This window comes from Papio anubis, chromosome 6, assembly GCF_008728515.1.
Source record: "Papio anubis isolate 15944 chromosome 6, Panubis1.0, whole genome shotgun sequence".
NCBI lineage: Eukaryota > Metazoa > Chordata > Mammalia > Primates > Cercopithecidae > Papio > Papio anubis.
The window spans coordinates 143,854,126-144,135,210 of NC_044981.1; the positions used below are offsets into that span (position 1 = coordinate 143,854,126).

Sequence of the window (281,085 nt, forward strand, 5' to 3'; positions counted from 1 at the left end):
AACTGTTTATAATCTGAGAGTCAGGCTAAGTATCTCAAACTCATCATCACATTTTAAGCCTAGTAATTTAGAAACCGTATATGAGATCCTGCCAGTTCCAGCCAATTAAGTCTAATAAATACATGGGTCACTGATTTGAAATTCTTCCCTTCTTTTTTCCGATGGTAATTTCAGTGTGTGTCTCTCTCTCCTTCCCCAAATCCAGACCAGTATTAATTACGCCAAATGAAATGACTACAAATCAAACATACAGAAATATAATTTGCCAACGTACTATCTGCAACACAGATCTGCTTTTACTTTATCCCATAAATGAGTCTGTATATTCCAGGAGAATGCTCCAAATGAACTTAAAAAATAAGTTTAATGGACAAAAGAACCAGAGGTAAGTTACTATCCATTTACAGGGACCCAAGGCTAAGACAAAGTTCTGTCCTCAAGGACCATATGAAAGACAGAACATGTTGTGCAAACAGTACCTTTATTTTGCAATAAAATTGGAAAGCCAAGTGCTGTTGTGTCATAGTTGTAGGTAGTTTCTCCAAAATAGGAACAAGCACATGTGGTGGTTTCATTTCACTTTATTTCATGAAAATTACTTATAACTGGGCAGAATGACGTCTCACTATTTTTTTCCCTTTCTGAATTTTTTATTGTTCCAGAAAAGCATGTGGTTTTTATGGGACCGAGAATGGAGAGAAAAAAAAGATTTTCTAAAAGAAAAACTGATTTATTTTTAAAATATATCTAATGTACTAGAAACTGAAAAAGGAAATATTTTATATCTTTCTCTGACCATAGAAAGAAACTTTTCCTTTGTTTCACTTAGTTGAAATAGTATATTCTCCTCAAGTCATACCATTCAAACATTTTATATACAAGGACCCCTAATGGTCATTGTTAGCATTCTCAGTGCCACCTTTCAGCTCTAAGACCTTGGTTTCCCGACTCTTCAGGCACTGAACCATAAGGCCATTCTCCCCACATTGAGACTTTGCCATCACTCACATTTTGTCAAGGCTTTAGGAACTGTAAAGAATACTATTCAGTCTTAAAAAAGAAGGAAATTCTATCATTTGTGATGATGTGGTTGGAATTGGAAAACAATGCTAAGTGAAGTAAGTCAGGCATGGAAGATACCACATGTTCTCCCTTATATGTAGAATCTAAAACAACTGAACTCAGAAGCAGAGAACAGAATCACCATTCTACCCTGCAGAGGCTGGGGATGGGGAGATAATTGTCAAAGGATACAAAATCTCAGATGAGAGGAATTTCTCTTTCTAGTTCTATCACACAGCACGGTGAATATAGTTCATGAGAGAATACTATACATTTAAAACCGAATGAGAAAGTAATTTTCAAATGTTCTTACCACAAAAGATATTAAGTATTTGAGGTAATGGAGATGTTAACTATCTGGATTTAAGTATTCTGCATTACATTCAGAAATCATAATATCACTTTTTACCCTACAAAATTATACAATTATAAATTGCCAATTAACAAGTAGTAGTAGTAACAGTAGGTTAGCTGGTCAACCTTTTGACCCTATAAAGGGTGAAGAAACATTTTAAGACTCTCCAGCTACTAAACCCGACGCTGTTCCTCCCAACCATACTTTTTTCTCCAGTGGATATTATTCAAATATGGGTTAGGAGTTGAAAAGTGACAACCATATGAAAAGCCACATAATCTAAAATACCCTGGCTGCCATCCTTTCTCGGGTCTTCTTTAGAAGAATCCCACAGACACTGTTCTTTCCTCATTCCCAACATTACCCTTCTAAGAGAGGGGAAAAATGGACTTAAATTTCTTAAATGCCTCCTGTGCCAGACACATTAGTTACATCATTTAACCTAAGAGGCACAACAAAGTTGCAGATGAAGAATGAGAGACACAGAATAGGTGACTTCTTGGCCATGGTCACATAGCCAAGACATGCTCATGCACGTACTCTATAATAAATTCCTCTCTTATTCAAACCCTTGCCCAGTGACCTCACGAAAACCTCTCCCTGTTATTTCTTTCAGTCCCTTTGTTAATCAAATCAAAACAAAACCAAAGTAAAAATACCTAAAGGGCAGTAGTTATGATATTCTTCAAACCAAAAGAAAGCTACACATGGTAAAGGAAAACTATACCTAAGAACCTCCACACACCTTTCTGAGCTTGCAAGTTGATTTTAGAATATTTCTGAAACTATCATTATATCTCCTCTTTCAAATAAATCTGTTTGTCCTCAGGCTCCAACGCTCATAATAAATAAAACACTTTCTAATGTAATGTTACTTTGATTACCAGCATTGCAACAGTACTTTTTCCAAGATGTTATTCTTCCCTAGGGTGAGGGCTTTGCACTGCAGGCTAGCAACCCAAAGCACCATTTACAACTCTGTTTCTATGAAGAAAAATGCTCTGAAAGTTCCAAAGAACCAATGCACACAAATACCTGCAGGACACAATGTTTTTAAGTTGGGGACAGTTAATATTTATGAAATGTGTTTAAAACAAAACTGTGTATTTCAGCAGGAGCCTGCAGGAACAGAGGGCTCCTGCCCTCACTGCCCCTGGCACCCACGCCCCCTCAAAAAAACGTGATTGGAATTGTATAAAAATAATCTGCCACTCAGGCGTTTCAAAGTAAATCGAGGAAGAGCAAAAACATGGAATCAGAAATATAACAGTAGATTCCAATTTGCATACAAATAAAATAGTTTCCTTTAAAACTCCGGTTAATTTCCAACTTAATATATTTCATGTAAAATGAGAGTGCCCATTGAAGTATTGAAACTTCAAGATTAATATTCACAATAAATAATTTTTTACATATTACATTTGGATTTTTTTAAATAAGAGCAAAGACCTATTGTGACCCAGAATTTGAAGATAATTAGAAAATCTCCTATTAAAAGATTTTATCAGAAATCTAACTTGTTGGAGAATTTCAGTCATTATTTACTATACATGTAGATTAAATTCATTTCTTTTATTAGATTGTTTTATTTAAAGTAAGAGAACAAAAATCCTCAAAAGGATTCTTCCATAAACTTCTAACCAGTAGTGCCTAGAAACTTCCTAAGAAAAGTTTTTGCACTTTAATTTTTGAGAACTTATAATTTTATAAAAATATAAATTTACCAGTGTTATAAAAATATTGCCAATTTTTCCCCTGTAACTCTGCTCATAATTATTACTTTATTTCATTTTAGGCATGCTAATGTAAAAATTAAATCTACCTTTTGGTAATTTTTTTTGAAAGCAGAAAAATCTAAGCAACAACATTTGTTTGGGGATTTCTTTGTAGTGTTTTGGAGTATCACCGATGATCAGATTTTTAAAAAATAACTTGATTCTAAAGATATAACCTTGAAACACAAAAATTTACAAATTATCAAAGAAATACAAAAAGACATTAAGTATTGAAAAAGGAAAATGTAAGAATTAAGTTTGCAAGCAAATCTGCAAAAATTACAAGAGAGTCATACTTCAAAAGGACTGGCTGGCCAAATAAAAAAACACAGCAAGTATTCAAAAAAAAAATCCCACAAAATTACTAAGGCTCCTAGGTTTACACTAGACCATCCATAATGAGAAAACAGCAATTTCAGCACTATCATTGCATTCATAAAGATGGTGACATTACCTTCAGGTAGATGTGGCTAAGGAGTCTTAGGGGACAAAGTCAAGGTTTCATTACTTGAAGGACAAGAACCAATCACCTTTATTTTTATCTCAGGGTACAAAGTACTTTTTTCAATGGTAGAATGTCAAGTGCTTTGTAGTACTGAAATCAGAGGAAAGTGTCAGATTTTGCTTCTACAAAATGTACATTTTTACTTGTTGACTCTTTCTACTCCTCCCTTACCATGAGCACACAGGGCTTTATGTGGTTATTTTAAAGAGGATGCATACTTTGATTGCTATGCCTCTTCAGATACCTTCTTTGTGAATTTTTCAAATTTGCTCTGGCCCAAATATCAGTGTTCCCATATAGTTCTTATCCCACCTAATGCACACAGACACCCTTTAATATGTACCTGTAATCAACCACCCATGTTAACTTCTTGTTTAACATATTATTAAAGCCAGGCTGCAAGTATAACCCTGTCATATAAGAAATACAGAAAGTAAGAAAAATCACCTTAAAATAAGCTTCACGATGAACTTAAAAAGAGTAGTTACTTTAAGAGATTTAGAAACAACATAGATAAATTTAAAGTTTTTAGGGGGAAAAAAAAATCCTTAAACCCACGTACTAAATTTTGAATATTTCCACTACAGAAGTTAAATGCCCAAACTGATTTGGTATCAAAATTAAAGTGTCAGTAATAGAATTAAGTTATAACTCTCCTTCATCACCATTTTAACATACACTTAAAAGTGGAATTTATTGTTTTGCTGGAATATTTAATAACATTAATTTGAAATAAAGCTTCTAAATATTTCTGGGGCTATAATGCCAGTCTTAAAACGTAATTTTTAAAATAAATCATTCCAAAAAAGGATGATCATAAAAAGATTAGCGTTTGGGGTAATTAACCCAGTTCCTATTTATCTATCCATTCAAGAGGTAACTCAGTTTTAAGGATGTTGTTAGAAACATTATTCCACAGTGATTCAAACCTTTCAGCCTATGCACAACCTACAAATGCATAATCGTTTGAGATAAAAATTGCCTTTCCATCATTAAAAAAAAAAATCATCCTTGTTTTCTTTTTCAGGTCTTTCTGAACTTATTACCCTGCTTGGATATGCTGCACTCTTCTGGGCATAGAATTTCATAGCAGGTATCAAAATTACCAAGCCATAAAGCCAGCTTTATCAAACAATAATTTCCTATTAACAAGAACTTTGAGTGTATGACTCATTTTACACAAAACAAGTAGACGACAAATAATGATGGTTAAAATTAATATTTAAATAATTAAAAGAAAACTAGTAAGGATTTCTGATTACTTTTCTACTTTCTCATACAGCTTAACACCTGGAAACAACTGTATTGGAACCACCTTCCTGAAAGGTGTTAGCTGTTTCCTTTGTCTTAAGCACAAACAGAACTAACGTCACATTTCCAGAGAAGAGTGAGGATGAAATAAGGCGACTACAAATCAGCTTTCAGAAATGGGAAGTCAGTCAACGTTTTCCTCTCTGATAACCCTTTATTTGTGCAGCAACAGGGGAATTACAACACATTTTGGAAAATAATTTCTATTGGACCAACTCCTCACTTCGCTGGAAGTAGTCGGATCCAAGACTTAATTTCAACACAATGTTCGACTTATTGCTTGAAGCTACCGCAGCATAAAACTCGTCTTCGAATGGAAAATTTGACCAACTTCTATGAGGTAAATGAATACGAAAAGTAGGGGTGGGCGGGAGAGGCATACAAGTTTTTTCGGTTTTTGGGGGGAAGAGAGGGCGCATACGAAAACAGTCCTAAGCAATCAGAACTCTCTCTTAAGATGTAAAAGGATGTTATACCAGAGGGCTCAAAAGCTCCCAGGGTCACGGCTCCCCTAACCGAGGGAACTGGGGTTTCACTGCCACCTGGCATCTGGGGAACCCTGGCCTTGGATAAAAAGAGGGTAACTGGAGTAAAGTCGTGCTTCAGAACGACCCAGTGCCCGGGATCCCCTGCGAGACCCTGTCTTTCCCGGGACTTCCACGGGAGCGCCCCCGACCGCCCCGCGGGGGTCGGAGGAGGAGGCAGGGAGGTCCCGCGCCGGTCCAGGCGCCTCCCGGGTCAGTCGAGGATCAACCACCCCGGGGACCCCGGCCGAGGCCAGCGCAGGATAAACTCCCCGACCCCGAACTCCGCCTGCCGCTTCTCGGGGCTGGGCCTCAGCCACCAGTTCCACCGCCCTCCTCACCGCGGCTCCCGCCTACCTCGCGCCTCCCGGCCCCGCGACCTCCCCGCCGCCGGCCGGGCCCCCGCGAGGCTGCGCTTCCCGTAAACTCCCCGCCCCGCGCAGCCCCCTCCTTGCCTCGGCCCCGCCCCCGCGGGACCCTGGGCAGCGCGTGATTGGCCCGGCCGCGCCGTCACTCTCCGGCCGCGTCGCCTCCCTCGTTTCCTACAGCCCCGAGACCGGCAGTGAGATTAGTGCTCGCGGGGCCGCGGCGGAGGGTATAGTGCTGCTCTATTCGCTGCCACTCGCCCGCAGGTCCGCGCGCTCGCCCACCTGAGCCGCGCCGGGGCTGCGGAGCCACGGGCCAGCGTGCTCAGCCCAGCCTAGGAAAGAGGCAGCAGTCTCAGCGCGGAGATGGGGAGCTGGCGAAGTTGACGAGTCCCCCGCCCACGCTGCGCCCCTCCTGCCCAGAGGTGCGCTGCCCCTCCACGAGGTGCTAGCGCGCTGCCCTGCCCCCCGCCTGCGCGGGACAGCCCGCCCCTACCCACGGGACCCGAAAACTTCACCCCAAGTCCGAAGAGTGGGTTGCGAGGGCGGTGCCCGGAGCTGGACAGGAGTCTGCTCAAGGGGAGCGGTCCTGGCGACTCGCCAGGAGTCGGAGGGCGGAGACCCGGTGGAAACTTTATCATCGCCGTAATTACTACGTTTTACTGTTTCTGTCCCCGCAGGGGCTGCAGCCAGCGGTCTGTCGCGCGTGCCTGTGTGCCCGAGGAGCCGCCCCGGGGAGAAGACCCGGCGCGGAGTTGTTCCCCCAGGGGAGATCCGCAGCCCAGCCGAGGGGGTCGGGCGGCCTGGATACGCAAGACCCAGCCCCGCAGCCGCGGACGCCCAGCGGCGGCGAAGTTTGGCTGCTGAGCAGCGCGGCGCTGGGCCACTGGACAGCGGGAGCGATGCCCGTGGGGGGCCTGTTGCCGCTCTTCAGCAGCCCCGCGGGCGGCGGCCTGGGCGGGGGGCTTGGCGGCGGCGGCGGCGGCAGGAAGGTGTCGGGCCCCGCCGCCCTCCGCCTGACGGAGAAGTTCGTGCTGCTGCTGGTATTCAGCGCCTTCATCACGCTCTGCTTCGGGGCGATCTTCTTCCTGCCAGACTCCTCCAAGCTGCTCAGCGGGGTCCTGTTCCACTCCAGCCCCGCCTTGCAGCCGGCCGCCGACCACAAGCCCGGGCCCGGGGCGCGCGCCGAGGACGCGGCCGAGGGGCGAGCCCGGCGCCGCGAGGAGGGGGCACCCGGGGACCCGGAGGCCGCCCTGGAGGACAACTTGGCGAGGATCCGCGAAAACCACGAGCGGGCTCTCAGGGAAGCCAAGGAGACCCTGCAGAAGCTGCCCGAGGAGATCCAAAGAGACATCCTACTGGAGAAGAAGAAGGTGGCCCAGGACCAGCTGCGTGACAAGGCGCCGTTCAGAGGCCTGCCCCCGGTGGACTTCGTGCCTCCCATCGGCGTGGAGAGCCGGGAGCCCGCCGACGCCGCCATCCGCGAGAAAAGGGCAAAGATCAAAGAGGTGAGTGGGCCGCGCCAGAAATGCCTCCCGACGGGCCGTGTTTTTCACGGAAAAACGGCAAGCCTTTGAAACTCTGAAGACTGCAACAATGCAGTGTATGGGGAGATGGAGGTGTGCCCCCTCCACCAGGTGCTGTGTCAAAAGCTGTTTCGTTTCCTGTTTTCAATATGGTAGTAGATGTGTCCAGTAAGATCTAAGGTTAAATCTCGTTGCTTTTAACTTGCGTGCTCTTGTTCTGGTGAGCACAAGCCACACGAAGTAGGTATAAATTCATGGCAGGTAATATACAAACCTCTTTCTCTGGCCGCTACACGGTTAATCATCCCACCAGTAACAGCGACGGCACTGATCAGCCCCCTGGTAAGGACTGGGGACGTGGCTTTAAAGTGAGGCTTCACGCGTGGTAAAGGGAGCCGGCATACTCCGGGTTCAGCCGTGTGGCCCTTGTCTGCCAGGTGGAATTCTGTGTGTACTTCCAGACTATAAAGGTGAAACTTGAGAACTTCCCATCATCGAGGGATACTATTGTTTACTTTTTTAAAAAATGAAAATATAAAAAGTCTTCTGCCTCTTGTATTTCTAATGCACAGCCAGAAATAAGGTATTCCATGTGATGCAACAGGTTTGCCTCCACAGCAGCACAATGGTGACAAACTTAATCCAGGATAAACATGGACTTTGATACGTCTTTCCTAATTTCCTTCTCGTAATTTTCAGTTAGAACTTGTAACATGTGATTAGGTCAGGATCAGCTTAAAGCTGAAGGGGGCCGTAAAAAGTCCTTTCAGGCTGTTGTTTTCAAGATGAAAATCGAAGGGCCCAGAGCTCCAGAACCCGTTAGTGATGAGTCAGGACTTGAAGCCCGAGGTCCGAACTTCCACCAGTCACCTGTCACCACGTTGTCTGTCGACATGCCTCCTCTCTGAGCTACTTCCCTGTGTGAAACGGTGCCAGCCTGGGTTTTACATAGAAAAGCTGTAGGAACCACATTAAAAGCATGTCATTCCAAATCTTGGTTCGATTTTCTAAAATATGGAGGTAATATTTTTGCCATTTAAAAAATAATATAATCTCTGTGAAAGTAAATATTGTGTTTTCATATTGGGTAGGTAATCAGGAGAGGAAGTCCCTGATCCCATTTTCATAGAGTAAACAGATTTTTTAAGGTGGTTGAGAGGTATTTAGCGTAAGTGGCTGCAGAATGAAGGCAGCCACTTACGCTAGGATTTGTGACTTTGTAATACAAGACCAGCTGAGTTTGGTTAAGCTGTAATTGAGCAAGTTAAAGTGGACTTGGATCCCTTTCAGTTTGGTAAGAATGCCTTCATCCCTCCTGTGCAGAGAGCTTATTTCCACAGTCCATCGTCATATCTGCTTTTTTGAGACCCCTCCTCAGGGACAGAAGCGTCCCATACTTGGGGGAATGGATTCTACTCTCCAAAACAACTCTCTTAGCAGTTTCCTTTCTCCACGAAATCCTGCCTGTGCTACCAAATCAGGAAGGTGGAACAAAGCTCTACCTCTTACCAAATCCTCCCAGACTCTTTAATAATATCCAACCAAAACCATAGGAAATTAACCCCAAATGATCTGTATCTGCATGTGTTTCTGTTAAATTTGAACAGTGTAATTCATACATGTCATGCGTCCAAAGCCATACAAGCTGCCAGTTAGCTAGTACAGAATCACAGTTGTCCAAGGAAAAGATTTTAATACTAAAGATACATAGATGTTAAGCTGTTGGTACTGACCAGCAGTGACTACAAGTGCATTCAGAGCAGAACCAGTGAGACAGTAGCAGTCTCAGACTCAGGACAGCGTATTAACAGTGTACATATCCATCCCTGGTAGATCCATGTTGTCTGTGTCCCTAAATCGCAAGGTCTTAATTAACCATGTAAACGAGATTTATGTAGCCTCTGTCTAACATCTTAGCACCTAGATGTTTTGAAACCGCTCAGTCTTGCATAGACTAGTGGAACTAAATGTGTTCTTTAAAATTCCTTGTTGCTGTGAGAACCCAAAAGAGCCAGCATAATTAGCTTCAGCGTTTAGTCAAAGGCTAATGGGAAGAAATGGATTATGATTTTCCATCAGATTAGTTCAGGCAGATGTATTCCTTTGGAAACCAAAAGGAAAAAAAAAAAAGAAATTATGATGCTGTTCTAAAAACTGTGCTGTAAATATTTGGCTTTAGAGAGGCAAGAGTGGTTGCCCATTGTAAATAGGGCACTGGACTTTACATTTTTGGATTCAGTTTCAGGCACCACTGTGGACTTTTTGTTATAAACAAAATCTTTGCCTTAGTTTTATTCTTTACCATTCCTGTGTTTTCTTTTTCTTTTCTTTTTTTTTTTTTTTTTTTTTTTGAGACAGAGCCTTGTTCTGTTGCCCAGGCTGGAGTGCAGTGGCACGATCTCGGCATCTCGGCTCACTCCAACCTCTGCCTCCTGGGTTCAAGCGATTCTTCTGCCTCAGCCTCCCAAATAGCTGGGATTACAGGCGTGTGCCATGACACCCAACTAATTTTTGTATTTTTAGTAGAGTCTGGATTTCACCAAGTTGGCCAGGCTGGTCACGAACTTGACCTCAAGTTATGGACCCACCTGGCCTCTCAAAGTCCTGGGATTACAGGTGTGAGCCACCATGCCTGATCTGTTCCTGTATTTTCTAATTCTCTTTATACTTAGGTTCTCTATCACACCTGAATGTACTAACACTTATAGTTACAATTTAGAAATCTAACATGTTGGAAGCTTGGATTGTAATTTGAGTCAACCTGTTATTTTGTACTTGGTTCAAAGTCAGTCAATACTATTTTTTATATCTACAGCACAATTATGTTACTAGTACTGCAGTAGATTTTTAGCAACTTTGTGTCTTAGGGGAGATACTCTGTTAATTTCAAATAGGTCATTGTACAGAATGCTTCACAAAAAATGTTAAATTCTTTCCACTACTAATTTGATGGATGGTAAATCTTTGATGTAAAACTTCAAAATAGAATTAAGATCTTCCTTCCTTAACCCCTGTTAAAACTTTGTAAATTAACTCTGGGATTTCGCTGAGATTTAAGATACATACATAGTGTATATTTATTTTCATGAGTTTGATCTTAAAATTGTACTCAGGTTGTCCTTTGCTTTAAAAATCAGTGTTACAATAATGAAGCACAAAAGTTAAAATAGCAGCATGGAAGTTTTAGAAAAATAGTCCATTTACTTTTTTTTTTTTTTTTAAATCAGAAATCGTTTTTAGCTTCCCTTCTCCCCTGCCCTGCAACCTCTCCCACTTGCACAATGAGCCTGTGCTGTCCTTTAGGATTTAGAGTCTTAATCCAATTTGGAGGAAGATTTTTTTTTTTCTTTTTCTGGAATTAAGGGGGGTCCTGAGTAATAGGGGCTGGGGCTAAAGACTGTCAGATTGTCAGAGGGGACTCCTTTCTTCTCATGCTGGAATCCTCACCAACCTAAGTGGGGATTAGGAGTATGTGCAGACTGGCAGCCTTAGATTTGTCGTGTAAGGTGACCCTGCACCTGTGGGGTCCTATAGCCTATAATTTATGTTAACTATTGACAGTTTACCCTTTTGGTAAAGATCAGATGTGAGAATAATCTGCCTTGACAGGTTAAAGCAAAACACTTTTATTTTGACACTTAACTTTCTAGTTTATTTGTATGGGTAGTTCTGGGGTGGAAAATAATATTTACAAAATAATAAAAGCCATGATTTGGAGACCCGACCCAAGAAGCTTCAACATCCTTAGGTTGCTTGCCTGTGCCACTGTGCTGTGACACATTCCCTACTGAACATAGGTCACTGTGGAATTGCTCCACCCAGGGGCCCTTCCCCGGAGCAGGGAGGACATGGGGTGTTTGCGAAGGTTTTTCTCTCCTTAGCAAGTAGATAAGTATTCAACAGTGTAAGTACTGGAGTAGGTGCTGACTGCTAATATACAAAAGCAAAAAAATACATATATACATTAATGGGTAGTTAATTACGTTCAGCTTCATTTTCTGTAAGCTGTTGATAGTTTCTCCGAGAAGAGTATTCTGTCTTCCTCTTAACTAGGATTCATATAAAGGAGCTGCTTATGTATATGGGACTTACAACCTAGTTAAACGTGTGAAAAGAGGTTTTAAAAAATGTATTTTCAAACAAATGCAGCTATCTACACTTCTTAGATGAACTAATGAACTAAACCATCTTGGAAAATGTGTCTTAGTATTACACAAGATGCATTTGTATGAGATCTGAATTGGTTGGAATTCACTGAAGAACATACATTTGAATCAGATTATTTCATAAGCTCTAGTGATGCAAATTTTTTATTGAAGAGAATTTTAAGCATGTGTCCGAAGGTCAGAGGGAAGGAATACCTGCAGATCCGTGTGAGGGATGAGGGCTGAATACACAGGGTAGATCAGAATTGCGCTGGAACCTGGTTATACCCCCTAACCCAGTCAAGCACCTGTGGTCTTTTAAATTTCTTTCTTTATAATTGTGTGTATGTTGGTCAAAGAAGAGTTTAATTAGTAAAAATAGGAACAGCCATGATGGGCTCCAGAGATACTGTGAAACGAGTGGCAAAACAGCCTGTCCCCCAAGTAGATGAAAATAGTAAACGAGATACCTGTTTGGTGGTTTAGGGAAGAGATTCCCTCTTTGAGGAAATGAGTCTTGACTTTTCCCTCAGTATTCTTAGCCTAGTTCCTTGCTTGATGTTCAGTGATTGAGCTGTATCTTATCCCCACCCACCACCTCTCAATCTGTTAAAAGGCCCTTTACACAAACTCTGCAAATTATGGCATGATAACTTTAAATCTCAGATTTTAAAACTAAATGTACGCTCTAAGTCATAATGTATTGCATCTGAATGAGATCTGAGAGATGGCTCATTCATTTTACAGTAAAGGCAACCAAGACACAAAGATCTTTCTGGAAATCACATCACCAGCTAGTGGCAGAGTTGAGTTACAGAGGGACGCCCCAGTCTTCTGAGTGGTGCTCACTGTCCCCCACATGGCTTGTCTCCTAAATAAAACTCCAAAGAATTGTATAAATTATCCGTGTTTATTATTTGCAGGCCCTAAGAGAGAGTAAAAAAATACACAATTCTGCATTATTATAAATTTGACCTTATACTAGCTTGGTGGTTTTTTCTTTTTTTTTTTCAGCCAACCATGGATCAAAGTAATTTTTAAGTCAATTGTGGTAATTTTTAAAAATCTTACGAGCGGCGTGGTTTAGAAGCCTTCTTCTTTGTAAAGACACCCAGGGAAAGCTTGATAGGACATCTTGTTCTCTTTATAAAGAGCTCTCCAAGAAGCACAGGCATTTGTAATCATTCAGTTAAACAATCTTTATGAAGAAAAGTGGGGAAAAGAAGGAAGGGAGCACAGAAGAGAGTGAGTTACTGTATATACAAAGGGTGAAAGGGGAGCACCCAGAGAAGGGACATGTGGTGACTAGAAGTGCTGCTTTAAAATTATAAATGTGTGTGCTCTTCTGATACTGCACCATGGATAACAGAAGAATGGCAGCTAACCTAAAGGATGATTGTTTTAAAAGTAGACATACATGTAAAAATCACATCAATCTATGGGCAATTCTTTCCACCCAAGTAGGTTCTGGTGATTCTCTTTTTGGGTGCACTTACCTGTCTCTGCTCCATCCGTTTGGAGCGATGTCGTGGTTAGAAGGATGGTTCTGGACTCACATAACCTGGGTCTGAATCTGTTCTCTACCATTCTCTAGCTTTGCGACCTTCTGCAAATGATTTAATCTCTCAGAACTTTAGTTTCCTCATTTGTAAAATGAGGTTAATAGTACCCACTTTGTTGGATCCCAAGGCTTAAATGTGATAGTAAAGCACTTAGAATGGTATCAGACATGAAGTGGGCACACAGTAAATGCTGGTTGTGATTGTTGCTGTTACTGGTCACCACCAAAAGCCATCAAGCCAAGATTGCATTGATCCATATACTGTTTAATAACTCAGGAAAGTGGATAATGGAGTTTCAAAAGGGCATCAAAAATAGTTAAAATTGAGTTTTAGTGCTTAAAGGGATACATTTCCAGTTCATCAAAAAGACCTTTCCATATAGCTGTAATTTTATTGCGCTACGGTCAACACTGATTTTCTTTGATTTCTGCCAAATTCCAAAAAAACTTAAGTATCTTTAGAATGATATACTTACTGCATATACATCTTCAGCTTCTTCAGAATATGTGTTAAAGAGTTAATTTGTCTCTTTCTCACAGTCAAATATGCCTATTCCTGCAGATACCATCTTTCTCAGAGTAATCACAGTCGAGTTATTTTAATTTCTCTTTTTTCTAATAAAGAATTTTTTTATTTACACAATACAGATCGGGTCTCACTATATTTCCCGAGCTGGTTTCAAACTCCTGAGCTGAATCAGTCCTCCCACCTCGGCCTCCCAAAGTGTTGGGATTACAGGTGTGAGCCACCATGCCTGGCTGAGTTACTTGTCTTAAGTATTGAAGTTATTCTTCTACATAAAGAGATCAAGTAAAGTGAATTTCAGTCTGTTTCGTCTTGGAGGAATGTTTTTAAGAAGTGAGAATTATTATTTTAGGCTTGGCAAAAATTACGTAATTATGATAAATTCTATAATCAGAGCTCCGTCCATCACCTGATAGTCGAAGTGCGCATAAATCAGTTTTTTGTAGCTCAGAGAGTTTGGTCTTTCTGAGAGCTTCACATTGAATTTAGATTTATTAGGATTCCAGAGCCACTATTCATTTTACACATGAGAAATAAGGCCAGTGAGCTGTGACTTCCTGAGATGCCCCCAGTGTACAAACAATAGCTGAGAATTGCTTCTCAGGTGTTGAGAAGTACTGAGAACCAGGCCCCACTCCACCTGGGATAATCTTGACTCTAATGAGAACGTGTGCTTTGGTGACTGGCTGACCAGGCCTTCCCTCCTCAGCCCCAAATGACGGGCCAACTGCCAGAAGCCCCACTGAGACCTTCGTAGAGGGAGGTGGGACATCTTTGCTGCGTAGGGGGTTGCCTAAGAAAGCAATACGGGCTAATTCCTTTGCTCCCAGGAATGTGGCAGCAGTGCCCCACCCCCACTGAGTTCTGCTAAAGATGTCTGTGATCATTAGGTACTTGAAAGAAAACCAAATGAGATTAAGGCTTAAGAGCATTTAAAAGTCACAGCCCTCATTTCTGTCATGAATACTCTGGTAGTTACTTTCCATACTTTAGAGCCGAGCAGTCCTGCAGATAATCCAGAACAGAGATAACAAAATTGAAAAGCACACGTATCCTTTGTGTTTACTCGACTTTTGTGACTAGAATGACTCCTTCTTTCTCACGTTTCTTAGTCCACTCATCTCCCTGGCTGTTAAGTTTATCGAAAGCCCAGTCCCTGATTGGCTCTGCTGCTTTCTCATCACTCTTGCTCTACATCCTTCATTCAGGTGACACTCAGAACATATTATATTAACTTCATTTGCATTTTTCATGTTTTTATGTGGGTCGCTAATTAGATCATCCTGTCTTGTGTGGGAGTGTTTAGTATGAGCAACTTAGTATGAGAGAGGGCGTGGAGATGAGGGGATAAAAACCTGATGAAGGACACCAAGTTCTGAAAGGGTGGTTTAATAACACAGCATTGCCACCCTCTGAAACAGCCTTTGTTACTGGTGCCTGTTTGTCTGTGCTAGGAGTTTATGAGAAAGGGGGTGAAAGTAATTGGTGTCCGAAGGCCTGTGAATGACTGTGGCCAAGATGTGAACTCAGGCCATCCACAGACTACAAGCTATTGCTAGTGTCTCCATTTCTGCCAAATCCTTCCTCATTAAATGATCTCCTGAAGGTCCCTTCAGAACCGTCAGTTCTTCTAAATGACGGGATGATCTCAGAAATAGTACAGGAGGCCAGGGATCCTAGCCTATGCTGGGGGTGGCATGTCCAGCTTCCTGAGCTGATGTTTAGGTCATGATTGTCTGTCCCTAGTTCCTCTTCCACGGGAATACATGCTGGAGCTACGTACTAAAAAGGGAAGTGTGTTTCCTCACTGTCTCTCTCTCTATCGGGGCATAAGACAAGAGAACAGACCTGTGGAATAATTAGGGAAGTCAGGGGTATGTACCCCGTCTCAAAATCTGATTCCCAGCTGCCTGAAATTGACCACCAGTGTTTACTTTTTACTGTTTTTGTTTTGTTTTGTTTTTTTGTTTTTGAGATGCAGTCTTGCTCTGTTGCCAAGACTGGAGTGCAGTGGTGCAATCTTGTCTCGCTGCAACCTCCGCCTCCTAGGTTCAGGCAATTCTCCTGCCTCAGCCTTCTAAGTAGCTGGGATTACAGACACCTGCCACCATGCTTGGCTAATTTTTGTATTTTTAGTAGAGACAAGGTTTCTCCACATTGGCCAGGCTAGTCTAAAACTTCTGATCTCAAGTGATGCATCCACCTTGGCCTCCCAAAGTGCTGGGATTACAGGCGTGAGCCACCGTACCTGTCCATTTATTGATTCTTAAAGGCTTGCTTTAAACGTAGATGAATAAAGTTGCTCAGCAAAGTTATTAATATACTTTGAGATTTGTCTTAGCAAGGGATAGAATAGGTTTGTTGAAGCAAGTGTCTTCCGTTGTGTTATTTCATTTTATAAACTCATGTCTGCTTGGGAAAGAAAAATTTGAAAGCACACTAGAGTAGGAAAAAAAAAAAATCCTTCATGGTTTTATCAGTAACTAAGTAGTGTCAATAATGAATGCTCCTTCCTAACCCCAATATTTAAGTTCATTTTTCCCCTATGGTTATAACCACACTATATATACTTTTTTTTCCATTTGCTTTGCAAGTGTCATTTTATGTTAGCATAATATATCCATGTCAAAGCATCATACTTTATTTAACCAGTCCTTTGTACCTGAACATTTAGATTATTTCCACTTTTTTGTTTTTATTTAAAATGCTGAGACAGACACCTTTGTCCAGTAAATTTCTGTCTCACTTTTTATTGCGCACACCCTGGTAAGTGGGATTTTCTCTTAAATTCTTAAGAGGGGAAATAAATCGGCCAACAGATAGTACGTTTTGAGGGATAACTTTCCAGAAACCATTTATACTCCCATGTATCATATAGTGAATGGAGTCTATTGATTCTTTGTGAATTTCATAGGTGATGAAGCAGTATATGGCATTTTCAATTTGCTTTTCTTTGATCAACACTTTCTCCTGTGTTGGTCATTTGCATTTCTTCCTTGTAAGTTGTATAGATAGAACAAGGAAATTTTAAAAGGAGGAAGATTGGGAAGATGGCAAAGATGGCACAGCTTGGAGGCCTAAGGAGTGAGATCCACCAGAGGAGATGGATCTGGCAAGGTGGCTGAATGGAACATGGACTCCTGTGGGAGGCAAAGTCCCCAAGGCAAGAGTTAGAATTTTATAAAGCAAAGTTGCAAGAAAAAAAATTTTTCCCATAGATTGCACACTTAGGATAAAATATCCTTTATTGATAGGAGCTCTTACCAGGCTCTTGGGACAGCCCACATCCCTCAACTACAACCTAGCCAGCTTGACCAGCGCATCTTCATTGTTAAGTGATAGTTGGGATTTTGCATCAGATATTTGAGGAAGGTATTGACCTCTCTGGAGATCTGCGGAAGGATCTTTCTCCTTTTGGGGTGAATCAGGATGCTTTTCTAATAGTTGAAGATCAAAAGTAGTCCAAATAGAATTTGAGAAGTGATTTTAATGATGCCAGAAAATGGCAAGTCTTACAAAGCTGAATTCTTAAAGAAGAAAATTTAACCAAAAGGAAATCGTGAGATTTTATAGAAATATTTGTTCTTGTGTGTGAAGAGACAGGCTAATCTTTTGTGTGTGAGAGGTCTTCAGTGTTTTAATAGGATAAATATGCATTTTATCAAAGATATTTTTAAAGAAAAGCATGATTTTTTGTGTGTGAAGTTTGTGCTTTTTTTTTCCACACTAAATCCTTCAAATGTTTTTAGTCATGTTTTTTAAGATAGTGAAGAGCTGCATATTTCAAAATGTATTTATATTCTGACCTTGGTTCATAAAAGTCTGCCAAACGCCAGAACTATTTAAATTTGGCTATAACACTGTGTTAACATGATGAATAATGATTGACATAAATGTACTTTTTTTAAATAAATTGTGGTTAGACGTGATAGTAATTTTAGAATATTTACAACACTATTTTTGGAGACTTTCTTTTAGTCAACTAGCAGTGTTGAATGTTTTATCTAGCCAACTACAGGTTTTCAGCTCATAATTAGAAATGCCTGAGAAGTCCATATTGTGATTTAAGGAGTTATTAGCCCAAGTCAGCAATTTTATGAGGCATTCTTATTAGGAAGTATAAAATGAACTTTATGTAGTAAAAAACGTATTTTATAATTGGCATGTATCTAATACATTGTATACATTCACTCATATTAAGCACTTTGGTTAGTCTTCATTATTTAATCCTCCTGTGGTTACTTAACATAGAATGTGTAATGAAGAACTCAGTAGCTTTAAAGGGGGGTGGATGAGGAGCATAGAAAATGAAGATGATTTATTAACTACTGTTGAAAGCTGCTTTAGCAGTTAGGGTGAATAAAAATGATGATTTATTAAGTATTCCATCAGTAATAAGATAAAGCCACAGTGTAGGCTTGGAAGTACTTCTATTTTCCCTAACTCTCAAGAATACAGAGTTTCTATGACATTGGCTCTTTGCAGTCATTCGTCCCTTCCAGAGCTATCATATTGAGGGCAGGAGAAAGAGCTTCCCCTATTCATCCATGTGTCCAACAGATCAGTTAGCTCCGGGCCCTGCCCATAATAGGGCCCAGTACGTATGTGTTGAATGAATATGCTCTTTGAAATAAACATGCCTGCAGGTGTTACTCAGGTTAAGTATGATTCCGTGCTAAGTAATCTGGTGTTCCTGAAGTGGTGTCCACTCATCTTTGAAGTCCTTTCTGATGTATATACTCAATGGCTACAAGCCTTTGTCTTTTTTATTTTTTTTATTTTTTTTATTTTTGTACAACAGTCAGAAGTCATTTAGAATCAGACCTAGTGAATAAAGAGACTAATGAATGTAGGAAATGCCTTTTCCAGTTTTCAGGTTGTTTTCCAGAATGATTTATAAAATGAAAACTGCATTCATTTTCTTATATGACTGTATACTGGTGAAAGTGGTGCCAAAAAAAAAAAAAAAAAAAACTTTTTGACCAAATATAACACTGGTGAAATAAATGTAGATGATTGTGAGATTCCTTTAAAGGTCAACACTCGAATATAAAGATTCTGTTGTTTTATTGAAAAGTGTTTATATCTGCAGCCATTTTTTTAAGATATGTTATTTTTAAAGTAGGTAGTGTCTTCATTTCTTTATTACCTAGAATACTGGACACTATTTAATAAGGGATGCCGTTTTTCTTGTATTTCAGTTTTATACAGGATATACCTAGAGTTGGTTTTGTTTTGCTTCCATTTTGACAAAAATTTTTGAGAGATAAAGGTGTCTTAATGAGTAATGTTTACAGTACCACACTAAAATGAAAAGTCATAGGTTAGCTGCTATTTTCCACTAGAGAAATCAGAATTACATAAATATTTTCCTCCCTAAGAAGGTGTGATATTTTGAGAAAGAGAAAGAAGCTTGGTTTTCTATTTCCCAGTTTCATATTGTTTCTCTTGAAAAGTGCTGTCTCATAAATAATTGCATGGTAGAGGCTCAATGAATTTTATGCATTTGTCAATGGTCCCTTTTCCAGTTTATTCTGCAGATGACTATTAATCTTCCTAAAATGTCACTTCTCCCATATTGCCCAACTCAGGTTTTAATGGTCCTCCATTTCCTATAAAGTAATGATTCAGACTTCAGCATGCATCAGAATCACCTGCAGGGCATGTTAAACTAGATTGCTGGTGCGGGGCGCAGTGACTCACACCTGTAATCCCAGCACTTTGGGAGGCAGAGGGGAGGATCACTTGAGGCCAGGAACTCGAGACCAGCCTGGCCAACGTGGTAAAACCCTGTCTCTACTAAAAATACAAAAACTAGCTGGGTGTGGTGGTGTGAGCCTGTAGTCCCAGCTACTCGGGAGGCTGAGGCCGAAGAATCACTTGAACCCGGGAGGCGAAGGTTGCAGTGAACTGAGATTGTGCCACTGTACTCCAGCATGGGTGACAGAGTGAGACTCTGTCTCAAAAATAATAATAATAAAATTTTAAAAGCCTGGAGTTTGATTCAGTAGGCCTGGATGGGCCCCAGAATTTGCATTGTTAACATGTTGCTAGGTGATACTGATGCTTCTGGTCCAGTGACTTCAGCTAGAAAAACACTGCTCTAGAATGAAGTCACAATGAAGTCACAAATGTTTAACAATGGTATCTGTAGTCGTCCATAAATCTGCCTCAGTTTACTTCTTGAGTTGTATCTCTGTTACTTACCAGGAAGGTCTCTGTGCTTCCACAAAACTTACATAGTTACTATCTCCAGAACACATGTAGTTTTGGATTTCACCTTGTTTACTTTATGATTCTCAAAAGGAGAGTCTTATCACGTGCTCAAAATTCATGTCCTCATGAAGCCCTCTTTACATGCTCAACCTTTACTGATCCCTCCCTTCTGCAAATTCCCATGTTATTTATTATTTCTGTCTTTGGCCTGTGTGTCACTGATTTCATGTGCACATATGTTATCTTTCAAGTAGATTTCAGACACCGTAAAAGTGGGGACACCTTTTTTATCTCATAGGTCCATGGCCCAGAATTTGACAATAAAAAGCAATTCATCTTGAATGTAACCCAGATTAAGTATATCAACAAAATGTTTTACAAATGTGAGGCAGTATGGCAGAGTAGAAACACTTCTGGCCTCTTTTTCCACACCTTTGAAAGGGAGCTAATAATTCCTCTTTTTCAGAGTTGTTGTAGGAATTAGAATAGAAAATGTATGTGAATCTCTGAGCGCAATGCCTGGCATATAGCATTCATTGTTCAATACATAGTATGTACTTACTAGCAGCAAGGAATTGGTGGGAGTAATAAGCTTGGACTTCTGCTAAGGACAGGGATTGATAACTAAATTGGATTCAGAAAGTCATTTCCAGGAAAGGAAAGTATGTTTTGGCTGCAGTGTTGCTGTATTGACCAATAGCTTGTATTTTCTATTGTTGCCTCCCTTTTTAGTTGTTGTTGCCAAAATTGTCACTTCCTGTGGCAGGAAAGTAAGCATTATTTTGCCTTGTTAGAATTGTTATTACACAGAAGGGATGCTCATCCTCAGGAAAACCATAGAGAGGGTGTTGAATGGAGTGGTTCCTCATTCATTCATCAGTGCCCAGTTACCTCTGACTTCTGGGCCTGGTGTCACACAACACTCAGATATGTGAGGAGGAAAGAAAGCCAGGGGAAAAAGAAATCTGGAGAAATACCTTCAGGGCATAGAAAGAAATAATTTTTGTGAGCTGAAAATATTTCATTCAGAGATAGCTATGTGTGTAAATTTAGCTCAATAATTAGGCATATGGTGCTTTCATTTTAGGATGTATCCACCCTTTGTGATAATATCCGTTGATTATTAGAGCTGCTGCAGCTTTAACTACGTTGCCAGCAGAGATTCCTAGTGCATTTAAGACAAGAATTCAAGAGTGAAATGGAAAACTGAATTAATAATTTGTTCTTGGGTGGTTTTAATCTGCTCCTTATTAACTTTGTAGTTTATGCCTGGAGGATTAGATTTGGAAACAGAACACCAACTAATGTTCTAAAAGTTTATTTCCTTTTATTGGAACATTATACTCTTAAAGATTTTCTGAAGAACATTTTGGCTGTTTTAGTCTTAAATACGAGGTACACTTAAGTTCTTATGATTCAACCTAAAATAATAGAAAGCTTTTAATCTATGATATTAATTTTAACTTTTAAAGTATTTCATGTTAGACTTCAAGGCAGGAATTGTTTAATAAAAACCAACTAATAGAAGGAAAGATATTCTTCATTGGGCACGAGGATATTTGGGTCTCTTTTCCCAAGCTTTTTAAAATCCCCCTAGGTCTATATTTTTCAATCTTAGAATTTTAAATCTGCTTGCTGTTGATGGTAAAGAAAATAGGAAAATTAAAATCAAAGGTTATTTCTGTTTACTTCCTGTACCTTGTCAAATGTTTCTAAAATTGATTGAAAACAAACCATTGTAATTTTATAAATTGAAAAAAGAGTCATATTCTAAGATATAGCCTAGTAGGATAAGCTGAAATAGGAAGTTTACAAACAGCTGTCTTTGGGAGAGTGGGAGATGGTGATGCTGTCCATCTGCTTCTTGCTTAAAGCTTTAACTACCATCCTATTAGAATATACCTGAGAGTCTGGGAAGTCAGTGTATTTGCTTCTGTGGTTGTAGTTCTCCACCCACCTGTGATCTGAAGAATTACACCCTAGGTTTTTATAAGGTAAAGGCTCTACAATTTAGACATTTAGAAGGGACTTCTTTGAAAACTAGGAAGAAGTTTGGCAAAGTATAATACCAGGTATTGGTCTGAGTTAACCAGTGGTAGTTTATTTATTAGAAAACTAGTCTGAATTTATGTATTCTTGATAAATACAAGTTTTGACAGAAATTCTCCACTTTTGATGGATGTGGTAATAGAGGTTGAGGATTTTTTAGCCAGATATGCTGCAGGTAATCAGGTGTTAGTTCTAGCTTAATAATTAGCTTAATTTAGTATTAGCTGTCTTTTTAAAACTGTCATACTTTTTACCCATGCTCTTAATGATCTTCCATCCTTGAGTGTGTTCTGCTGGTGAGATGCGGTGCTAATGGTGCAAAGGCAGACAGCAGGAGAGTTGCAGAAGTGGTAGTGTATATTTTACACACGTCAGAAGACTAGTCACCTTAATACTAAGTAATTGACTATGATTGGCAACAGGGAATGAGCAGCCCTCTCGCTTCCTGGAACCTTGAGAGGTGAATTCCATACATTACCACTGGTGTTCAGAAGGATCACCTTTTTCTGACCTGTGGGCACTCGCTCCTAACCTTTTAGAATTCCTGAGGGAGGAAGCTGTCTAGTTACATGATTAGTTAGCACATTTGTGGACCTTTAGCTTTCAGTAGAATTGCTCGAAAGCTATCTTAGAAAGTAATGCCTTTGGTTGATTTGAAATCTCATGCATCAGCCGTGTTGCTAGTGTTTTCCAAAACACTGGGGGATTTTTGCAGACAGCACTTTCAGGGGCTGATTTGAAAGTAATAAGCCAAACTGGCAGGGAGGGAAGGTTCTTCCTTCACCTCAGGGTTACTTTACTCTGGAGTGCCCTGTCTTCACAAATCCAGGGGACACACAACACATTAGTAGCCATAAGGGTGTCTGTTGTGTGTTATGCAGCCCAGAGTCTTCCACTGGTATATACCAAGTCCCCAAGTTAGACATTTCTCTTTTAAACAGAATTTTGCCTTCATATTTAAAATAAAAATTATCTTCCTCAGTTGGCTTTTTTTTTTTCTTTTTTTTGAGACGGAGTTTTGCTCTTGTCGCCCAGGCTGGAGTGCAGTGGCATGATCTCAACAGGTGATCTTCCTACCTTGGCCTCCCAAAGTGCTGGGATTACAGGCGGGAGCCACCATGCCCGACCAGTTGGCTTTTAAACCTCAGCTATTAATTTGCAAGTATATTTGGTTTATGAATAACAGCAGCAACAATAACAATGATAATTTTCTCTTTTTCTCTAGGTTTAAAACAGAGGCAACAGTTAAAACTATACTTTTAATAAAAAGTGCGGCTTCTCAGTTGTACTCCATCATGTATTCCCTTTTTCTCCTAATAGAATGTGTTTGTTATTCTTCCTGTTCTGAGAGTGGCTCCTTAATTGATTTTATACCATCAGTTAGTATTATTATATATAATTAAGGCAATCAATAGTGAGATTTTTAACATCTCATCTTGGCATAGATTTTGTCTCCTTTATCTGCAGTTTTTATTTGTTGTTTGTTTGTTTTTTGAGATGGAGTCTTGCTCTGTGGCCCAGGCTGGAGTGCAGTGGTGTGATCTCAGCTCACTGCAAGCTCCGCCTGTCAAGTTTATGCCATTCTCCTGCTTCAGTCTCCCGAGTAGCTGGGACTATAGGCGCCCGCCACTATGCCCAGCTAATTTTTTGTATTTTTAGTAGAGACGGGGTGTCACTGTGTTAGCCAGGATGGTCTCAATCTCCTGACCTCATGATCTACCCGCCTCGGCCTCCCAAAGTGCTGGGATTACAGGCGTGAGCCACTGTGCCCAGCTGTCTGCAGTTTTAATTCTAGACTGGTGAAAAGTATGCTGGTAACTACAGGATACCATTTGTTGAGTGTTCACTTCCTGTTAGATACTATGCTCACCACTTTATGTACATATTCTCATTGAATTCTCAGAACAAGTATTTGGTTTTTCTCAGAATACTGGTATTTGACCTTATTCTCCTCATTTTATACATAGGAAATTGAGGCCAGGAAGGGGCAAGCAAATTGCCCAGGGGCAAGCAAATTGCCCAGGGTCGAGCAGCTCCTTCGAGGTTGGAACCCAGATCTGTCTGGTCCCTGCCCCCACCCTCTTCTTGTGCACTCATTTCTGCTGGGTTCCCCACACCCCCTGGTGCCTTGGCAGTCTCAGATCTTACCCACTTTGAATAAAGAATCAGGACTCCTGTTGTAGTTACTCCTCTACCTGAGAAGGAAGTAAAGGGAAATGAGGTGAGGGCTGGCACGATTTCTACCCCCGCTTGTGGCAGACAACATGCTTTAATTCTGAAAGCACCAATGCTCAGTTTGTTTGGAAAAGCCTCTCAAGAGTAATATTGTACTCAACTTAAGCACTGTGTTTACTAGTATGTGTTCATGTATGTATATATCACCTTGATGAGATTATATATATATATATGCATAATATGTACATGGTTATGTGTGTGTATATAATTATCTAAAATAATGTCTTAAGCATTAATGAAAGTTATTGGGGGTTCTGGAAAGTTGTTTAAATCAAGAGAAAGATAATAGTCACTGGAAGAAACAAATCTAAATTTGCTTCCTTTTTTCTCCCTCATCTTGGGGCAACTATGACTCCTAAAGTTTAGGATACATAATGTTACAATTATTTAATGTTTAAGCAAGAGATTCTGTAAAGTATGACCACATTAACAAAAATGCAGTTTGAATTTTAAATTCACAGTGAGCATATATCACCAAAAAGAATTCTATGAGTCTAAATAATACATTATTACTGACTTGACACTGAAGTTTTATATAGAAGTGACAACAAAGTCTCTGTTTAATTGATCCTAAGAGATCCGGACAGTATAACTCTTTCTGCAAATGGGGAAACACAGTGTCCATTCAAACCCGAATATTTTTTTTAATTTTAATATTGTATTCCTTTAATAAATCAGATTAAGAATCATTTCCAACAACTCTCCCACAAATATTTAGAAGTGTCACCCTGTGCAAGGCACTGGAGAGATGACAGTAAACAAGACCAGTATCACCACTGCCCACATGGAGCCCAAAGGGATAGAGAGTAAGGAGGCCCTGGGACAAGTACCCTGGGAGGAGCCTAGAGGTACTATGGGAGCCTGGGATAGAACATAACTCTGGCAGATTGAGGGGTTCAGGAACACTTTCTAAATGAAGTAAAGTATTAGACCTGAGGATGAATGGGAATTAGCCAGTTGCAGGCAAGATGAAGAGGGCTGCAGGATAGGAATGGATTATATGAAGGTCCCCAGGGCAGCCAGAGGACTGAGCCAGAGTAGTAGTGCTGAGAAGAGGAAGTGGGCCACAGAAATGAAGCAGAGAAGGGGTCTGACCAGATGTTTAGACTTTATCCTGAGATCATCAGGAACCATGGGAGGGTTTTAAGTTGCAGAAATAATATCAAATCTGCATTTTTGGATAAGACTAGAGTCTAGGACATGTGTTAGAAGGCTCGGCAGTGATCCAGATGAGAGGTGAGGATGGCCTAAATGCATAAAGGGGTAGTGAAGATAAAGAAAGTGAACAGATCCTTGAGATACTTAAAAACGGAATTTATAGAACTTTGTGAGCACTTAAAAATGGAGAGTGAGAGAGGAAATGGAGATAAAGAGGTTCTTGGGTTCCTGATTGGGTCACGGGTTTTCTCATGGTTGGAATCGTCAGGAAAAAGAGAGGAGTGGAGAGGGGTAATGGATGTGGTTTAGGATATGTGGCGTTGGAGGAGAAAGATGTCCAAGTGGAGGTCTCTTGTGAGCAGTTAGATGTATACAATAAGCACTGCAAAGAGAGGTCTAGGCTAGAGATGCCCATCTTGAGGCCATCAAACTATGGAAATAAATAAGATCCCTTAGGGATGATGTGTCCTGTAAAAAGAGTCAAGGGCCTAGAAGCCTAAGGAACATCAACATTTACAGGATGTGCAGAGTAAGCAGCGACAGAGAAAGAGCAATCAGAGAGATGCAGAAAGAAAACTGGCAGAGTGTGGCACTCAAGCATTTTTAGATATTCAGTATTTGAAGGAGTGAGTCTCAGCAGTCTCAAATGCTGCTGAGAGTCAAGATAAGAACTAAGAATTGTTCTGTGGATTTGGTAAGAAGCGGGTAGAAGATGACCCTTACTGGGACCAATTCAGTGCAGTATTCAGGGTGGCACCTGTATTGGAAGGGCACAGTATTGGTGGAGCTAAGGGAGGGCACAGACAGTTCTTTCAAGAAGGTCACTGAATGAGGCCAGAGAGTTGGGGTGGTAGCTGCAGGTTGACAGGGGGCAATGAGAAGGCTGAGTCAAGAAACAGAATACTTGCTGGGCACTGCTGAGCACGCAGTCACAGCCGGCAGCTGGCCCCCTCTACTCACTAGTTTGATTTTTCCTTAGTGGGATTCAACCACTCTGCCATATTTGGACAAGGCAGACAAGTAGATTGACCTATCAAGGAAGACACAAGTTCCCAAGTACTTTTTTGAGAATCTGATACAAGAGATCATTTGTTAGTAAGAATGTAAATCCACTCAATTTGGGATCAGTGGGTGGAGGGGATATTTATTACAAAAAGGGATTTCTCATGGATTTAGGTGAAGACCTCACAGAGCCTGGAATTACAAATGTGAAGGTCCCGGGAACCAAGACCCCGCTATTCCTCATTTCTTATTCTGGGATAGCTAGTCTTTTATCTTCAGTCATACCTGCTTTATTCTTTCCTCCAGTCATAGCTGCTTTATTCTTTCCTCCAGTCATACCTGCTTTATTCTTTCCTCCAGTCATAGCTGCTTTATTCTTTCCTCCAGTCATACCTGCTTTATTCTTTCCTCCAGTCATACCTGCTTTATTCTTTCCTCTGCAGACAGGCTGTCTTATGAATCAGTCCTCAAGTTTACATGGCCAATAAGTTTAAACACTAATAGACTTTATAATAAGCCCCTCAGAGGCTCAATTCCAAATTCCCATAGTGGAGAATCGGACCCAGCTTTAGTTAAGTGTCTAATCATCTATGGCCAGGGGGTGGAGTATTGATTTTTAGTGCAAATGTAGGCATGGCAGAGAGCCTCCTAAGTGACAGGAAGGAGAGGATTGCCTGGCTGCGCAGAGGTTTTCTGGCATCTCTGCTGCATCCAGACATCTGCTTTGCTGTGTTTACCTTATTGGAGATTTCTCTGTTGTGGGCCTACTTGTCAGAGGCAAGTTGTCCAGGGTTCTGCTATATATTCATTATGGAAGATTTTACCTTATTGAAATGACAGTTCCCCAGCTTTAGCATTTTATGTTGTTCCATTAACTGTGATACAAACATGCCTGCAAAATATCAGTTCATGAACAAAACTTACTTTCCCTGAGATAGTAACCGTTTCACAGCCTCTCACATTGCTGCTTCATTATGCGATGAAGTGTGAACCCTTTAATGGTGACCAGTTAAAACGCATACCTGCACACATCAAATTCAGAATTTGATTCCAAATTTACAAAATAATCAAGTCTCCTTTTGAAATCCTACCTATCAAGACCCAATTTAAATCTTCTTCATTCCATAAATTCTTGCCTGTTCTTATCCCCTGAACAGCAGAAAATTATTTTTCTCTGTTTTTATGGCTCACTTTGTTTTAACCTACTTATTATCTTAGTGTTAAAGGCAGCACACACGAAGGCACTGAGATGAAAGAGCTTGTAGCTTTGCCGCTTATTAACAATCCAACCCTGTGAAGGTATACAATGCATTTGAGCTTTATCTCTTATCTGTGAGGGTGATGATGATGCCTACCTTTCCTGGATGTGAGGAGCCAGCAGGTGAACGGATGCAAAACTACTTGCATGCTAAGAAACCTATGCAGATACTGATGACTTAAGGAAATAGTTTTGGGGTTTGAAGACCAGGTTTCTGAATCCCTCTCTGCCACTTGGTAATTCATGGTATGGCAGTGGGTGACTTACTGTTCTTCCTTGGGCATGTTGTGTGGTGTGTTTTCTTTCATTCCTGTGACAAACCATCACAAACAGAGTGACTTAAAACAATCCGAATTAATATCTTACAGTTCTGTAGGTCAGAGTCAGAGTGGGCTTGTTTGGTTTCTCTGCACTGAGTCTCATAAGGCCAAAAATGAGCTGTCAGCTGGCCCAGGCTCTTATCTGGCTCAGGGGAGAATCTGTTTTACAAGCTCATTCAGGTTGTTGGCAAAATTCGGTTCCTTGCCAACTGTGGGACTAAGGTCCCCATTTCCTTGCTGTCAGCCAGGGGACTCTCAGTTTCTGAAGGCCACCTGCTTTCTTCATCACTTTGCTCCCTCCTTTTTCTTTTCATTCATTCATTCATTTAGACAAATAAAAATTGTATACATTTATGGTGTACACATTTTGAAATATGTATCCATTGTGGAATGGCTAAATTCAGCTAATCACCATATCTGTTACCTCGCATTCTTACCATTTCTTTTGGTGGGAGCACTTAAAATGTACTTTCTTAGCAGTTTTCAAGTGTACAATACAGTGTTCTTAGCTATAGTCACCATGTTGTACTACCATCTTAAAAATATGGAATGTAGCCCAGCCAACATGGCGAAACCCCATCTCTATTAAAAATTACAAAAACTAGCCAGACGTGGTGGTGCACACCTGTCATCCAGCTCCTTGGGAGGCTGAGGCAGGAGAATCACCTGAACCTGGGAGGCGGAGATTGCAGCGAGCCAAGATCGAGCCACTGCACTCCAGCCTGAGCGACAGAGCAAGACCCTGTCTCAAAAAGGAAAAAAAAAATACGGAGTGCTTCATAAATTTGCACATGATCCTTGCAGAGGGGCCATGCTCATCTTCTCTGTGTTGTTCCAGTGTTCATACAAGTTGCCAAAGCAAGAACTGAACACTCCCTCCTTTTTCAAACCAGCAACATCACATGGAGTCCTCTTCAGCTGGGTCTCTGACTTTGCTGTGATTTATGTTCAACAAACATAAACCGTTACCCAAGAGATATTTTGTGCCTCAGGTTGCTGGTAGGAGTAATGCAAATCAAAAGAAGCTCGGTTGGTAGTTGTACAGTAGTTCCTTTGTATAGCAACTTTTAGTACATGCAAATAAACAGAGAAGGCAAGCAAACATGCCAGATCCACATGTAAGGAGTACTGATAAATAGGAAGAATATTCCATTTTTTGCTTAGGACGTTTGTGGAAGCCTTTGACAAGCTATCTTATTTCCATTCCATTATTGTTCGTATTCTGGGCTCAATAGGGGTACTTAAAGTACCCAGTGTTGTAAGACTACTGAAAATTCACACACCCCCACCCCCGGAGACAGAGTCTTGCTCTGTCACCCAGGTTGGAGTGCAGTGGTGCAATCTCAACTCACTGTAACCGCCTCCTGGATTCAAGTGATTCTCCTGCCTCCGCCTCCTGAGTAGCTGCGATTACAGGTACATGCCACCACACCTGGCTAATTTTTGTATTTTTACTAGAGACGGGGCTTCACCATGTTAGCCAGGCTGGTCTCAAACATCTGACCTCAAGTGATCCGCCCACCTCGGCCTCCCAAAGTGCTGGGATTACAGCTGTGAGCCACCATGTCTGGCCAGACGACTGAAAATCTTGAATGAAAAATAATTCTAATTTTTGTTTATTCACCCTGCATCTTAGCAGGTATAGTGTAAAAGTTAGGAGCAAAAACTCTAGAGCCAAACTCCCTGATTTTGATTTCTCTCTCTTTCATGTGTCCAGTGACCTTGGGCAAGTTACTTAACCTCCCCGTACTTCGGTTTTGTCACCTGTTAAATGAAGGTAAATATAGGCCTAACTTTGTGGAGTTATTATTGAGGATTAAATTAAATGTGTTGATATATGTAAAGTGTCTGGAATTATAACTAGTAGATAGTGCTGTGTGAGTCCTGGGATTATTATTCTAATTGAACAATGTGCTTTAACCATTGGTTCTCAACTAAAGCTGTTTTGCTCCCCAGGGTACATTTGCCAGTGTCTGGAGATAAGGGTTTTCACATCTGACAGGGTGAAATACAGACATCTAGTGTGTACAGGCCAGGGATACCACTTTGAGTCCAAAAATGCACAGGGCTGCCCTCCCCAACCCCCAAACACAGAGTTATCCATCCCGAATGTCAGTAGTGTCAAAATTAAAAGCCCCTGTTGGGGCTTTTATGTTTTTAGTAACAACTTCATTTACAAATAAAATATTCATGTATCATGAGTGACTTTTAACAGTGAGGAAATTCATGACTGACAGCCATAGGGCTGGCTCTGAGTTCTACAGTAAAGTGAAAAGTAGAAAATAATTGTTCTGGTGATTATAAAAACAGGTATCACAGGAAAAGAGTGTGCTTAACTTCTAGAATATATAATTAAGGGTAAGAAATACTCTGGTCTTGTGAATCATTGAATGGGAGTTCTCATTTTCAAATTTTCCAGTGAGGTTCTTCTGGAGATGATAAGGAATGAAATTACAGGTGACCCTTGAACAATGCAGGGATTGGGGCACCAACCGCTCATGCAGTTGAAAACCTGCATATGACTTTCAGTTTCCCCCCCCCCAAACTTAATTACCAATAGCCTACTGCTGACTGGAAGCCTTACTCACTAAACATAAACAGTCAGTTAACATGTATTTTGTATGTTATGTGTATGATATACTGTATTGTTATGACAAAGTAAGCTATAGAAAAGAAAATGTTATTTTGAAAATCATGAGAAAATATATTTATTCATCAGGTGGAAGCGAGTCATCATAAAGGTTCTTCATTCCTTGTTGTCTTCGTGTTGAGTAGGCTGAGAAGGAGGAAGAGAGGTGTTCATGCTGCCTCAGGCAGAGGTGGAAGAAAATCCAAGTGTAAGCAGACTCCCACGTTCAAACCCATGTTGTTCAAGGGTCAGCTGTACTTGGATTTGGAAACTTGCTGTTACTGTGTATGTTAGAATACAGCGAGAGTTAAGATAAATATGCATTACAGTTGCTTATGTGGAATTTACCTATATTGTAGTAGTGGTAAATTTTGCAAGGCCCCAAATGTTTTTGCCACTGTTATTTTTATTTCTGAATATGATACAAGGCTTACGTGTTTGCTCTCTTCACTCCTTCTCATCCCCTAGGAATATTGAATAATTTAGAATTTAGGGTATTCTTCAACTACTTATTCCTCCACCACCTCTCCTATCAATTTCAGCTATTTGATTTGTCTGTACAAGATTCTGTAGGACTATCTGAGACTCTATTCATTTTCGTGGTTACAGAATTTGTCCTTTTGATGATAGGTCACTTAATCATCAACACTTGCATGACCACAGAGTGCAGAAGCTGATTAGACTGACATCCTGGATCATGTAGGAAAGAACCTGGGCACATTCCCATACCTTCCACTCTGTTAACCTACTTGGAGAAACTGAGAATCACAAGACACAAACAAAAATAACCTGCAGTTCATCATTAAGATTAAGCAGAATACTGACATGTTAGGCATCAACTAAGTGCTAAAAATACTTGATCATTGATTACATGATACAATTGCTAAGTATTGGTAAAAATATATGAGATTGTGATCATATTAGAAATACATTTCTCTCATGGTATTTAACAAATTTGTGGCTTACATCATTATGACAAAAGGAAGGTGTTAATTGCAGCGAGGATGGTAACCACTCTATCCTTTTTGGATCATTGTATTACAACTTTGAATCTATAGGCATAAAGAGAAACACCCTGACTCCTTATTTAAAAGGAAGAAACAAAACCTTTTTGATTCAGATCATATCTGCCATATTTTTAAATTAGGGCTAGAACCTGGGAAAAGCAGTTTACAGCAGAACTACATTTTATAATGCGATCTTTTGTTCAGTTTGACTAGTTTGTTTTTCTGACACTCTCTAAAGTGGTGTAACAGTGATATCTACTTCTTCACAGATTTTGTGATTGAGAGAGATGAGCCTTAAATATAATTGGCATCTTTCAAGGGTTTGGGCAAAGTCCAGCCAGTGTCCTGTGAAGTCAGGGTATTAGAACAGAGAACCTCTTCTGTCAGCCACCACCTTGCTGTGGGCTCAGTTGCCTGCTTGAGCACTACATGAAAGACCCAGCTACATAGCAGTTGAAAACTAGTTAAAGCCTTCCTTCTACTTTGAAATGATTGTTACCCAAACCTTGGTTTGCTACTTCCTAATTCAGAGCCTTATGCTGAAGACATTTTTGGAAAAAAACTCAACAGCTTTATCAGTGAAATATGGGGAAATACTTAAGTGTTTTCATCAATAATTAGTTGATCTGGGGAAGAGAGGCTTAGATTATAGTGAATCAGTGTCTACGTATATTATAGAATTTCTGTAAGCAGGCCTGGCTGAGTAGCAAATAGCACACACAGGACCATGTTTCTTGCCTCGTTTCGGTGTACATAATGACATTTTATTGTGATAGTCTGGACCAGTGAGTAGAGGGTCCCAAAGACTTGAGATCATCCTAGGAAGACAAGTCCTTTACAAAAGATGGTTACCATTAGTTCTGAGAATAGAATTGAGATCTGAGTCTGGATTCCAAAGAATACTGGCAAGGCATATCATAGTAGTGATTAGTCTAAGCTGAGCAGGGCCCAGTACCCAGAGAGTCAAGCCTGGAAGAAGAAAAAAAGCCGAAATGGAACCAGAATGACAACACTTCGTAATGTGGATAAGATCATCACAGATACACAGCTGTACACCAGTGAGCTCCTTGTGGACAGGAATTGAATGCAGTGTAGGCCATATAGCTGTAGGTGCTCAAGATGATTGTGGAAGAAAGGAATGGTTCTGCCTGGCACAAAGGAACACCGGAATGGCTTTTGGTCTGGAGAGTCCAGTACTAGGACAGCTTCCACCCTGCTGCCCCATTGAATCTCTTGGGGAATTTGCTTTGTGCCTGGCTGAGGAAGGTGTGAGCTGCTTCCTTCTCTGTGAGATCTACAGGAGTAGGCCACTGTTAGGGAGGGCTGTGGCCCCTGGAACATTTTTACCATTGCTCAAAGTAAACATTTGCAGGGTCAGGGGCGGTGGCTCATGCCTGTAATCCCAGCACTTTGGGAGACTGAGGTGGGCAGATCCCTGGAGGTTAGGCGTTCAAGACCAGCCTGGCCAACATGGCAAAATCCCGTCTCTACTAAAAATTAGCGAGGCATGGTGGTACGTGCCTGTAGTCCCACCTACTAGGGAGACTGAGGCAGAAGAATCACTTGAGCCCAGGAGGTTGAGGCTGTGGTGAGCTGAGTTTGTGCCACTGTACTCCAGCCTGGGAGACAGAGCAAGATCCTGTCTCAAAAGAAAAAAAAAAATGCAGGCCATGTATTCAATCCACTAGATTTCACGACCTTGGTTCTTTGTCAGTAGAATTCAAAGGTGAGTAGTTAGTTGTTGGGAGGGTGACCTTCTGAGACAGGACCAAGGAAGCAGTCAGGAGGGACAGATCCTTCATAAATCCTGACAGAGCATCCTGTAGAAGGTAAAATATCCTTCTGGTTTGGAGGAGCATTTTAAACAAGGATATTTTAAATCAAGTTAGAGAGTCCTAAGCCAAGGACAGCATTTTATATTCAGTACTGGGAAGGTATTTTCTGTCAACAGTAGAAGGTCATACTTCTCTGTTTGGAACAACAGTCTTGTTTCCAGAAATGAAGGATGTGGAATTCTAATATTATTCCAACATTGAAAAGAAAACAGTGTGAGAGTCAGTTTATATGGAAATCGATAGTAGAAGATCACAAGTATACTGACCTATTTTAAATAAGATTTCATGTAGTTACAGTAAAACTTTGGGGAGAAAGTTGTATTCTTTCATGTATACATATTTGAGGGTCAGAAATTTTACATTTGAGAAAGAAAAATTGTAATTCAGCTATGATACCCTGTAAAATTAGGTAAAAATTAAACATTTCAAATAGTATTATCAGTTTTACTGACTAGAAGCATAGTATTTAATACAAATACTATTATAAAATATTTTTTAACAAGAGCCCCTTTTCACAAAACTAAAGCTGTTTAATGTTATTAACAGAGTGGTATGTAATTATTGGGGTAATTCAGTTTTTACTAGCACTATGAATAAATTGTATTACAGAAGATACTTTAATATTTGAGGTTTATACCAAAGTATATAATATAGCCTTCTTTGATAACAATATTTACTTGAATAATGTATTTGATTTTGATCACATATTTTACTTTTTTCAAACAAGGTGGAGAAAAACTCCTCAAATTATTCTATGATGTTGCTATTTTCTGACTGAATCCCAGAACCCTGACCACATACCTCTGTTTTTTTGTTTTTAACCATTTGTGCCTTCCCCCAAGCCCACATGAGTCTTTAAAACTTAATCAGAGGACTTGGCTACTGTAATTTTTTTGGTGAATCATACTATTTATTATTACACAATTGTCACTGTCAAACCTTTAGAGAAGTTTCAGCTACCAAATAATATGAAAAATACTGCAGAGAAAAACTTCTATTTTCTCAAATTGGAGCAATGGTACATAGCCCAGTTTTGAGCTGATCACTCTAGTTTTAAACAACCAACCAAAGGATAACTACTTAAATGCTAAATGCCTTAGTGATTGGTGGTAGCTCAAACTTTAGTTTGAACTTTAAACATAACTGGCTGACCCCTCCTTAAGAGAAGATACTGGCCGGGCGCAGTGGCTCATGCCTGTAATCCCAGCACTTTGGGAGGCCAAGGTGGGTGGATCACGAGGTAAGGAGTTTGAGACCAGCCTGGCCAACAGAGTGAAACCTCGTCTCTACTAAAACTACGAAAAATTAGCCAGGCGTGATGGCAAGCAACTGTAGTCCCAGCTACTTGGGAGGCTGAAGCAGGAGAATCGCTTGAACCCAGGAGACGGAGGTTGCAGTAAGCCAAGATTGCGCCACTGCACTCCACCCTGGGGAACACAGCAAGACACTGTCTCTTAAAAAAAAAAAAAAAAAAAAGATACCACCGCAGTTCTCCTGGCAGAAAAACCACTGGGACAGCATATGTGCATGTGCCACACCTTTGTTCAAGGCAGAAGGAAGAGGGAAAGCAAAGATACCCATTGACCTTGACAAATGTCCCATTGGCTGGAACTTTGACCAGTAGCTACTTCTACCTGTGAAGAGTCTGAGAAAGAACATTAGGCTTTTACAGTTGTCAGTTTCAGCAAGAAGCAAAGGAGAAAGAGGTTTGCTCATGGGGTAAATATATCTATATTATCTGCAGTAGGTCTAATAGATACTCATATTTTTACTGTTTTGCAGCTTTGTGTAGTCTTTTGGAATAATAAAACAATTTCACCTCTGCTGACAAACTTGACATTCCTTTTACTTCTTAAATTTATGGAGGTCTTTGCCCGATTTTTAAGCCATAAAATAGCTGAAGAAAATTGGAAGTCATTGCATTCAAAGCTCATATTAAGTAATGCAGTCTATTTTAACAGGTTGCCGAATTGGGCATATATTTATTGCTGGCCACTTGCCATCCAGCAACAATAGAATGAATGATGATGATGAAGATGATTTTTTTTTTTTAACCATTTTGGAGAAAAAAATCAAGTTCTATCAGATTTTAAAACCCTACCAGAAGTGTTAGAGTAATGCGTTTGCAGGCCCAGGAAGTATTTGCCATCACTTACAAAATACCTCAGATGATCTTCAGTCTATAGAAAATATGATTTTAGGGTGGTCATGATACAGGCATATCAGATGTTAGTGCTTGCCTTAAAGATGGTACTGTATCACATATAGTCTAAAATAATTATTTGCCATTTTTAGTGAAATCTTAGTAACACAGAAGTCTAGATGAAACCATAGAAGAGAGCTTTGAAAAATACTCTGTATCAGGCCGGGCGCGGTGGCTCAAGCCTGTAATCCCAGCACTTTGGGAGGCCGAGACGGGCGGATCACGAGGTCAGGAGATCGAGACCATCCTGGCTAACACAGTGAAACCCCGTCTCTACTAAAAATACAAAAAATTAGCCGGGCGTGGTGGCGGCGCCTGTAGTCCCAGCTACTCGGGAGGCTGAGGCAGGAGAATGGCGTAAACCCGGGAGGCGGAGCTTGCAGTGAGCCGAGATCGCGCCACTGCACTCCAGCCTGGGCGACAGAGCGAGACTCCGCCTCAAAAAAAAAAAAAAAAAAAAGAAAAATACTCTGTATCTCAGTACTTTTTCTCTGCATGTGTTTAATAAGAAATCTGATACTGCCATTTAGGGGCAATGTTTAGAGTATTACTGACATTCAAGCTAGTATATTGAGCAATGTGTGTCTTTTCAGTAACATAAAATGAAATTACTAGAGTGTTCTTTTGGTGATGAAATACAGTCCTCGATGAAACCAAGACTCATGGTGATGAAAGAACCGTGTAGGATGCCCAAGTAGAGGTGAACAGAAATCTTTCAAAGCAAGGAACTTTAGCTATTAAAATGTATGTAAAGCAAAGTTCTTTTTCAGTATATGTCAGGTAACTTTTTCCCTACAGGGTACCAGAAGTAAGAGATATTCATATTTTCACTTTCTTAACATAGCAGTACATTTAATGCTTTCCCTGCATCTGCAAGGTTTTCAAAAAAAGAAATATGGGAAGTTGGTTTTGCATGTCATGTGTCTGAAAGCCTCACTCTTAAACATAATGTAAATTTTTCCAGAATAATGAGATAGGTAACAGAAACATGCAAAGATGTGTATCAACAGCACATGAGTAACACTTTATTTGGAAGGCAAGTTTCCACCAGATTGCATGGGTCACACATTTGGCTCAGGACAGTGTACAAGGTAATATATCTTAGGCTTCATACTCAGTGTGAGTTCGTAGTCAACCTCCATCGCTAAGATCTGATGTTGGGAAAATTATTTAACCTCTTGATTTCTTCATCTGTGCAGTGGAACTCTCACTGGTGAGACTACCTTCCTTGCAGAGTTGTGATAAGGGATGAGCGGAGAAATGCTTTACATACTTCCTGATGTGTAAATGTTCAATAAATGCTATTTCTATGACAAGGATGATGATAAGAAAATACCTTTTTGGGACATACCAATTATGGATTTTAAGTCTTGTGGAATCACTAGTTGCTACTCCAAGATTATCCTTAAGAACCAGCATTTCTGGTAGTATTACATTTCGTAAGTAAAGTCCTTTTATACATTTTTATTATTGTTACGCCCAGATGATAATTTGTAAAACTGTTATCAGCAGTATGAAAGGATTACTTTCAGAATTTACGAGATCATGGATTCTAGATGACAATGGATATTCCACTTATTAATAATGGACAGTTTTAAGGACAGTTACTTCAGAAGGTTTTGTTTTGTTTTGTTTTTAGGAAAAACAAATTTTCCTATAATATGTGGCATTTTATGGCCAATCTATTTTTTATGAATTCTACCTTCAAATAATAATAACTTAGAGAATTACAATTCATAATCCTTTAATTAAGAAAATAGTGATTTCTGGCCTTAATTTGAAAAGGAAATGCTTATACTGTGCAACTCTCTTCTTTAACAGCTTTATTCATAATTGCCAAAACTTGGAAGCAACCAAGATGTTCCTCAATAGGTAAATGGATAATTAAACTGCACTATATCCAGACAATGGAGTATTATTCAGCACTGAAAAGAAATATTATTCAACACTAAAAAGAAATGAGCAATCAAGCAATAAAAGGGCATGGAGATACCTTAAATACATGTTACTAAGTGAAAGAAGTAACATGGCTACAACGTAAGGCTACATATTTTATGATTCCAATTATATGATATTTTGGATGAAACAAAACTATGCAGATAGTAAATTACTGGGGATTGGGGAGAGTTAGGGATGAATAGGTAACATAGAGGATTTTCGTGGCAGTGAAAATACTCTGTATTATACTATGGTGGTAAATACATGCCATTATACATTGTCAAAACCACTGAAATATACAACACTAAGAGTGAGCCTTAATGTAAGTCATGGACTTTGAGTACTAATGATGTGTCAGTGTAGGTCCATCAGTTGTAATAAATGCACGATTCTGGTGCATAATGTTGATAGTGAGGAGGCTGTGCCTTTGGGGGACAGAGGATATATGGGAACTTTGTACTTTCCACTCAGTTTTGCTGTGCATCTAAAACTTCTGTTTTAAAAAAAAGTCTGTTTTAGAAAACATACACACACAAAAGAAAGGAAAAAGGGGAAATACTTGTGCCCTGCAATTCTCCTCTTGACAACTGAAGAATGGGGCTTGACTCTCTGGGAATAGCTTGTTTCCAAAAAAAAAAAAAAAGAAGAAGAATAAAAGAATGTAATTTAAAAAGGTAACTATATCTGACTTTGCTCATTTTAATGAAATTCAAGCTAATTCATTTTTATCGATCACTAAATAATTAGTAACTTTATTAACTACTAGTAATACTAGTGATAGCCTCATAGTATTTGTAAAGTTTAAAAAAGGAATCTAAAGGAAAAAAAGAGTTTAGTCTTTGTAAGGTTGACTAATCTGTAAACAAATCTTTTAAAGATAGCATATTTCAATTTGTAAAAGCATTTTGTCACTACTGCAAGAATTAAAATGTAGTGAAAATTTGAAGTTGTAGAATGATAAATGTGTGAGTTAGAATGTTTGGGCTTACCTTTTTATTACAAGTATTAAAAAAAAACCTTTTGAGATTAGACACTACATGAAAATAGTGTTTGTTTTCTATGGAATACTTTTTTAGCTCTCTTTAGGATATTAAGGGAGCATCTGTGATATCCCAGCAAAGAATACCTGTTTTGGCTGGGCACGGTGGCTCACTCCTGTAATCCCAGCACTTTGGGAGGCGAAAGCGGGCAGATCACCTGAGCTCAGGAGGTTGAGACCAGCCTGGCTAACATGACGAAACCACTTCTCTACTAAAAATACAAAAATTAGCCAGACACCTGTAATTCCAGCTACTCAGTAGGCTGAGGCAGGAGAATCACTTGAACCCAGGAGGGGGAGATTGCAGTGAGCCAAGATCGCGCCACTGCATTCCAGCCTGGGCGACCAGAGTGAAACTCCATCTCAAAACACACACACACACACACACACACACACAAAACAAATACCTTTTTCTCTTAATCACTAAAGATCTATAGTTGCTGATGCTTCCCGTGTTGGGAAAGCCCTATAAGATCTTGGCCTGGGAACCAAGTGAGGAAGATCACCTGTTACCACAGGCCTGCAAGGGGTCACTTGCTGGCCTCACATTGACCACAGAGGTTTTAGCAAGGCTAATCTAATGAATTCAGAGTTTCTGTGTTAATTAAAAATCAGCCAAATAAACAGACCAAAAACCCTGAGGTAAAACTTTAAACGCAAAGTGACAACTTCTGAACTCAATGACAGCTTCTGCCTGGAGACCATAGTCATTAACCACAAGACAGATATTTCCGATGAGGAAATAACTGCAAATGGTAGACCCTTAGCTGATGCCAAACTATTCTATGTAAGGGAAGTGTTCTCAGCAATAGTGCTTCTTTCCAAAAAGGAATGGACTAGATATTCACATATGAATAAGCCCTTTTCTGACCTCTAACTTTTGAGTTGCTAAATTATTATCCCTTAGAATGTTTTAGAGAAATGGACTTACATTTTGGTCAAGTATTTCTTTTTTCTTTTTTTTTCCCCTGTACCCTCTTCCATTTGGTAACAGCACAAGAGTTTTATAAAATAATGTCAAAATTTGGCCATAAAAAAAGAGAACCATTAAATGCATATGATCCAATTTTTTGAGCTAGAGCTAGAAACACTGGCTTTTCCTTAGGAGAACAAGATACTTCTTAGAAACAGAACAATCTGTCCTCTACAAGTAGTGATTACTAGAATTCTCATTTTTTAAAACAGGCTTTATCAGGCATTCTGACTCGTTTTCTAAAGAAATTGCTGTTGCTAACCACGCTTTCATTTCACTGGGGAATTAATGCTCAGTGGCACATTAGAATTCATGCAATAGCATTAAATAATTACTGTTTCTTTATATATCTCTTGCCAACTTAGAAGTACATTAAAATTGGCTGTAGGAGAATTCAGGACACCTCAATCTGAAGAAAATCCCCATCCATATATATATATTCTCCACTCAGCGGATAAGAGGCAACCTTGAGTACCTGGCAACAAACGAATTGCACACATAGCAACAAGAAAAGTCGAGTAATATAGAAAGAGGAAAGAGAAGCTGGTCTACATTAGCTCCCGTGGTGGTAGTAAACCTCAGAAAATATCAGATCTGTAGACAGCAGCTTGGCATGAGGAGAGGAATCCATGGTTTTCCATAAATCTAGTGACAGGTCAGGTCGGGTAGGGCAACACCATCTTGTCTGCCCAAGTAGCATACAGGGCAGGAGGAGAAAAATTAGGTACAGAGCTGGAATCGAGAGCCAAAGTGGAGGAGGAGGAAGGCTGGGAGAGTTGAAGGATGTAGGGCAGGCAAGGAAAGGTGGTACTGTGAGGGTCTTCAGTTGAGCCAGCTCTCAAGCCTGATTCGGTGTGTCATTTGGTACCACACCTGGCCACAGCTGCTTAGACCCCAGTGAGGGCTGCCCTCTGTGCGTGGAGCAGCAGGAGGCTCAGGGGCCTCAGATGACTGTCTGAGGTTTGCATGCAGCAAAAAGTGAGGGCTTTGTTCAGTGTATAGTGGAGAAAATCAGAATGAGAGAGTTCCCAGCCTTGCTCTTCTGTACACTACCTTGGGCCTTAGCTTCATCTGTAAAACAGGGATAATAATACCCCAGAGAGCGTGTCGTAAGGATTGGATGTGTTAAATTATATCGAATTCCCTTCACAGTGCAATGTGGTAGCTGTTTGACGAAGTTAATTCACTTCCTCCTTTACAGCCTCGGACTCCATAACCCATGATGACGACAGCTCCTACAGTTTCATTTGTAGAACAAAATAATACTTTCTAAAATGTGAAACTACTACTCATCCAGTGAAAGAATTAAGAAGCTTACACATAATGCTTTATATACCTCAGATCTCAAAAGACTTGCTAATTTGTGGCAAAGAGAAAGCACATATGGTGCTACCAGAGCAGTCCAGGAAGCTGGCTCTGAAGGGCAGCCTATGCTAAAAGTGAAATAGAAGCTCCTCGCTGAGCTATGGGAACCAGGGCTGGTGGGAAGCCGCATGCCCACAGACCTAAAAACAGAGTGGTTAGTTCTAGACGTGTGCCTGTAAAGTAGGGGTTGCAGTGCAAACTGCTGGGCTGTGGGCTAACTGTGGCTCACAGATTTTTTTTTTCAACCCTTAGCCAGTGTAGTATTTTTTTTTTAATAGCTTTAGTCGGGGGCTTGACTCTCGTTTATTCACTTCTAATTGCCGTAGACCTGGTGGTTCTGTTCCTGTCTGGCCCTTCAAATGTTCTGACCCCTTTTTTGAGCCCACCGCAGAGCAGGGGCACAAACCAGAGAGCAGACGGTGGACTCAGAACCAGGGGCTGAATGTGTCCTATCCCTTTGTCCTAGGGTTGCCAGGTGAAATATAGCACTTTCAGTTAAATTTGAATTTCAGATAAACAACTTGTGTGTGTGTGTGTGTGTGTGTGTGTGTGTGTGTAAGCGGGTTCTGTGTAATATTTCCATTTCCTAAATCTGGCAATACTGCTTTATTCCCACTTATAATTCTCATCCTCGCAACTGTAGGTACTAAGTAGTAATTATCATTGTAACATTGAGGTAAAGAATCTTGAAAATAGAACACCTTAGCAGCCTTTGGGACAGAGAGAGGGGATACATTTATTTCAGCATTTGAAATAGCATGTGAATGAGTGTTTGAATTTGATATGGGGTAAAATTGGAAACTATCATGGCTAGAGGGCTTTTTTTTTTTTTTTTCACATACTGGGTGATGACAGCTAGAAGGTGACTGGAGGTGGCCCTCACTCACTGAAGAATCATTGAGGACAAGGATCATTCCTAAGGCTGTCTTGGGTGGCATCTTGATACCTATTACATGAGAGGATGCTAAGTACTTTCAGATGTAATTGTGGTAGACTCCAGGCAGGCAGTCTTTGTGAAGGCGGAGTCACATCAGGCTCTGCACTGTCACCTCTTGGTGACATTGGCCTCTTTTCTTTCCTATCCCGGAATTGCTCTGCCCACTCTGAGTTCAGCTAAAGTTCAAAGCATCAAAGGAAGGAGAACTTCCTTCCTAAGTTCTCCCTTATCTCTGTTTAACCACCTGAAGCCTAGGAGGACTCTGAGGAGGTGGCGTGCGTGGATAAAGGTCAGCCAGGTTCACTGAGTGTCTTCTAGTCAGGTGCCCTGTCACACCTGATCTCCTCACTGTGCTGTAAGGGAGATAATACTTATTTTTTTAATAAGCTTTATTTTCTGAGCAGTTTTAGGCTCATAGCAAAATTGAGCAGAAAGTATAGAGAGTTCCCATATACCCCCTGTCCCCACACCGGCACAACCTCCCAATTTCAGCACCTCAGCCCACACTGGTGCATTTGTTAAAATGGGTTATTCTTTTTTAAAGATGAGAGAACTAAGGGGTAGAAGGGCGGACCCTGAGGCAGCCGGCTTCAGGCTTCTCCACTGTGACCTGCTCTGCCCTGTGCCTGTGACCTGCCTCAGTATCTGGTCTTTCGCTGCCCAGTGGTCCTTCTGGCCCTCCAGATCTTCATTCTCATAAGGAAATGTCAGTGGTGGGGATAGCATTAGATAAGCAGAGGAAGGGGTGGTTAGATTGCTGTCTTTTGTTCATCCATGGAGAAATTCTCTTCCAATGGATAAGTAAAGGTTTAGAGAAATTGTGAATTAATTTCCTCCAAGTTGCTTTTTGTCTATGTCCCTCCCTTCTGTTTTCCAATTCCACCAGATTGAAAGAAATAAAGTTGATTCAGTGACCCTAAAAATATATTATCTGAAAGTTCTAGAAGTTACTTTTATATGACAGCCAAGTAATTTTAAGCAAAGTTTGATGGAAATTGCTGTCAGGCTTTTAAAGTCACTGTTTTTCAAAGCATCAATGCTAAGTGTAGTTTTAAGAGAAATGGCACATCACTTTCAGGTTTAACAATCAGTGAGTTAGAGTGCTCTTCCACCTCAGAGCTTACCTAAACCAGGCACAGCCCCTTATGTCCCCAAGAACAGCAGGGACATGATTGTCACTGGACCACAGAGCTTCTTCCCTTTCATGACAGCAGACTGTTATATAAATGAGCCAAAGATGGCCTCTGTCTGTTGGTGTCTAGGTTATTTCCTCACTGCAGGCTGAGATTCATTAACTCAAGAGCCCACCAACACCAAACTAATTTTTATACATCGAATTATTTTTAAAATAGCTCAAACAAGCAGATTTTTAGCTATTTAGAGCCTGCCTTACACATTCTGTGAAACCTTACCTAGCATCTGTTGGCCGTTGATAAGATAGAGCTTTGTGGTTTTAGGACACTGAGCTGCTACTGCCCTTCAAAGTTCTCTGACGTAGAGATACTCCACCATGCTGTGAAGTGACATCACTTAGTCCTAAGCCCTCATTCTAATGCATCTCTCCCTTGGGAGTTCCTTCGCCCTCCTCCCCTTCTGCATGGCGGCCTGCTCACCGTATGCCTCTGGATGCCCTCGCATGCAACTGTACAAAGCACTACTCATTAAAGCTTGTTGTGTGTTAACTGCCTCTGTGGTCCTGTCTTTTTCCCAGATCAACCTCAAATCCCTTGAACAAACACCCCCTACACAGTAGTACCTTGGCACAACTAAGATTTTATGAAAGCCAGTGTATGAACTTCGAGAACTAAAGATCACCCCACATTGCCTTACCCCTGGAGTGGACCCTTCTACTCTGCCTTTCTTCCTCCATCTTTTGGATACCAAATAGTTCTGTATGTTTTTTAAATGTATATATTGATAAAGAGCTTGTGTATGATATAGATTTGCCTGGTTTCACATATATTTGTCCCTTGTATTTATGTGTTATACTAGGAAAAATTATGAAGCTCTTTTAGATTGCAAAGATCACAGACATTCTTAGGTTTTTAATAAAAGTAACTATAATGCCTAAAATGCATTGAGCACTTACTGTGTGTCGGGCAACGTGCTAAGCTCTTTACATGCATTGTTTTATGTAATCATCACCACAACCAATGAGGTGTTTTTATTCACATGCAGAAAGTGGGCTCAGAGAGATTAATTGCCTCACTTAGAGTCACACTGACGATCGCAGAGCTCAGATATGAACCCAGTTTCTCAGATGTGTTCGCCTGTGATCCGCTCTTACCATTACTCCTCAGTAAATGAGAAACTTTTCTACAAGTACACATGGAGAAGGAAGCAAACAGTCTCAGCAGGCAAAGGGAAAAGGGAAGATGATTCATCAACATTCAGGACTCAGCAGCATTGTTGATCGTTCTATAGCAGCTGTACAGGCCTAACACAGTTCCACTGGGGAACCATCCAAGTGGCAACATCATCTCTGCCTCAGCCGCCTCTTAACTTTTTTCGCCTTCCTTTCTCCTCTTTTTTCTCATGGCTTCTACTGCTTCATGGCCCTTTCTCCTGTGTGTTTGTACTTCTCTGTTTCTATGTCACTCTCTGACCTCTAGGTTCTCTCTGAATGTCTCCCAGTTACACTTCCCTAGGTAGAGTGGATGGTTGGGTTGTCTCGCCCAATGCATTAGTGAGAATTGCACACCAGGGCGCCTCGCCTTGGAGGCTCATGGCTGGCTCACAGCTCTCTGCCTTTGAATTGGGCTCCAGGCCCTGGTTCATTCAGCTGGGCCAGCATCACATCCTATAAACTATGGAAATTTTATGTAAGATCTCATAGAAGGAGGCCGTAAGTGGGACTTGAACTTGTAGGCTTCAATGAAATAGGGCAATGAAAGCCCAAAGTTTTCCTAAGATCTGTCTGGCAAAATCATGTAATTTTCAAATACTTTTAATGTGTCTAATATGAAAATTTAAAGATTATATGTTTAAAACTTTAGCAAATAGAAGTATTTGCTAAGAGTAGTTCTAGCAATAAATATGCAGGATATGAAATCTGTGCATACTAGGGAAATTCCAACGTACTTCTTCAGTGTGCTTGATTAGATCAGGACATTAAACTTAAATTGTTAGAAACAACAATAGAGTTGTATACAACATTCAATTAGTTTTCTTAGTCTTCTATTTCATAAACATTTAGTGAGTATGTAAGCAGGCAGTATCTTATGTTTCCATACATTATCAATGAGATTATAAGTGAGACACAGTCCTATATACTTCCCTTTCAATCATTTAGAATCTTAACTTTTCATAGTGTGGCAGATACTCAATAAATGACCTGGCCTAATTAATCAACCCCGATGCCAATTGAGAAGAAAGTACAAATCAAAGAATCTTTTCTTATAAGCATGGAGTCAAGGGGAAGTAATACTATTTCTTTAATGCCTTATACCCAATTTAATATTTTCTGTGTTAAAATAATGGGTTGCAATTATGAAATTTTGGGTCCTTTCTTTCCTTTCACACAGTGTGTCAGCCGTACCTTTCACCGGAGCAAATAGACGTATTCAGGAAAAAAACATCTTTGGCTTGCTTTCGGTTTATCTTTTTTTGTGAGGGTTTCACTACTGCATTTGAAATTTGGACCCATTTTACTTCTACATGGAATGTCAGGCGGTAGAACCCTAATTAAGTTGATGAAAGACTACAAAAGAAACCTAAAGAGCCTGTGAAGAGGGGGGATCAATTCTATCCTTGTTAGTAGTTAAATTTTAGAAGTGACTTCCTTGTCCTACCAGCTCATGAGAACTGGGTCTAGAGAACTTAAATTACTTCATCCCCATCGCCACTCAGCTGGGTAATGCCTTAATACTATAAAATTAAAAGCTGGTAGCCTTTTGATGTTTTCTAATATTTGTGTAAGTCGTAAATCTAAGTTAACAAGTTGAGTTTATTTGTGACTTTTAAATTGAAGCTCATAGTTAGTCTATGCATGCATACACGCACATGCACACAATGTCTTATAGTTAACTTTAATGCGCTAAATCATTTCCAGAGGTGATCAGCTGGTGGAATTGGTTAACAATATGACTGTTCCTCTTTACAATTGCTGGATAAACCCCTCCCAATGCTTCATTCAGGGCATTTTGACCACATCATTTTCTTCTTTTCTAACTGTAACTCATAGAAATCCCATGGGATCAGGAACCCATTTTGAGAAATATGTCAGCAACTTTTGAAATGTAGGAAACTAACCAATTAGTGTCAGCTTTTCCCTTGAGGGAATAAAATAGGAAAAGTTAATATATGCTACAGAGGTTACTTTAGGAGATCCTCTACTAGTGGTACATTGTATAAATGATCATTTTTGACAAAGCTGAAACAAATCATCATAACTTTTTTTTTCTGTTTTGATGTTCAGTATATTCCTAAAGTTTTTGAATTTATAAAATATCTTTGGAAATTTACAAGAATGAAGAATTTACTAAATGTAGTACATTTAATGGGAAAACCAAATAAAACTCAAATATAATCTCTAGGTGTTCTGTAGATTTTTTTTATATACCTAGTCTTTCAGAGGCTCATTGGTTTCTATTTTTCTGTGATGTGAATTTAATTAGTTTTAATGTAGATTTAAAATTTAATAAACGTGATTACCTGCCATCTGTCAAGCAATATGCAAGGTGCAAAAACACACACCATGCTCATGTATTCCTTAGATACATCCTATAAGAAATTATCCCAAATTTTCAGATAAGAATCACAAAAGCTATGACTCATCCTTAAGTTTGTGACTAATCAGTGGCATTGTAGGGATTATAAATCAAGTCATGTGACCCTCAAATCTATTTTACTTCTCAACAAAATTAATTTATAAGAAAAAAATCCTGAAAATACTACCATATACACATTCTTTTGATTGTTGGAAGATCAATAATCTGATTCAGTAAAGGAAGATTTTGTTGCTGACTCATTAAAGGAAGGTGATGCAATGTGTTGGTTAATGCCGTGGGCTTTGGAGTCAGGTCAGCTTGGAGATGAACCCTGGCACCTTGTCTATGGGAAAATGTGATGACTTTGACTAAAGTTGTTTTTTTAACTTCCAAGCCTCAGTTTCTTCATTTCCCTAACAATGGTAATAAAACATATTTCATAGGGTTGTAGCAGGAGTTGGTTACAATACTAAAGTCACAGTATTTAGCAGAGTACTCAGCAGATAATACTGATTCTTGGTAACTGTTGGTAATAATAGTGGTGAGTTAGGGAGGTAATTTACAAATTGGTTAAAGATGCTGATTGTTTTGTTCAGGAACGTATGAAAACTTTGTTATTAATAAAATGATATTGATCTCAATGAAGATTTTGAGTGGTAAATGGCCCATAAATAATATCTATAACTTTATGTGATGCTTTAAGATACTCTTGAAATATGGAGCCAGATTGGAACATTTTCCAATTATGTCCATATTTTGATTACTGTTGATAATAAATTGGGGGTGGTGGCATGAATAAGTTCTAGACAGTTGAAGCATCCCAACCCTTTTAAAAAATATGTATACGAAAATAATTATGTGTTCTTTGAGTCATTGAAAAAAATTTATACAACTAATTTATGGCAGAGGGGTTTGGCTTTTAAAACCATTATTGGTGCATGGACCTGCAATTAGGAATATACTGGATCAATCTTCAGTTACATACATATACACACATATGTATCCAATTAAAGATTGATCACGTTAAAATAAACAAGTTTTTCCAAAATCTAGGCATGATCACAGTTTTATTTTTTATTTCTTGTAAATATTTTAAAATACTTCTCCATATAGTCTTGGTCAAGAAACATCAAAGTGATTTAAAGGGATAACCTGAATATTTATCTGTAAGCTGTGAGGTCAACAAAGTAAGAAGAACTTTGTGCAAAAATACGAATTTTAAAGATAGTCTTTGCAGAATTAATCTGTTATGAAAATGAACTAGATAAATGTTGACATGGTTCATACTTTTAAGATAAGCTAAATTCCTGTTGTTGGGAACTGACTTTTGAAAATGGTATTTGTATTAAATAGGATTAAACGAACTCAAAAAGAAAACTTTCCATTTGTAAACATAAAAGGGTAGTGTGTATGTGTACGAGCATGTTTATATGAGCATGTGTGTTCTGGTTTATATAATCATAACCCTCTTACTTAGTCATCCTTTTAACTAATGAATTTTAATGTTTCAGCCTTTGCTCTTCCATATATTACCTATTTTGTAGGAAAAACATCTCCATTCAAATTATAATCCTGTTTTTATTTTATTTCTCAGATGATGAAACATGCTTGGAATAATTATAAAGGTTATGCCTGGGGATTAAATGAACTGAAACCTATATCAAAAGGAGGCCATTCAAGCAGTTTATTTGGTGAGTAGATGTGCTTTGGTTTCTTAGTGACTTAGTAACTTCTCAGTAACTTAGTAACTTCTCCCCAATTGCTTCAGCTTATGGTTGGTGAAGAAGTCTGTGTAATATGGCGCAGGCCATTTGGTTAGGAAACTTGCACACCTGATGGAATTAGGTAAGGATTGTGCATAGTGTGTCCTTCGGTTAGAGTAGTGGCTGCGTGTTCGAATAACCTGCGTAACTTTAAAGAGTACTGATTCCTGGAGCATACTTATAAAGATTCTCACTTAATGTTTATAGGGTGCAGTATCAGGATTTTTGGCCTCTGGGGTGATTCCCACCATAGAAGCACTTGGTGGGCTGCACTAACTGCTTCCTGTTAGGTAAAAGCTGTGCCTTTATACATAAGCTGGGCAAGGCTGCCAGCCGTGGTGATCTTCAGTGTATCTCAATTTTGGCTGTAGGTTTCTCCTGTTTGTACCATGGAAGAGAAAGTGAGGATGGATTAGGTTAATTGAACTTCCATTTATCCACTTTTGCACGCTTTATTGTATTTGGTTCCTGCAGCAGCTCTCTGTGACTGGTACTGTGGGTGTTAATAACATTCCATTGTGGAAGTAAGAAAGCTAAGTAACACAAGGGTTTCATGGATTCTTTGGGTCACAGAGCTGCCCAGTATCCTCCTACTGCACTTGATTTCTTTCTAATCCTTAAAATTTGTCTGTAAGTAACAGGATGAAGGGAATACAGTGTTACTCAGGAACTTCTGAATTCAACAATAGAACACTTTCTATACTTTAACTGAAAATGTTAAATAATAGCAATTCACATAATAGTTTCAGCTCACATTTATTGAGCACTTACTGTGTGCCAAGTGCCATTCATGCATTATCTCATTTAGCCTCATTAAAATATAATTTTATAGGTGAGAAAAATGAGGCCCAGAGATTAGTTTTCCCAGAGATAGCCACCTGCTAACTGGCAGAGCTGGGACTTGAGCCCTGGGGTGGCTAACATTAGAGTCCATGCTCCTAATTCTGACATGATGCTTTTCCATTTATTTAGAACCTTCCATGTGTTTGGCTTTACTTGTAGCACTGGTGATAATGAAAATAATACAAGTCTTTGCACAGGTCTTTACACAAGTATTTGCCTAATACACAACATATAAAATGTAAATAGTGAATTATCAATGCACCAGGTGGTTCAATATATACTTCCATGAAGTTCTGAGGAACCAGTAGGACCTCAGGTTGGGAGAAGGGCATTGCAGGGTTTGCAAGAACAGGTAGAAAGAGCTGGGAAAAGTAGGAGAAAAGAGACTGTTGGTCTATCAGAGTGACACAGTTTTGAGATGAATAGAGCCTGTACCTGAAGTAGAGGCAGTAGAAGTAATTCCAGACACTTCTAAAGTAGTGTTTTAGGATCCAGCTACCAGTTAACATGGGTAAGGGAGAGGTATGAATTGAAGAGAGAAACTCTGAAACTTCATGCAGAGCCAGAGGTCTTTATTTTTTCATTGTTTATTATAACATTTTTTGAAAAAATTATAACTCCATTTTGCTTTTATCTGTATAAAAGTCGTTCGTACCCTTAAGAAATCAGTTAATGTGTTAAATTGCCGTAATCTTTATCAGAGGGATTGTTTGGTTTTGTGTTAAAACATTTACAATTTTAAAATTTGTTATTGAACATTAAAAATATGCTAGGTCTCTTAGGCCTGACTTTTGTTTTTTGGTTTTCATTGGCTTTTTCAGTAAAAAAACACTTTTCATAATCAAGATAAGAACTTGCTCTTAGAAAAAGAGCTACAGGTATTAGCATAAGGAAATGAAATATTAATAATTCAAATGGTATTTAATCTCATTCCATCTTCAAATTAAAATAAGATGCATAATGATTTTCTCATTATAGAAATACCAATATAGGGGAACTTGTTACAAAGGCATACAAAGTTTTCATTTTTACAGATGAGAAAAACTTTTAACTGACTTCTTTAGCCCGCTTCTCAGTCAGATTTCTTATCTGTGTAATATGTAGTCCCGTATATTCACTCAGCAAACCAGGCAGAAGTTAGGAAAATGTGAGTTCTTTACCACCTGGCCTCTTAGGAAATAGTGTTTCGTTTGAGATAAGTGATTTTGAGTTTTAACCCTAAAAACAACCTTTTTGGGGAAAGTATTAGGCATTATGAATCTTTTCCCAGTTCTGAGCCACTGGGGAGCTCTTCAGGTCTGCTTCCTTCTCATGGTTGTCTCTCGCCAGTTATGTTGAACCTTCCATCTTTTTCATAGACAGAGACTGGTTCCGTCCTAAACAACTTTAATGAATATAAAAAAGCATCTTAAATATTCGTGATCTCCCAATTCCATCTTAAACAGGAAACTAGAACTATTTATTTCAATATTTCAATGGTAAAAAGATTTCAAGTAAAACTGCACCTCAAAGAGAGGTATTTTGTGCCCAACCAATTATTCTCATGTAAAGCTACAATACAAGAAATAAAAATATTAACGTAAGGCTGTTAATAACCTAGAAATGAAAAGTCAATGAAAATATGAAGCTGATATCATATTTCAAAATGCCCACTTTAAAATATTCCCTCCAGTGTCTCTCTGAATCCATAGTTCTAGCTTCGAAAAAGTTAAAGGAAATTGGATTACAGTAAAACATGTCACAAAACGCAAGTGTCTTCAGGTTTCTTTCTCCTTATCATTAGATAAGGTTTACAATTTTTATCTTTTTGAAAATCAAGTGTTTTAATATCCTGTTATTTATAGTTTTCTAATAACTTCTCAGCTTGGCATTTGAAAGGCATGTGCCAGTGAAATAATTTTCATTTATATTTATAGATTCGGTCTTGGATCGTCCAGAATGTTAATTATGTATAGGAAGTGTAGTGCCCAGTCTTTCAGCAGTCATTCATTGTGCACCTGAGTGTAGGATCGGCTGCCTGCCACTTGCACAGCCAATAACAAGGATGAAGTTCAGTGAAAGGAAAATGACTTTTATTTCCAAAACTAGAGGTGGCTGGCTTACTCCTCTAGAAACTGCTTCAAACTTGAGGCTGGGAAGAGGATCTTAAAAATGGAACTTGGACTGGGAGGCATATGGGAAGGGTGCCTGAGTGTAAGGTCTGCGTGTCTTGTTCTGGTGGCTTTCTCTAGCTATAGTCCACCTGGAGTGCAGGCTGACATTGTATCAACAATGGCTGGGTTGCTGACTAACTGCCTTGAGGTAATCTCTGAAATTTTGCAACTGGGTCTCCATCCTTGATCTATCACAAGATTAGCCCCTGGAACTTCTAAGTAAGCACATAATTAGATCCGAGTATACAATTACGTAAATGTTCATGGGGTAAAAGAATGCATAGTGGGAAAGGGAAGGGAATGAAGTTTCAAAGCTTGTTTCAGGGGCATATTTTAAGACTAAGGAAAAAGATTTCTACAGTTTGCTTCAAGGTTACATCTTGAGACTGGAAGAAAGGATGAAGAAAAACATTTTAAAATGCGTTGTGAAGCTGAACTACTCAATTACAATTGGGCATCATTGTCACAATTCCACAGGACACCATAAGGAATCTGGAGATAAGTAAGACGTGACTTGTTTGTTCTGAGTTTATAGGCTGAGTGCATCCCTCATGCCTCTAATTCCAGTATTTTGGAAGGCCAAGGTGGGAGGATTGCTTGAGGCCAGGAGTTTGAGACCAGCCTCAGCAACATACCAAGACTCATCTCTACAAAAAAATTTTTTTAATTAGCCAGGTATGGTGGCACACACGTATAATCCCAGCTACTCAGGAGGCTGAGGCAGGAGAATCACTTGTGCCTAGAAGTCTGGGGCTGCAATGAGCTATGATTGCGCCACTGTACTCCACCCTGGGGGACAGAGCAAGACCCTGTCTCAAAAGCAGAAAAAAGTTTATAGACTAAAAGATGCACATGTGTAATTTTAATACAAGATAGAAGGTGATGAATGCCAGGGCAACGTGAAGTCTCCATGTCATTGGAATTCAGAGGAAGTAAACCACAGAGGTCAGGACTTGTAGAGGATGGAGGGCAGTTAGCATCAGTCAGAGTTCATACGGGGGTGAAATTTCATTTTAGAGTAATGTCTTCTTAGAACTATCACTAAACAATTTTAGATCTAATTATATTTAGAGTTTTGCACAGGTGCACTTTGATTACATTAGTCTTAATAAGTCTGTTGCTCCTTGGTTTTAGGCCTGTTCTTTTCTTGCTAGAGAATGCAATCACAGGCCGGGGGTGCAGTGGCTCACGCCTGTAATCCCAGCACTTTGGGAGGCCTAGGCGGGTGGATCACAAGGTCGAGAGATTGAGACCATCCTGGCCAACATGGTGAAACCCTGTCTCTACTAAAAACACAAAAATTAGCCCGTCATGGTAGCATGCGCCTGTAATCCCAGCTACTCAGGAGGCTAAGGTAGGAGAATCACTTGAGCCCGGGAGATGAAGGTTGCAGTGAGCTGAGATTGCGCCGCTGCACTCCACCCTGGGCAACACAGTGAGACTCCATCTCCAAAAAAAAAAGGAAAGAAAAGAGAGAGAATGCAATCACAAATGAAATTTCTAAGAGAAATTTCTGAGACATTTATTTTTTGTAACTCAGAAGAAACTTTAAAGATTAGTGTATTAGTCAATAGCCTGTGATAATTTTTGGTTTGGTGCCGTTTTATACTTTCATTGAAAGAATTTTAGACTATGTTTAATATTATTGCTTATTAATAAATCCAGTATTACCCTCTTCCCTGTCTTAGGTGTGGTCAATTTACATATATTTTATCTAGCCAAAGTATTTTATCAAATATTTTTCTGCTATTTTCAGGTAATATCAAAGGAGCAACTATAGTAGATGCCCTGGATACACTTTTTATTATGGAAATGAAAAATGAATTTGAAGAAGCAAAATCATGGGTTGAAGAAAATTTAGATTTTAATGTGGTAAGTTAAATAAGAGTTGCTAATTCAGTCCTTAAATGTCAATTAACATGGATAAATTCTATAGTGGGCCCTATTATTGTATTGTAATGTACTCTAACAAAAATAATGCAACTTTAGATAGTACAAATATTATTATCTTACACTGTGTTCTTAAATTGTCCTCACTTAGTACACAAATTTGTGTCTTGTTTTTTGGCAAAGTAAGGGTAAGAGAAAATAAATTAGTATTTATTGAGACCTACATGTGCCTAGTATTGTTCAGTCCCACCACAATGCTATGAGATGGACATTAATTTCACACCTTTGTATATTAAACATCTGCACCTCAGAGGCTTACTCCAGACTGTACAGCTGTTGTGTGTCAAGAGCTATGATTCTGATGTAGGTCCGTGGGGCTCCAGTGCTTATGCTTTTACACGGTGTCATGGTGTCTCCAGCAGCAGCAGCAGCGTTCATTTTCCCGTAAAGAAAGCTTCAAATTTTGTGGATCTTATACACCTCTCAGTAAAAACAAATTGATTATATATGTGATATATGTTCTTAAATTTTGTGTGCCATCGTTCTCAGCAAATATTTCCAGGCCCATTGTATACTGAGGGAAAGAGTCAGAATTAAGGATAGTGAATACTACTAATACTTCTTGATACTTTCAGATGGGGAGGACTACATCTTATCAGCTCTGATTTGATAGTCGTTGTTTTACTTTATAATGATATTGACAACTTATTCTAAGAAAAGAAAACATGTAGGCCATGGAATTTTTTAGTCATTCACTTAAGTGTGCATTGTCGGTATTTCTAATCTGAGACCACTTTGCAGAAATTCTCGTAAGTCTCTTGTCTGTTGGGTAAGCATTTGATAGTATCTGTAAATCCCAGTCACCATGCACAAGTAACATTCTGTATATTGAAAGTGGACAAAGAGAATTTCTCGCTGTTGCCTCTGCTTTGTGGCACTCTTGCTCTCAGAGACCAAATGAGGACACCAGTGTTAGGCAGAATATTAAGGATCAGTAAAGCTAAGTATTTCCCCCGTCTATTTCAATTAAAAACTTATATAAATTAAAAGTTTAATATTTTGTTTCTACTCCCCTAATTAATTGCTATATATACCTCATTTGGGGCACCTTAAAGACAGGCAGATGAGTCTGTGTTTAATTTGCCTAATAATTGAATCTAGAATATAAAGGAGACCGTATTCCAATCAATATTAAGGAACCTTGGGGATCAATGTGTTAAACCCTTCTATTTTAAACATGAGAGAACCGGCATGAGGAGCTAGTGATTTGCTCAAGGTTATGGAGCTATTTGATTAGAGTGACCTGTGGTAGTGCTGATATTGATAGAGCTAAATATGAAAAATTAAAGCACTGGAAAAAAACTTTCATTTCGGAGGCTTGCTTTCTTAATAATACTTCTGTGGGCCAGGCGTGGTGGCTCACACCTGTAATCCCAGCACTTTGGGAGGCCAAGGCAGGCAGATCACGAGGTCAGGAGTTTGAGACCAGCCTGGCCAACAGAGTGAAAGCCCATCTCTACTAAAAATACAAAAATTAGCCGGGCATGGTGGTGTGTGCCTGTAATCCCAGCTACTCAGGAGGCTGAGGCAGGAGGATCACTTGAACTCAGGAGGCAGATGTTGCAGTGAGCCGTGATTCCACCATTGCACTGCAGCCTGGGCAGTAGAGCAAAACGCCATCTCCAAAAAAAAAAAAAATTTCTTTGGTTCTACCTTCTTATTAAAATCAGCTGCCTACCTTCAAAAACCTGTAGGCTTATCTTTAGCTATATATGAGACCTATTGATATCTCTCTTTTCAAGAAAGGGTAAGGGAATAATAACTACATTCCTCTAAAACACTAATGATGGAAAACTGGAAAGCAAACTTTAATAACACTTGACTTATGAATAGTGTCCAAGTTTCTTACTGAATCTTGGACTTGTCCATCTGATAATTGTAGCATTGTTGCCCCAAACCTCCTCAAATATCATAGCAGTTTTTTTCTTTTCACAACCTGTGCGACCTGTGGTAGTCTGAGGAGCTCTGGACTTGGGGCCAGGGGTTGGGGTTGGTGGAGGATGAGGAGCAGTTCTATTTAAAATGAGTAAGTACAAAGGTAACAGACGAGATGTTACTATAACAGAAGGCAGTTGGCTGCCCTCAAACCACCACAGGATGTCTTCAGTGTGTTCCATGGGTCCTGGGGACCTGGGAGAAGGAAAGATGAATTTAATAGGGGATATCAGACTGTGTAGAAGAGAAGAAGAATTTACTGGGCTTCCTTACTTGTAAGATGAAGGGATTCGACTAACACTGAGTTATTGCTAAGATACTGAACTTTGAAGTTTTCTTTGTTTATTTAAATTTTTGTTTTATTTTTTAATAAAATTTCACTCAATTAGTATGCAGACTTTTGCATATGTATTTTAGGCCTGTTAATGATAGTTTTGGGTTATACCTTTCAAGATATAATTTTAAAATATGTACAACTATTATGTATATATAAAAATTAAATATATTTCAAAAAATTACAGCCACATTTCTCAAATGTGTTTATTACACTATTTTCTTTTTTTTTTTTTTTTTTTTTTTTTTGAGACGGAGTTTCGCTCTGTCGCCCAGGCTGGAGTGCAGTGGCCGGATCTCAGCTCACTACAAGCTCCGCCTCCCGGGTTCACGCCATTCTCCTGCCTCAGCCTCCTGAGTAGCTGGGACTACAGGCGCTCGCCACCTCGCCCGGCTAGTTTTTTGTACTTTTTAGTAGAGACGGGGTTTCACCATATTAACCAGGATGGTCTCTATCTCCTGACCTCGTGATCCGCCCGTCTCGGCCTCCCAAAGTGCTGGGATTACAGGCTTGAGCCACCACGCCCGGCCTACACTATTTTCTTAATATAAGAGGTCTTGAAAAATATTTGTTGCACGTCTCTCTTTGGGTATTACCATGTTTTCCTTTTAAAAAATATGTTGTCAACAACAAACAATGTTTCCCATATTAAAAATAGTAACATATAAATTCAGGAGAGGTATATTGATTTACTTTTCTAATCATTGTGTTGTGAAGTTTTTCAGCTTACTGTATTCTAGTTGGTTTTAATATTTCACATAAGAATTTGTCTTATATTCACCCATTCTATCCAGAAATCCAAATGATTATTTTTAAAATTACAGGATTTTTCTTCAAAAAAATTGAGAAATTTTTCTCATTTATATGGAGAAAGGAGAAATTGAAAAAGCTTTACCAAAAAAAAAAGAAAAATTATGCTAAATAACATGTAGTATAATTCTAGCTTATAAATATTGTTACTTACATTTTAGTTAAAACTTTTTCCTGATAAGGTATTCTATTTGACAGTGTAAGGGTATTATTAAAAAAGTTGGCCAGGCGTAGTAACACACGTCTGTAATCCCAGTCCTTTGGGAGGCCAAGACGGGCGGATCACGAGGAGATCAGGAGATTGAGACCATCCTGGCTAACACAGTGAAACGCCATCTCTACTGAAAATACAAAAAATTTCCCAGGCATGGTGACACGTGCCTATAATCCCACCTACTCGGGAGGCTGAGGCAGGAGAATAGCTTGAACCTGGGAGGCAGGGGTTGCAGTGAGCCGAGATTGCACCACTGCACTCCAGCCTGGGCGACACAGAGAGACTCAGACTCAAAAAAAAAGAAAAGAAAAGTTAATGCATCTAAATTCATTGCAAAGGGAAAATAAAAGCAAAACAAACACTATTGTTGAGAGTTGGCTTATCCTGTGGTGCTCCTAAGCATAAACAAATTTTATACTCAAGAATAAATTTGTTAATGTGAAATATCCAATTTATATCACTGAAAAGTGTAAAGTTTTCTATTGTTTTATACTGTAATTAACTAAAACTCATTTTCTTTTCATTAGGGCATAGGAAGTTGATTCATTTTGCATACTTGGTAGCACAAAGTTCAAATGACTTTAATAGCTGGCTTAAAATAAGTCACTGGGATAATATGTTCTGGGGAGTAAGGAGCAAGGACTTCACAGAAGGAGCTTGTATTCAGTTCAAGTATCTGTAGAAGCACATAGATATTGGGAGATAAATCCTAAGTATTGACTCCATGAATAAGTTTTCTAATTTTAGCTCAAAGTAATCTTAGGACAAAGAATCTAAAACTGATTCTTGGTTGGTCACTCTTCATTCACTCATGTATTATTTACTAAGTATCTTCTAAGGATCAAGTATTTACTCTTATGGGCATTTAGTCTAGCAGGAAAAGTAGTCAGAGAACCCTAGCTAGTACCAGGCTATCTCGGTAGGAAAGAAATGAAAGAGGAAACTACTATTTGGCCAGGCGTGGTGGCTCACACCTGTAATCCCAACACTTTGGGAGGCCCAGGCTGGTGAATTTCTTGAGCCCAGGAGTTCAAGACCAGCCTGGGCAACATAGTAAGACCTCTCGCACCCCATATCTATTTAAAAAAAAAAAAAAAAAAACTCCAGCCTGGGCAACAGAGTGAGACTCTGTCTCAAAAAAAAAAAAAAAAAAAAATTAGTAGTTTGTGATACATACCAAGTATTATAATATGTGATTTTTTTCATGGGTGTATCTTGTTTAATCTTTGTGACAAGCATACAGAGTAGTAACTGATATTTTTCCCTATACTTATAGATGAATAGGTGGTTAATTAGTCTGTCCCAAATTATGCAGCAAGATCTCAGGTTTGATGAACACAGTCTGCCTAACTCAGTGACCTTGTGTTTTTTTAATTGGAGAAGAAATGCAAAGAATTGAGAAATATATAGACAGTCAGAGAATTTGAGTCCTCTGAGGTTAGCCATGTCATCTTAATATTACAGTATTAATTAGAGTTTATTGTTCGATAGTGATTTGATAAATGTTTGTTAAATGAATGAGAAGTTAAGCTATCTTGTCCTACTTCCTGACCGCCTATGCTATACTCAGCTGGAAGAAGAGCTCAGGTGGAAGGGTAGCTGTATTGTGTCATCTGTTTATATAGTTACAGATGATCTGGAGTTCAAGTCAGCTGGTCTACCTGTTATTACCTAACCTATTTCCAGAACAGATTTGTAGTGGCCCCTGACAACAGGAGGATCAGTTATGTAAGAACAGATGATCAAGGGTTTCCTATTTGGGTATTTCTGATTTCAATTGTGTTCTTTTACTGGCACTTAAAACAATGTTGGTTACCTAGAACCTCACATGAGAAATATTGAAAACTATCTTCTGTAATGAATTTTATAGAATATGTAGAATTTTTCTCCAGATAACAATTTCTTATATTAACCCTCTGTAAAAGCTAAAGCTGTGTAGAAATTTTCCTTAAAGCCATATTTCTAGACTGCAGTAAAGCGATATCTGAGTGTGAGAGGCAGAGCCTTGAGCATGGCAAAGGATAGATGATCAGCCTGCTGTAGACACTAACTAGCAACACACTGCAACTGTGATCTTTGGCAAGCATCTGGATCATGCCTTTGGTTGTAATGAACACCTTGTGTTTTGGAGAACATAAGTACTGGTGGCAACAGTGACTTTTTTTTTTCTTCAATGTAAAGATCCAGATTGTTTGCATATCCAGTTGGAATGCCCTCCTACTTTTCAAGAAAGTTAAGTTGTAGGGTTCCCTGTCAGGAGGATATATGTTGACTTCAAGAAGCAACTTTGGATCTTCTCAAATGCATGACTGAGTACTTGGCTTAGGTCCAGAGTTCCATGCCATAGAGCATGAAAGAAGTTACTTTTGCCCTAGTGTTGCTCCTGAGAAAGGTCTGTTTTAGAGCCCTGTTATATCCTGATGGGTGCAGATAACTAAATTAATTATCCTGTTAAATGAAGTTACTGAGTGTGTTCCATCTGAATGCTAGGGAATACCTGCCGAGAGTGATAATTTGGGTTTTGGTTTTAAGAGGATACTGTGCTGTTCTCTATGATGGTAATTAGGGCTGCTGCTTGAGAGCCTCTGTACCTGCATGGTAAAACCAATCTATTAACATAGAGAAAATAGGTATTTGCATATCTTTGTGGCCCACAGAACTTGCACTTTGTTAGTGGTCTTAAGAGGTTTGTCACGTTGCTTAAATAGGAAGCCAAAGGCTCCTCGGACACACTGTGACACACTGACTTACACTGTGAAATATTGCAATTTAATCTGTTTAAAGGAGTTGTATGCTTTTAATCCTCTAAGTGGTAATCCAGCACACACTTTGAAGTATCATTTATAAATAAAGGTATATGCTAAGCCTAAACATAGGCAAGGCTTATTGGTAGTTACCAGTCTTTAATCAATGGCTTTGAAAAGTCTCATGTTGCTTCTGACAAAGCCATTAATTAAAGATAAAGCATCGTTATCATGTGTTAGTAATGGAGCAGTTGTTAGTTATTTACATTGGATTGTAGTGAAACAGTTGATATTAAACAGAAATATTGCATTGGTGTGTAGTGGGCAGTTATTAAAGCTTGCTTGATTCTCATGTGTGATAACAGCCCCGTACCCAGGCTCATAATTCACTAAGTAGAAAGCTGATACAGAGTTTGGAGGAATAGCTAGCAAAAGAGTAGCCACTGATTGTAGGGATCGGAGAACTGTCCTTTTAAAAACAAAAACTATGACACTTTGAGTTCACTCTGAAAATCAAGCACTCAGAATAGAATTTAAATATTTCTGAAAAGTTCTTTTCCAAGAAATATTTTTCCATTTAATGCAATCAATCAGATCTGTCATGCTGTATGGAATCATAAGATAATAATTAAGGAGAATTCTAATACAAATGTGACTCAAAATAAACATCATAAGGCTTGAAGGTCCAAAGAAACAATTTATGTGTTCCTCGGGAAAAGCTTGCACCTTTATATAACTCCTCAAGCAAAAGGAAACTGGCTGAATCTGCACCAAAACTTAAATTTGTTATTTTCATTGTCAAGCCTGTTATTTCGCTTACTGAAATCTATTAAAATACATTATCGTATAGCTAATTTTGGTGAATAAGTTGCCTATAAAAATATCAGATTTCAGAATTGTTTAAAGTGCTGTCTTATCTAGTGTGAAGAGGTTGGTCTTTCAGATACTTATTTGAAAACAGGTTTCGAAGTGTTCATTCTCTCTGTTGCCTAGATGGGGTTAGATACTTCCTGTCCATGATCTCACGATACGTTGGTTCGGAAGAAGCCTTTCTTTGCAGAGGGATGGAGCATGATGTTAGGATTGGAGGAGGGAAGCATACAAAATAATTTATAAATTGGACTCTTTTTTTCATGTTAGCAGTCTTTATCACTTTATCTCATACATTTACATATATGTATAGTAAATGAGTAGACAAAAATATACAGAAAAGGGATACATTTAAGGTGGAAGTTATCAATCTAAAACACCCAAGACAATGATAGAGATTAGTACTGAGACATAATTTTTTCATGATTTGTAATACTCGCCTCTTGATTTTAGGTGTAAATTTAGGCATACCATATATTCAGTTTATAGATGAATCTGGTTTAGTCAGTTCTTTGATTCAGTGGTCATTGATATAAGTAAATCAAAATGAAAGAACAGTTTCTCCAATTCTTATTTTTTTATTGGTAGGTCTTAACCAAAAATTTCCAACCTTCTCTTGTTTATTGGTTGACATTAACTAATAGGTACATGGAATTTAAATAAAAGACGGGATCTACTTCTTAAACTGCCACTCACGTAAGACTGTGTACTAGAAGCCACTGAATACATGGGGCATACTGGAATGCAATCTTAAAGATTTAAAGGGGAAGTTAAGTTTATTTTAAAACAAACTCAGGTAGACTGCAAAATTCACGTTGTTAGGATAAGTCTCATAAGATTTAGTGTTACAGGCTGCTTTGTCTACCTGCTGTCCTCCCCCTGCTCCACATACCCCCTCTGTCATCAGGGTAAGTCAGTAGAAAACTTTTAGAACATCATGATTATTAGTAAGAATATATTCATTTAAATTTAATATTTTAATGGGAATTAGAATCAGAAGTTTATAGAAATGGCCTGAGACCCTCAATTGTAGAAATTCACTTTTGAAAATTCAGATTTCATATAAAATATATCAAGCCCCAAAGGAAGTTGGTCAAGTTCTGTATTTCAAAAGAGGATATTTAAGCCCTTGAGAAATAAGACCTCAAATAGGCCAAAGAAGGTGAGTATTTTTGACTCTAGAGTTTCTGATTTTCCAGTGACCCTGGGAAGGTAGGTTTTAGTTCATTTAGGCTGAGCTGCACAGTGGTAGCAGCAACAACTGTCTATTGAGTGTGTTACTTGGGCCAGCTATTGTGTACATTGCTTTACGTCGTGGAGGAATGCTTTGTCCCTTTCTACATATGATGAAACCAAGACTCGGAATAAATTAGTTACCTGGGACCTCAAACTCAGATGGCTTCCAAATCAGCCTTCAATCCCAGGTCTTTCTGATTTCTGCAGTTTATAGTCTGCTGCTCCAGGATAGCCGACCAATTTGGTGTGGTGAGAGGATTTTTATCTTCTTAGTCTTTTTCATCTACGGATCTGTAAAGAGTGAACTAAAGGGTCTAAATTTCAATCTTTTGGCCTAAAAACATAATACAACCTAGAATATTGAAAGCAACCTAAAAGTAAGGTTTCTATATTCCTTAAACTTAACTTTGAAAAGGAGAGAGAAAGAATTATGTGTTGGAAATTTGAATGTGGTTCTGGTTTTCAAACAGAGAAGATGGTGACCTGAGAACTAGTGATGGTGCTGGTGTGATGTTCCAGAGCAAGATTTATTAAAGACAAGGACATAGCAGTCACTGGGATCCTTCATGGATTAACTAACAAGCCAGATTTGCTTCTTAAACAGGCTCACTGGACAGACTGTTAGATCCATGAAATCCAGAGCTGTAGCAAGTTACCTTGAGTATGGCACCTTGCAGGGTCATTTCTCAATATTGTACAGTACGAGATAAATAAAATTTAGGTTTTAGAATACGTAATTGAATCAATAACTGGTTGAATAACTGCATCCAACAGTTGATTGATGTCTAGCTGAAGATATATTTCTGGCGGTGTTTGACATAACTCAGACCTCCATGTTGCAATAATTTTTATCAGATGTCTATATAAAGGTCCTGATTATCCAAATTTTCACAGGAGGAAGAGAAAATGCATTATGTAAAGAATCTATAGCCAGAATAAGAATATAAGATCATCTTATAAGTCTTCAATAGGCAGCAATGTGGGAAACTGTTTCCAGGTTTAAAAACTGAAAAACACAAGTACTAATTGAGAGGAATGTGATTTGAGGGTTTAAGCTTATTCCATTTTATTATTAGATATTATTACTCTTAAACATAGGAAACAGTCACGTGAACCAAACTAAATGTATGGATTATCTTCCCTTTTCCTTACCAGTAATTTTGTAGAACATTAAAGCCTTTGCCAGTATTTATGTAAAACTCATTCAGAGTGATAGACCTCAAAGTTAAATTACACCTATATAGAGTACTTTTAATCAGATTGTATCAGGTGCACATTACAAATTATAAAATACAGTTAAACACACCAGTCTTATTTTGTGATGTTTTTGCCTAACTTTGACCTAATAATTCTGTCTCCTAACTTGTTTTCATAATTGTCCTTTTATAGGAATTTTTTTGAGTTTTTTTAACTTAAGCAATTATTTGGCTTTAATTGTTAGATCCTTAAACCTTTTTACAGAGAGCATGTAAGGATAAAATGAATACTTATCACCTTTTTTTGTGGAAATGTTTTATCCCACTAAAATGTAGACTCAAGTGACCTTGAGGACCTTATCAGTCTTTATTGCCATTTCCCTATAACCTAGGACAGGATCTGGCACATAGTAATTGCTTAATAAATGCTTGTTAAAGGAAATAATATCTCATGATTTTGACTAAGTTTATCTGCCAGATATTGACTCCATATATTTTAAATTGCTGTGAGTCCCATGATTATTAGTGAGTGGTTTGATGTTAGGCAAAAGTGAACAACTACTCAGTAGGCCCAATGAACATGAAAAGAAGGTAACTAAAGCTTGAAATGTACTTTATAATCTAAATAGTAGGTTAACTATTCTAACTTATCTAGTAACAGAATGTAAGATGGATCTATTTACTAATCGAGTATGAAATATTGGCAGTAATTACTAATTATATGACCATGAATAAAGAGACTTGGGGGCATTATCATGTGAGGTGTATAGAAGTCAGACTAGCAGAGCCCTGAATCAGGAGTCACAGTACTCAAGTTCAAATCCTGCTTCTAAGTTTAGTTGTCTGAACTTCAAAAAGTAACATTAACCACTATAAGTCTCGGCTTCATCATTTTAAAATGGACATACGAATAGTAATTAATTCATAAGGTCATTGTGAGGACTAAAAGAGATAGTCTATATAAAGACATTAGCACAGCACCTGGTACATTGTAAATAATAAAAGCAAGCTATTATTGATGTAAATAAGGACTATTTCACCATGGTATAGCATACATGATTATTATCATGTCCTTTATGCAAAGATGAATTATCTTCTCAGAGATGAGAAGAACAATCCCAAGCCACAGGCAAAAAGTTGGAAACCAGCACTAGGACCCAAGTCCTCGGACTTCAAATCCTATTTGCAGTCCAGCTGTGCATCATGATGAAAAGATTCCTAGACTAATGTTGAACTACTAGATTCCTAGACTAATGTAGGCTGAATGGCCTTTCAGGAATAAGAAGCAGACAAATGAATAAAATAAAGGAGAATGCAGATCAGAAAAAAAAATACCCTGGCCCCATTGCATTTACACAAATAGGGAATATCAAGTATTGTATCTGCTGTTGAAGAGAGGAAAGAACTTTATTTTGCAAATATTTTTATAATTTTGTTTAGGAGTCAAAATTATTTTTATCTATTGTATTAGTCCATTTTCACACTGCTGATAAAAACATACCTGAGACTGGGAAGAAAAAGAGGTTTAATGGACTTACAGTTTTACATGGCTGGGGAGGCCTAACAATCATGGCGGAAGGCAAGGAGCAAGTCACATCTTACATGGATGGCCGCAGTCAAAGAGAGAAAGAGCTTGTGCAGGGAAACTCCCTTTTTAAAACCATCAGATCTCATGAGACTTATTCACTATCACAAGAACAGCACGGGAAAGACCCCCGCCCACCATGATTCAGTTATCTCCCATGCGGTCCATCCCACAACATGTATGAATAATGGGAGCTACAAGATGAGATTTTGGTGGGGACACAGAGGCACACCATATCTTTTATTTTAAGTATGTTTTTTCTTTATTTTAAAAAATTGTTGTATAATGATTGTATGATTTTGGGGGTCCATTAGTGATGTTTTGATATATGTAATGTGCAGTGATATTTAATACTTTAATTTTAAAAGGGAGAGCGTTTCCCCCTGTATGTAAATTTCTCTGGGTAAGCATAAGATTTGAACAAAATTTAAGTATTTAGTATAATTTATCACAATTATGGTTTTCTGAAATGTGTACTATCATGTTTGATTTTTTTTCCCATAGAATGCTGAAATTTCTGTCTTTGAAGTAAATATACGCTTTGTTGGTGGACTACTCTCAGCCTACTATCTGTCTGGAGAAGAGGTAAGATGAAAAGTGGTATATAAATGTGAATTATAAAGCGTCTTAAACTACGTTTTTGGTAAAATATGCCATTTGTGACATATATTTAGAAGGAATCTATGGAATTTTTATATTTCAATGAAGCTGTAGCTTACACTGAGTTTCTTATAATATGTACTAATTAAATGAGCAAGCTGGGAAAGTTTGGCAGAACATATTGTCAGCAAATGTTAACGCCTTTAAAAACTGGCTCTATTGTGTTATGTATGGTGTGATTATAGCTACAAATTATATGTGCCTATGGACAAATTAAAGAAGTTTAGTGTAGTGGCAGGCTTGTGGATGAATTTTTTTCTTTAAGAATTATTTTAATGTTAATACAAATAAAAACTTTTTTAAATGAATAAAGCCTGGCAAGTAAGATATAAAAATTATAGTTTTTATGTAATTGAGGGGGTGAGACACTTAGCTACCAAGTAAACAGTCCTAAAGGCCAGCATCCCTGTATCAAGTGCTTTGGAGCTCTTCCTGAGTCAAGGCTTCATTAATTATCCACTGCTTGGAGCAAGGCAGGAATTTTAAATTTAACTGCCTTTTATTGATAGATTAAGAAAGGATTTTTGTATCCTCTTAAAGGCCGCTGATGCTATTTTCTTGAAAGGTTTTGGACAACTTTATGAATATCGTAGGTGTCCACTAAGGGTTGTTGGAATGGGCCTCATCTTTAATGTTGACAGTGTTAAATGCTGACATTATGGAAAAACTGTCACATACTTCAGTTGCACGTCAATCAGATTTGAGTTAGCCTCAGCATTCCAACTGGGGAAAGAGTAGATCTTACCCAATGCAGTATTTCATGTATTGCTATGCTCCTTCAAACAGATTTAAGCAGAGCAATAAATGTGTAATGAGAAAAGCTGCTTGACTTTGTTTGTGTCTCTCAAGCACTTTCTTAACCACAACATACAACCCTCACAATCTTACATTTCCTCTCTGTTTAGATTTTATTCTACCTTAGATCTTTCCAAAGTAAATAGATGACTTCTGTATTCCTCTGTATCTCTCCTGTTTTAGTGTTAAATGTTGTTCATTGTGGACTCTGTTACCTTCTCAGCCCGGGTAATGTGATCCCCTGGTACATTATGCCTCTTCCTCCCTTTTTTCGATTTTTCCACTACCAAATAACTTCATTTGTTCAGTTCAGTTTAGGGTATACTAAGGATTAAGCCCAAACCAAAATACCCCAGAACACTATATTTTTTAAAAGTTATGTTTAAAATTAACTAATGTTATTTTAGTTAACAGGTTTCTGCTTTTAGAATACTTGTCCTTGAGTATCCAATGCCAGGATGTTCTCATTGCTTTGGATATGATATACTAAGATGACCTTGGTTTTAACTTCTTCCATGATTTTTGTGGAGGTGAGACAATTTGGAGGAAATAAGGATTGCATCCTTTTGTGTCTGGGCTCAATTAGGATAATAGAGCATACAAAGAAAAACACATACGTATTTATTCTAAATATACATCATATTTGATTAGGATACTTTTTCACTCAGTGTTTTAAATTTACATATATATGTGTTTCTATATATGTGTATACTTGATGTGTATATATATATAATTATAATACCCACATATTATAGTTTGCCTATAGATAAAATAATTTGCCTAAGACTTTGTAAGGATATTTTTTAATTCTGTACAGTGAACTTTAGTAAACAAATGGCTACAAAGAACACTTCCATTGCAAATAACTATTCTTTCAGTCTGCTTTGTCCTCATCACTATACAAACATGTTTTTATTACATGTAGGTTTTTTGTATTTTTATTTTTATGATAAAAATTTAAAATTTTCTTCTTTCATTTTTGTATCTGTAGAGTGCTTTAGTTATAGGGACCCATATTCTTAGCATGTTTTTTCTTATAGTTTCTAAACGTTGGACAATTAGATTATTTTCAGTATCTTTTTATTTTGAATAATATTGCTATAATCAATAAATATTTATTCTCTGAAGTGGTGTTAGCAGGTGAGAAGTGATTAATACTGGATTGTTTTAACATCATCACTTACCTATTTCTCCCAATTACTTAGTCCTTGACAATTGATTTTCATTTGATGAATGCATTCAGGGGAATTGGCCATTAGGAATGTGATCCAGAAAATTTATTTTACCCGAGGTCTGTTCTTGAGCTATTTGTATTCATATCAAAATGTTTTTAAATGAGCATTCATGTAATAGAACACCAACATAGCAAATTATGAATAAGTTGGTTTTAAATAGTTGATAAAGTTTTATACGACACACTTTTTATGTAGATCAGACAATTTACTAAGGTGTCTACTAATTCATCTTTCTGTGTATCTCGTAGGAGGACTTTTAAACCACCATAATTTGACATTCTGATTTCATCACTGAGGCTCAGGAGTATTTTAAGAACAAATCACCATCAGAAGTAGATAGACCCCACATTGATATCAGCTCAAGATTCTTAAATTTATATTGCAAAAGCAGGAGAAGAAGTACCACTGATTTGTGACACGTGTTTCAGGAAAGTTACAGTTAGAAACATTGAACAATAGTTAAGAATCCCAGCAGAAGTCTAAGCTATCGAAAAACTAATAGAAACATGAAGTACCTCTAGTAAACTTTGATTACAGGCGCATATTCAAAAATTTGAAACCTCCTAGCTCAGTTAAAATATTTTGTAGCACCATAAAAAAGTCAATCCTCAGTATTTTCAAATGTTATGTAAGAAACTCAACCACGAGAATTACAAACAGATAGGATGGAGATAAGATGAATATTAAATAGGAAGGATCAGTATTAAAAATAAATTTAAAAGGTAGCACTGCTCTATTATAAGCTGGAAGGGAACTAAAATTCTCACTGGAGATGGTAAATATAGCAGGATCTAGAATATGATTACCCAAAATATGTTCTAAAGACCGCTAGTTTCTTTTGATATGGCAGGATAAATCTGTATCTGTGTAGATACTAAAAATATGTTTGGGAAGAGCTACATTCTGTATTCTTTCTTGGAAATTTAGAATGCACAAAAAAAGCGAATTAACTTTTATTTATCCTTGCATTTTCCACACTTACTTAACAATAGCCTTCCTTTATTTAAAAAAAAAATGAATTGACATCTGCTAACAGTAAATTATAATTATTTTTCAGAACAATTTTTGGAAATGCTACTGCAGAATAAGAGTAAAGCAAAGATGATATTGACATTGACAAGTGCAAAAACATGTAAAATATGACATTGCAAGAGAAGGTGACACATGTAGAAAAGAACTTATGTGAATATACCACGTAACATTGTTTTACAACGGAAACCAATAGCTATATTGAGCAGAAAGTGAATGTAATAGGACATAGAGATGTTACAGAATCAGAGAGAGGGCTGAAGAGCAACTTGGAACAAAAAGTGTCAAGTTGGCATAGGGGATCTCTATAGCTGTATTATCACCCTGGGACACCCTGCAATTAGTAACATGACTGTTTCTTCCACCCTCTGTTAGTCTACTCAAGACACAAAGTCCCTGGAGAAAGAAACTAATTGTGAGAGTTTCAGTTACATTCAACCTCTTTGGGGATCTTGGAGAATGAAAAGGGATATGATAGAAGTCTTCTGCAAAGTTCACGGGATTCATATCCCGTGAAGACTGAGTAATATAAGGAAGTATAGATAATTCCTGAACAGGAAATTGAGGCCTTGTGAGAAGGGTAGGGAGGTAGGACGGGTAGGAGCCAACAATAAGATTTCACCCACTGTGGTGAATATAAATATGGCAGAGGAAATAGACAAGCCACATGGAAACTGACAAGTTAATAAGATATCTGAAAAAATGTAATCTGATTTGCAAAACTGTTTTGTAAGCTAAGAGACGACATTTAGAATAGACCAGAGTATTTAATCCTCAAAGAAAACATTCTGCCAGTACAACTTAAGTGTGTAAAATAGAAAAACAATAGCTAACTCCTGGAAGCCAAAATGATTAAGAACTAGCTTTCAAAGAAAAAAGGTGAGGAAGGCATCGTATCCAAGAATGGTAAAAGAGACAGAGTGGATTTTTACAGTAGATGAGTTTACTATCATAACCTTTCATTTTGAAGGCAGCAAAAGGATTTTTCTTCAGATTCCCCCTAAAAGTTATCCACTGCTGCAAACACCAGTACAAAATATTGCTGAGAGAGATTTACTCAATAAGTATAATACTGCCAAATTTTAAGACTAACAAGGAGGAAACACGGAGGGGAGTAGGGTTGTGGAGTAGAGAAGAGAGAGATAAGATTGAGAATGTTTACTGGTGGGAAGATGTATTTGCTTTTTCATAATAGGGTTAAGATATTTGGAGTATTTGGGAGTTAGAAATCGATTTTTTAGAGTTTGTTTTATGGATAATCATAAAAATGTTTAGAAATGCTCTGGAAAATGAGGATATATGGGCCGGGCGCGGTGGCTCACACCTGTAATCCCAGCACTTTGGGAGGCCGAGGCGGGTGGATCACAAGATCAGGAGATGGAGACCATCCTGGCTAACACGGAGCAACCCCGTCGCTACTAAAAATACAAAAAATTAGCCAGGCGTAGTGGCACGCGCCTGTAGTCCCAGCTACTCAGGAGGCTGAGGCGGGAGAATGGCATAAACCCGGGAGGCGGAGCTTGCAGTGAGCCGATATTGCGCCACTGCACTCCAGCCTGGGGACAGAGCGAGACTCCATCTCAAAAAAAAAAAAAGAGAAAAGAAAATTAGGATATATGATTGGTTACCTTTCAAACTCAATGTCTGCCACAATTCATTAGAAAGTGAGTAATCTCCCAGACTATCTGTCTGTTTCCTGCGTCATTCTGCAAAAAAATCAGAGTGCCGAAAAATAGGTATGATTCAATCAGAGCTGTGGAAAAACAGAATAAAGTTAGGGCGTATTAAAGTTTCAGGTAAGGTTAGCACATAGCAGTGCATTTTGCCAGTTTGTAAATCATCTGGGCTTTGTACGGAAATGTATCTTCAGGTTTCCTAGTGATCAGAGCAAAGAAGGGAAGAGAATTAACAGCAATCTGGTTTTGCCATATGAATACAAAAAATTTGATATCATAAAATAACCCACATATATTGCTATGTTGAATTTTCCATAAAAGGCAGAAATACGTGGTATAAACAAGAAAAATCCGGCAATACATTTGGATCCACCAGAAATACATTAGCACCTTCCCAAATCCTGCCTAAATTCTAAATTATGAAAATTGAGTTTAGATTTATCCTGCTCTCTTATATATGGAAAGAATTTTAATTATGATCTCTAATTAGGTAGATGTAAATCCAGAAAGCAGAGATATCAACAAAAGGCCTAACTGGGGAAAAAAATAAAAAGGCCGGAATTGAAAACAGTGGTCATAATACCTTAAAATAAAAATAAACGTTAATCCCATACAATGAAGAAATAACAGAGCTATGCAATACAGTTAAAAGGAAGAATTGAAATAGTGGTACAGTGAAATTGAAAATTAGGTAATTGATACAGTTTGGATGTGTGTCCCCTCCAAATCTCATACTGAAGTGTGATCCCCAGTGTTAAAGATGGGGTCTCATGAGAGATGTTTGGGTCATGGGGCCAGATCCCTTATGAATGGCTTGGTGCCTTCCTCCAGGGTAATGAGTGAGTTCTCACTCTATTAGTTACCGCAAGGTCTGGTTGTTAAAAAGAATCTGGCTGGACACGGTGGCTCATGCCTGTAATCCCAACACTTGGGGAGACTGAGGCAGGGGGATCACTTGAGCCTCAGGAATTTGAGAGAAGCCCAGGCAACAAAAGCCAGACTCTGTCTCTACTTAAAAAAAAAAAAAAAAAAGTCTGCTACCTTCTCTCCCTTTCCCCCATCTCCCTTGCTGCCCCTCTGGCCATGTGTGACACCTGCTCCCCCTTCACCTTCTGCCATGATTGTAGGTTTCCTGAGGGCCCCACCAGAAGCAGATGCTGATATTGTGCTGCTTATACCATCTGCAGAAGCATGAGCCAAAATAAACCTCTTTTCTTTATACATCACCCAGCCTCGGGTATTCCTTTATAGCAACACAAAACAGACTAATGCAGTACTTAAATTCTTTACAATATTTTTCATATGCTATAGACAATGAAAATTTTAGGAAAATGTGTACATCATACCTCCAATCAAAATATAACATTAGAAATGTACACATATTTAAAATGGTATGCCTACTTGAAAATTTAAAAATCTCTCAAATAACTAGATCAAGGAATGAGTATATAATATTAGACTAACAACTACAGTATAAGCATCACATTAAATTTGGTGGAAAGCAGCCAGAGTTATACTTAAAAAAAATACGTAGCTCCAAAGGTCTGCATTAAGAAAACGTAAATATGTGGTTAAGTCTGTATTTCATTAATTTAGGGGAAAAAAACCAGAAATATATAACAAAAATAAGGATATAAATAGATTGCAAAATGAAAGAGAAGCTGATAAAGCTTTCTCTGCCCCTTCTCAACAGCATCCTTATTGAGACAGTCTTCTGGGAAAAACCTTGAGAGCAGTAAGAACCATGTTGTTCGCTTATTAAGAGACAGAAAGTTTTGATGACCGTGAGTTTGAGTGGCCCCCTCAGCAGGAAGACTCTTCTAGGCATGTTTTTGTATAGTGTCCTCACCTGTACAGAGCAGCTCATGGAAATGGTGCTTATCAGATTGGGTGGTGATTGGGATAAAGCCGTGAGAGATATGCTGCAGATCACAATCACTATTTGGAAGAAATCATGTATCTCTTCAGCAGGTATTGGATGAGTGTCAACTACGTGTCAGACACTACCCATGGCCTCGAGATATGCCTAAGATAAAATAGCCCCCAGTCCCTGGCCTTGTGGAGCTTACATTTCACTGATTAAATGTAGCTCGTAAACCAAAACTGGAAAACTTGATGAGACCTGTAAGAAAAAAGTTGATGTTCTGGTTGGTCAGTTTTGTTGTTGGAATGACAGGCGAGCACACAGGGAGAAAACTGACAGTGATGTTCAACTGACCTTCATACTGCCAACATCTCCCCTCTTTAGTCTCTCCCCCACTGTAGCACTAAGGAAAGTCGTCATCACTCCACACAGTCTTCTTGCAAACCACCACTGGTCCATGTGGCCTTAAAAGTTGAATCGTTTTGATTCAGCCTACAAAGCCTTTGTAATTCAGTCTCAGCCTACCTTTTCTGGTTTCCTTCATAACCATCCTCATGCATCTTCCACTGTATAACAGACCCTTTTTCTTCCAAAAAACACACCAAGCACATCTGAGTACTTCTTATATCTGCATTCCCTCTACCTGGAATGGCTTTCACCCTGCTCCTTCCACCTGCCAAGATAGATACAGCCCTTCTGAGGCCCTCCCTGGTTGCACAACACTAAGACACCCCACCCCCTCCCCCTTCCCTTCCTTTCCTGCATCCTCTGCATACACTGCTATTATAGTTCATTGTTTATAGCTCTGTGAACCTTCTCACCTCCTCACTTCCTTTTCCCCAGTAGGATTTGTACAACTCAGAAATAAAAATGACGTTTCTGCTGTTTTCATATCCTCATGCTTAGCACTGTATGCCTGGCACTAGAAAACATTTAGTGAATGTTCACTGACTAAAACTCTTCAACAGGTTTTCTGTGACCTTCACTTTTTAAAACCCCAACAGAAAATTCTTCCAGTGACTTTTAAAGTAAAATCTGTACATGGATAATATAAATAAGCAACTGGCCTGGAAGGCTTGGGGTAAGAGATTGGAAGGAGAAAATGTGATGTAGTAAGGTGATTGACAATATGCATGATCTCTAACCACATACAGCCTCTGTGGCTCCACCTCCAACCACCCCAGCTAGCAAAACGTCTTCCTTTTTATCTGTTCTGTACATGCTGAGTCTCTGAAAAAGAAAGTTTTCAAAATCAGCTGGAAACTATTTGTAAATTATATTACAAATAGTATTTTGTAATTTATATTACAAATAAATAATGATATAATTATTTCTCAATTATATCATTACTAAATACAGTAGTTCATAAATGAGCTACTGTGTTTATGACTCATTTAGTCATAAATGAGCTACTGTATTTAAATATACCTTATGTACTTTATGTAAATGTAGACATTTAAAGTAGATTTGACATAGAGCATTCTGAAATTATAAACCTAAGGAGAAACTATAAAAAGTAAATGTGAAAGTGATTCTACAAGGTATATATATGGTCCTTAATTTGAGGAAACTATCTAACTAAAACTTAATGACACATTTATGCCAATTTCCTAGAAAGGAACAATTTTAATTATCAGGTGATACTGATTGTTATATTAATGTAATGTTATATTAATGTAATTATATAATTATGTAATTATTATATATTAATGTGTTTGGCCCTATAATTTCTTAGAGGTTTAGATTTAGCCTTACATATATTTTAAATATTAATTTACTATTTGGAATTATTGAAATTTTTATAAGAAAGGAATGTAAAATACTGAATAGCTAATATTTTCATTTAAAAGTTTAATTCAGTAAAACAGAGAATTGTAATTTTACTTATTATGTTTATAATTAAATTTCCATGGTTAATGAGTTATAGCTGTTACACATTGACTATTCCATTATGATTGGTAAATTTAATTTGCACTTTAAAAGTACAGAATTGATTCAAAAACAACACATATTTTAGTCAAAAGAAATTACTACTTTTTCTTGTCCTAGAGTGAATTACAGAAATCATACCTACCCCTTAACTCAGATTTGTTCTATTTGTCCCTCTGCATAAGCCCTATCTTGCACTGATAATTGTTTTTGAAAGCATAGTTTTATAAGCTGTAAAAATTTTATCTCCACAATTCATGAGCTCATTTCTACATTTCACTAGTAATCCCAGCACTAAAACTTATTTATACTTAATACGTAAATGGTAGAAGCGGGCCTACCCCTTGATCTCATTGCCAAGTGAGTGCTTGAAACCTAACGGAAAGGAAAAGTCAGAAAATTCAGTTGTTTTTGTTTGTTTGTTTTGTTTTGTTTTGTTTTGTTTTGTTTGTTTTCTGAGACGGAGTCTTGCTCTGCCGCCCAGGCTGGAGTGCAGTGGTGCGATCTTGGCTCACTTCACTGCAACCTCCTCCACTCAGGTTCAAGCAATTCTCCTGCCTCAGCCTCCTGAGTAGCTGGGATTACAGGCTCCCGCCACCATGCCTGGCTAATTTTTTTTTTTGTATTTTTAGCAGAGACAGGGTTTTACCATGTTGGTCAGGCTGGTCTTGATCTTTGACCTCATGATCCAACCGCCTCGGCCTCCCAAAATGCTGGGATTACAGGCATGAGCCACCATGCCCAGCCAAATTCAGTTGTTTTTTTAATGGAATGTTTTTATTCCTTGTAGTTTAGCATAATTCCCTACACATAGCAGCAAACTACAAATTCACATCATTGAGAAATAGACCTGTGTTATCATTCAGCAACAGCCTGAAATCTCAATGGATTAAGACAGTATGTTCTACCTTGACTCTGCTTCTCATCATCTTTCCTTCAGAGTCCAGCCTGCTGGGGCAGCTGCCATCTAGGTCATTTCCAGTTGTCATGGGGAAGAGGGAGTGGTGACAAAAGAGATTCTGGCAAATCCCACACTGGCTTTGAATGCACCTGTCTGAAAGACCCATGTTACTTCAGCTTACATTTCATTGGCCAGAGCAAGTCATAGGGCCACTGTAACTTAAAGGGGTGAAGAGGAGGTGATGAACAGCATTCATGACCACCACAGCAACCGCTGGCTTGGGTTAGACTGTGTAGCCCTCTCGACTGCCCAGAGTAGCAGAAGATAAGAATTACTGAGAAGATAACTTTTTCAAGAGTCCCCACACTGGAGCCAGCCAGTCTCACTGGAAAACGCCTTCCATAAAGTGGCACCAAAGTAGTAAGGGTGATGAGTATGATTTGGGATACGAATCTTCACTAATACACATCTTCACTAAATTTTCAAGTAAAAAACACTTGTTTACAAAGTTTTCCCTCTCCTGGAAATACCTTCTACTTTGTAGGCTTCTCCCCAGCCTTCCAGATTTGAAACAGTAAAGTTGACAGACAGACATATACTGCCCTCTATACCACCACTGCTGTTGTCTGTGATGGGAGCCAGTTGCTGTTTGGCAGCGGCCTGCTGTGTTGCCTGGATGTTGAAGACCTGGTGCTTTTCCTTCCACCACTTTTTCTTTGATTTAAGTGCTCACTAGGTCAGTCACTTCTCATTTTTCAAAAGCCTAATGAAAGAGATGAGGTAATACGTTATATTTTGATTTATGTTGAATCACTTTATAATTCATAATGACTGTTGAAACCAGTACTTCAAATCATTTTTATTGCCTGAGTCATATTGACATGGATTTCTAACACAGATTTTTGCCTATGAGTGAATGTTTTTCAACAAAAGTTGTTTTTTCCAGGAATGTTCTTGCAAATTATTTTTCTTTGAAATTGTGATCTCCTTTAGAAGGGTATATAAGATAGCTGTAGCGAGGAATTTAAAATTTAATAGGGCTAGCAGAAAATGCCTGAGAATTGTGATAATTTACCATCTGGTAATTTCATTCATTAAGTGAATCAGCAGATGCTTATTGAATACCTGCTTTGAGGCACTGCAGTTGGTGCTGCAGAAACAAGTGAATAAGAGAAACATAGTCCCCATTGACAAATGTTAATTCTAATATTAATTTCACAACAACCCTATAAAGTAGGAGTAGGAACTGTTTTTATTCTCATTTTATGGAGGAAGAAACAGAGGCAGAGTGTTCTTTGCCCAAGGACATGCAAAGTAGCAGAGCTAGGCTTCGAACTTGGGCATTCTGGCTCCAAGCTACTGAATAGCAGCTAGACATTAGAGATCTCAAGCACAGAAGATAAGGTATCGATAGGCTTGAACCTATGAGTCATCAACAACTAAATGATAATTGAAGGAATGGACAGGAATAAGGTTGTCCAGGGCAATAGGCCTTAATATTTAAGCATTAATAAGAAGAAAGAGCTAGAAAAGGAGACTGAGAAGTCGTGGTCTGAGAAGTAGGAGGGAAACTAGTAGAATTTGACATCACAGAGTCCAAGAGAAAATAGTATTTTCAAAACTGAGATGTTCAATTGTGTCAAATACTGCTGCTAGAAGTTGTATACGGACTCTTTAGCATCTTACAACATAGAGGTCATGGATGACTTTATGCAGGGTTCTTCTGGTAGAGTAATAGCATAGAATCCAAATTGTTTTTGATTGAAGAAGAGAAGATGGTAAGGAAATTAAGATTCGTTCAGGGTCTTTAAGCAGTTAGGGAAGGTGGCATTCATGAAAACAGATGGCCTTTGGGGAGGCATCCTTTGCAATATAAGAAAGTGGGGGAGAAGGTAGGAATATAAGTAGGTAACTTGTTAGACTTGGTGGCAAATAAATGAGATAATTATTCTCTGGTGGATCCTGTTAAGTACAAGACAAGGATTTCTGCTGAGACTCAGGGAGAGGAGAGATGTTTGATGTGAATGTGTACAGTTTAAAATTGTCATTCTGAAGGGTTGACTACAGAAACATGGTAGAGGTCCTGGACAATATCTAGGCTGATAGCCATGAATCGATGGTAGCCTCAGTCCTCATAAGTGTATAATACTTTTTCCAACAGTGATCAACACTTTAGGTACGAGCATGGAGAAGGCAGTTAGTTGGTGTTAGTTGAGGTTTGGTAGCCAGGTAACACAGAGAGAAAGGCATGGATTTTAAAGTATTGGCAAAATTTATTGAATTTATAGACCATGCAGTCCAAGGTGAATATAAGGCAGTAGGAAAAAGGCAGGTAAGTAGTGGTTAGAGAGAAAATGGACTGGTTGAATTGCTTGAGGTTTAGCTGAAGTAGAATAGGAGTAGTAGCCATAATATAACAGGTTATTGGAAGCTTTTAAAGTTAAGGCTATATGGTGGGATGTATGAATTATAATTTTTTTGTAATGGAGCAGTTTTAAGTGATGTCATAATCTAAGATAACATTATGAGATTGAGTGGTTAAGGGGGGATTTTGCCAGAGTCTCTCTGCATGGCTGTGTCAATCCATTTTGTATTGCTATAAAAGAATACCGAGGCTGGGTAATTTATAAAGAAGAGAGATTTATTTGACTTACGGTTCTGCAGACTGTATAAGCGTGGCTCCAGCATCTGCTTGGCTTCTCGTGAAGCCTCAGGAAGCTTTCCACTCATGGCAGAAGGCAGTGGGGGAGCAGACATGTGACATGGTGGGAGAAGGGACCAAGAGAGAAGGGAGGTGTCATACTCTCTAAACAACCAGATGTCATGTGAACTCGCAGAGCAAGAACTCACTCATCACCAAGGGGAGGGCACCAAGACATTCATGAGGGATCCGCCCCCATGACCCAAACACCACCTACTAGGCCTCACCTCCAACACTGGGAAGGGGGGCACATTTCAAGATGAGATTTGGAGGGGACAGATATCTATTATCACTGACTATGCAACGTATTTCAATTTTAAAAATAATAAGATGTAAAAATTGCTGTTTTAAAAATCTAAGCACCAGTGAACTGATTTTTAATACTGCTAAAATATAAACGCTTTCTATAAAATTCATAAATCCATACTAAAATAGGTACTGAACAAAACTTGCTGCTTAAACAAAAAGCAGAGGGAAATATTCATGCAGAATGAAGTTTAAATATGTGATTGTTGAACAAACATTATGACTCTAGAGCCTTAAGAAGTAAGTCAGATGATTAGAGTTGGCAGTAGAAATGTAAACAAAATGCATATCAGCTAATTAGCTGGATTTTAATGCAACTATACCTGTACAGAGCTGTTTCTTCTAAACTATAACTCCTGGAATTTTATCTGCATAGATAAATGTAGACAATTTGATTGTGGTGCTGTGAATTTGTTTTGGATTTTTGTCATTGGGTTTTTTGGGGGTTTTTTTGTTTTTGTTTTTGTTTTTTTTCCTGAAATGAGGGTCTCTCTATCACTCAGGCTGGAGCACAGTGGCATGATCATAGCTCCCTGCATCCTTGAACTCCTGGGCTCAAGGAATCCTTCTGCCTCAGCTCTCTGGATAGCTGGGACTACATATGCACACCACCATGCCTGGCTAATTACTTAAGCCGTCACCATTTTGTCCAGACTGGTCTTGAACTCCTGGCCTAAAGTGACCCTCCTGCCTCTGCCTCCCAAAGTGCTAGGACTATAGGCGTGAGCCACTGCCCCTGGCCTGGATTTCTTGTGTAAATCAAGTCTTACCTTAATGTATGAAACTATCATTTGATTCATAAAAATTTGTTTTTGTTAAACATTTTTATGGTCTGGGAATGAGGTGCCTTCTAAAGGATGTCCTCTAAAGATTTCATTTGTCAAACTTTCTTGTGTTATCACTTTATGATGTAGATTTATGGTTTATGTACTTTTTAAAGTTTTTTTCTTTAAAACATTTTAGAAAATAGTTCATTGACAGATCATAGGGTTAACCATTTTAGTAACTGAGTCCACTTCTGCTACATGATGAAATATTTTCCCAAGAGAGGTTATATATCTGAGTATGCCACGATTCGTTTGCATTTGAAAGCAAACAGCTCCAGTCTTATAATTTAGCTGAAAATTCATTTAAATTGATATTAAAATAAACATAAGCCTTGAGGGCAATGTTTGTTTTTAACTTAACAATTTATCTTTATTTTACAATAATTTGAAGTATCCGATTCCTCTGAAGTAGTACAGATAGAGATTCTAGGGTCCTTCAAAAACAAGGAAATTCAGGAGCTTTAATAGGATAGGCATAGAACAGAAGAATTTTTTTCATGGCTCTTTGTTCTAAACACTTTTGTTTTTCATTCTTGCCATTAGGTAGAAGGCTAGAGTTAGAAAAGATATGCAGAAGAGATTTTCATCTTAGTTTTATAAATACCATTTAGTAGGTTGATGCATTTACTTGTGTATCGTATTTTGTTGTTTTTAGTTGACAAAACAATACCCACAGTTGATCTAATTTATAAATTACTGCTAACTTATGTGTTTCAGTTCTTAGATCTAACTTAGTATTATGATTATTAAATAGTGACTTCTTTCGTTTTCTCTCATGTACTTACTGTAGTCAGGTAGAAAGAACACTGTGTAATACAGTTTAGGCTTAATTGTTAAGTCAAATAACAACTCCAGCATTTATGAGTTTCTGCCATCGATTGCTTTATAACTAGACTTAGAATAATACTAACTTAGAATTGAGCCCTGAATAACTAGTTATAGTAGACTTCTCTCTATCATCTGGTCAGGCTTCCAATTTTTGACATGTCTAGTCCCTTATGATTCACTCCTCTATTCAGCAAATGTGTTAAGCATCTATTATGTTCCATGCCATGTTCTAGTCTCTGGAGGATTCAGCAGTGAACAAATTAGACAAAGTTTCTGCTTTCATGAAATTTACATGGTAAGGGGGTAAAATGTTCAACAAGTTCACAGGATAATTTTAGATGGCAATAAGAGCTCTGAAGAAAATATAGCCATGGGATAAAGTGACAGAGGGTTGGAAAGGGAGATGATGAGGACTACTTTAGGCCAAATCGGAGCCACAGTCTGAATGACATAGAAGGGTCAACCATGGAAGATTTGGAGAAAATAACATTCTAAACAGAGGAACTTAAGAGTTCTGTATTGATGGTTTATTTCTTTCTTTCTTTTGGAATGAGGAAGAGGAGAAGGAAGGCAGCAGTGGTGATAAAACTTTTTTTATGGTTTATTGTGTGCCAAGTACAGTATCAGTACTGGGGTAATTACATAATCTCCATATTGTAGATACACTGAAGCTCTGAGAAGCTAATCCTTAGCCATATAGGAGATAACAGAAACGGGATTAGACTCTGCTGTCTGGAGCAAAACACATGAACCTGTCCACATATTATTCCCAAAAACAGTGTTGCCAGGGTTGGTACCACAACTTTTCTTCCTCTTCTGTTTACTTGCTCATCAGTTAAATACCTAAATCTCATAAAAATGAACTGGCAGTTGCAGGGCACGGTGGCTCACGCCTGTAATCCCAGCACTTGGGGAGGCCGAGGCGAGCAAATCACCTGAGGTCAAGAGTTGGAGACCAACCTGGCCAATATGGTGAAACCCCATCTCTACTAAAAATAAAAAAATTAGCCAGGTATGGTGATGCACGCCCACAATCCCAGCTACTCAGGAGGCTGAGGTAGGAGAATTGCTTGAACCTGGGAGGCGGAGGTTGCAGTGAGCCAGGATCGTGCCACTGCATTCCAACCTGGGCAACAGAGTGAGACTCTGTCTCAAAAAGAAAAAAAAGGAACTAGCAGCAACCTTCTAGCCCAGGAAATCTTCCACTTCTTGAGCAACAAAGAATAATTAACTTATGAAAACTAAGCCGTAATCACACTCATAATGCTTATGAGTTAATAACAGATTTTTGCACAAGTTGTATTTGAAATTATTCATTGCACTTAAGGCTGTCTCAAAACACAAAGCTCTCCTTGAATTTTTCATATAGTTCATTAAATTGAAAAAATTATTTTCTTTCTCCATGTTTTTATTCCTCAGTCTCTCTCTTCAGTAGAGTAAAATGGTTTTCATTGTCCAGTAAGGACATGTAACAAAAACTTTCTATATATATATAAGGACAGCCATGTGATTTCAGCTTTAATCCCTCTTTTTATTCTGAACTAGTGTCAGATACACTTCAAAATGTTGGTAAAATGAATATGTTTTGGTGTGACATCGTGACAGTTAAGGTATACATTCAGCCTTTTCTCAGGCATGTTGAAGATGGTAGTAGTTGAGACACTGAATGAGGTAGATGTTCATGATTTAGAAAAAAAGTATTTTCAATTTTCAAATAATACCTGATATAAAATATGAAGGGAAAAGGTAAAACCTTGTCATTTCAAATGAAACTAAAATATTTTGGCTTTATCAACAGACATAAATTGTGAAGGTTTACCAATACAATTGGTATGCTTTTATGTAATTAGAGAACTCCAAAAAGCACTTAGGAATAGCTCGTAAATCTACCATATGTTGACAGCACTTTAATGAATTTCTCCAGACTATGAATAAAAATTTGGACTCCAGTGCTCTTTATATTTTATTCACTTAGAAAAAGTGAGACAGGATCGCTCAGATTTATTGTCATATATCATAAAAGTAACTGGAAAAATATGATTAAAATATCTACTCATTATAGTTAAAGATTTGCAGTGAACATTGTATAGTATGTTTCCCCTTAATTATGTTAATTGTTCGCAAATGAGAACACTCAAAACCAGTGCTTCTAAGGTTAAACTAAGATTAGATCCAGTGACCTGGCATCTGTCAGGAGTTTTTCATAGGGGTCCAACCCATAGTGAAATCTCAGGAGGTCCCCTCAAATAATGCAGTTTAATTATTACTCATAAATGAACAGTTTTCCACGTTGACAGATGTTCTCAATCCCACTCAACCCCACTACTTGGTATTGCAATTCCCGCTACTTTTCCTTATCCATTCATTGCTTTCCCCTATGTCCAGATAAATGCTGAATCAGCATTTACCCACTTTATGAATACTCAAAATAAAATACCAACACTTAGACTCCTCTCCCCCCATGCTTTTTTTTCCTATCAAATTAACAAAGACAGAAAACCATGTTAATACCTAGTTTGGTAAGAGTGGGGCAAAAATTTACTTTCAGACATTGCTGTTGGGAATGCAATATGATAAAAGTGTTCTGGAAAAGAAAAAAAAAAAGTGCCATATATATGAGTAGATCCTTTTAGCTCCGGTTACTCTTATCCTGCATTGAGGAATCTATCCAAAGGAAATAATCCAAAAATGTAATTATATTATGCCAAAAGCAGGTCTTGGAAATATTTTATATATTTAGTAAATAAGAAGAAACATCTCAAATATTCAGCAGTAAGGGAGCGCAGCACATCATGGAATGCTCACATAACAGAATGATATGCAGCCATTAAAATGTATGCTTGTTTATTTAAGGGCATGGGCAGGTGTGGATATGATAAATAATGCAGGGTACTTTCATGCATAACATGATTTCAGCTATGGAAAATATAGAGAAAAATGCATATGGAGCTATTTCTAAATAGAAACCTATAAACTTAATATTCCTAAATATTTGCTTCTGGTTGGTATGTGATCCTTCCCCCTGCCTGTTTTTCTGTACTCATCTGAATTTCCATAGTCAACTTGTAGTGTTCTTATGATCAGAAAAATATTAAGGGAAAATCACAACAGATTTGGAAAAAAAATCATTAACTAAATTTTTTCCCCATTCTTACTCAGGATTCAGTTTTTCTAACCTCTTAAGATTTAAATTTTTTTAACTTTTCATACTAGAATTCAGCTTATAAAGTCTTAAAAGTCATCTTTTTCCCTTTCTGACATCTGTTTCATAAAGAAAATGACTTGACTTAATGGTAACTGGATTTCCTTCTTTATAGTCAGTTTATAGATTTATATCTTAGAAGGTTGTTTATTTATAACAACATCTATTAGCTGTTAATATTATCCTCCATTCACATGGAAATGGAGGTGATATAAAGCTTAAATAAAGATTGGTCATAAATCCTTGCACAGTCTCAGATCCAACTACTTTGTCCTTATATTATCAGAAGCAGTTCAAAAAGACAAAGGCTGCTGATAGTAACAAGATTTTTCCATTGAAAACACATACACATTGATAAATCAGTTGAAAGTGTGATACACAATAGTATGTCTTTTGTATTCTTTAAAAAAAATGAGCATTTCTAATCTCTTTGCATTTTCCTTAACCATTTAGAAGTCAAAAGTTGAATTATTTGTGGTAAGTATATACACTGTATTAATATATTATTGCTATAGATAAGAATATAATAAAGTTTATTACTAACATACATGGAAATTTTGGGCTACTGAGATACCTGGCACAATCAGTGACTTTGTCTTTTCCTACAGGATCTAATTGAAAGGTGTTAGGAAAGGCATAGCAAAGAGCCTCTTTCCTGTTGTTACAAGCAGTAAATGGCCCTTAAGAAACTTCAAAAAGAATGAATGCTTGCTTGAGGAAGAAAGGAGTAAGAGAAAAGCTGTTCAGTAATGAGCAGAGAAAAAGGAAAACCTGGTCTGAGAGATAAAAGAGGTGACTATTAAAAGGGAAGGACACAGTCTACCAGAAACTCATGAGGCTTCACAAATCAAAATCTAGACTCACTTTACCATGGAAACCCAAGATAATTAGAAAGTATATGTTTAAAATTTTGTAATATTTTACTTTATTTTTAATTATCCAAAGCAAATCTAAGACTGTTAATGATAGGAATTGATAGTTTGGTTAGGACTATACAGATATTAAAGCTGTGTGTAAATTTGAAATACTTAATTTTTAAAAACTGTTTCACGGGATCTGTAGATGTGACAAAAAGCTAATAATGTATTCTTTCTCTTTACTTCCTTGTCACCCTAAGACTGTGCCTCTCCTTCCAGTAATAGGATACGAGCTGCTTGTCTGAGAACATGTAATTGGAGTAGACTTTTATGTAGTGATCTGAGGCCCTTACTAGTTCTCTTTCTTTCTGAGGGAAATCACCAAATTTCGAGCCTATAGGTAAATCATTGGTAAACGGGGTTGGCCGGGCAGGGTGGCTCACACCTGTAATCCCAGCGCTTTGGGAGGCCGAGGCAGGCAGATCACCTGAGGTCAGGAGTTCGAGACCAGCCTGGCAAACGTGATGAGACCCCCATCTCTACTAAAAATACAAAAAATAGCTGGGCATGATGGTGCACACCACTAACCCCAGCTACTCAAGAGGCTGAGGCAGGAGAATTGCTTGAACCCGGGAGGCAGAGGTTGCATTGTGCCGAGATCATGCCACTGCACTCCAGTCTGGGCAACAGAGTGAGATTCCGCCTCAAAAAGAAAAAAATAAATAAAAATAAAGACAGGGCTACTTGAAATAGTCATTGTATTGGAGACATCCAGCTAATGAATTTAAGAAGTAGCTCTTATAGGGTGGAAAGAACATTACCTTTAGAATCTAGAATCCTGGTTTCTCAGGCTTTGTTTGGTTATTAGGTATTACCTAGAGCAAACCCTTCTATCACATTGTTGTTGGGTTTTTTTTTAATTGATTTAAGTAATGGAATATGAAATAAATGTCTTTTAAGCATTCCTTCAAATCCAGTTTTCTAGAACTATGATACACTAACATTCAAGTTCACAGAATATTATAAATTAGGGGAGGGGTATAGTGGGATAAATTTCCTTCCCATAAGTGAAAACTTCTTAACCCATTTTTTTTTTTTAATCTAAACCCAATGACTCCCTCCCGTGAAATGTGGAGTTGTGTTTCTTCCCATACAATGCTTAGGTAGTCCAGATACGTATACATGGGAATGAAAAAGAAGTAGAGAAGTTGGGCATCTTTTTCCCCTGGAAAAATACTGTGTTCTATGGAAGAGAAAGTAGTTGATGGATAGCAGAAGAAAGATGCTAAAAAGTAGAGAAGTCGTTCAAGGAAAACAATAAACTGCAGTATTCACAGAAACGGTTGGGAATATGTACTCATTCTTATGGGATGACCACAGTTTTAACACATTTCTTACCCCAAATTTGCTGATTGCGTTCTATTATATTGTAAATAGATCTCTCATTTTAATGACCAGCTCAAGGGAAATTCTGGCAGCCATGGTGAGAATGAGAAACAAAGATTTTTATACCCAGAAAAACTGACTTTCAGATATAAATGACACAGGCAGGCTATTATCAGCTTGCAAGAACTTGGGAATATTGTTTCCAGGAGCCTTTCCTGATGAATTGATGAATCTACCTGGGAACAAGCTTCAGACAACCAAACACATACTGTATGATGTCCAAAATAGGCATATTCATAGAGACAGAAAGTAGATTAGGGGTTGCCTAGAACAGGGGGTTGGAGGGAAATGGGAGTGACTGCTGATGGGCACAGCATTTCTTTTTTGAGATGATGATAATGTTCTAAAATTGTGAATCAACTCTGTGAGTATACTAAAGCCACTAAAGTGTATACTTTAAATGGGTGAATTGTGTGATAAAGGTCTTAAAAAGAAAAACACTACAGTTCTGAGTTTTATTTGAAAATATTAGTATGAGCATATGATATATTGTATTTTAAATATATATAAATATGCATATATGTGTGTGTCCCCTGAAAAGGCCTAGAAACGGTAATGAAACCAGTAGCTACGAGCATCTCTAACACACAGAGTGCAGGCTTGAATTAATATTTTCCACTAACCAGGACTTCTTGGAGAAAAGACTGAAATTGGAAATGTATAAGATTAGTCTGAAATACCAAACCAGGTAACAAAGAAGCTAACAAAGACTACTAGAGTAAGGTCAGAGGACTCGGGAGCCAACTTGAAGAGGCTTCCACTGGCCAAAAATGAGAATTTTGAGTTTCAGTAAAAATAAGAGCTAACAGATTAAAATCCACTAAGTATGTTTAAATTGATAAGTTCAAGCCACGGGCAGTGAAGCATGCATATAATCACAGCTACTTGAGAGGCTGAGGCAGGAGGATAGCCTGAACCCATGAGTTCAAAACCATTCTGGACAGCATAGCGAGACCCTATCTCTAACTAAAAATAAAAATCAAATGGATAAGTTCATCATAATGAAAAGCAAAACTAATTGGTCACCTTCAAAGAATGACAGGAAAGCAGTTATCTTGAAAGCTGGTATTTTCCCAGGCAGCTGCCAAAGATGGAGGGGCAGGTCCTGATGCTCACTGGCCGAGGCCACCTTCTGGGCTGCCTGACCACCGTCATGGATAGGCAGGTACTGCTGGGCCAGAAGGTGGTGGTCGTGCACTGCAAAGGCATCAACATTTTTGGCACTCTCCACAGAAACAAGTTGGAATACCTGGCCTTCCTTCACAAGCAGATGAACACCAACCCTTTCTGAGGCCCCCCACCTGCATCTTTTGGCAGACTGCTTGAGGCATGGTGCCCTGCGAGACCGAGTGAGACCAGGCCGTCCCTGACCACCCCAAGGTGTTTAATGGGATCCCACTGCCCTATGACAAGAAAAAGTGGATGATGCTTCCTGCTGCTCCCAAGGTGGTGCGTCCGAAGCCTGTGAGAAAGTTTGCCTGCCTGGGGTGCCTGGTTCACGAGGTTGGCTGGAAGTGACAGCCACCCAGGAGAAGAGGAAGGAGAAGGCCAGTATCCACTATTGGAAGGAAAAACAGCTTATGACACTATGTAAACAGGCCGAAAAGAATGTGGAGGAGAAAACAATTACACAGAGGTCCTCAAGCCCTATGGACTCCTGGTTTGAGCCCAGTAAAGACTGTTTATTCCCTATGATTGGCCTGGCCTGGCCTTCCACCGTTGCTGCTGTAGGGTGTAGAGGACCCAAGGGTGGCAATCCAGGTGCCACAGACAGCCTGGGACTTAGGAAGCTGTGGCGGGAAAGGGCATTAGTCAGTTGCCCATCTGTATTGTTACTTTAAACGACTCTAAGAACTGTTCAGGCGTAATTTGTCTATGGCCTACTCGTTCATGAGAGAGTTGTTTTAGAAAAATGAGGGCCAGGCGCATTGGCTCACACCTATAATCCGAGCACTTTGAGAAGCCAAGAGATCGCTTGAGTCCAGGAATTCGAGACCATCCTGGGCAACATTATGAAACCCCATCTCTAACAAAAATGCAGAAATTAGCTAGGCATGGTGGCACATGCCTGTAGTCCCAGCTACTTGGGAGGCTCAGGTGGGAGGGTCACCCAAGCCCGGGAGGTCGAGGCTGCAGTGAGCCAAGATTGCACCGCTACACTTCAACCTGGGTGACAGAGTGAGACCCTGTCCCCCCCCAAAAAAGTAAAACAATTGTAAGAAGAGCCAGTTACCTTGGTTTCAAGATTAGCAAAAGGGAGCTGGAACATGAATGCAGGGAACCCTACCTTCTGAATGGGCCATCTGTTTTTAACTTCCCACATTATGTATTCTGCAGCTATGAGAATGTGGGGGAAAAAAAAAACACTTGGGCACTGTATGAGCTTGCTGTTTTACAAAGAGTATATATAGAAGCATACACTGGGAAGATGTGTGACCAGGGCATTACAGAGTAGCCCTTGCTCCTTCCCTGTATTTTGTGGTCAGAATCAAATAAATTACTTTTAAAGAAAAAAGTCTGGTAAATAAAGGAAAAGAATCAGGTATTTATCTTGCCTCTCCTGTATGAACTATATCACCGGTAACTAAATAGTAGATAAGCAAAGTTTCTCTTAAAATTATACCTGCTTACAAATGAAAGTGAAATGATAAAACTAGAAAATCACCCATTTTTACAACCCCTGATGAATTAATGGATCTGGGCCGTGGTCACCAACAGCTGCTCACTTCTCAAAAGGAGAGCAAACCACATACATGCCTCCTGATAACATATCACCTACAGTCTTGCCAAAGGCATCAAGTCTCCACATCCAGCTTCCAATTTGTCATAAATACAGAAAAAAGAACGTGCCAAACTCCACCACACGTATGCAGTCAGGAACCCATAGAATAAGTCTCCAACAGTTCAAATAACCCAAATTTGTCCACATAAATTATAAGGAAAAGAAAAGAAAAACTGAGACGCCTATGATTTAAAATAAGAGGCTTCAAAGTCATCCTTTTTTAAAATGATGATGGCTGTCTGTAGTGTCAAATGGTGTAGATTTGGTTGCTGAAACCATATAAGATAGTAAATGCCAGGATGTGGTTGCTTTGGGAGAGAGAAAAGGAAGTATGATTGGGACAAGGCCCACGTAGGGTTTCTGGGATGGCTGGCAAAGTCCTGTTTCTTGATCTGGATGCTGCGTACTATGGCGTGTGTCTTATAATGTTACACTAGGCTATACAGCTGTATGTTTGTGTTGGAGAGTTCATATCTGTGTGTGTCTTTTTAATTAAAAAAGTTTTGAAATAACTACATAATTTTTAAAAGGTTATTTAGAAAATCAAGCTTAGTGGAATCTGCCTTAGATCTTGAGATGTATTTTGGATCTCTCTCTGTAAAATAATACTTAATGTACTGAGTTATCTTCATATATGTAAGCTGCAGATTATGTTTCAACATAAAACAAGCATAATTCAAATATGTACATGTAAATATTCTATAATACATCTCTGAAAATGCTGCTGTAAATATCTGTCCAGTTTTTTGTATAGTCATAAGTTTTCAGTTCCTTTGTTTAAATACTAAGGAGTGCTATTGCTGTATCATATGGTAAGAGTATGTTTAGTTTTGTAACTGCCAAACTGTCTTCCAAACTCTGTACTATTTTGCATTTCCACCTGCAATGAATGAGAGTTCCTGTTGTTTCACACCCTCACCAACATTTGGTGGTGTTAGTGTTCTGTATTTTGACCATTCTAATCAGTAGGTATTGTTGTTTTCATTTGCATTTACCTGATGATTTGTGTTGTGGAACACCTTTCCATATATTTATTTACCATCTGTCTGTCTTCTTTAGTGAGGTGTCTATTAAGATCTTTGTCCCATTTTTAAAATTGGAATCTTTGCTTTCTCGTTATTGAGTTTCAAGAGTTCTTTGTATATTTTCATAAAACAGTTCTTTATTAGGTATGTGTTTTGCAAATGTTTTCTCTTAGGCCTTGGCTTGTCTTCTCATTCTCTTGACAGTGTCTTTTTCAGAGCAGTTTTTCATTTTAATGAAGCTCAGCTTGTCAGTTTTTTCTTTCATGGATCGTGCTTTTAGTGTCATATCTCAAAAGTCGTCTCCAAACCCAGAGTCATCTAGATTTTATCCTATGTTATCTTCTAGGAGTTTTATAGTATTGCATTTAGGTCTATGATCCATTTTTAGTTAGTTTTTGTGAAAGGTATAAGGTCTGTGTCTACATTCATTTTGTTTTTTTGTATGTGTATATGGATATCTAGTTTTTCTAGCACCATTTGTTGAAAAGACTATCTTTTCTTTATTTAATTGTCTTTGATCCTTTGTCAAAGATCAACTGACAAAAGTGGATCAATTTCTAGGCTCTCTGTTCTGTTCCTATTGATTTATTCTTCACCAGTACCACAAATCAAGACAAGATTGTCTTGATTTCTGTATCTCTATAGAAAGTCTTTAAGTTGGGTAGTGTCAATCTTTGTCAGAAACTGGCTATTTTGGACCTTTTGCTTCTCTACATAAACTTCAGAATCAGTTTGTATCTACAAAATAACTTGCTAGAATTTTGACTGGGATTGCAGTAATCTGTTAACTAAGTTGGGAAGAACTGACATCTTGATATTCAGTCTTCTGTCTATAAACATGGAGTATCTCCATTTGTTCTTTGATTTTTTTCATCAAAATTTTGTAGTTTTCTTCATATGGATCTTGTACATATTTTGTTAAATTTATACCTAAATATTTCATTTTTTGGGGGGGTGCTCACAATGTAATCTAAGTGGTATTGTGTTTTTAATTTCAAATTCCACTTGTCCATTGCTGATATATAGGAAAGCATTGATTTTCTATATTAGCCTTTTATACTCACTTGCAATACTCACTTATTAGTTTCAGATTTCTTTTGTTGATTCAGATATTCTGCATAGAAAATATGTCATCTGCAGACAAAATTTTATTTTTCTTCTTTCCTAATCAGTATACCTTTTATTTCCTTTTTCATTTTTTCTTATTGTGTTAGCTAGGACATCTAGTACAGTATTGAAAAGCAGTAGTAAGAGGGGACATCCCTGCCTTATTCTTGATGTTAGTGGGAAATCTTCTAGTTTCTCACCATATTACGATTTTTCAAATGTAAAAGCTCAACCAGCGCAAAACCAATATGTTTATTTTCCCCTTCCTTCTAGATTCTAATTAATCATTGGTAGAAGAAGTTTAGGCTGTGTGAAGAGTTTGGAAAGACCTTAGGAAATTTTTTTAAATGTTTATTTATTGAAAATGTTCAAGTTTCCTGAAGTATTTAGATATCAAGAAATATTTACATACATCTCTAGTTTATATTTCCATCCTGTTGATTTCTCTATTAAGAATTTTAATGAAGCCAGGCTCAGTGGTTCATGCCTATAATCCCAGCACTTTTGGAGGCCAAGGCAGGAGGATCACTTGGGCCCAGGAGTTTGCAACCAGCCTGGGTAACAAAACAAGACCCTGTCTCTAAAAAAAAAAAAATTAAAAATTAGCTGGGTGTATTGGTGCATGCCTGTAGTCCCAGCTACCTGAGAGACTGAGGTAGGAGGGTCCCTGGAGCCTAGGCTTTCAAAGCTACAGTGAGCTATGATTGTGTCACTGCACTTTAGCCTGGGTGACAGAGTGAGACCTTGTCATAAAAAAATTTTTTTTAAAAAGTCACTTAAAAGAAGTCCAAAATGCATCTCAGGAAAGTTGTACATAAATCTTCACACTATTACTATAAGACAGGCCTCATTTTACAGATGTTTCTCAATTATGGTATTCCAAATCTACAGTATTGGAATAGCTTTCACTGTTGAAAGCTGTTTCATTTCTTAAAAATGTTTTTAACCTCCTATCACCAGTCTTGTGCTAAAACAGGGTATTTTACCTATGAACTACCACAAATAGATAAAATAGCTACTTTACATATAAATGGCCCTTTAAAACTGGATACTGTTGTATGCCAATTTGCAACATAGTCTATATGAAAAGAGAAAATACTAATAAATGCTGTGTTATAGACCAATAATTAGATTCTCAATGTGGTGTGAAGTACTCACAGGAGGTTCATTCTTGGCCTCATAAATTTGACCATATCTTTTCATTCTAATGCTCTTAAATGACTTAGAGACATGACTTAACAGTAAAATAAGCTCCTAAACAACAACCGCAAGCACATAAAAACCGAAATTATGCAGTGATGGCATGCCATTTGTTCAGGCATTGGCTGTCCTATTTACTCTTAAATATAACAGCAAATGGAGAATTGATTGTTAAACAGCACATTCAGGATCTCATGGTTTAATATCTTATGTGTTATTTGCCAGACTAAAGATTATTAACATGTTTTGCTTTGTTCGCTGCGGGAACAATGCAGTACTTATATTATACAAATATTTTGATTGAAGTATTGTTTCCAGTCAGTTTGTTTCCCATTCCTGTCGAATTACCTGAGTTAACCTAGTTCAGTGGTTCTCAAATGTAGTGTACATCAGGATCCCAAAGAGCTTGTTAAAATACAAATTTATAAGCCCTGCTCTCAGAGCTTCTGATTCAGTAGATCTGGGTTGGGCCTGATCATTGGAATTTCTTAGTTTCTCCATAATGCTGATGCTGCGTCTCTGGAGGACCACATTTGGGGAACCACCGACCTATTACCATGAAACCTTTCTCTCTACAATGAACAGAATTCTTTTTTAAAAAGTTAGCTAAAAACAAAAAGTAGGCCTCATGATTTGGCTGTCACCACTCTTTAGGAAACCATGTTCTAATTTACTGGGTCAAGAACTGAAGGAAACGTTTCTTCTATAGGAGATCATAGTAAAGCTGCTTCTTGAAATCTTACAAACGTTGTATTTATCAAACAGAGTGTTAAACTATTCGAGGTTTCATTTATATTTGGGAAAACTCCAGTTAAATAAAGCAGATAGAAGAGCCCTCTTAAAATCCCTGAGGAATATATGACACCAATTTCTATCATTAATATTTAATGAAGTTTTTCTGGTATTGTTTTGTTTGTTGTCATTTTCTCCTGTGTTATACTTTGCTTAATCTCCCTGGCTGCATATTTAATTGAGTTACCTTTATTTTTAACTTTAGGTTCAGAGATACATGTGCAGGTTTGGTATATGGGTCCATGGCATGTCACGAAAGTTAGGTATACAGATTATTTTGTCACCCAGGTAATAAGGATAGTACCCAATAGGTAACTTTTCAGTCCTCATCCTTCTCCCACCCTCCACTCTCAAGAAGGCCCCAGTGTCTGTGGTTCCTTTCTTTGTGTCCATGTGTACTCAGTGTTTAGCTCCCGCTTACAAGTGAGAACATGCGGTGTTTGGTTTCCTATTCCTGTGTTAGTTTGCTTAGGATAATGGCCTCCACATTTATTCGTGTTGATGCAAGGACGTTGTATTAATCAGGGTGCTCTTAGAGTGGACAGAACTATATATCTGTATCTATGGATCTACATATATCCTATAAGTATTAAATTAATAATAAACTATAAGTATTAATATTTAATAAACTGTAAGTATTAAGTTAATACTTAATAAACTCCTCTTTTATATATAAAACTAACACAATCACAGGGTCCCACAATAAACTGTCTGCAAGATGAGGAGCAAGGAGAACCAGTCCAAGTCCCCAAACTGAAGAACTTAAAGTCCGATGTTTGAGGGCAGGAAGCATCCAGCATGGGAAAAAGACATAGGCTGGGAGACTAGGCCCATCTCTCCTTTTCACATTTTTCTGCCTACTTTATATTCACTGGAAGCTGATTAGATTGTGCCCCCTCAGAGTAAGGGTGAATCTGCCTTCCCCATCCCACTGACTCAAATGTTAATCTCTTTTGGCAACACTCTCACAGACACACCCAGCATTTATACTTTGTATCCCTCAATCCAATCAAGTTGACACTCAGTATTAACCTTCACAGACTCGGTCTCATTTTCTGTAGCTGTGTAGTATTCCATGGTGTATGTGTACCACCTTTACTTTATCTAGTCTACTGCTGATGAGCATTTAGGTTGATTCTGTATCTTTGCTATTATGAACAGTGCACAATAGATACATACATGTGTCCTTATGGTAGAACAATTTATATTCCTTTGGGTATATACCCAATATTGGGATTGCTGGGTTGAATGGTAATTCTGTTTTAAATTCATGAGAAATCACCAAACTACTTTCCACAATGGCTGAACTAAATTTACATTCCCACTAGCAATGAATGAGTATTCCTTTTTCTCCACAACTTCACCAGCTTCTGTTTTTTGTTTTTTGTTTTTGTTTTTGTTTTTTACTTTTTAATAATAGCCATATAATGAAATTTTTTAAAAAGGCTTTTGAAATCTTATTTCCTTAAAGCCCAAGATCCGTGTTGGCCTTTACCAGAATTGTTTGTTTTATTACCCCCTAAAATAAGATAGTTTCTTTTTCCCATGGTTATCAGCCATTTGCCCTCAACGGTACTGATTTGGACTGGCTAAAATTAGAGCCAGAGTAACAGTAACTCACTTTTATTCTATTTTGTAGTAGATGAAATGTTCAGCATTGATATTAAGTTTTTAACCACTGTGTTGCTCTTTGTTTAGTGCTGAAACAGCTTGACTCCATTTCTTTTGCACCTCGATTCTGTGGGTTTTATAGACAGCCGGTGTTTGGTGCCTGGCCCCAGGACGGGACTCTGCACTGCCACTCATCTGCCATCACTTCTGTTACTCCCTTTTACCCTTGCCTTGCCATCCACCATCACTTCTGTTATTTCCCTTTTAACCCTTGCCTACCTATGTTTTTTCCACTTAGAGCTTTGGGTCTTTTTTAAACACACATGCTGCTATGGTACTCTTTCTTTTAGAACTAGTCCTTTTGAACAAATCTAATAGATCAGTTACTTCACTACTTAGGATGATTCCTGTCTGAACAATAACCTTCAGGATGTTGGCCAGTCTCAGAAGAAAACATATACATATAATGTACATAAATCATATTTGGTAAAGTCAGTTTTATCTAAAACTGAATTTAAGATCTTCAAAAACACTTAAATGACCTTTCTTTGCAGTTTTGTGCTATTCTTTTTCTAAATTTGCCAGTTGTATGTGGTAAGATTGATGGTGAGAATTTATCTGATTACCTTGTGTAGTATTCACAGTATTTGTCTTCATTTTCTTTTTGAGGAGGAATCGAAGTTATTACTTGATCCTTTCTTATCTATCATATTTTTCCAGTGTTGCACTTCAAAAACAAGTGTTATTATGAGTCATTGACCACAGCTGTCATGTTTACTTTCATATCCCAAGTGCTTGTGCAGCTTGGTATGTAAGTACATAGGCATTAAATAAATATTTGTTGAATAAATGGATTGACATTTTCAAAAGGTCAATTATGCAAGCAGTTCCTTTTTGAAAGTTTGTAATTTAGAAAGTTTCAATTATGTTGAAATATATGTGTGTGTGCAATATCTTTAAAAAGCAGTAAAAAAAACATTCTGATAGTGCATGAGTAGCTACAATGGACAACATAAATTATGTTTCTTGTTATTATTTCTGTTTGTATTCTAAAGAGGAAATGCCTGCCAAATTATTTCAGTCTGATATATTCAAAACTCTTCTAATAAAAAAGATACTGAGTTATGTGACATTTTGATATTCTGATGATGATCGTTATTAAGGCAGGGCGTTGTTTCATTGAGTTGTTTATAGTACTGTAAGAATTTAACACTGATCTATTAAAAACAGATGCAATGTTGTCATGAAATGGGATATATGAAAATATGTTAAAGCCTCTTAAATGAAAAAAAAAATTTAGATGCTTTCAAGTAAATTAACAAAATTCAGGGGTTAGCAAAGTATAGCCAAGCACATTCATTCACATTTTGTCTATGGCTGCTTTGACCCTACAGCTCTAGTGAGTGAGTGAGTGAGTGAATAAATTGAATGAATGACTGCTGACCAGAAATTGCACTTTCAAACATTTAACCTGAGGAAATAGTTATATATACAAATAAGTATGTACAGGGATGGTCATTCCACAGCTGTTTGTAATATCAAAACAAGGGAAACCTAAATGTTGACTTATAGAAGACTGGCTAAGTAAGTTCTGGTGTATCCTTATTATACCAGAACTAGTGTATGATATAGCTATTTTTAAAAAGATGTTACAGAAATGTATCTAGTGTTAGGGAACAAGGGTCAGCAAACTACAGCCCTTTGGCCAAATTGGCTCAATACCTGTTTTTATACTACCAGAGCTATGAGTGGGTTGTTAAATTTTTAAGGATTGTTAAAAGTAAACATGAGACAGAGTATGTGACTAGTAAAGCTTAAAATATTTACTATCTAACCCTCTATAGAAAATGTTTGCTGACCTCTGATATAGAATGTTGTATACAATGGAGATTAAATTGGTGGGGATGGGTTTAAAACATTACAAAATAGTATATATGGACCAATACTTTTTTTAAAAAAATGCAATCAATATCATTTAGACACTTAAGATGTTAATAGTTATTTCTGGGTAGACAGGATTAATAAGATTCTATAATTTATGTCTAATTTTGTGATTTTTCAATAATGAGAATGTATTCATTGTTTAAGAAAATAAAAATTTAATATTGGCATGGAGAAAAAAGAGAACTTCTCTCAGTTTCAAGGTGCACAAACATGTTTTTCCATTTTGTAGATGAGGAAACTGAGACTAAGAGTTTAATTAACTTACCTGGAGGGATACAAACATAAGACAGAAATTGCATTGCTGCCAAATTTTCTGTCCAGCAGTGTCACCATTTGATAATTTAAAATGCTCATCTGTCAGCTGAAATAAAACTATAGACTCTGTACCCAAAGGCAATTTAAAAGTATCAGTGTATAATATATGATAAAGGAGGATTATGCAGAAATAACAAACTGCCTGCCTAATGGTATTAAGTGTGTACTGGATAGGTTTACATTTGCTTAAATAGAATGAAAAATTAGTAGCTTACATTTTACATTTTTTAAAAGAAACAAAACCTGTGCACACAGATATTCAGTTGACTTTGTAAATTTGCAAACTGTTACTGCTACATAGTATGGTAATTCATTGCTCTTTCATACCTATAGAGTTTAATTGTTCAAATTCAGGCATGTGACACAGAAAGAGACCATGTCCTGAAGCTTGTGCCCTTCACTGTAAGAGGAAAGACATTTGACTTATCAGATCCTTGTGCAGATAACTATTTACAAAATAAGCAACTCAGAAGGAGAATGAATACAACAGTGAGAAATCTCATTTTAACGAACTGATGGCTAATAAAGAAGCAGTAGGACTATAGAAAGCAGACATGATAGCTCAGCAGCTTTTGGACCATTTAGTGTGTGGACAAAAGGCCTAATATCCTTCTATTATTCCTGAGGAAACTACTATCTTATAGCCAAGAATGATAACTATTATTGCTCTTTAAAAAGCACTTGTTCCTTTAATTATAACCATCTTGTGATTTGGGAGGATTATTCTCTATTCACATATTTGGAAACTGAGGCACAGAAAGGAGGTTAAGTGAGTGTTCAAGGTTGTACAGACCGTTCAATTAATAATGGAAAACTCCATCACCTAGTCCCAACTCTGTATGCGTATGATGGTGATGTTGAGTAAAGGCAGGATCACTCTGCTTTTCACCGACTCATAAAAAACAGATAAGCATGTCTTTAAAACTTATATAAATTATTAAACTATAAATGTTTTAATGCTCTTCAGAGATGAGGTTCAGTTAACAGGAAAAAATTCACTAGTGTAGAATGCTTCGTAACTAAAACATGTCAGGGAATTATGACATACAGTCATGCCTAGGTATCTGTGGGGGTAGGTTTCAGGACCCCCTGAGGATACCAAAATCTACAGATGCTCAAGTTCCTTATATAAAATGGTACAGTATTTGCATATAACATGAATACATCCTTCCATATTCTTAAAATCATCTCTAGATTACTTATAATACATAATATAATGTCAGTGCTATGTAAATAGTTGTTGTACTGTGTAGTTTAGGAATAATGACAAGTCTATAAATGTTCAGTACGGATGCAGCCATACATTGTTTTTCAAGTATTTTTGATCTGCAACTGGTTGATACCACAGATGTGGAACCCACAGATACAAAGGTCCAACTGTACTTGCATAGTCGAGGCTATAATTTTTTCTTTTGTCTTTTTCTTGAACAAATATTACCAAGCTTGGATTGTGTATATTTTAATGATTTCTGATGTCTGCTTGCAAAAGCAGTAGTAAATAGAATAGCCCCAATTTTAACCCTATGATGGATGTCGCATATTAACATCTATGAAGTGGTTTCCACAAATTCAGTTAGAAATCATAGCCAGATAGAGTATGTGCTTTCATAATTCCCTTCCCTTTAGTAGACATTATGTTTTTTTAAATAAAGATGTTTTCCTTTTGATGTGAAATGTATTTTCAGAAATTACTTGTCATATTTAGTGGAAACATTATTCACTATATACTGCATATTTTTCTAAATGTCATGTTGGCGATTTGCCCATTTTTTAAACCTAAAATTGAGATAGAATGAGTAGCTTTAGGCACCGTATAATGACTTGAATTATTGTGGTGTTCTTGCTGTAATTTATTATTATTTATCATTCTTGGGCAGGTATTTTAGTAATTAGAATGCCTACAATAACACATGTGGTACGCTTAAGAATAGTTTGAAGCACTAGAGCTGTATAGCCATTGGGTTTCCTCTCCTTTTTTAACTTCCATATTGAATGTATATTAGAAGGACATGTAACTTTTATCATACTATTTCCTTGCTCCCAGCCCACTGCTCATTTATGTGTACAATAGCATGTACTTTCTTCTTGAGAAAAAATTTGTTAAAGGACTCTAATTATTTCTTAAGATTTATTTTCCTTCATCAGGTATCAGGTGGCCAATACAGTGTTTTTTTGATGTTGGCATTCATATATGTTTGCCTCTTACAACTCAGAAAAGTCCCATAACCAGTGAGAACTACTGCCTTTCTTCCTTCCCTATTTCTCATAACCCTGATGACCCAGAAATCCCTCCACTTATCATAAACGGGAGGCACTAACACAGTGTTAGGACTTCCTTAAAACATCTAATGTGCTCTTTTAACCATCTTTTTAACTTCTCTTCCTGGCATTTAAGGCCATGAGCTTGTCTTATTTTATCTGTCTCTATTTTCTAGACCCTAGTAATCTAGCTCTCCACCTGCTCTCTATCATGAAAAGCCCTTCGTCTTCCCTTTTGATCTCTTGTCCTCCTCCACATTAACCCAGAGCATGTACACAAACATGTGCATACCTACTCCAAAATAAGTACACACCTGTATCTATATAAGTGCCACCTCTTCAACCTTACCTCTCACCCTAGACCTAACTCACTTTTTAAAAAAATTCCCACAGTTACAGCATGTATCACTTAATGTATTCTCTACCTATGGTTTATATTGTTTTATATTGTATATCTTATGCTTATATGGCTTTAAATGGCTGACTTACCTTCCTGGTGGTAAGCTTCTTGAGATCAGGGATTTAATTTTTTCTCATGTATCTCTCTTACAGTCCTTACCACATTGGTTAATGTGTAGTAAGTGCTTATTAAGTCTTAAAATAAGCCTGTCCTGTGGAGCAGAAATGTTCCTCAGAGAGTGTCTTATCTAGTGTTCCCACTTTACAAAGAGAAAATTAGAGCAGTGAAGTGACCCATTTCTTTGTGGCGTAACTGGTGAGTAGCAAGCCCTGAACTAGAACCTAAGGCTCCTGACTCTTAGTTCAGTGTGCCTGTTCCCAGGCAGCCTTGACCACGCTGATGCTGAGGGAAACACTGCCACGAGAACAGGGCATTTACTGCTGCTCACATGGACAGCGGTGATATCCCTGCCCTGAACAACAGCCTGAAGTTCTCCCCAGCATTCCCCCATTTTTTCATCTTGCCTTCTTGACTTTATAAAACCCTCCCTATTCAGAAACTAGGGAATGAATGAGAGTCCTCTCTCAGGGAAAAAAAAAAAATCAATAACAGGATGCAATTTTATTCATTCATATATCAACAGTTACTCATTTTGACTAGGAGATAGCATAAAAGCCACTTCTCTTTACTACCTCTTTTTCTCATGAGAATACATATCTTTAAAAAGCTAGATAAATCTAAAGTGCCTATTCACTAGAACATTCTACATTTAGATTTTTTAACTAGGCTTACAATTAGAAGTGTTTTCCTTTTTTTACATTTTATGCTTTTATGTGTTAATAAACTCAAGACTAAAGGACAGCTACATTGATTCTTCTTGGTTATAATCGATGGTTATTGGCAGGCTAGCATTGTAGCCTTTTTATTTTGAAAGAAACAAGTTGGGAAGATCTCTGTGCTTTAATATTTCAGGAAAATAAGCAACACTCTTTTCGTCTAATTGCCTGAAGGCTAAAAATTGAATTGTATTGAATCACGGGAGAAAAACAAAGTAATTAACAAAAGCAGTCATCTAATTAAATATGTTGTTTTTAAAAAAATGAAGTTTGTAATGAAATTTGACGAATACAACACGTAATTTTTTTTTAATTTAAAACTTCAGTTTTAGGTTTTGATCAATTACAGAAACAGAATGAGAAGAAAGAAAGAGACAGTGGTGTGCACACAGTGGAGAGTCCCTCTGAATCAAAAGGATCACGCGTCTCTGAGATGACAGGAAGCTGGTATTCACTTGGGTGTAGCTGGCAGTAAACCATCCCACATCAGAGCATTTAACTAGGAGAATAGGCCCTCTCTGAACTTCAGTTTCCTCATCTGTGTATCAGATTATAGAACTAGATAACCTTTGATGTCCCTTCCAGCTCTAAGTTTCTGCTGGATTAATTATTTTTACATATCTTTATTCTGATATTTAAATCTTTCACGGGTCTACTCTAAAAAGCCAGAATAGCTTAATAAGTACTTACTGGTTTAATGATTGATTTTGGCCCGTATTATGTGCAAGTTGATCAAGTCAACTAACAGTGTATGGGTTATTTTAGTTATTTGCAGCCAAAGATATTTATTGTGTCTGTGGCATCTTGTGCTGAAAGCTTTATGTAGTGAAAATGAGTAATAGGTAAACTCTGCTTATCCTAATGGTGAATTGGTGTTTGATCTTTTAATGGTGAAGTTATCAACATGAGCATTTGAAGAAAGGCTTTGATATTGATTGTGCATTTCAAACTGAAGCATGTCTGAACTGAAAATATTTCCTTCCAAATCCATGTGTTCTTATTCATTTCTTTTTCCCTTATTCTTTGCTCTGGCATGTATATATTCCTATATAGTTCTTTAGGGAACTGCAGACTAGAAAGGCAAAGAAAACCATATGTCTTGTTTACAGCCTTGTCTAATGCTATCTGTCAGTGTAAAGTAAAAAGATAAATGTGTTTATTTAATAGATTTTAAATTTTGAAGTTTTTAAAACATTGATCAAAAACAGCAATAAGACTGTGATGTTACTTAAGTGTAATGAAAAGATACAGTTTTCATGTAGTTATTTTGAAATTCTTAACTTTAGGCTATAAAAGTTTTTATTTAAAGTTATTTGTTAGTTACATGTTCGAAAGAACTGTTTCATCATATTTTACCACCCTTCTTTCAGCAAGTTACATTGTTTTGACTTTTGCTATGAATGTAATCAGAATCCCTAGAATGCAAAATATTTTAGAAAATTTTTGTTGGATCATAAGATGTCTGCCCATCCCAAACTGATTGCTAGTTGTACAAAAACCATATTTTCTTTTAGTGGACATTAAAAAATATCTTCTATTAGCAGGGATTACATTTTATGAACTGTAATTTTTCACCTGGTTCTCTTTATAAAATCCTCCCCACCAAATAGAGGTACCAACAAACCCCAGAAACCAAGATTGGTGAAGAATTGGTTGGCAAATTAACATTTCCTATCTTCAAAAAATGATATTTGTCTTGCTTTTTTCCCAGTCACATTTTAGTACTAGTTTTGTGGCTTCTGAGTACTTATTTTTCCAGTGATAAATCAAAAATAGAAATGATCAGCCCTACTCTCCTTTTTTTTTTTTCTGGGGATATTGAGAACCAGAAGAGTTAACTGACCAGCCCAGGCCTCACACGGAAATAGTAGTGCAGCCAGTCCAAGGACCTGGGTCCGGGGGTTTCTCCATCATGCGTATCCCCATTTGAAGTAGCACTAAAGTACCATTTAGTGTACTTTTTGTAATAATTTGCTTTTTAGCACATCATCTAAGATGTGCTACTTAAAACTTAATTGCCCTTTAGAATGATTTGTGATATGCCTCCTTCATTCTCTCAACAATTTTAATTTTACAAGCTAGTTTTATTTGAAGCGCACCAGTTTAGGTAGACGGATGTTCTCTTTTAGAATCTGTGTTCTTCCTCCAGCAACTTCATCAGAGCTCAGGAGGAGATAACAAATCAAACATTGAGAATTGAAGTTGATTTAGTCTCATGTATGATTTGATTAAAGCATCAATGAGCTAATTAATATTTTTATCTAAAAATATTTTGTAATCGTGCCCTAATTGTGCCCAAGGTTGAGACTCTAGAATACTGGAGATAATTATTTTCAGACAGTAGCAACTAGTGGAATGGGATGGAGCACTTTGCAAACAATATAATATCAATGGTTTCTTATTACAATGCCCCAGGTATGTTATTAGGTTGATGCAAAAGTACTTGTGGTTTTGGACCATGAATTTTATTTTATTTTATTTTATTTTTTTGAGACGGAGTCTCGCTCTGTCGCCCAGGCTGGAGTGCAGTGGCCGGATCTCAGCTCACTGCAAGCTCCACCTCCTGGGTTCCCGCCATTCTCCTGCCTCAGCCTCCCCAGTAGCTGGGACTACAGGCGCCCGCCACCTCGCCCGGCTAGTTTTTTGTATTTTTTCAGTAGAGACGGGGTTTCACCGGGTTAGCCAGAATGGTCTCGGTCTCCTGACCTCGTGATCCGCCCCTCTCGGCCTCCCAAAGTGCTGGGATTACAGGCTTGAGCCACCGCGCCCGGCCTGGACCATGAATTTTAAATCGTTATAACTAGGCTCAAACACATCTTTATTAATCAAAATAGGAACCATTACAATCAACACATTTTTGCCGACCAGAAATAAGTTTGTTTATTCCTGTAGTGTAAAAATCCATGCTTTGGGATTTGACAAACTCTTGGAAAGCATTTTCCGCATCCTTCTGGTTGTGGAAATGTTTTCCCTGTGAAAAGTTGTCGAGATGCTTGAATAAGTGGTAATGGGTTGGCGAGAGGTCAGGTGAATGTGGTGGATGAGACAAAACTTCATAGCCCAATTTGTTCAACTTTTGAAGTGGTTTTGCAACATGCCGTCAGGCACTGTCATGGAGAATTGGGCCCCTTCTGTTGACTAATGCCAGCTGCAGGCATTGCAGTTCTCCATGCATCTTATCGATTTGCTGAGCATACTTCTCAGATATAATGTTTCACCAGGGTTCAGAAAGCTGTAGTGGATCTCACCGGCAGCAGACCACCAAACAGTGACCATTACCGTTTTTTTGGTGCAAATTTGACTTTGGGAAGTGCTTTGGAGGTTCTTCTCAGTCCATCCACTGAGCTGGTCATCGCTTGTTGTCATATAAAAGCCACTTTTTGTCGCACGTCACAATCCGAGAAATGGTTCATATTATTGTGTAGAATAAGAGAGGAAGACATTTCAAAATGATGATTTTTTTGATGTTCACTCAGCTCACGAGGCACCCACTTAGCCAGTTTTTTCACCTTTTCAACTTGCTTCAAATGTAAAATGACCATAGAATGATCAACGTCGAGTTCTGTGGCAACTTCTGATGTAGTTGTAAGAGGATCAGTGTCAATGATTGGTCTCAATTGGTCGTTATCAACTTGCCAAGGCTGGCCACTATGCTCCTCATGTTTAAGGCTCTCGTCTCCTTTGCAAAACTTATTCTTTCTATTTTTTTTAAGACAAGAGTCTCACTTTGTCACCAGGCTGGAGAGCTGTGACATGATCTTGGCTCACTGCAACCTCCGCATCCCAGGTTCAAGGGATTCTCCTGCCTCAGTCTCCTGAGTAGCTGGGACTACAGCCATGCGCCACCACGCCCAGCTAATTTTTGTATTTTTGGTAGAGACGGGGTTTCACCATGTTGGCCAGAATAGTCTTGACCTCTTGACCTCATGATCCACCCACCTCTGCCCCCCAAAGTGCTGGGATTACAGGCGTGAGCCCCTGCGCCTTGCCGCAAGATTTCTTGAATCACGACTGCACTGTATGTTTGTTAGCAGTTCCTGGGCCAAATGTGTTGTTGAGGTTGTAGTTTGTCTTCGCTACTTTACCACCCATTTTGAACTCAAATAAGAAAATCACTCGAATTTGCTTTCTGTCTAACATCATTTCCATAGTCTAAAATCAACATAAAATAAACAGCAAGTAATAATTCATTAGGAAAAAAATTAAGAAAGCGAGAAATACCCATTAAAATTATATGTAACATAACCACATTTAAGAATGTATTCCAGTATCAAACAGCAAATTCCAACAATGCAAAAACCACAATTACCTTTGTACTCACCTAATAATTAATCTTAGATTGATTCATTTATTTATTAAGTGAACATTTATTGAGTGCCAGCTGCTTCCATGCCCTCATTGAGATCGTATCTAGTGGAGTTATCAAACAATAAGCAAATAAAATAATTAAGACATGATAAATAGTGGAAAAGAAACAAGGTGATATAATAAATAGGGATGGCCAACTTTGTGTGGGGTGGTTAGGAAAAGACCTCTCGAGGGGTCATTTACGCAGATTCCTGAAGGTAAGAATGAGCGAAGCATGGAGAGAGCTCAGGAAAGAGCATTGCAGGCAGAGGAAACTGCAAGTGTAAAAACCCCGATATGGGAAGGGGCCACTGTTCCTGTCTGTTAACTGAGAATATTAGTTCTTCCTGCCTACTACTCATAGGAGCCCTGTGGTGATATCCGTAAATTTAAATACAAAATGACTTAATCTGGGTTAGATCTGTATAATAGGCAGTGAAGGAGAAATTGGGGTCTTTTTCTCTACTTCTAGGAAGAAAAAATTATTGGGGTATATGAGAGAAAACACACAAGAAAATGTTCAGAGATCTCTCTCTTGCCTTCTGTATCTTCATTTAGGGATCTGTATCAAAGACCATATTGTATGGTACTAGTTGTCAGTGTGGGAATTCACAGAAGGCAAAGATCTTGGCCTGGAGTCTTGGCCTGGACTTGACTTTGCCCTTAAAGAATAAGTAAATTTGGACCAGCCAAAAGGAGGCGGAAGAGAGTGATTTAAAATGAGAGAATGTATAAATAAAGTTGCTAAGATGGACTGAATATGAATGAGTACTTAAGACCATGAAGACTCAAAAGCTGGAGCTGGAGCCAGAGCCAGACGGACGGAAAATAATTGAAGGGTCTGATTCATAAAGGTGGTTGAATGGTCAGTAGAGCAGATTTGACTTGATGTTAGACAAGAGAGGAAGTCATGATCATTTCTTGAACAAGAAAATTTATAGTAAAAAGAGAAAGTTGGTAATATAAATACAGATTAATAGAAATGAGGAAAAATTATTAATGAAAATAAGGGAACAAGCAGACTAGATAGGAGGACCTTCTTTTTTTAAATCATACATTTCATTGTACCTGGCAATGAGAACATGGCCTATGCTCCTATCAGAGAATGAACTGCATACAAGACATTTCAGATGAGTTAACAATGATACTTGGTGACTGAAGCAGGCAGTAAATCAAAAATGCCTGCTCACTTGAGTCCAAGGGACTGACCAGAAAGTAATATCAGTGATAGAGCTGGGGAAGTTTGCCCAGGATATTAAAAGATTAATTCCATGCTGGACATGTTAAGTTTCAGAAGATAACAAGACACCCAAATTGTGATGGGTGTACACAGGTAGAAGTACTGAACTAGAGCTAAAATAGAAAGTTGAATTTGAGAATGCAAATAGGTGATGAGAACTGAGGCTTTAGCTCTTGAGAATGCATGCACATGATTAAGAGTGTGTGTATGTTGGGGAGGAGGCAAGGAGACAGGTGGGGAGTAACTAACACACATACACGCACAGAGAGAGAGAGAACGAGAGAGGAGTCTGATTAAGTAGAAGGTACCAAAGCAACGGTTGGATAAAAGCCAGCTTCTTGAGGAAATACCATTATCATTATCACCATAAAAACTACAACTACCTGTTAGTGATTACTATGTGTCTTAAAGTCTTTAAATATAATAACTTATTATTTCTTTCCACAGCCTTTAAAGAGTAAATGCTGTTGTTATCTGCATTGTACAGATGAGGAAGCTTAGGACAGAGAAATTAGGCAAGTTGTACAAGATTGCCCAGTTTGGAGAAGTGGAGCTGAGATTCAAGCACAGGCATTGTGCTTCGAAGCCTGAGCTCTCAACTCCTGTGCCATATGGTTATACCCAACTTCATGTTTTAATTACATGGTTTGACTTTGATCTTATGTAAGTTTCTTGAAAAGGAGTTAATTAACAGTTTTAAAAAGTTGGGCAGAAACCAGAAAGTCAACAGATGGCTGGGCAGTGATTGGATAAATCCTTATAGCAGAAGACAACGTGAAATTTCTCTAGGGTAAGGCAGAGAAAGGGAAAGAAGAATATACCCTTTGCTCTGCTTTTTTTTCTCCTCTCCATACGCTACAAGTTATTGATATAGGAAATTATCCTCTTTGACAAGAGTTACAATAATTTGTGGAGAAAATGGCACCTCTATTTTTTAGCATTTTCTATATACTACAAATGTGCTTATTTGTATACAAGGAATATCAGTTTATCTAAATTGACTGTCAACCAAAGTCATTTCTTTCTTGACTTCCACTACTAAATGAGAGTTAGATTCCAAAAGATCTATGGTATGCATAAGGAAAATTTTAAATTAAAAAATAATTTTTTTTAAGATCCCAAAAGATGGGGTTTGGGAAGTAGCGTCAACATTGGTATTACTGGATTACCTTCCATCTGGGAGCCCAGGTGCCTGGATGTCTTAGTGGAGAGGCTCAGAACTTAGGGCAGGAGTTAGACACTGAAGCCCTTCCCTCTGGGGAGAAGCCACACACGACTTCTTTGTTGATTGCTTTAGTGAATGCTTCCCCAGTGGCCGACAGAGAACGTTGCTTCTATTTTCCATCCTCTTCGGGGCTCCTCCAGCCTCTCTCACTTCTTCCTTGTTTGAGGAGGAAATGGTACACTTCCAGTCCGCCATGCTGAGTCATACAGCTTAAAGGACGGGACTAGGCACCTGCTTGGTGCTACAACTGTAGCAAGCCTTTCTTCAGTAAATAAGCTAGTGCTTTTCTTTGGACCTAAAACTGAGGATAGATCTCATCTAATTAATCTTCCTAAAACACAGTTCTGCACAGTAGAATTGGCAGCTCAAAAACTTTCATTATTTTTCCATTCTAACCAGAATAAAAGTTGTAGCCTTACATTTGTGGCCCTCCATGTTTTGGCCTGAGCTGTGGATGCCTGACCTCATTTACCAGTATCCCCTTTTTTCAGGCCGGCTGCCCAATTCCCTGTTTATTCTGTAGGGCCCCATTTGCCTTCTTCTGTGGGGAGGAGGCTGATCCCTCAGGGAGTCCCTCTTTACTTTCCAATCTTCACTCCAGTCTGTGGTATTATCGGCCCCAGTTCAATGCTGCATGCAGTTCTCATCTAAATGCTGTCTCCAGCATACAGCCTCACTGAACTCACCTAGTATTTTATCTCCAGCTCTCATTTTATCTGTGTTCTAGATATTTATGTGCATATAATTATCTTCCCTACTAAACTCTGGGCAGAATCTGTACCTAATTTAACTTAGTATTTTTTATATCACTTACACTTAACATCAGAGAAAGTTAAAGCTACAAGGGCTGAGAAGACACATAGACCTGTGATAATGTCTTTTTAAAACTTCTCCTTCCTCTGTGCTCTAGTAAATAACAGTGCTGAAGGTGGGATAGACCAGACCTCCTGGTTCTCAGTCTTATCCTCCAACAACAGTGGTTCTCCCACTGGCTTGCATGTTGAAATCACCTGGCATCGCCTGTGATGCTTTTAAAATCCTGATCCAGAAGCTTACAACCAAAGAAATTAGAATCTCAAGAGTAAGACGTTCACATCAGTAGCATCCAGATCTCCCCACATGATTCTAATGAGCAACCAAGATTGGGAATAAATATCCCCCAGTGTGATGGCCCCTGGACCATTGTTGCTTTACTGGGTAATTCTGTTAATTTGGTAAACTTTTTGTCAGATATTAAGGTAGAAAATATTAAAGTAGAAAAGTGGTAACTGTTAGAAAATAGTGTAGTACCTCTTGTTTTGCTTGCAACAGTAGCTTACAGTTAACTGTTTAACTTTTCAGATTTTTCGAAAGAAAGCAGTGGAACTTGGGGTAAAATTACTACCTGCATTTCATACTCCCTCTGGAATACCTTGGGCATTGCTGAATATGAAAAGGTAAAACTCTTCATTTTCAACAACATGTTTTAAGTTGAAATATTCAAGATTGTTGCTTAATAAGTATACATGAGATAGATAATTACTTGTATGATGCTGGTGACTAACAGACTCCACTGGGAGTCTTGAGATCTGTCTTTTCGTTGGCAGCTATTAGCTTTCCAGTGTTCCATAGCCTCAGATGTGTCCCCACTGTGGGATGGCATGACCTCAACAGAGTCATTCAGGCCAGACAGGATTGGAGGTTTTCACTGTTTCATAGTGACATTGCATCAATGATACTGTCTCTCTCCATAAATACCAAAAGAATCCCATTATCTTTAAAGTTGTCATCAAAGCATTTCACTTCCAAAGAAGCAAATTCCTAAGAACCTTTATTTCAGTTGAGCTACTGGTTAGAAGTATGGCAGAGATACAATATTTGGCCTAATCAGATCCCCCATAAAAGGAGCTGGTATAATGGAGACTGGGAGCACCTGCGGTTACCCAGCCCCCAGTTGTAAGAAGGGAAGGCAGCTGATGCACTCACTCAGATCAATCCAACCTTCTCATCTTCTTTGGTGGAGAACCCTAATATGCCAAGTTCTTGAGAACGTGGCCCCAGTTGGAAAACACACACACACAGACATACATACCCCCAGGCTGAACAGACTTTCTGGTGTTCTCTGATGTTTTGAAGTTAAACTGAATGAAATTGAGCAACCATTTTGCAGCTGATAAAAATAATTTCTTCTTGGCAACATGCATGAATTTTTAATTATAAATTGTATCCACTCTCAATCCCATTTACTAAATACGAGTGACTTACCCAAATTCGCACAATAAGCACTGGCAAAATTAATAGTATCAGTTCACTAAAATTCCCCATTCCTTTGCCTGATCAAGTACACTCCTTGAATCAGCTATACTTCAAGGTGTGAGGATGATTTATCATCTTAAAAGTTTTCCTGTAGGGGAAGAAGTGACATTTCGTATTTATCTACAATATTACTTTTCAAGATGTGCTTTTGGTGTCACTTGTACATATATACTGTTCTGCGAATCACTTTATTTCACAGTATGGGCCAAGGTATAGGGAACAGCTGGCCTAAAGCTGCTTTCTTAGTTTTGGAAGGCTGTCACCAGCAAAAGTTTCAAAGGAGGGGGGAAACATATATGTGGCAAAATCATATTTTTTAATTACCTTCTCAGAGAGACGGGCGGATCACGAGGTCAGGAGATGGAGACCATCCTGGCTAACATGGTGAAACCCCGTCTCTGCTAAAAAAAAAAAAAAATACAAAAAACAAAAACTAGCCGGGCGAGGTGGCGGGCGCCTGTGGTCCCAGCTACTCGGGAGGCTGAGGCAGGAGAATGGCGGGAACCCGGGAGGCGGAGCTTGCAGTGAGCTGAGATCCGGCCACTGCACTCCAGCCTGGGCGACAGAGCGAGACTCCGTCTCCAAAAAAAAAAAAAAAAAGAGAATGTAGAAAGCTACCCAGGAGAAGAAAAAAGGGGGGTTTAAAGATGCTTTTTAGACTAGCTGTGTTAGTCATTGTTGACTGACTTTGAAACTCTTGGCAAGAATTACCAGTGGAGAGACACTGAATGTGCTGGCTGTAATATCGTAATTCTGCTCTTCCCTCTCAATTTTGAAAATCGTTTTGAATGTGTCTCTTTGTCAACATCTATATGTTAACAGCAGTGTAAACTTATTGGTATTATCTGTTCACATTCCTCTGGTATTCTGGTTATTGCCTAAAGATAATTGGTTTCTTTACCTTTTCTTTGTCAAAACTAAGCATTTATTTGAGTCTCTGCTGTGATAAAGATTTCTTACTAAGTCCTGGGAAGAGTTTCTACTTCACTTTATTCAAGAAGATAACAGGCATGTTCTTTCCCTCAGGGGACTCACAGCCTGGTTGGTAAAGCAGAATATATTTTTTCTGTGTTATACACTCACACATGTAATTGACAAACTTAAGATGGGCCAAGGAGAGATAATAAGTACTCACCAGGTTGAATTTAAAGCAAGCAGCATTTTGAATTGGGAAGGTTTATGTATTTGGAGACAAAACATTAATAAGTCAAGTTGTATTTCAGTATTTGTGCAAGCTGAATATATGCAGAGAAACTAAATAATTCACTCATATACTACATTAGGAACTCTATTCCAAAAGCGGTTCAGAAAAAAAATATTTTTAAATTGTCTTTTCTTCCACATCTATTATAAATTCTTAATTTGATAAGAATTCTTAATTCAATAAATTCTGAAATTGTGATTTAATAGAAAGTACTCATTTGATGACCTAAATGCTATACACAGTTCCTCACTAGACTAACATGTTTCCTTCACCAATACGATCGTAGAATGAGGATGCATAAGTTACATACCTCCGCTAAAAGAAAATCATTGCCTTTCTAGTATTAGGTTTTGGTAGAACTCAATTTCTCTAATGTGAAAATGTCAAAGTTTGGTGTCTGTCCTTGTTATTACTATTAGCAAGAAGCCTATGCTTTTTTTTCTCCAACCTGAAGCAGAAAAATTACCTCTGTGATTGTAAAATCAGGCATTTCACCATTACTGTATTTCCAAAGGTAATTCAAGTCTAGGTAGAGTAGACTTAGATTTGGGGGTTTTTTAAGTGTGTTCTTAAAATAGTGTAGTTAATGTTCCCATTATTCGTTTCTATCACAGGGCCTACAGTCTGGGCATTCCTCATAATTATTCTGTCTTTCTTGATAAATGAGTTAGTTTTAGCTGTACACTATTTTATCACTTCTCTGTGTGGATTTTTCTGATGCCTGCTTGGTGTTACATTAAGTTAGTAGAGCTGTCTACAGTGTGTGCTTTTATTGCACACCGTCAAGGCATAGGTAGGAAATGACTGATCTTCATTCAGACTCTCATTAGCAGTGAGGTGACGAATGAGGCACAACCCCTCACCTGTTTTATTTCCTGCTTTGTAAAGCTTTATTTACTGACTGTTCTAATTATCTGATGAAAATACATACAATGTCATTAGTTACATTACAGTTTATATTATAATTAAATTGCAGATTGCTCTACTTTAACTGAAACAGGGCTTTAATTAAGAATAGTACATAGCTGCCTGTTTTCTAATAGTGAAAGATTATCCTAGGGAAGCATGTAATGTGTATATTGTAAGAAAAGGTGATAGCCCCTTGTTGGGTTTATTAATACTTTGGTGGTATAAAATGTTTAAATATTACATTATAGTTGGTTAATTTTAATAAACACAAACTATGAAAGATGGTCTAATAGGTTAAATATTGTTAGAGTATTTTCCTGTATCTCCCTATGTTTTTACTCGACAGTTAAAGCATAAATTTCTGCATTATTAAATTTGCTAACAATTTTTTAAAGTTCCTGGTTTCAGATTTGAAAGAAGTGTATTATATTTTCAAATGAAGCAGAATACAATTCCATACTTTCATGTAATAGGAATATGAAAATATCAGTAAACAAATTCTCTGAACATAAGCAGATCAAATTGATTTAATGGTGCTAGTATTCTATGAGGCAAAAATATTGCTTAATTATCCTAAGAATGTTCTGTAGCAGTGATATAAGCCTGAGTATAAAATCAGAGCTCCATCTTACACTTTATATTTTATTTATGTACTTTATGGATCTGTTAAGAATTCAGAGACAAGTTTAGCAACTGTAGAAAAGTTTTTTAAAAAGAAGTTACAGTCTTTCCAAGTATTTTAAGTTATCTTTCTTTATGGTTTCGTTTTCTTCCCCCAGTTGGAGTTTTTTAAAATATTGGGTTTCCCACTTCCCTCTTTTATCTATTTTAATTCATTTGGCCATTTGTAGTCTTCTGGAAATAGTAATCAGCAATGCTTTAAGATTTTAATAGTGGTATGTACAGTTACTGATGTCAAACATTAGAATATTATTACCATAGTTAAAGCTGCTATTAGCAGTCTGTCTCTGGAAAATTCACTTAACTATCTGGGTTTATCTTTTCATAAGTAAAACTAAAATAATAGCAATAATAATACCTGTCTTGACCTCGTAAGGGCTTTTATGGAAATCTGTTTAGTTAATGTGCAGAGTGCTGTGAAATAGATGGACATTGAATTTTTTCTTAATTTATGGTTCTGTTCTCAATATTTCATTATGAAAGAGTATATATGAATATGGTATATGATAAAATAGTATATTTCCAGAACTGACTAACTTGATTCTGATGTCCTTTTATGGTAGGATTTCATTTTTAAGCCATCAGTGCTCCTGACCTGTTCAAGCTCGAGTTGTATTTTTCTCTGACAGAAAAGAGATGGTAGAACCAATTGGATGTGTGGAGAGAATGTCTCAATGTGGTTTATGTAGGATGGTGGTGGCTCCATGCTCAAGCTTTTATTATTTTTTAAATTATTTGGTATCCACCCTATAGCATCAAAACTAGATTTGCTCCCTAAACTTACATTTATTCGAACTATGTACTATAAACTGGAACTGTTCAGCCAGTTAGATTTTAAAAGGATGTGAGGCAATACAGGGTTCTGTGCTTATCCCAAGTCTTACATGCTAGCTAGTGCCTAATTAATGTGGTGCAAACCCAGTCTATGAAAGTGTGTGTGGGGCGGGAGGGGGGGCGAGGGGGGTCTGCTATAGATAGCCACATAGCCCTGTTTCCTAGTTCTTGGACTGTTCTGCTAAGGGTCTAACTGTTCTGGTTGCTTTATATCAGTGATTCTCAACTTTCCCATGCCTTAGAATAACTGGGATTCTAACATATATATATACACACACATACACACACACATATACATACATACATACATTTAATTGCTGCCTTCATCTTTCCCCTTCCCCCAGTCTGTTTCAATTGATTTGGGGATAAAATCCTGGCATTTTTTTAAAAACCTCCCAGGACCTTCTAATACTCAGCTAGGGTCAGGAATCCAGCATTTATATGCTGAGGATAGCTTTATTTCTCATCTCAGTTGCATTTGAAAACATTGGGTTGAAAACGTTTCCCTATTCACTGATGGTCAGTTTAATTATTGAAATTTTAAAATCCTAGAAAATTACTTTGAAAATACCCAGCTTTAATAGAACAGTGCTTCTCAAACTTTAGAATATATAAGAATTGCCAGGAGAGATCATGAAAACATATATTGCTGGATCATAAACAGAGAGTCTGATTCTGTAGGCGTTTAGTAAGGTTTGATAATTTGCTTTTCTAACCAGATTCCAGCTGATGGGGGAAGCTACTGCTGGTGCTGGTGCTGCTGCTGCTGCTCACCCCAGGACCACACTTTGAGAACCATTGTAATAAGAAATGACTGAGCCATCAGAGGCATGTAGTTAAATCTCAGAGCTGTTCAGTGAGGCAGCCAGGTCCACTGTTGGGGAAGCAGGAGTGGGGCCTGTGTTCTGTTTCTATCATTAGTTTACTTTGGTTAATAGTTACACAAAGTTTCCACTTAACTCTAAGCAGTTTGTTGCTTCTTCTGGAAAGCAGCCAATTCCAAGCAGTAATTACCCAGAGTTTGCGTGTCCTTTTTCCCCTTGTACTTTTTTTTTTTTCAATCCGGTGAGACTGGAAAACTAACCGGCATTTTTAGCATAGAGGAGGAAAAAACAGGCATTTTTAATTAGAAACTTCTGGGTTACTGTTTAAAAGTAAAGCTGTTTCCATAAAGTCACACTTGTAGCTTCAGGCAAAGTGGCCTTACTATAAACAACTGGTAACCTGGCCCTGTACCTAAGGGTATTGGGAAGAATGAAGCAGAATCAGGGATTACCCTCCCACCAGATGAACAGGAGGGAATAGAGGTCTCTTCTGTGATCATTTAATCCTCTCACCGAACTTTGGATCACTACAGCTCTGCCAGGCACTCAGTACCTTGACCAAACTAAGGACATTTATTTATTGCAAGTGGACAGTTAAGGATAGCGACACTTAATTTAAATGTACTTTGTGTATAGCCCCCTTTTTGCAGACATTAGGGACAAGCAAGTCTGAGCAAAGGATGCTTTGATGTTGTTAGTCATGCATTGTGAGGCAGTAGGAATCTGAAGAACCTCAGGATGCCTGAAAGGTTTCCTTTCTTCCCACCTCTCTGGTCATAATTGAAGTTAGCACTCAGGTAAATGGGTTTTTTAAGTGTCTTTTATTTTCTGAAGGAAGGGGCAGACCATATCTGCCTCTGAACACAGGCTGTCGCGGTCCTCATTTCTTCTGCTCCCCACCCTCCCTCCTTTTCCATGAATTTCCATCTGCTCAGGCTCCTGCTGTGTTTCTGATAGGGCAAGAGCAGAAAATTGACATGAATGGAATGACCAGGTTCATGTTTTACTCAACAATAAATTAGATATTTTAAAATATTTTTCGATACTTTCAGAAGGTTCTACATTTTAAGGGTAAATTGTAGCATATGAATAATTAAAGTGCAGAAATTTATCAAAGGTGATATGTAAGAGAATTTAGAGGCAGTTTATCCAGAGAGTTGCTTAAATCTCTTTTTAAATGACTTGTGATATATGGGAAGTCTGTTAAGAGGGCTTCCTCACCCTTCAATTTTGGGCAAATAGAACCTTGGTTCAAAGCAGATGGGACTGGATTGTTAAATATGACCATGACTTTTCCCATAGCATCTACCACAGTTTAAGCAGTTAACTCACCAGGAAAATTTCATGTAAGGACAATTATAGTTATTTTAATGCAACAATTTCAAAGTGGCTTTCATCTCAAGTTTTTCAAATGCACAGAACTAGTGTTTTACAGATTCAGCTTTGTTCACTCTGTTCACACAATTGGTTGCGAATCAGCCTCAGCAATTTGAAATTTATGCTGTGTACAGAACTTAGATCGGGAACAAGTCAGAACGCGTAAATTCATATACCTCCCTCACAAGCTAGCAATGGAATAATCTTCAAGGAATTGACTTCCTCAGGTTTTCAATGACCCAGCAATCAATTTTCCTGTGATTAATCTCAAGACTGGGCTTATGTTGTTATTGTGGGATGAACCTTTCAAATATCTAATTAATAAAGTTTAATTTAAAAATTTATGAAATCGTTTGAATACATGGTTGAAAATCAGCCCAAGTATCAAGGCACTTTATCAGCCCTCATAATTGTTAATCATTGTAAATATTCAACTAACTACATTGAATCTTTGGGAATTGGAAGGTCAATGTAAAATATTTAGGCTACAGCCAATAGTTTTAAAGGCCTCACAGTCTCAATGGATACATTAACTACTCCATGTTTCCTGCTTGTGCAGTAATAGTTATAGATGATCTGTTCTGAAAAATGGGATGAACAATAATTAATTGCAGTTCTTTTTATTAACTAGAGAAAAAAGTGATGGAGCAATACTGAGAATTAATTGCAGTTTACAAATCTGGAAATTAATGTGCAGCTGGGCATAAGTACAGGCAGTGCAATTTGGTGATTTAGCAATCATGACAAATTATCTTCATCTATAAGGTAGAGAGTTGTTAGGATTCCTTTATTCATCTTTTAATAATAGACCCAGTTTCAGGAAGACTTTATGTGAATGCTCATGTTGCCCTTTTATCCTGAAAGTGTGAGTTGGAGTTTAACATTATTAATTAAATCTTGCTTTCCCTCTTTGTCATGTCATGCTATAGTTTTTATGGAACACTTGTACAAAACAGTGATTACTGGTAATTGACCTGCATATATTGAATAATCTTAAGATGCTACTGAGAGTTTAATGTACCTTGTAAATTGAGAGGCTTCCAATTAAGTCAAGTTCTTAAGATAATCACTTTCAAAACTAATCAAGTAATAGGACATTAGTAAAGCCCTTATTGACTTAATGGTGACAAATTAATAAACAGACCCTGTGCAATTACTATAATGGCTTTATCAGTGAACAGTTTTTCAAAATTTAAGCATAAATCTATTCTGCCCCCCCCAAAGTACAATAAAAATGATATATGCCATTTTAAGGTGGGTGGCATTTCAAATAGCTGTGTTCAAGTACATTATACACGTAGTTTAAATTTGTATGTGTTTCTTTCTTTTTAAATATGATTACATTTGTTTATTTCAAAGGTCAATTAGTCTACTTGCTAAGCCCTTAGAGCATATAATTTTACAAGCGGTCTTCCATATGCCATGGACAAAACAATTACATGTTCTTATGTGTTCTCTCATCTCTACTTTTTTATGTACTATGTCCTTGGTGCTATCTCTCCACTGAGAGCTATGGAATATCTTGTCTTGCTCTTTCTTTGTCCCCAAAAGCTTTTTGGGGACAAAGCATAGTGCCTTTTTATACCTGGTAGACATTCTGCAATGGACATTGAAAAATGAATAAATTATGAATTACAGATTTGCCATAACTTAAATATCTGACAGTGCCAATTCCTGTAACTGTGCTGACTGTGTTTAAGAAAAATCAGCAGAAAAGAAAAGGCAGTAGAAAGAGCAGGGATGTAAGTCTTGCTTCCATCACTTTAAGAATAATGTGACAGTTATATATATTTGCCTAGGTCCATCTAACTGGGTGTATTTAAAGTGCTGTGCTTTATTGAGTATTACTCTATCTTTTTAAGTGCGATCACGTATCTTTTTTAATTTAAAAAAATGTAGCATGCTACCTAGCCATTAGTCAACATACCTTGTTTAAGCATTGGTTTTCTTATTTGTTAAAGTAGGACTAATAAGTAATATCATTTTTACAAAGATCACATTTATGACAGGACCTAGAAATTTGAGGAGCAGAGCAATATTTTACGCCCAAAGGAATGGATCATTATGGAATTCCAGGACCTCCTATAGGTTGCTGCCAGCATAGTGCCCATCCAGATTTCCTGAAATCATTAAGGGGCCATCCGCACTATGTTTGATTTAGACCTTAGCAAGGAAGAATGGATTTTGAAGTAAAGAATTGCATGTATGTATGTATGTGTGTGTGTGTGTGTGTGTCTGTGTGTGATGTATACACACATCTGTAGTTCTAACAATCCTCCATGTATTCATTTTATAATGCACAGTCTTCTGCAAACAAGGAAGCATTATAGAGTCCTAATGGTAATTGTCATCATCTGGGACAACAAAGAGAAGTATACAATGAAACTACCCAGCTGAAGAATGATTATTTTTCAATTATTGCAATACCCTAAAATGAAACTAGAATAAGGACTAAAGTTGTGGCGATTTCCTTAATTATGAAATATTATGAGGACCTTAAATTTAACACCAAAAAGTTAATGTCACACTATAATAAATGCAGTCCTTTTATCGATTTATTTACATATGAATTACTATATCTAGTTGCATGATGGTGTAGGAATTGCATCCCACAAATATATCAGGACCATAAACCAGGGGTCTTCAAACTGTTTTGATTGCTCTCTCATCATTAAAATATTTTTGTGCATTCACCTCAAACCATGTATTTTTATTTATAAATTATATGTACATGTACCACTGTACTAATATGTCACGTTCACTTTGATGCATTCAAAAAGTAAAATTGTAAAATGATAATATATAGATGAAGAAATAAAGTCTTTATAAATTACTGAGAATGGATGAAAAGTTTTAGTGAGAGCAGTGTGAGATACTGATATTTTTAGTGAATACATTCATTCTTAAAATTCCAGTTTAACACTTGTGTTATAGTGAGTGATTCAGAAGTCTGTGTTGCTTATTTCAAAACTTGGTTTTAACATCTGTCCCACATGATGAAAAGACACAAAGTGGTGCTGATGAAAGAAGTATGGTATTGGCTGACATTCCTAAAACATGTTTATTTCAAATCCCATCTTCTAGCTATGCAAAGAATCTTCTTAAAATTCTGCTAGCAAATGTCTTTCCTGATATCATCATACATTCTTGCAAATTAATAGAAAAATAGGTGTTGTGAGTATGTAATTTTAATATATAAATACAGGCATACCTGGGAGGTATTTTGTGCTTGTTTCCAGACCACCACAGTAAAGCAACTATGGCAATAAAAGCGAGTCACACAAATGTTTTGGTTTCCCAGTGCAAATAGAAGTTATGTTTCCACTATGCTGTAAGTCATTAAGTGTACAATAGCATTATGTCTAAGAAGAACAATGAATATACTTTCATTTAAAAATATTTTATTGCTAAAAAAATGCTAACAATCATCTGAGCCTTCAGCAAATAGTAATCTTTTTGTTGGTGGAGGGTCTTGCCTCGATGCTGATGGCCGCTCATTGACAATGCACCTGGTCACCCAAAAGCTCGGATGGAGATGTACAAGGAGATTAATGTTTTCATGCCTGCTAACATAATGTCCATTCTGCAACTCATGGATCGAGGAGTAATTTCGAGCTGGATGTGGTGGCTCACGCCTGTAATCCTGGCAATGATAAGGGTAGTGGTTGCTGAAGGTTGGGATGACTGTGGCAATTTCTTTAAATAAGACAACCGCAAAGTTTATTTTGTTGTGGTTTTTGAGACAAAGTCTCACTCTGTTGTCCAGGTTGAAGTGCAGTGGCACAGTCATGGCTTACTGCAGCCTTAAGCTCCCAGGCTCAAGCAATCCTCCTACCTCAGCCTCCAAAGAAGCTGGGATATCAGCACGTGCCACTATGCCTGGCTAATTTTAAAAAAAAAAAAAGTAGAAATGGGATCTCACTATGTTGCCCAGGCTGGTCACAAACTCCTGGGTTCAAGCAGTCCTCCCATCTCAGCCTCCCAAAGTTCAGGGATTACAGGTGTGAGCCACCACCACACCTAGCCAACAATGAAGTTTACTGCTTTAATTCTTCCCTTCATGAAAGATTTCTTTAACATGTGATACTCTTTGATGGCATTTTCCCCACGGTAAAACTTCTTTCCAGTTTGGAGTCAGTCCTCTCAAACCCTGCTACTGCTTTATCACTGTGTTTATGTAATATTCTTAATCCTTTGTTGTCATTTCAACAGTGTGCACAGCATCTTCACCAGATCCCATCTCAATAAACCATTTTCTTTACTCATCCGTAAGAAGCAACTCCTCATCCATGAAAGTTTTATGATGAGATGGTAGCAATTCAGTCATGTCTTCAGGCCCCACTTCTAATTCTAGTTCTCTTGCTATTTTACCACATCTGCAGTTACTTCTTCCACTGAAGTCTTGAACCCCTCAAAGTCATCCAGGAGGGTTAGAATCAACTTCTTTCAAACTACTGTTAATGTTGATTTTTTTACTTCCTCCCATAATTTACAAATGTTCTTAATAGCATTTATAATGGCACATCTTTTCCAGAAGGCTTTCAATTTGGTTTGCCTAGATCCATCAGAGGAATCACAGTCATAGCCTTATGAAATGTACTTTTTAAATAATAACACTTGAAAGTCAAAATTACTTTTTTTTTTTTTTTTTTTTTTTTTGAGACAAAGTCTTGCTTTGTCACCCAGGCTGGAGTTCAGTGGCACCATCTTGGCTCACTGCAACCTCCGCCTCTCAGGTGTAAACCTCTTGGCTCACTGCAGCCTCCGCCTCTCAGGTGTAAGCCATTCTCCTGCCTCAACCTCTCGAGTAGCTGGGATTATAGGCCCCCACAACCCTGCTGGCTAATTTCTGTGTTTTTAATAGAGACGGGGTTTCACCATGTTGGCCAGGAGGTCAGGAGTTCGAGACCAGCAAGTGATCCACCTGCCTCAGCCTCCCTAAGTGCCGGGATTACAGGCGTGAGCCACCACACCCATCTCAAAATTACTCCTTGATCCATGAGTTGCAGAACGGACATTATGTTAGCAGGCATGAAAACATTGATCTCCTTGTACGTCTCCATCAGAGCTTTTGGGTGACCAGGTGCATTGTCAATGAGCAGTATTATTTTGAAAAGAATCTTTTTGTCTGAGCAGTAGGTCTCAACAGTGGGCTTTAAATATTAAGTAAGCCATGTTATAAACAGATGTGCTGTCAAGCAGGCTTTTTTCTTCCATGTGTAGAGCGCAGGCAGAATAGATTTAGCATAATTCTTTTTTTTTTTTTTTTTTTTTTTGAGATGGAGTCTTGCTCTGTCAGCCAGGCTGGAGTGCAGTGGTGCAACCTCAGCTTACTGCAACCTCCGCCTCCCTGGTTCAAGCAATTCTCGTAACTCAGCCTCCTGAGTAGCTGGGATTACAGGAACACGCCACCACAGCTGGTTAATTTTTTGTATTTTTAGTAGAGACGGGGTTTTGCCATGTTGGCCAGGGTGGTCTCAAACTCCTGACCTCAAGTGATCCGCCAACCTCAGCCTCCCAAAGTGCTGAAATTACAGGCGTGAGCCATTACACCCAGCCAGATTTAGTATAATTCCTAAGGGCCCTAGGATGTCTGGAATCATAGAGTCACCAGCTGCGTTTAGCCCCTAGCAGGAAGTCAGCCTGTCCTTTGAAGCTTTGAAGCTAGGCAGTGATTTCTCCTCTCTAACTGTGAGATTCCTAGATGGCATCTTCTTCCAATGGAAGGCTGTTTCATCTACATTGAAAATCTGTTAGTGTGGCCACTACCTTCATCAATAATCTTAGCCAAGTCTGCTGGACTTCTAGCACCTGCTGCTTCACTTTGCCCTTTTATGTTACAGAGACAGCGTCTTCTCTTCACCCTCATGAACAAACCTCTGCTAGCTTCAAACTTCTGTTCAGATTCTTTACTTCTGTCAGTCTTCATAGAATTAAAGAGAGTTAGGGCCTTACTCTGGAGTAGGTTTTGGCTTAAGAGAATGTTGTGGCTGGTGTGATCTTCTATCCATGCCACCTAAAACTTTCTTCCATATAGCCATAAGGCTGTTTTGCTTTCTTATCATTCATGGTTTCACTGGAACTTTTAATCTCCTTTAACTGTTTGGTACAAGAGGCATAGCTTTTGTTCTGTTTTCACTTTTGATATGCCTTCTTCACTAAACTTAATCATTTCTAGGCTTTTGATTCAAGGTGAGAGGCATGCGATTCTCACTTTCTTGTGAACACTTGGAGTCCATTGTTGGGTTATTGGCCTGATTCCAATATTGTAGTTTCTCAAGGAATGGAAGGTCCTGAGGAGAGGGAGAGAAATGAGAAACAGCTGGTCAGTGGAGCAACTCAGAACACACATGCTTATAAAATAAGTTCATTATTTTATATGGGTTGGTGGCACCCTAAAATACACTTAGAATTGTACCATATGATCACAAATCACCATAACAGATATCATAATAATGACAAAGTCTGTAATATTGCAAGAATTCCCAGAACTTGACAGAGACACAATGTGAGCATAGGCTATTAGAAAAATGGCACCAATAGACTTGACACAGGGTTGCCACAGACCTTCAATGTGTAAAAAAAACAATATCTGTGAAGTGCAGTAAAGCAAAGTGCAATAAAATGAGATATCCCTGTATATAAACTTTTTAAATGTATAGTTTTTAATATATAGAATTATGTGGCTGGGTGCGGTGACTCATACCTGTCATCTCAGTACTTTGTGAGGCCGAGGCAAAAGGATTGCTTGAGCCTGGGAGGTCAACAGCAGCCTTGGCAACAAAGCAAGACCTTGTCTCTACAAAAAATTTAAAAAATTAGCCGGGCATGGTGGCACATGTCTGTAGCCTCAGCTACTCGGGAGGCTGAGGTGGGAGGATTGCTTGAGTCCAGGAGGTCGAGGCTGCAGTGAGTCATGATTGTAACACTGCACTCCAGCCTAAGTGATAGAGTGAGACCCTGTCTCTCAAAAAAAAAAAAAAAAAAAAAATTATTGTTTATTTTATATACATACACACACACACATATATACAAAAACAATTTTTAAAAATGAGTTCAGAAACGCCTGAAACTTTTCTTCTGGAAGATTTTAAGACAAGGTAGAAAAACTCAATTTTTAAGTTAAATACAAAGATGAATTTTAAAGGTGAACCACTTTCACAAATATTTTCATTAATTTAGTTTCAAAGTAATCTTTTCTTAGAATGAGTTTCTTTCAAAATGCAGATTTGTTCTATTCTTGTTAAATTGTCACCTCCTTTATCTTGAAGTGGGAGATCAAGTGTGTTGTTTTCTTCTTTTCAAATTATCTGGTAGGAAGCATACTTGCTGACAACCACTTGTCACAGAAGAAACTATCAGCAAATGTGGGGACACCTTTCTATTTTGTGAAATGGCAACTTTTGATTAAATACTTTGCCTCAAGACAATCCAAAAATCTGTTTGGTACAGATATTATTGTGGTCACTGTCCAGCTCTTTACAAAGTATTGTGATAATGTAATAATTCTACTGTGCAAAGGTTTTGGATTTTAAAATTAATTGCATTGGTGGCCCTCATAATCCACAATCCATCCAAAGCCTCTGAAAGCTGTAGAACAGTGAGGGTCCCATTGCCAACTTCTGATTGTGGAGTCTCTACAAGAATCTCTGGTATCTCTTGTATGTCACCTTTCACAGAAGCACCAAGGAATGGGAGCAGTGTTATGTCTGAAGATTTATGAAAGCCTTTTTTCTTGCTTTTAGATTTAAGAGTTAGCAGCTTTGATAGTTTCCTCTTGTACCCTGTGCTTATTGCACTCTAATTAAGAGTCTTGCATTTGGCTTCAAAGGCTGCTGCCATAAACAATAACTATCTAAATGTCATTTACCTTTAAGCCCAGACCAATTCCTTATCATCTGACAGTTTATAATGGGCATGTTGTCTCATTACATTAAGTGGACTTTGATCCTCTTCAAATTACTCTTGAGAATATTTTTCAAATTGGCTTAAAGGAAAGTTCTAAATTATTTTTAACTAGATGTAACTATTACAAGACTAAATTTGCGGCACACTCTTTTATTTGTATTAATTTTCTCCACTTTAAAGTAGGCCAAACTGTGTTCTTGTGCCCAGATTGGTTATTGATTAGATAAAGAGCTTGTCTTAGGTGGTTTTCATGTGAAATCACTTGGAAAGTACTTAAACACATCACTCTCTAATATTGGTTGGGTAAGCAATAACATGGTGGAGGGTGTCAGTCTGTACTAAAAGAGTGATAAATGAACAACATACTTGGTGCTAGTATCCAAAATTTTTGCTAGATTCAAAGGGATTCAAATTATAGAATTCACTAATCTGAGTTTCTGAGTCTTATGAGCAAGAAAGTGATGATTTCATATTTATGTTTGATAAAGAAATTTCAGAAAATAGAATTTGTAGTGTAAGCATAAGCACTACATAGAATAATCCTTAAGAATTATAAATTTGCTTTTCCAGTTTTTCTAAAGAAGGGAAAATAGGTCCTTTTTCAAACTAAAGATGTTACAATATACAGTATCATGTTAATTCTAAAAGGAAAAGAGAGTAAAGGAGAAGAGGTGGGAGTCAGGAAAATTATGAATTTACAAGCTATAGGCAGCCAGATAAGCTAATAGTAGTGCCTTATGCTTCTGTAATTTTCTGTAGTCTATAACAGATTTCCAAATACACACACACACACACACACACGTGTGTATGTATAAAGTCTCATTAATTTGATCTAATCTGGTACAAGCATGAATATACAATTTTAAAATTTGAATTTCCTTTTGAAATAGTTTGGAACTATTGGAAATGAAAGAAGTAATTTAAACTTCCCAATACTCAGGGCAAAGGCAGGGAAGATAAAATTATCTTAGTATTTTATTGGCATTGTAAGCTATCACTTGTTAGCATTGTAGGCTATCACTCTATTTGTCTATTTGTAGTATATTGATCATTAAGTAGTTCCAATATTATTTTAAAAAGTTTTCCATGGGTCAGGTTGAATTCTACATACCTAGCAGAACTATATTTCACCAGTGATCCTAGGGTTTGAGATATACAACCACCTTTCATTAAGCTTATTCTCACTATTTAAAGATAAAAAATAAATGTAAAGTTCAAAATCTTTCTCTAAAGAGTTAAAAGTGGCAACTATGTACATAGCACCTTTCTTACCTGGATGTGAAAGCTAGGATTATAGAACCTGGATTCTTTTAAACATCTTTTGTTAGAACTGATTTTCCTTCCTTTATGCCATCTTTTTGACTCCACTACTCTTCTGTCTTCTCCCCATCTTTGTGATCATGTGATCGAATGTGAAACTATATTCAGTGAGAGCCTCAGTGGTGAGAGTGAAAGCACTTCCCTCCAGTCCAGGGGCTTCATCCTTCCTTCAGTGCCTTGGCCAGGCCCTCAGGGAATGAGACCTTTGGTCTTCCCTCTACCTTATCCTGACTCCTCAAGCTTCCAGCCTTGGGGAGGCTTCTCTAGATGAAAGCTCCTCAGTAATTGTATTAGTCTGTTCTCACACTGCTATGAAGAAAAACCCAAGACTGAGGAATTTATAAAGGAAAGAGATTTAATTGACTCACAGTTCTGCATTGCTGGGGAGGCCTCAGGAAACTTACCATCATGGTGGAAGGCAAAGGAGTAACAGGCTCCTTCTTCACAGGGTGGCAGGACGGAGTGAGTGGCAGCAGGGGAAATGCCAGATGCTTATAAAACCATCAGATCTCATGAGACTCACTCACTATCACGAGAACAGCATGGGGGAAACTGCCCCGTGATCCAGTGACCTCCACCTGGACCCACCCTTGAGACGTAGGGATTATGGGGATTGTAATTCAAGATTCATTGTCTCAAAACATATTAGCACTCTGCTCTTCATACTTTTTCCCTTTAATCAAGAATCTTTAATAGTTTTCCAAAAGCTTCAGGGCTTTTCTTTTTTTATTTTTTTTCTTTTTTTTTTTTTGAGACGGAGTCTCGCTCTGTCACCCAGGCTGGAGTGCAGTGGCCGGATCTCAGCTCACTGCAAACTCCACCTCACGGGTTTATGCCATTCTCCTGCCTTAGCCTCCCGAGTAGCTGGGACTACAGGCGCCCGCCACCGCGCCCAGCTAGTTTTTTTGTATTTTTTAGTAGAGACGGGGTTTCACCATGTTAGCCAGGATGGTCTCGATCTCCTGACCTCGTGATCCACCCGTCTCGGCCTCCCAAAGTGCTGGGATTACAGGCTTGAGCCACCACACCCAGCCATGGGCTTTTCTTTAAGTAGGCACTGCACTCTGTAACCCCATGTTCATCCACATGTAGCCCCTTTGAAGGACTTCACCTCAAACAAAACCCTGCTATTTTTAAAGGTTCAGTTGTGTCATCTCATCTGTAAAAGATGTCATCATCTCTTTCTCTCATCTTTGTCCCTTCCCCACCTTGGAAAAGTAATCACCACCTCCTTCTCCTAACAGTTGGTTTCCCATTGTCAGTATAAGCTATACCGTGGAGTTGAGGGACTCCACAAAGTTCTATTAGTACATAACTGTGTTGAAGGCATGAAAATGAAAACTCTTGGGAGAATTAAAAAGTAATATGTTCATTTGGGGGTTTTTTTCCCCTAAAACAAAAAAAATGTTCATTATTCAGGAAATACCAGGTGAACACCCTTCTCCTATATCCTGGACCCAGGTGCAGGGGATAACTGGTAAACATTTTCTAGGTGACTCTCACAGAGTTTATAGTCTAGGGGAGAGACAGACATTAGTTAATCACAAAAGCATTTCGAATTGCAGGACATGAAGAAGTCATTTTTGAGCTGAGATCAAGGGGATGTGTAGACAAGAGCTAGGACAAGAGAAGAGAGTGGATGGTCCAGGCAGCAGAGCACGTGGAGTGTCAAATCTCTGTATTGAAAAGGAGCAGGACAAGGCCATGAGGCTGAAGGATGGCAAAGCTGCCTGGGGCAGAGAGCAGCAGGCTGGAGAGCAAACACAGGCAGACTCTGTGGCAGGGTCTCAGGTTTGTCTTGGCATCAGTGGGAAGCACTCAAGGTCCTGAGAAGGACATCATTGTGTTTGTGTTTAGCTGATTCAGGTTCACTGTTCATCCCTGTCTCAAGAGCCATGAAGCATTATGACCAAATCATGCCAGCTGTCAGGAGCGATCGTTTTAGGTTGTCATGTTTTACCTCTTTGATATTTGTTTACCTTTTCCCAAAAACACAAGCCTGCAAACGCAAGTTCCTAGCTGGATAGGCCCTTCAAATGTTGGGTATAGTATTAAACTCTGGTTGGTCTCCTGGAATTGGTTTCACCATCAAACAGCAAAGATTTCATTTGAGATTATCTGTCATCAGATTGTTTCACTAGAGACTGCTACCAAAAGAAAGGCCTCACTTGTGGGAAAGAGCATGTATTTGACACAGCTAGCAAGTTTGTATTTTTTAGTTCTGTTAACTTGTTTTAGATAGTCAAAAATAACTTTAAAAAAAGAATCATTTAATTTGAAGAAGAGAATGTCGTGTACAATGGATTCAGGTTCACAATTGCTACAACTTAGAATGAGTCCAGTCACCAAAAAACTAAAGTCAGAACGTGCAGATATATGTACATATCTTTATCTGTTTATTTTCTTTATTTTTAAAACAGAGAAGAGGGGATTGCCTGAATTGAAAACATGACAGAGGAATTAGCACTATAGGAAACCAAGAGAAAGGTTCATGAAAAATGAAACGTTCTGTGCTAGTATTGTTAAAGTATTTACATTCAGAGGACATAAGTGGGTGCCATTGATTTTCAGTCAAAAGTGGTTGCAACTCCACTGCATTTATGAAATGTGTACCTACATATTTAAGCTAACATAACAATTTATGGATAAGTAATATTTCCCAAATTGCATTACCCAGAATATTATGTCCATGAAATAGTAATAGATGATCTATGAAAAGAAAACAGCTCTATAGATAAATAAGTTTGTCAACACTGGATTTAAAAGGTTTCATTACTGTAAACTTCTCAGAACTATTAACTGGCTAATGTGCAATGTACATTGCTCATCTCTGGGATGGAGCTTTATTATAACACTGCTTCCCAAACTTCTTTCGCCATAGAACCTCTTTTATCCAAAACAATTACTAGTATTTCTGATCTGCGTTTTTTGGGTTTTTTTTTTTTTTTTTTTTTGTCTCCAGAACACAGTTTGATAGTCACTGATTCTGATAAATGTTGTTATATGTCCTTCAAAATAGTCATCTTAATATCATTACCCTAGTAATAAAGTTCTTGCCTCAAATATATTTTAAAATAATTTGAGGTAAGTCATTTATTACATATGTATACTAGTTACTAATGAGAATACTTTGTGATATATAATACGAAATCTTTAAAAGTACCTACTGCAGAAAATTAGCATTATTGCTGTGTTTATGCTTCTTTTCAATAAAAAATAAAAATAAAAAAGCAGCCTTGTTTGCCCTCAGTGAGAGAATTGAACACTAGGAGGCCAGGTAGTGGGGACAAGGTAGAGTCACACATAGTTACACATGTGAAGTTTTGCAATGGGCCACTATAAGGGCCCACACTTTTTATGGCTATAGTTTGTCATTTTTTAAAAAGTATAAGATATACTATAATTATAACTATTTTCATTTATGGATAGGTACATAATTTGTATATTTAGAAAAATTCTAACCTTTCCTGCCAGAATTTTTTTAAGTTCTTCAGATTTATTCTGAATTTCATATCCTATGACTAAGAAATTGGGGGTTTTTCTTTAAAAAAGATAGTTTTCTAAGAGTCTGAGCTATTTAATTTTGTGATACAAATTTAAGATGTATAGTCATAGAATTCTTTTTCTGAATTACAAAGGGTCTTTTGCGTTCTAATAACATGTATTCCATGATGTATATTTGAGAGAGCGCCGAATCCTAACCACTAGACCACCAGGGAAGCCATCATGATGTATATTTGAATGGCAAGTCTAGATAGTTGAATTTCTCAGTGAAAAATTTAGTGAAAGAATTAAGATTTTTGAAAATTATCACTATATATTATTAAAGAAGACCCTAAGTCAATTCCACAATGTCATGATACTTGCATTATGATCATTTGTGTTACCCAAAGCTTTGGATTCATTATAAATACATGAAATACCATTAGGGTTGGAATGAAGTTAATCATATTCTTTGCTCTTAAACTAAAGGTAAAACTTTCTTTAGTTAAGTTATTGAGGAATAAATATGCTGGTGAACAATCAATATGTAATTACTACAAAACTGTATTACAAGGGTCTCTCTGAACCATATCCCTTTCACAAGTCTAATAAATTTCAGCATTAACTTTTAGTTGAGTATGTTAAATTAAGAACTATGATATAAAATGTTTTGTTTCTTTTTTTCTCTCCAATACTTTCATATTTTTAAAAAAGTTTTGGTTTCCTAAGCATTTACATGAATAGAGCAATGAAACATTGCAGGTGTATTTCTCTATATATAGTGCATTGTCTTAAAATTTTAGTGAATAAAACTTTTTGTTAAATTCACTTTTTTATAAAACATAGTTTCTTTTTTCTGATTATAGAAAAATGTTCATGGGAAAAAAAAATCACTCAAAATTGCAATCCAATGTTAACATATGCATCACTCAATTCTCATTTTTAAAATAACAGGCCAGGTGCAATGACACGTGCCTGTAATCACAGCACATCAGGAGGCCAAGGCAGGAAGATAGCTTGAGTATCTAGGAGTTCAGGACTCGCCTGGGCTACGTAGTGACACCTCATCTCTACAAAACATTTAAAAATAGCTGCTCATGGTGGTGTATGCCTGTGGTCTCAGCTACTGGAGAGGCTGAGACAGAAGAATTGTTTGAGCCCCGGAGGTCAAGGCTGCAATGATCCATTATCACACCACTGCACTTAGCTTGGGCAATAGACTGAGACCATGTCTTAAAAACAAACAAAACAATGAAATTGTATACTTTTGTTCCGTTTGCTTTTGCTTTGCATCCAGTTTTTGGAGGCATAATTTACCTACAGAATACACCCATTTTAAGCGTAAATTTCAATGTATTTTGTCAAATGTATATGTCTGTGCAAACACTGCCACAATCAAGATAAAAACTTTTCATTACAAAACTTTCCTTGTGATCCTTTGCAGCCATTCATTTGCCATCATCTGATCCCAGGCAACCACTGATATGTTGCTGTCATTATACATTAGTTTTGTCCCTTCTACAATTTTATACAAGCAAATGTGCAATATGTACTCTACTATATAGCTTTTTTTGGTACAGCATGGTGTTCAAGGTTCGTTAGTAAGTATTCTGTGTATAGTAGTTAAATCCTTTGTATTGTTGAGTGGGATTTCATTGTATGAATATACTATAGTTTATTCTCCTGTTTATGGATGTGTGTGTTATCTGCACATTTCAATGATCATGAGTAAAACAGCTTATGAAAGTTCACGTTCAGGCCAGACATGATGGTTCACACCTCTAATCCCAGCACTCTGGGAGGCCAACGCAGGAGGATTGCTTGAGGCCAGGAGTTCAAGACAGCTGGGCAACATGGCAAAACTCTGTCTCTACTAAAAATATATAAATTAGCCAGGCTTGGTGACTCGCACGTGTAATCCCAGCTACTCAGGAAGCTGAGGCACGAGAATCTCTTGAACCCAGGAAGCAGAGGCTGCAGTGAGCCAAGATTGCGCCACTGCACTCCAGTCTGGGCAACAGAGTGAGACTCTGCCTCAAATTAAAAAATAAAAATAAAAAGTTCATATCCAGGTCTTTATATGAACATTTTATATATTTATTTATTCTTGGTAGATGCCTATGAGTGGAATTATTGATCATATCAATTTTTATTCCCTACTGTCTTTTTCAAGGATGTTTATTAAACAACCTGGGAAGATGTGTCTAAAATGTCATCTTTTAGGACAATGGGCAGTTTTTTGTTTGATTTCATTGGTTTTTAGTTTGTTTGCTGTCCACAATAATAACATTTCCTTCTGGAACAAAGATTGGGTGTGTTTCCTAGCAGCACCTTTTAAAGATTAGGGTTCCCTCAGCTGTAACACAAGCCAGTGGCATGTGCAGCGTCCACCCAGGCGGCTATGCGTCACCCCTGTGTGACGTGAAAGGCAAGGGGCACTGATGCATGGATGAAACTCATGCTGCTTGCTGTTCCTTTCACTCCTTTCCTGTGCTTTGTGTGTGTGTGTTATGGTAATCAGATATTTTTAGTATTCATTTTGAGTCCTCTTTAGACATGTTAGCCGTCTCTCTTCATATTACTTTCTTTTCTCATGGCTGCTGTAGGGATTACAACTTACTTAGAGTTAATATTGTATTTCAAGTAAATTATAGGAACTTTAAAAGTATAGATCTTAACCATCTTACCTTTTGGGAAAAAATTCAGATAGATGGATAGACAGACAGATGTACCTACATAATTTGCCATTTTAAATGCCTTTAGTTTTTTCCTCTATAGCTATTCCCTGCAGCCTAAATATGTTCTTCTAGTATTTCTTTTACTGCAGGTTTGCTAGTAACAAATTATCTCATTTTTTGCTAATCCGAAAATACTTCCCTTTCACTTTTGAAGAAAAGTTTCATCAGATATATTGTTCTTTAAAAAATATGTAAAGAAGGGTTATTGGTTTTCAGATTTTTTATCAAATTTTGAAGATGCCATTCTTGCATCTTATGGCTATTCATTGTTTCTGAGAAGTCAGCCATTAATATTTCCATGTATGTAATGTGTTATTTATTTTCTAGGTACTTTCAAGATTTTCTCATTATCTTTGGCTATCAGAAGTTTGAGTTTGATGTCCATAGCTAGGGTGGTTCTTGTTATAGTTATCCTGCTTGTGTTTGCTGGCTTTTTAATATTGGTAAATTCATGGCTTTCACAAAATCTGGAGTTTTTAGCCAGTACCTCTTCAGATATTTTTTCTCCTCCTCCTCCTCTTCCTTCTGTTTCTCTCTCTCTCTAAGAGACAAGGTCTCACTCTGTCACTCAGGCTGGAGTTCAATGGCACTTCAGCCTCAAACTCCCAAGATCAAGTGATCCTCCCGCCTCAGCCTCCCAAGTAGCTGAGACTACAGGTGTGAGCCACCACACCTGGCTCCAGTTATACTTTTCTTTGACCCCTAAATGTTATTTCACAAGTCTCCAAAGCTCTATTCATTTATATTTAATCTTTTCTCAATATTCTTCAGATACAATTTTTTTTGTTGTTTTTTTGATATGGAGTCTCGCTCTGTTGCCTGGGCAGAGTCTCCTTCTGTTGCCCAGGCTGGAGTGTAGTGGTGCAATCTCGTCTCACTGCAACCTCTGCCTGCCGGATTCAAGCAGTTCTCCTGCCTCGGCCTCCTGCATAGCTAGGATTACAGGCACGCACCACCATGCCCAGCTAATTTTTGTATTTTTAGTAGAGACAGGGTTTCACCATGTTGGGCAGGCTGGTCTCAAACTCCAGACCTTGTGATCTGCCCACCTCGGCCTCCCAGAGTGCTGGGATTACAGGCATGAGCCACTGCGCCCTGCCCCAGATACAATTATTTTTAGTGATATCTTCAAGTTTACTGTTTCTTCTGCCCACTTATTTAGCACATTTTCTTTGAATTCTTTGACTGTATTTAAATAGTTGCTTTAAAGTCATTGCTAAATCCAGCATCTAGACCCACTCACGGTCCGTTTCTATTCATTGTTGTTCTTCGTGAGCATGGGTCACATTTTCCTGTTTCTTTGTATGTCTAGTAACTTTGGGTTAAAAACTGGATATTTTAGATATGTTTAGTAGCTTTTGATATATTATGTTCTTCCGAGAATTATTTTGTTCTTGTTTACCTAGCAGTTAACTCTCTTGGATTCAAACCATAAACTGTGTCCCCTGCCGTGTGTGACAGCTGGTATTTCTGCTCAGTTCTTTCCGTTTCCAGCTGTTGGTTTTCAACCTGGCACCCTGGGGATCTTCTCTGTACCTGTGCAATTTAGCATTCAGTCAAGGATTTTGGCAAATTTTGTAGACATTGCTAAGCTCTGTCTTCTGACGCTTCAGTAAGGATTTCGCTTCCTGCGTCCTGAGTAGATCATGGGTTCAGGAGAACTCACAGTCTATAAAGTAGCAAACATGAAATCTCATCTACTGCAGTCTGTCTTTCAAAGGTAGCTATCCGTCTGGTTTCTCTCAGCTATTTCTTGGTGATCCCCAGTGTCTCCCTTATAGCATGTCTTATTTAGTGGTCATCCTGGGATTTCAGCAGAGATTATAACCAGAGTTTTGATCCCACCTCTTCTATGGCTTACTTGTTTCCAGGATTCCACCCTGAGCTTTCAGCTACGCTGCCAGCCTTTCAGTCTTTCCTGTGCCATCTTAAAATGAAATGCAATTTTTTGAAATCAGATTTTTTTTAAAAGTCTGTAACTCCAATTCTTACTAATTGCTGTTGCTGTTGCTGTCTTTCAATGGTTAATGCTCTGTTAGTTTGCACCTGCTTTTGGTCACTTTCTAATGCCTTTAAATAGTTGAGTTTTATGATACATATATAAAATGCCCAGATTTTATAATTGCTATTACTAGAGTATTTGCTGACCAATTTTCTTCACCATTACTAGAGGCCAGAAGTCCCTCCATTTTTAAAATATCCTAAAGAATTTTCTGTCATTAAACATCCTCTTACAGCTTGACCTTTAGTAGCTGCATAATATCAGATCTCCTAAATAGGCCATAACTTTTAACCTGTCTCCTGTTTTTAGATATCCAAACTCTTTTCAGTTTTGTAATAGTATAAATACTACCATAATGTATAAACCACATATTTTTACTTGAGAATATAAGTATTCTTGGGGATAAAATTATAATTTTTAGGGTAAATTTCTAGAAATGAATTCAGTTAGTAAGTATGAATATTAATACATTTGGTACATTTTTCCAAACATCCCTGCAGAATGATCGTGCCACCTATGAAATGTAAGATTACTTACTTTTTTTAAAGTCAGATAACTTTAAACTTATGAGATTTGGTGTTGTTTGGTTTCTGCTAAAAGAATTATTTGATTTGTTTTATAAGCAAAAAATTATTCCTGATTGTTTTGTAAACTGCATAGGCTATGCTTACATTAAGAAAAATATCACTTGTAATACTGTTATGTAACTAAAATAGTAGAATGAGTAGGAGCTTTAGTTTATGTAGTTTAATTAGTCGACTGTTATTTCAGTAAATACAAAAACATAGAAAATTTTTAAATTCCACTATAGGGAACTAATTTTGTTCACAGAATATTTTAGAAATTTCCTATTTCTTATTTCTTCCCTTCCCCCCTTTTTAAGCCACTTTGAGATGTAATTCACATACCATATAATTCATCCACTTAAAGGGTACAATTCAATAGTTTTGAGTATATTCACAGAGTTGTGCAGCCATCAGCACAACAGATTTCCCTTCCCTTTTGAATAACAAAATGGGAATACCAGATAGAATCCCAGTGGCAAGGTCAGGAAGGAGAGAGCTTATGGGGTAAGGAGAAGAGAGATTCTGCCACCAGAGAAGCTGGATTTTCTCCTCCTCACTCCCAAACTCTGCCCAGGATTTCAGCTGTGATTATATAAATAACATTTTAAAGGAAATTTTGTGCATTTTTAAACTGTAGAAAACCAGTCATGGTGAAGAAGTTTCCCTATGCTAATGTGAAAATGAAATCAAGATCATTTTGTGTTGTTGTTGTTTTGTAAAGATAAAAGGTGGACCGGGCATAGTGGCTCATGCCTGTAATCCCAGCACTTTGGGAGGCTTTGGCAGGAGGATCCCTTGAGCTCAGGAGTTTGAGACCAGCTTGGGCAACATAGCAAGACCTTGTCTCTACAAAATCTTAAAAAAATTAGTCAGGCATGGTGGCATATGCCTGTAGTCTCAGCTACTTGGGAGGCTGAGGTAGGAGGATTGCTTGAGCTCAAGAGGTCAAGGCTCCAGTGAGCCATGGCCACACCACTGCAATCCAGCCTGGGCAACAAAACGAGATCCTGTCTCAAAAAAAAAGGAAAAAAAAATCCTTAAAAAAAAAATGAAAGATACTATAAACTAATAACCAAAATAAAAAACACTTCAGGATGTTTATTAGCTAAAAAGTATTATTATCTGTAATACGTTTTATATTAGCCAGAAATATAATGTATATCTTATGCTAACAGTGCTGTAGCAAAAATGAACTCTGGAAAATATGGTTCTTCACATTTTAAGTCAGTTGAGGAAGTTTGAATATGGACAACGTACTACTATTTCATTTGAGAAAATTATTGTTAATGTTCTTTGTTGCCATATGGTATTGTGGTCATAAAGGAGAATTTCCCTACTTTTTGGAGATGCATACTAAAATATTTAGTGAATTGATATCTGTGACTTCTTCAAAATAATTTCCCAAAAGAATATTAATATGGAAAAAGAATATTATGCTTATATATAGATAGGTGACGCCACTACAAAATAATTATTAATATTTGTTAAATCTAAATGGTGGGTATATGAGTAAATTTAAGTGTTTATTTCACTCTTGCTGTTACTTTTTTATGTATTTGACATTTTTCATTAAAAATAAAGTTTTGGAAAGTAGGTCTCTGAGGCCAGGCGCAGTGGCTCACATCTATAATCCCAGCACTTTGGGAGGCCAAGGTGGGTGGATTGCTTGAGGTCAGGAGTTTGAGAGCAGCCTGGCCAACTTGGTGAAACCCTGTCTCTACTAAAAATACAAAAATCACCTGTAATCCCAGGTACTGGGGAGGCTAAGGCACGAGAATTGCTTGGACCCAGGAGGCGGAGGTTGCAGCGAGCCAAGATTGTGCCTCTGCACTCCAGCCTGGGTGACAGAAGTGAGACTCTGTCTCAAAAAAAAAAAAAAAAAGAAAGAAAAGAAAATGGGTCTCTGAATATTCTAGATACAAAACAAGAATATGATCTTAATGGTATGTTTAGTTTGCTAGTATTAGGTAACATGAGGAGGATATCTATTCATATTTGTCAGTATATGCAAAAATTATCTTTAAAATGTGATTGAAGAAACAACGTGATTATCTGTGGAGAGGGAATAGGAAAAGTGTGGAATGGGCAGGAATTGGAAGTAAAATTTGTGGTTACTTTTTTATGCTTTTTAATATTTTGAAACATTTTATTATCTAATAAAAATTATATATTGAAAGAGAAAGAGAATATTGTCATTAAAGATTGGAGCCTAAAAAATAGAAAAATGTATTTTATGCTCAAAAATTTTTTCAGATAATGCTAAAGCACTGCGCTTGTAACTGCTGTTGACCTGCTGAATACATTTAGAATTTGCTTCAGGGGTATTAAAAAATTGGACTTCTTTTTCTTTGTTACAACATGTCAGCATTGTTTTTCTTTTATTGTCTTTTTATAACATGTTTTCACTGGGGACTCTTAAAGAAAAAAGTATATTATGAGTCAGTTTTGTACATATTGTTTTTCCTTAATGCCATGTTGTTTCAAATAAATATAGATTGGTGATATCTCAATTTTCAGTGCTAATAAATTTCCTTTGCTCTCCTCGGCTCAGGAAATTGGCTAATTCAACTGCTAACCTATATAGAAGTATTCATATGAAACATGACATTCTGTAGTTCTGAAAAAAGCAGAGCACACATTGTTAAACCAGTCAGACTTGGTGTGGAAACCCACCCACCCCTGACACTTAATAACTGGAGCAAGTCACTTAACCTTGTAGAGTCCCAGTTTCTTTTGCTAAACAGTAATATCCTACCACCTACGAGGTTATTGTGGTGATTAATGGAATTACATAAACAACTCTTACTTGTAGTGTCCTCATTTAAAGAAGGTGCCTTTTTTTTTTTTTAAATGCGGATTACCAATAAGTCTGAAGGACTAGCAGTTTAACATTGGTTATATGCATTGCTTTGTTTACAAAAACAAATTCTAAAATTTAATTCTAAAGAGAAGGAAATTTAAACCATTTTACATACAAAAGGATACTGCGTGAAAGTAATGTTTAATTAAATTAAAATTTTAATCAATGTCTCTTTAAACTCGCCAAGTAAAATAAATTCCTATGTTATCAAATTTTTACCTCTTGGAATTAAGCTTTAAATTTTGTATTGCATTTGACCAGTGGGTTCACTGGTGACTGAATCAGCAACTCCAACTATCATGATGTCCTTTACAAACCTTATATATTGTCCATAGTAAAGTAGTTGTCGTAATGAACAAGTTTTGGCAGAAGAAAGATTTCTGTGGTAGTCTTTTGAAAATCATTCTAAAATGAATATTGTGGTAAAAGTCTTCTTCTGGTGGGATAAAGAGAATAATTTTTACTAATTTCCTGTGCATGTGGATATTCAAAAGTGTATGGATTTTTTACATGATGATTCTGTAAGAACTCATAGTTGATTACTTAGCCACCTGCAAGATATTCCTTTGAGGAAAAAAATAAAAAGGTTTTCCTAGCTTTTCTTACTAAGTTGTATAATGTGTCATTGATGTCTGTTGCTGTCTCTTACTATTAGAAATATTTTTATTACCTTTTTCTGGAAGACTTATGACATATAAGAGCTTCTTAAAAATGTTGCGTATTTGGTAGTTGTGTAGCAATTAAATTGCTTTGAGAAAGTTGGCTGTTAACAGTAGCAATTTGTTACACTTTTAAATTTGGGAATACCTTACATTGTTTCATTACTACTTGTGTTGCAATTCTATCTCCAAGTGAACATTTGGTGAATTTTTTTTTTTTTAGTAGATGTCTAAAATTGAAGGGAAAAAAAAAAAACAGATTTCTTTTGGTTAGCTAAATGTCAATTGCTTAATCCAAAAAGATAAAAATGTTTTGCTGGACTAATCCCTGTAGTTTCAAAGCATTTTCATGTGTATTATTCCATCTGATCCCACTAAAACTCTGTAAGATGGGGTAGGCAAGTATTACTTTGAAACTGCAGCTTTAAGCAAAATGATATATAACCAAACCAATTTTACCCTTGGCTAATTGTTATAAACAAGGGTTAAGTTTCTACGGCACATTCATGGTCACAAAAACATCACCAAACTTCTAAAGATCAAAGCACTTCTAATATTAAACATTGAAGTAAATGTGAGCTATACTTAACATTTAAGAAAGATTAATAAAACAGATAATTATTTACCCAGTTTTTCTAGTTCAGGGTCACTGGTTGTCAGAGCCTATCTTGGCAGCTCAGAGTGCCAGGTGTGAACCAGCCCTTGCCAGGACGCCATCTCAGAGCAGGGTGCATTCATACGTACACATTCATTCATTCATTCAGACTAGGACCATGTAGACGTGCCAGTTCACCTAACATGCACAGCTGTGAGATGTGGGAGAAAAGCTGGAGTACTCAAAACCCAGGCAGACATGAGACAACATGCAAACTCCATACAGACAGTGGACCCAGTCCGGAATCAAGTTTTGTTTTTTTTTTTTTCTTATCAATGTTATAAGTAAAGGACATTGAATGAAAAGACCTTATTTGAGGATCTTTGGTGGTTTAATATTCAAGAGCAGTAATTAGCTAAGATATTGAACAGGTGAGCCTAATACAACGTGTTGTCTGATGTGAAAAACAAAAATATTTATAGTTTAAAACAGTAAACTTTACATACTGTATATACTACTATAACTTTCTCTCCTGAACCTAATTAGGAAGAAAATCACTCCAGGTTTTTAAACAGGGGATGATAAAGTCTGATTCACATTTCTAAAGTTCACTCTGGACACTGTGGGAAGAATAGGTTACATAAAAGGAAGAGTGAAGCCAAGCAAGCAAATGATTATATAGGCAAGAGGCAGATGGTTGGTGGCCTGGTCTGGGTGCTGATAGTAGAGATGGACTGATATGGAGGAACTGGAGCTATGTTCGGGAGGTAAGAGTTGTCAGGAAGAACTGGATTTGGGGATGAGGGAAGACAGGATCAAAGAAACACTTGATATGGCCTAATGGCCCTGTGTAATTTGCCCCTTTATCAGCTCTCCAGAGGCCCTGGCACTGGAGTCCCCTCACTGACTGTCAGCTACACCAGCCAACCTTCTGTTTTCACACTTTGCAGACTCATGCCTAACTTAGGACACTTGTAAGAGCTACTCCCAGTCTTCACTGGCAGGTTCATTTGATCGTTTCTGGTCTCAGCTTGAAGATCTCGCCTTCTACATGTTCTTCACAACAAGCCAATCTAAAGAAGCTTCTCATCAGACTCCACCACATCAACCTGTTTTATTTTCTATTTGGCACTTCACATTACAAGAGAGTTTAGCCATTTTTCACATTGGCATTCCACTGTTAACTGAAATAAGTAATCTTAAGCTCTAAGAATATCTACTTTCCCCCATAGGATGCAAGAAAACATTTTCATTTTGAGTAAAGAGAAAAGTAGCCCAAAAATATTGTTATTATCCTTAAATTGACATTCAAGGAAAAAGAAGCAACTCATCCCAACCATAAGATATACTTTGTACCAAGAGTAGACCCAATCCATAAATTGTGGGATCTTCCCATTGGCTCATTGCTTTATTTCTCAACAGTTCATTTCACACCAGATCTATCTGGAAAAGTCTAGTATTAGTCTAGTATAAATAGTCTGAAGTTCAGCCTCTCTCCTGCTGTTTCAGATTCATCTATCACCTAGAGACCCTTCTTACCACATTACCAGTCTCTACCCCTAATGATTCCCTAGAAGTGAGAGTTTGGGGCCTAATTATTACATAAACTTTTCTGTATCCTTTGCCATGTACCTCATACTATATGTTTGATGCCATGTAAAGCCCAGATTCCATTAACAGAACATAAAGAAGAAAGGTTTTTCTTTTCTTTCTTCCTTTTCCTTAATCTAAAATGAGAATGATTAGTATCTCTAATTTCAAAATGCTATTCTAAGATTTTTATTTTGCATTTTATAATGCTTTCTGAAAAGTACAGTTTCCAAAAGTTAGTTTTCTTGTGTCAGCATTAATTTATCTGAGTATTTCCTTAAAGGCAAAATAATGCCAGTAATTTGTTTCAAAATGCTATAGTGGGCCAAGTGTGGTGGTTCATGCCTGTAATCTCAGCACTTTGGGAGGCCAAGGCAGGCAGATCACTTGAGCTCACAAGTTCAAGACCGGCCTGGGTAACGTGGTGAAGCCCCATCTATATCAAAAATACAAAACATTAGCCGGCCATGGTGGTATGCGCCTGTGGTCCCAGCTACTCGGGAGGCTGAGGTGGGAAGAGTGGTTGAACCCAGGAAGCAGAGGCTGCAGTGAGCTGAGATCCTGCCACTGCACTCCAACTTGGGTGACAGAGTGAGACGCTGTCTCAAAAAACAAAACAAAAATACAAAATACTATAGTGATGTTTTTACTTTTTGCATTTTTAAACAATTTTAAAACTTTTTTTAATAAACTGCAGTTATTTCTGTCAACACTGATATATTTTGAATATTTCTCCTAGAAAATATGCAGTTTTACCATCAGCCAGTTACTTTGTTCTTTGAAACATTTTTTAATGTCAAGATCATTATGAGGAGGCTACCAGAAGTTCAGAGCATGAGAAGTAGCTCCATTTTGATTATTCTTATTTTATAAAAGTTTTTAGGGCTGGGCGCGGTGACTTATACCTGGAATCCCAGCACTTTAGGAGGCCAAGGCGGGCAGATCACGAGGTCGGGAGTTCGAGAACAGCCTAGCCAACATGGTGAAACCCCATCTCTACTAAAAATACAAAAATTAAGCCAGGCGTGGTGGTGCATGGCTATAATCCCAGCTACTCAGGAGGCTGAGGCAGGAGAATTGCTTGAACCCAGGAGGCGGAGGTTGCAGTGAGCCAAGATCATGCCACTGCACTTGAGCCTGGCCGACAGAGCAAGAATTCATCTTAAAAAAAAAAAAGTTTTTAGGAGTTTCATTACATTTGCAATATATTTATCCAATAATATAATCTTAATCACTGAAAATGTATAAACATGTAAATTAAAGGTAAACATAAATTGAAACTATCACCACATGAAAATATTTTAACTCTTGCGTAATAAACTTTGTTTTCTATTTCATAGAAAATATAATGGATTACTGTGATATGTTAGAAATGGATTTGTCACTGCCTTATTATAAATGCAGCAGTTATAAAATGGCATCTACTATGTAACTATCTTTTTGAGGGAGCGGTGGTGCTAGTAAAAGAAACAATTGTTTTTCTGCCTTTAGATTTGCACGAGAAGTTAAACACAGAAGATGTCGCAAGGCAGCATAGAGCTGATTAGATGCAGATTGTCCTTTAACACTGACTGTATTTTATATAAAGGTGTTTCTAAGGACCAAAACAGGGTACACACTGATTTCGTTGTAGTAGTTTATGTTCCATTGAAAAGATTATCTTTATTGCTGAGTTTTCCTCATTTTTTATTCTTTATTGTCCTTTTTATTATTTTGTCTTTTTCTTTCATCTTTATGCTTTTAAAATTTTAGTTGCCAAAGTGTTTCATAACACAGCATCCAACAGCCTCCAAACCATAAGTTGTAGGCAGAAGGCAGGAAAATGAGAATGAAGTAGTTTGGTAGCTTTATTCTTCAGCATCTGTTTGAGAGTAATCTCTGGATCTGTTTGTTTTTATCACAAGCTGTGTGCACATTTTTATTTGTGCATTACTTCTTTCATTAAAAAAAAGGTAAGAAAAGCTGCCATTTTAAATTATGAGATGGTTTAATTAACTGTCTGGTTTCTTTTGGTTGGGTAGATTCATTTAATTTGAAGAGAAATATCTAAACTTACCTCATGCAGCTTAAAAATTACACCCTAATTATTGATCCTGATTACCTAGACATCATCTGTTTTCCTAAACTCCCTTCATATTAATTCATCATTTGGGAATTTGAATACCATTTTCTCCCTATGGGTTCCTTAATAGCATCCATTTTACTGATCCTGCCTTAAAACAGTTGATTACTCACTCTGAGGTGTAGTGATGATGACTGTATTAGGCCTCAAGGAATGAATCCTTTCCACTTAATCCTAAGTAGTTTAATATCTGGAAAAGACCTACAGTAAGGATCTGCTGAAATGGGTAATAAGATATCAGTGTATTTCATATACCAGTCAGATGAAGTTCAATTTATTTTATAGAAGTTTAATTAGAGCCTCTTGATCTTGGCTAAGTAATGCCCAGAGGAAGAACAGAAATAGTTTTCCAAAACCTATTTTTCCTCTACTCAGCTGTCAGAACAAAATTTAATTGAGTTGCAATTGAGACCCCAATCCTCCAACATTTCAGGGTAGGACATCTTGGTCATCAAAAACAACCTGAGCATATTTCCTAAGGCGTTTGGTGTTTGGATGGCACGGTAACAGGCATGGAGTAAGCGCTCCGTAAATTATGCCAGACTGACTGGCTCAGTTGTAAGTTGCTGAGTTTGGCAAGATGCATCCCCGAAGTGCTTACTTTTTAACCTGTTGAACAGAATCACTTAATATTGTCCTTTGTGCCTCAGAATTTCTGCCAAAAACTAACATTACTTTTGGCATAATTGATAGTGAACTGTTCTTTCCAATAGTAATTGCTCTGGTGCTTCAGCTGGGCCCTGAGACTAATGGTGCCAGACTTGTAGCTTTCATGGGCCAGGTAAAATTTTCCTAATTACTGAGAGACTGGCCTTAGGTTACCAGTGTTTTTATTTCATTTAAAAAGTATACCAAAAAAAAAAAAAAACAAAACCCTACTATTGGCCGGGCACAGTGGCTCACACCTGTAATACCAGCACTTTGGGAAGCTGAGGCGGGCAGATCATGAGGTCAGGAGAGCGAGACCATCCTGGGTAACATGGTGAAACCCCGTCTCTACTACTACAAATACAAAAACTTAGCCAGGCACGGTGGCGGGCACCTGTAATCCCAGCTACTCAGGAGGCTAAGGCAGGAGAATTGCTTGAACCCGGGAGGTGGAGGTTGCAGTGAGCCAAGATCACACTACTGCATTCCAGCCTGGGCAACAGAGTGAGACTCCATCTCAAAAAAAAAAAAAAAAAAAAAAACCTACTATTATTTCATTTAAAAAAAAAAAAAAGATAAGCTTAACATCACAAAAATAGGAAAGACAGAGATTCAGAAAAAAAGACAATCATTTAAATTGAATAAAATTTAAGCCTTCCTAAGAAGTTGCCACCCTGTCATTATTTTCCTCATTTCACCTTTTCTTGACCCTTAGAAGTCACTTCAGACCATTGCAAATTTGTGATAGTAAATCATGGGATCAGCCTGGAAGAGGAAGTTTTCCTTAAATTGGCTATCAGAGGAGCATGTATGTGGTGACACTAAATATGGGATTAGATTATCCAGATATAAGTTTGGGGTGAGAGCCAATGACACAACCTCTTTGTTTTTGCTTTTCGGTTTTATTAAATTAAGCACGTATTGAGCACCTCTGTTTCTTGGCACTGCTGTAGACTTTGGAATAAAACATGTGCATGATTCAGGGATCTCTGTTGCTGATGATCTTAGAAACTAGGAGAAGCAAGTAATACTGGCCACACTGTTTACCGTAAGAGACCATACGACAGAATTTGGAGAGTTACTAAAAGCCTGAAGTCTGTACTAATTTCATGTGGCTTGAGCCATAGATGATCCACAGACCCATAGAATGAAAGACAGAGATGGACAGACATAGCCGAATTTCACTATGGTGTTAGTGTCTTAAGTACTGTTTTGAAATGAAGCTATGTGTTTAACTCTTACAATGATGGGACAGTTGTATCTAAAATCAAAGTAAGGGGAAATTTTAAGAGATGTTGGGCAAACTAATTTCATATATTATTATTTCCGAAGATGGAATATACTATGCTTCTATTCCATCTTGAAGCCTATTAGAAAAATATCTTGATATAAATGATTGTGTGTAGATTCCCCCTCCCCAGTTTTAAAAGGAGTCAGTATGATAATTTACAACAGGTGGATGGATGTGCAGTATCCCAAAGGCTATGGAGGCTACCAAATGAGGTGGGATATTATTGGCCCACACTGTAAAGAGAAATAGCTGTGTAAGTATTGGATGTTTATGTCTCTAATACACATTCCCAAGTCCTTCCTCATTATCAGTTTAGATAATTAAACCAACATCTTCCAGCTGGAATCTTTGTAGACATTTTTGTCTGAAAATAAGTTAGCTTTAAAAAGAAATGATTCATAAACATGACAGGAATGGAAAAAAATGAAACCAGACACACCACTGAATTGTTTATAGTGGCAAAAAGATAAAAATAAATTAGCTTCAGTGTCCAGTGCTACAGTGAGTTTAAATAAATCGGAATATGTCCTTTGAAAATGTTTTAAAATAATACATCTATTTAGTCAGATAGTATGCACTCAACAGCAATAATGATGTACATTGATTGGCATGGAAAATGTTTGTGAAAAATGCAGTGTATATTTAAAGCAACATGTAGGACTGATTTTTTTTTTAAGTGGTGTATATGCATGCCAACTAAATACACCAAACTGCTTTTTCATCAGTTCGGCTCACCTTTTTGGTGATGTCTTTGAAGCTAGTGATAGAATATCCCAACCTGCCCAGTAACTGGACAGAAACTGCACTCAACTTATCTGCAATTACTGCACTCAACTTATCTACAATTTGTTGATAGACGTTAGCAAGGAGATCTTACCCAAAAGATAGATGAGAACGAGAATTATGGCATCTTTGAACCTCAGGAGCAGGTTATTTGTGGAATCAGAGAGCGCCTTTCACCATCTTTGTCTTCATAATCCCCATCTTCCCCCACAGCCCAAGATAGTCAGATGTAAGAACAGCAGTACTGAGAGTCAGAGTAAACTAAATTGTTCCATGTTCAGTTGCAGCTCTGTCTAAAACAACTACCCGTTATGAGATGGAGCAAGATATGACTTAATTTTAAACATTATTTTGACCCTTAGTTAAAAAGTTGTGTGGAAATTCTGTGGAGATTTACCCTGCTGCTGTTTGGAAGCAGGAAGCTGGGGTTTATGGATTAATTCAGTAAATAGCTGCCCTCTATTAGCCACCTTTCCCCAGAGGGATAGTCATTGGGAAGTAGTCCTCCACAGTCAGAGTTTCTGCAAGCTGCAATAGAATTGTGGCTAGTCTTAGAATGCCAGTCCCCTGGAATTGTTATTCCAGCTTTTAGTGAGGTCTTAAGAATGTAAACTTGAAAGATCGGCACTGTGCAAACCTTTTCAGGAAGGACGCATTTGTAAGTGAAGCCGAAATTGCTTTATCTAAACATCAATTCACTTTGAGAATACAGCTAAATGACACAGTCATTCATGACATTTTTGATTATTCTTTCCCAATCTGTGCTAAAGTCCAAAAGGAATAATATTGGATTATCTGCTCTTTTGAATTAAATATCCCTGTGTGCCATTCTATTTGCCTACATGACTAAGGCTTTGCAATAGTTGTATGGGATGTGAGGGAATCTTTTTCTTCCAAAAATTGATAACTGTATAACCCCAAGGAGTCAACTGTATTCTGGACTATGAACTTGAATGAAGTTTGCTTACGGCTGAGAAATTATTCAAACCAGAATTCTCAAGAAAAATAATTTTGGTTCATTTCCCATTTTGCATAAAATAGCAAGCAGTGAGGAAGAATAAATCGAAAGTCATAGCTAATCAAGACTTTATAACTATTTAATGCTTTGTTTATATATTCATCTGGCAATTTTTAGAATTGCTTCAGTTCTATAAATTATCTGGTACATTTGATGATAATAGGTAGCCAAATATATGTGTTAATGATCCAAATTGTATTGGGACAGTCACTGTAACCTATACCTTTCTTTTTTCTTTTTTTGAGACAGAGTCTTACTCTACCACCATGACTGGAGTGCAGTGGCAATCACAGCTCACTGCAACCTCCACCTGCCAGGCTCAAGTGATCCACTCCTGCTACCACTTCCCAAGTAGCTGGGACTACAGGTGCACGTCACCATGCCCATCTAATTTTTGTATTTTTTGTAGAGATAGGGTCTCAACATGTTGCCCAGGATGGTCTCGAACTCCTGGACACAAGTGATCTGGCTGCCTCAGCTTCCCAGAGTGCTGGGATTACCAGAATGATACATCGCACACAGCAACCTGTACCTTGAGTTACCTTAATTTAAGATTATTTTGAAAGAATACACCATCAATCCAGAACAATCCTCCAACTAGTTGAATCATTACAGGCTCTAGGAAAAGAGTTAGCATCTCTCCCATAGGATTCAGATATGAATAGATTAGCACCATTAGTACTGCGGTTCCTTCCTCTGGCTCTATTAACCATTCCCAGGAGACAGGAGGAAAAGCACATAAAGCCCATTGCTCTCAGAGCTCTGAGGTCTGTAAATAATTATGCCTTCTTGTTTTTGAGTAAAGTAGAATGAAGTATATTACCACAGTTAATAAACTACATTCAAATTACAGCCTCCAAAGCAACAAAAGCATTCCACACTTTGAAAAGATCATAGTGACTCAATTCCTTTAAAGAGACATTTCTATTTATAGTTGCCAAAATCAATTATTTTAGTTGTGATATATTCTTTTTAAATATTTATTACCTTTATAGAATACTGAAAATTTTAAAATTGAAACATATACATTAAGTAATACTCCAATTTAAAATGGAAGAAGTAGGAATTGGAAGAAACATAAATAATTAGAATGATGTAGAAGTTGAAGTTCTGCTGCAGAATCCTTTGAACCAAACACTTGGCAGCTCCCCAGATCACATTAATTGCCTTTTTGTGTATACATTTGCACTGGCCGACTCGTCATCTTGGCTTAAAATGTAGTCATTGTAACAAGATTGGTAATATTTAAATATTCTTTCCTTTCATGCCTGTCTTATGGAACTAATGGTTTCTGAACACAAACTATTATTTTATCTTTGAAATATTTTTCTAAATATGATTAGTTTTTGTAAAATAGGCCAGATAACACCATAGCTGTGTTTAAAATAATGTCATAGTGGAACTGAAGTTAGAGACATTTTAAATCTCCCACTGCCATAGATAAAATTCATTTTTGGCCCAGCAGTCTAGAATGCCTCACCTTTCATAACCGGGGACGCCTGAGACACTGGGACCCCCGCACCAGACCAAGGGAGCTAAACTCTCTCTGACCTCATTTCCTTTTGTCACCAACCCCCCATTTTGTGTCAAATGCCTGTGTCCATACATCGTTTTAAAGATTAAAGCCTTACAAATACATAGATTCCTCAGTAGATTTATAGAATTTAAAGACAAAAATAACTTTAGAAATCATTCTGTTCATCTCCCTTAATCTATGAGTGACCAAAGCTTACATGCTTGCTATCCAAGACAGGAGGCAGCCATTTCTCTGAGACACACACACATTTCAACTGTGGCGGCCTGTGGTAGATAGATGGGTGCCCCATGTCCTCATCTAATGTCTATAGTTGTACTATCTCTAATTTATTGAACCCCTTCCCTGACTTATATTTAAGAGCCAGTACAACCGTTGATCTCATAAGTAATCTTACTGAAATACATTAATTCTGCAGACTGAATGAATGGTAACCAAAGCTGTCCTTTCATATAAACATGCTTTATATTCTAAATCCGGTTTTCTTTCTATTCGCATAACATTTCCTCTGCTAGTGATTTTAATGTTCTTGCTTCCATGGTTGGGGGTTGGGAGGGTGGTGACAGAAAAGAGTACCATTTTCCTTCTGGTATGAACGTGTACAAAGAGGGAGGAAGGATACATTTAACTCTTTAAATTAAATGTTAAGAAATGTTTCTAAACATACTGAATGCTTTTCCAGTATATCTCTGGTTTTCTCTTGATTCACCACATTAATGGCAGAGAACAAATACATGGATATAAAGTAATATGAGGTTTAGTTTAGTATATATATATTGCTTAACTTTCTCATCTGAGTGTGCTACCACATGCTCTAATCCCCGAACTTAACCAGTCCCTAAGATCTGGAAGGCGGGCTGGGCTTCCTCAGCACTGTGTTCTCTTTCTTTTCCAGGATAAAGTCATCTCCTCTTACCCTGATATTGCCTTATGTTGCAGCTTTGTTTTTAATATTTCTCCAGACCACAGAAATTTGTAGTTTTGCTAAATAGGCTTATTGGCATTGGTCAGTGATGGAGTGATTGGAATAAAACATTGATATGTTGGCCAGGTACGGTGGCTCACGCCTGTAATTCCAGCACTTTGGGAGGCCATGGCGGGCGAATCACGAGGTCAGGAGATCGAGACCATCCTGGCCAGCACTGTGAAACCCTGTCTCTACTAAAAAAAATACAGAAAATTAGCCAGGTGTGGTGGTGGGCCCTGTGGTCCCAGCTACTCGGGAGACTGAGGCAGGAGAATGGCATGAACCTGGGAGGCGGAGCTTGCAGTGAGCCAAGATCACGCCACTGCACTCCAGCCTGGGCGACAGAGCAAGACTCTGTCGCAAAAAAAAAAAAAAACATTGACATGTCGTGACAACTAGTTAATGACCAATTACCATGTGCATTTGCCATATGTTAATAAACTTTGAAAGTAGCTATTCATCCTATTTGGATGATTGGAAATTCTTTTTTATAAGCCAACTATGAGAATAAAAACTGACTTACATTCCCAGAACCTAATAAATTTAGGGCATTTTGTAAAATAAATGAATATATCGTTTTCAGATCTCTGTGTCTTATTTCTCTTTACTTTTTCTTAGATGTACTGTATGTCAGTGTTTTGGAGGAAACTCTAGGTTTTGCTGTAGAAAGGAGCAAGAAGTGAGGGTGAGGCGAGCCCAGGACTGTAAGCGCCAGTCATCCTCATGGTTTCTCTCTTCCTCAGCATTCCTCAGCAGCCTGGCGGCAGACGCCAGGACAGGACTGAAAGGGTTTACCCAGAGCTGTGACTGATATATGGCAAAAACAAAGTGAGGGTGAACACCAAGAGCAGCATTTTGATGGGGTCTACCTTAGAAAGAGAGAATTCCACAAGCCGTTAAGACCTGGCTACAGCCTATCCCTCCAGCCTTCTCTCCCACCAACCTCCATTCCCTCCATTCTGCAGCTTAAGAGCTGCTTCTGGTTCCTGGCCAGCCCCTCTGCTCGTGTGTTCTCTCCTTGCCCAGATTCTCATCATTTTTTCCTCACCAACTCGTACTTACCCTTCAAGAATCAACTCAGGAGTCTCTTCCTTGAAGAAGTTCTTCTGTGATCCATCCCCACCACGCTGGACTGTGTGTCCCAGCTTTAGATGCTCAGAGAACTCTTCACACATGTATCTCGGCATTCACCATCTGTGATTGGAACTATTTATGCTTAGTTCTTTTTCTGTCATTACACTATTAGGTCTTTGAGAAAAAGTGATTGATTTTCATAACCATGCTTGTAACCCAATGCCATGTATAGTCCTGGCAGATAGTAGGCATGCACTAAATGTGCATTCTAAACTAAAAGTGTGGGATTTTAGCTATCAGAAAGGGAATGTATTAGAAGAATAACGAACTTTATTCTTTTGAATTACCACATCTTTTTTGAAGTGTTAAGTGGCTCTCCAGAAATAAACTGTACCCAAGAGTACTGCCATGTCTCAGGAGTCACTTTATGTGTATTTGGATGTGTGTATGTTTATAACTGTTTTAAAAGGCCTAGTTTTTTAAAAAAGCATTTCTCCAAGAAAGGCCATGGAGCAGTAATTTCTGAAGCTCAGGCCTCTGACCTTTCCAGATTTTATAACCTCATTTTGTTGGAATTCTTGATCACAGGTTGTATAGAGTAGGGAATGAGTTAGCACCTTGGGTAATATGCTTAGAAAAAAATAAAATAGAGTGAAGACACATGGAAGAAAGAAAGTCTGGTAAATGTGGGAAGATTTGGAGAGGGTTGAAGTGAGTGTATAATTAATGAATCTTGGAAATTCATCTTTTATCCGAATAAAATTTTGTACATAATGTCTGAAATTCCTTGGACTCTCAGACTGAAACTAATTAAAATGTTGAAGAGCTTTATGTGGTATTTGGGCATGGTGGGACTGTTTTGGTCAGGTTTTATTTTATATTCTACGTGGAATGGTTATACATCTATATAGCATCTGTACTTTCCAAAAGATTTGCCTGTTCATCAACAGCAAGTACTCAGCAGCTTTTTTCTAAATTAAGTCAACAGTAATTTTCAATTTGGAGACAGGAGTCAAACCCTAAAACTGGTAGCCAAAGAAAACAGTGCTTGGTTTTACAGTATCTAGAGGGGACTGTTAGGTAGGATGCCTTGTTTTAAAAGCCGTCTATTTCATGTCTACTATTTAGATAGTGAAAAATGGAATTAGTCTGACCCATAACTCTTCGATGTCATCTCTTCTTTAGCGGTATTGGAAGGAACTGGCCCTGGGCCTCTGGAGGCAGCAGTATTCTGGCAGAATTTGGAACCCTCCATTTGGAGTTTATGCACTTGAGCCACTTATCAGGAAACCCCATCTTTGCTGAAAAGGTGAGATTCTTCAATGTGCCTTGGCCTGCAAAGCAACACTTATGAGAAACAGTATCCTCTCTGAGAAGGTTTAGGAATTTTTGAGGTGGAAATAACAACCAAATTTGTTATAGCTCTTTCTGAAGTTTTGCAACATGCAGCATTTCAATTAGCCAAACTGTAAACCTACAGCCTTTCCAGTGCGCCACTCTAGCTCAGGATGTGAGGACACGGCTTCCACCTCGGGTTCCCTCTACCTTAAGTTAGTTGCTTAACTCGTCTGAAGTTTGTGACCTTATCTAAAAATATTTAGTACTAAATGCACTGCATGAGTCAACTATGTGAAATACAGACTGAAAGTGTTATACAAATGTGATGTTGCACCTGAATTGGTCCCTCATTTTCCGAAAGCAAACCCATCGATATTTGGATAAATTCATGTTCCCCTCATCACTCTACCTTTATTTTCAACCTGCTTTTTGGCTTCCCTTTACAGTAAAATTCCTTGAAAGAGTCGTCTCTGTTGTCTGCTTTTCAAGTCTCTTGAACCTGCTTCAGTAGGACTTTTCCCCCAGCCACACCTGTCGCAGTGACCAGTGAGCACCACAGTGCTAAAGTCACTTACCCATTCTCCCCTTCATCTTCCTTGCGCTCTCAGCATTCGACACAGTCAGTCGGTTCTTCGTTCCTGAGATACACTTTGCGCATGGCATGTAATACTCTCCCAGTTTTTCTCCTTTTTTGCTGGATGCTCCTTCTGTCTTCCTTTTTGTATCCTCCTCAACACCCCAACCTCTAAATATTGGAAAGCCCTAGCACTCAATCCTGTGCCTCTTCTTTTTTATAGTCACTCCCTACATTGTTACATCCAGTCTCTGGGCTTGGCATACCATCTCTGTACTCTAGACTCCAAGTTTATTATTTCAGTCCCAACCCGTTCCTGAACTCCAGACTCTATATCTGTTTATTAAACATCTCCACGAAGAGGTCCGATAAACAAGTCCCACTTAAAATGCCTCAGGCTCAATGCCTAGACCTGCTTCTCCTCCAGTCTTTGCTGTCTTGGTAAATGGCATCTCACTGTACCCAGTGGTCAGCCTAAAGATCTTGAGATCCTCCTGGTTCTTCTTTTTGGTAAACCCCAGGCCCAGATCCACTAAGAAATCATTTGGGTGTCTCGCTGCCTCTACTGCTGTCCTGATCTGGGATCCGTCATGTCACCTGGACTATACAGTAGCCACCTGACCACCACTTCCTCTCTTGCCCCCTCAGCCTTCCCATGACACTGAAGAGTGAAATAGGCCCTTACTGTGACCTGTAGGGCCTGGGTGGCCTGGGCCCTGGCTCTCCTCTCCTCTCCTCTGCCTGCTGACATGCTCCCCTTTGCCTCTTCACCTCTGGCCTCAGTGGCCTTGCAAACCTGCTGTTTCCTCAGGGCCTTTGTACTTGCTCCCCTCTCTGTTCTGAGCGCTCTTCCTTCACATATCCACGTGGCCTGCTCCCTCACTTCTTTAATATTCTGCTCAAACACCTCTGCCTTGCCAGGCCACTCTGACTAATATGGGATAGCCTCTCCACACCACCCTGTCCCATTACTCTCAATCAGCTCCGACTACCATAACAAAAATGCAGCCAGAAACAACAGAAATTTCTTTCTTACAGTTCTGGAGGCTGGGAAATCCAAGATCAAACTACCAATGAGGTAGGTTTCATTCTGAGCCTCTTCCCTGGACTTTTAGACAATGAGCACTGTCCCAGTGTTTCTTCACATGACGTCATCTTCGTGCTCTGAGGGAGAGAAGGAATCACAGAGAGAGAGCTCTTGTGTCTCTTATGAGGGCACTAATCCCATTTAATGCTCTAGCGTCATAACCTAATTGCCATCTCCAAATAAATCTCCAAATACAATCACATTGGGAAGTAGGGTTTCAGCATATGAATTTAGGGGTATGCAGCTCAATCCATAGCACCCTCTTATTTTTTTCCACAGTATTTACCATCTCCTGATAAACTATACAGTTAGATGTTACTTAACAGTGTTTCAGTCAGCAATGGACCACATATATGACAGTGGTCCTGTAAGTTTATAATGGAGTTGGAAAAAATTCCTACAGCCTTGTGACATCATAGTCGTCATAATGTCATAGTGCAATGCATTACTTACATGTTTGTGGTGGTGATGGCATAAACATACTCTACTGCCAGTCATATAAAAGTATAGTACATATAATTATGTACAGTACATAATATTTGATAAAGTAAATGACTGCATTACTGATTTATGTACTACTATCATGTTTACTGTTATTTTAGAATGTACCACTTTTTTTTTTAAGTTACCTGTAGAAGCAAGGTCCTTCTAGAGGTATTCCTCTTGAAGGCATTGTTATCACAGGAGTTGACAGCTCCATGCATGCTACTGCCCCTGAAAGACCTTCCAGTGGGATAAGATGTAGAGGTGGAAGGCAGTGATATTGATGGTCCTGCTCTGTGTAGTCCAAAGCTAGTGTGTATATGTGTCTTAGTTTTTAACAAAAAGTTCAAAAAGTTCAACAACTTTAAAAAGAAATTTTAAATAGAAAAAGGCTTACAGATAATATAAAGAAAGAAAATATTTTGGTACAACTATACAAAGTGTGTTTTAAGCTAACGGTTATTACAAAAGAGTCAAAATTTTTTTAAAATTAAAAAGCTTATAAAGTAAAATTACAGTAATCTAAGGTTAATTTATGATTGAAGAAAGAAAAATACTTTTACAAATGTATTGATAATGGCTAAGTATACCATGTTTATAAAGTTTACAGTAGTACACAGTAATGTCCCAGGCCTTCACATTCACTCATTACTCACTTACTAACTCATCCACTGCAACTTCTAGCCCTGCGAGTTTCATTCATGAAAAGTGTTCTATACAAAGTGCCCTGTATTTTTATATATATGGTTATAAAATGTATAACCCTATAGAAAGGTATCGTTTTTCATCTTTTATAGTGTACTTTTCTATGTTTAGATACACAAATACTTCAGTAGAGTAACATACACTACACAGGTTTGTAGCCTACAAACAGTAGGCTGTGCCAACTACATTTGTGACAGTGTACTCTATGATGTTTGTACAACAGTGAAAATGCCTGTGTTTCCCAGCATGTATCCCTGTCATTAAGTGACACATGACTATACTTACGTATTTATTTATCTATTTATTTATTTATTGTCTGTCCCATCCCACTAGGATGCATAATTCTAAGAGTACGGTGACTTTGTTTATCCACTGGCCCCTTGTTCCTAGGATGGCATCTGGCTAATGGTAGATAACTAATCAGTGTGACTATATTCACTTACTGCTATTATGTTTGTAATAATAAGCTAACAGCAATTATCTTTGTTCTAACTCTGCATCATTTAAGTCAACTTATTTTTTCTAAAATGCAAAAATATGTTCGAGAAGAAGAAGAATGGCATGAAAATTGTTTTTCAGATTTTCACAGTAACATTTTATTTTCTGTTATAGGTAATGAATATTCGAACAGTACTGAACAAACTGGAAAAACCACAAGGCCTTTATCCTAACTATCTGAATCCCAGTAGTGGACAGTGGGGTCAACGTAAGTCAGAAGATTCGCATTATTGTAGCTCTTTATGGTACTGTACTCGTCGAGGGAGAGGAAGCACAAAAGCAGCACAGATTTTGTTGAGAAATGTTTAGAAAAGGAGAAAAGGGCATGGCTCCTTTAATAAACAGGCTTCTGTCATCAAGATTGTGTTACTAGGAAACTGGATTGTGTATTTTTCATATGTAACTCCAACTGTGATGACATATAAGCACATTTAAAGCTATTAATAAGAAAGGGAAGATCTGGCCAGAGTAGTGTGGGGATGATAACCTGTAACAAGCTGGTCATGTGGATAGAAAGGAAATTCATTCCTTTGTATTAATGACTATGAGAGTTTTATAGAGAGTAGGTAGACCATTCTGCTTCCTAACATTCTCTGTTTCTTCGTGACTATACAATAAGAGGGAGCCTGAATTTTTAAGAGTTGGGAAATTGGAAGAGCAAACAGCCTGTTTTTCTCTACTTAATTTTAAGCTGCCAGATAAAGGTTTCTTGCCAGTATAATTACCTTTAGGATGGGAGAAAGTATTGCACAAGGACTTTTGATCCTAGAAGCCTGCACTTAAGACTCTTCAGATGATTTTGAGAAGGGGCATAAAGATCCAGAGTAGCTGAAAGAAATGTTCTCAAGCTGATTTGGAAAAACAGTAGTAGATTAAATAGCAACTGAAAACAAGTGAAGAATATTGAGATGCCCAGCTGTGGCAAGAGTACATTGCCTTAAGATTTTACTCTAATTTGGGTTTTTTCTTTATATTTTAATGTCATGTTCTTAGATACCTCACTGTTACTTTAGAAGTACTTTTCTTAAAGAATAATAGGAAAGAATATGCTAAAATCCATATGCTAAAATGTGTCTGTAGCTCTGGAAGCCTAGCCGTTGAAACCTTAGGGCTATAATCAAGGTTACCACTTACCTAAGTGTGGTCAACAGATCACTGGAAGTCCTTGAGACCTCTGAAGAGGCCCACAAGGTCAAAACTATTTTTATTATAATAATATAATATATTAAGACATGTAATACATGTCTTAGTCATATTTACTAAGCCAGTACACCATGTCTTGCACTTAGTGGGTGTTTACGTACTTAAATTTTGTGAACACATATGTACTCTATATCTCATCTCTCTCTCTGCCTCTGCTGTTTAATAGTGGTACTTTAAAAGACTTTCTTCCTTTTCTAAAATGTTGATATTTACACCTACAGTGTTAGGTGAAACTGCTGAAGCCTCACTGAGAACAAAGGCAAACAAACACCAAATAGTACTAATACTCGTATTCTTTCTTTTTTTTTTTTCTTTTTTGTGGGACAGGGTTTCAGTGTGTCACTCAGGCTGGAGTACAGTGGCATGATCTCAGCTCATTGCAACCTCTGCCTCCTGGGCTCATGCTGGGTTCAAGCGATCTTCCCACCTCGGCCCCTCTGAGTAGCTGGGACTACAGGTGCACACTGCCATGCTCAGCCAATTTTCAATATTTTTTTTTTTTTTTTTTTTGGTAGAGACAAGGTCTCATTATACTTCCCAGACTGGCCTCAAACTTTTAGGCTTGAGCGATCCCTTTCCCTTGGTCTCCCAAAGCTGGGATTACAGGCATGAGCCACCACACCAGCCCCCATTGTATTCTTAGTAGCATTTAAAAAAAGGATACCAGTTTCACTTATGAATGTGCCTAATGAAACAGTAAAAAAAAAAAAAAAAAAAATTAGTGATTCTAGTAAATATCAACCCTTGAGTACACACCTTTGTCATGTTCTATGAGATGAAATGGAAAGTACTCATAAATCACTCCTGCTGAATTATGAAAAATGGTAGTTGCGTCAAGGAAAAGCTCTTGGGTGTTTGAGTTGCAAGCTGAACTAGCCACTTACTGTTTCATGGATTCAACATTTTTACTTGAAAGAACAACTTAAAAAATGGTTATTTAGGCTAGGTAATTGGGAGCCATATTCTTGAAAATGAGCTTGTCACTTCAAGGAAAAGTCACAGTAGTTATGCCAATGATTATAATCCAAGTTTCTAAATAAAAAATAGAATTTTGGGGCCGGGCGCAGTGGCTCAAGCCTGTAATCCCAGCACTTTGGGAGGCCGAGACGGGCGGATCACGAGATCAGGAGATCGAGACCATCCTGGCTAACACGGTGAAACCCCGTCTCTACTAAAAAATACAAAAAACTAGCTGGGCGAAGTGGCGGGCACCTGTAGTCCCAGCTACTCGGGAGCCTGAGGCAGGAGAATGGCGTGAACCCGGGAGGCAGAGCTTGCAGTGAGCTGAGATCCCGCCATTGCACTCCAGCCTGGGCGACAGAGCCAGACTCCGTCTCAAAAAAAAACAACAAAACAACAACAAAAAAAAATAGAATTTTGGAAAACTTGTACATGCTACCATGAACTTGACACAAATACTTTTCCTATTAGATTGATGATGATATTAACAAATGTGGTTTTCTGACATTGTATAATGGAACGTGTCAATATTTGAAAGATCTGCATAATTCAGTGAGCCAGTATTTTCCAAATGACCAAAGCATGACATTATAAGATCATACATGGAAAACAATATATGTAAAGTACAAGATAGACCAATGGATTTTAATGTAACAATACAAAAATTCATTGATGTAATTTCTAATTTTACAATGCAATTAACCTTTAAAAAAAGAAACCACCTGTTGACTATTATAGTATCAAAGAAAAATATCCACAATTGTGTGAAAAGTCTGTTAAAATATCCTTTGTTTTTCTGACTGTATTACTGTGTGAGGCTGACTTTTCTTGATGTATTACAGCCAAAACAACATACAGCAAAGGATTGAAAGTAGGGCAGGCATGAGTATCCAACTGTCTCCTATCAAGGCAAACAAGAAAGAGATATGCAAAAATGTGAAATTGTGTCAGTCTTCTCACTAATTTTTTGTTTTGTTTTGTAAAATATAACTTTTTTGAAAAATTGTATATGTTAATGGGCATGTAATTATTATTTTAAATGAAATAAGAAAAGTATTTTAAAATTATTTTAATTTTCCAATGTAGTAAATTGGAAAATTTTAATTTTCCAATGTAGTAAATTACTTACATAAATTATTTGGGGTGCCCATTTCTTTTGAAGATTACAAAAGGGTGCTGAGACTCAACAGTTTGAGGGCCACTAGAGGACTGGGGATAAAACAACTTATGTATATTTCCGTCGTCGTTGTTGTTGTTGTTGTTGTTGTTGTTATTGTTGTTTTGTTTGAGATGGTGTCTCGCTCTGTCACCCAGGCTGGAGTGCAGTGGCATGATCTCAGCTCATTGCAACCTCCCTGTCTCATGCTCAGGCAATTCTCCTGCCTCAGCCTCCCGAGTAGCTGGGACTACAGGCACGTACCACCACACCCAGCTAATTTTTGTTTTTTTAGTAGAGATGAGGGTTTCACCATGTTAGCAAGGCTGGTCTCGAACTCCTGACCTCAGGTGATCCGCCCTCCCCGGCCTCCCAAAGTGCTGGGATTACAGGCATGAGACACCACGCTGGGCCTGCCTCTGCTTTTAATGGTTGTTCTGCTTGTTCTCTTTTAGCAGTTGCCCCTGCTCCTCAGTTGTGGCTGAAAGGCAGTATCCGGTCCTGGTCACTGATAATATGAACTGATCTTGTTACTATTGAGGCCAGATGGCAGGGTTTCATGTCTGTACACAGAGCATTTATCATCCTTTGATTTCTGTAACAGCCATCCATCTATCTGTATCTAATCTAGCTAGCTATGTGTAGTGTCACTAGCATCATTGGGGGATTGTTTCAGAGAGAGAAATTCAGATGAAGTCAACAAAAATTTTAAAAGGGAGATATTGAGTATTTTAATTCGTCTTTGTCTGGATTCTTTTGCTACTTGCTTTTTCTCTTTTTTAGATAGTAGAAATCCTTTTATGGGACCTATTCTTATGAAGAAAAGAATAAATTACTCCTTCAGAGAAGAGCGTAATATTTGACTGACTACAGTACACCTCACCTTTAGAGCGGTTGGACATAAAAATACCATATTATGTTCTTTCTAGAAGTAGGTTGATCCTTTCCTACTGATAAAATCAGGCCTACTCTCCCCCACATCCGCTAAGATGTTTACACAGGACTGTGTTAACAAACAGCCATCCAGGCCTGAAGGAAGCTTAGTGAGTGATATGCTAAATTAATGAGAAGACCTGTTTCTCCTTTACGTTTCTTTGTCTGAAATTTTTATAGGCAGGAAATTTTAAAAATAGAAAACTAGCAAATACCAAAATTAATTAAAACAAATGTATTCTTATGTAACACTTTTTTCTTATTTTAAAAAAATCCCCAAATGCCCAAACTTGCTTCTTCCATCTATTAGAAAATCATAACCCAAGGGGAGGAAAACATCAAGCTCCTTCTGGCCGTTGGTTTTCAGCTCTCATTGCTTTAACTCCAAAGGACATGTCTGGATCCTGGCCATCGTTTCCTATCACTTCATGGAGTCAGTGTTGTTTTGACAATGCCAGCCCGGGATTTGCTTTTCCACGCATCACTTGCATTTGTCTCCTACAATGATGTTGATAACAACAGGGTTTATTATTGATGAGTTCGTACTTAGTCTATTTAGTTTGTAAATGTCAGAGGTTTCTGTGTTGATTTAGGAAACTGTAAATGTCACTTCAAGAATCAGACTTAGAATTTTTAAAATATATTTTTACACTAAAATTTAAACTACAATTCTACACTTTCTGCAACAAGAAAATCACGTACTTAACTACTTTAAAACATGGCTCTTTAGCTTGGATAGTTACAGCCCTTTATTAAGGTTGACATAGAAGAATTTTGCTTTGTTCATCAATTATTTGTTGAGTACCTACCATGGGCAAGACACTTTCCAGGGGCTGGGGTGGACTGGGAAACATAATAGGTCTGGTCTCTGCCCTCTTGGTTCATGATCTTGTGGAGGAGACAGAAGAAAATGTTACCACATTATGAAATTGCAGGTGATAAATGTGTGTGATCAAAAAGTGTGTGACAAGGGAACCTAGTGGGATTGTCAGAGAACACTCCTTTGAGGAAGTGCCATTTGATCCCAGGTATGAAGTAAGAGTAAGAACTACTAAAGAAGGGGAAGGGGGTCCTAGGGTCCATTTCATGCAGAGAGAACAAGGCCTATGGAAGCCCTGCCTGAGATGAGATGGAGCCTGATGTTTTTGAGGAACCAAAAGAAGGGCTGTATAGCAAGTGAGCAGAAAGCAAGTGGAGCCAGACTGAATGGCATAGAGAAGATTGAGATTTTGCATGGCACCAAACACACAGGATTGGGCTTCGAGTAAAGGGTAATCACATTCACGTATTAAGAGGGCTACTCTAACATTAATGTGGGGAACAGATTGAAGGAGCACTGTCATTAGAACTCTGGGCCGGGTGTGGTAGCTCATGTCTGTAATCCCAGCACTTTTGGAAGGCTGAGGCGAACGGATCATGAGGTCAGGAGTTCAAAACCAGCCCGGTCAACATGGTGAAACCCTGTCTCTACTAAAAATACAAAAATTAACCAGGCGTGGTCGTGGGTGCCTGTAATCCCAACTACTCGGGAGGCTGAGGCAGGACAATCGCTTGATCCTGGGAGGCAGAGGTTGCCGTGAGCTGAGATCGCGCCATTGCACTCCAGCCTGGTGACAGAGCAAGACTCTCTCAAAAAAAAAAGAAAAAAAAATGAGGATACCTATCCTACAGTTGTGAGATTGTTGATAATACATGTAGTGGATCCGGCATGATAAATGGCAGTGAAGGTGGACTGTAGGAACGGAGTATTAGGAGGAAAAACTTCTTCTGCCCCATATTCTTTCTGACTGCCCCTGTCCCATAGGTATTTGACCCTTCAGATTCATAGCACTAGAAAATTTATCAAACAATAATAGGCTGAGCACAGTGGTTCATGCTTATAATCCCTCTTCTTTGAGAGGCCCAGGTGGAAGGATCGCTTGAGGCCAGGAGTTGTAGATCAGCTGAGGCAACATAGCGAGATGCCATCTCTACCAAAAATTTAAAAATGAGCCTGGCGTGGTGACGCATGCCTGCAGTCCCAGCCACTTGGGAGGCTGAGGCAGGAGGATCGCTTGAGCTCAGGAGTTTGAGGTTATAGTGAGCTATCATCGTGCCTCTACACTCCAGCCTGGGTGACAGAGTGAGATTAGAAATAATAATAATGGCAATGAACCTGAGGAGCTTCTTGTTTAATTTATTACAAACCACTTGTTAAAAAAGATTTGTTAATATTCATAGCTTTGCCAGAATGTTATATTATTCAGAACTAAAGCAAATAAAAAATGTATTTAAATATATACTGTGAACATTTTAGTTGGGTATTTTTCACTAGAGAACCAGATTTTTAGAATTAGGGGTGATTACATATCTTTTATCTTCCATGTTTACAAAACTACTCTGGTAATTATTTAGAGTATGTTACATTAGTTAATAGCCCATCTGCTCATTTCAGAATATCTTTCTGAAAATAAAAGATTTGTTGGAATTTAAATGTAACAGTGACTTGCAGTTGACATAGGGTTGCATCCTAGTTGCTAATGTGATTTTGCTCCTTTATCTGAATTAAAAGCTGAATCACTCTAAAATTCATTTCCCTCTCTTTCCAGATCATGTATCAGTTGGAGGTCTTGGAGACAGCTTCTATGAATATTTGCTGAAGGCTTGGTTAATGTCTGACAAGACAGATCTGGAAGCTAAGAAAATGTATTTTGATGCTGTTCAGGTAACCTAATATTTAAATCATCTTTGCCACTCAGCCCTAATTTATAACTTTTATATTAATCAAGTTTTAATGAATAAGTGATGTACTACATGAATGAGTTACAAAATACTTCCAGTTAGGTAGAGTTCGATATCTGCTAATATCATAATAATTGTAATCATATTTGATGTTTATTTCTAATTGGGCAGCTAAAGTTTTTGCATGGTTTAAACCTCAGTTAAGAGTCACATATCTGAAAAAGTCATATTCTTTCATAAATATGAATTATCTCCTTAGGACCACAATTTATATTATGTGGGGGGAAATCCTGAATTTGTATTCTGACAATTGCCTAAGTTAAAATTGCCCAAGAAGACAGAGAGTCCCAATGGCTACCTCCATGTGAAGTAAACTTGTCCCCAGAGATATGTGGACAGTACTCTAAGGAAATCCACACATAAAAATCTGAATAAACTCATATTTAAGGGAAGATCATTAATAGTATCAAAGATTCTTTACAGTGGAGAAGTAAGAGGCAACAGTTGTGTGTTGAATTGCCTACCATGTGCTAAGCAGTGTGTTAGGGTAGCTCCTTTAAATGAAATGGTGGAGTTGTGTTGTTTTTTTTCTCTCTCACAGTACTTGAGCTATTACTCACCCAGTTTTACAGATAAAGTTGCTGTACCTCAGAGAAGTTACATGTCAAACCAAAATTAAGATTAAAGTTTGTCTGTATCAACACCTGTTCCTTTTAACTCATTCACTGTGGATTTATTTGTAAGAATTTCCATTCTACATTTAAATCTTCATTTACTAATTTGCAAGCAGTAAGTTAGTAAGGTAAGTTAGAAACTACTTAAAGTCTCTAGGAGGAGGCCAGTATAAAAGTAAACTAAGAAACACCTCCAGTTAAGCCTCAATCAAAACCGAAAATAAAGTTAGAAAGTAAATCAAGTCAGGAAGAAAATTATTTTATCTAAAATGTTTATACTCTTCAGGAACAAAATTTTTTAGTGGAATCAGGTGTTTTTGTGATTATTTAATGTGGTAACACATATATTCTTTTAATATTATTATCAAGGCTTCTCAAGTAGTGTTGTAAAATAGTGGCTCAGTCCTCAGAAAAATTTTCTTTGTCTTGACAGCTTAGAAATTTTTTAATAAAGTGTTAATTCATAGGAAAAAAATGGAAATTTTTAATCCCAAAGATGTAGCCATTATAAAATTGGTCTTTCTAACAAGAGGTCTGGGTTATTTTGACATAGGCATACTTGTTTATTTAAATATAAATGCAGCTTGCTTTGTTCTGGCACTGAGTATGACATTGGTTTCCTTTACAAGTCTTCACTACTTCCCATGCAGGAACCAGAAGCGCCTTAGTGAGAACATTGGCCTACATTTGGCACAGCCTTTATAAAGGCATGTGATTAACATCAAAAGCAAACTAGGATATGATCCACATGGCCTCTTTAAGTTTCTTTTTCCTCACTGCTATGAGGTTTCAGATTTTAATCTAGGGAGTTCTCCATATTTTATAGTTTCCATTCTGTCATCCTCTAATCACCACACTGGCAGACATTTTAATTATTCTAATCCTAAATTGGCCCTCTGAGATCTTGATGTTCAAAAAAAGACAACTTTAAAATATTATTTGAAATATTTTCTTCCTAGTTCCTAAAACCATACCTACACAACTTTTAGTATATTGTAATCAGACAAATCATTGACAGGAAAATCCATTAAGAACAAATGAAGTCAAAGTGTTTCCTGCTTCTCTTAGTAGTAAAAGCTAATTTTCATTGCATTGTATATTTTCAACTTAGCAAGCAAAGCCAGAACAACTAAATTTCTGTTTTGAGAAGTAGCAGCGTCTTACACAGCAAAGTTTCTTTCTGTTAAGTTGTACTTTAGAAGATTATTGTAACCAAGGGGAGGATGCTGCACACTATTGTTCTGGACAGTTGATTACTGAAGATATGGTTACTCTGTTGTAGCTTCAAGTAGATTTTGGGAAGCATTTAATCCCAGAGTGGTATGTTTTATTTGATTATTTTAGTAACAAAATATTTTGAGCTTTCAACTGGCTATCATGGCCCTATCTGGAGATTACACTAGGAACTCACAATGGTAAATGATACCTGGGCAGATGACTTATCAGACACTTACGATTCTGAAGCCTTCATCAAACCAATTTTTTAAAGCAATTATAGAAGGATTAAATCACAAAATATATAGTACCCTTTTTTCTAATCAATTATCTGTAGCCTTGACACAGTTTTTTCAGATCTACTAAAAACTATCCTTCTTTGTATTTATTTGCATTTTCCCATGGCCACACAAAATTATTGCTTTGAAGGTCTTGGAATTTCATTGTAGCTTTTATTAAGAGGTAGCAACTTGGTCCGAATCATGCCAGAAATAATATCGTACTTTATTTAGGATCCATAACAGGGTAATAATGTTTCTCTAATTCATGCTGAAAAGCTATTACTCTTGCCATGTCGAAAGAATAATTTCTTGGGTTATGAACAAGTATCTGCTTGAAGGACTTTATTGCAATTTTTGTTATGAGAAGTATAAATAGCTAAGATCTTCAGTTGCATAAAATAAGAATGAAATATTAATGTAATAACTAAACCATCAATAACATTAGCTTAACCACAGTTAATGAGCACAGTAATATGTTCATTTATTTCTTACCATCTTGGTTTCATTCGTTTATTTCTAATAAAGGTAGGAAAGGTTTTAGCTTCCTGTGTATTCATTTTCATTCATTCTTCTCTATCACAAGTTTTTTTCTGTGTCTATTCCCAAATGTGCTTCCTAACAAATCCCTGTCTCTTGATAGCAGTGTACAGGTATAGACACAGTCATGGCCTTTTTCCTTCCGTGAAGTAATTGTGGGGCAGCAGGGAGAGCATTTTCTATTAGAGGAATTGGAGATTATTTTTGCTTTTTAAAATATAAGGCATATTTTATTTGTCTGTCTAGTTTAAGAGAATATCAACAGACCTGGGATAGAAATAAAAGATGTTTTATAAATCATTTTTGTAAACATTATCATTTCTCCCAAATTTAAAGATTTTTATTCCGATTTTTAAAATATATATATTCATTATATAATAGTGTGCTTTTTAATAGAAGTATTAGGGAGGAACTTGATTCAAGTGTCACCACATTGGAGATGTAAATGATAATTATAAATGACTTTTATCACGTGCCACTTGCATTAGTGACTGCTTTATAAACAAAATGTGGCAGAGTCCTATCAGGAGATCCGGTCGTTCCCATTTATGGATTAGGATGCTGAGATTTAGGGATATAGTAAGCAAATTGTTCACTTCCACAAATTAGAGAGAGTGTCAGAGCTGGAATTTGAAGCCAAGTCTTCTGGCCACAGAACACCTCCTCTTTGTCACTCTATTTTGTGATCCCTCCAGGCCTACAGAATTGAAAGGGAGAGTTTTGCCACCATCCTGGATCTCATGCACAAATATGCTGTGTTCTTCATCCACCTTAGGGCCTGGGCTTTGTGTTATTTCACCACCTGTGGAAATGAAAATGTACCAAAACAACTATTACCGCTGCACAGTGGCCTGTCTTTGGGAAGGGGAAAGTTTTTTGAGTGTGAGGAATACAAGTGTTTGGTCGCGGAACCAAGCAAAACCAACTGTGCTGGCGCAGCAGTGTTAATTCTGACTAACCAAACTAATAAGGCCTAAGCTAGCGGAGGAATACAGAAAGCAATAGCGTGTAATTTCAGGTTGAATGGATTTGTAACACCAAACTCTGATTGGGAGTTGTGTTTTATTCTCTTTTTTACTAATGTTGGGCATATTTTTAGTATAAATTTGAGAAGAGATTACAAAATAGTAAAAAAGTGTTTTTTACAGGCCATTGAGACTCATTTGATCCGCAAGTCTAGCAGCGGACTAACTTACATCGCGGAGTGGAAAGGGGGCCTCTTGGAGCACAAGATGGGCCACCTGACCTGCTTTGCAGGAGGCATGTTCGCACTCGGGGCTGATGGAGCTCCCGAAGGCATGGCCCAACACTACCTTGAACTCGGGGCTGAAATTGCCCGTACCTGTCATGAATCATATAATCGAACATGTGAGTACATGTTATTCTTCACTTACAGTCCTTTCCCACATGCTTTGATTTCATGCAGTTTTGTCATTGCTGCCATCAAAAGACTGTCCACTCTGCCTATGAAACTTGATGATCGTGATTAATGTCATAAAGGAATGCATATTTTTATTTTAAAAGGCAATGATTTTCTATCTGAAAATATCTACCTTTAGTTTGCCAAGAAACAAAAATCCAGGCCCTAAAGAGTTAAAGCCAGCCTAATTTACTGACTTCTGCTTTTGCTAATAACACTGGACAAGGGTCTCTATCTCCCTGCAAAGAGAAACTTAGCATTGTATTATCCATTGTTAATCTTCTCCACATCCCCCATGAAATAGATCATGAATCCCACTCCCTTCTTATAAAATAAGAATTTGCAACACAAAGTACAAATAACTGGCCTTTTGTAGCAAAATTACTTAGGATTGTCAACCACTAAATTTCTGGCTAACTCAAATGGTATTCCATGGTGTCTTGCACTTGCCTGGTGGGTGCTCAGTAAATGGGGGTTGAATGAAAAAAAAAAAAATATTACTGTTTTCTAAAATGGACTCTTTTAGATGACTAAATGTTTTAAGTATATGAGTTTTATGTATTACATGATGTTTATAACTCATTTTTAAAACTGACCACTTTGACATCTCTCTTCAGTGTTGTTAAAGTACAGTCAGACCTTCGTATCCCTGGGTTCCACAACCGCAGATCAGAAATGTTCCCCAAAAAATGGATGGTTCTCTCTGTACTGAACATTTATAGAGTTTTTGTTCTTATCTTTATTCCCTAAACAATACAGTATAACACCTAGTTACATAACATTTACACTGTATTAAGTATTATAAGTAAACTGCAGATGATTTAAAGTATATGGGAGGATGTACCTAGGTTGTATGCAAATACTTTGCCATTTTATATAAGGGACTCAAGGAGCCATGGATTTTGTTATCCTCGGAGGGTCCTGGAACCAATCCCCCACAGATACTGAGGGATGACTGTACTTTATAGTTTCATTTAACTTATTGACTGTAAGCACTGTCCAGAACAATAACCCTTATTCATTCATTCCATGTCCTTTAGTTATGAAACTGGGACCAGAAGCTTTCAGATTTGATGGTGGTGTTGAAGCCATTGCTACAAGACAAAATGAAAAATACTACATCTTACGGCCAGAAGTTATGGAGACTTACATGTATATGTGGAGACTGACTCATGATCCAAAGTACAGGAAATGGGCCTGGGAAGCTGTAGAGGTGATGTTTTAATTTGCATGTTTCTTATAGATAAATGTCATAGTAAAAAATGTTCAGTTGATACCTATAAATCAGGCTTATCAACTTTTCTATAATTTTTAAAGCTTCAACCAGGATTTTTTCCACCTAGGACTGTGTATTTTCATTGAAGTCGTTTTATATCCCTAGCTTCAGCTTTGCTTTGTATAACATTGATATAGATATACCTACTGATAGACTTAGATATTGAAGGAGATAACTAGAAAGACATAGTCTAAAATTAAGTTCTCATTAATACAAAAATGATGATCTCTTAATTCCACCTAAGGGTTATTGGCAGCTTGGGGATATTCACCTCTGTCTGTTTCAATAAACACTTCATGTTTTTTTCTGTCTTTGAGCTTTAAAATGCTAGTATATGCTTCTACTTAAAGTAAATAGCTACTTAGATCTAACTTTTAGGAAGCACTTATAGAAGAATTACTTTGTATAAGGATATTCCTTCACCAGCCTCAGGTTTCTTGGAATATCTGTAAGCATTCCATCTGCCCAGGGTGTTATTTTCATTGTCTGTCACCTCTTGGGTCTCTTCCTGCCCAGGATGGTATATCTCCTTCCTAAACTAATCTAGTGAATGCTTTGTGTGCCAAATGCCTGAGGAGACACCCTGCAGGATATGCATCTAACAATGTCTGTCTAATTGTAAGAGTTATTATTCCGCAAGGAGTGGAAGGGAATTCAGGTGATAAGAACAAGCAAATGCTTTAATTACACTCTCATTCTCTAGCACTCTTTGTTAGAAAGTTAGCTATCTTTAAAAACTGTCCATGAGGAATGACTTCTCTCAGGAAATCTAAAATGAATATTGCCTTTGGTAAAATTTAACTAATATCTTAGGAAGCCATCGGTGAATCTTGCTGATTATCCTCTTCATTTAGTATGTGTCTTCTTATTAATCATCAGTCATTTTAAATAACAGCAATTCTCTAGGCCTCTTTGAGGGGGCAGTTTTATTACATTTAATCAGTAGTCATTGTAATTTCTTTACATTTCTGTTTTTTTCCTCTGGAAAAAAATGTTAAAATTGAGGCTTTTCTAAACTTTGATGATAGGAATTGTTTTGATCTTCAATTGGCCAGCAAATGAATTGAATATCAGTTTAAGTTGAGAATATCAGGAATAATGTATTCCATCAAATCTAAAACACCATAGTTAGTAAGAAGCATCATTGTTTTATATACCACTAAGAAAAATAACACTGCCAATTAAATTATGACATCCATTTTATAGATGTTAGAATGTACAAAATGTATGGCCGAGAAGGGATCAAAAATGGGAGGTAAGCAAATTCGGATTGCAAGGTAGACAGGGTGCTTTGGTTTGCTCTGTTCTTCGGGAGGTTGGTTGTTTATGGGATCATAAGGTTGGTTTATGTGTTATGATTTTTATTTCTTGTCAACCCTTTAACATAATATATGACATGAAATCATTTCCCTGTGTCACAACACTGAGGTCTCAATTTTGGGGACGCCCCCAGTAACCTCTGCTAGAACCTGAGCTATAGTGGTGAGCAAGGAGTGCTGTAGGATCTTGCATTTTTTAAACCAGAAAAACTGGGACTTCGAAGGCATGGCCGCACATTTCCCCCACCCCCATGGCCTCCTGTGTTTCAGCAGCAGCCCCGCATATGCTAGCAGCTCTCACCTCCAGCACCTCCAGCACTTGGCTGTGGTGATGCACACTTGAGACCACAGCTGGAAACCATGTCAGGAAAAGAAGGTGGAAGAGCTTTCCCTAGCCAGCTGGCTGTGGTCTGGGAAGTGCTGGGGAGTTAATGGCTGTCAACCAAGGAGGTTTTGGAGTTGATGGATAACTATCCCAGTCTTCTTTCTTTCAAGAATCATTCTGGAATGCATGCTACATGGTTCTTCAGAGGGTTTCTAGCAGGAGTGAGCCTCGTTGCACACAGTCGTAACTTAGTATAATTCATTGGCTCTTGCGTCCCTGTTTTGCTCTTCCCACTTGCCCACTTCCTGATGTCACCTCCCTGACAGACTTCCTGCATCCTGCGTCCAACCCTTGTCTCATGCTTTGTTTTTAAGGGAACCCAAACCGAAACATAGGGGGTCTTTAAAATCACCTCATTCCGCTTTCTACTTAAAGACAAGACTCCCTTCCAAATCTCTGCAAGATAGCTGTTCCTCATCAACCCAAGGACTTTCCAGCGAAGGGGAATGTATCACCTACTAAAGTAACTCATTCCAATTGGTAATGGTTGAAGGTGTTAGAAAGTTACTTATTTTGAAGCCACAATTTACAATGTTCTGTGCTCTGGGGGTACCAGAGGAAAGAAATCTCCCTTCTATATTTCAGCTCCCCAGTTATCTGAAGACAGCACGTTCTGCCATCTCTTCCTTTCCTCATCCATCATTTCCCTTGATTTTCTTCTCCTGACCTGGTTTCCACCTGTAGTCTTTTAGGGCTGAGCAGTGTGTCTCAAAAACCTCTCTTCCTCTCTTAGCAGTGTGATTTTTCACAGCTTATAGTCCAACTTGTTCTTTTAGTAGATTTATATTTAAAAAAAAAAATTGCCAGCACTTTGGGAGGCTGAGGTGGGCGGATCACGAGATCAGGAGATCGAGACCATCCTGGCTAACACGGTGAAACCCCATCTCTACTAAAAATATAAAAAAAAATTAGCCAGGCGTGGTGGCGGGCGCCTGTAGTCCCAGCTACTCTGGAGGCTGAGGCAGGAGAATGGCATGAACCCGGGAGGCGGAGCTTGCAGTGAACCGAGATCACGCCACTGCACTCCAACCTGAGTGACAGAGCAAGACTGTCATCTCCGAAGGAAAAAAAAAAAAAAACTGGCTTATACTGAAATTATAGTCAGTGTTAGCTTCTCCATTCGCTACCATTGAGTCACATCTCCTTTGCACTGTACTTTTTCACCCATACTTTCAGTTTGTAAATTGTAAGCCGTCTTCCTATCTTCTAACAAAGCACTCCCTTCCCAGCCTTCTTTCACTGATACACTTGAGAAATCTGCTTTCTGTGTCTTAAATTTCTAATAATAATGTCAAATAAGATATGAAAAGGTATATGATCCAGCACTACAACACTAGGGAGTTCTTTTGTGGGTTAACTCCATTAATCACAGATGTTCAAGCACTTGCAAGTCTGCCTGACAGAAATAATATTTAATATTATTAATATATTATAATTATAATATATTATTATATTATGTATAAATTATATTTTTATTTTATATAAAATATAATTTTAAATTATTATATATAAAATATATATAATATAATTATATTAATAATATTTAACTGATATTTCTTTTGCTTTTTCTCAAAAATGTCAGGAAGGCCAGGCGTGGTGGCTCAAGCCTGTAATCCCAGCATGTGGGAGGCCGAGGTGGGAGGATGGCTCGAGGATGGGAATTTGCAGTCAGCCTGGGCAACAAGTCACCCTGTCTCTACAAAATTTAAAAATTAGCTCATTGAAACTCATGCCTGTGGAGGAAAATACCACCCAAATGAACAGCTTTTCAAAAATTATTTATTTCCCTTATTCTTTTTATAATTGACAAAATAAGCTGTATATGTTTATTGTGTACAACATAATGTTTTGAAATATATATACGTTGTGGCATGGCTAAATCAAGCTAATTAACAAATGCATTACCTCACATAGCTTAGTTTTTGTGGTAAGAACATTTAAATCTACTCTCTTAGCATTTTTTTTTTTTTAATAGAGACGGAGTCTCGTTATGTTGCCCAGGCTGGTCTTGAACACCTGGGCTCAAGTGCTCAAGGGCTCCCACCTTGCCCTCCCAAAGTGGTGGGATTACAGGCATGAGCCACCCAGCAGACCTCTCTCAGCATTTTTTTTTTTTTTTGGTCTATGGCCCCATTTTTTAAGATTACCATATATTGTTATTAACTGGTAACTATCATCACTACATTGTACAATAGATCTCTTGAACTTACTGCTCTTAAGTGCAATTTTATATCCTTTGACCAACATCTCTCTGGCCACCCCAGCCCCCACACCACCCCAGCATCTGAGTAACTTTTCACTCAAAAGCCATATAATTGCCAAGAAGTACATGGAAGGATGCTTCATATCATTTGTCATCAAGGAAATACAAATCAAAAGCACAATAAAATACCAATTCATACCCATAAAAAAAAAATTAGCTCATCATGGTGGCACACTCCTATAGTCCCTAGCTACTCAGGAGGCTGAGGAGGGAGGACCACTTGAGCCCAGGAGTTCAAGGTTATTTTGAGCTAAGATTGCACCGCTGCACCCCAGCCTGAGCAACAGAGCAAGACCCTCTCGAAATTTAAAAAAAAAAAAAAAAAACACACATGAGAAACTGACAAATTCCTTCCAGTAAAACATCTGATAACTTACAGCATGAGCTTTATCGGAATATTAATTATATGTATATATTCACAGATTATATAATATCTCAGCTGATCTACAGTAGAGGGTAAAGCCTTACATAGGGATTTGTGATTTTTTTGGCTTCAGGGGGTTTTTTTGGTAATTTCAGGTTTTTTGGCTTTGTTTTTTTGCACAGACATTTTTCTTTGCTCTTCTAAACCTAACTTTTTCCACTCAGTCATTTCGACTCTCAGAAAGTGACTTCTGTTCTTCCTTCCTACTCCTGCCTCCTCAGGCTTCATCCTGTTTCCAGACCCTCTTTGATTTGTTCAAGGTGCCTGATTCTCTGTGTTCTACCCTTGAGTTCAGACCACACTCACACAGACAGCCTTACTCCGTGGATCAGCCGTTTATATATCTGGTAGACAAGAGAATACTCCTCTGTCCTCTGACTTAGGATTTAACTCATGATGCTTGCTATTTTCTTACCCTTCATCCCTTGTTTAGAGCTCCAGTCACTATAAACATTCTCATATCCTGTTCTCTGCTATTAGCACATCCCAGTCACAAAGGATCACTAATAATAATTACTAACAACTACTAATAATTTACTCAAAACCAAGGTGGTCCCTATGCCTCAAGGCTGAGAGTCCCAAGAACAGATTGTAGTACAATGATGATCTGGTTAGACTTAGCCATACAAACACGTGACAACTTCCACTGTTGAGATGCTGATAGAATCAGGGCTGTTGTAAGGGCCCAGGAAAGCTACTTGTCCCTGGCTTCACATTCCTAAAGTCTTAAAATCTAGACTTTTGCGTAAGGGGAGAAGGGGTGGTTCTTTGGTGCTTTTCCTTAAAAAAAAAAATTTTTTTTTTTTTAATTTACCAAAAACTTTAAAAACTGAAAGTGGCTGGGCCTCTCTAAACCTCTGGAAGCCCTTGTTATTGTCTAAGCATTTCTTCATTTTGTTTCATTCTCACTTACAACCGCATGTTGAGAAGGAAGACGCTGCCTGGGACATGGAGCCTCTGGGGCCACTGATAAGGGGAGTCTCAAGCTGGAACTTGGCCCACTACTCAAAATTTTTGACTGTGTTCATGAATACTATAGCTTACCTCAGGAGGACTTGTGGGGAACAAGAATGAGAGGGTGAAGTAGAAAGAAAGGTGATTAGGCATTGTCCACCTCAAAAGCAGCTCCTCTAACAAAAGAAGGAGCTTAGAGCAGTTTCCATGGGCAGGGGAGTGGCTAGCTATCATGGCTGGCCCTATCATTAGCTCATCACCAAAAAACCTCAAGGGAACACAGGTTTTGGGATTAAAATCTGTTTAAAGAAATATCTGGAAATGGGGTTTCCCATAAAAAGCTTGCCCATTTTTTCTAAATTCTGATTTTTTTTTTCCTTTTTTTAACCAATAATTTTTGGCTTACTCTACGTATCTGGTATTTGAGTTTTTGTCAAAGAAAAAGGAGGAAAGAAAAAATAATAGGACTTGAAAGTTTCTTCACGCTCCTCCTCCGTTTGATGCACTGTCTGGAACTTAGAATTTAATCGAAGCATCTGTTTTTAAGTTGATTGGTCTTATTTTCTTGGGGGCTTTTTAAAAGTGTGAAATCATGAGGTATTTTCTTTATTTTCTTTATTCATGTGGCCTTCTGGTCAGATTTTCTTTAACCAGGTAATTAAATTCTTCTCCTCATAGTCTCTGCTCTCTCCCTTCTGTCCTCCAGCCCTGATGTGAAAAATCAATAACCTCATTATCAGTATCTGCAGATGGGAGCTGAGCTCTCAGTGCAGCATCTCTGCTCATGAGAATCCATGGCTGGTATTTACTTTCCCTCACCTCTTTTCTGGGCTCTACATTCTTAGAGCCTTATTTTCCTCCAAAATCCTTTCTAGCCAGAGAAGATTTTTCTCAACTAATAAGGCAAGGTCTATGCTTTCCATCTTCTTGGTAGTTGGATTAAATGGGAGAAAAATGGGGTACAATTGTACATGTAAAAAAAAAAAAAAAAGAGGGACAGAACTATGATGCACAGGGGAAAACTAAAAAGTGAAAAATGACCTGAGAAACTAAGAGTAAGTATATCTTGTTTATATTTTCTTTATTTCACTATAAAATATATTAGGATTTTAGTCTTAAACTTTATTATTTTTGTCTATAGTCAATAAATTAGAACCAGATTGCAGATGGCAATTTTTGTACAATGGAAATTTTTATTTGACCATATAATTAATAGGATTAGTAGGATGTGATGAGCAGAGAATAACTTCCCTAGAAATGAATATGCCTGGTAACTAGTAGAGCAGCAAATGTAATTTCAAAATATAAACAGCACAAAAAAAAACAACTCAAAATGAATTAAAGACTTAAATATAAGACCTAAAACCATAAAACTCCTAGGAGAAAACAATGAGGGAAAAGCTCCTTGACACTGAGCTTGGCAATGATTTTTTGGATTTGACCCAAAAACACAGGCAACAAAAGCAAACATACACACATGAAACTACATCAAACTAAAACGTTTCCTTACAGCAAAGGAAAACAATCAACCAAACGAAACACAACAAAAATGTGTGCAAACCATATATCTGATAAGGGTTACTATCCCAAATATTAAGGAACTTACAATTCAATAGCAGAAAAACAACCTGATTTTAAAATAGGCAAAGGACCTGAAGAGACATTTTTCCAAAGAAGACGTACGGATGGCCAGTAATGAAAAGATGCTCAACATCACAAATCATCAGGGAAATGCAAATCAGAACCACAGTGAGATGTCACCTCATACCTTTTTAAATGGCTGTTATCAAAAATTCAAGAGATAATCAGTCTTGGTAAGGATGCAGAGTAAAGGGAACCTTTATACACTGTTGGTGGCAGTGAAAATTGATATAGCCATTGTAGAAAACAGTATGGAGGTTTCTCAAAAAATTAAAAATAGAGCTGATCCAGCAATCCTAATTCTTGGTGTATATCCACATCAGAAGATGATGTATATCCACCACAGAAGATGGTGTATATCCACAGAAGAAGTGTATATCAAAACATCACATTGTACACCTTCCAGTATATACTATTTGTATTTGTCATACATCGGGAAAGCTGGAAAAAGGTTAAAGAAAAATAGAAACAAACAAAAGAAAGAAAGTGGGCTCTGGAAGGGGAAAAGAAAACACAAACAGCAGCCATCTTAGTGGTAACCAACAAAGTGGGAGGCAGGTTGGTTTAGGTTGTTACCTAAATGTTCATCCTCACACTGCCCAACCCATCTGTTTTCCAAATATTCATTAAATTCAGACAACTACAGAAATGTAGGATCATTTCTCTCTAGAGAGTTGTCAGTGGAGTCATCCCATCTTCTTCCATACTAGACTTTAAAAAAAAAATGTATTTTAGGAATAGATCCCAGTCACATGTCTCTCACTGTCTTTCATTTTCTTCTTTTAGCTCTGTTACGAGTATCACTGATTAGTACCCTACAATCAATTTTCAAAAACTCAGATATTCCGATTATAGTAGCAGCTGATTTTGTTCCAGTACAGTTTCTCAACCAGTGGTTTATGATCCCAGTTGACATTAGCAATCTCTCCAAACTAGGGGTCAGCAAACTCTTTCTGTTAAGGGCCAGACAATATCAGGCTTGGGGGACAGCCAGCCAGTCTCTTTTGCATCTACTTAGCTCTGTCATTGTAGTATAAAAACAGCCATAGACAATATTTAAACAACATGGCTGTGGTTTAATAAAAGTTTATTTACAAAAATAAACAGTGGACTGGATTTAGCCTATAGTTCATACTTTGCTAAACCCTGCTCTAGACTATAGGAGGAATTGGTAAAAATCAGTGAAAAATTTTTCCAAAACTAAAGGCAGAAGTGTTTCAAATTAGGTAAGATATGTTGTCCATATGTTCTGTGACTTCATTTTTGATTTACATTTAGTTTATGGTTTTAATTTTTTTTTACCTAAAACTCTAACAAACTTTGATTTAATTTGAATCCAATTTGTAAAAAATAAATTTTGGCTGGGCACAGTGGCTCATGCCTGTAATCCCAACTCTTTGGGAAGCTGAGGCCAGCAGATCGCTTGAGCCCAGGAGTTTGAGACAAGCCTGGGCAACATGGCAAAACCCCATCTCTACAAAAAATTAGCCAGGCATGCATGCCTGTGGTCCCAGCTACTTGGGAAGCTGAGGCAGGAGAATCACCTGAGCCCAAGAGGTAGAGGCTGCAGTGAACCATGATGGTACCACTGTACTCCGCCCAGGCAACAGAGTGAGGCCCTGTCTCAAAAAAATAAAAAATAAAAAGTTTTATCTGAACTTGACAGTCTAATAATAAAAATTAGTGACAATCAGCTTATTAAAATGTGACCCTTTTTTTCCCCTCCTCTGTGTAATTTAGGCCTTGGAAAACCATTGCAGAGTGAATGGAGGCTATTCAGGCCTAAGGGATGTTTACCTTCTTCATGAGAGTTATGATGATGTGCAGCAGAGTTTCTTCCTGGCAGAGACATTGAAGTAGGTAAAAATTATTCTAAAACCATGTGGCTGAGGTACCTGGACAGATCTTTGTAGATGTCTTTTATCATGAACACATTGAAGTAATATCCAGTGTGACTGATTCAGAATATCAGGCATGGCTATAATTGCAGGCGTATTCTCAATAACTAGGTTCAGTGACTTGGTACTGCCAACACCAAAGCACTGAGTAGCTTCTTTACCCTACGTTAGTGAGTATAACCCCTCAGGGTTTTGTTGATATATTTGACTCTTGTCCATGTTTCTCGGTAAGATGAATGGAGACATTGATACGGTTTTTGCTGTGTGTTTGTGGTTTCACTGCCTGCCCTTGGGCCTCATATACTTATGTTTCTCTCACCAGATATTTGTACCTAATATTTTCTGACGATGATCTTCTTCCACTGGAGCATTGGATCTTCAATAGCGAGGCACATCTTCTCCCTATCCTCCGTAAAGAAAAAAAGGAAGTTGAAATCAGAGAGGAATAAAAAGACATTTTATATTTTACTCTGCTCCATTCCCTTCACTGCACACCTTAATAATTCCTTTCCTGGTAATCAGGCACATGATGAACTTTGATTAGTAGGTCTGTGATTAAGTTCTTAAATTGTTTTGCAGTCTTTTATGTTTATTATCGTAAGTATAGGTGGACCTAAATTCCTTATCGTATCCTTTATTATTCAGCCAGTGTATCCACCAGTTTTTTGTTTGTTTTTAAGTAACCTATTATCTCTGGAGTTCATGAAGGTGTAATACCATTTTTATTAAACTGAGTAGAATGGTATAGCAATGACCTCTTAATTACAATTTGATTTGACTGCAAAACTTTTTCCTCCTCTAAGAGGAGATGATGTCTGCTTTAAGCTGTAATGTTTTGCCATGTTGCAAAAAGCCATAATAATAAGTATAAAAAAGCTTTTTCCTTTTCAATTTCATGTTAATCTGGTTTGTCTGTCCACCAGAGACAGATCTTCTAACTGTGACAGCCTCTTTATGCAGGTCTATCATTATTTGATAGAATGTCTTCTAAAATACTTCACTCACATTATAATTCAAATTAGAAAGTCATTCCAAAAGGATCATCTCATGTTGACCTCATTTCATCGGAACTGCAGTGTATTTTTGTTGGTTAATTATATTAGTGTTTTCTATTTTGTAAATGTGTCCTTTAATTTTACTTTACTGCCCTGTGTCAATTCTGAATTATATACTGGTTAATTTCTTCCATTCCCTACTACACAGAGAGGTGAGCTCTCAAATTTTGCAGAGCTCTGCTATCACTGAATTACATTTTTCTAAAGAAAATAGTATAATTTAATGGATTAGCTTTTGTGTTTAACTGAATATATGAAGAAATTGGGTCTCTCTAAAGAGAGGGCATTTCCTTTTTTTTTTTTTGAGACGGAGTCTTGCTCTGTCGCCCAGACTGGAGTGCAGTGGCGCTATCTCGGCTCACTGCAACCTCCGCCCCCTGGGTTCATGCCATTCTCCTGCCTCAGACTCCCAAGTAGCTGGGACTATAGGTGCCCACCACCACGCCCGGCTAATTTTTTGTGTTTTTAGTAGAGATGGGACTGAGTTTCACCGTGTTAGCCAGGATGATCTCAATCTCCTGACCTCGTGATCCACCCACCTTGGCCTCCCAAAGTGCTGGGATTACAGGCTTGAGCCACCACGCCCGGCCAAGAGAGGGTATTTCATGTGGCTTTTAGTTCCATTTGTTTGTATTTCATCTTGATTTTTTTTCTTGGGAAAATAAAGCATTCTGTTTGGTTCAGATTTCTCAGATTTGAAAAAGGCTCTATCTCAAATGTAGTAAATTATTTCCTTTCAGTTTGTGAAAGCAGGATTTGGCTCTGAAGGAAGCTTTGCCAATTTTGCTTATTCATGATCAATCAAGGAAAATCTAACAAATTTTAGGCCAAATAAGAATATAGCATATTTAGTATGGTTATATTCAACATAGAGATCACAACTTAGAAGAAATATAAAGAAACGGCCACTCCCAATCCCCCACAGTCCTGGAGTGGATAAAAATCAATATCTGATTCTTTTAAACATTAAGTGTGAAATAGGAATGGTTTTCTCAAGAATAGATTTGGTGATACCTTGTGTTTGCTCACACTGGCTCACTATATATGCATATGTATTTATGTGGATAGAGATACTTCCATGAAAGGGCTAATATGATGCATATACTAAAGTGCAAAGACTTTGACCATGTGAATTTCCAGCTGAGAATGGTCAGAAAGATCAGTACAACCCCATGGATTAGGCTGAAGCATATGAAATTGCTGCATTTGTAGTTTAAAAACTGTCCACAAGTTTCATATGGTTCCACCTAATATTACTGAAGACAATTATTTTCTTAGCTATAGGCTTAATAGTTTTAGTTGTTGTAGCATTTGAAAGTGTTTTAAAAGATTGCCTTTATCTGACAGAACCACCTTTATGACCTGCTTTCTGTTTTTCGGTATCATACATTGGTGTATGTCAGAGAATACATTAGTAAAATTAGTAAATGCAAAAGACTCTTCCATACATCATCATGTCCATGGCAATGTGTCTCTGTGATCCAGAATAACTTCTCCCACTCATGTCTTCAGTTCACCTAATGAAATCAATGGATAGCAAGAGCCCTTTGTTCCCAGGACTTTAAAGCAAAATATTAAAAATTATTGCCAAAATTGGGCCATATGTACTAAGATTATAATGTTTGTATAAATGTCCTTGAACTTGCCATTTAAATTAACTCATTTTCTTTTCAGTTTGATTTGAAAGAGCACAAAGCTGATAAGTACTTCTGCAGCAGATACAGTATTAAAATCAGGTTGTGTGTACACACTGCACTGTAAGGTACCTTGGTGTCCTGGTGTGAATAGACAAGAAGCTGTACTATATGTTGCTCTGTCAGTGGCAACAATGAAGTTTTTGCAATTCTAGAACTTGGATTTCTTTTAACAAAAGTCCCAAAACACCAAAAATGTAAACAAGATAAGAGAGTAATATTATAGTGATGTAATTTAATTAAAGTTATATTTTGGGTTAATTTTAACAACTGAAGTCTTTAAGTAGAAACTTATTTTCAACAAAACTGTGCAGTTAAATTTATATATGTATTCACATACTGAAAAATGAACAGTTAAAGTAGCACTTAATTTTGTGTTTCTTCAATATGTCTTGATATACTTTGTGCAATTAATATTACACATGTAAGTTGTATGGCAGTTTACAGAACTCAGTGACTTGTCATGATGTTTTCACATGAGCTATACATTGTGTACATTGTTTTTGATTTTTACATAAATCCATTCTGTCATTTTCAACTTTATATATAAATCTCCAATGTTATGGGAAACAATAGATTGACACATAATTTTTAAAAATTATATTTGTAAAATTTCTCTATTGTGAATAAAGTCTTTTAATATATCTCCTCATTTGTTATATTTTTCTCCTTTTTAGTTGGCTTTTGTATATCTAAGGGGTGGGTGCATTCGTTGCAAATAAAAGTACTTGACCCTACAGCAATTCCATACCACACCTATAGGATCTTGACAAGGAAACATTTCCTATTAAGAAACTTTACATTGCACATAATTTTGCTTGTACAGTGTTTGGGTAATCAAATAACTTTTATTAAGGATCTAACATATGTTCAACACCAGGACACAAAGGCTAGAAGTTTTGTTGTCAGAAATAGCACAAACTATGTTCTTTGTTCATAAATTTGCAATGCAACTAAGAAAATTAGACTAACCCCACACTACCCCACAAAACAAGACAAAAATAGTATTTAGTTGTGTTAAATTACAAGCCTATAATTCTATAGAAGTTCATGGGAACAGGAGGTCCGTAGCATTTGAGTGGTCAGAGAGGCTTAATAGAAAAAGGAGAACTTATGCTGTAGGAGATCCTCCAAAAATTTTCAAAAAGCCCAAGTTCTAAGTTCTTCAAATTCATACTGTACTTTTTAGAATATTTCAGATATTTTGGTTGCCATTGCTACTACCTGGAACTCACTTTCCCTAATATTTTTATAGCTCATTCTTTATCAGGTCTCTGCACAATTGTCACCTTATTAGAATGACTCCTTTGACAAATCAGTATAACATTATCTCCACCTTTTGTCCCCTACCCTATTTTATTTTCTACTTAGCATTTGTTATATTACATATTTATTTCCTTATTCATGTCTTTCTAACCCCTTAGTATGAAACCCCATGAGAATAGAAACTTCAACTGGCATTTTCCCCCCCATTTCTCTGTCTAGTGCTGAGAGCAACATCTAGCAGTTGATGTAGTACACAATTGAGAAAGTATATGAATTAGGAAACTCTGTCTTATATTCATAGTCTTTGCTACAACTATTTGCAAATGTCTTTTACTAAGCAATACACTTTTTAAAAATAAAGTACATGTTTGTGACTAGAATCAACTCTCAATCAACAGATTATTTTTAGTCCACTTACATCATGTAAAATAAAGTAAGGCATGACTCCTCCAATAGAGTTTTCAGTATTCAACAGCCCATTATTGTTTTATGTGACTTAATGTCACAGTCCCTGCCTCATATGTTAAACAAAAAACAAAAAATGATTACAACAGCACCAAGCAAAGAAATTAGCTGATTACCTAACAGAGAGTCAAATGGGAACCTTCTGAATTAAATTATTGGTAACACAAATGATGTTGGTTGTGTTTATGTTGTTGGTGACAAAATTATTAAAATTTATTCTAAGCATGGTTTTTATGTATACTAATCAGCCATCAACACAGAGGTGGCAGCTTGGCAACAAATACGTCTAATGACTGATAATGATATGTAGATGGTTGCTTAAAAAGCTTTTCAAAGTTAAGATAAAATCTTTTTCATTTGAACATGGAGTTCATATATCTAATTGCCATGCAAGGGTCCCTACCTTGTGACTGAAGAGTGAGGGCAGGGAGGGGAGTCTTAGGAAACTTCTTAACTGATTTTATGGCCTGAAGCCTCCTTTCTATTTTTCCCAGGCTCATTCCATCCACCACACTAGCCAATACATGAGTCACAGTTTTCAAGAAATATTTGCCAGGCATCAGATACATATTTAAAGTATTGGAACTACAGAGGAATGTAGACAGCATTTAGTCCAACTCTCATTTTAAATATGAGGAAATGGGGATTTTCCCAGCAACAGGAACTGTTTTTCTATCCTTCCTCTGTGCTGCCAGACACAGGAATATGGTAAGATTTCGTGCTAATCCTAAAAATACAAAAAAAAAAAAACAGCCAGGCATGGTGGTGCATGCCTGTAATCCCAGTTACTTGGGAGGATGAGACAAAAGAATCACTTGAACTCGGGAGGCAGAGGTTGCAGTGAGCCAAGAATGCACTACTGCACTCCAACCTGAGTGACAGAGCCAGACTACACCTCAAAAAAAAAAAAAAAAAAAAAAGCCATGTATGAGAGCATATGTTATTTCCAACCAACTACTCCAAAATAAAGGTACATATTCAGAGTTCACCCTTAGAAATTGGTCTACTGCTGTGTTTCTTTCTCCAGCTGTGGGCTAGTTTACCTAATCTGAATCTCAGCTAAGGTTTGTTAAAATGCAGATTTCAAAGCCTTCCCCCAAATTTTAACAAATCAAAATTGTGATGGGGTCCTGGAATACCCATGTTTAGCCCTTTATGTTATTCCTACACACACTAAAGTTGAAAACAATTTTAAGTTATAGGTAGAAGGAAATCCCAAGACTATCAGAACACTTAATGAGTTAATTAGCAAATCATGACAAGAATGTGTACCTTTTCCTGCATTTTTGTCTCTACCTCAAGGTTTAAGTACAACTTGACATAACTTTGGTCACTTTGAAAACAGATTCTTCCTTTTCTACAAAAGCATTCGTCTGCAATAAGCCATACACCTAAATCTTTTAGAAACAGATTTACACTAGATTCTTAAACATAATTCTTATTAGGGGAATCTCAAAAGTATTAACTACAATCATTCTTTTTATTCAGCAACTGTTTCATTGGCTTTCTTTTCCCAATAACTGCATTTTTAAGTCATTTTTCAAATTGTTTCTACTGTTCTTGTTGATTTTAACACGAGTGTCACTTGCACAGACTACACGGAATTTCTAGTTTGGCTATATGTCATGTAAATGTATAAAATGTTCTTGGAAATGACCTCTGAAAAATACCTTCATTTCTCCCGCCCGTGTTTTTACATTCATTGCTATGCTAATTGTCAAAGATTTGTTGACTTGCCATTATTATGATTACTTTGAGTCCCCTTAAAACATGCCATTACTTACAGAATAAATTAAATGTGTATCACAGATCCATTTAATTCCTCAGTGAATGCAAATTACCATGAAACGTTAGAAAACAGTGATAGATGTATGGTTTTTAAAAACTTTTACACATGCTGGGATATTTTGGCCTTAGGCTACAAGCGCTTACTAATTCACAGTTCTGCAAACAGGGCCATAAAGTATACTGCTTTCAAATAGTATTTTCCAAAATGACTGGCACCTGAGAGGTTTTTGTTTTGTTTTGTTTAACTCTCCTAGGAGAAACAAGTCAATGATTCCCATTCACAAAATCTTTGGGAACTTTATTCCTCACTTTCCAACTCTTGGCATTCTTTGTGGAAAACAGAAACACAATCACCTCGCAGAACCAGGATGGGAGGTTCCATAACAACTTCTTGAGGCAGGCACGATGCTATTGGTTCCCTTTCATGTATGTGGCAGCTTTGGTTTGTTATGACCCAAGGCTGTCTATTTAACAAGTGACTGAAGGAGAAGCAAACTAAATCTCTTCCTTCCTGTGCAAAACCTCTTTACCATTCTGCCTTTCAATACTAAACCTCACTGGTTAAATAAACCTCACTGGTTAAATAAACCCTAAGTGCCTCTCTCAGCTACCCACATCCCTTCTCCATCTTGCTTTTGTCAACTTGATAACTTTGTGACTTACATAATCTTGGCAGGGAGTTGCAAAAATATATTTCTTTAATGCCCCATTAAAATACATTAAGCCTAAGTCTCTTTTCTGTATACGATGCAGCATACAGAAGGGGTAGAAAGTAGGTGCAGTGGGCCAGTGGGAAGCTGACCTCACTAGGAATCCAGACAAGGGTTCCCAACCTTAGCTGGTGGCATTAACTCCCTGTGTGATTTGGAACAAGAACTTACTCTTCACATCTCCCTTTCCTTAATCTGTAAAATGAGAGGAGTGATTAGCCCAGGCCTAACAGCTGGACTGTGCGTTGCATGACATCTGTTGTGGATACCCGAGCAAGAAACAGCAGTCCACATGCCTAGAGTATTTCCATGCATAAACTAGAGACCACCGCACCCAAATTACAAGACATCAAAACCTTAGTGTCCTCATCCATAAAATGGGAGGGATCATATCTACTTTCCAGAGAGTTAAAATCATATATGTAAAAGGTTTTAGCTCATGCCTTCAATCCATGAGTTCCAGCCCCTTCTTTCAGCTTCTGCATCCTATAAAAGAATCATCTTTCCTCCACCTTGGGAAGCCTCCAGCTTGTTTTGTTATGACAACGCATTTGTTATTATTTTACTTGCTGTTTCCAATAACCCTAGGCTTTTTTGGATGCCTTCCTTCAATCAGACTGCTTCAAACACATGTTATTACTCATCTTCTAAGGTCAAAGTTCAGCTCTTTTCTGACATGAGAAGACAGAAGTAGCCAGCTCTTCTTCTTCACACCTGCATCATGAACTAACTGGACATTTTTCCACTTTTTTTTTGTTAGCGAGCAGTAGAGTTTTGTTTTTTTGGCTTGTGGGGGTTTTTTTTAGCATTTGTAGAAGACAAGAAATAGGGATCAAACTGCATGATTGTTGCACTATTATCAATTGTGTTATTTGTGTATTCAAACAATCCAATGAAAATGAGACAGTGTCTAGGACAGCTAAGAACTCCTTTTCGATTGAAGGGCAGTTTTATTTTCAACCCGGAGTAGCTTTGGAAACCAACCAAATCAATTTTATGAACTAGGAAGGTTTACTGAAATAACTCTTCTGAAAGAACCAGCATTGCTTCCAAAATCAGCTTGTATGTTTGAAAATTACTTATAGTGACTTAAAACTGATCACTTTCAAAGAAAAATGTATAAGGTGATTTTTATTGAGAGTCTACTTACCTAGTCCCCACCACCCCCCAGCCGCCCAATGACAACAACAAAAAAAAACTCTTGGTTTCTATAGCAGTGGAGATGTAAATTATATGCAACTAATATTTACCTTTTCTTCTGGCACTCCCCACAGAAGAATAAGGCTGTTAGCTTCTGAAGAGAGGCTAACACTGTTGAACAAAGTACCCATAGTTCACTTCCTTCCCCCAATACGCCTCCCTCCTGCTGGCCTTCACTTTTCTGTATTATCCCTGAAAAGGCCTTCCTGGTCTACCTCCTTCCACTTCTTGGAGAATGTCTATTCCTCCTTTTAAGTCTCAATTTGTATGTCTGTGACCAGTCTGCCTCTCATTCCAATTTGTTCTTGCTTCTTCTGGGACTCCAAAGGACTTCGTGCAAACTCCTATTCATGTATCACACTATATTGTCATTATTGGTTTTCATTCATTCATTCATCCCACTAATATTTCTTAAGTAACCAGAATATTTCAGATACTGTCATAGGTCCTGGGGAATTTAGTAGTAAGCAAGTTAGACTTGCTTCTTGCAAGTCTTGACTAGGAAAAAAGGCAAATATGCAAAAAATAGAATTTTTAAAATTTAAAAAGGAGGGCGTCATGGCTTATTTGCTAATATAAATACTGGATTTGATATAGCATCTGGCACACATTTGTTTTCAACCCAATTTTACCCTTCCTTTCTTCACATAGGAGGCACTCAGTGAACACTTGGTGAAGAGTGAACAAATTGTTAAGAAATGAAGAAAAAGTGAGTCTCAAACTTCTGTTCAAAAACATACACATAATTTTCATCTTAAGTTTGCCTGCAACACAACACAGCCCTGCTAAGCGCTACTAACTCAAAGTGGTACTTCCATCTGCAAAGTTGAATACAGATTCTATTTTCAGTGAAAAATCTGGTGTTTACCTTAACTGTGAGATACCTAATTATAAGCTGCCATTAGAAAAATTGCATCACTATAATTTCAAAACAAACTTACCAAAAGTAGAATGGTTTTCTCATATTGTAGTATGTTCAAAATACACCAACTGTCTTAGGGAAAACCCACAAGAGTCCAAGCTATATTCTCTCATTGTCATTGCTTGTGAACTATTCACTATCCTTGAGATCAACAGACATATTAGATACTCTCAATTCCGCTAGAGTTTGTCTTGTTTGTGTTTGGTTTGAGGGTAGGGGAGTCAGGGGATGTCTTTGTTTGTTTGCTTGTTTGAACCCTTATCGATGCCTGAATTGGCATGCCCCCACGTCCAGGGCTGGCTTCTTCTGTTCAGTGGAACGCTTGAAGAGCACTGTGAGTGATGTAAATAATAATGAACTTCTCTGTAGTGACTGCAACCTTTCTGTAATCCTCTCTAGTAATAGGACCAAGGATTCTAGGGCTAAAGCAAAACTATTAATAATTCTATTGCTAAATTTTTTCAAATAAGTTCACTCTGTTCTTCCAAGCTGGCTTTTCCTCAACCATTCTAACGGAAATGAAATGATTGATTACGATTTCGCCATCATCCACCTTATCTTCTTTTCTCTAGCTCCAGAAGAGGTGCTGACATAAATGATCAAAGAACAGAGAGGGAGAAAAACAAAGGATCTCAGAGAGATTAATCAGTCCCTGAAAATCTGAAAGTGACTTTTGTCACCATTATAAATCAACATACAGGATTTCTTTAAACACTAGATAAAAAAAAATATAGTATGTCAAAACCACAATTAAAAATAGATAAATATAATTAATTTTAACAAGCTCTTGAATTTATTTTGCTGCTTTAAAAAATAGAGGATAGATTGCTTTCTTCTTGCCTTCTTCATACAATGATGATTACATTAAGGGAAGTTTCAAAATTTCCACATTGTATGTCTGGGCTTTTAACCTCTCCCAAAGATTAGATAAAGACTGCCAAACCAAAAAGCATTTTTGGCTCACCACAGCTCATTCTTTAAATAGAAGTTTCAGCATGTCCAGGCAGGATCAAAGACTTCTAAAGAGTCTTTATCTATTGATTAACTGTAGAGGATATTCTGCTTAAAATGAATCTTAAATACTCTCTAAAATAAATGTTTTATTCTACATTAGGGTAAAAGGTGTAAAGGGAAAAACGAGACATTGCTACTCCTCTCCCATCCTACAAATATATGTTACATTTTTGCCTGCAATTTTTCTATAAAAAGTTGGAAGTAGGAAAAGACCCTATTTGGCAATGAAATTGTATTTTTCCTCCTGAGATGGATATTCAAGAACTCCTACTCCAAGAATTGCTACTCCAAGTAATTCCAAGTAGATATCTAAGAATTAATACTCCACTGAGCAGAGGTCACTTGGTGACTCCCCAGTACACAGGAGAAACTCCCTTGGAGACCACTGGCTAAACTATTGATGCACTCCACATCTCAAATGGGGTCAGAAAAACCCCTTCCTTTTTCTGTGATTCTGGTGGCTAAGAATATACCAATACACCTAGATAGAACCCTGAGAAGCAGGCAGCATATAATGAAGAGATCAAGGTGAGAATCCCTCCTGTGTACTTTAAAAAAAAAAAAAACTTTAAGTTTCAGGATACATGTGTAGAACATACAGGTTTGTTATATAGGTATACATGTGCCATGGTGGTTTGCTGCACCTATCAACCCGTCATCTAGATTTTAAGCCCCACATGCATTAGGTATTTATCCTAGTGCTCTCCTTCCCATCACCTCTTACCCCACCACCCCTTGACAGGCCCTGGTGTGTGTTGTTCCCCTCCCTGTGTCCCTATGTTCTCATTGTTCAACTCCTACTTATGAGTGAGAACATGTGGTGTTTGGTTTTCTGTTCCTGTTAGTTTGCTGAGGATGATGGTTTCTAGCTCCATCCATGTCCCTGCAAAGGACATGATCTCATTCTTTTTTATGGCTGCATAGTATTCCATGGTGTATACATACCACATTTTCTTTATCCAGTCTATCATTGATGGGCATTTGGATTGGTTCCATGTCTTTGCTATTGTAAATAGTGCTGCAATAAACATATGTGTGCATGTGTCTTTATAGTAGAATGATTTATATTCCTTTGGGTATATTCCCAGTAATACAACTGCTGGGTCAAATGGTATTTCTGGTTCTAGATTCTTGAGGAATTGCTACACTGTCTTCGACAATGGTTGAACTAATTTACGTTTCCACCAACAGTGTAAAAGCGTTCCTATTTCTCCACAGCCTTGCCAGCATCTACTGTTTCTTGATGGGTTTTTTTTTATTTTTGTTGTTGTTATTGCTTGTTTGTTTTTTGAGACAGAGTCTCACTCTTGTCACCCAGGCTGGAGTGCAGTGGCACAATCTTGGCTCACTGCAATCTCCATCTCTCAGGTTCAAGCAATTCTCCTCCCTCAGCCTCCTGGGCAGCTGGGATTACAGGCACCCGCCACTACGCCCAGCTAATTTTTGCACTTTTAGTAGAGACTTTTAATGTTGGCCAGGTGGGTCTTGAACACCTGACCTCAGATGATCCACCCACCTTGGCCTCCCAAAGTGGTGGGATTACAGGCATGAGCCACTGTGCCCAGCCAATTTCTTGACTTTTTAATAATCGCCATTCTGACTGGTGTGAGATGGTATCTCATTGTGGTTTAGATTGCCATTTCTCTAATGATCAGTGATGTTGAGCTTTTTTTCATATGTTTGTTGTCCACATAAATGTCTTCTTTTGAGAAGTGTCTGTTCATATCCTTTGCCCACTTTTTGATGGGGTTGGGGTTTTTTTGTTTTTTGTTTTTTTTTCTTTTTCCTGTAAATTTGTTTAAGTTCCTTGTAGATTCTGGATATTAGCCCTTTGTCAGATGGGTAGATTGCAAAAATTTTTTCCCATTCTGTAGATTGCCTATTCACTCTAATGATAGTTGCTTTTGCTGTGAAGAAGCTCCTTGGTTTAATTAGATCCCATTTGTCAGTTTTGGCTTTCGTTGACATGCTTTTGGTGTTTTAGACATGAAGTCCTTGCTCATGCCTATATCCTGAATGGTATTGCCTAGGTTTTCTTCTAGGGTCTTTATGGTTTTGGTTTTTACATTTAAGTCTTTAATCCATCTTGAGTTAATTTTTGTATAAAGTGTAAGAAAGGGGTCCAGATTCAGTTTTCTGCATATGGCTAGCCAGTTTTCCCAGCACCATTTATTAAATAGGGAACCCTTTCCTCATTACTTGTTTTTGTCAGGTTTGTCAAAGATCACATGGTTGTAGATGTATGGTGTTATTTCTGAGGCTTCTGTTCTGTTCCATTGGTCTATATGTCTGTTTTGGTACCAGTACCATGCTGTTATGGTTACTGTACCCTTGTAGTATAGTTTGAAGTCAGGTAGCATGATGCCTCCTGCTTTGTTCTTTTTGCTTAGGATTGTCTTGGCTGTATGGTCTCCTTTTTGGTTCCATATGAAATTTAAAGTAGTTTTTTCTAATTCCATGAAGAATGTCAATGGTAGTTTGGGAATAGCATTGAATCTATACATTACTTTGGGCAGTATGGCCATTTTCACAACACTGATTCTTCCTAACCATGAAGATAGAATGTTCTTCCATTTGTTTGTGTCCTCTCTTATTTCCTTGAGCAGTGGTTTGTAGTTCTCCTTGTAGAGGTCCTTCATATCCCTTGTAAGTTGTATTCCTAGGTATTTAATTCTCTTTGTAGCAATTGTGAATGGGAGTTCACTCATGATTTGGCTCTCTGCTTGTCTATTATTGGTGTATAGGAATACTTGTAATTTTTGCACATTGATTTTGTATCCTGAGACTTTGCTGAAGTTGTTTATCAGCTTAAGGAGCTTTTGGGCTGAGATAATGGGGTTTTCTAAATATACAATCATGTCATCTGCAAACAGAGACAACTTGACTTCCTCTCTTGCTATTTGACTACCCTTTATTTCTTTCTCTAGCCTGATTGCTCTGGCCAAAACTTCTAATACTATGTTGAATAGGAGTGGTGAGAGAGGGCATCCTTGTCTTGTGCCTGTTTTCAAAGGGAATGATTCTAGTTTTTGCCTATTCCATATGATATTGGCTATGGGTTTATAATAAATAGCTCTTATTATTTTGAGATATGTTCTATCAATACCTAGTTTATTGAGAGTTTTTAACATGAAGGGCTGTTGAATTTTATCAAAGGCCTTTTCTGCATCTATGGAAATAATCATGTGGTTTTTGTCATTGGTTCTGTTTATGTGATGGATTACATTTATTGATTTGTGTATGTTGAACCAGCCTTGCATCCCAGGGATGAAGCTGGCTTGATCGTGATGGATAAGCTTTTTGATGTGCTGCTGGATTCTGTTTGCCACTATTTTATCGAGGATTTTCACATCCATGTTCATCAGGCATATTGACCTGAAGTTTTCTTTTTTGTTGTGTCTCTGCCAGGTTTTGGTATTGAGATGATGCTGGCCTCATAAAATGAATTAGGGAGGAGTCCCTCCTTTTCAATTGTTTGGAATACTTTCAGAAAGAATGGTACCAGCTCTTCTTTGTACCTCTTGTAGAATTCAGCTGTGAATTCATCTCATCCTGGGCATTTTTTGGTGGTAGGCTATTAATTACTGCCTCAATTTCAGAACTTGTTATTGATCTATTCAGGGATTCAACTTCTTCCTGGTTTAGTCTTGCCTCTCATATTCTTTCATAATCATTATATTTGTCATTACAATAGTGTTATCAGCCAGAAAAACAGAAAATACTCTATCTCAAAAAGAAGAAATTTAACACAGGGAATTGGTTATACCTGTGATGAGAGAGCTGAGAAGCCACACAGAGGATGGTGAATTCTGATGACAATACTGCAATTAACAAGAGCAGGATGCTTCTATCTGGGGTAGGAGATGGAAAGACACAATGTGGAGGTGATGGCACCACAGACCAGAAATAGGAAGCAGAGCATGAACTATTAATAGATATGCAATGGAGGACTTCCCAGCAGAAAGTGAGAGGACAGAGAGAAGCAGTAGTCCAATAGGAGGCAGAATATGAAGGAGATGTAGCAATTGCCAGAGACATCACTAGAAGCATAGTGAACAGGAGACATATCCTGGGGTCTCCTTCCTTCCAATCTTTTGCCAGTGCCTCCCCCTTGTCAAGACTACCAGGAAAACAGGACAAGGGAGCCTGAAAAATCGAGTTCCCTGAGATGCAGGGCCAAGCTGAGAAAGTCTGGGAAATAGAGATGAGAGAAAACAGTTAAATGACTGGCAAAAGTGACTGTAGCCTAATCACGATTCACCATTTGGAGCCTCTGCTTAGCTTGAGAGGTCTTCGTTGAAATAAAGAAACCTCAAGACCACCAGCGACTAGACACTGACAGGTTTTGAGGCTTGATTGTGATCTCTGTGTCCTCCCTGACCCTACACACAAAAATAATGGATGTATTTTTTTGAGCCTGTAAGAGCTCCTTCGTATTTCAGTACTGAACTTGCCAGCGAGAAGCTACAAATGGCACACCCATGAAAGTTCAAAAATGATATTTAATAAGTGGTTTCCATCGAAGAAACGATTTCAGAGAAGAAAATCTGAGTTCATGAAGGACTTGCTCTCAGAGACGAGAAAGACAGATAAGCCTAAAATAAAACCTGTAGAAGGCATGGCCGTCAAAATGATCATTTTAGATGTCAGTGATTAAACTTTGCCCACCCTGCTTTGGATCACAACTGATCCTAACTCCAAATTTTCATATGACTGACAGTAACACTTTCCTAAGCCTTCATCTGCCAACCCAAATATACCAGCCTCATTTTATATTCTACCAAGTGGAGCATAAAAATGATGAAAGCTAAATGATCATGTAAGAGAGAGAACTTAGATTATTTTTAAGACACTGACTCTATTAGCTTAATAGCACAGTACTCATCCGCCTGGAACCCTGTGATTTTTTTAAACGAACTACTTAGAGAACAGACATTTTGGAACATCTTGTTCTGAATTTCTCACTGAGCTTAGATGGCAATACCTACTCTTTCAAGTCCAGTTCAAATGTCACCTCTGAAGCTTTCCCTGTCTCCTTCCGTTTTGTTCTGTTAGTGTCTTCTATAAGCCTTAACTGATGTACTTATTACATTATATTGCAATTATTTGTTGCCAGTCTCTCTTTCTACTAGTGATTTAGACAAAAACAACTTGTCAAAAGCAATTTAACTTTAGAAATTGAACAAATATAAATTGATCAGTACCAGAAATTGGTCAAAAATGAATATCCCAGTCCCTTTTGCCAAGTGTTATAATTCTGTTGTACAATGGGGTTGTTTTTCAACACTTTATGGGTCCAGAATTTAAACATTTTTTGTCACTTTTAAAGAAATGGGATTGGGCATTTTTCTCATTTGTTCCTTATTTATTTTCAGCTAGTCATTGCTACTCTGTGTTATTTGTAATAGGTAAAAGCTGAAACAACCAAAATATCCAATTTAGAAGATTGTTTGAAACACATGTTCAGAAGACAAATTGGAAAAACTTTAAAGTCTAAAGTTGATTGGCTAGAAAACCATATGTAAGCTATGGTTTCCCTTTTAGAGAAAAACGTTGTACTTATGCCTATTCATCTTTGACGTTGCTCATAGTTCATAATAAGTATCTAACAAATGACTATGAATATAACTTTTGTCCTTTTTCCTACTGGGTACAATCCATATCAATAGATGGCACCCATTCTTTCAAGTATTCAACAAATGTGTGTATATTGGCTGGCCAGAGGTCTTTTTTTATTGAAGCCCCTAGAGTTTGCATGAATACACAAGTTCGAACTTGATTCTACTGAGCTAAGATGCTATTTTTCAAAATGGAAAATAAACATTGTCTCTCTTCCTACTCTTCTCTCAGAGAGAGTCTGATTCTTCCATTTCCTATTCCTCTCATTCCCCTACTCCTCCTCCTGGAATTTTAAGCAAAAGTTTCACTATACATAAACCATATGCCAGGACAAAGTTATCTCTTTCATAATTACCTTCTCCTCAAATCTAGGAATTTCATTTGGACAACACTCTTGAGGGCCTTCCATATCAAAGTCTTCTATTACAGCTAAACGCACAGGGGTTAGCAAGCTCATAAGTTGTTCTTGAGTAGTTATCTACTTCCCAAGCCTGACTGAGAGTGTGACTGCAACACGTATCCTTTATAACTGATGCTAGCAAAGTGTTGACTGGTGTTATTTCCAGTATATGGTGCAGGAGACATGAAATCTAGTTTGGTATGTTAATGAACATTAATGGTCTATAATCAGTTCATAATAAGAAATCCATTAAACAAACAAGTAATTGGCTTGCTTGAAATGTAATTAATAAAATTGCTAATTCAGGTCAGAATTTAATTGCTTTTGGCAAGACCTTTTTTGGAATTACAGTTATGTGCAGGCTTGACAGAATATTATGGAGAAGTGTTGTTTTGTTTGTTTTTTCACAGAATGCAAAGGGCCTTATACATAGTATGCACCCAAAAAGTATCTGTTCTCTAAAGACTGGAGAGTAGGAAGGCTGTGATTGTTTAAATAAATCATTCAAATGAAACAAGAATAAAAAGGCATTTGAGATTATGAGAATGGAAAGATCATATTTAAGAGCAGTTTCCGTAAGATAACTTACCAGCTGCAACGTCACCCAGCAGCTTTAGTGTTGAATGTTTAAATGGCCAGTGCAAATAAGAGGAACAATACTGACATTATCACCTTTGACTTTTTATGATATATCTTCATACGTGTATGAAGATTCATTCATGTAATCATTCAGTAGAGAAAATGTCATTCACATACATAGGTAGTATATGCACATGTTTTAACATAAACAGCATAATTCTGGTACATTTCTAGAGTGCACACCAAAGTTTTGGCATGGTGTCAGATGAGTGATTATTGACCCAGGGGTCCAGGATTGGGGTCTCAGGGGGTGTGCATATGTGTGTATTTTTCAGAAATGAAGATACAAAACTTTAATCAGACTGTCAAAAGAGGAGGAGGAGGAGAGCCTGTGACCTGAAAAAGATTGGAAACTACTGTTTCAGACAGATGCTACAGTAAACAATTAAATACAGATGGTTCCATTAACCAGGAGCCCTCCAAATGCAGGTTTGTTACACGGATCTATTTGGATCTGTAGAATTCTGCTAAAATTGCTCATCTTTTCTTCCATGCTCCCAGTAACAGACAGTAAACATGGTTTTTTTAATTTATTTAGGAATTTCAATTAGAAATACCAAAGAAGAGGCCAGTCATGGTGTCTCATACCTGTAATCCCAGTACTTTGGGAGGCCGAGGTGGGTAGATTACCTGAGGTCAGGAGTTTGAGACCAGCCTGACCAACATCGTGAAACTGCGTCTCTACTAAAAATACAAAAATTTGCTGGGTGTGGTGGCACGCACCTGTAATCCCAGCTACTTGGGGGGCAGAGGCTGGAGATTTGCTTGAACCCAGGAGGCAGAGGTTGCAGTGAGCTGAGATCACACCATTGCACTTCAGCCTGGGCAACATGAGCAAAACTCCATCTCAGAAGAAGAAGCAGAAGCAGAAGAAGGAGGAGGAGGAGGAGGAAGGGAGGAAGAAGAAGGGAGGAAGAAGAAAGGGGGAAGAAGAAGAGGAAGAAGAAAGAAGAATAAAAGAGAAGAAAGAAGAAGAAAAGAAAGAAGAAGAAAGAAGAAAAGAAAGAAGAAGAAAGAAGGAGAGGAAGAGGAAGAAGAGGAGGAGGAGGAGGAGGAAGAAGAAGAAATCAAAGAAGAGATGCACATGTGGAAAAGGAAGCTGCTTCTGGGTAATACCCAGTATGTTTCTGCTAGAGCAGGTGGGTTTGTCAAGGGGCCATGGACAAACTGCATGCTGCTAAACAGTACACTCTGGGGAGTTGAGAATGTTGTCTCAAAGCCACTCGGGTGCTCTCTAAAAGATTTGTTTCATTTATTTGTTAGGTGATCAAAAAGTGACAATCCGCATCCTGAGACATGCTTTGAGATCTTTCATTACAAAGCAGCCCATAAAGAGAAAATGTATCTCTTTTGGGAGCAAAACTAAGAAAATCATCCAGAATTAACAAAAGGAATGACATGTTCATTCCAAGTACTGACATATTTGCAGATATCAACTTCTTGCAGTGGGAAATTATATATAAGTGATTTATTTTCATTAAGTCCATTTTCTAAGTGCTGTTCCCAAGAATATGCATTGGCTTCCTGCATGCCATCAGCCAAGGCCTGATCTGTGCTTGTGTTCTGATTTTCTTCATCATACTATTCCCCCAAATACTCTGCTTTATAGTTATATATGCAATCAATCTCCATATAGAGATTTATGTTGAAATAGATGCCACAAGCTAGGAAATGCTAAATGAATCCCATTACTCTCTTTTGTGAGAAAGAAATGCTTGTTGTTGACCAAATGCCAATCTAACTGGCTGCTCATTGACTGGGTTAATATGTTCCAGGATGGTGTTCCTGAGCAGTTGGAGTTTTCATTAAAACATTAATTCCTGGGCTATTGTAGAAACATTAATAGTGAGCCAGTGAGTATGAGAATAAATATGAATGTTCCCTTCTGCCCAACATCCATACAATGTGTAACTTTTTATTACCAAGCTATTGAGATTACAATGAAAATTGCCCTTAATGCCAGCATAAACAAGGTCAGCCAATAACAGGAACAAAAATGTGAAAAACAAAACAGAAACCAGAACCACACACGTAATAGGTAAAAAGATCAGATGAATGGGAGTTCACAGGAGGATCTATACTGAGGAAACTGAGGTAAAGATGAACAGCTACATGTTTGTAATCTAAAGCTGGTGGACCCCACCAGTTGGCCCAACTGTGCCTTCATGGTATGGAGTTTCTTTACAGTAAACACCTCCTGCCCAGAAAGCAGCCACCTGGTAATGCATGATTTCCCTTCTCCACTGGCTTCTCCTTACACCCTCTCAGGCTCTGTCCTGGCCTGGCACCTCCAGCTGACATCTTACAAGCAAGTCCCAGCTGTTTTCCTCCATCATTTCCTAGAAAGCAAATTCTTCAAGCAGAGGCTGAGAGCCAACCCTGGATTTGACAGGTGTCTGACTTGGAGAGATCTCAAGCATGTGTCTTAAGCATCCAGCATGGACCCAACAACTTGTGCTGTTTTGGGGACACTCCCAAGGACTATAGAGATGGGGCCCTGTGACCAGGAGTGTGCCACCTCATTGAAACAGCAGGATGCCAGCAACAGGTGGGCCCATGGGAAAACCTGTAACTCAGGAAAGACAAGGCAAGGTCCTATGTTCACAGACATCAGTCTGGCATCTCTGCTATGAAGGAGCAGTCTAATGGTGAAATCTAACAAGCAGGCATCTCTTGAGCAACCAACAATATGCTCTCTACCTGGACAGGCCGTGGGTTCTTTGGTGGGAAGGCAAGACGACCAGCTTTTGAGCTGAGTCCAGCTCTGCCTCTTACTAGAACAAGGCTAGGGTGACGTTTCATAAAAATTGATTCATTAGCTATGGACTGAGTGCCTACCATATGCGTGTCACCATTCCAAGTGCTTGGCAAACATCAGTGGACGAGAAAGGCCAAGTTCCTTGCTGTTATGCAGCTTACATTCTAGCAGAAGACAATACACTTCATAAGTAAGTCAATCATATAAGAGTTAGGAGATGATAGGAACTATTGCAAAGTTTAAAAGTGGAACAGAGTAAGATAACCTGGAGGCTCAGGGATGAGGAGTGTGGATGCAGCACATGTTGTAGTATTAAGAGCCAGCGGTCAGAATGGGCCGGTAGAGAACAGGAGATTTGAGCAAAGGCATGAAAGCTATGAAGAATTAGCCAAGCAGTTATTTGGGATTCCCAGGGGAAGAGTGCTGCAAGGGTGCCCTGGCTACAGCAAAGGACTTTCAGTGCAAGGAAGCATGGCAGGTCAAGGAACAGCGAGGACACCGTGAGCAGCAGTGGAATGGACAAGGGCATAAATGATAGGACAGAGTTGCAGGAGGGTGACATGAAGATCATTGTCAGCGGTAACTCACCTCCTCTTGCCCTCACTTCCTCATTGATACGATGTATAGAAAAATACCTCTGCAAGGGGCTGTGAGAAGGTGATAACAGGTGTGAAGGGCTTGGCATAGTACACAGTGGAGTGTCCGTAAAAGTCCGTGGTTTTTCTTCTCCCTCTTTTGCCCCAGATGACATAACTCATACAAATTAGCCCAAAATTAGAGCTGGGAAGTGGGAGCTGTGCTCTACAATAGAGTAGCGGAGTGCACACATTTTTAAATAAGATGTTTAAAGTTTTTGTCAACAAATATGAAGGTTTTCCCTGCCCTAGACTCCCACCCCCAGCCAGCATCCAAGCTCAAGACTCCCTCAGTCCCCTGGCAGTGGGTAGGAGTTGTACGATCCAGAGACTCAACATCAATGCGGAGAGTCCAAGATAGAGGAACATTTGTTCCCAAGGGGCTCCTCCTTCCCTCCCTTGTCTCTTTTCTCCCCCAACACCTCCATGCTTGCCTGGGCCTTAAACTGTGGGGTGGGGCCTTATCCTGCTGCCGAGTGACTGTCACCATGGGCCCTCCTGGTTGTTGCCACTGGGCACAACAAAAAGCATCTCAAGTACTTCTTGGAGGAGGGAAGTGGGTATAGACCACAGGTTCTTAAAAACAAAGAGGGCATATGAGAGAGGGGACAGCAGGCAGGCAGCAGGTCTTCCTTGAAGCAGAATGCTCACTCCAGGAGACCTGGGGGCTTCCATTTCCACCCTCCTTAGGGTAGGGGGAGAGAGTTGCAGCCTTTCTGGCTGTGGTTTCTCCCACTTCTCCCTTATGACCAATGAGAGGAAACCAAGAGGGAGAAGAGTCCTCTTCGTACTGCAGAAGAAGTGCTTGGATGGGAGCCTGCGGCAGCCAGACTGCCAAACGCGCAATTTCTTGTGGCAAATGCCTCTCTCCTTCCCACAAACCCTACCCATCCAAGGATGGGCCCAGCGTGGTGAAGTGGTGTGGATTTCCTCCAAGCAGGAACCGAGGCTAGAGTTTCTTCTCCAGGCCTGACTTTAGGTCACAATGCCTTGAGAGAAAAGTGAAGCTGAGGAACAGCACAGCAGGAAGGAGCAGGCTCCCTCTTGGCCATCCTGGAGCCTGTTCTGCTTGTATGTAAAGGAAGGAGTTGCAACATTAACATTATAAATCTGGTCATCCCATTGTAGAGTTCCTGGTTGGCCCAGCTCTGCTCAAATTAGGAGGCTCAGGGCAGTGCCTACTATTCCTGCTCATGCACCAAATAATAGGTATAGTGTTCCAGTATCTTTGTGATTAGTTGAGAATAACCAAGGATTGATGAGGAATTTTCCTTGTTGTCAGGCAGCAACTGCCCCATTCCTTTTCCCCTTCTAAGAACTAACTGACTTGTCCCTCTCTGTTCCACAGCAGGTCACAGCTGAAAATCACTGGATCTCCTGCCTAGGAATTCCTGAACTCCAAGGAAAGCACTGCTCTTGTCTATGTTTACCAAAATGGGGCCTGGGGAGAAAAATTAGATCATAACTCTGACCTCCATGTGTTTTAAATGAGCTGAGTGGGAGACAAGACTGACACAAAAGACAAGAGTGAGCTTTGAAGACGGTGCACAATGAACACCAACTGTATAGTAAGTGTCACTGGATCAGAAGGGAGGAGAGCCAGGAGACCTGGAAGATTCTATGGAAGATGAGAAATTTAATAATGAGGCCAATAGGGCGACCAGACAGAGGAAGGGATATTAAGGACAAGTACAAAACAACTTGCATAAGCAGGATGGGGGCAGACCAAGCAGAGTGTCGAAAGCAAAGGGGAAAGGCTTAGAATTATTCATTAAGAAATGACCCATGGAGAAATATGGGGTCATTGAAGGTTCCATGTGCTGGGCTGATGTTGATGATGAAAGAGCTGCTGCACAGCCCTTTCACCTTCCTATGATGCACAAGGCTGTCCAGACACACAGCACACACTCAGTGCATCAGCAGAAGTAAATGCTGCCCAGATCCCACGGAGTCACAGCCACAGAGAACATTCTTCCTGAGTGGATCCGATCTCTGGGGAGGCTTCTCGACCTGGATACTCTATTTCTGGCAGCCAAAGAAGGCTGCCAGGATAGGGGAAGCTCTGCATATGAAAGTAATGTCAGCGCCTCTGGAGGGGAGGCTGGAAGCAAAATCACTCTGAAAACTCACAGATGGCAAGCACAGACCACATTATTTTGGCCCCATCCGTTTTTTGTTCTTTTATTTTGCATTTGCAGGTTCCAGTCACAGTAGCCTGGGAAACACTTCGTGACAGAGGGCTGGATTGGGTGGAGGAGGAGAGGGACAGAAGGATGTGCTCCAGGGCCCACTGCTGGTAGGCAGACCCTACCCTGCTGCCAACACCTCACCTAACTGCTGCAGGTGGCACCAGGCGCTCGAGCTGACCTCTGCCTCCACTTTACATCTCCTCTCAAGTTTATGCCCATCCACAAAGGAAGGAGCACTCTCCTCTCCTTGTTCCATCCAGTAAGACCTTCCTTAAGTCAAGTCCTCTTTCTTTCCTACTCAGTGGTCATGGCTTCATCTGAATGGCAGAAAAACTGCCGGGGATACATTGAAGGGGTAAATGTAGCTCCATTACATATCCAGAGGACTCTCCCTTCAGAAGGTAGAGATTGGGGTAGGGAGGGGCGTTGCTACTGGGAAAAGAACTAATGATCCACACTTCCCAGTATAAAAATACTTCTTTCTGTCCTTCACAATGTTATCTGTGGTTGGAATTACCCTTCTCTTTTAGTAAATAGTTACGGTACGCTTACTCTTTGCTCCAGGACGTGTGTTATATGCTGATGCTGATGACCTGTGTGTTTGCTGTACCCCAGTTAATTTCAATGTCTTCAGCCAGCACCCATGTGCTATCTCCCTTAGCACTGTGGGAGACCATGCATCATGCCAGCTCTTTGAGAACCTCTGCAGAAAGCCAGATGTGAATCTTCTGCACACTCCACAGCCTCTGGGCTGTACTCTGGTTTGTCTGCTACTCAAATCTTTGCCAAACTCCCAGTCCTTTGAATCTCCTTGCACTGAAGTACAGACTGAAGCACAGTTTGCTAATTATGCAATCTGGCTGGATTAAGAGGGGCCGCAGTAAGGCAGGAAGGAAGTCCCAGTGGGAGTGGTGGGAAGCAGCACTGGCTAGGATGGCACCTAGTAAGGCAGGCGGCAGGCCAGCCTGGCCCTGGATGCAGTGAGCATTTGGTGAAAGCTGGATGCTGGGCCTGCTTGAGATCAATGACGTCGAGGAGACATGCTCCAGGCTCCTGCAAGCTGAGCTCCTACCAGCTCTGAGATCGGCTCTTGGAAAAGATCACTGGCACTTACTGAGGTGAAAGTCCCAACTCTAGTTATGAGATACAGTCTCAGGATTTTAAAAGACCCAGGTTTTGGCTCCCCTGCCTCCAAATGAGAAGCCCCACTGAGCCTAACTCTACCCCCACAAGCCATCAAAGGTAAGGAGGTGAGACCCTCAGCCCCAAGGGGCTGGCTCACACTGAGACATTCCAGTTTACACTGAGACATTTATGAGCTTTGTGGATTGCTCCCCTGGTATTTCTAGTCTTTCACAAAAACATGGTGTTTTTACCACGATATTCCAGAATAATTTGGCTCAACGTCACAGAGTGTTGGCAGCATTTAACAGCCTTGTAAAAATATATTGGTGAGGTTTGTTGGCCATGTGATTTAAAAAAAAAATCACTGTTTTTTTTGTTTGTTTGTTGGCCATGTGATTTAAAAAAAAAAAAAAATCACTGTTTGGGCTACAGCTAAGTGTGTGTATCACTTATTTAAAGTTCATGCTATTAATTAATAAATGCCTGCTTTAATCCTGCCTATCATCTCTTTCCAGGCAAAGAGTTTATTTTATACTAAAACAAAAAATACTAGAGCAACAGAATGAACTAGCTGGCTGTGAAGGTGGTTATGGTGACAGTTACCTGCCCTCCCTTCACCATTCTGTTGACCGTCCTCACCTCTGTGCTCATCTCAGGCCTGAGGAGGCCTCTGTGCTCATTTCAGGCCTGGGGCACACAGCTCCCCAGTACATGACCCCAACTCCCCTGTCCCTCAAAGAACTTCTTTCTGCTGGACCTGCCAATCTCTCAGGGAACAGTAACCCACACAACTTCTTTATTATTATTATTATTATTATTATTATTATTATTATTATTCTTTAAGTCCTAGGGTACATGTGCACAACATGCAGGTTTGTTACATATGTATACATGTGCCATGCTGGTGTGCTGCACCTGTTAACTCGTCATTTACATTAGGTATATCTCCTAATGCTATCCCTCCCCACTCCCCCCACCCCATGTCAGGCCCTGGAACCCACACAACTTCTTAAAGGAGAAGCGGGTGCTTGGTATTCTGACTCTCTTGACACTCTTCTGAGCCATATGAACTTCTTGTGCTCCATCCTGTACCATCAGCTGTGTCTTACCATGCAGGTCACTCAGCCTCTATCCCAGTTGCTGCTGGAGACCATAGTCAGCAGCAGGAAGGATTTACACAGATGCCTTCCTGTACAGAGCTGATGTATATAACCAGTTCTGGATTTTTCACCCTGTGGCAATTTCTGCTCAGTTCAGTTAAAATCAATAACCACTTGGGTTTTTAGCTGAGAATGGACTGTCTCTAAATAAATATAAAGATATGCTGTTCCTCATGCTGTGGCGTTGCTTATACAATGTATTGGACTAAAATATACCTATCTCCTCTTCTTTTTCTTTTTTTTACAAGGTCCTCAAACTCGTAACTCAGGAGGATCCTCCCATCTCAGCCTCCCAAAGTGCTAGTGAGTCACGTCACCTCGTCTCCTCTTCTAATGGGCTATTTTAGACAGCAAGAAGAAAGGATAATCTGCTGCCCCACACTGTCTTTATAGAATCAGCGTGTCCTTGGCTGGGCGCAGTGGCTCACACCTGTAATCCCAGCACTTTGGGAGGCTGAGGCAAGCAGATCACCTGAGGTCAAGAGTTTGAGACCAGCCTAGCCAACATGGTGAAACCCCGTCTCCACTAAAAATACAAAAACTAGCCAGGTGTTGTGGCGCATGCCTGTAATCCCAGCTACTGAAGAGGCTGAGGCAGGAGAATCGCTTGAACCCGGGAGGCGGAGGTTGCAGTGAGCCGAGATCACATCACTGCACTTCAGCCTGGGGGACAGAGCGAGACTTTGTCCCAGAAAAGAAAAAAAAAAGAATCAGCATGTCCTTGAGTTTGTATTAGAGCCCAGTATACTCTTCAGAGAGTTACCAGGGGCATAAACTCAGGGGGTGAGTTCAGTTAGGGCAATAGGTGTTCAGGATGACTGAAAGCTATCATAAAAATGCACTTACCTTTTATCCCTTCCACCTAAAGACTGCACGCCTGAATGGGCCACATCAATCTCAGCTTTTTCAAAATCGTTCTTTGGCTGTCATGGGAATGTCCAGAGCACCCAGGTTTGGGGGCAGAGGGTGTGGGAGATAGACGGTTGGGTCATAAGCCTGGCTATGTTAAAGATACAGTTCAGGAGCTGGCCACAAGGCTACAGTATTCAAAAATATTGGGTCACTATCTTTTAAGAAAGGACAATCAGCAAACTAACAGCTAGTAACCATGTTTACCTTTACCCAGCGTCACTAATGAAAGGCAGAAACTGCCAGTCTTTACTTGAATACGCTGCCCTGACTGAACACCTTAGGAGAAAAAGAAGAGTTTTTAAAATCGATTCTAAGCACATAATCAGAAAAGCAAGCAGGAATTTATATTCAATCTTTTCATTGCTAAATGTCATTTATAATAGTGAGAAATTAAAACCAACCTACAGTGTAAATAACAAAAGAAATAGCTAAAATTAAGACACATTGATAAGTCAGAATGTTGTATAGCCACTAAAAAGGACATTAAGCCAAAAAGGTTAATGATGTAACAAAATAGTCATGATTATGTAAAAAGCAGGATTTAAAATTATATACACAATACAAGTTTTTAATTTGACGTGAATGGATTCTGCATCATTATTATTTTCTTCTGTGGTTTCCAGATTTTCTGTAACATAGATTATTTTCCAGATTATTTAAAACTAAAAAGAAAACTAGGAATTTTAAGTGGAGAAGAAAGTCACTTTACATAGGATACATTAGATGTTTCTCAAAATAGGTAACTTCCTGACTGAATGAAAATATGATTTAATTTCCATGTACAATTCAATAATTGAACAAGTATTTATTAAGTGCCTACAATTTGCCAGGTCACTTATTTATCCGTACAATAAATATTTACTGGAGACTGAGTAAGAGGTACAGGAAATAATAAAATAAATTCTCTTCCCTCTTGGAGCCAAGAATCCGCTAGGAAATTGTGATACTGAGATAAAAGACAAAACTCTCCCCTCAAGTAATGTCACAGTCCAGAAGGAGAGACAGACAAGTTAATAAAAAGTGATGCTGCCCAGCTTCAGAGCTAATACTCTGCTAGGGTATATTACGGTGTAACCTGAAGAGATCTCCAAAGCAAAAAAGGAAGAGAGCCCGACAGGGGCTGTTGGTCAGCAGCCTAGTCCTCAGTTAGAATACAGGAAGACTTCTCCTGATTTCTTTCTTTTGGCTTCTATTAATTCCCTAATTCATTATCCCCTCCACCCAAGGGGTTTCAACTGTGTCCGAAATAGGTAACTTAGAGACCACTTTAAATTAAAAACCAAAAAGATCTGAGTTCTCCCTGTTCATACCTACCCTACCACTAAGCAGAAGATTCCGCCACCACCATTTCTTAAGGATACTAAGGAAATCGAGGTTTAACAAAACAATGACAAAATAGCCTAGAGACAAGGCAAAGAAACTTGGGGAAAGAGCCAGCATTTGTCTTCAGTCTCCACCTTTCCTTTCCACCTCCTAAATGGCTTTTAAATGTCTTCAATGACATGCTGATAAAATCCTACACTTGTGTATCACTTTGCATGGGCGAGTCTTATAGGGGTAGGGTCCCAGAGAGCCTAAACAGAATCTCGAGTCTGGTTTCATGTAATTCACGAGAGATTGGTGACCATTCCCTGCTCAGGTCTACTCGCACAAATTGATGTCTGTGGGAAATTGTTCTTGTTTTGTGGTTGCTGTTATTGTCACTGTTTGTTTGTATTGTGGCTGCAAGAAATAGATGCAGGGAGATGGAGAAGAGCAGTAAAGGAATGAGAAGAGTCTACAATCAACAAGCAGGGGACAAAAGTCAGGAGAAACTGTTTTTAATGAACATGTCACCTCATTGTACCCACGTGCTGGTGGGGCTAAGGACATTAAAGTGCCACACACCATTTCTTCTATACTTCTTGGCCAGGTGCAGTGGCTCACACTTGTAGTCCCAGCACTTTGGGAAACTGAGGTGGGTGAATCACCTGAGGTCAGGAGTTCGAGACCAGCCTGACCAACATGTTGAAACTCTGTATCTACTAAAAATACAAAAATTAGCTGGGCGTGGTGGTGCATGCCTGTAATCTCAGCTATTCGGGAGGCTGAGGCAGGAGAATCACTTGAACCCAGGAGGTGGAAGTTGCAGTGAGTCAAGATCGCACCACTGCACTCCAGCCTGGTCAACAAGAGTGAAACTCCAACTCCAAAAAAGAAAAAAAAAAAAAAAAGACTTACATTTCTCTCTGATCATGAAAACCACAAAACTGAAAATCATGTTTTCAAGTATTTATTAATTCTCAGCTTTCCACCAAAGTTTTGATCTGCTGACCACAGACATCACTGTAACAACGTTGAACTTTCAAGAATCTCAGAGTCATATTTAAAGCTTATTTACCAAAACTATGTAGCCCACCCCTCTCCAATATCTGAACATATATTCCCTTAGTTTTGACTTTTTTTTTTTTTTTTGAGGCGAAGTCTCGGTCTGTCGCCCAGGCTGGAGTGCAGTGGCACGATCTCGGCTCACTGCAAGCTCCACCTCCCAGGTTCACGCCACTCTCCTGCCTCAGCCTCCCGAGTAGCTGGGACTTCAGGCACCCACCACCACGCCCGGCTAATTTTTCATATTTTTAGTAGAGATGGGGTTTCACCATGTTAGCCAGGACCCACCCGCCTCAGCTATTATGAGTAATTTGGTTGTTCCCGATTCCTTTATTTTATCTTACATTATTTTCTTGTATGATGTCTGTGGTCAGAAGATCAAAACTTTGTTTGGTGGGAAGCTGAGAATTAATAAATACATGAAAATATGATTTCCAACAATAGCTCCGTGAAATAGGTAGCCCATGCTGTGTCTCAGTTTTCCAGATGCAGAAGTTAAGGTGACGTGTCAAATTATGTACTGTTGTGTTTTGAGTCTTTGCATGTTAAAAGAGGGTGGTGCTTACTAGAAAGAAGTGGATCACAACTTGGAATTTCTATAATTGGCGAGGGAGATCTTTGTCTTTCTCGTATGCCCATAAGCCTAGTCCTGTCAGCTGATACCACCTTCTCCTTACTAAAAAATTACCTGCCTGGCTAACTAATGAAAAAAAAATGATGGAAAAAGAACTGTCAGATGATGCAGTGTTCGGTCTCCTAGGGAAGGACCAGGGCCACAGAGAGGAGGACCAGTTACTGGAAGAAAAGAAAGAGAGATGGGGGAGAGCACAGCAGTTTCAAATGAAAAATTAAATTAATTTTAAAATCTAATTTAAAGCAAAATAGAGCAGCAGATGTGGAGGGAGTTGAAACTCCTCCTTGAATTGTATGCCCTAAACTTTCCTGTTCTTTCATTCAGCCTGAACATCATCCTATTTATACCAAAGAGCAAAACTGGATTAATTAAGAAATAAAATACCCCAGACAGTTCATTTCTAGGGATAGTTTGTACACAGCATGTATGAGAGGAAGGAAATGCTTGAAATTTTAATTTCTCTGGAAAAAAAAGACCACCAAGGCTTCCTACCTCAAACTTTAAAAGCATATTTTCCTATAAGCTAATGAGCTTTCTATCCCAGAATCAAGTATTAGTAAACTACATATTTATTTTTGCAGCCTTTTTTTTTTTTTTTTGGAGACGAAATCTCGCTCTTGTTGCCCAGGCTGGAGTGCAATGGCACTATCTCAGCTCACTGCAACCTTTGCCTCCTGGGTTCCAGCAATTCTCCTGCCTCAGCCTCCCAAGTAGCTGGGATTACAGGCATGCACCCATCTAATCTTTTTTTTTTTTTTTTTTTTAATTTTAGTAGAGATGGGGTTTCACCATATGGTCCAGGCTGGTCTCGAACTCCTGAGCTCAGTCAATCCACCCACCTCAGCCTCCCAAAGTGCTGGGACTACAGGCGTGAGCCACCACGCCTGGCCCACAGTGCATTTATTCTAACACCAAATATTTATTATTGAACCCTTCTATGAGTCTGGAGCTGTACAGGCTTCTCTGCTGTGTAGGTGGTTTTAGGGATTCTGCTGGCTTACAGACAGTTAGGATGCCAAGATCCAAACTCAAGTTACAAGCCAGATAGGTCCTGCAACACTTCTGCACAGTTGTCATCAGCGAGACAGTTCATATCAAGAAATTACAGAATCAAACTGCTTCCATTGTGCTGCTGCAGAACAAGTGTTTAAAAACAGCAGCTGCCAAGGAGCCCTGCTATGAATCATGTGCCTTTCATGAGGTGAACTTCCCCTCCCTAGAGATGAGTGAACAGCAACTCAGGAATCCACATCCCCACACTCAGCACTGCTGGTTTGTCTTGTGTTAGCCACGGACCTGACATCTGCCAAAACACCTCGCAGTGTAATCAAGGGTGTTGTCTGGTTCTACCCTCACCTTGTATAAAACCATTCTTTATACACTGGACTTTCTATTTAATCATCTCTGCTCAAGGTGTTTAAATCATCCAAAAATCTAAACAGCTTGATTGAAATCTGCTTTTGGCTATTCTTTTCTTTTCTGCACATGTTTAAGCATCACAGTGAAAAGCAGGTTCTAGTAACAGGTAGGAGAAACCAGCTGGGGATATTGCTGTGTGAAGCTATTGATTAGAAAACGTAGTGGCCGGGCACAGTATCTCACGCTTGTAATCCCAGCACTCTGGGAGGCTGAGGTGGATGCATCACAAGGTCAAGAGATTGAGACCATCCTGGCCAACATGGTGAAACCCCGTCTCTACTAAAAATACAAAAATTAGCTGGGCATGGTGATGTATGCCTATAGTCCCAGCTACTCGGGAGGCTGAGGCAGAAGAATCGCTTGAACCTGGGAGGCAGAGATTGCAGTAAGCCAAGATCATGCCACCATACTTCAGCATGGCGACAGAGCAAGACTCCATCTCAAAATAAATAAAGAAAGAAAAAAGAAACAGTGGAGATCTCACTAGCCACATCAACAGCAATAGTGTCAAACATTTACTGGATGCTTACTAGGAGGCATGCCCTGGGTCACATACATCCATGCTGTATTAGTTTGCTAGGGCTGCCATAACAAAGCACCACCAACTGGGAGCTTAAACAACAGAAATGTATTGTCTCATGGTTCTGGAGGCTAGAAGTCCAAGATCAGTGTGTCAGTAGGGCTGGCTCCTTTTGAGGGCTGTCGGAGAGAATCTGTTCCATACCTCTCTCCTAGCATCTTATCGTTTGTTGGCAATTTTGGGCATTTGTTAGCTTACAGGTGCATCATCCTGATCTCTGCCTTCATCTTCACAGTGTTCTCCCTGCGTGGGTACCTCTGTGTCCAAATTTCCTGTTTCTATAAGCACATTAGTTGCACTGGACTAGGGCTCACTCTAACGACTTCATGTTAACTTGATCATCTGCAAAGACTCTATTTCTAAATAAGGTCACCCGCACAGGTACTGGGTATTAGGACTTCAACACGTTTTGTGGGACACAATCCAACCCCTAACACATGCATTGTCTCATTCAATGCTCACACCAGCATCATGAGGCAGGGGCTATGATTACTGACATTACCAAATGAGACAATGAGACCTAGACAGTTTTGCTTACACTTTTCTTTTGCATCTACTACACAAATAGTAGAACTAGGGTATGGATGCAGACAGTTTGATGCAAAAAACCACGCTCTTAATCACCACATGAAATTTCCAAAAGAGCATGAAGAACTTTCTCCACCTTTCGGCTGCTTGGCCATAGGTTACATACTGTAGTCATCCACTCTACTCAGAAGAATGCTAGCTACGCTTGGTTGAACACCTATTATATATATATTACATTATCTCATTTAGTCCCCCAAGCAAATTTAGAAGTTCAGTACTCTTTATCCCAGTTCACTGATAAGCAAATTGAAAGTCAAAGAAGTAGAGAACAGCTGGCCAAGAAAGCAAGAAAGAGTTGAGCCAGGATTCAGGTTGCCCCGGCCACTACCTACCACCACTTGAGCCTGAAGATGTATTTTCTCCACTGTGCTGTGCTGCCTTTCATGCAAAGCTCAGAGCACACCAGGCTATGATTCACTCACATGAAAAAATAAGAGGTCTGAGTAAATCTCACCGTACTCATTTTTAAAAGGGTACACAAAACAAATCTCAATTCCAAAGAATTTGGATCAGCCAAGAGAAGGCATGGGAAAATATCAAATGTTTGTATGATTACCTGGGCAACCTTTTCTGTGCTATGTAAATGTGTAATGACTAATCAACCAGGGTGGCCAAGGGATTTGTTTCTAGAGATAGGCAATTTTCATTTGTGCCTGTGATTGGCTCAGTTCTGTATATGAAGAGGGAAAAGGCTTCCGTTTATGTAGCATAACAATGGACCAAAACAAAAGCAGAAATCATTTTACTCATGCTTAGGTAAGACATTTCCATCTTTCTTAAATCTTTGTGTGTCTATTTTTGTGTTCATAGCAACCGGCAGACTAGAACAGAAATGTGCCTGCATTGAGTACAAAGCGAAGGCAGTGTTGGGTGGTGGGATGCGTGCTGAAGAGGGATAGCTAATGTTTGGCAAGTGTCAAAAACAAATGGCCACTGATCAGGAAGAATCCTTAGCAAAATAAGATCAAGATTTTCCAGGGGCTGTTGACCATTACCAGTTTTCACTTTTCTGACATTCATTAAAAAAACAACACAAAACAAAACAAAACAAAAAACAGATCCTGACTCCCTGGGGCTTTGCAGTTTGCCAACTTTCTGAGGGCATTGCTAGATTTATAGTGCCATCATGTGGCCACTTCGCAATCTGTTCAAAAATTCTGCTGGATCCAAGCCTGGCAGGGTGACTGAATGATTCCAGTTTCATGGTGTTGGGAGGCTTGTAGAACAGTGCTGGCTAGTCCCACATCTGATACAGGCAGCAACAGTGTGCTGGGGAAGGAGTTAAGAAAGAAAGAGCTGAGAGGCTCCCTGCAGGCAGAGCAGGGGCGGGACAAAGAGAATCCAGACAGTTGGACTTGGCCATGGGGACAGGCAGCTGGCAGAGAGGGCATTTACCCCCTGGGATTAGGGCCATACTAGTGGGCTTGGGTTCATGCGCAACACTTTCATCACTGAGAAGGAGGAATTGGCAAGAATAAGGCTAGGCTCCAAATCTTGTGGGGTAGGTGGGACTGGGAAATAAAATAGCAACTGGAGCTAAAACCCAGTTACAGTCTTCCCTGGTCACTGGCTCTTAGAAGAAGACAGGCATTCCATGCACCTCACTCAGGAGACCACCAGAAGTCCAGCCAAGCCCTGCCTGGGCTCTTTCCCAGGAAAGTGCTTCTGCTGACACTCTCCTGGTCACGCTCTTCTTTCCAGCAGAGGAAGAAATGTTGTCCACATAGGAGAAGTTGAGGTATGGAGCTTCATTGCTAGGCAGGGAACTAGGGTGGGTGGGTAGACAGTAAGCAGGTTATAGGTTCCGTGGAAATAGACAAAGGCCAACCAAATGAGAAAAGCAAAGGCTGTTTATTCTGAGCTTGCTATAGCAAGGAAGTTGGCCACCATCACTTGCATTTTGTCAGAGACCCCATCACAGGCAAAGCACTGGGAAAGCTTTAGAGTGGAAAAAAAGTCTTCAGGTGTGCCCTGATAGGAGGTTGTTTGCCTGGGGAAGCTGCAGGTGGGCTAACTGGAAGCAGGGCACACTGTGTGATTGGTTAGGGGTAGGTGCAGATTTGGCTTTCTCTGGTTGTTCCTAAGTTAAAAATGGTGACGAAAGTTGGGGAAGCTGTCAGTTATTAATCAGGTCCTGGCCATTTTTGGCTGATTGTTACAGAAGTCATTGTTCAGCTTCCTGGATTGTCACCGGAGATAGCAGCCTGGCTTCCTACAAGTCTGAGTTCTAGCAGGCTGACTTCCCGGGTTGTTTATTGTACATAAGGGGGTTGGTTTTCTTCTCTGGTACAGAGAGTGGGTCAAAGGTCTATTTTTACATGTGGTCTGGTCTGTTTCTATATTCAGTCTATCAACTTTGAGGGGCTATGACTCAAGCAAGGATCAGCCTGGGAAGAGGTGGTCAGTGTTGGGAGCCCTCATCTTATGTCAGCAAACAGCGAGGAGGTGGAATTAGCAAAAGGCCCCACGCACCCTATCCCCGGTCAGAATCAGGTCTTCAAGGGGACAGGACCGGTTGGAAGCCCGGTGATTCATACCAGGTTGTATCATCGCTCAGACCCACAGCTCTGATGCACCCATGCTAAACCCTCTCCCAGCCACTAGTATGTAGCTGAAGCAACCTGATTATTTTCTGCCTTAGTCATGACTGGATGAGGAACTTGGAAGAGACTTCAGCTTCAGGAGAAAGAGGAGGAAGTGGTGCTTGTGCTGGTGGTATTGATGTTAGGCTGGCACATTTTGTAGGCATCTGGGAGACAAAAAAAAAAAAAAAACACAGAGCCTGGCACTGCCCCTGCTGGATGTCTTAGTGCCTCTAACTAGGGTTTGGGGCCCTGGCTCTATCCGGCTAGTAAACTACATTTGATTTTTTCTGGAATGTAGTGACTATCATGTGGAAAGGGCAAGAGCTATAAATGCAAGCCTGGAGGTGCACATCTCTGGGAGGAAAACCTGGGTACAGGCACTCCTTTTTAATTCAAGGAGAGTTGGAAGAGCTCCAATCTGTGCACCAGCAGAGAGGGCGACTTTTCCTTTCCTGCTGGTGATTTTAACTCTACTCCCATTTTTACAGCATCTCTCAGCTGGGAAAAGTCGACCAACAACCCCCATATATACTGACATTATTCCTTATTTGTCAAATTCATAAGAGTCAATTGGTGACACAGAAACCCTAGTTATAGCAAAACTGACTGTATTATGAACAGTATCTGGAAATGGGAAAATATGGGTGATTTAAGCTAGGCATGGTGGCTTATACTCATAGTCTCTGCTACTTGGAAGGCTGAGGCAGGAGGATCTCTTGAGCCCAGCAGTTCAAGGCTGCAGTGAGCTATGATCACATCACTGCACTCCAGCCTGGGTAACATAGCGAGTCTCTGTCTCCAAATACACACACACACACACACACACACACACACACACACACACACAGAGGTAAGTGAATCGGGAAAGGCACTGGAGAGCAGACGGTGTATAATTGTTCTCATTTCTAGCAGTCTTGTTCTGTGTGAACATGTGGAGCGTACTGCGGGCCAGTGTGGAGTGTACAGAGTTCCCAAATTTCAGTCATAATTTTGGCCATATCTATACTCAGCCTACAGAGTTCCTCAATGTTTTTCTTTAAATTAATTTATTTGTTTTTAATTACATTTATTTTGAAAGGGAAATTATATCATTATTGAAAATAAAAAGTCAATATTACCTGTCATAAATAGAAAGTAATCCTAATTATAAATACATAACTAAACAAATCAAACTCTTCACCCATAGACTGTCCCCAAATGGTCTCCTATGCCACTACTGGTACTAGGGCCACATTTGGCGAAATACTTGTGCAATACTAGTTAAGAGCTCTAGCTCTGGTGTCAGATTGCCAAAGTTCGACTTCTAGCTGTAAAATCATGTGCAAATATTTAGCCTCTCTAAGTCTGATTTCCTTCCCTGTAAAATCATGTTTTTGCTTAATGGAGCTAATGTGAAGATTCAGTGAGATGATACATAAAAGATTTAGCACGATGCCTGGCATATGATAAATAATAAATATTAATATTAGCGGTCACTATTATTAGTATGATTACTATTATCCTTTTGAATTGGGTCACTGGTGCATAGCTCTTCCTAATAGTTGGCCCTCAAAACACTCACGCCTTATCTGTGGAGAGGAATGTGGTTGAAATACACAGAGGATGGATGTCTTAAAAGATTTGCAGACTACCGAAAATAAGAAACCAAGCCGAAGGGCCTTTCATGTTAAAAACGCCAGCCAGTGAGGCAGTGAACCTAAGTGTATCAACCTACTTTTCACTTTTATTTTTGATATGACTTGTTTCCTAGTCCCTTGGTTCTCTGTGGTATTTTTTTCCTGGCACTCACTGAATCAGTCAGAGTCCCAGCAGGAATCAGATCACACCCAAAGGAGTGATTGAAGGGTTTAATGACAGAAGGGTGTATTTGCAGAAGTGTGGGTAGGAGCTAAAGAAGCTGACTGGGCGCAGTGGCTGTAATCCTAGCACTTTGGGAGGCCAAGGCGGGCGGATCATGAGGTCAGGAGATCGAGACCATCCTGGCTAACACGGTGAAATCCCATCTCTACTAAAAATACAAAAAATTAGCCAGGCGTGGTGACAGGCACCTGTAGTCCCAGCTACTGGGGAGGCTGAGGCAGGAGAACGGTGTGAATCTGGGAGGCGGAGCTTGCAGTGAGCCAAGATTGCACCCTGCACTCCAGCCTGGGCAACAGAGTGAGACTCCGTCTCAAAAAAAAAAGAAAAAAAAAAAAGAAGCCAACAAAAGATGGTTATCTCCCAGGGCCTAGCAACAACAGGAAGCTCTTATACCCCTACAGCCTAACAGACAATGGGAGGAAGCTATTGCTGCAACCTGGGGAGAGCTGCAGCCATGATAGACCACTCCACCCAACGCTCCTCAGGGGTCTCCACGTTGGTAGGGACCAGCAGGGAGGGAGCAGAGAGAATATCTGCCATGGATGGATTCTCCTCCTGCCTGCCAGTCTCTGGCCAGTGCCACTCAGAAACAAACCAGCTGCAGCTACAGCACAAGGGAAGCACTGGACATGCCATGCTTAGAGGTCAGCAGAGAAGGTTGGAGAGTGGAGCTGGAGGGTCAGACAGAGAAGGACCAACACATTTATCACATAACACGATGATGTTGCTAGATCTGTGATGCCCTTTTGCACTCTGTAAACTCTCAGTAGAATGAGAGTTCTCAGTAGAATTTACTTAGACGTTAAGTAATTCAGACTGTGAATGTGTATGTCAGTGACACAAAGACAAGTGGGGGTGCAAACAAAATAGACGCATATACCACCCATCTACCACCCCCTAGGCCAGGAGACACTTCATGGGAGCTGGCGGAAGCTCAGCACTGGCTCCCATTTCTTAGCCAGAGCTCTGCTACTAAGCAGCATGCTTTTGGAGGCAGGTACAGTCCATAGAAAAGACTCTCATGACTTTTACCCTCACCACAAGCTAGCAAAATAAAGAAGCAATGCAATCAAAATCACGCACCTACTAGCACAGAAAGAGTTTGTTCCCCAAGTCTTTTGAGAAAGGAACCTAGCACTGTCAGTCTCAGGAGCAGATGCTAAACACCTGAGCCACGCTGACTCTAACAGCAGTTTGGACTAACAGTGGCAGAGTGTGTGCTGGTTGAAGGGCACAGCCAGCACCGGTCAGAGCTGTGGGCTTCCAGGCCCCACTGGAGTAAGGTAGGCAGCCCCCCTTCTGTGAATCCTTCCACAGGACGCAAGTCCCAGTCAGGCAGAAACAATATTTTCTTGAATGAGGAAACCAGCCTGTTCTATCAGACTGCCTTCTCACATCTAGGCCAAGCTAATAATGCTGTTATCAGAAAAAGCCCCATGCACGTCTCTCTCTCTCTCTCTCTCTCTTTTTAAATGTACAACACACATATAAAATTTACCGTCTTAATCATGTATACCCAGAAGTATACAGTTCAGTGTTGTTAACTACACTGGCACTGTTGTAAAACCAATCTGCAGTACTCTTTCTTCTTACAATACTGAAACTCTAAACCCATTAATCAATTCCTCGTTCTCATCTTGGATTAGCCTACTGGAGATGCCTCTCATCCAAGTGGGATCGTACAGTGTGTGTCCTTTTGTGACTGGCTTATTTCACTTAGCATCATGTCCTAAAGGTTCATTCACGTTGTAGCATGTGTCAGGATTTCATTCTTTCTTAAGGCTGGATAATATTCTATTCATGTAGAGGTCACATTTCGTTTATCCATTTATCTGCTGTGGGATACTTCGGCTGTTTCCACCTCTTGGCTATTGTGAATAATGCTATGTACGTGAGTGTACAAATATCTCTTCAAGACCCTGCTTTTGATTCTTTTTGAGCCTATACCCAGATGTGGAATTGCTACACATCTTTTGTTTCACTCACCTCCATGCCAACTGTTTTCAGAGATATAGATTAGTTGATTTTCTGAACAGGACAATGTGGGCTTCTCTGCATCCCACAAAGCAAGTTCATGTTGGGGGAAGGATCTAGGATTTGAAGTCACAACCCTGGATTTTAATCCTCTATGTTAATCATTTACCAGCTATGCAATCTTAGGCAATTTCTTTAACATCTCTGAAACCTGTGTTTTTCTCCTACTAAAGGAATAATCACAGTATTAGCTTCCTAGGGATGCCTCAGCAAAGTACCAAAAACAGGGTACCTTAAAACAAGAGAAATGTATTCTTTCACAGTTCTGAACACTAAAAGCTGAAAATCAAGGTACCAGCAGGATTGGTTCCTTCCTAGGAGCCCTTAGGGAAAATCTGCCCCATACCTCTCTCCTAGTTTCTGGTGATTGCCAGAAATCCCTGGTGCCCTCAGCTGGTAGCTATACAGCGCCATTGTTTGCCATCTTCCCTTTGAGTGTCTGTGTTCTCACTTGGCATGCTTTTTCTGTGTGTTTCTAAATTTCTCTCTTTTTATCGGGTCAGCAATAACTGGATTAGGGGCTATCCTAATCCAGTATAACGTCATCTTAACTTGATTATATCTACGAAGACCCATTTGGAAATAAGCTCACATTCACAGCTGCTGAGGTTAGGACTTCAACATATCTTTCAGGGAGACACAATTCAACCACAACACTCCCCCTCCAGGAGGCCTATGAGAATGTTCAGTCCATTTTGTAGATGCTGAGGCTTCGTACTGGAGAGGAGTCATGGACATGGCTAAACTGACATTGAGCTCGTTTGTCTTCTGAATGCAAGAACTTCCTTCTCCCTATGCTGCCTTGTCTCACAATGTTAAATCCATTCTTGTTTTTTTGAGTTCTACTCTAGTACCAACCGGGTCTGCATTCACTGTGAGTTGTTAAATGTTCAATGTTGTTTTCATCCCTGGGAGGATGAAGAATGTTAAGTGTGGACTTCAGTAGATAAAGCCCGGCTTTAGAAACGTTCTAACTTTTGTGGCCTTTGGTCTCTGAAGAATACGCCCTCTGCTGCATTGCATTGTCCTCCTTGTCCTAGAAGAAACAGTGTGCCTGGGATGATCTCGGGAAGTGACACCATCAGGGCTGTGAGGTCATTACGTCCTTTCCCGGCCCATTCAGTAGTCATCACATCCATAAATACCACACCCCAGAGAGGCTTGGGCTGCCTAGCTGATATATTGTCTTCAGATGTTCGTCCGTGTCCTACATAACATTCTCCAAGCTGGGGCATACAAAATAGATTTGCTGGGAGCAAGGATAGAAATGATTAACTCGCAGCACTTTAACTATATTGCTACTAAATGGCTGACGTACCCAGATGCCCTGCACTCTAGAGGAATAACCATTCTCCAACATATGAAAATCAGCATTTCTAGAAGAGATAAAATTAAGGGGTGATTATTTGGGCTTAGACAGGATTTGTTGTGTGATTCCTTTAAGGAGATGATGTAATAAAACAATAATGTATTTTTACTTCAAATTTCTCTGAGCTCCTCTATTGGAATAGGTGCTACTGAATATTTATCACACAGCTTCTTTCCACAACATGCAGCTCTGGGGCCCCAAGATGGACTTTTTTTTTTTAAGGAATACAGGGGCCAGGCACAGTGGCTCATGCCTGTAATCCCAGCACTTTGGGAGGCCAAGGTAGGTGGATCACTTGAGGTCAGAAGTTCGAGACCAGCCTGGTCAACATGGTGCAACCCCATCTCTACTAAAAATACAAAAATTAGCCAGGCATGGTGGCACACACCTGTAGTCCCAGCTACTCGGGAGGCTGAGGCAGGAGAATCGCTTGAACCTGGGAGGCAGAGATTGCAGTAAGCCAAGATCACGCCACTGCCTGGGCAACAGAACCAGACTCTGTCTCAAAAACATAAAATAAAATAAAGGAGTTCAGGCAAAGGATTCCCTGGACCCCCACCCGCCATGCAGCAGGCAGCAGCCCTGCATCCAGGAACCTCCGGTTGGTGCCAACGCTGCACTCGACTGTTGAGCTGCAACCAGCTGGAAAGAAGAAGTGACAAACTCAGTGACACAGACTTCTCAGAGGCTTGAACAGGGCCACCTGGTGATTTATTTACAGAGGCAGCTTTGCTGTAAGATCAACACCAGGGCAATTCGACCAGGCAGGCTGCTAAACCCTAAGGCAAAGTCTGAGTTTTAAAGTGTTGTTATTTTATGCTCTCTGGGTCTAGTTAGTTTTAATGAGCTGTGGCTCTCTAGTAAAAGAATTGAAGAGCAATTCCTAATAAGACCAAATCTTAGAAAAGGACTTGAGATGCAAATGGTTACATTCTCCTTTGTCCCTATCACCTACTCCCGGTCATATAAAGTAGCCTTGGCTTCCACATATCCCAGCAGACAGAACATCAGGTGGCTTATCTCCAGTTGTAAATGCCTGCTTAATGCTACTAATAGCATAAGTAATTTTGCTGGAAAGCCTGGGGAGGATTCCTCCATTTATTACCAAGTGAATCAATTCTAGCATTAATAGAAAAGACAGTGGCTGTAGACCACGATGCAAAATTAAGTGCTGCGTGTAAATCCTCGCAGGGTTCTCATGCCAGGATTCCAAAAGGGAAAGAGAGACCCTCCCTCGCCTCCCTTTCACCGGTTTTCCTGCTTGGAGTGTGGGAAAGGAGACTCTCAATTTCTGGCAGAAGCAGCCTCTGTTCTGCTGGTGCCCTTGAGACTTCAAACTGCAACAGCAGAGAAAGAAGGCGAGGGAACCAGATTGCAGGCATTGTGTTGCCAGTGGCTGAAAGGTGCGGATGAGATGATGCTGATTACAAGGACTGAAGGAAAGCGGAGAGCATGGTTCTGAAAATGGCTGAGAAAGGAAGAAAGAAACGCCCTGTGAGTTCGGGAAAGTGGATATTGCATATTAGGTACCTGCCGTGCATTTGTCCTTCAAAGATGAGGCCCATCCTGTCTAGAGTCAGTTTCACTGCTTCTCCCAGGGGCTCTCTCATGAGGCCAGGGACAGTGGAGAATCATTTTCACTGAAGAAGCAAATCTGATCAGACAACCCACTAGCATGGGAAATGGCAAACAATAAAGACACGTGGCCAGAAAATGCATTCTTCTGCTCCCCTTTGTTGGTACTCCCTTACATCCTCAATGTCCTCTCCCTATCACACCCAAGGCAACTCATGAGGGCAGACTGCACCATTTTCCTCCTGGATGACCTCACCTTCTTGAACATTCTAGTAGCCAAGCTGCCTCTTAAGCCCACTTTCACCCACACATATTTTTTTACAAATCCATTTTACAGGTGAAGACCCACACATTTTTAACGACTCTCCACTGCCAGTCCTTAAGCCCTCTCACTCAGGGGCCTGAGGTCCGAGCCACCCTGGGCAGCCGCAGCAAGGCACCACTGTTCAAAGCTGGGGAGTGAGCACAGACATTTGCAGCAGCTGCAGAATTCACTCACGTCCCACACAATTGTGCATTTGGAAGGGTTAATCTTTCACTTGCTGTGATTGAATTGGCAGTTTCTTACCTGGAATCAAGAAACCCTAGTCATTTGCTGGAAGGAAAAAAGAGGACTTGAAGACAACCCTTTGTTTCTTTTTCAAAGCCGCTTTTCTAAAAGGGCCAGAGAGAGAGATTTGTAAAACTACAGCCTGGACCCTGACAATGAAATGCCAATTAATTAGTTTTAAACGGGTCACCAAATATCCCCAGTGGTTTTTTTGTTTTTTTTTTTTTTACTTTAAATATACAACATTAGGAGAAAGTGTAATACTTTAAGAAATTGCTTAGAATCTTGTCTCCCATAAGAAAACAAATTCCATATCTTTTCTTATTCACTTGAATGTTTTTCCTGTCTCTGCTGTAAAACGTGTCAGATTTTCTTTAAAGTGCCTATTTTTTCTCCCCACGAGTATCCCTGTAGGTAGGAAATCTTGCTCGACAGAGCACTCACGGTTAAAGATTTCCAGACACTGGCTGGAATATTCTGAGTGTGATAACCAGCAACGACCTGCTGGGCCCTTCTCCCCAGCTGCTCCAGAGAGGCCTGTGGTTTTGACACTTGACTTGCTGATAAAGAGCAAGCTCTCTGGGCTTCTTCTGAAACTCCTCAGGCACCAGAGAAAGAGGCTGATTTCGCTTTGGTTGTCCCTGTGTTTCAGTCACTTTACTGCTCAGTTATCCACTGAGAACAAAACTAAAAGGAAAGCTCGCTTCTGTTTCATGATTGGAGCTGCATGGGGAGAGGAGTGGGCAGGACCAAGTCCCACCCCCAGAGAGGTCCACGTCCTGGCCCCCAGAACCTGTGAATCTGCTACCGCGCATGGCAAAGGGGCCTCTGCAGATGGGATTCAGTGAAGGATCTTGAGATGGGGAGGTTTTTTGGATTATTCCAGTGGGCCTGATAGAACCACAAGAATCCTTATAAGTGAAAGGGGCTGGGCACGGTGCCTCATGCCTGTAATCCCAGCACTTTGGGAGGCCGAGGAGAGCGGATCACCTGAGGGCAGGAGTTCGAGACCAGCCTGACCAACATGGAGAAACCCCGTCTCTACTAAAAATACAAAATTAGCCAGGCGTGGTGACGCATGCCTGTAATCCCAGCTACTCGGGAAGCTGAGTCAGAAGAATCGCTTGAACCTGGGAGGCGGAGGTTGCAGTGAGCCGAGAACGCCCCATTGCATTCCAGCCTGGGCAACAAGAGCCAAACTCCATCTCAAAAAATAATAACAATAATAATAAGTGAAAGAGCGAGGAAGGAGAAAGTGCGTCAGAGTGGTGAAATGGGAGAAAGACTTGACTGGCCATTGCTGGCTTTGAGGATGGAAGGCAGCCATGAACCAAGAATGTGGGTCGCTTCTAGAAGCTGGAAAAGGTAAGGAAATGAATTCTCCCCAAGAGCTTGCGCAATCAGCCTTGCAGATGTCTTCATTTTAGCCCAGTGAGACACATTTTGGACTTCTGACCCCCAGAACTTTGAGATAATACATGGGTGCTGTTTTAAGCCAAGTTTGCGATAATTTGTTACAGCAGCAACACGAAACTAAGAGCAAGGAAACTGAAAAACAGTACTATCTATTATAGAAACCAATGAACTCCAGATCCCAAAGTAGCCACTTGCATTTGGGTAGCTCACATATCTCATTTGATCCTACAACAACTACACTCGAATGTAAACCATTTTACCAGAAAGTAAACTTCTTGAGGGCAGAGTCTTCGTTTTGTTCACAGCTATATCCTCAGCACCTAGAAAAATATCTGGCACGTCGTAACTGTTCCGTTGCGTGTATTAGTCAGTACACAACACTCTGGCCCAGTCAGGTAGATACAATACAATCCGCAGGCACAGTAACCTTTGTTAGGAATGACTAACATGTTTATTTATCTCTATTTTCCCCATCCTATTCCAAACCACCATCCTTCTGGCCACACCACTGTCTAGCCACAGCCACCTCTGGTCTTCTCCAGTAATTCCTCCATGTTTTAGTCTGAGTAGCCTTTTAAAAACACAGATTGGATCATGTCTCCCCATTACTCCCACCACAGGTCCTGGGACACAGAACGAAATCTTTGCAAAGACCCGATGGCTGCATGCTCTTGCCCATGCCTTTCTGCCCAACTTCATCTCACATCACTCTTCCCATACCTGTTATGAATCCAACCAGAAGCTCAATGTGCCAAGTCCCTCCTACCTCAGGGCCTATGCACATGCTATTCCTCTGTCTTGGATGCATTTCCTTCCCCACCTGCTCCCACCATTTCTCACAGGTTCTTGCTCATCCTTCACTTTTCTTAACAGGAGTCACTTCCTCAGGAAAACCTTCTGCAGTCCACACCACCAGATTCGCTGATACCTCCCCCCAACCCTCATGCTCTCATAACATTCTATGTTTCCTTCATAGTATGTATCACTGACTTCTCAATACCTAGCACAAAACTTGGAAGAAAGCAATGCACACTTAAGGCATAAAAGACATTACTGAAAGTTAAGTGATTTCCCTAAATTCATATAGCTTGTCTAAGTGCTGGAGCTCGGGATAGAACACAGCTGTTCTGACTTCCACATCTGTCTGCTATTCCACCTGGCCTTGCTAAGAATTTTGGTTGGGGTATCTGCAAAACAGAAGAGGAACCACTACAAAGGCTGGAGTAGTGACTGCGTGGAGCCGAACTACAGAATAGTAATAGACTCAACCAAGCCAGCCTGGCACATGGACATCGGAGACAGGGCCTTGGCTCTGAGGACGGGGTTTCTTGGTCCAGGAGGAGGAGAAACAGGACTGCCAACAGCAATAAACCCCATAGAGTCTGACAAACCCCTGACAGATGACTCAGGAAATGGCTGGTGCTCACTCACTGGACTTTGCTATCACATTTGTGCATAAGAATGAGAAGATTATCAAAAATGAGTTAGCAAATTCTGAGTCCCATAGTAGGTGCCTACTGTGGACTGAATTGTGTCCTCTGAAAATTCTTATATTGAAGTTCTAACCCCCAATGTGACTGTATTTGGAAATAAGACCTTTAGGAAGGTAATTAAGATTAAATGAGGTCCAGTTGCGGCTATATTTGCAGAGCGGGCTTTTAGGAGATAATTAAGGTTGAAAGAGGTCATATGGATGGGGTCCTAATCTGATAGGATTGGTTTTACAACAAAAGAGAGAAAGAGCTCTTCCTCTCTCTTATCTCTCTTCTCTCTCTCTTTGTCTCTCTCTGGCGCGCGCGCGCGCGCGCACACACACACACACACACACACACACACACACATACACACACACGAAAGGCCATGTGAGGTCACAGTGAGAAGGCAGATCTCTGCAAGCCAAGAAGAGAGCCCTCACCAGAACCAGACTATGCTGGCACCCTGATCCCAGACTTTCAGCCTCCAGAACTGTGAGAAAATAAATGTCTACTTTAAACAGTCTGTCACCTAGTCTATAGTGTTTTCTGATGGCAGCTGAACAGACCGGGACAGTGCCCAGATGTTTGTAGCATTAATATAAATTGTACAATCATTCTGGATAAGAAGATTACAGCAAAATTAATTTCTGCTAAAGGGGTTATAGTAGCTATCTGCGATTTTGCCAGTCCAGCATCAATGCCCCCATTTTTTTAGTAACAGCACCTTGGCTTTCCTTTGGACAATCCCAGACTTCTCCCAGCACCGTGTCAACCCTATCACTGTAGCAGTCTTAGTGGAACTGTCAATTATGCCATATTTTCTCTTGCCAAGAAATGGGCATATGGCCCAAACCAGGCCAGACTGTAGCAGGAATTTGAAAGTTGAGCGCAGTGACACAAGAATTGAAAAAATACTGAAGCTAGTTTATTTTCATGATAGTATCTAGGAACAAATGGTGCCCGACAAGTCCCATTATCTAGATTCCTGGAGCTACCCTAATTCCTACCCCTTTCCAAAGCCTGGTTGGTCAGTTGCTTCTTCACTTTGATGAAACAGTCCATATCCTTCCAAAAAAACCTTTTCTAGTTTGAATTTGGATTTGGTTGCTTGCACCCAAAGAACTGTCAGTGACACATGGGTCTATCAAATCTGTGCTGCCAATTTTTCTAATGCCAATAAATTATCTTGATATCATTATGCAACTAAAACGCATATACATATTGAAAGCTATCTATAATTGGGCAAGAATTTTACTTTTAAAAAGTTTAGTGATTAGTATACACATTAGAAATGTGCTATATTTTCAGAAATGTTCTTTCTGCTTTTTTTTCAGCAGGAAAACCCTAATATTTAGGGCCATCTGGGTAACAACAGAGTTGATAAGATTTCTATTCTGAAACATTTGAACATTTAGGAGAATAAAGAGTGTAATATATATTTTAATATTTTAATACTAATATATTACAGACCTAAAAAACAGTAGAATTCACCTGGTGAATCAATTTCAACCAAATTCTAATCTTCTTTTGCATGAAGTGTGGATTTCAGCTTATTATTCTAGGTTAGCTATTCTCTGAGGGAACTCTGAAAGCAAATTACCAAGACTTTTCTAGTAACATTTGTGAACTGTGGAAACTCAACTCTCTTTTCCAGGCTCAGTCCATCTATACTTTTCTATTCTGATAAGGAGAAATGGAAGATAGGGAGATGCTTGATGTGTTGTGATGAATATTTAAGAACATTCATTCACTCACTGAAATAGCTCTTTCCATTTTAAATTATGTCTTTTTTAAGGAATACTTTAATTTTTTTTATTGTGAAGCATATCATTTTTACAAAAAGATTGTCTAAAATGTAGCTGCAGAGTTTAAAGAATAATAATAAGCTCTCATGGTCTTTGAGAAACAGCATTACCAGTACTTTAGAGCCTTTTGTATGTTCTTCTCCAATTACTTCCTGATCCCTCTCCCACAGGTGTAACTACCATTTTGTATTGGGTATCGACCATCCTCTTTTCTGTATAGTTTTATGTCATATATATGGCTCTCTAAAAAAATATATTGTGCATATTCCTTTGCAACTTGAGTCTTTTGTTTAATATTGTTTTCTAGATTACCTAAGGTTGATACATGTACCTGTAGTTCATTCGTTTTGCATTATTCAGTATTATTTCACTTTATAAGTGTACCATAATTAGTTTGTCCATTTATGGATTATTTATTACTTTTTGTTCTTAAGAGTAAGGCTTCCGCAAACATGTTTTCTAGTGCATATGTACAAAAGTATTTTTAAGGAACATACTAGGAGGGAATTGCTGGATCAAAAGTTAGGCACAGGTTCAACTCTCCAATATGCAAAATGCAATATTGCAAAAATTTCTGGACATGGTTATACAAGTTTATATTCCCACAAGCAGGGATAGTGTTTCCATTGCTCCACACCCTTGGATTGAGGAGCGCCAACATGATTTAATGCCCCTGGAACCTCTCTCTCTCCTCAGAAAGAAAAGACGTCAAGAGGATGGAGGACTCACATTCTGTTAACTCTTCTGCCTGTGAGCTTTTCCCATGTGATCTCAGTGAGTATAACTGTGTCTTCTTATGATAAGGAGTGATACACTTTTTTTTTTCTTTTTTTTTTTTTTTTTTTTGAGACAGGGTCTCATCTGTCACCTAGACTAAAGTGCAGTAGCACGATCATGGCTCACTACAGCCTCGACCTCCTGGGCTCAAGTGATCTTCCTGCTTCAGCCTCCTGAGTAGCTGGGACTACATGTGTACACCACCATGCCCAGCTAATTTACTTTCATTTTTTTGGAGAGGCATGGTCTCCCTACATTTCTCAGGCAGGTCTCAAACTTGTGGACTCAAGCAATCCTCCCATCTTGGCCCCCCCAATAGACTTTCAAATTTGTGTCAATTTATTAGACGTGCAATAATATCTTTGGGGGCAAAAGATAACTGAAAACTGATACCGCACAGTTTAGTTTCAGTTTGCATTTCCCTGATAACCAATGAGGTTGACATTTTCCTAAGATTATAGACTATTTGTATTCCCCCTTTTTAGGAGTTCCTGTGTTTTCCCCATTTTTGTGTTAGTTTGTCTTTTCTATATTGATTCTTCAACGTTTTATATTCTAGATACTAATCTTTTGTCAATAGTTTGAGTGGCAAATACCTTCTCCCAATTTTTAGTTTATCTTTTTTATTCTCATTATTATGTCTTTTGATGAACTGATTTCTAGTCTTAATGTAACTGAGTGTATTAATCTTTTCCTGCATATTTTGCACTTTTGTGTCTTCTTCAAGAAACGCTTACTGGCTGTGCACGAGGGCTCACACCAGTAATCCCAACACTTTGGGAGGCCAAACCAGGAAGATCACTTGAGCCCAGGAGTTTGAGACAAGCCTGGACAACATAATGAGACCTTGTCTCTACCAAAAAAGAAAAAAAAAAAATTTTTAATTAGCCAGGTGTGGTGGTATGCACCTGTGTGCTTGTAAGAGACACTGTGATGTGACTCGGAGGACCCCCTTCTGAGGCGAAGTAATTCTCCCAGCAGCTGAGAGTGCTGCTGGCGGACAGCCCTCAACTGTCAACCTTCTTCAGCTGAACAAAGTCACTCTGCCCACATCACACCCATTTCTTGGGGCAGCCTACCTCAGGTAGCTGGTTAACGTGAGGTACAAAGGCCCAACTTACTCACCCCAAGTCAGGCCAACTCCAAAGAGCTGGTCTATTTTCAGAGCTCTCTGTAGGGTAGGCTGAGGCTTTCCCTAGGCTCTACTGCAGCCCCCCACTTCTCTTACTTCTGCCCAGTCCTACTTCCTTCTTTTCCCTTCCATAGGTGCTAACAACAAGAACACTCCCTAATAATCCTCCTGCATGTTAATCTCCATCTCAGAGTCTTCCTAGGGATCCTAAGCTGTGACAATTACTTTAATCAATCCTTAATTAAGATAATTTATGATAAACTAGTAAAACAATTCGGAATAAATCAAACTCAGGCCAAAAAAAAAAAGCCTATATAGAACCTGAGCTGTAAAATGCAGTTGGCAACAACCAATTAGTAGAACTTATGTGCCAAACACTTTGCCAAACTTTCTCTTCTGAACACATGCTTCCTCCTAAGACTTTGCTAATTCTCAGACCTCTGATGAGTTTATCTCATTGATCCCACAAAATATCCACAATTGAGTATAAACAAGCAGAATCAAATAAGATTTACTACGGCCCAGTTCTTCAACTCACTGAGAAGTCTCAAACCAGTAGTATTTATGAACAAATCCTATCTGATTTCGCTCTTAGCCTGATTTCACTTTGTCCCCTGGTATTTCAACTCTCAGAGTTGATTAAAGTGATGGGGCCTCATATGAACATCTGGATCCCAGTCAAGCCATCTTCTAAGTTCCTCACTATCAAGGGAAAAGTTAATTGAAATCTAATATTCCTGAAAGGTGCAGCTTAAAGCCAAGGTAATAAGTAGATTTCACCTCAAGTGCCAACTTCCAACAATTTGCAGCAACAACTTGGGTCACTGTGTTGCAGAAGATTAGAGAGCTACATCCCCATTCAAAAGAAAAGAGAGCTGTAGTCCGTTAGAAATGTCTCTCAGAGGTAGACTAGGCAGGGCAGAAGTAAGGGGTGGCTAATGTGTGGGAAAATTGAGTATGTTTTTTAAAAAAATTTGCAAATGGATGAAAAGTGGCCTTTACAATTGTAATTACCTTTCTCTTCAAAAATGTGGATTTGGAGTGCATGAATTATAGAGACTGGGATGCAGGCAGCTGTTGTAGCACCAGATGACAATTTTAATGATCTCCTGTGGCTGGAGCTGTATCAGAACCTCAAACAAGAGCTCTTGTCCTCTAGCCAAGCCAGCTACTAGGATTTACCAGGGTTTGCTGCCAACCAGCTTACTGCAAATTACATTGCATTTGCAACCATAGGCTGATAGAAGACAAACTCTCAGCAGAAAGGGGCAGGTAAGAGACTAAAACTGATTCTGCAGTGATTAGAGGATGGCTAGCAGTGTAAATTGATTCTTTATTATAAGAGAAATGATATATATTCTGACACTCAATAGCATTAAAACTTACACAGAATTTGGCATTTGTTATTTCATAACAGAAATAAACAAAGGAAAGTTTTTATGGGGGAGCAAAGGTTTTTAAATTTTACTCTTAAAATGAGGCATGATTATGCAAGAAAGGAAATATAACCAAGTTAGCTAGAAATGGAATTTTTTCATTTACAAGCTTTACTTGGAAGATCTGAGTATTAAAAACTGTACTGTTCTCTCTCATATAACCTTTTCTTCCAAAAGTTAGTTTGAGAATAAATTTTAAAATAGCTTTATCCCTATAGCTCTCCTTACCACATCTTCCAATACTCCACTGTCTTCTTGTATTAAAATGTATCTATAGCATAAAACACAATACAGGATTTTATTTTGTGATATAGTAGGTTAGGTTATAAAAGTGCATAAGACTGGGCACAGTGGCTCATGCCTGTAATCCCACTACTTTGGTGGGTGGGCCGAGGGATGGCTTGAGTCCAGAAATTTGAGATTAGCCTGGGCAATAACCCAGTATCCACAAAAAAAATTTTAAATTAGCCTAGCATAGTGGCACATACCTGTGTGCCCAGCTAGTCAGGAGGCTGAGGTAGGAGGATCATTTGAGCCCAGGAGGTTGAAGCTGCAGTGAGCCATGATCACACCACTTCAATCCAGCCTGGGCAACAGAGCAAGACCCTCTCCAAAAAGTAAATAAATAAATAAAAGTGTATGAGTGCCCTCCATACATGGCAAACAAACCTTTGAAACAAAGGAATAATGAAGAAGTCTAAGATTGCCACCAGTCTACCCAGATGCCTCAGGCAGAAGCTTAAAGAGAGGAATCTTGTTTCCACACTTATTCCAAACTTATCACTGAGCCTTATAATATTTTTAAATTATTGTTTTATTTAATTAATCCAGAACAATATTTTAGGACAAATGTTTCAAGTCTGACTAGCTGAGAATCTTTATGTCTTCAGATGGAGGAAGTAAAGGGCCATTCCCTTCCACCTTTGACTCAGGAAATTCACTGGCATCAAGAAATACAATTCTGGCTGGGCACAGTGGCTCACCCCTGTAATCCCAACACTTTGGGAGGCAGAGGAGGGTGGATCACCTGAGGTCAGGAGTCCAAGAACAGCCTGCCCAATATGGCGAAACCCCATCTCTAGTAAAAATACAAAAATTAGCTGAGCGAGGTGTCAGGCACCTGTAATTCCAGCTACTCAGGAGGGTAAGGCGGGGAGAATTGTTGAACCCGGGAGGCGGAGGTTGCAGTAAGCCAAGATCACACCATTGCACTCTAGCCTGGGTGCAGAGCAAGATTCTATCTCAGAAAAAAAAAAAAAAAAAAGAGAGAGAAATACAATTCTGAGCAGGACACTATGTCAAATACCCAATTCGGGTGGACCTTGGGAAAGGCAGAGCATTGCTCTGAATTTTTATTTGATATTCAAACCAGAGTTTCAGAGACCTGTTACCAAGACTGGCTCTTATCATATGATTTCCGGTGATTTGACATTTGTTTAAACAAATTACTTTGTAAATTTCCACAGTGCAGCAGGGTCCATCAGGGTAGGCAGTTCTGTGTTTCTTAAACTAGATTGCTAATTTTTTCATATCACTTGGGCTACCTAACATACTCCCCTATAAATCAATGAGCATCTTCCTTTTATACTTAACTGCTTTTTATGAAGTAGAATTTATTAAATCCTCCCCCGTGACAATCTCTATGGCCTGTCTTCTCCCTCTAACTCCAACTTGTGTCTGTTGGCCAGTGTGCCAGATGTATTTGATACTATGGAAACATCTGTGTCTCATGGCAATTGAATCTAGGGCATTTATTGCTATTCCCCGAGTCTGGATAAGATCTACAGGAACCTGTCAGTCTTTCACTAAATGCTTATTTCAGAAACAACATACTGTTTTCTGATTTGGGGGTTCCCTAAAATCTCATTTCTGGAGCCGGAAGTCTTCCTCAAATGGTGGTTTTCAGATTTTCCTCTGGCTCTAAGTAAATTATGTGGATTCTGTTTAACAGTTGAAGTTATTTAATTGGTAAAATATATGACTCATATTCCAAATATTGACATGGAAAAATATATGACTCATACTCCAAATATTGACAATCTCCAAGTATTTCACCTCTATCTTTTAAAAACATATGTTTAAATCCTTGCGAGCCTCTGTTTTAACATCTTGCTGTGGATGCTAGGAACTTGCAGTGTGTCCCTGCCCCTGGTGGGCTGAAAGGTTATATAATTAAGTAGATTTTTGCAAAAGGCAGACATTCCACCAACCCTTTCAATAGGGATTTCCGGGCAACAACCCCAAAGCTTCTGATTTTGTGGATGGGGGGCAGGGGCTGGAAATCTACATATTTTAAAACTCCGCTTCTGTTCAATGTTGCTGTGAACCTAAAATTGCTCTAAAAAATAGTATTTTTATGCAAGTAAGTTAAAAAGAAAACAACAATAACAACAAACCCCCCTCACACACACACAAAACACAAAAATGAAACAAAAAACACTCCCCTTGTCAGCTCTCTCAAAGTCAGTTCACTTTGAGAACCCCTAGGAATTTGTCTAATTACAACATTAAGAATGTTAAGGCCGGGCGTGGTGGCTCACGCCTGTATTCCCAGCACTTTGAGAGGCTGAGGTGGGCGGATCACGAGGTCAGGAGATCCAGAGCATCCTGGCTAACACAGTGAAACCCTGTCTCTACTAAAAAAATACGCTCACGCCTGTAATCCCAGCACTTTGGGAGGCCAGCCGGGCGGATCACGAGGTCAGGAGATCGAGACCATCCTGGCTAACACAGTGAAACCCCATCTCTACTAAAAATACAAAAAAATAGCCAGGCGTGGTGACGGGCGCCTGTAGTCCCAGCTACTCCGGAGGCTGAGACAGGAGAATGGCGTGAACCCGCGAGGCGGAGCTTGCAGTGAGCCAAGATCCGGCCACTGCACTTCAGCCTGGGCGACAGAGCGAGACTCCATCTCAAAAAAAAAAAAAAAAAAAAAAACCCAGTTAAAGGCTTGTTAGCGCCAATGCCTAATCCCTCTGGTTCCCTCTACCGGACTAAAATAAAATGCGCTTTCTACAATTCAAGCAATGGTGAATGTGAAACCAGATTGAAACACACGTAAAGACTAATTATGAGACACTTTCAGAAAAAGGCAACATGCATCTCAGTGAAATACATCTGGGCCCTAAAAGATTACGAAAGCCCCACCATATCTGCTTCGTGGCTGGTTTTGCTGGGAGGCGCCCAGGTTAGCTCTCAGTATGTCAACCACAGGCAGAGCTTTCTCTATGCAATCCTCTGCAGATCACATTTAGGTGTCTCTGCCCAGCCACAGATCCTCAGGAGGTCCTGAGAACATGTGCTCAAAGTGGTTGGGTTACAGCTTGGTTTTCTTACATTTTAGGGAGACAGAAGTTACAGGCAAAGACATAAATCAATACATGTAAGGTACACATTGGTTCGACCTGGAAAGGTGTGACATCTGGGGGAGAGGGACTTCCAGGTTATAGGTAGATTCAAAGACTTCCTGATTGGCAATTGGTTGAAAGAGTTGAGCTTTGCCTGAAGAGTTTAAAGTCAGCATAAAGAAATGGTTGAGTTAAGATAAGGGAGATTGTGAAGCTAAGGTTCTTGTAGATGAAGCCTCCAGGTAGCAGGCTTCAGAGAGAATAGATAGTGTTTTTTATTGGACCTTAAAAAGTGTCAGGCTCTCCAGAAAAAAAACTAGTAAGGGAAGGGGAGCCTTTAAATCCTTGCAAGCCTCTGTTTTTACATCTTGCTGTGGATGCTGGGAACTTGCAGTGTGTCCCTGCCCCTGGTGGGCTTAAAGTTTATATAATTAAGTAGATTTTTGCCAAAGGCAGGCATTCCACCAACTCTTTCAATAGAGATTTGCATTCTCTACAGAATGCAAAGTCCAGGCCCCCTGTCCCATCCACAAGAGACAGCTTTGCAGGACCATTTCAAAATATGTCAAAGAATATATTTGGGGGTAAAATACCTTGATTTCGTTCCGGGCCTGCTATCTGCCATGTGATGCTATACCAGAGTCGGTATTTTTATTGTAAATAAAAATTGGTATTTTATTGTAACTAGGGACCTCAGTTTCAAAAATATTTTTATTCACACATTTTCTTTTTCTTCCTTCCCTCTCCACTCACCCTGTTATTCCTTCCCTCTCTAGACATTACCCTCCAAGTAATTCATGTTTATCTAATTATGTTCTTGCTTAAGAAATTTCAGAAGCTAATCTTGAAACAAACAAGGCATAGAGCCCCTGCTGAATCCTCCTGCTTAGGAGGAGTCTCAATTAGTCCACTACCATCTGGCCCAAGACAAGATAATGCCAACCATACTTCCAGAGAGGCAATTACCCAAGATAGCCATCAGAACACACACACAGACCCTTCACCCTGCACTAGTCCCGCATGTCTCCCATATCAAGTTTCCCTTTAAAAGCCCTATGATAAAATTTTAAAATTTAAGATGGTCTTTGTGACTAGTTCACCATCTTCTCAGTTTTGCCGGCTTTCCAAAGAAGCCTGCTTTTCTTCCCACCAGTTCTTGTCTCTCATGTCTGGTTTTCCAGGGGTGAGCAGCTGAACCTGGGTTTGCTTACGTTACTGCTACAAAGATCTTTTTGTCAGTCTTAAGATCTCTGTTTTAATGTTAATGCTAGTCAGTTGTGCCTAAACTCCAAAGGGAGGAGGTTATAAGGAGGTATGTCTGGCTACTCTACCTGCACCTTCCAGTCATGGCCTGAACTAGTGTTTCAGGTTTCTTTGGGATCTCCTGGGCCAAGCAGGGGGTCCATTTAGTTGGTTGAGGGGCTTAGAATTTTATTTTTGATTTACAACTCTAACATTCCCAGTGCCTAAGACAGTGTTTGACACAAAGTAGATGGTCAATGAATGTGTGTTGAACGAATGAATGAATGAATGAATGAATGAATGAGGGAATGACCTGAGGAACAATTGCACACTGCACATACTCATGCCTCCCTTCTCAACCTTTCTCTCCCTACTCCCAACACTGTTACGACATCTTGGGAAGGAAGGAGAAATGCTCACTTTGAAAAAGCTCCCCAGCTGACTTCGGGGTAGCTGCTTCCCTCCTGCTTTCCTGCCTGGTAGGGAATTCCTGATCCATTCAATCCTCTCGGCTCCAAACCCAGAGAAGTTAAATCATTTGACTGAGATCACATAATTACATAATGGCAGGGGCTTGTTTCCCAAGTCTTGGGCAAAGTATCTTTCTATGAGGTTCACCAGCATTGACAGATACCCAGGACATGTCCTCTCACAATCTGCATGTGTTTAGATGTTTTTTCTAAAGAGTAGAAAACAGTCCTAGCTACTTGTTTCCCCTGTCAGATCCTAGGTCCTGCCCTTCCACTGTAGTAGGTAGAATTCTAAGGTGTCCTCCAAGATACCTCACCACCACTAGTGTGCACACACCTTTTCTCAGTTTTTCAGTCGAACGCTAACCTAGGTGCTACTGTGAAGGGATTTGCAGGTGAAATTTGAGGCCCCAATCAGTTGACCTTAAGATAAGGATGATAGGGACAGGGGGCAGAGAAATTCTAGGCACAAAAGGGTGGGGTTCCCAGCAAGGGTCCCACCCTCACGCCTGGAACCACAGCCCAAACTGAGAACATGCATTCCCGTTTTCCCACTTGAATGCTGCCTTTTCCAAAACCACCCATGGCCTGCCCCACCCACCATCCTGCACTCACAAAAACCCCTGACCCAGCCGGCAGAGAAAAGGAAACAGCTGAACATTGAGAGGAGAAGAAACAGCTGCACATTGGGAAGAAGCAGCTTGACTTCAGATAGCTTGATGGTCGGACTTCAGAGAAGAGTCTGGCCAGAGACAGCCAGATTTCAGGGGAAGAGTATTTTTCTACTCCATCCCCTTTCCAGCTCCCCTTCCTGCTGAGAGCCACTTCCATTGGCAATAAAATCCCCCACATGTACTACCCTTAAATTCATTTGTGAGACCTGATTTTTCCTGGATGCCAGACAAGAGCTCGGGGTACAGAAAGCTATCACACTGACCCTCTGCCCTCACAAAAAGGCAGAGGCTTCACTGAGCTGTTAAACACATAAGCCGTCCACAGACAGCAAAACTAAAAGAGAACTGACTGTAACACTCCTTCTAGGGCTTCGGGAGTCACAGGTACTCCCCCTCTAGATGCTGCCATAGGGCCTGCGCAGAGTTTTGCTCTTGCCAGTGCCCGGAAGCACTCGCCCTGGCTCCTGCACCCACTCAGCTGCACTCCCCATCCCACCAGGGCTGCAATGCAGTGGATCCAAGCAAGTGAAGCCAGCCAAAGCAGCTGGCTAGCTCCAGTGCCTATAGTCCAGTTCCCACCCGCTACAAAAGGTAAGGGAAAATGTCCTGTTTCAGGGAGATCATCTTTGGTGGGCCTGACCTAATCAGATGAGTCCTTAAAGTGACTGGGCTCTTCCTGGAAAGAGAAATTCGAAGCATGAGGGAGATTTGATGCAAAGGAGATTCTCCGTTGCTGACTTTTGATGATGGAGGTGCCACGTGGTAGGGAACAGTGGGCAGCCCAAAGAAGCTGAGAGCAACTCTGCGAGCAAGAAGGTGGCAATCACAGTCCTACAACCACAGGGAACAAGATCCTGCCAACAACCTGAATAACTTTGGATGACCCGAAGCCTCAGATTAGAATCACAGCCCTGGCTGACACCTTAATTTTACTCTTGTGAGACCCTAAACAAGGAACCTAGCTGTGTCATGTCTGGACTTCTAACCTGTAGAACTGTGTGCTAATAAGCTGTTGTTTTAAGCCATTAAATTTATGGTAATTAGTTATGCAGTAATAGAAAATGAATAGACCATCTACACTGAAACTACAGCAGATCAGATTAAGGGAAATTTTACAACTCTGAGTGGCTACAGTGCTACCGGGAAGTCCTCCACTTACTGGCTTGCTAGTTGCTTCCAACAACTTCCCTGGGCACATATGATGAGCAAGACTCTAGAAAGTCCTCACAGAAAGTTGACCTATTGATCCACTGTATAATTAGATAAACTATTCTGGGAATGTAAAAGTAGTCTGCCAGTTGTGGCTGCAAAGTTTAGATAGATATATATGCCAGAAAACTCATACTATCCAACAATGGTAGGCAAATTGGTGTGTCCATCTAGGTTTATAACCAACTCTTCAATGAATGTAAAGAAATGAGCTTTAAAACAAAGAAATAATACCCAGCACTTTGGGAAGCCGAGGTGGCCAGATCAGGAGGTCAGGAGTTCGAGACCAGCCTGGCCAACACAGTGAAACCTCATGTCTACTAAAAATACAAAAACTAGCCAGGCGTGGTGGCAGGCACCTGTAGTCCCACCTACTTGGGAGGCTGAGGCAGGAGCATTGCTTGAACCTGGGAGGCAGAGGTTGCAGTGAGCTGAGACCACGCCATTGCACTCTAGCCTGGGCAACAGAGCGACACTCCATCTCAAACAGAAAAAAAAAAAAGAAATATTATTTTGTTATTGGACTTGCTGAAGGAGATTCAGACAGTAATTATTAACCATATATATGTTGATTGATTGATAAAGCTGTTTGAAGTCATAGACCAGACTTATATACAAATTTTCTGAAAGCTTATTCTAAAAAACTATTAATAGATGTAACTGCCTGGATATGAATTAAAATGCCTGAATATCAAGCCACAACAATGTTTATAAAGAATGATTTGTAAATAACACCTTTCAAAGCACTTTCAAAACGTTAGTAAAAACTAGCTTAATTACAACAAATAATCCAATATAACAGGAGTTCTAGGGGACTGCGGATCCCTGGGATTTTTATGTAAAATCAAGTAAGCACATATGCATTTTCCTGTGGCAAAATGTTTCTCTCTCTCCTCAGCTACATAACCTCATGAAAGCTAAAAGCAAATGTTGTATTATAAAGTTTCTGAGGTTGTATCTACTTGGAATATACAGATTAATAATTGTTACCGGCAAGATGGCCGAATAGGAACGGCTCCAGTCTCCAACTCCCAAGCGCCAAGCGACACAGAAGACAGTGTTTCTGCATTTTCAACTGAGGTACTGGGTTCACCATCTCACTGGGAGTGCGGGGCCGATCGGTGCTGGTCAGCTGCTGCAGCCCGACCAGCGAGCTGAAGCAGAGGCCGAGGCATCGCCTCACCTGGGAAGCGCCAAGGGGAAGGAATCACCACAGCCAGGGAACTGAGACACACAACACCTGGAAATGGTGCTCCCACCCAATACTGCGCTTTGGCAAACAGGCACACCAGGAGATCATATCCTACACCTGGCGGGAGGGTCCCCGCGCCCACGGAGCCTCCCTCATTGCTAGCACAGCAGTCTGTGATCTACGGCAAGGCAGCAGCGAGGCTGGGGAGGAAGCCGCCATTGCTGAGAGCTTAAAGTAGGTAAACAAAGCTGCTGGGAAGCTCCCGAACTGGAGTGGAGCTCACAGCAGCTCAAAGCTCTGCCTGTCTCTGTAGACTCCACCTCTGGGGACAGGGCACAGCTACACAACAACAACAGCAACAACAAAAAGCAGCAGGAAACCTATGCAGAGGCATAGCGACTCTGTCTGACAGCTTTGAAGAGAGCAGTGGATCTCTAATACGAGGAGGATTTGAGATCTGAAGGGACAGACTGCCTGCTCAAGTGGGTCCCTGACCCTGGTAGCCTAACTGGGAGACATCACTAGGGGCAGTCTGACACCCACACCTCTGGGGTGGAGTACACCCTGAGGAGGAAGCTTCCCAAAAGCATGAATCAGACAGGTACACTTTCGCTGTTTCCAGAAATATTCTATCTTCTGCAGCCTCTGCTGCTGATACCCAGGCAAACAGGGTCTGGAGTGGACCTCAAGCAATCTCCAACAGACCTACAGCTGAGGGTCCTGACTGTTGAAGAAAACTATCAAACAGGAAGGACACCTACACAAAACCCCATCAGTACATCACCATCATCAAAGACCAGAATCGTACAAAGATGGGGAAAAAGCAGGGCAGAAAAGCTGGAAATTCAAAAATAGAGCACATCTCACGGCAAAGGGGCGCAGCTCGCCGCCAACAGTGGATCAAGCTGGAGCGGAGAATGACTTTGGCCGAGATGAGAGAAAGAGAGCTTCCAGTCATCAAATTTCTCAGAGGCAGCTAAGGAGAATTACGTGCACCCAGTGCAAAAGAAACTAAAAATCTTGAAAAAAGTGGAAGAATTGATGGCTAGAGTAATTAATGCAGAAAGGTCCTAAGCGAGTAGAAAGATGAAAACCATGAAAGCCACGAGAAATCATTGACAAATGCACAAGAAAGCTTCAGTAACCATTTCGATCAACTGGAAGAAAGAGTATCAGCGTTGAGGATCAAATGAATGAAATAGGCGAGAAGAAACAAGAAAAAAAGAAGAAAAATAGAACAAAGAAGCCTACCACAAGTATGGGATTATGTAAAAGACCAAATCTCACGTCTGATTGAGGTGCCTGAAAGTGAGGAAAATGGAACCAAGTTGGAAAACACTCTTCCAGGATATCATCCAGGGAGAACTTCCCAACCTAGTAGGGCAAGGCCAACAATTCAAATCAAGAAATACAAGAGAAGCATACAAAGATGCACTCCTCGAGGAAGAGCAAACTCCAGGAACCACATAAGTGCAAGATTCACCAAAAGTTTAAAATGAAGAGAAAAAAATCTTAAGGGCAGTCCAGGAGAGAAAAGGTCGGGTTACTTACAAAGGGAAGCCCATCAAGACTAATAGCAAGATCTCGGCAGAAACTCCTCACAAGCCAAGAAAGAGTGGGGCCAATATTCAACATTCTTAAAGAAAATTTTAAACCAAATTTCATATACAGCCAAACTAAGTTTCATAGTGAAGGAGAAATAAAATCCTTTACAGATAAGCAAATGCTTAGAGATTTTGTCACCACTGGGCCTGCCTTACAAGAGACCCTGAAGAAACTCCCTAGCCAGGAAAGGAACAGCGATTCCAGCCATTGCAAAACATGCCAAAATGTCTGTAAGAGACCATAGGAGGCTGGGAAGAAACTGCATCAGCTAGCGAGCAAAATAACCAGTTAATATCATAATGGCAGGATCAAGTTCACACATAACAATATTAACCTTAAATGGAAATGGACTAAATGCTCCAGTGCAAAGGCCTACAGACTGGCAAACTGGACAAGAGTCCAACACCCATTAGGTCTGCTGTATTCAGGAGACCCATCTCCTACTGAGAGACATACATAGGCTCCAAAATAAAGGGATGGAGGAGGTTACCAAGCAAATGGAGAACAAAAAAAGCAGGGGTTGCAATCTAGTCTCTGATAAAGTGAACTTTAAACCATCAAAGATCAAAAGAGACAAAGAGGCCATTACATAATGGTAAAGGATCAATTCAACAGGAAGAGCTAACTATCCTAAATATATATGTACCCAATACAGGAGCACCCAGATTCATAAAGCAGAGTCCTTAGAGACTTACAAGAGACTTAGACTCCCATACAATAATAATGGGAGACTTCAACACTCCACTGTCAACATTAGACCAGTCAGCGAGACAGAAAGTTAACAAGGCTATCAGGAATTGAACTCATCTCTGCAGCAAGCAGACCTAATAGACATCTATAGAACTCTCCACCCCAAATCAACAGAATATACATTCTTCTCAGCACCACATCGTGCCCACTCCCAAAATTGACCCGCGTAATTGGAAGTAAAGCACTCCTCAGCAAATGTACAAGAACAGAAATTATAACAAACTGTCTCTCAGACCACAGTGCAATCAAACTAGAGCATGGGACTAGAAACTCAATCAAAACAGCTCAACTACATGGAAACTGAACAACCTGCTCCTGAATGACTACTGGAATTTTTACATCAGAAATGAAGGCAGACATAAAGATGTTCTTTGAAACCAAAGAGAACAAAAGACACAACATACAGAATCTCTGGGACACATTTAAAGCAGTGTGTAGAGGGAAATTTATGTATAAATGCCTACAAGAGCAGGAAAGATCTAAAATTGACACTCTAACATATGCATGATTAAAGAACTAGAGAAGCAGAGCAAACATTCAAAGCTAGCAGAAGGCAAAGAAATAACTAAGATCAGAGCAGAACTGGAGAAGAGATAGAGACTACAAAAACCCTCAAAATAAATGAATCCAGGAGTTGGTTTTGAAAGATCAACAAAATTGACAGACCACTAGCAAGACTAATAAAAGAAAGAAAAGAGAAAAAGAATCAAATCGGCCTTAATTAAAATGATAAAGGGGATATCACCACCGACCCCACAGAAATACAAACTACCATCAGAGAATACTATAAACACCTCTACACAAATAAACTGGAAAATCTAGAAGAAATGGATAATTTCCTGGACATTTACTCTTCCAAGACTAAACCAGGAAGAAGTTGAATCCCTGAATAGACCAATAGTAGGCTCTGAAATTGAGGCAATAATTAATAGCCTACCAACCAAAAAGTCAGGACCAGATGGATTCTGGCTGAATTCTACCAGAGGTACAGGAGGAGTTTGGTACCATTCCTTCTGAAACTATTCCAATCAATAGAAAAGAGGGAATCCTCCTAACTCATTTTATGAGGCCAACATCATCTGATACAAAGCCACAGCAGAACCTGTAAAGAAATTTTAGACCAATATCCCTGATAGTTTTATGTTGCAGAAATATCAATAAAATACTTCAAGCAGAAGGCAGTTCAACAACACATCAAAAAGCTTATCCACCATGATCAAATTGGGCTTCATCCCTGGGATGCAAGGCTGGTTCCAGCATTGCAAATCAATAAACATAATCCAGCATATAAACAGAACCAAAGACAAGAACCACGCAGTTATCTCCAATGAATGATGCAGAAAAGGCTTTTGACAAAATTCAGCAGCCCTTCATGCTAAAGCATCCAATAAATTAGGTATTGATGGAGCGTTACCTCAAAATAATAAGAGCTATTTATGACAAACCCACAGCCAATATCATACTGAATGGGCAAAAGCGACATTCCTTTGAAAACTGGCACAGACGGGATGCCCTCTCTCACCCTCCTATTCAACATAGTGTTGGAAGTTCTGGCTAAGGGCAATTAAAATAGAAGAAATCAAGGGTATTCAGTTAGGAAAAGAAAAGAATCAAGTGTCCTCTTTGCAGATGACATGATTGTATATTTAGAAAACCCATTGTCTCAGCCCAAAATCTCCTTAAAACATTGAAACTTCAGCAAAGTCTCAGGATACAAAATTCAATGTGCAAAATATCACAAGCATTCTTATACACCAGTAACAGACAAACAGAGCCAAATCATGAATGAACTTCCATTCACAATTTAGCTGAGAATCAAATACCTAGAATCCAACTTACAAAGGGATGTAAAGGACCTCTTCAGGAGAATTCACATTGCATGGTGAAATCAAAGGGACACAAACAAATGGAAAAACATACCATGCTCATGGATAGGAAGAATCAATATCATTGAAAATAGCCATACTCTTAAAGGTAATTTATAAGATTCAATACCATCCCATCAAGCTACCAATGAATTTCTTCACAGAATTGGAAAAAACTGCTTTAAAGTTCATATGGAACCAAAAAGAGCCAGCATCTCCAAGACAATCCTAAGTCAAAAAGGCAAGCTGGAGGCATCCAAATACCTGACTTCAAACTATACTACAAGGCTACAGTAACCAAAACAGCATGGTACTGGTACCAAAACAGAATATAGACCAATGGAGACAGAACAGAGTCCTCAGAAATAATACCACACATCTACAGCCATCTGATCTTTGACAAACCTAGAGAGGAAGCAAGAAATGAGGAAAGGATTCCTATTTAATAAATGGTGCTAGGAAAATTGGCTAGCCATAAGTAGAAAGCTGAAACTGGGACCCTTTCCTTACTCCTTATCTGAAAAAATTAATTCAAGATGGATTAGAACTTAAATGTTAGACCCTAATGCCTTAAAACCTAGAGGAAAACCTAGGTAGTACCAAACAGGACATAGGCATGGGCAAAGACTTCATGTCTAAAACACCAAAAAGCAACAGCAAAAATAAAAATTGACAAATGGGATCTCATTAAACTAAAGAGCTTCTGCACAACAAAGAAACTACCATCCAGAGTGAACAGGCAACCTACAGAATGGGAGAAAATTTTTGCAATCTACTCATCTGACAAGGCTAATATCCAGAACCTACAAAGAACTCAAGCAAATTTACAAGAAAAAAAACAAAACAACCATCAAAAGTGGGCAAAGGATATGAACAGACATTTCTCAAAGAAGACATTCATGCAGCCAACAGACATAAAAATGAAAAATGCTCATCATCACTAGCCATCAGAGAGGCTGCAAATCAAACCACAATGAGATACCATCTACACCAGTTAGAATGGTGATCATTAAAAAGTCAAGGAAACAACAGGTGCTGGAGAGGATGTGGAGAATTAGGAACACTTTTACACTGTTGGTCAAGGATTGTAAACTAGTTCAACCATTATGGAAAACAGTACGAAGGTTCCTCAAGGATCTAGAACTAGATGTACCATATGAAGGCCAACCATCCCATTACTGGGTATATACCCAAGGATTATAAATTATGCTGCTATAAAGACACGTATGAACATTGCAGCACTTTTCCTGTAGCAGACTTGGAATCAGCAAATGTCCATCAGTGACACTGGATTAAGAAAATGTAAGCACATATACACCATGGAATACTAATACGGCCCATAAAAAAGGATGAGTTTGTGTCGCTGTAGGAACATGGATGCAGCTGGAAACCATCATTCTTAGCAAACTATCACAAGAACAGAAAACCAAACACTGCATGTTCTCACTCATGGGGCAGGGAACTGAACAATGAGATCACTTGGACTCAGGAAGGGGAACATCACGGGGGCCTATCATGGGGAGGGGAGGGGGGAGGGATTGCATTAGGAGTTATACCTGATATGAAAGCGAGTTGATGGGTGCAACACAGCAACGTAGCACAAATATACATCTTAAACAAACCTGCGTTGTACACATGTACCCTACAACTAGAGTATAATAATAATAAATAAATTTTAAAAAATAAATAAAATAAATAAAATAATAAAAAATAAAAATAAATAAATAAATAAATAAATTTAAAAAATAATAATAATTGTGACCAAAAGTACTTTAAAGATATAAAATAAAATAAACCATTAGGGGCATGTTTTATTTGATCTTCTAATTGGGCTGTTTGTTCATGACTTAATGTCTTTTCACGTTTTATTAGATTTGCCAGATGGAAAAAAAGACCTCTACTACCAGGTTGTAACTTCCTTTTTATACCCATTCTCATTTAGATGAACCCTTTGTAAGCAATGATTTCAGCCGCATTCATTTTAACAGCATATAATGGTCTTTTTAATAGAGTATGAGAAGGCTTTTACACCCCCAGGTAAAATTTTATAAATAAATGCAGATTTTTAAAATTATAATTATAATTACTGACAGAAAGTTAAAGCCAATGAGATAGTTATAATCATTATTGCCTTGATTTAAACATTTAAGAGATACCTTATAAGTTTCAACATAACTCTACAATTTACATAAAACATTGCCAGTCAATAAAAGTTGTTGAACTTACAAGAAGAATGTTGATACTGTAAAGCTATTTACATAGTTGACATATATAAGAAGTTTTCAAGGCTAAGAACTAGAGTAAGAGCAACCCTGCCAGAATTTTAAGTTGTTCCAGGCCAGATAATTAAACCAAATGAAACAAAAGATAAACATCCTTTGAACTTAAATATTTCTTTAGCTGTCGTCTGTAACTGCATAAACAGTGATTGGCTAAGACTATGAGTAACTGAGAATATTTTAAATTAGAAAAAAGAATAAAATGAGAATTTTCACAGTGGATATTATCACCAGGAACATAGGGTTCCACAAATAACAATAGTCACTACCTTTTGGGAGTGTGCAAAGTTGTATCTTAGAGTGTGCTTTGTAAATGTTTGTGTCTGAGGATGTAGCTAAACTTGCCTTTTACAACTGTAATGTAATGGCACTATCAGCAAATGGCTAACTTCTAATTTAAAATAGAGTAGAGAAGAAACAAATGTTTCTGAATATATTTCTCTACAGTGTATAACTCTCCATATTTATTTCCTAAGATTCTGTGACCCAAACACATGCACATACTGTAAACAGCATATAAACAGCAATCAACTTGTCCACGTAAACAACGGTAAACTAAAAATAAAACTCCAAGCCTCCAACGGACTGAATGGATCATCTCTTTGCCAAGGGGACCCTGAGTAACGTTGAAAATAGAGTTCTCGGCCCTGATGGGAGCCGGGGTCAGACTCCCTTTCTTGCCAACCATGATTGGGCTTTCTTGCCTCAGGGCCTAACAGAACTCAGCCCTTTCAAAAGTTAAAGCCAGTGGAATAGTTATAATCATTATTGACTTGATTTAAACATTTAAATCATGTTTAAAATCATGTTACCACTGACATGAACCAACCACCCGACACTGCCCCTACTGTTTTTGTTTTTGGTTTGTTTTTTGGTTTTTGGGTTTTTGGGGATGGAGTCTCACTCTGTCGCCCAGGCTGGAGTGCAGTATCGTGATCTTGGCTCACTGCAACCTCCGTCTCCCAGTTTCAAGTGATTCTCCTGCCTCAGCCTCCCTAGTAGCTGGGATTACAGGCCTACACCACCAGGCGCGGCTAATTTTTATATTTTTAGTGGAGATGGGGTTTCACCACGTTGGCCAGGCTAGTCTTAAGTTTCTGACCTCAAGTGATCTGCCCACCTCCACCTTCCAAAGTGCTAGGATTACCGGTGTGAGCCACCGCCCAGCCTGCCTTACTGTTTTGCCTGAGACCACAGACCATGGAGTGGTTCTGGCCAGTCCATGGAGAATGCACGGTGAGGGTTTTCATGTCCTCTGCTTCACTTTTTGACATCAGAGGACTAAAAACTCCACCCTCAGATCACTGCCTTTTTTTTTTTTTTTTTTTTTTCTCTCAGACACGGTCTTGCTCCATTGCCCAGGCTGGAATGCAGTGGCATGATCTCGGCTCACTGCAACCTCCACCTCCCAGGTTCAAGCAGTCCTCCCGCCTCAGCCTCCCAAGTAGCTGGGACGATAGATGCGTGCCACCACGCCCAACTAATTTTTGTATTTTTTGTAGAGCCAGGGTTTCGTCATGTTGCCCAGGTTGGTGTTGAACTCCTGAACTCAAGCAATCCGCCCCCTTCAGCCTTCCAAAGTGCTGGGATTACAGACAGGAGCCACCGCGCCCTGCCCAATGCCATTTTTTGAACATGGAGAAGCAGCAGGAAGCTCAGTTGTGCATGTATACGTTTCTCCTTTCATAAATATTCATGACTCCTTTTACAGCTTATTGGGTATGTATCTTTGGCCACTCTACTTGGCATACATTCCTGTTCCCTTTGCCCTCCTCTGAAGTATCTGTTTCTGGCTTCTGGCCGCAGACTATGCTTCCCAGACTGTCAGAAAGGGCACCTTGCTGGCTACAAACCTTTGTAAGAAATAAAGTCTCCTCTTCTACTCTTCTAAATTTATGAATTGTATTTTTTTAAGTTAACACAGCAGAGGCATAAAAAAGGAGTTTGCTCTTGTTAGACCAACAATATCTGAATTCCTCTAGAAGCCCTACTAATCCAAGACATTCCCTTCAGAGGCCTTTTCCCACTTCTCCCTTACCACTAAGGCTGGAGGTCCAGAATGGAGAGGGCTGTCTCTCTAGTACTTCTAGAAAGATCTACATCCCCACAGAGAAAGAGCAGTAGCACTCCTAAGAGATGGATTAATTAATTCACTCTGATAGAAAAGAGTTGCACTAAAAAGTTCCAAGCTCATCGTGGTGGCTCCTGCCTGTAATCCCAGCACTTTGGGAGGCCGAGGTGGGAGGACTGCTTGAGGCCAGGAGTTCGAGACCACCCTAGCCAACAACTGCATCTCTATAAAAATAAATAAGAAACAAACAAGTAGATAAATAAAATAAAAAGTTACTAAGGTCTACATAGAAAGGATAATAAATAGGGCCAAATTATGTTAAGTACTGCGTCACTTATCTTGGCAAAGCAGAATTCAATACAGTTCTGTTTAACTGACAGTTCAGATCTTCATGCCTTTTTGAGAAATCACTTTGCCTTATTCTCAAACCACTTAGCCTCCTAAACTATTTAGCATGAAGCTGGATATAAGTGATATAGCTGATGGGTTAATTTACACTTAAATACCAAATAATCACTCAACTGATAGCAAATATCTTAGATGTTCTCATTAGAATGTCAGTGCTGCTAAAATATTTATAAATAAGTAAAATTGCCACTTAAAATTTGCTGACATCATTAAGTTTTGTTAATTTCTGGATTGTGCAATTTCAGGGACTATTTAAAACTAATGGAAATGGCACTCAAACTAAAACTCTCATACTGCTTGTGGATCTCATTTTCCTTTAAAAAGAATTTAAAAAGGCCAGGCATGGTGTCTCACGCCTATAATCCCAACACTTTGTGAGGCCCAGGTGGACTGACTGCTTGAGCTCAAGAGTATGAGACCAGCCTGGGCAACATGGCAAAACCCTATCTTTATTCTACAAAAAAATACAAAAATTAGCCAGGTATGATGACATGCACCTGTAGGCCCAGCTACTTGGAAGGCTGAGGTGGGAGGATCTCTTGAGCCCAGGAGGTTGAGGCTAAAGTGAGCCGTGATCTTCCCTCTGCACTCCAGCCTGAGTGACAGAGTGAGACCTTGTCTCAAAACAAACAAAAAACTTTTCTATTAAAAATATAATACAGGGCTAGGTATGGTGGCTCACGCCTATAATCCCACTACTTTGGGAGGCCAAAGTGGGAGGATTACTGGAGGCCAGGAGTTCAAAAGTAGTCTGGGCATCATAGCAAGACCTCATCTCTACAAAAAAAGTTTTTCAGGTGTGATGGTGCCTGCGTACAGTCCTAGCTACACAGGAGTTTGAGGCAGGCTGATCGTGCCACTGCACTCCAGCCTGGGTGACAGAACAAGACCCTATCTTTTAAACAAAAAAAAGAAAGAAAAACCATCACTTTCTTTTAGTCCACAAAATTGAGTGAAAAAAAAAAAAAGTAATACATTTCTCCACTCAAATAGAAAGAGCTCTGCCACTAGATCCTATTTCACACCCATTAGGATGGCTATATTTAATAAGACAGACAATAGTAAGTGTTGACGAGGATATGGAGAAATTTGAACCCTCATACATTGTTAGTGGGATTGTAAACTAGTCCAGTCACTTTAGAAAACAGTTGGGAGTTCCTTAAAATGTGAAACACAGAGTTACCATATGACGCAGCAACTCCACCTCTATGTATATACTCAAGAGAACTGAAAACATTTGTCCACACATTTGAACACTAATATTGATAGCAGCATAATAGCCCCAAAGTAGAAATAACCCAAATGTCCATCAACTGAAGGAGAGTGTCTATACAATATGTAGTGTGTCTATACAATAGAGTATTATTTGGCAATAAAGAGGAATGAATATTGATACGTACTAAAACATGGATAAACCTTGAAAACATTGTGTTTCCTGAAAGATACAGAATACCATATATCGTATGATGTCACTTCTATCAAATGTCCACAACAGGCAAATCCATAGAGAAAGTAGATTAGTGGTTGCCAGGGGCTGGGAAGAACAAGCGGACTATGAGTAACAGCAAATGGGTACAGGGTTTCTTTTTGCAGTGATGCAGCCTTCTAAAATTAGATGCTGGTGATGCTTGCACAAGTCTGTGAATATGCTAAAAACAACTGACTGTGAACTGTATATTTTAGAACAGTGAATTTTAGGGTATGTGCATTATGTCTCAATAAGACTATTATTATTATCATTTCAGACAGGGTCTTGCTGTGTCACCCATGCTGTGTTGCAGTGGCACAATCATGGCTCACTGCAGCCTCGACCTCCTGGGCTCAAGCAGTCCTCTCAACTCAGCCTCCTGGGACTACAGGCATGCACCACCATGCCCCCTTTTTTTTTTTTTTTTTTTTTTTTTTGTATTTTGTAGAGACGGAATCTCACTACGTTGCTCAGGCCAGTCTTGAACTCCTGGACTCAAGTAATCCTCCTGCCTCTGTCTCCCAAAGTGCTGGGTTTACAGGCAAGAGCCACCACATCTGGCCTCAATATAGCTATTACTTTTTTTAAAAAAAGCAAAAACTGATGACATGTTGGAGAAGTTTTTGCCAGTCTATTTTTTTCTTAATTTTACTGTTGTGATTATTTTGTGTTCATATACTAACAATTTTTAAAGTATGCCATCTTATTACAAACTCATCAGAAACAGAATCTTAATGGCTGTATAAACTCTGTGAGATCATTTCCCACAATAATAAAGGTAACTATTATTGAGTGCTTAACATGAGCTAAATATTATTCTAAGCCCTTTATATGTATTATTTTATTTAATACTGACAATAAGGTGATTTTTATGCTCACATTTTACATAGGAAGAAATGAATATTAAATTAATTTTACAGCTAGTGAATGGTGGAGTCAGTGTACTGTTTTACATTCACTCCAGTTTTTCATTAGTATAAAAAATAAGAATTATCCTTGATTTTGGAAGACCAAACCTCTGCATCTATGGAAAGGTCCTGGCTTAATTAATAACTGCAGGTCAGAGCTTCCCATGCCCCAAAGGCCATATACAACAATCCAGAAAGCGAAGTTTCTGCCTTAGGATCTGAGTGATCTTTGGTGTCATTTCATCTCTTCTTGACCCTCTGGCTGATCCAGAATTTACAACCTGCCTCCAGCTCTCTGGTCCCTGACTGCTTCTCTCCTGTAACCGAGTCCCTGACTGGTCCTGCTTCTGGGAGACCCCCACCCCTGCCTGTTTCTCTCAACCCTTTGCTGGTTAAACTTGCACTAAGAGGCAGACTCCACACAGCTAGCTAAACTTTCAGGTCCTAGAAATCCTCAACCAATTAAATTAATTACTAAAAAGGAGGGTTCAAGTCCTCCATTTCTAACCAGGTGAAACTACAGAAGCAACCTCATTGAATCTGTTTTGTTATCTGTAGAAAATGATAATCCTACTGTATACTTCACAGGGTTGTTTTGAGGTTCACCTAAGATAAAGTACTTCATAAACTGTGAAGGTAGGTAAGAAGCAGGTCTTATGTTTGAGTCGCAGGCATGTTTCAAAGCACTGGGGCCTCTGACAGCAGCAACAGAACTGATATAGCCTCTCAAGGTGGCCACGGTGGAAGAGGCCGCCTGGGTTAGGGTCCGATTATACATTGCTGTACTCAAATATATTGTATGGCAGTATGGCCTACTGACAACTTCCTGTACGCAAAGGACTAGCCAGGAAGCCCTGCCAGGGCATTGCTAATTGAACATTCTCTGCATGGATCTCATTATTTCTTCTTCCCTCTTCCCTGTTTCCCAGCTTAGTTAAGGGCACCACTATGTACACGGTCACCAAAATCGGAAATCTGTTGATCATTCCTGATTCCCGGTAGTCCAAGTTAAAATCCCAAGAGTTTGTTTCTCACTCTCTCTCACCCTTACATACAAAATGATCCACAGACTTGCCTCCCAAATCTCCGCCTACTCCCAACCCCCTGGTCTGGTTAACATCCTCCTAGCCTCTCACCTTGATGATTGCAATAGTGTCCCCTGCTGGTCACATCTGGTAGTTCTACTTGGTCACTCACCAATTCTCCTAAGACCTGAATAATATTTCTAAAATGCAGATACAGTCCTGTCTGGGAGGCTTTCCTGTTTTCCAAAGGATAAAGTCAGAACGTTAGATTGCCATACAGAGCTCATCTCACACACACACACTTCCTCCCCAGCGTCCTCTTCCGGCCTCTGCTCCCTCTCCAAATGCCCCTTACTCTTTACAAAGGGACTATGGATTGTTTTCAGAATATACCATGCACTTTCATAGATCTGTGATTTTCCAAATACTGTTCCCTAAGCCTGAAAATTCCTCCTGTCCTCCTTAATCCTCCTCTGCTTTGAGACAGTCTTCTTCCCTTCAAGATCCAGTCATGCCAATTTTATGAAGTCTTCCACAGGCAGCTGGACACTCATTTCTCTGGACTGGCACAGCACTGTGGACATTTATCGCCTTGTAATGTTTTTATTGATTCACCTGCTTTTCTCCTTCACTAGACTGGGATTTGTAATAAAGAGCCTGACTCTATTTTTTATGTCTGACTACTGAAAGTTTTCTTTTTTAAAGAAAGATTTCAACTTATTGTAGATTAAGGGTTTACATACAGATTTGTTATATGGGTAAACTGTGTGACATTGAGGCTTGAGGTCCCAACCATCCTGTCATTCAGGCCATAGGCATAGTATCCAACATGGGGTCCTTTAGCTCATGCCCCCTCCCTCCCTCATCTGGTGATCCCCAGTAGCTATTGTTCCGTCTTTATGATCATGTGTACTTAGTGTTTAACTTCACTTGTAAGTGAGGACATGTGGTATCTGATTTTTTGCCTTTGCGTTAAGTCACTTAGGATAATGGACTACTGGCAGTTTTTAAGCCCACCACTCCCTTTTCCCGTTCTGCCCCCACCTCTGAGCAAGCCATTACAAAAACCCTCTGATAGGAAATTCAAACCCTGAACAGGGAAGCCCTCACTGTGGTCTCATCTCCTAACCACCATAAAGCCCCAAGACAGTCTCTAGTCCCTGCTCTCTCTCTTTCTCTGTTTTGGGGTGTGTGTGTGTGTGTGTGTGTGTGTGTGTGTGTGTGTGTGTTTTGTTTGTTTGTTTTTTGTTTTTTTGAGACCAAGTCTCACTCTGTCACCCAGGCTGGAGTGCAGTGGTGCCATCATGGCTCACTGCAACCTCCACCTCCTGGAGTCAAGCGATTCTCCTGCCTTAGGCTCCTGACTAGCTGGGACTACAAGCGTGTGCCACCATGCCAGGCTAATTTTTTTAGTAGAGATGGGGTTTCACCATGTTGGTCAGGCTGGTCTCGAACTGACCTCAGGTGATCCACCTGCCTCAGCCTCCCAAACTACTGAGATTACAGGCGTGAGCCACCGCACCCTGCCATATACCCTGCTCTCTTAAGCCATTCGAACCAGCTTGGGAAAGTTGACCTGCTGTACTCAGAAAGTCTCATTATGTAAGTAACAAACCTTTCATAACTTCTCGATGTATGTGTGGCATCATCAGTCTTTTAAAATTATTTTTTATTTTTTAAAATAGAGACAGGGTCTCACTATTTTGCCCACAGTGGTCTCGAGCTCCTGGTCTCAAGCGATCCTCCTGCCTTGGCCTCCCAAGGTGCCAGGATTACAGGCATGAGCTACCTCGCCCAGTCGCATCATCAGTCTCGACATCTGAATCAAATTTCAGATGGGGATCTATCCTACTTCTGCAGGGTGATCAGAACAGAATTATTAGGCATATGAGCCATATCTTATTAATTTCCCTTTCCTCAGTGCCTATAATAAAATAATTAATAAATGGTTATTGAATGAACTATATTTAAATATTGTTGGAATATGAAAATTCAATTTTATCTGAGCTGTGGAATAAACAGTTTCTTTGTGACCAGTTTAAATATGGTTGATGGAAAAATGAAGACCATCAGAAATATTTTGCAAAAAGACAAATTTATAAATCATTTGGAACATTAAGTAAATATTTATCTAAAAATTGAAAAATTGGCAAAGGATTTGAATAGATATATCTCCAAAGAATATATACAAATGGTCAATAAGCACCTGAAAAAATGCTCCCAGCTATGCAGAAGGCTGCGGTGGGAGGATTGCTTGAGCCCAAGAGGTTGTGGCTGCAGTAAGCTATGATTGTGCCACTGCACTCCAGCCTGGGAGACAGAGTCAGACCTTGTCTCAAAATACAAAATAAAGGCTAGGCACAGTAGCTCACTCATGTCATCCTAGCATTGTAGGAGGCCAAGGCAGGCAAATCACTTGATCCCAGGCATTCAAGACCAGCCTGGCCAACATGGTGAAACCCCATATCTACATAAAATACAACAATTAGCCAGGCACGGTGGCGTACACCTGTAGTCCCAGCTACTCTAGAGGCTGAGGCAGGAGGATCACTTGAGCCCAGGAGGTGGTGGTTGCAGTGAGTAGTTATCATGCCACTGCACTGCAGCCTGGGTGACAAAGCAAGATCTTGTCTCAAAATAAATGAATAAGATAGAACAAAAAATAAATAACAGATAAATGGGGCAATATCTGGAGGAGCATTGACAAGAGAGAAGAATCTATGAAGCGGTGACCTCAGAGGGTGGGAAAGTCCATTCCTTTATACGGTCATGGAAGGTTAGGAAGCTAGTGACACAGAGACGGTGTTAGTGGGGTCATCCCTGTGGACACTGAAACGCTGAAATTCATGGGAGGAATCAGGGACTATAGGGGGTTGCCAAAGAAAACACTACTTGCTGTTTGTCTGAAAATCAAATTTAACGGGGCGTTTTGTATTTTTATTTGCCAAATCTGACAACCCAGGTGGACAGAAACCCTGCCCTGGAAGCTATTCTGTGAATGAGAGATAATAGCAATATGGGATAGTGTAGTCACCCTTATTCATGGCAGATAAGTTCCAAGACCCCCAGTGGTTGCCGGAGACCACAGATCATACCGAACCTTATATATGCTATGCTTTTTTCCTACACATACATACCTATGATAAAGTTTCATTTATAAACTAGGCACTATAAGAGATGAACAATAACAATAAAATAGAAAAATTATAACAATATACTGTAATAAATGTTATTTATTTATTTGTTCATTTATTTTGAGACATAGTTTCCCTGTTGCTCAGGCTGAAGTGCAGTGGCATGATCTCAGTTCACTGCAACCTCCACCTCCTGGGTTCAAGCAGTTCTCACGCCTCAGCCTTCCGAGTAGCTAGGATTACAGTCATGCGCCACCATGCTCCGCTAATTTTTGTATTTTTAGTAGAGACAGGGGGTCTCACCATGTTGGACAGGCTGGCTCGAACTCCTGACCTCAAGTGATCCACTCACCTCAGCCTCCAAAAGTGCTGGGATTACAGTCATATAATACATGTTATGTGAATGTGGTCTCTCTCTGTCTCTCTCTTTCTCTCTCTCTCTCTCTATATATATTATTGTACTGTACTCACCTATTTTCAGACCACAGTTGACTTCAAGCAACTGAAACCTTGGAAAGCAAAACCACAGATAAGGGGGGACTGAGAACTATAGTTGTATCGTATGAGCTTCAAAGAAGCATGATGAGGGTTGGTGGGGTGGAAAAAAAGGGAAGAAAACTGGTTTCAGAAGCATCATTGGGAAGCAAGTCTCCACATCCAGGCACCAAGTCGTAATGGGGACTTTAGAAAGCTGCAGGAGAACTCGTAACTCAGGACACAGCCAGGCCTCATTTAAACAGTGAAACGGAAGGACATTGAGAGTCCAGGGGGATCTGGGGAAATTAGGGGGCGGGTTGAGCATGCAAGAGAGTTTCTTGGCCACAGTTCTAATGTTTCGAGAACACAATGAGAGCATTTTTTTTAAGGGTTGAGTCAAATAATCTGATAATGGTGATCAGGAAACTTGCCCGTGAGCACAGTGGCCATGCCACAGAACTGCGCTGGCAGTAGTACCCCGTCATGCTCAGTCAGTGGCTGCAGCCATCCTGGGGCAGTGTGGACCCAGAGAACAGCAAGGGGGCTGGTAGCCAACTACGCTCCCCTCTGCCACCAGAAACAGGAAGTAAAACCTTCCCCTCCCTTCTCCAGCTCCACTTAGCATTTGGTGTAAGGAAAACTGTACTGCAAATGCCCTTTTATGGCAGTTGGTCATTTTGCTGCGTTTCTTCGCAGAAGGCATCCTTTATCCCACACAAACAAGTTTTCCATAGATGCCTTGGATTCCACATCTATCCTTTTTCAACTCTCCTCATATTTTAACTACCTTTCTCAATTTCATTTTTATCTTTTCCACACATTTCCTTTAAAAACTAGTATGACTATCTCAAGTTATGAGACAGGATTGCAATCCATTTTCCAAAAGAATAAAATTCAGTTTCTCTGTAGAGTGATGCCTGTCCTGTGGGCCACTCTTCAGGGTATTACAGGTAATAGCTCCTGACGATCTGAATTGCAAGTGTCAGGGTGGAAATCAATTAAGCTGAAAGTGGAAAGGATAAAGGAGACTGCTGTATTCTAAAACCCATTCAACTTTCAATGGCCGGAAAACGAAAAATGTTATCTCAAGAGTTTTCTAAATGGTTTAAACCTAACACGGATGGAAGTCATGACACGTTCAATTTGAAATATGATCATTCAAGGCTGGGCACGGTGGGTCTCACCTGTAATCCCAGCACTTTGAGAGGTGGGAGGATCACCTGAGGTCGGGAGTTCGAGACCAGCCTGACCAACAGGGAGAAACCCCATCTCTACTAAAAATACAAAATTAGCCAGGCATGGTGTCACGTGCCTGTAATCCCAGCTACTTGGGAGGCTGAGGCAGGAGAATTGCTTGAACCTGGGAGGCAGAGGTTGCGATGAGCCGAGATTGTGCCATTGCACTCCAGCCTGGGCAACAAGAGTGAAACTATATCTGAAAAAATAAAGAAAGAAAGAAAGAAAAAAGAAATATGATCATTCAGACACCTTATGTATAATAATAACACATTTCATGGACATAGGAGGTCCTCACCTGCTTTCTTTCCAGAATAAATACAATCAGGGATTACATAGTTTTAATAGTTAGAATAATATGCAGTACATGGCCTTGTTATTTTGCTATGTTCTGAAACTACCGAAAGACCATAAAAAATTTTTTTTAATTTCTCTAGGGCTACTAAACAGTCCAAAAACTATTTCTTTAATGAAAACATTCTGTCTATATGCCAAGAAATTGGATTTTATAGAGAAATATGAGGTGCCCAAATTACCCTAACTTGCCTCCTTCCCTGCAGCTAAATCGACTACATGCTTTTTTTGTAGTACATTAAACTGCTGCATTCCCGACACCGCCAAAATAATTTGCATTGTGACTAGAACATGACAATCTGTTCATCAACAGACAAGGCACCTTCTCTTTCGGGAATGGGAAAACCCAACAGACTTAGTGCCAACTTATTATTACATGGTAACATAAGCTGGAATACGCCCAGTTTCCGTAGTCTCTGGAATCAGCTTCCTCATTTCCCTGGAAATACAACATTTTAAAAAATTCTCTTTTGCCATTTTAGCCATTTTCGAGTGTACGATTCTAGGCACTGAAAACATTCATATTATTGTGCAACCATCACCTCCATCCACCTCCAGTCCTTTTTCATCTTCTCCAACTGAAACTCTGTACCCATTAAACTCTGACTCTCCTTTCCCTCCTCCTCCCTACCCCCTGTCAACCACCATTCTACTTGCTGCTTCTGAGAATTTAAGTGCTCTGAGAATCTCATCTAGTGAAATAATATATTAGTTATCTTTTTGTAATCAGCTTATTGCAGTCAAGTCTTCAAGGCTCATCTATGTGATAACATGTGTCAACACTTCCTTTCTGAGGCTGAATAATATTGTTTGTATATAACATATTTTGTTTATCCATTTACCATCGAGGGACACTTGGGTTGCTTCCACGCTTTGACTATTATAAATAATGTTGCTATGAACAGGGATGTACAAATAGAAACTTCAATTTTCAGTAAGCATAAGGCTGCAGCAATAACGAGGATACTCATCGCAACCTTCCTTTTCATTTGCTGGGCCACGCTTCAGTCACAGGTGGTGACCAGAGTGAATATCAAGTTTAAACTGCAGGTGGCAGCAAATATTCATGAACTAGACTCAATGTTTGGCAAAACCATAGCAGTTTTTTACTGAGTTAAATTTTGCCTCTTTAGAATGGAATTCACATTTTTCCCCAGGTCACCTATGTTCAACGTAAGAAACGCTGGAAGCATTTGTGCGGGTTTAACTAATAAGGAGTACTTTAATTGTGAAATATAAAAGAATGGTGAATCAGTATCTGAGTGCTTGAAATTCTGCTCACAGCTTTCAGTCTTGCCTGAAATGTCTCAGCCAACCACACATGCATAATCTTGCCACATCTTCAAGCTCTGAAAGTAGGTCTTCATCATTCAGAGGAACTGCCTCTGGCTGTTCCATGGGATAGACCCTGCTAGTTGTCTATCGGATATCCTTTTCACTTTTTTGCCTACAAATAAAAACCCCAATTTTGATTAGGTCACAGTGTACGCAGCTAAAAAAAATCATTTCCTTACCTCTCTTGCAGCCGAGATGAGCGTATGACACAGTTCGGTCCTGGAGATAGAAGCTCAAGTCTGCTTGAGATCAAAAGTTTTGCTTTCCTGATACAGGCTCCTCTGGTTCTTCCTTGTTGTTTTGTTGTGTTTTGTTTGTTGTTTTGGCTGCTTCCTACCTAAAACCTGGGTGGAAAACAAAAGGTGGGACAGCCATGCTGTAACCATGGGACCACCAGGAAAGTAAACGCACATGTGAAGCACTGCAGAGTAGAAAAAGGAGCCTGGGGCGATGATGGCCCAGGTAAGGTGCCCCAGGGTCCCTGGGCTACCCAACTCTAGGTGTACTGCTTACTTACTTGAAAGTAAGCAGTCCTTTCAAGGACTTTCAAGGACATCTCACTTCCCGTTATGCGAGAAAAATATTTCCTTATTGAGTTAAAGCACCATACTTAGACTTATGCTAGGTGAAGCAGAGGCCAACCCCCAAGTGAGATGGATAGATAGTCCCTGGGACGCATAGATGAGTTAAATGTGTGTTTAAAGATAAAGACAATTAATATACTAGCTTCTTTTTTTAATTGAGAAAAGGTGCCTAAAATGCAGTGCAGAACTACATTTTTTTCAGACGTACGTCTAAAAATACTAAGGCAGATATTATGCAACATTTAAAGTAACGAGTTAGTAGACTTTTCCATAAATAAAGGAATGGCATTTAGGAGTAGAAGTAGGAGAAGAGGATGACATTTTAAATAATAAAAGCAGAGCTGAGTTTCTAAGATTTCTCATAAAAATCCTCATGAATGTGGGAGTCTCTGTTCATTAACAGCTTCAATTCATCAGATTTTGCCACAATGTTATAATAACTCATTTGTGAAATGCCACAAGGTCAAGATAATCCTGTCCTCATCCATATCTTTTTAATGAAAACATTTGGGGCTCTGTACATATAGCTAAAGTATTCATCCAGTGAAATGAACATTTATCAACATCCGAGAGAGACAGAGAGACAGACTGAGAGAGAGAGAGAAGGTTCACAGAAAAAGTAAAATGAAAGACTTGGAGAAAATATTCTAGAATCAGAGCACTCAAAGGGATGGAACCAAACAGGAGAGTGATTGTGAGAGAGGCTGAGGTTTAAGTGATAAAATGAGGTCTAAATCTGTGACTCTAACTTCTTCTGTATACTTTAAACAGGTTTCTACATTTGTAAAGTAAGAGATAGGAAACGTCTCATGACATTTATAATTTAGTTGGAGAATAAAAAAGTAAAGACATTAGCAGAAGAGCAAATAGTGTGGCACAGTATGTAATTAATGGCTAAATTATATGGTTCGAGGACAAGTGCTACAGAAATTGAGAAAGCAGGGAGAATTATAAGACCAAGAATAGTTGGGAAAGGGTTTCACGGAGGAGATAGGAATAGGGATAATTTACAAAGGCAGATAGTTGAAGAAATAACTTTCTAAGTAGAACGGAAGCAAAGTCAAGAAGGGATGCATATGTTTGGCTTGTTTGTGGCATGGAAGGAAGGCTTGTTTTGGAAAATAGTGGGGAGTAAATTTAGGTTTGTAGTATTGGGTCAACTCATAGATGCCCTCAAAAGCTAGGAAGAAAATATTTAGAAGCCGAGTAGAAGTGAATTCTGTTTCCTGGAGTGTGGAGATTATTGGCTCAGGCATTCCCAACTGCACTCAAAGCTTTAATGGTTGGGAAACCCAGGAGCATCCCAGGTACCCAAGCTTGTGCTGAGTCTCAGCTCCTGGGCCAGCAGCTCTCTTCACTATCCATCAAACTCCATCCATCAACCCGTGGGTGACTCCTTCCAAAGAGGGAACCAACCCAACCTCCAGAGGGTACTGTCATTTTCAATCCATGAAGACGATTGCAGGCACTGCCTGCAATTTGAAGAGAAGATTATGATTTGAAAAGGTAGACAATCTTTTAAAAAGTCAAGAAAAAGTTTTTAAGAGTGACAACCCCAGTACACCACCATGGAATTTTGGCAGAGGCAAAGAAAACAAAATCGCCACCAGTGCTAGCCAGTTCTAGAGCTGCTGACTTGGAGGAGGCAAACTGAAGTGCAGAGGACCTCGACAGAGCCTGGAATAGAGGCCATTTAGCAGCGTTTCAGGAGAGAGAAGAGACTCGAGTTCTTGGCGATGGTTCTACTCCAGACAGGTGCTCCAATCTCATTCAATAAAAACTATTTGGTGAGAGTGTCAAGGGGAATTTGCCCATCATATATCAAGGCATCAAAAGGTCTGGATGAGTGACTCATATTTACTATAAACAAGGAAGAAAATGAATGTCATGGCAACCATACAAGAACCCGACACACCACACCACATTACACCACACACACACACACACACTAACCAGTGCTTCTCAAACTTTCAAATTTGGGAATTACGTGGAGAGCTCATTAAAACACAGATTCTAGACCTCACTCCCAGAGTTCCTGATTCTGCTCCCTGGAAAACCCTAGTCAAGCGTAGAGCAACATCTAATTGACCTTTTATTCCAATACAGTTCATATTTGTAAAGAACATTGTCACCTAATACATATGTCCTAAATTTCTTTAGAATACTAAGAGCAGGGGGAAAAAGCATTGCTTTTTAAAATTTATATGACAGACTCAAAAAAAGGTTTGGAGATTCTCTATTCCATAATCCTTCCATCTATGACATACTTAAAAAAAGTTTTTAAACCTTTCAAATGTATCCTGGTAGCCTGCAGTGATAGAGTGGCTACTATTTCTCATTTTATTTCAACACATTTGGGGTAGCTTTAATTACTATAAAACCATCCAAGGAGCTACTAGTCTTATCTTCCCTTGGAGAGATTTATTTACACTTCAAAGTGTAAGAATAAGAATCCAGGATTCTTTTGAAAGAACAAAGGTTTTTGCCCCCACATTTCAAGAGAGAAGGGGAAACAGCTATTTCTTTCCTGTATAAATGTCCAGATTTACATTTTCAGGATTCTTCACTTACATTACAAACTCTGATATGTGTAGGCTGACACCTGATCTAGGTCTTAGTGTTAAGATCTTAGAGTTTAGAACTGAGGCAAAGGAGAACTGGTATGGTTATTTGCTATAAGCAAATAATAATCTGCTCTGCTTTCAAAACCTTGTATTCTCATTCATTGTGTGAAAGTTGCAGATACCAAGATGTCAGACCCAGACAAATAGGGTTAGCAAGGCCTGAAGGAGAGAAGGCTCATGCTTACATGTCTGAGACAAGAACTGTTTCAAAGGACTTTATAAAAACCCTTTGAGGGCTTCATGCACCTCCTGCTTTAATAAGGTATGTCACTAAACATTCTTGAAGACTACAGTACTACAGATATGATGCTCTCCAAGGAACACTTGTCCAGCAACAGCATCTCCAACAATGAACTGACAATAACTCTGACTTTGAACCTTGGGAACCAATGAACTCTGAACTCTGTTTCTTTCTTTCTTTCCTTTTTTTTTTTTTTTTTTTTTTTTTGAGACAAAGTCTTGCTCTGTCACCCAGGCTAGAGTGCAGTGGCGAGATCTCTGTTCACTGCAACTTCCTCCTCGCAGGTTCAAGCAATTCTTCTGCCTCAGCCTCCCGAGCAGCTGAAATTACAGGTGCACGCCACCACACCCAGCTAATGTATTTTGTTTTGGTTTGGTTTTTTATTAGAGATGACTTTTCACCATGTTGGCCAGGCTGGTCTTGAACTCCTGACTTCAGGTGATCCACCTGCCTTGGCCTCCCAAAGTACTGGGATTGTAGGCATGAGCCACTGCACCCAGCCAAATGAACTCTGTTTCTAAGCAGTTTACATAAGACTCTTTTTTGCTAATAAAAGCTCCCCTTACCCTTCCCTTGCCAAATAAATGCACTGGTGGCTTGCCATTCCATGTACTCCAAATTATAATCTTTACTTCTATTCCTGAGTAAATCCATCATATTTAGAGATAATTTTTTCTAGTGCCGTTTTTTTTCCGGAATGACAATGGTAATATTAGTAAACATAAGTATTCTAAAATTCAAGAATCCCATGACAACCTAAGAAAGGTGTATGAACATAAGTTTCCATGAGAGAGATTATTGGCTTTGGCAGACTGAAATCATGTAGAAATTATTTTCATGTACAGCTTATACATTTAATGTTTACTACACATTAAGTGGTATTTCCCATTAACAATTCCATATTACAATTTCAGGATAATAGATTTACCCCAAATGTTGATATTCCCATGAGAACTGTGAAAGTAATATATGGCCTACAAAAACATTTCATGAAGTAACTTGGATAAATTAGTGCAACAAATGTTTATGGCTTTTTCTCATTTTTGGAAAAACTTACTCCTAATTACCAATCTCTGTCTTCTTCCAGAACCTTTCCCATTCACCATAACTTACAGGATTTTTTTCAGTGAATATCTGTATTTACAAAGAACTTTTTGTAGTGTGAAATAAACCTTGCCTCTCAAACACTTTTCATGCCTATTACTTTACTTTGTTACAACATCTTTGTGCCACATCAGATAATTACAATTAGTCCTTTTTAGAGATGAGAAAACTGAGGCACAAAAAGATTAAGTAATTTACCGAAGCCCATCCAGTTAATTAGTTTCAAAACTAAAGTTAGAGCCAGCCAATTAAGTGGTTGTACTGAGTTTACTCTGAATGATTCATATGACCTCCAGTTATAAAAATTAAACTAATAGCCTCATGGCACAGCCAGTAGTTGGCTTACTTTTCAAAATCCTAAGACTGTGAACGCAGATGAGAAGACGAAAGGTCCCACTCTGAGTAATAGCCGTACAAATTATCATTTAATATGTTCTCCTTTTAAATATGTCATTTTGGTTTTTTTAATAGCATTTCTTTTTCTAGCAGTATCCAATTCACAAATGACAATTTTTAAAAAGCATGCCAAAAATCTAAGACAATTATGTGACCTTAAACAGTGATGTGGTTTGTTTAATTATGGAGCTGGTAACTTACTGACATTCAGCTGTTCATGACCGATATCTTTATGTTAGTTATACATAATTAATTAAAATAAATGCTTGCCAACTGACTATGAATCTTGGCAATAAATGTACTTGATATTTGCTGTCAACGTACAGATTATAATAAATTTCTGCAATGCGTATGGTTTTTTAAATGTATTTCTATTATTGAAAGGGCAAGACCAGCTTTGTATTAGATGAAAATTATTGGGAAAATGGGAAACATAGCTCAAAACTGAAGGTATCTGTTTGCAGCCCATATATTCTTTAAATAAAGTTTTTTTAGAACAATTTTAGATTTACAGAAAAATTGTGAAGGTAGTTGCATTAGTCCATTTTCACACTGCTGTAAAGAACCACCTGAGACTGAGTAATTTATTAAGAAAAGAGGTTTCATTGACTCACACTTCTGCAGGCTTAATAGGAAACATGACTGGGAAGCCTCAGGAAACTGAATCATGGCGGAAGGCAAAGGGGAAGTAAGCACGTCTTCCCATGGTGGCGCAGGAGAGAGAGCGAGTGAGAGGGGAAGTGCCACACACTTTTAAACCATGAGATCTCAGGAGAACTCACTATCCCGAGAACAGCAAGGGGGAAATCCACCCCCATGTTTCAATTACCTCCCACCAGGCCCCTCCTCCAACATGTGGGGATTACAATTCAAGATGAAATTGGGCGAGGACACAGAGCCAAACCATATCAATAGTAAAGAAAGTTCCTATAAATTCCATACCCAGTTTCCCCTGTTGTTAACATTTCATATTAGTATGACACACTATTATTAACTGAAGTCCACATTTTATCCCATTTTCCTTAATTTTTACCTGCTATCCTTTTTCTGTTCCAGGATCCCATATAGGATACCATATTACATTCAGTCATCGTATCTCTTAGGCTGTCCTTGACTTTGATGGCCTCAACAGTTTTGAGTAGTACTGGCCAGTGTTTTACAGAATGTTTCTCTACTGAAATTTACCTTACGTTTTTCTCATAATTTGACTGGACTTAGGGATTTTGACAGTGAAGATCACAGAAATCAAGTGCTATTTTCATCACATCAGATCAAGGGCACATGCTGTCAAAATGACTTATCACTATTGATGTTGACCTTCATCACTTAGTTGAGGTAGTATTGGGTAGTAACTTTCTGCTCTCTAAAGTTATGCTTTTTCCGTCTTTTTATAAGGCTTTTTGGAAAGATGTCTCTATTTGCAGTCCACACTTAAGGAGTAAAGAGCCATTTAATTTTACATGTAAATAAAATGTAAGTTGTAATTTTGAAAGCATGCACCATTTAAAAAATGAAATCATCAAAGTCTTGGTAAGTTGTGGAACCTTCACACTTTACACACTTAAGATCGTATTCTTACAATCTTTGTAGGGACATCTTCTATGTGATGCTATTTGTGTGATACCATTTTGAGCACATTTTCCCAGTTTCTCAGATTACTTCTCTGACAAGCTTTTAATTTCAGGCACTAGGCTGGACCCTGGGAATGCAAACCTGAGACATTATCCTTGCCCTCAAGAGGTTTAAGTTCTCATTTTAGAGATTCCACATTCTAAAAGCCAATACTTTCCTCATTTTTCTTGCTGTGGTATTTGGAATATTTTCAAACATCTTTTTAAAAATATTGTTGGCCAGGCATGGTGGCTTAAGCCTGTAATTCCAGTACTTTGGGAGGCCGAGGTGTGCAGATCACTTGAGCCCAGGGGTTTGAGGCCAGCCTGGCCAACATGGCAAAAATACAAAACTTAGCTGGGCTTGGTGGCAGGCACCTGTGGTCCCAGATACTCAGGAGGATCGTTTGAGCCTGGGAGGCTGAGGCTGCAGCGAGCCCTGATCACACCACTGCACTCCAGCCTGGGCAATAGGGCAAGACCCTATCTCAAAAATAAAAATAAAAAAACTTACATAAATAAAATAAAAATATCATCGTTTTCTGGTATATGGCACAATACACTATTACCAGAGTAAAGAATGAATATTGCTCTTTTTTTTTTTTTTTCCCAACACGGAGTCTCGCTCTGACGCCAGGCTGGGAGTACAGTGGCTCTATTTCTGCTCACTGCAACCTCCGCCTCCTGGGTTCAAGCAATTCTCCTGCCTCAGCCTCCCGCGTAGCTGGGACTACAGGTGCCTGCCACCATGCCTGGCTAATTTTTGTATTTTTAGTAGAGATGGGGTTTCACCATGCTGGCCGAGGATGGTCTCCATCTCTTGACCTCGTGATCCGTCCGTCTCAGCCTCCCAAAGTGCTAGGATTACAGGCATGAGCCACCGCGCCTGGCCTCCTCTCTCTTTTTAAAAATATTTTGTTTTCCTGCCTCAGAAAAACATAGACGTGGTTCCTTAGAATTTCCCTGAATTTTTTCCAACAAATGAATTGGACATCCAATTTGCACCATCTTCTAGTTTTGTCTTGCTCATCTTTCATTATTGAAAGAGCAAAGAATGCATGCTGGGATGGAAGGTCTACCACCATCCTAATTCTTGCATCGGCTAAAGTGTCTTTGTCTATAAATTACAAAAAATCACTCAGCCAGATTGGTTTAAATAATAGAAATTTGTTAACTCATATATCAGAAAATCCTGAAGTAGTCAGTAAATAGATTTGGAGGGGTTGATGTAGCTACTCATCAATGTCATCTTGGATCCAGCTTCATTTCATCTTTCCACTCTACATTCATCAGTGTCCTAGCTTCATACTCCAACCGGTAACAAGATGGATGTAGTAGTTTCAGGCATCACATACAGACACAGCAGTGTCCACATGTAGAAAGCAGGTCCTTCTCTATCCTTGGACAAGAACCAGGTCCCTGAACCACATGATCATAAACCAATTGTTGGCAGGAGAATAGGAATATCATAATTGATTCAGACGAATTAGAGTTGACTCCTGAGCTGGAGGTTACTCCAGAATTGCATGCAGAATAGATGAATATCTGAGCAAAACTAGGGTCCTGTTAAGAAAGAATAAGAAGGGAGTAGACATTGTATAGAAAACCAAGGCCTGCTATATGTTCTTTGTAGCATTTCCTGGCAGGTCTGTCCTACTTTAGAGCTCATATTGTTCTTCTCTGCCCTTTTTTAGTGATCTTTTCTTTTCTTTTCTTTTCTTTTTGAGATGGAGTCTCACTCTGTCATCAGGCTGGAGTGCAATGGCACTATCTTGACTCACTGCAACCTCCGCCTCCTGGGTTCAAATGATTCTCCTGCCTCAGCCTCCTGAATAGCTGGGGCTACAGGCACAAGCCACTAAGCCTGACTAATACCTTGTATTTTTTAGTAGAGATGGGGCTCCACCATATTGGCCAGGCTGGTCTCGAACTCCTGACCTCAGGTGATCCATTCACTTCGGCCTTCCAAAGTGCTGGGATTACAGGTATGAGCCACCATGCCCAGCCTATAGTGATATAGTGATATTTTCAAACTCAAGATTTTCTGCTGGTAATAGCTCTCTGCTTTGCTGATACATACTGAAGTTTATTTACTATGATTTCTATTGCCTGATATGCCTGATTCTAAGTAGAGATTATTTTAGGTACAGGCCTCCTTTCTCATGCCTTCTTGGTCTTTAGGGTATAACAATTTTAGTAATAATTGGGGGGAATTAAGAATTCCACTAACTGCTGGCCTACAGCAAATCCTAAAGGGCCAATATCTTACATTTATAATCAACTTCACTCTTTTCATTGAAAATTATACTCCCAATCTTCTGATGAGGGATGGAAAACAATCTGCTGTTTACTGTGCCCCGCCTAACTACTCATGTTCCATGATAGAATATTGTTCAGTTTCTTTCTAGTATTTCTCTATTTATAATAATAGAGATTATATATATTATATATCTATATACTATATATATAGATATAAATGTATTTATATCCTTTATTCTTTTTTTTTTTTTTTTTGAGATGAAGTTTTACTCTGTTTCCCAGGCTGGAGTGCAGTGGCACGATCTCGGCTCACTGCAACCTCTGCCTCCCAGGTTCAAGCAATTCTCCTACCTCAGCCTCCTGAGTAGCTGGGATTACAGGCACACACCACCAGGCCTAGCTAATTTTATTTTTAGTACAGACAGGGTTTCATCATGTTGGCCAGGCTGGTCTTGAACTCCTGACATCAGGTGATCTGCCTACCTCAGCCTCCCAAAGTGCTGGGATTACAGGCGTGAGGCACCGCACCCAACCTGTCCTTTATTCTTTAATTTTTTTGTGTGTCTTTATGGTGGTTGTCTTCTACTATGTATCCCACTTGTACCAGTGAGGGATATGAGTACAAAGGATTCATATGAAGAATGTTAACATGATTTGTACATATTATTTAAGCATTATTAGTAAGTTACATCCCATGCCCACACTCAAGAAATTTGTGTGATTATAGAAAACAAATATGGGTATGGTGGGAAAAGTACCAAAATTAGAATCAAAAGAGTGAAGTTTGAACATTAGCAACTTGCTTGATTTATGGCCTTATAGGGGAATATTTAACTTATCTTGGTCACTGTTATCCTATAGTAAAGTAAGGCTAATAATATTTATCTCAAGGACTGTTTTGAGATTAAATGAGATAATTGATATGAAAGTGTATTGTGGCTGGGCACGGTGGCTCACGCCTGTAACCCCAGCACGTTGGGAGTCCGAGGCGGGCAGATTACCTGAGGTCGGGAGCTCAAGACCAGCCTGACCAACATGAAGAAACCCCATCTCTACTAAAAAAATGCAAAAAAATTAGCCAGGCCTGGTGCATGCCTGTAATCCCAGCTACTCGGGAGGCTGAGGCAGGAGAATCACTTGAACCCAGGAGGTAGAGGGTGCGGTGAGCTGAGATCATGCCATTGCACTCCAGCCTGGGCAACAAGAGTGAAACTCCATCTCCAAAAAAAAAAAAAAGAAAGTGCATTGTGAGAAATGTGAGATATTATAGGGGATTACTATTTTCATAGAGCCTACAAAAACATGAGGATATAAAGAAGTTTTTTTGTTTTGTTTTTTGGGGGTATTTTGAGACAGTGTCTTGTTCTGTTGCCGAGGCTGCAGTGCAGTGGCGTAATCTCAGTTCACTGCAACTTCCCCCTTCCACGTTCAAGTGATTCTCCTGCCTCAGCCTCCCAAGGAGCTGGCACTACAGGAGCCTGCTGCCACACCTGGCTAATTTTTGTATTTTTTTAGTAGAGACGAGGTTTCGCCATATTGGCCAGGCTGGTCTTGAACCCCTGACCTCAAGTCACCTGCCCGCCTCGGCCTCCCAAAGTTCTGGGATTACAAGCATGAGCCACTGCACCCAGCCTAGACTATTTTTAATGTTCAAGAAAACTAAACCAATGGGTCAGTACAGAGAGGTAAAAGCTAAACTAGCTATTGGCTTTATGCAGACAAAAATATTTGATTAGCTAATGTCAGTGTCTAGCCCATATCCCTCTGGCCCACCCTGGAGGTCAACTATATTTAGGTAGACAATTTGCTTACCCCCCAATGACTTTTCACCTTAAGCATCCCTCTGCCTGAGAGCTCTCGGGGAGTTAATTTCCTGGGGAGCAAACTTCAACCAGTAATGGGCAGATATTGATGGATAAAAACCCTTGCTTCCTTGTCTCTTGGAACAATTTCAGATGTGCTTTACAATGTGTCTCAGAGTGTCCACAGTGATAGTGAACCCCAATTACTCATGGCAGTAACCTATATATTGCATTGTCCAATGCAAAGCTAATGCATTGATCTTTGCCCTGTCTCCTTCCATTTCCTGTACCATTTCATTTCTCCCTCACCACAGTTCCTGGGATCACCTCTGTGTAGAAAAAAATAAACTCAGTTTCTCCTACCGTACTCACACCAGATGTGTGGGAGTTTCTCCCCACCAGCCAGCAAGCAATCACTCCTGCAGTGAACACCAGTTGGGTGTCCTCCAGCATAATTCTGACACTACTTACCTGGAGATAGCATCAGATCCTACAGGTTGAGGGCTCAGTCCACAAGGTTTCTCCCACTTTTGATGCCTATCTCAAGTCCACGTTCTTTCACCAGTGCTTCTGACTGACTAGCTATAAACTGGAGATCCCAAATCCCGTTTCTGGGTTCCATTAATTTGCTAGAGCCACTCACAGGATTCAGGGAAACATTGACTTATTACAAAGGAGATTGCAAAGGATACGATGAAGAGATGCATAGGGTGAGGTATGGGAAGGGCTGTGGAGCTTCCATGCCCTCTTCAGGTGTGCCCCCCTCCAGGAAGCTCTATGGATTAAGCTATCTGAAAGCTCTCCATAACCTGTCCTCTTGTGCCTTTTATGGAGACTTCAATGGATAGGAACGTTGGCAACTGTGAGAAATGTGATTGGGCAAAAGGTGTATGATCTCATACTAATAGATTGGGTGGAGAAACCCAGCAAGGCCTGTCTGTCCAGATTCTTCTTGGCCTGTCTGTGCAGTTTTCCTTCTTCCAGGATATGGAGCAGGACTCCTTTTGAAATAGGGGTCTTATTGAGATGGAGCAGGGACCCCTCTTAGGGGTCTACTGGAACCTCTTCCCCCAAGCATGAAATAAAGGAAAATCTTTAGTTCCTTAAGGGGAAATTCCAGGCACCTAGCCAGCCCTGAGAAGTAAATGAGCAACTTGACACGCAGGACAGTAATAGTAGCTTAAGACAATCCACGAGGAAGTTACAGTCATGAGGTGTTTGGTTTCTTGCAGAAGCTAAAGATAACATCTTTTTTGTTGTTGTTGTTTCCTTGATACGGAGTTTTGCTCTTGTTGCCCAGGCTAGAATGCAGTGGTGTGATCTCGGCTCACTGCAACCTCCACTTCCCAGGTTCCAGCGATTCTCCTGCCTTGGCCTCCCAAGTAGCTGGGATTACAGGCATGCACCACCACACCCAACTAATTTTGTATTTTTAGTAGAGACGGGGTTTCACCATGTTGGTCAGGCTGGTCTCCCACTCTTGACTTCAGGTGATGCACCCGCATCGGCCTCCCAAAGTGCCACCATGCCCGGCCTAAAGATAACATCTTAACACATGTACCTGAGTTGTTTTTCAGAAACTTGGACCCCCACTAAATGGGTCCACTGGCACAAAGACCTCAGATAAGAATTGAGGACTGAACTCTCACCATGGTTCTTTGTTCTAAATTTCTTCCTGAGGGACCTGGAGGAAGTCATGCCTATGGGCCAGACCTATCATTTCTGTCTGTCGAACTCACAATTTTAAAGAAAGCTTCTCTTCCTCAACCAATTTCAAATAAAAAACTTTGAATCTACCTATGACCTGTAACACCCCACTTTAAGATATCTCACCTTTTTAAGACAAACCAACATTTAGCCTTGATACATTTATGATTTTGCCTGTAATTTCTGCTTTGTTGAACTTTACCCCTGCCTTTAAAAAGTCTTGCTTGTAAGACACAGGGAGGTTGGGTCTTAAGTGTGAGCTGCCTGGTTCTCTTTACTTGGCATTCTGCAAAGAAATTCCCTCTGTATTAGTCTGTTTCACGCCGCTGATAAAGACATACTCAAGACTGGGTAATTTATAAAGAAAAAGAGGTTTAATGGACTTACAGTTCCACGTGGCTGGAGAGGCCTCACAATCATGGTGGAAGGCGAAAGGCACGTCTTACCTGGTGGCAGCCAAGAGAGAATGAGAGCCAAGCAAAAGGGGTTTCCCCTTATCAAACCATCAGATCTCATGAGACTTATTCACTACCACAAGTACAGTATGGGAGAACCACCCCATGATTCAATTATCTCCCACCGGGTCCCTCCCACAACACATGGGAATTATGGGAGCAACAATTCAAGATGAGATTAGGGTGGGGACACAGCCAAACCATATCACCCTCCCTCCTCCTGATGCAAAACCTGAGTGTGGTTGTTCGGCCTTACTGCACCCGGTGTGAGGACCCCAGTTTGGTTCAGTAACATTATGGCCTACAATCAGACAATGTAGTCAGATAATTTCTTTATGGCCAGCTCCAAGACAGAAAGGTGAGGGAAGATTAGAGTATATTTTTAGTTTCTATGGCCTGCCTCGAGAAGAAAAAGGAGCAGGTGAAAGGAAGGCAGGTCAAAGAGAGAGAGAGAAACAGATTCTGTTTCCTAAGGTCTAGTTCTGAGGCCTAAAGTATTGCAATGTTATACCAAAAGACTACCTTTTACCTTTTTCACCCTGAAGCTGCTTCAGGAACAAAGACAAAAGGACAAAACCTTTAGCAAAAGATATGCTTATTGTTTCAGCCACTTAGCAAGTAACAAGGGCTATGGGAGTTATGAGCCAGGAACCGTGGTAGAAAAGATTTATACATATATAAATGTATATGTAAAATAGTACCACAAATTCCCAAATAAACTGCTTGCACCCAAATCCTTGTCTCAGAGTTCACTTTTGGGTGAAATCTGAGGTAAGACATTTGTTTTTCATTTTTGAATATTCATTCTGTTACGTAAAACTTGCTTTACAAGCGTGTGTTTGTGATGGTTCACATTTTGTTTGTCTTTGCTTTTAATTGTTTGTTTTATAAAGGGAACACAAGAAATTGGAGAGTAGGACAGGAAGGAGGAAGAGGAAAAGAGGTGGAGAACTGAAAAGCTGAGCTCTGTTTCTTAAGTGAAAAAAACATGTTTTGAAAAAGGAAGTATTATTTTTTAAGTGTGAATAAAACCAGTCATGAGGCAGAGGTGAGAGAGAACTGCGTGAACTGCAAGATGGGAAGGGTGGAATGGAATGTCATCACTGTTCTGACCCCAGCATTCCTTCTGATAGGATTTTTCTAAATCTGGACTCTTACTGCGTCTTCTGGCCCCCATACTTTCTGCTCTGTGAATTCCTCTTTCTTAACCACATTTCTCATCACCAGGGTAACACAATAAAATCTTCAAATGAGAAAAGACAGGAAATGTCAAGCAGTACTGTGCAGAATGCTTTGCTTTGTCTCTAAGTTCTCAGCTTGGACGGGCTTCCTGGAGACCAGCCCATGCCTTCCGACAGGGACAGGCCTGGACCTGAGAGGAGCAAGTGGGGAGGAGTGGGGGTGGGGAAGTAGTTGGTGTCAGGAGGTAGGAGAGACAAAAGTGTGTTCAAGCATTTATCCAGAGTGCTATCACTCCCATACTGAATCTCAGCCTAGACCAATACCAATACCAATAACAGTCCTTAGCATTAACCTTTTCTTTCTTTCTATTCTTCCAAAGCAGTGTAAAGTACTCCTTTCAAAGCAGTACCGCATTATGAAATCTGCAAATCCCGGAAGTCAATAACCTGAAGACACGCCAGGAGCAGTGAAGAAAACAAGTGTCATGAGAGATGAGGCAATAAAGACAGCAAGCTGAGGAGGAGGCTGTTTTCAAGCCACTGACCAGAATACACAGTAGGTAACTTTTTCCCCTGCTAGCCAATGTCACCAACTCAAAGGAGTGATTTTTTTAATCGATGGCCTAAAGAATTCTTTTCAAATGACATGAGTTGCTTGGAGGAGAGGTGGAATGAGATAGGCTCAAATACAAAGAAGAATCTTGCCAAAGTCCAAAGTCACAGAAGAACCTACTGTGAAAGAGAAACCCACAAGAGTCAACATCTTGCTACTTCAACAAACTGCCCCTATTAGAAGGCAATGGAAGGTGGACCAGAAGTTCAGACACACACAAAAATAGAAAAACCTGGCTGGGCATGGTGGCTGTCACCTATAATCTCAGTGCTTAGGGAGGTTGAGCCAGAAGGATCACTTGAAGCCAGGAGTTCAAGTCCAGCCTGGGCAACATAGCAAGACCCTGTCTCTATAAAAATAAAAATAATTAGCCTGGTGTGGTGGTGTGCACTTGTAGTCTTAGCTACACAGGAGGCTGAGGTGGAAGGATTACTTGAGCCCAAGTGTTCAAGGCTGCAGTGAGCTATGATCACACCATTGCACTGTAGCCTGGGCAACAGATGAGTACCTATCTCTAAAATAAATCAATAAATGATGAAATAAAAATAAAAGCCTATATTATTTCTCATCTAGATATTATAATATGCTCTCTGAGAGACCACCAAAAGAGTGCCATGAAAGGTAGAGCTAAATTCTGTCTCTGGCCACTGGATTTTCAAGCCAGGAGCAAGGGATTGGATAACTATAACTTGCTTATAGTTTTCCCCCCAGTAACTTAATACAAAATGTAAAAGAAGAACACCTCACAGGAACTCACCAACGCCTCTCACTAGGATCTTTCCTGACTTCAGCACATTTTATAAAACACACACGGGTTGTTTCTTCTCTCATTCAGTGCCTTTGAAGAGTCAAAGGTTATCCTGGTAAGAATGAATAGGGCTTATAAGTAGGGTTCTTAGCATGGAAGAGATGGGAATATTTAATTAAACGAGACCATTTGCTGGGTGTATGGGACTGGCTTTTGTGATAAAGTAGATGCTCTACATCCACTCAGCCCACCTTTGATTTTTTTGCTGCAGCTGTAATGCACTTTCCCATGCATGCTGACAGAGTCCCACCGCAAGTTCCTCTTCATCTCTCTGAATTCCTTTCCCAAGTCTTTTCCTGAAGCAGTGGGAGCTTATATGCTAGGAGCTTATATGTGTACAGGGCAAGCCCAAAGGAGAAACATTCCCCCCTTAGAACCCCAGCCAGTGGTGCCTGCAAGCCAGGGGGTAAATTGTTCGGCCTCCCCTCTTTTGCAGGCGCCATTCTCAAGTGTATTCCACATGGTTCCTCAAAGGATCCTCAGAAGGCTTGAGCCCAATCGCCACTGTGGTAATTAGTTTAATAACATACCTTTTTTTTTTTTTCTACTTTTCCATCTTCCTTCTCTCAATAAGCTTACTCCTTCGTTCCTACTTTCTGGAGTCATCTTGCAAATAAATTACCTGAACTCAATTCCTTACCTCATGCTCTGCTTTTGGGTGGACCCAAACTAAGACAGTAATACCCCGGTGTAATTGGAGAAAGCATCCCCTCAAGATGGTATTCTGGAAGAGGTTTGCTCACCAGACAGATGAAAACAAAAGCTCCATTGCTGGTAGTAATTGTGGTGTTGATAACCTCTGGCATAACAATCAAACTCTCACCTGCGGTGGACAGGATGTTGTGGAAGGGAAAGCTTCACTTACATAGAATCTAATACTGGCATGAAAGGGGGCGATGATAATTATAAGAGTAGTGGAATTGACTGGCTTTTGTGAAATGCCATAACAGTTTTGAAGAGTGCCTCAAAGACAGACAAAGACAAGTGCAGGTCAGCCAACTATCAGGTCAAGACATTCTGTGAAAGTCAGAAGTCTTCCATGACAGCAAGTAAAGGGACTGTGTAGCAAAACGGCAGTCTGGCCAGGCACAGTGGCTTGCTCCTATAATCCCAGCTACTTGGGAGGCTGAGGCAGAAGGATCGTTTGAGCTCAGGAGTGTAAGGCTGCAGTGAGCTATGATTGTGCCTAGACAACAGAGTGAGATCCCATCTCTGAAAGAGAAAGAAAAGAAAAGACAGATAGAAAGAGAAAGAAGGAAGGAAGGAAAGAAGGAAGGAAGGAAGGAAGGAGGGAAGGAAGGAAGGAAGGAAGGAAGGAAGGAAGGAAGGAAGGAAGGAAGGAAGGAAGGAAGGAAGGAAGGAAGGAAGGGGAGATGAAAGGGCAGTCTGCGCTAAAATTCAAGCACCAAATTTAATCTTAGGTGGTGGCAGAATGGCAAACGAGAATGAATATACAGGTCTTCTGCGTTAAACATCTATGCTAAAGTCACAGCTTTGATAGGGAAATGGTGGGACTCAGACTTGGGATGGAGGCATCTGTGAGGATATGGATGAGGACCTTAAATCCTGGGTGCTCTTGAATCAGGGAGGCTACAGAAGCCAGTCTCTTGCCTTTTGCTGGAGGACAGCAGTCTTCCCTTGCCTGAAGAGGATGAGAACCTTCCTGAGTTGAGTGTCTTGGAAGATGTTTCTCATCCTCCTTGGGATCACTCCAGTGACTCCCCTAACTGCCTGCAGCTTGAAAATGTGTCGAGTTCTAGCATGTCGTAAGAGGGAAGGTACTGTTTCTTCTATGGGAAGAAATGACTTGCTGAAAGAATTACAGAAAAATTCTGACAAGAAAGAGGAAAAGATCTATGGGAATAAATCTGAAGGTGTTACATTGAATAGGTAAGTGAAATGTAAGGCTGAATAGAGGAGAATGTAATTCTCCCATGACTCACGGTAACATCCTGTCAAGGACGCCTGGAGTTTGTCCCAACACACTGCAAAAATGGTGCCTTGAAACTTGCACATGATAACAATGTAGAGACGCCACAGTTGTCTATTTAAAAAAAGGTCAGAAGGCTCAAGGAAGTGGGCATAAGAGAACGAGATTTTTATGTGAGACCCATCATCTGACTGTTTCCTAGCGTACTCCCTTCACAAGGGTAAGAAGGAACATACCAACATTTTATGAAAGGTTAGTGGCAGTGTCCTCTATGAATTGGGGTTCACAGAATAAAATTCTGCCACAGAATTGAGCCCTCTAGGGTCAATGGGAATAAAAAGTATTCAATTATTTGAGAGTCCAGGTAGCTGCACTTAAACATTAAAGGCCAGATGGAGATAATTCATGTAATAGGTAACAAGACTACAGGGGTAACCAGGGTTTTGTTAGGCCCCTAGAGATTTGTGATAATGGTTAATAGATCTTCATGTCCCCAGAAGTGAGCTGGATAGGCAGCCTACAAAAATATTACATGACTTTCATAACCAGAGAAAAAGTAAAAACAGGTGAGCAGTAGGCTAGGATCAGTGCCACAGTAGACAAACATAATACTCTGTTGAGTTTTTAGACCAGAGTGAGTTATCAGACCCAGAGCCCAGTGACTGAAGGGGAAGCATGATCTGCTCAAGGAAAGGCCCTATGATCACATCATATATATATATGTTAGTTTATATATACGATAATTTATATATATGATAGTTTTTATATATATGATAGTTTTATATATATATATGAGAGTTTATGTATATATAAACTCTCCAATTCTTCTCCCAAAGAGATCTATGGCTATTTATTCAGACCTTTCAAGGGCTGTTAGATACAGGATCTGAGGTGACATGAATAACAGGGGACCCAAATACTATCATGGCCCCACTGATAAAGGTGATGGATAATATGGTAATTATCCTGATTTGATCCTTACACATTGTGTACACGTATTGAAATATTATACTGTATTCCATAAATGTGTATAATTATATGTCAATTAAAAATAATAATTGGCTGGGCACACTGGCTCATGCCTGTAATCCCAATATGTTGTGAGGCGAAGGTGGGAGGACTGCCTGAGCCCAAGAGTTCGAAACCAGGCTGGGCAACATGGCAAGACCCTGTCTCTACAAACAATAAGAAATTAGCCAGGTGTGCTGGTGTGTGCCTATAGTCCCAGCAACTTGGAAGGCTGAGGTGTGAGGATTGCTTGAGCCTGGGAGGTCGACGTTTCAGTGAGCCATGGTCATGCCACTGCACTCCAGCCTGAGTGACAAAGTGAGATCCTGTCCCCCAAATAAATAAGTAAATAAGCAGGCAAATAAAAGTCATGTGGATATACGAATAGAAGTAGAAATGAACATTCACATCTTCATGCCTCACATTAATGTTCTCTGGAGAGTGTCCATCACTGAGGAGGCTACCAGGAAAACAGGCTACTCCTTGGGTAGATGTCAGCCAGCCTCTATTCTTCACACTCCAATGCCAGTGCAATGGACTTATCAACACAGTAGCTTTGTCAGCAGGTATGGAGGCCATGCAAGGCCCCAATTGTATTGGCTCATTCTCACCAAGCTGGCATAGCTACTGCATCTACAAAGTTCTGACTTGTCAGCAGGAAAAACCAATAATACACATTCAGTAGAGTACCAACCCTCGAGGACACCAGCCAAGAACTTATGGGTAAATTGATTGCATCAGATCCCTCATCCTCCCTCCAGAGAAGAGAGTGATTCATCCTTACTGGAATTGTTTCCTGTTCTGAATATGAGTTTGTCCTCCTTGCTCATAGTGTAGCTTCTAGGATTATTATCTGACAGCTTACAGAATGATTCATTTACTAACATGGTAACCTGCATAACATCAGTTTGGACTAAAGGACCCATAGTGAAGGAGGCACAACAAGACAATAAGGGCAGAAGACTATGGGATCCACTGTTCCTACCATATATCGCAGTATCCACAAGTTGCTCAAGTTGCTGAACTGATAAAATGTTGGAATGAACAATTAAGAGATTGGCTAGTTTGGAGACAATACTCTCCATGGTTAGAATTTGGCCTACAACATGTGATATATGCATTGAGCCAATGCTGTGTATCCAATAGCTGAAATACGTAAGTCTGGAAACCAAGGTGGAGAAGTTGAAATGGCTTCTCTCACCCCATCATGCCCAGTGACCCACTTGCAGAATTTGTGCTTCCTATGTTCACATCCTTAGGCTCTGCTAACATTCTTTAAAAATACAAATAATTATTCTTATAAATTTTTACTGGTGGTGGGAGGGAGAAAAATGACTTGTATCAATACATAGTATTAGTACACAGCATTAATACACAGCAAGAGTCTCACAGGACCTATAGCTATGACTACCCCCTGCTCACTTTGGCTGTTTATGCCAAAGGACTAGTAGACAAAGAAAGGCATTTTTCATACTGGCAAGGTAATTGATCCTGATTATCATAAGCATCTAGGATTATTGCTAAATAATGAAAACAGTAAGGACTATCTCTAGATCTCAAAAGATTCATTGGGATTCACCTAGTTCTGTCATACCTGGTGAAAGCACTGAATGAAAAATTATAGCACCTCAGCCTGACATGGGTAAGCCAACTAAGAGCTTGGATTCCTCAAGAATGAAGACACTTGGATCTCCCCACCAACCAAATAATTTAGATCAGCTGAAGTGCTCACGAAGGGTAAGGAAAATCTGGAATAGGTGGTGGAAATCTGAAAGGGACCTGATAAATATCAGTTATGGCCTTTGGAGCAGTTGCAGCAAGGGACATCTGCTTGCCACACTAAGTCTCATCTGGAGTCCTTTTAACAATTAGCAGCTAGCTATGACCTTAAAGAGGTGGTAACAGAATGAATTTCATATAGAGCAAAAATGGATCTGAAAGGTTTAAGGGATAGATTGTAGGAGATACTTTTGATGTCCTGTGCCACTTCTTCTGATTTCAGCTGCAAAGGTGTTGGACAGTTCCTATGCATGCCATAGTTTTCCCTTAAGCACCTGCTGGATCTCTCTGCCTTCCTGACTCCCACTGTCTCCAAAGCCACAGGAGTTCACTAGGCTCACATTGAATAACCAGACACACAGAGACGTTAATTCCCCTGGTAGCCACCTTTGATCAGTGAGTGAAAGGAGACAGCAGATAAATGTGTCCGCCTTTCGTCTTTGGGAGAGAAAATTCTGAGATTGATTTTACAAGATTCTTCAGAGATTGAGTCCCAGTGGACCAAAGTGGTAACCAACTCAACAATGTGTCCTTCAATGGCTTTTCCTTATCACTCTCATATTCTTGCTTCTCAAGATCACTTACCAAGTAAACTTATTTAGTCCCTGCTTTCAAAGGAAGCCAAGTAGATGGATAAACCAGTTGGCTGCTGGTTGATTGTGATATTCATAGAAAGGGTTGGCTGTTGTTAGAGAAAAAGCTAATGATAGTTTTGGTCAAGAAAGTGAAGTTAACTAAAAATTGGACATAAACATTTATTGTGCATATATTATGTATCAAACATTTTAGAAGGTTTTCAATATCATTATCAATTGATGATAGAGCTGAGTTTTCTGAATTCATGGGGAAGAAACAAAAATAAGGAAAAAAGAGAAAGAAGCACATAGCAAGAAACAACAAATCATAGTCAAACTCTTTTATCATGATGTTTACCAACTTGCAGCCATCTAGATTAACCACTAATCTAAAGAAACAAGAACCACCTTATTTAGGCTTATTTTGTGTACCATGGTTCGGGTGTGTTAGGAGATGGAAGTGAGAGTTGGAGCATGATTGATGTGTGGTATATCCATACAAACACAACAAAATTCTATTCTAAAAATATGAAATAATGGCTGGGCATTGTGGCTCACACCTGTAATCCCAGTGCTATGGGAGGTTGAGGCAAGAGGATTACTTGAGACCAGGAGGTCAAGACCAGCCTGGGCAATGCAGCAAGACTCCATCTCTACAAGAATTTTAAAAATATATATTCCCAGCACTTTGGGAGGCTGAGGCGGGTAGATCATTTGAGGTCAGGAGTTTGAGACCACCTTGGCCAACATGGTGAAACCCTGTCTCTACAAAAATTTAAAAAAAAAAAAGCCAGGTATGGTGGTGGGTGCCTGTAATCCCAGCTACTTGGGTGGCTGAGACAGGAGAATCACTTGAACCTGGGAGGTGGAGGTTGCAGTGAGCCGAGATCAAGCTACTGCACTCCAGCCTGGGCGACAGAGTGAGACTCTGTCTCAAAATACATATATATAACTATATATATATATATAGTTTAAAAAAATTGGTCTTAGCTATTTGGGAGGCCAAGGGTGGGAGGACTGCTTGAGCCCAAGAGTTCACACCTGGGTGACAGAGAAAGATCCTGTCTTAAATAAATAAATAAATAAATAAAGTAAAATATTAAATAATTCAACATGTAACATGAGAGAGATATAAGAAATACTCAATATCATTTAGTCCAGTGTCCTTATTTTACAGATGAAGAAAAGAGGTGGCTTAGTGGCAAAACAAGACCCAGAATACCAACCAAGATTCTTATTATCTTTCCATTATACATGGAGACTTGCGCCAAGAGAAGAGTTGCCATTTAGAGAATGTTTAACTCAAAATGTTTCCCTTATTTGTGTGAAGTCTTACAAAAAACTCGTATGATTATTGATTCCATTGGAGTTCAGTTGCTTGTACACAGTCTATAGTGATTCTAAGTCCCTTATATCTTGCTGTATGGTCTTAGATTGAGTCCCATTCAAATACTGAATATTCCTAAGAGGCATAACATTGAGATGCAAATAAGAAGAGAGCTGAAAGTACCTTGGAGATCACCTGGCAAACCCCAAAGAAGTTTTTGAAGATCTTTAGTACAGGTGCTTTTGTAGATATTTAATATCATTTTCAATTGACTGCCTAACTTGGTCTCTATGATTCTTCTGGCCCAAATGGGAAGAAAGAATAGAAAAAAGAAGAAGGAAGAAAGAAGAACATTTCCTCTACCTCAGTCTTCTTTCAGACCTTATATCTAGATGTCCTCTTTAGCTAACCATGACCTTGGGTAGGAAATGTCTATTTCACCTCCATTAGGAAAGCACTCAATAAATGCTTGTTGATTGACAGAACAGCATTATCTGATTGTCTGTTCGCTGGAATGCACTTCCCATAAGTAGCAAGAGTACTTTTCATTGATGAATCATTTCTTAATTGTGGCAAAATATAAATAACATACAATTTAGCATTTTAACCATTTTAAGTATATCATTTAGTGCATTAAGTAGATGCACACTGTTGTACAACCATCACCACTATTCATTTCTAGATCTTTTTCATCTTCCCCAATTGAAACCCTATACCCATTAAACAATAACTCTCCATTCCCTTCTCCCTCTAGCCCCTGGAAACCACCATTCTACTTTCTGTCTTTATGAATTTGAGTGCTCTAGCTACTTCATATAAGTAAAACATCATATGGTATTTGTCCTTTTGTAATTGGGCTTATTTCACTTAATGTAATATCTGTAAGTTTCATTCATGTGTCATTCTTTTTAAGATTGAGTAACATTCTGTTGTATATACCCCATCCTGTATATCTATATTTATCCATCAATACACATTTGGGCTGCTTCCATCTTTTGGCTTCTGTGAATAATGCTGCTGTGAATATCGGTGTACAAATATCTTTTCAAGTCTTGGCTTTCAATTATTTTGGGTATATACTTAGAGGTGAAACTTCTGAATCGTATAGTAATTCTGTCAATTTTCTGAGGAACCAGCATACTGTTTTCCACAGTGGCTGTACCATTTCACATTTCAACCAGCAAGTTCAACCACAAGGGTCCTAATTCTCCATTTACCACTTGTTATTTTCTGTTTGGGTTTGTTTTGTTTTTTTGATAGCAGCCATTCTAATGGGTATGAAGTGGTATCTCATTGTGGCTTTGATTTGCATTTATAATTAGTGATTTTTTGAGCATCTTTTTACGTGTTTATTGGCCATTTGTATATCTTCTTTAGAAAAATAACAATTCAAGTCCTTTGTCCATATTTTAATTGTGTTATTTGCTTTTTATTGTTGAGTTTTAGAAATTTTTTATGCGCTCTGTATATTAATCCTTTATCAGAAGCATGATCTGCAAATGTTTTCTCATATTCCATGGGCTACCTTTTCACTCTCTTGTTAGCATCTTTTGGCGCATAAAAGTTTTTTATCTTGATGAAGTTCAAATTATCTATTTTTTCTTTTGTTGCCTATGCTTTTGGTCCATTAACTGTTGAGCTCACATCTCTATCCTAATTTTAATTCTTAACCTTAACTGCTATTGCTTGGGGTTAATTTAGGTTTTCTGGGACCTGAAACATACACAATTTGGGAAGGCTTAAAAAATACAAAGAATGTTATTTTTTACAAACTTTTACTTAATTTTATAACCATGTATCGTGTGTTAGGAGCCTCCACTTCTTGGAAAAAGTCATGCAAACTTGACAGCTCTCTGCTCCTCAGCCTCAGTGTCCTGTCTGTTTTACTTATGGATATTTCACATCCATCCTTTTTTTTTTGTACTCTCACTGCATTATTTTAGGTCAGTGGTTCATCATCTCTCGCCAGAATAAGTGCAATAGCCTGCTAACTAGTCTCCTGGTGTATAGAGTTGTCCCATAATCGATTTTCCACAGTCACAAGAATTATGTAACTAAAATGAAAATATGATTATTTCATGTTCCTGCTTAAAGCCTTCCAATGGCTCATGATTGCTTTCAGAACAGAGACCCAATCCTCTTGTCAAGGCATATAAGTCCCCCTTCCATGAGTAATCTTGATACCTGTTCCACCTCACATTCTGACATCCCTCTCAAACTGTGCTCTAGCCATATTACACTACTTGCTTTTCCCTAAATAGGTCATGCTCTCATCTAATCTCCAGGGCTTTGCCCTTACCCTCCTTGGAGCTTGTGATCTACCTTCCTACCCATTTTACCTGAAAAACTCAGCCTTCAGGGTCCATTCAAGCATTACGTTTGTGTGTGTGAAGCCTTCTCTGACACCCACGTCTAAGTTAAGTGACCCTCTTGGAGTTCCTTTCACACTCACCCACTTTGTAGCACCTAATTCTTCATTTGTTCATCTTCACTAGACTTCTAACTTCTTCAGGATAGAGACTACTGTCCTGAAGAGACTACTTTTTAGTCATCACTGCAGCCTCAGTACCTGGAACACAATAGGCAGTCAACAAATATTTCTGCATAAACAATCTCAGGAAAGAAACAGGCACTAAGTATAGATTTCTTGCCTAACCAGTATCTCTCATTTTCTCTCTTTTACATGCTAACTTTGCTAGATTTTTTTAAAAGTGAGGTTCTGGTGATGGGATTATGGGTGTGATGTGGTTTGGATCTGTGTCTCTACCAAATATCATGTGGAACTGTAATGTCCCATTGGAGGTGGAGCCTGGTAGGAGGTGATCGGATCATGAGGGCAAAGTTATCATGAATAGGTTAGCACCATCCCCTTGGTGCTGTTCTCAGGATAATGAGTGGGTGACTTATCATGAGCTCTGGCTGTTTAAAAGTGTGTAGCACCTGCCCCCCCCGCCCCTCTCTTTGTCCTGCTCTGGCCATGTAAGATGTGCTTGCTTCCCCTTCACCCTCCTCCATGATTGTAAGTTTCCTGAGGCCTCCCTAGAAGCAAAAGCTTCTATGCTTCCTGTGCATCCTGCAGAACTGTGATCCGATTAAGCCTTTTTTCTTTATAAATTACCCAGTATCAAATATTTCTGTAAAGTAATGCAAGAATAGACTAATGCAGAAAATTGGTACCAATGAGTGGGGCATTGCTATAAAGATACCTGAAAATGTGGAAGTGACTTTGGAACTGGCTAACTGTCAGAGATTGGAAGAGTGTGGAGGGCTCAGAAGAAGACAGGAAAATGAGGGACAGTTTGGAACTTACTAGAAATTGGTTAAGTTTTTGTGACCAAAATGTTGTTAGTGATATGAACAATAAAGTCCAGGCTGAGGAGGTCTCAGATGGTGATAAGGAATTATTGGAAACTGGAGTAAATGTCACTTTTGCTACACCTTAGCAAGTAATTTGGTTGGATTGTGCCCCTGCTCTAGGGATCTGTGGAACTTTGAACTTGAGAGTGATGATTTAGGGTATCTGGCAAAAGAAATTTCTAAGCAGCAAAGCATTCAAGATGTGGCCTGGCTGCTTTTCAATGAATGCTCATATGTGTGAGAAAAAAAATTATCTGAAACTGGAACTTATATTAAAAAGGGAAGCAGAGCATAAAACTTTGGAAAATTTGCAGCCTGGTCATGTGGTAGAAAGGAAAAACCCATTTTCAGCAGAGGAATTCAAGCAGGCTGCAGAAATTCACATAATGAAAAGAAAGGCAAATGCTGATAGCCAAGACAATGGGTAGAAGGCCTCCAAGGCATTGAAGGTAACCTCTCCCATCACAGGCCTGGAGCCCTAGGAGGGAAAAATGGTTTCATGAGCCACACCCAGGGCCCTGCTGCCCTGTGCAGCCTCAAGACCCTGCTCCCAGCTCTGTCTCCAGTCTTGGCTCAGAGGACTCCAGATACAGCTTGGGCTGTTGCTTCAGAGGGTGCAAGCCATAACCTTGGTGGTATTAAGCCTGTGGATGTGCAGAGTGCGAGAGTTGAGGCTTGGAAGCCTATGCCTAGATTTCAGAGGGTGTATGGAAAAACCTGGATGTAAGCAGAAGCCTGCTGCAGGGGCAGAGCCCTCATGGAGAACCTCTACTAGGGCAGTGCCGAGGAGAAATTTGGGGTTGGAGACCCCACACAGAGTCCTCACTGGGACATTGCCTAGTGGAGGTGTGAGAAGAGGGCTGCCATCCTCCAGCCCTTAGAATGTTAGAGCCATTGGCAGCTTGCACCCTGTGCCTGGAAATGCCACAGGCACGTGATGCCAGCCCAGGAGAGCAACTGTGGGGTGTGAACCCTGGAAGGCCACAGGGGTGGAGCTGCCCAAGGCCTTGGAAGCCCACCCCTTGCATCAGTGTGCGCTGGATGTAAGACATGGAGTCAAAGGAGATTATTTTGGAGCTTTAAGATTTAACGACTGCCCTGCTGGGGTTCAAACTTGCATGGGGCCTGTAGGCCCTTCCTTTTGGCCAATGTCTCCCTTTTGGAATGACAATTTTTACCCAATGCCTATATGCCCTGATATGGTTTGGCTCTGGGTCCCCACTCAAATCTCATCTTGAATTGTAATCCCCATGTGTTAAGGGAGAGACCTCCTGGGAGGTGATTGAATCATGGGGACAGTTTCCCCCATGCTATTCTCATGATAGTGAGTGAGTTCTCATGAGATCTGATGGTTTAAAGTGGGACCTCCTCCTTTGCTTTCTCTCTCTCTCTCTCTCCTGCCACAATGTAAGATGTGCCTTGCTTCCCCTTTGCCTCCCACCATGATTGTAAGTTTCCCAAGGTCTCCCCAGCATGTTGGACTGTGAGTCAATTAAACCTCTTTCCTTTATAACTTACCCAGTCTCAGGTATTCTTCATAGCAGTGTGAAAACAGACTAATATAAAAAATTGGTACTGGGATAGTATTGCTGTGAAGATACCTAAAAATGTGGAAGCATCTTTGGAACTGGGTAACAGGAAGACACTGGAACAGTTTGGAGGACTCAGAGGAAGACGGGGAGATGTGGGAAAGTTCAGAACTTCCTAGAGACTTGTTGAATGAATTTGACCAAAATGCTGACAGTGATGTAGACAACAAAGTCCAGGTTGAGGTGGTTTCAGATGAAGATGAGGAACTTATTGGGAACTGGAGTAGAGGTCACTCTTGCTATGGTTTAGCAAAGAGACCGGCAGGATTTTGACCCTGCTCTAGAGATTTGTGGAACTTTGAACTTAGATGATTTAGGGTATGTGGCAGAAGAAATTTCCAAGCAGCAAAGCATTCAAGAGGTAACCTGGCTTTTTCTGAAAGCATGCAGTCATATGCATTCACAAAAAGATTATCTGAAACTGGAACTTCTATTTAAAAGGGAAGTCAAGCATAAAAGTTGAGAAAATTTGCAGCCTGACCCTGTGGTAGAAAAGAAAAGCTTACTTCTGGGGACAAATTCAAGCCAGTTGCAGAAACTTGCATAAGTAACAAGAAGAGGAATATCAGTAGCCAAGACAATGGGGAAAATATCTACAGAGCATTTCAGAAATTTTCCTGGCAGCCCCTCCCATCACAGGCCCCAAAGCCTAGGAGGAAAAAATGGTTTTGTGGGCTGGGCCCAGGATCTTGCCGCTTTGTACGGTCTTGGGACTTGGTGCCTTTTATCCCAGCCATGGCTAAAAGGGACCAGTGTATAGCTCAGACCACTGCTTCAGAGGGTGTAATCCCCAAGCCTTGGTGGCTTGCACATGGTGTTGGGCCTGCAGGTGCACAGAAGTTAAGAACTGAGGTTTGGGAACCTCTGCCTAGATTTCAGAGGATATATGGAAACATCTAGATGTCCTGGCAGAAATTTGCTGCAGGGGTGCAGCCCTCATGGAGAACCTCTGCTAGGTCAGAGTGCAGAAGGGAAATGTGGGGTTGAAGCCCCTACACAGAGTCCCCACTGGGGTAGTGCCTAGTGGAGCTGTGAGAAGAGGGCCACCATCCTCCAGACCCCGTAATATTAGGTCTACTGACAGCCTGCACCATGTGTCTGGAAAAGCCACAGGCACTCAACACTGGCCCGTGAAAGCAGTCATGGGGGTTGCACCCTGCAGAGCCACAGAAGCGGACCTGCCCAATGCCTTGGGAGCCTACTTCTTGCATCAGCATGTCCTAGATTTGAGACATGGAGTCAAAATAGATTATTTTGGAGTTTTAAGATTTAATGAGTGGCCTGTCAGGTTTCACACTTGCATGAGGCCTGTGGCCCCTTTGTTTTGGCCAATTTCTCCCAGTTGGAATGGGAACATTTACCCAATGCCTGTACCCGCATTGTATCTTGGAAGTCACTAACTTGTTTTTGATTTTACAGGTTCATACGTGGAAGGGACTTCCCTTGTCTCAGATGAGACTTTGGGCTTGGGCTTTTGGGTTAATGCTGGAATGAGTTAAGACTTTGGGAGACTGTTGGGAAGGCATGATTGTGTTTTGAAATGTGAGAAGCATATGAGATTTGGGAGGGAACAGGAGTGGAATGACATAGTTTGGCTCTGTCTCCACTCAAATCTAACCTTGAATTGAAATCCCCATGTGTCAAGGGAAGGACCTGCTGGGAGGTGACTGTGATACAGAAGGAAAGTGCTGGAAAGAGAAGGGCACTGTCCCTTCAAATAATACAGAAAGGGGGAAGGGTGTGGTCCCTGGCTAGGGCTACACCTCCAGGCCTATGCCCATGGACCTAGGTGAGCACAGACATTTTTGTTTTCCTGCCCAAATGTTGCATTTCCCAAGACTACCCTGGCCTGCCACCCCCACCATCCTGTGCCTATAAAAACCTGGAGACCCTAGCAGGCAGACACAGGTGGCTGGATGTCAAGAGGAGCACATCAGTGGCAGAACACACAGGCAGCTGGATGTTGAGAAGAGCACATCAGTGGAGTAACACACAGGTGGCTGCATGTCAAGAGAAGCACATCAGCAGAGGGACACATAGGTAGCTGGACATTGAGAGGAATGCACTGATAGGCACCAGCATGCCAGCAGGCTGTCAACTGGCAGAACAACACGGAGTTTGACTGGGGCAGTCGGAGAAGAGCCTGGGCTGTCGAGTGGCCTGACTCCAGGGGAAAACTATCTCCCTTCTGGCTCCGCCATCTGCTGAGAGCTACTTCCCCTCAATAAAGCCTTGCACTCATTCTCCAAGCCCACGTGTGATCCGATTCTTCCAGTACACCAAGGCAAGAACCCCAGGATACATATGTGATAAGACAGAGGTCTAATTGAGCTGGCTAACACAAGCCACCTACAGACAGCTAAGCTAAAAGAGCACCCTGTAACACATGCCCACTGGGGCTTCAGCTGTAAACATTCACACCTAGACACTGCCTTGGGGTCTGAGCCTCACAGCCTGCCCATCTGTGTGCTCCCCTAGAGGTTTGAGCAGCAGGGCACTGAAGGAGTCACACTCCCGTTGCATGCCCTGCAAAGGGGACAAGGGAACTTTTCCTGTTTCAGTTGGATCATGGGGGTGACTTCCTCCATGCTGTTCTTGTCATGGTGAGTGAACTCTCACAAGATCTGATGGTTTGGTAAGTTTTTGGCAGTTCCTGTCTCTCTTTCTCTCTTTCTCATCTGACACCATGTAAGGTGTGCCTTGCTTCTCCTTCACCTTGCTCCATGTTGCAAGTTTTCTGAGGGGCAAAGTTTTCATCAATGGATTAGCACCATCCACTTGGTGCTGTTCTCATGATAGTGAGTTACCATGAAATCTGGTTGTTTAAAAGCGTGTGGCACCTCCCTGCTGTCTTTCTCCCTCCTGCTCCAGCCATGTAAATTGTGCTTGCTTCCCCTTCACCTTCGGCCATGATTGTAAGTTTCCCGAGGCCTCTCCAGAAGCAGAAGCTTCTATGATTCCTGTACAGCCTGCAGAACTGTGAGCCAATTCAACCTCTTTTCTTTATGAGTACCAGACTCAGGTATTTCTTTATAGCAATGTGAGAACAGACTAATACAGGGTGTCTTACCAGCTGAGCATCCCAAATCTGAAAACTCAAAATCTAAAATGCTCCAAAACCAGAAATATTGAGTGCCAACACAACATTCAGAGGAAGTGCTCATTGGAACATTTTGGATTTCAGATTTTTGGATTTGGGAAGCTCAACCAGTAAGTATAATGCAAATATTCCAAAATCCTAAAAAGTCTGAAATCCAGAACACTTTGGGTCCCAAGCATTTTGAATAAAGGATAATCAACCTGTATATTATGTTTCTATTCATTATTTATATTAAATATAATTTCAATTGTGACTTGTTTTATCCCAGTGTAGTGGGGAAAAATATTAAATTCATGAAGTGACAGTGGATGTGTTTTGAGCATAGTATTTAAGAAAACGGTCCTTTGGGCTATGCCACACAGTGATAATGGAAACTCATGTGATGGAGTTCAGAGTGAATTACCAGTGGACCTGGGTCCTAACTTCTAATTATCAAGTCCAAAGAGGAAGGAGCTGGTAACACCGTCTCTTCTCAGAGGAAGCACTTGAGGAGTGAACAGGTTGGGTGACTCAACTAAGGCTACACATTCGTCTCTTTATTTCCAGTCTTACTCTCTTTCCACTTTATCATAGTGACAAAAACAAAAAACATCTTTGTCCTAGCAAGACTTGGCTATACAAATTTAGTGAAACAGAGAGAGCCTTTTGAGCATACATTTCTGCTTAGAACGTAAAGAATGTGAGTTCTAAAATGATTGTGAATCTTCCATGCCTAGAATTTGATGAAATAGCACTAGTTCCTAATTCGCTTTAATTTTATTTGATCATTAGTGCTTAAGAAAGGAGCAACATTTGCAGGATATTTGTTTCTGGCCATATGCTCCATTCAGAACCTTGGAGCTAGACGTTTTTCCTGGAAGGTCTGTTAAACCGCGACTGAGTACCTAGCATCTGGGAAAAGACGCAGCCAATTTCAAGTTTCCTTTCTGGAATTCCAACAGATCTGAAAGTATTTCAGGGTCCGATTAAATCTTCGCCTTGTTGTCACATCCAGACAGTCTTTGTTAATTTGGCTCTCAATTAGTCTGTTAATATTCTCAGATTTATATTTTGGCTACTTGCATGCTAAAAAGAAATCACATAGAGTTGGGGAATTTGGTTCTGCAAAACTGCGTGATAAGATTTTTTTTTTTTTTTTTTTTTCACAGTGAGACGGAGTCTCACTGTGTCTCCCAGGCTGGAGTGCAGTGGCGCGATCTCGGCTCACTGCAAGCTCCGCCCCCCGGGTTCACGCCATTCTCCCGCCTCAGCCTCCCAAGTAGCTGGGACTATAGGCGCCCGCTACCGCGCCCGGCTAGTTTTTTGTATTTTTAGTAGAGACGGGGTTTCACCATGTTAGCCAGGGATAGTCTCGATCTCCTGACCTTGTGATCCACCCGCCTCGGCCTCCCAAAGTGCTGGGATTACAGGCTTGAGCCACCGCGCCCGGCCAAGATTTTTTTAAAAACAGGTACAATTCTATGATTTTTAAAGTTTGTATTATCCATGCCCTAAAATGACTCACATGCTTCAATGCAGGATACAAAAAATATTTTAAAATATCATTTGACTTGCTGGAGTAGAGATGTTAAGAGAAAATCAGTAGGGAATAACACATTTAGGAAAGGTGAAAATGCACAAATTATGACACATTTTGGCCCAGCTGCAAATCCTTAAAGCACTGATGTCTTGTTCCAAATTTTTCCCATTACTTTCACTCCAATCCTATTCTTACTTATTTCCAGCCAAGTAGTTTCATATGTATTTGTGTTGGGCTCCACTGGGGGAAAATAGCTATGCGGTGCTCCACCAGCTGACTGAAAAGGAGTGTTTCCTCCACACATACACTCAGCACTGAACTGGGGGCAGTGGTCGGGCACTCAGTAGGGGACGGAGGAGGGGGTCTAAGACAGTGTTACTATCAGTTGTGTGCCACTGGAAGGAAGGTCAGGGCAGGGAAATCTCCCTACTTCACTACTCAGGTCTCTGGGTTGGGCTTGCCGCTCTTCTTGGGGAAGAGCCACTTCTTGGGGCCCTGCACACAAGAGGACGCACGTGGAAAGGGTCTGTAAACCGACACCGGTTCTGCTAACCGCAGGTGACCACGGCACTGTCTTCTTGGGGAGAA

The 281,085-nt window shown here is 39.4% G+C and overlaps 1 protein-coding gene, 1 long non-coding RNA gene, 1 other non-coding gene and 1 pseudogene across 8 annotated transcripts; 2 read left to right on the plus strand and 2 right to left on the minus strand.

The window, feature by feature from the left end:
• The first annotated feature begins 5,137 nt into the window (after positions 1-5,137).
• Positions 5,138-173,195, plus strand: MAN1A1 (mannosidase alpha class 1A member 1). 3 transcript variants are annotated; one of them, XM_009206199.4, is made up of 13 exons: positions 5,138-5,348; positions 6,578-7,405; positions 48,123-48,219; positions 53,044-53,159; positions 64,666-64,746; positions 106,842-106,936; positions 147,968-148,091; positions 151,582-151,675; positions 158,308-158,423; positions 162,296-162,515; positions 163,608-163,780; positions 172,570-172,685; positions 173,050-173,195. In XM_009206199.4, exons 1-13 carry the CDS (start codon positions 5,322-5,324, stop codon positions 173,174-173,176), a joined length of 2,214 nt encoding a protein of 737 aa, XP_009204463.1. In that variant the 5' UTR covers positions 5,138-5,321; the 3' UTR covers positions 173,177-173,195. The 3 variants fall into 3 exon arrangements, with proteins under 3 accessions (XP_009204463.1, XP_003898297.1, XP_031523324.1); XM_003898248.5 differs by lacking the exon at positions 5,138-5,348 and adding an exon at positions 6,088-6,322; XM_031667464.1 differs by lacking the exon at positions 5,138-5,348 and adding an exon at positions 6,206-6,342.
• LOC116275511 lies at positions 28,655-28,756 on the minus strand. Its single transcript, XR_004184639.1, has one exon. It is a non-coding gene; the product is annotated as a U6 spliceosomal RNA (small nuclear RNA).
• Positions 83,628-86,417, plus strand: LOC103884069 (annotated as a pseudogene).
• On the minus strand, positions 119,074-150,280 carry LOC103884068. Of its 4 annotated transcripts, XR_004184428.1 has the most exons (5): positions 150,068-150,280; positions 148,696-149,858; positions 147,937-148,116; positions 146,771-146,902; positions 119,074-119,917 (listed from the first exon to the last, which is right to left on the minus strand). It is a non-coding gene; the product is annotated as an uncharacterized LOC103884068 (long non-coding RNA). The 4 variants fall into 4 exon arrangements; XR_001902189.2 differs by lacking the exon at positions 150,068-150,280 and having other exon boundaries at positions 148,696-149,958; XR_004184430.1 differs by lacking the exons at positions 119,074-119,917; positions 150,068-150,280 and adding an exon at positions 146,076-146,515 and having other exon boundaries at positions 148,696-149,958.
• Positions 173,196-281,085: the final 107,890 nt, after the last annotated feature.

Excerpts from the sequence above, each read along its gene's own strand:
- MAN1A1 (XM_009206199.4), top strand. The coding sequence starts at position 5,322 with ATGGAAAATTTGACCAACTTCTATGAG. Across the intron at positions 64,747-106,841 it reads ACTATCTGTCTGGAGAAGAG|ATTTTTCGAAAGAAAGCAGT; the intron begins GTAAGATGAAAA and ends TTAACTTTTCAG. Across the intron at positions 172,686-173,049 it reads TTCCTGGCAGAGACATTGAA|ATATTTGTACCTAATATTTT; the intron begins GTAGGTAAAAAT and ends TTCTCTCACCAG.